Source organism: Stegodyphus dumicola, chromosome 12 (genome assembly GCF_044657685.1).
Source record: "Stegodyphus dumicola isolate Sdum_Otavi_A_Nest chromosome 12, ASM4465768v1".
NCBI lineage: Eukaryota > Metazoa > Arthropoda > Arachnida > Araneae > Eresidae > Stegodyphus > Stegodyphus dumicola.
In genome coordinates this window covers 116,339,219-116,627,576 of record NC_140779.1, presented here as the reverse complement: position 1 = coordinate 116,627,576, position 288,358 = coordinate 116,339,219, and the positions used below count along the sequence as shown (strand labels likewise).

The window sequence follows — 288,358 nt, the reverse complement described above, 5'->3', positions numbered from 1 at the left end:
CGCTTTTTATATTTTTCTCTTGGCAACGTGTTTTTAGTTGTTGTCACTGTTTTACTTTACCATGTAGAATTTTACTGTACTTGTGCCATTTTGTGTTTCAATATATGTTAATTTAGATGAATCTCTGCTTATTTATTTGTCTCTATTCCTAACGTTAGTCTTCATCACGAATAAATTATCATATAATACGGGTTATTAACAATTTTGTATGCCTGTTTTTTATGGCAATATTTGGCATTTTCAGGACACAAAAAGTATTTCAAAGAAGTTTGAAATATTAGTACAAACACATTAATAAATTAAATTAAAATAAATAATGGGATGTAATTTAAAAGACAGAAGTAATTTAATGTAAGAGATATTAGATTTAAAAATTTGCACACACAAATGATTTATCAGATTTTATTTCATAAATAAATTTGATTTTGAAATATGGCATTTAAACCTATAAACCTGTGTGGATACTGAAAAAGTGATGAATATATAAGAATATTATAATGTTCGTAAGTTTTCTTATTGAATAATAAATTCTGACAGTCCTATGCTATAAGACTAGGGTCTAAGTTTGCATAAAAATTCCTCAGTTAAATAAAAGAATTTAAGTAATTTCTGTATAGCCTTTTTGTCAATACATTAAAGTTTTTTTAACTAATAAAACGTCTTCGCTTGCAATTAGAACCATCATTAAATCCCTATTTTATCTAATCATTTCCTGAACATTATCATGTATAGAGATTGACCTCGTCTTTGTAACTGATAAATATTACTTGCAAATTATTCTCTTGCTGGTGAACTATTAACCATTCTTTCTATTGCTGAGTTATAGGGTTAACAACCTTCGCTCTCGCTACCGCCTGCCTTACGGAAATCGGCGTAAAATGCTGGTACCTGAGCTGATTGTGCGCATGCGCGAACGTAGCCTCTTAGTTATTCGCACCGTCGGTGCGATTATCCACTGCGGTACCTCCTACATAGATGTAGATGGCTTAGGTGCGAAGAAAGGGTATATAGGAAGGGGATCAATTTTATAATTTCAGAGAAGAGTAAAAAGGAACTTCGTATATTTTTGTGCGAAATAATAGAGGAGACAAAAATAAATAAATAAATAAGAAAGGCCTATAGAAAGAAAAGGAAAAGAAGTAGAAAGTACAAAATATTCTAAAATACGATTGTGTCCATGAGTGTAATCAAAAAGGGAGGAAGCTGTGTTCATTTACAATAAATAATGTCTCACAAGTGTATGTAGTGAGTATGTTTGGTAAAGCTGAATAGATGTGATGATGGAAGAAATAGGGCAGCGTTGAGATGTTTCCTATCAAGGTATTTCACATTATTTAATAACTTTAGCTCTTATCGTTCCCAATATCTGCAACATTTTTCAAAAACAGCAGCAGACAAAAAACATAGATCCATACACAAGACCACATCAGCCAAAGAGATATATACATAAATTACGGAGTATATTTATTAAAAACATAAATTTAAACATAGTATTTATTAATTTAACTATCGTAATTTATTACAAGTTTACTTATTATCAGTTTACTATCATAATTTATTACTTGTTATTGCTAGTTTAACACATTGAGGCACACTGTATTTATATTAGCTCATAATTCTAAGACTTTATTTAAGACAATAAAGAATAATCCATCCCTTCCATTTGGTTATTAAACAAATAGCAAAAAACATTATGAAGGGGGAAAAAAAGATGAGGTATAATATTTAAAAGTGAAAAAAATATTTAAGCGATCTGGAAAAGACCAAAAGGTCGGAGAGATAAGTAGCGCATAGCGAAACCTAATATACACGTCCGGTGCCCAAGATTCCCATTTTCCCTCTCACGAAATTCCTCAAAACAGTATAAGGGTAAGGCTTCTTTAGGAGCCTTGAGTGTGTAAAACGAGTGGGAACTCGACGATTTAAGACGAGTGTGAACTCGCTCCGAAGCGTGTTAAATGGATTCCGCCTCATAAGAATTCGGGATGAGAAGATAAATTTATTAATACACTCGTAGCACATGCTGCCAACTTCGATTATGTCCATGAAAAAAGACCCACTAGATCTTGGGATATTAATGAAATTGGATCTGAGCCCCGTAGAGGACATGCTTCGGCCCACAATCAAGAAAAAACTCCTAATTCCGAAATACGTATCACATCTAAGGGTTGCCGTAGCAGGGAAGCAAATATATATAAATCTAATAAAACTATTAATGTAAATGATTAGACTTCATTGACATCACTCTACATAGCAGATAAAAGCAAAAATAGAAATGCTCAAAATAAAAATTCCGCAAATAAAATTTCTACAGCTTTTGTAAATCTTATGAAAGATCATTTGTGAAATCAGTGATTATTCCATATTTGATGTAATTAGATCAATCACTGGCCGCATGGATGAGGCTCGTGCTGCCTCCACTTCTGCTGATAAAATTTCTGTGGTACTTAACATTCTGGAAGACACATTTAGCGAAAATTTATCTGGTGTAAATGGAAACATAGAATGTGTTATATTGTGCTGAGAGTTTAATATTTTCTATCTGCATTTATTATCAGTCTGTGGGAACTTTAGTAGCTTGGTATTTACTCGTAGCTTATGTATTTGCAGTTTTGTTTTTATGTGGATTTTTCTTAGTATTATTACGTGTCTTATTGTATTTTCGTAAGTGGCTTTTACATGCCATGTTTCGTATTCTCACGTCTTCAACTCGAAAGCTACGACTAATTTCCAGACTTTTCTTGTGAATATTATTATGTTTCTTCAACTTCAGGACTTTTGTAGTTATTGTTAGAATCTTCTTTTTTAGTTCTCTTTGATAAATTCGAAAGTGAATATTCTTCAATGGAGGTAAGGTCAATGCACCTAGGTCCTCCGGTGTTACATTATTCTTCTCAACAGAATCGCGTAAACTCTCAGGTCTCTGCAAAATGCATAAACCTTAATCATTTTAACTCTGTGCATTTATTGCATCTGTTAAGATTAGAGGCTGGGTTAAGATGCGCTTAAAAGTGACTGGAAATGCACTTAAAATAGAAAATATACCCTTAAAAATAAAGAAAAGTCCTTCCTAAGCTAATAATATATAAACTGAAACAAATAAAAGGTGTAAATTTTGCAAAATATTACCCTTTGGCAAGCTGCTAATATTACAGGGTTCATAAGGAAAGATAAAAATCAAGAAGATACAGGAGAGACCAAATCCTTTCCGGCCGAAATTTCTATGAAAAGCAGGAAATTACTACAATATTATGCAGCGGCGTAGCTAGGCTTTTCGGCGCCCGGAGTCAACTAAAGATTTTGCGTCCCTTTCTCTCTGCCAAGAACGGAAAACAGTTAATTCTAAAATTTCGTAACATCAATTTGGCGCCCCCTGAATGCTGCGCCCGGGGATAGATGTCCCCCGTTGCCCCACCCTAGCTACGCCACTGATATTATGCTTTGCACTTATGATTATAACTACGAAGAAATGCTAGAAAACAATTTTCTAAGCATCCTCAAATCAAGGATACTTAGATACACATCAAGGATACTTAGATACACATCAAGGATACTTAGATCTTATAATGTCTGAAAAATCTGTCGTACGCCACCCTTCTGATAGTTTTCTAACAAAACTACAAGCTTATCGATAAATCTTATTGAACTTACTGCGTTCTATAATTTTTAAAATTTGTTTTTGACTCGCATATGCTATTTTTAGCCGTGCTTCTTAAAATTTATTCTTTTTTTTTTTTTTTTTTAACTACGTTATACTTAGGCTTACCATATTTTTTTGGCTCAGAACATGTTTCTGATTTTACGTAAATCATTTAACAGTTTACTGAAACATTAAATTTTATTTATTCGCTTGTATTTTTCATTAGACATGACTTTTCGGAAATATTTTGGTTGTTTTAATTACCTCATAAAGTTTACTGAAAGAAAGTTCTGAATTAATTTTAATATTTAGCGCATGTTGAACAGTAGATATCGAAAGTCTACCCCCTCTCTGCGGGAAAAATGTTCTACACGATTGGAAAAATTCTCTGAACTGGGACAGATATTCCAGGCAAAGACATCGCAAATTCAACTAGCTTAGAAATATTAGAACATGAAATATCGGTCTTCTGAAACATCTTAAAAATTGTTTCCATTTCTCTTCAATAGTAGCTGGTACTTTTTCACAACCTACCCTTCAGTTTTGAATTACCTAGCTCAACAAGGTACGTTCATGAAATAAGTCTGCAATATTTATGGAAACTTATATTTCATTAATAATTTGTGCATTCTCGTCTAAATAAGACCAAGCAATTTCTGTTCGCAAATTTATCTACTGAAACTTATTAACCGGTTCTCCACAACTCTAAGTGTTGGATACTAAAATTATCAAAATTGTCTACGCTTGAGAATTTCTGTTCATGAACATCATTATTTTCTTTTGGAGTGCATAGTAATTCTTTTGGCAGAAGACGGTACAAGTTTGTGAAATTTTCTTTCCTGGAGATGACAAATTAATTCAATGTCTGAAATGCTTCTTTTGCTGTGATAGAATTAGATTCCAATTTCAGAATTACAGTATTAAATAAATAATTGTAGAGCACCATTTAAAAGTTTCAAAAACACTTCACTTTCTAGATCTAAAAAAAAAAAAATCAAATAATAATTTCGGGAATTTATCACAAGTTAGTATGATTGTGCTAGCTAGAATATGCTAGAATGTTACCCTTCGAAAAACTTAACGGGATTAACAACCATTCGTCTCCGAGACGAAGTATGCGTAAGCGTGCTTAAACTAGCTGACGTTTTTCAACCTTCTGAAATCCGTTTCACCTTCCAGTAGTGATGATGATGAAGACAGAAGTGATAACGAAAATAATCGTTTTAGGACAGTTCTTGAAAAACTATTACCGCGAGCAAAGAAAAATCCAAATCTAACTGGCCCTTCGTCTTCTCGCAGTGCCCCAATAGCCCAGAAAGCAACTGGAAATAACAAGCAGCCCTTACAAATCGCGATTATACCAAAATTTGTATTTTTGGTGTAAAACTTGTATTTAAAAAATAACAGTTCACTAAAGTTTAACAAAATGCATAAACATAAAAAAGAAACTGGTGATTCATGGTTTTGTATATTATGTGAAGAAATCAAGGAAGAAGAAATGATACAATGCATGAAATGTCATGCTTGGATACATACTCGGTGTGCTGAAGTTAGTGCTGGAATTAAAAGGTTCTTTTGTTGTAACTGCCGTTAAGAAAGCTCATGGTCCAACTTAGGAAACTAGCGGTCCAAATAAGGAAACCGGTTTCCTAAATTGAACCATCAAAATTGGAAAGAATTCTTTCTACTGTAAGTAGCGAACTTACGCTGCTATGAGATGATATTTTTTTAAATCTGTTTCCATAAATTCACACAGTTCTTTACAAGTTTCGCTACTCTTACTGCATATATGTGAAAATATTTGTAAATTTTTATTATCATAACTTCCATGTCCATGGGTAGAAAATCACATGCTGTTCGAACTGAATTCTATACAATTGGGTCTGAACAACCATTTCCTAAAATACTTCTATCTAAATCGATTTGAACAGTAGGATAACATACAGGATGATCATAAAAAACTTCGCCACTATATGAATCCCTACTGGCTTATCCGCTCAACCAATCGAGACGAAATTTCAGATATTGTTATTTGAAGGTATGGCGCTCGAGATTATTATGATTTAAAACAAGAGAGCTCTCACGGTTAAAGTGAAAACATTTCAAAATTTTTCTAATGGCAACACCCACATTTTCCCTGCCCAAATTATTCAGAACCTTATATACTCATTGAAACCTTATAAACGGCGTTGAAACGATACACGTATGATGAAAATTGCCGGCATAAAACATTTGCAAAGAACGGCATTGTAAACGACAGCATGAGAGAGGAGAGGGAAAAAAGCTTTCATTGGAATCACAAGTTTTCAATGTGCCCACCTTCGCAGCCGACAGCGCATTGCATTCGGGATATTGTTGACAAAAATGACAAACGTAATACTGCAGAAGCAATCTTTATAACCTTCATGTTCTATGGCATCTTCCAGTTCCAACAAATCTCGTGGATATGATGCTTACACCTTGTAGAATCATTAGGTTATTTTGAAAGACATATGAAAACTGTGCAATGCCCTCCCTGGGACTCGAACCTGGACCTCTAGAATACTCGTCAAGTGTGCTACCATTACACCACATTCAAGGCATGCTAGAAGGAGAGAGAAAATACCTTATAACGTTAGATTTCAGATAACCCCAGAACCATGTATCTATCGGAGTGAGGTCAACAAAGTTACAGGAGATAACTCTACTTGAAACGTGGTACGAAAACAGTGTTTGTATGATGGGAGAAAATATGAGAATAAATAATCACACTTACCTTTTTTATTATTTATTAAATTTTTTGAGGTATACAGAACAAATTCGTATATTTGTATGTAAATAACTATAAACTTCTTTATTTTTTACTACATATTTCAGCTATAACATCCCATGGCGCTTCAATTTCGGAACATCAATGGAAAATTGTTTATTTATATTTCCCAAAAAATCGATTATTCCTATCACAAAATTCGTAATCCAGAGTGTTTATCTTTCGACAAGTAGGAAAACAGGCTTATCAGACTATGCCTTTAGATACCCCAGCGAAAATTAATTAGCTCAATTTGTTGAATTTCTGGGGCGTTATTCAGTTCTTTTTTTAATGGTAATGCAAGTGTTACAATCTTAAACCTTTATTCAGATTCTTGCAGTACAACTGGAAATGCATTCTCTGCTCGCGCAAAATTGCTTCGGGTGTCGGAAGTGGCTCAAAGGCTACCAGTTTGAAACCACTTTTCTACACTCCTTCTTTTACCAGCATGGCAGTAAGATATTCTAATTGTTTAACTCGGTTCGGAGAAAGGCAAGAGAGAAATTAAGAAACGCAGTTCTTATATTATACAGCATAACATAGTGTTTCAAAAAAATCATAAAAAGAATTTTCTTGCTCCTATTACTAAAAACACATCAACAGTTTTCAAGTATGTTTTGAAGCTGCTACACATCTACAATAACACTTTCTAGATAAGAATAGAGCGAACGCTAGAGGCAAAGTTTCTCTCTGAGAGTTATGACCGGCTTTATCCCGTCATCAGAAGTTTTGCTACTTGGCATATATTAGCTTCTAATTTAAGACATTTTGCTTTCTTACTTTCTTTAATAATGTAAATGTCATCTTAATGAATGTAAGTTTATGAAAATACAAACTAAAATAAGTAATTATACAAACTCAATTAATAAATGCTGTTTAAATACCGGTTTTCATGACGGATCTAAAATCCTGTGCCTCTCAGAGGGTTAAAAAGAAGATATGGGCTCGAAACTCAAGATAAGTCAAATACTCGCTGGCAACTTAAGACAAGACTGCTTACCAGTATATCCATGACCTTATGGCCATCATGATGGGGGTGCCAGCTCAAAGTTTGAAGAGTTTCTTATAACCTGAGAATACACATGAGTTTCCCATTCATCGTATTTATTTATGCCACCGCAAACTGTCGTGCAGATGCATAGGAAGAAAGTACTGAGCCTGTCTGAACTGCAGTATTTCGACTGTTGTTACATCTTGCGTTCCGTAACAGCAATTGTTTTCCCTTTTCTACCGCTTTGAGTGGGGATAACGAATCAAGGATAGGGCGATATGGCTGTATCTTTCAGGACTCTCCTCTGGGAGTCCACTTCGGTGGAACGGCGGAATTGCAACATTCCTCGGCAGGGAAGCGGTTAACGCGCCCGCCAACAAGCTGCAAGCTGCTTTTTGAGCAGTTTCCTGGTGGTACATTTAAACAACCACTCACTGAATTCGGTAGTGCGTTCTCTGTGCTGTCTCGGCGATGCTCGTAATGATGTCATCTTGAGTCTATATATCTTTTGAGACTCAGATATGTAGCGGAGGAGAAGGGAAGAAACCAATTAAAATATGGACTAAAATCTTACTCTGAATTTCACTCACCTTGCATATGTAGTTAAAACAATATCTAAAATTCCGAATAATTTAATTTTATTAATATGTTCAATTACATCTAGAACAGTTAATGGACCTAATAAATCCAACATCATCTAGCTGTCCCGGGTATTAACGCGCTACCTCTTCGGTGTTTTGCTCGGTATTCCTATCGTCATGTATTAGCACAAACAAGAAAATCAGTCTGTTAATTAGTAGCAATTTAAGTATCTTGCCGCCATCGCAAAAGTGCACCCACTGCAGTAGCCTCAAATATTTGAACTGTTTCACGGTGTGAGCATCTGACCAGTTCTAGGAGCTGTTACACACGGGTCACCAATGTGATGGTCTCGAGCATTAATTCGCTTATTCCGTGGTGTTTCACTCCAAGGATGCTTGCCTTATAAAACACTCTATATTCTTCCCTGGAATATGCTAAATCATGTTTGCAGTGAGGTTTTACTGATGATTTCTGTTTCATTTGTGTCACTTGTCTCTGCATGATATATGTAAAGCATACTGAACCATCTAAATTCCACTGCATTTCCACATTAAGTTGGTATTAAGTGTCTCATAAATAACAGAAAGAATCCACCTAAGAAAGGTGCATTCGAATAAATTTATAATTCATAAAGATACCTTTTATTACATACACGCAAAGAACTTATACAACACTTTTATAATCCATTTATTAAAATATTAATCACAGAATTGAGAATCAAGTAAAAAAGCAAACATTTAGCAAAATAAAAACGTTAAATTATTTTAAATTCATAAAATTACTTTAATATTAATAAAATAAAATTTTTTAAATTAAATGCAAAATAATAAAAATTATTTTTTAAAGAATCTGACTAGTTAATTTGTTATGCTTTTAAAATATTCCAGATTTAATGGAATAAATAAACTGATAGTCGTAAAAACACATTATTTATAGAAAAACCAAGCAGAGATGGAAATTATTCATCGTCACTCCTCCGGATTACAGTATGTGATTAAGTAACATGCGAATGTGCTTCATTGGAAGACTTCAGGCAGGGAAAAAAATCTTGAACACAGTTTGGACGTCAAGATTGCGTACATCTTCAGTCATTACAACACCAACAGCACAAAGCCATACATAGGGCAACAAGGCAACAGTTCCGGCAACAGTCATCAGATTTTTGCTTCTCATGAACTACACTGAAAAGAAAAAATAATTAGAAACTTAATTTTGAATACCATCACAAGAAATATTTAGAGTAAAATTTACGCAGAACTTAAAAAAAAATTATAAAAGTTTTGTACAGAAGATCTTCATGCATTAAAAAAATGCGTTTTCTGCGTTATAATTAGTAATATTTTAGATAAAAATACTTATTCCTTTAGTTTAATGGTACATTCTGCGCACACACACACATAAAAAAAGTTCTGTATCTCCCTTTCTAGAGTCTGTCTATCATAAGAAAAGCTCTCGCCAATTAGTCTGCAGCTGTCTGTTGCCGTAGAAACGAGCCTTTGAAGACTAATGATAAACTCTTTTCCCCTCAGCCAACTACCGCCAAAAACAAAATGACAATAAAACAACCATTGGTTCTCCCCTATTTGAAATATACTAGCCCTGTTGCTATAACGACCGTCACCCACCAGACACTGTGGTGGGAGATTTTCTTTTCGTAGACAGGTAGTACTGGGGAGATTGACGAACTTGCGTTTTTCATGTCTCGAAAGCGTGACTTTTATATATATTACCATGTTTACTCACGTTTTGAAGCAAAAGAAATTGTCAAAAGTGCACAATATTGTGTAGTAGATTTCCCCGTATAACAGTCGCACCTAGACTTTCACAATGAAAACTTCGCAAAAAAAGTGCGACTTTCACGCGAGTAAGCACGGCAATCTATATATAGCGTTACTCAAACATAGGTATTTTGACATGTGAATACCTAAGTGAATAGTGGCCGATTTGTATTATAGGCGTCAGCATCAATATCGTGGAAGTTGCGAGACATGAAAATTTCCCATTTTGGGATGCTATGGAAATCTAAAGAATTAAATCCATCAGGTATTAATTTACGATGAGCTAATGACGATGGGGTTAAGACGATGCATTACCTTTAATATTAGTTTTTTTCAAATTAATTAATTTTTTGTATCGCGAAAATTGTTTTCCAGTGAGTTCGTGGCTTTTTATTGCACGAATCAAGCAGTTATAATTAATTTGTTTTATATGTTTTTACGATATCGATACCAGGTAGAATAACTCTTAAAGAGTAATACGAAACAAACGTAAAACTCTCATAGACTACCTGGCAATGAACTGCAAAAATCTAATAGCAATCAAAAAAAAAAAAAAAAAAAAAAAAAACACTCTCAACACGGATCTAGCGGTTGAGTGGTGGCATAATGAACTTAATATTTCTTACTATCATCCTTCAAGTGTTCTGTAGAGTAACTGGTTCAAAATGCCAAGCAGATATAAAATGGTGCTCTGCGTATAAGTGAACCGCACATGTTTTTCAATGAACACATAAATTTGCAACTCTACACGCCTATTTGTATTTCTCAGCGTCACCTTCAGTTACCAGGCAGAGTATATATACATAAGTGAATTGTAAGCGAACTGTGAATAACACAAGGGACTACTATGAATGTGACAAGTAATATTACACAGGAACTCTGTAAATATGTGAACAGCGTATATAATGTACATTAATATACCCAGTTAATATCGTTCAGTATAATGTATCAGAATAGCTTCTTATATCCACGTTACCACTGACTTCCAGAATAAACATTCTCCGTAAACTCAGAGTCACAACGCATAAAACATAGCTGAAATCCTCATTCAGCACAGTCAAAGTCTTGATAGGTTCTCTTCAATAACCACAGGCTACAATACCCGTCTTCCGAAGTAACTTTATAAATTCCGCTACAAATTTTAATATCTTATACAGATTTTTGGCTAGGCATAGCGATAATAGAATGCTCTACCAATTGAATACAAATGCTGATAGTCATATAACAGGCGATACAGCAAGTCAGCTGGTAGTAAGTAACCACAGGCCTACCAGGCTTGAATAACCACAGGCCACAATACCCATCATCCGAAGTAACAACCTTTGAACACTGGAAGTTCGGCCCAAATTTCGAATCCCGTACAGCGGGCTGGCTGCAGGAGTGTTTTCGTAATTTTCCGCATGTGTATGGTGCATGCAGTACCTTGTGCATGCATACGTGAATAAAGCGGGCGCAGCCCACCCAAAACCGCTGAACACTGGTAGTTCGGTCCAATTTTTGAATTCCGGCCAGGGCTGCTCTATGGGTTTCTTCGTGATTTTCCGCATGTGTATCGTTTCACCGCGCATGTGTATCGCCGCGCAAATTCGCTGAGCACTGGTAGTTCGATCCAACTTTCAAATCCAGGCGAACGGGCTGGCTGCATGTGTGTTTTCGTGATTTTACGCATGTTTTAACGTGTATGCAGTATCTTCTGCATGCATACGTCAATAAAGTGGGCGCAGTCCAGATAAAATAGCTGTACACTGGTACTTCAGTCCAACTTTCGAATACCACGAAGACATCCATCCCCTGAGGTAGCGGGCTTGCCCGCTAGTAACTTTATAAATTCCGCTACAAATTTTAATATCTTATATAGATTTTTGGCTAAGCCTAGCGATAATAGAATGCTCTACCAATTGAGTACAAATGCTGATAGTCATATAACAGGCGATACAACAAGTCAGCTGGTGGTAAGTAAGTCATTGGCGTCTCGGGCAGTTTCCTCAATTCCCGATATTCATATCCACCCCAGCCAATCAAGTCAACTTTTAAAGCTCTGAAATTTAGTAACATGTATGAATTAATTCAACGTATAATTAAATTAAAGCGTAATTTCTTGACTGCCTGGAATACTAGCACTGTGTGTGACGAATAAGAGCAAACATCGCCTGAAAGGCATCTCATTCTGCAGTTCCAGGGCACCACGGGGCAAGTGGCAATGATAACCATATTCAGGAAAGCAATGAGGTCAAATTTACACAAAGCAACACACAAAGAGCTACAACAATTCAGCTAAGGCAATACACAATGAAACAAGGTGCAGACTTCTCCATTATACAGGAACCTTATGCATATGCCAATAAGATATTGGAATTTCCACTCTCTTGGACAATCTTAAAGTCGTAAAACAATCCCAGAGCAGCAATCATCTGCTGCAAACAGAAGTGGAATCCTAATCCCGTTTTACATACCAAAGACTCCATAACTACAACAGTTGAAGCCCTGGAACTCGAATTAATCATCAAGAATACCTACGTCCCATCTACCGCTGAAATCGAGTCGTCAATAAATGCATTACAAAACCTCCTCACAGACCGACCGTGGGTGTAGCATTTCATAGCAGGAGATTTTAACGATCACTTAGAAAACTTGAGGCTATCTCGAGGTTGTCCCTACTGACTCGAGGACGACTTTATATCTTCTAATTATTTAGCTTTGCACAATGATCCACACAGCCTTAGTACGTACGAGACCATCCGCAGGAAAGATTGGTCTGACCTTTAATATCCAATGCCCTCGCTTCAAAGGTAACTGAACAGTGCAGAAGACACCTTCTTGCTCAGCTCACCGCTTTAAAACATTTGACATCAGCAGCCGGATGCAAGATCATGATTAAGCGGTACCAAATTATGCGCAGAAAACTAAAGTGAACGATTAAGTCAAGCAACCATTTCAACCAAACAACTCGAATCCTGCACACATCCTAGCGATCTTGGCAACATACAGAAAATCTCTTGCAACAGCTGCAAGGCATTAGTAATGATATCTTTAAAATCAAGTCCCCTAAAACGCTACATGGATTTGTATGTACAGCCTTAGTACGCACACAGCCTTAGTACGTACGAGACCATCCGCAGGAAAGATTGGTCTGACCTTTAATATCCTATGCCCTCGCTTCAAAGGTAACTGAACAGTGCAGAAGACACCTTCTTGCTCAGCTCACCGCTTTAAAACATTTGACATCAGCAGCCGGATGCAAGATCATGATTAAGCGGTACCAAATTATGCGCAGAAAACTAAAGTGAACGATTAAGTCAAGCAACCATTTCAACCAAACAACTCGAATCCTGCACACATCCTAGCGATCTTGGCAACATACAGAAAATCTCTTGCAACAGCTGCAAGGCATTAGTAATGATATCTTTAAAATCAAGTCCCATAAAACGCTACATGGATTTGTACTTCCATTTTAACTACAATAGTGAAAATTTCCATTATTATCAATGCGACTTTCGTTTTAAAACTGAATTAAAACTGTTCTCGTGTTTCTAAACATATCGAGCTGGCAAGAAAGTAATTTTCGTTTTTTAGTTAGAAATAAAAGCCAGTTTTTTTTTCTATACAATATATCTGATGTGGACACCAGATGACCTCCTTGTACGGCCTAATAAATTATACACATTTTGTGCTGCATTTCATTTGAACTCACTTCCTCAAATTTCATTGCAGATATGAGAACGAAACGAGCTTACTACAATTTCTAATTTACTTATTTTGCAGCATATTGCGCAAAATGTTATCTAGACCAAATTGGTCATACAGTATTGTACTAACTACCTTGCTTGTTATATTATATATATACATACGTTTGTTGCTGCAGATGCAACCAAAAAGGGAGCTGCACCACTACATATTATAGAGCAGTCGCATATAGAAAATTTCAACGTTCTGAGGTAAATCGTTTCTGAGTTATGAGAGATACATATCTAAGTACAGACATCACGATAAAATCTCTTCTTAATCCATTTTATAAACCGTTTTGGAAAAAAAAAAAAAAAAAAAAAAAAAAAAAAAGAGTCCTTTATTCTAGTCCGTACGTACAGCTGTCACGCAAAAACATCGTTCAAATGGATTCGAGAACGCTCAACATAGACATTTTCGTTGAACTATGATAGCCGAAATTTTCCGTGATTTCAATACTGCCTTTATTTCGTACGACGGAGTAAAAATGAACTTTAATATGTCAAATATCTTTCATTCTGTTCGATGATCTTTTGGCATCTTTCTGGCAACTTTATGATTCGCCCTCATGCAATTCCTGATCTTTTAGTGCAATTTGAGGTCAGCGTTATTACGAAAATTCTTGCCATTTAAGAAGTTTTGTAAAATTCGAAATAAATGATAATCCGATTGAGCAAAATCAGGGCTATATCGAAGATGTGGCATCACTTTCCGATCAAGCTCCAATAATTTCGTATGTGTTGTTAAATATGTACGAGTCCTCACATCGCCGTGATGGAACGCGATTCCTTCCCAATTTGCCAATTCTCGATCGCTTAATCCACATAAGTTGTTAACAGTACACATCTGAACTGATTGTTTGGTTGCTTAGAAGCAGCTCAAAATACGCAACATCTTTGTAATCCTACCAAATTGTTGCTTTGGTAGGATTACAAAGATGTTAATTGTTAATGTAAAATGATCATGGCAGAAAAAGGCCATGCCGCCAATTTCTGATGCAATTTAGATTTCGATATGATTTGTGATAATATCATGCTTGGACCATGATCATTTTACATTAATTTTATTGTATTCGATCCATTTTCCATCATCAATTATAATTCATTTAAAAAAGGGTCCACCGCATTATGTTTGATATGGAAACGTGTATCGCAAATATTGATTCGTTGTGTTACCTGAAATTCTGTCAGGTCATGCGGAACTCGCGTATATCGAGCTTCTTAACGAGTCCAAGACATGTAATATGATTTTCATAAGTTTTGCGTTATACATTTAGGTTCAGGTTCAGGTGGAAGTGTAGTGGGACACCCAATGTTTACTATAAGTAATGTAGGTATAGTCCCACTACACTTCGGTTTATTTTTAAAGTTAGTATTTAAAATAGTACATAATAGTATATTGACATTATGATTGATATCATATCTATTAGATATAATTATAGTAGTTATAATAGGTATAATAATAGTAGGCCAACAGTCATAATTTATCACAGTTCATAATAGTTCCTTGAGATAAAGTTTATTATATGAATTCGTGAATTGGTCAAACTGGATATACTGAAGTCAGATAGATGCCTGGGATATAAAACATCTTAATAACTCACCTTTGCAGATCTATGAAATCTTAGAAAATAGCTTTACTGCAGTGTTCATCAAGTTCACTGCATGCACAATATTGAAAGCTCAAAGCGTTATACATTTAATCTTTTTGTAATCTTTCTTCTTTTATATGATGATTCCATTCAATTATAGCTTTAATTTTTTCATCATCAGCTTCAGAAGGTCGGCCAGAACGTTGCTCCTCTTCAAATAAAAAAAAGTCTCCAAAACCAAATTTTTTAAACCCATTCTGACTCATGCATATTGTTAAGCAATCAACATCATAAATTTCATATATCTCATTGTCAGCCTCATCCGCTTCCTTTTCTTTACGAAAATATAAAAGCGAAAAATTTCGAAAATTTATTCTTGCACCCCATGTTAAAACTGACCGTAAAATAACAGTTGTAAACAAAAATATACGGAATTTTGTTCCTATAGCAACCTAAAACTGTCAGCGACCAAACATCAAAAGGGAAAAAAATTAAAATTGATAGAAGAATAGCAAAAGTGAACGTAACACTACCTATTTGTGCAAACAGAAATTACTTTCTTGCAAATCCAATAATTAATTTTCATGCATTTTTGCTTTCTTACTAATTTATCACATTTATGAATTCAGATATAATGTAAAATGTACCAAAATTAAAACTATAGCTAAAACTTTCATGAAAATGAGTGAATATCTGCGTCCACTTAAGAAATGAAAAGTGGTGTTGGTGTATTTAATTATGGCAAAGCACACTAGAGCTATCTGCCTAAAGGAAGGGATGCCTTCGTGGAGGACTTTCGAAGGGAAACTGACTCGTATACACGTTACACATGAGAAATGAAAAAAGTGCGCGCTGGGTTAGAATTTACATCAAACAGTCAGCATCGCTAATATTTTTGCCTTCATAAAAATAAAAAGTATTAGGCAGCGAATAGAATCAAATTTATCAAACACTAGCTATTTTTTGTTAAACATATCTTCGACTTCATTTTCAGTCAGATGGAAAGGTTTTGAATAAACTAGTCACATACTGTTAAAGAATTCTGGTAACATTCTTTAATATTTTATTTTATATTAAAAAAAAAGTTATCAAAATACTTTTGTTAGATAAAGCAACCCCTACCACAACTTCAGTTAATTGTTGTATGGCATAACTGGAACAACTTATGAGACAGTGGGCAAAAAATAGAAAAATGGGCTTTCCTTTCTTTCTTGTGTTCTAAGAGTTCTAATTCCACTTAGAATACAAAGTTAGGAGGAAATATTTCGAAGAAAATGAGAAATTAATGCTAACATGAACACGCAGAATTCATATTCTGGAACTTAGCCAAGGGAAATGATTTTACAAATTCCAAAAAGCACCATTCTTTGGGAACAAAATGTTTAGCACTTAATTCTTTGGGAACAAAATATTTAGCAAATGTTAGCACTTAAATTTACGAAAATTCAGGTTTTCCTGAAATAGGTAAAGCATGCCAAATTGCTAATGAATATAAAAGAACACGATGCGAATACAAACATCGTAAAAATTTTATTTCATGACTGCTTCGGTAGTTAATTTAACACGTGGAGTATCTTCATAAGAATGAAATCTCTAATCTCAGTAGCTAAAATTTTTTTGTAGCTGAAATCGATCAAAAATTCTAAAACTTATTGAATAAAATTACTGAATTACAATTAGTTCAAAGAATTTTCAGTATCAGCCTTTTAATTCATACATTAATTAGACTGCGTGTTCAAAACAAATGAGTATGTACGTTCTGTAAAAAAAAAGGGGGGAAGTTCCCTATCTCTCATTCTACTGGGCCGTTCATGAAATTTAACTAACGTTCCCATGTCTCCGAAAGCACGACTTAGAATATACATTAGCAGGGCCGCTCTTAGCGAGGATGCAGCGCGTACATATAGCATTGCTCTAACACAGGTATTTTGACACAAAATCGGACTCAAATGAAATACCTATTTTTCTCCATATTTCCATTCTACGACTCAAATTATACCCAAATATTAAATTTTGTAAAATTTGGTGAGATGATTAACGAGAAATTTAAAAATTTAACCTGGCGCACTTTTTGTGTCAAAAATTATAAACTTGGTGAAATTCTTAATTCATAGTAATCTAGCTTCCTTTTCCTTTTTTTCACTGTTCACAAAGGAGTTTTCACTGTTCTTTCAAATGATTTTAACAAAGTGCGTAAAGCACGTTTGGCGTTATTATGGCTTATAACAAATATGGCAACTTTTTTAAAACGCGCCAATATACGTAGGGAATCCAGAAAGTAAGTTTCCCTATTTTTAAAAAAAAAGAACTCACACTTTCAGGAACATATTTATTGGCAACAAGTACAGCAATGTTTCAGCTATTTTTTCAACATAGCCACCACCAGAACTGAGACACTTGTCGTATCGTGTGATCAACTTTTGTATCCTTCTGTCGTAGAACTCTGCCGCCTGTGAATGGAACCAGCGTGTGATAGAAGTTTTCAACTCTTCGTCGGTGCCAAAACGCTCACAGGAGGACAGGAATTTCTTGAGGTGCAAGAAAACGTGAAATTACGCTTCGAACAATATTATGGCTGTAGGATGGATGATCAAACAACTCCCAGCCAAATTCCGTCAAAACCGCTGCTGTGCGTCGAGCCGTATGTGGACGAGCATTGTCATAGAGGAGCACAACACCTGCAGTAAGCATTCCACGCCTCTTGTTTTGAATGGCACGTCGCAATTTCCGAGTGTTTCACAGTAAAAGTCAACGTTTACTGTTTCACCACGTGGAAGGAACTCAATGAGCAGAATGCCCTTCCTGTCCCAGAACACCGTGCACATTATTTTCCGTACCGACAGCGTGTTTGAATTTCGTCCTGACCGGAGATCCATTCTGCCGCCAATGCTTTGACTACTTCTTGGTTTCTGGGGTTAAATGCGAAATCCAAGTCTCATCGCCCGTGACGATCCTTTAGAAGGAACTCGTCGCCATCATCGTGATACCTTTGCAGAAATGTCAGTACTGCTCCTAAGCATTCAATTTTGTGTTCGGGTGTCAGTTTTTTCGGCATCCACCTGGCACAAAATTTTTTGAACAGCAGGTGCTTAGTGACAATCTCATGCAACAAAGGTCGCGATATCTGCAGAAAATGGCTGCTCAGCTCCGTAATCGTGAAGCGTCGGTTCTCCATCACGCGCTGCCGCACAAGCTCAACAAGATCATCATTGATGAGGGACGGTCGCCCACGGTGATCTTCATCATGGACACTTTGACGACCTTCCGAAAACTGCCTACACCAGCGACGCACCATCTGCTTACTCATGATGTTCGGTCCATAGATCTTACAGAGCTGATGATGAATTTCAATTGGCGAGATGCTTTGTGCATTCAAGAACTTTATCACCGACCGAACCTCCCAGGCGGCGGGAGATGGAATAAAAGCTTCCATTTCGGACGCTACTGGCACGAGGCGGGACCTGTCCGGCTGGCATATGATTGATACATCATAGATCTGTTACGCATGCGCAACTGACACGGCTAATTACGTTTACTTTAAAGCGGGAAACTTACTTTCTAGATGTGAATCGTATAAATTCTGGTACATCTTTGAAAATTCTGAATAAAAAACACTATTGGTTTAGGCATGCTTAGAAATAGATCTGTTTTAAGGTGACGGTAAAAATTTTATAGGCTATAATTAAAAAATGTTTTCGGAAACTTTATAAAAGTTACTAAAAAATACAAATTTGAAAAATAAATCAGAAAATATGTGCGAATTTTATTTGAATGGAACCTAAGTTTCGAACTGTGAAAGAAGGAATCAAGTAAATTAGTACTTATTTGTACCACTTGTACCTCTACCTATTCTCTGGCCACCACGACCACCAGACTTGACATGTATGGATTTCTTCTGCGTGTACCTAAAGTGCATGATTCCTTTTTTTCAGACAATGTCCGTGTAACTCATTCCCAGTTAATCGAGAGTTCCCGTTAGTAATAATACACTTCCAAGATATACTAATATTTCGGATGCAGGTTTTGAACAAATAAGTAATACGCATGATCTTTGCCTTGGATTTATTTATATTATATACTTTGTTCAGTTATCTTGGGTTACGTTACCAGTGACTGAAATGATTCTCTATTTTCGGTTTTCAATGTGTTCTATATATTAACGTAAATGCAAGCTAATTTTCCACATATAACTCTTCCTCTCCTTAAGCAAATAAACCTTAAGATGGTTAGGTTACGTTAGGTTATTTGAATACGGCAAAGCACACAGGGCTTTCTATGGGAAACTGATTCATGTTTACGTCACACTTCGGGAAAGCCACGCAAAGAAACCACACAACCAGTCCGGTTTACCTAGGATCGAACCCGCCGAAGTTTCAGCATTGTTTGAAACCATAAAATAGTTTGGTTACACCCAAACAGTTTTGTCATATCAGAAATTCTCAACATTACATAGGACGCCATTTCGTAACCTATCTTTTATAAACACAAACGCAGGCTAGCTCAAAGTATTCATTAACAAAGCACAGAAACAATTACAAAGAAAATATACATCAAGACAGAATATACACCAAACAGACCACCTAACATTTAGAATTAACGTTCGGGCCACGGAGATATAATATTGGAGAACCTATCCTCATCGCACGATCCACTGCTGTTAAGTTGTCTCGTCGCCACTATATGGCGTTAGATAAAATAGTTCAGTTACATCCGGATAGTTCTGTTATAGTAATAGACTACTACATCCTAGTTAGACGAATTTCGCTCGTAAAACAACCGGTACGCACTTGCCCCGTTTAAGAACTACCCCCACACCACTTTATCGTTGTCTCACTTAAAGCTCTTTTCAGAAAAAATAAGGTGTAATTCACAAAAAAAAAAAAAAAAAAAAAAAAAAAAAAAAAATATTATGAACAGTTTTTTCTTTATTATACGCCACATTATTAAATGATTATAACAATGAGAGCTAATAGGAATAAACCGAAGCATTCATAATGTTGGTTTATTGAGATAATTTGCACGCTAAAAATATCTTTAGAAAATTTAATTTATTACTTGTAAGCCAATTAATATATGAAACAGACATATCTTATTATATTCGTAAATTTTAGAAAAACGTACAACGAGTTAAAAGGAAAGAACAGTACATGACTACAGAAAGTGTGTATGCCAGAAGGGACAGCTGGGCAAGCATGGAACCCAACAACAGCAAGTGATTACAGCAGAAGTCAGAAGACAACAGTCCACAGCAGAATCTGTAGGGCTTCGTTCATATGTACGTATTCTGTGACGAGAGAGAGAACTCAGTATAAGATATTAAATCGCACAAAGTTTAAAATTATTTTCGAAAGTTATCAGAATGTTTACGCTCTGTTAAACAAGCATATCTTATGAATGGTATATGATATCTTGTGAATGGAAGGGTATCTTATGAACGGTGCACTTTGCGTAGCTTCAACTGTTTCTGTGCATTTTGTTGCAATTAAGTGGTGTGGTGGTGGTGTATTTAATTATGGCAAAGCACACTAGGGCTATCTGCCTAAGGGGATGGATGCCTTCGTGGAGGACTTCCTTAGGGAAACTGGCTCGTATACACGTTACACATGGGGAAAACCACGAAAATACCCATGCAGCCAGCCCGTTCGCGGGATTCGAACCTCGGACCGAACTACCAGTGTTCAGCGACTTTACCGCTCGGCCGCTGGTGGGCTTTTGTTGCAATTAAATGCATAATTATATAAATAACTGATATCGTTTAATTTATACTTTGATTAACTAATTCTTTATTAAATAAAATGCAAGAATTTTCATTCACGAATCAAACATCGAATAACTGTTTACAAAATATAAAAGTGAAATAGCTTTAAAGAGATATGATAAAAATGAACTCAAATTTTTTGTGTGTACTTTACATGGCATGGCATGGCAAGTAGTGGTTCTGTTCGCTATATTCCTATTTTATATAAACTAGTGTGCAAAACGTAAGCAACTTTTCTAGTTTTGGCCATTATTCCGCAAAAAATCAACTGAGAGACAAGAAAATCATATTACAGAGGCAAAATGTAGTATTTAAAGGGCAAGGAAAGTACAGTAGGAAAACAAAATGAATAAGGGGCATACAGTACAGAACAAATAGAAGAAGTCTTTATTGACAGAATGACGTTGGTACAAAAAATTGTCTAGCCAAGAGGGAGAACAATAAAGCAAAGAGTCTTAGTAAACGATATGACCTCATCTAACTTCAATGACTGCGTTGCATCGTCTGTCGATACTCAACCCAAAATTATCCAACAGTTCTTAGGTAGATTCTCATTCTTCAAGAAACATCTGTTCAAAAAATAATTCTAATAGCTAGCTGTATGGCGCTGTTCGGAGGATAAGATCGCAAAGTGTCTCTCTAAAGTATACCACACATATTCAATAGGATTTAAATCATTAGAAGCACGATAGTCCATTCTGCGGTCAGTCCATTCTGTGGATATCTTCACTTTCCAGGAGCTCCTCCCTTCCAACATGAACCTTGCGTGACCGTGCATCGTCATAAAAACAAAGTTAGGACCAATGCCACCCCGGAAAAGATGCAGATATGAGAGGATAACTTCATTATACTAACATCTCCGGCAAGGGAACCATGTCATATATGCGGAGCTCCATCTGCCAGTTCATCATTATAACTTCCCAAACAAGCGCGCAAGGATTACCCAAACGGTCTCTTTCCCCGATGTTAGTGGGATGATAGCGTATCCCTATTTCTCTCCGAAGTAGCACCGAGAATGGTTTGTCAGATTGGAAACGATTCTCATCGGTAAAGAGGATGTGACTTCACTGATGAAGTGTCCAGTCTTTGTGTCCTTTACACCACTGTTACCGCCGATGGGCTGTTCTCTGTGGTACACAGCGTTCAGGACGGCGAGCGAACAGTATCTTTTTCAGTCGAAGTTGAGTTCAGTTTCCTTATGAAGTCGTCTGGCAACAGTAAATCGGGACATCAATTATCCATTTGAGCAATACTGCTAGCTGTCTGATTTCGATCTCTTTTCTCCAACAGAGCGATATATCGGTCATCATTACCGTTGTTTTTCTTTGCCAACTACCACCAACCTTTCTTACACCTATACTGTCGTTTGGAAGGCTTTCCAAGCTTGTGAAACAACACCTATTAATTCCAAACTCTTGGGCAACAGACGTCAAACTACGTCCCTCCTTAAGCTTGCTAATCATTCTACCAGACGATGTGCATTCCGAGTTTAGCATTCTTCAATTTGATAAGCTTTTAACATTTATATCTCTCTAATGGAGCAAAAAATCCTTTTGCCGAGCAACATTTCTTTTCACAGTCAAGCGAACAAATGGTTCAGTTACTAGTGTTTCACATCTTCTCATTCATAAAAATAAAGAATCTGTAGCAAGAAATGGTTTCTCTGTCAACTAGCCAACTGCTTATTCACAAAGCCTACAGACCGTTTCTGCTTCTGTTTACTCCGATTGGTTAAAAGAGGTAGGGTTACAGAATCTAGTGCTTGGCGACTTTTGGTTCATCGATTTTACAACTTGTATCTGAGCGTCGTGTACCAAAAAGTGAGCATAACCCACCGGAGAAACCGCAGCCCAGTGGTAACGAGCGCAGGAATAATTCTCAGACTTCTAGGTCGCCGGTTCTGTCCCCGCTCGTAGCTTTCTTAAACTCTGCTCTATACGGATTTGTTTTTATTTTAACTTTATTGAATGACTTTGTCATTATTTGTCTTTTCGCCTTCGGGTACGGTGTTAAAAATTAAACGCCTTTATTTTCTCTATTTTTGTTAATGTTAATTTTTCTTATTTTTATTTACTGGTTTGTACTCTTTGTAGTAGGTACCAGTAAGCAAGATTACGATCGAAGATCCCGAAAAGCGTTTCAATAGAAATAGCGCATAATGGAATAAAATATAATTTTAGTTATACTTACTCGTAAAAAGAATAAGTATCCGACACCTTTAAATGTTTACTGAATGTTTTCATTTGGTTAATTTTTTAGTATTCCTTTATTTGTATAAATTAATGAGCTATGAAAATTTACACAACAGACTGTTTCTAAGTGAAATAACGAAAAAGTGCATATGATGTCTCCATATAAACACCTTTTCTTGTAAAACAATTACGTGCTTTTAAAAGTTTAAATTCAAATACAAATAAACTATTAATAACATCAGTAGGTTATTTAAGATATATTCCACACAATTCCTCTAAGCTTTCATTCATAAACTAAAAAAATATTGAATGAAATAAACGCTGTTTCCGTTTGTTTGGCGTTAATTACCACGCCTACAGGGCGATAACTCGCCATTCCAAATGTGACCGCCAAGCAGATGTTTCCTCCAATGAGAGCAGCCCATAGCGAAATTGTCTGTAGGCTTTGTGAATATGCTAGTCAACTAGCTATACTGAAAAACCTTTATGTCCTGACGTTTTTCTTGTAGCCATACTGCATGTACAATTTTCCTTTCACTTACGCAACACACACACAGAAGAATGTCTGGAAATGGGCCTTTCTTTCTTCACTGCTCGGGCTGACTCCTTGCATTTTGCATGCCCTGGCGTATTTTCTGATTTCATGGTGATGATTATTTGTACATTTATTACTTTTCTACGGAGTTGGCTAATCATTGTACTGATCACTAAAAGCACTTTTCATGAGTTTTGAAAAATGAATTTGTTGCTTACGTTTTGCACACTAGTGTATTATTAACTTATTCAATCTTATAGAAGGCAGTATGATTAACATCCGAATACTCGAATTACCCAATAGCAAATTTACTGGCAGAAGGTGGTTTCCTATCATACTGTTTCGTGCTGGCTGCGCTATCTGCAACAAACACCGCTTTGAATTTTGGACTTCTGTGACGACAAAAGTCCAAAATTTAAATCCCCTCAAATTGGTTCTAGGAGAAGGCATTTCTAAGGAAAGTTGCTAGTTGCGCTTAGCTTTCTTCAATTTGATAAGCTTTTAACATTTATATCTCTCTAATGGAGCAAAAAATCATTTTGCCGAGCAACATTTCTTTTCACAGCCAAGCAAACAAGTGGTTCAGTTACTTGCGTTTCACATCTTCTCATTCATAAAAATAAAGAATCTGAAGCAAGAAATGATTTTTCTGTCAACTGGTCAACTAGCTATACTGAAAAAGCCTTATATAAAAGTTTCAACATCCAAACAGACAAACTTTTCAATGCATTCATTGCCTTTTGTGTGTTAGTGGTTTCATCTCTTCCACATACATCTTCAGATTCTCTGTGAAAAGTTATATTCGAAAAGAATATCCTCTACACTCTGGTAGACCAATTTGTCGATCGCCGTGAATCGTAATTTGCTTTTGAATCCTGCTGTTTATCTATAATTAGATAGTTTTGTTACATTTCTTCTGCGCATTGATAGATCGCAGCATAGGGGGAAAAAATCCTTCATGCTCGTAGAAGTATGTTCAAGCTGATTTACTCTAAATTACAAAGCTGAAATCGTGGAGACCACCACGACCAACAATGTGAATATATTTGACATATCCCGATTAACCGAAATTAAAAAAAAAAAAAAAAATCCTTTAAAAAACTTGATCAGAATGAGCAAATTTCCAGCTGAAACATGGATAGTTACATTCTGCCACTAAAACTGCAGATTATCTGAAGTTCTATGCCTGATTATATTTGTTTATTACATTGGAATATCTTTGATGTTAACGATTCGGTGTATAAAGTGCCTTTTCATGGTTCTGCAGTTTGCGAAAAGCTGCAATGAAAGTTATTACGCAAAACCGAAATGCGTTAATTATGAAGATGTACAAGTTTTATACTACAGATACGACTCCAAAAGAATAATAGAAAAAACGCGCCAGAGAAAAGGCAGACTATCTTTGCTCAAGAAGTTCGAAAACTCGCAAAAGTAGTTAACTTGCAAAACCCCATTACGGCGTAACTTATTCAGCGGAACGTTTTGAAATGTTTTTGCTGTAGGCACTTCGAGAATAACAAACATTGAGACTCATTCTTTTACCAAGATCAGTACTTGCTTCGCAGCATTCAAGCAAAATCTATACCTGCACCGACAACTTCTCCCCAAACTCGTTAAATTTCTGATCTAATATCACTACAAAGTGTTCATAACATATCTTCAACAACAAAATTTACTCATCATATACAACAAAATTTACTCGACTTAAAAAGTAATCTAAAATTTCACCAGAAACTGGAGATTTCACGACAGTAGAAAGACCTCTGAATATATTGCTGGCATTTCCTATCTTAGTTTACGCTACATACATCCTCTCTCCTTCCAAGGAAAAGAAGATTCTGAATCTTTAAATCCGTTATACAAGAATGAATGGAAATATCAGCTTACTCTGGGTTCTATGATGTTTATATAAATACTCAGTTTCTTGGAAGTTACCAGGATAGTAGCTATCCAGTTCCCAATTGCTGACTGAATGAACTCGTGTGCGTCAACATTTAAAAGTTGTACCTGCAATTATCCGACATAACAAAGATACGAAGCTGCAACATCATTAGACATAACAATCATGTTTGTAGGCAAATACCAAAAAGTTTGACTTTTCAATCCACCAGGCGTATCATTTTAAATCTCCATACAAATGCGATAAAATAAACTCATATACTCAAATTGCATTGCAAGAGCGTACTTCTTAATGCGTAGGACAAAAACTTTTGAGACTTCAATAACCGTTCCTTACTCTTGGTGATATTTATTTATTTATTGTAATATAATACAAAAATAATATCTAAAGGAAAAGACTGAACAGCTACTTTTTGACTATTTGACTGTTGAACAAGCTTCAGAATATCGTTTTTGAGACTTCGAAATTCCTACACTTTATTTATCGTCATTTCTTCCACATAATACGTCCTACATCGACACTCATTTGCATCGCAATGATTATATCCTACTTTTTGCGTATATCTCACTAAGCTGAAAACTAGAAAATGACCATTTCAGTGTATCTGTAATTTTCCTCGAGTCGAGGAATATACAGTGGATGGACAAAAATATGGAAACACCTTGTGAAATGCATGTTTGAAAAGAAAGATTGATTTTAATGAAATATGTAGGTGGCGCTGGCGTTTTTGACTACTGACGCCACCTATACAACTTCGTAAATGTACTAAACAGTTCAGTTGTTGTCGGAGTACTGTTATGTGAGGTTGTCATTGCATTATGTCAGAGTTAACAGACTTCGAACGTGGACAAATTGTTGGAGCATGTATCGTAGGTGCTTCCGTAAGCAAGGTAGCCGAGGTGTTTAGTGTTTCAAGAGGTACTGTATCGAAGATTTATTCCGCATATTTGAAAAGCGGAAAAACATCATCTGCTAAATCAGAGCGCGGACGAAAGTGTGTCCTGAGTGATCGTGACAGACGATCATTAAGGGCAATTGTGACGAAACATAAGAAGACCACAGCTGCAAAAGTTACTGCTGAAATGAATGTTGTGTTACCGAACCCTGTGAGTACCAAAACAATTAGAAGGGAGCTTCATAAACAGGGAATTGCTGGCCGTGCTGCAATTGAGAAGCCACTCATCAGTGATGCTAATGCCCGTAAGAGGAAAAGGTGGTGTTTAAGTCATAAAGCCTAGACTATAGAGCAGTGGAAGCGAGTGATATGGTCTGACGAGTCTTCTTTCACATTGTTTCCCTCTTCTGGCCGAGTTTACGTCTGGAGAACGCCATCTCAAGCCTATAATACAGACTGCTTGTTGCCAAGAGTGAAACATGGCGGGGGTTCTGTTATGGTTTGGGCAGCCATATCGTGGTTCTCTGCTAGCCCCATGATAACTGTGTCAGGGCACATGACTGCCAAGACTTCTGTGAACATTTTGGCCGATCAAGTTCATCCCATGATACAAACTTTCTTCCCCGATGGTGATGGTGTCTTCCAAGACGACAAAGCCCCTGTTCACACAGCTCACATTGTCCAGGACTGGTTTTCTGAGCACGAGGTTGAGTTGTCCCATCTCCCCTGGCCACCACAGTCACCAGACCTGAATATTATCGAACCTTTGTGGTCTACATTGGAACGGAAAGTGCGTTCTCGTTATCCACCGCCAACATCGTTATCTGAACTTGCCACCGTTTTGCAGGAAGAATGGCATAATATTCCCTTGGCAAACATACAGGAACTGTATTTATCCATTCCGAGAAGACTGCAAGCTGTTTTGGATGCCAATGGGTTTCCTACACCATATTAAGCAAAGAAACATGTTTTTTTAAAGGTGTTTCCATATTTCTGTCCAACCCCTGTAGTGAACTAAGTAGCGAATTATCGCCAAGTTCCAGTAGCACTGTAGAGACGCGAGAAGGAAGGGTTAAAATACCCTTTTATTTCACTCAAACAAATAAAAACATATGGCCTCTTCTTGGGCTTACAGAAAAGCCTCCACTTGGGCTTTTAAATCAGGATACGAAAATAAGAAAGCCTATTCGGCGATTCTCAACAGGCATGTACAGTACGGCCGAGCGTAATAGATTCAAGAACGAAGTAGGCAGAAGGTAAACGCGCGCCAATAAAGACTCCTCTCTTTCGAAGCAAGTTGAACTTCCTTTAAATACCTCTTCTAACTCATTTGCATTCAACGCTATTCTAAAAACTCATTCTGGTAGAGAGTTGTAAGAGGAAAACAAACATTTAAAGGAAAGGATTTCAAAATTAAAAATAACTGTTATAAAATTAAAATACACCTTACATATCTATGGGGCTGTTGATTTATTAACATATATAACTGTATTGATATTTTAACAGTAATCGAAGGTAACATTGATGACACAATTCAGAATGTTACCATGATTGTAACGTCCGAGGATAATGCAAGTATTCTAAACTATCTCTAAATACTTCAAGAACAGAAGCCTACCAGGTGAAAAAATAAAGCATAGAATTTTTGCTTTAGCATAAATAAAAATAGAAAGCATAGAGGAATAATAGAAAGCATAGAAGCTTTGTCAAATCTCAGTTTCACATCATTTCTAATTTTCTTTAAAAAGCCAAAGGCATATGACAAGAAAAGCATGGTATGTCCTTCGTAACAAATCCTAGTTAAAATATGTTCGTGCATTAATTTTATGTTAATAATGAAGAATTATAGAAAGAAAGGCAATGAACTTTTAAAGCCTGGAGTATCTCTCGCGTAAATACGTCTGAACAACACGTGGAAGTAATTTGCATATTGTTAATGCTGTTGGACATTAACTGATAAATATACAGTGGAAGTTCATATCCACCAACCATTTTGCAGCATAAAAATCACAGTGAAAGCAAAAATTTCAGGCTTTCAAAATTATTTAGCCCGAAATTTAATCTTTAGATATTCATCTAAGAAACGGGCGTACGCAGCTGTTATAACTGCAGCTTATCTTTACAGAGATAGAGCTTACATGAAATATTCATTACGCATTCATTTCTTACAAGATAATCAGTACGAATTTTACATATACCGCTTTTATCTTCTCAGTTCGTTGATGCCAATGCCGTTGCCAGTCAAAGACTAATCGGTCAAGTTAAAGGAAACTCCACTGAACTGTGACAGAGCCATATCGACTATCATAACTAGACTTAGGACAAACCATTTAAAAGGGATGAGGATTTCTGCAGACGGACAGCGTAGTTACACCAACATTTGTCCTCATTGCCCAGATGACATCCCACTGTCTCGCCATCACATCTTCAGCTGCCCAGCAATCCAGGCCAGACTGACATCGGCATTGAAGACCCAGTGGACCTACTTTATACTGATAGAGCTGCCGAGGTTGCAAAAGCTGTCTTTGACAGCTTCGGAGTTATATAATTGCACTTTGTCATAGACACGACAGCATGACATCATCATCTTCTCAGTTTCTTAAACCCGTATAATATGCTTTGGGAGACTTTTTTTTCTCTATCATGAGCCCCTCTCATGTATTTTCTGAAATTCGAAGCGAAAATCACTGATCTAAACAATTACCAACTCACAGTGTTGAAAGTGTTTTCACAGCTTTTGCAAAATTCCTGAAGAATATTTACTTCAACACTTACACTCTTGATATTGATAGCGTACTGTATGGAGAAGTTTCGCAAAAGTCGATTTTCCTTGATTGCTGTTATTTTCTTATAATATAACCATCTTTCATTTGGCACTTAGGCTCCATTCGAAATTTTATGATTTATTAACATATATAACTGTATTGATATATAACTGTATTGTAACACCAAAACAAATCTAATTCATCAGGAATAAACTATTTAATATTAGCTTAGCTGTTTGCATGTACAGAAACTTCTCAACTCACGTCAGCGATAAAAAAAAATTTTTTTTAAATTCCATTTGATGTAAGAAAGGTAATTTTCCGATTTGCTATCCAAAATAGATTTTTATAATCTTCTTTCATTTGAATGGTTACAAAATTAGTTTACGTGGCCTAAAAAGGCTAGATCTTATAGGGTTACCCGAAATCGCAAGTTTACCGCGATCGCCCGACCTCATTAGGGATGCTAAAAGACCCAAAAGCAATTTCTCACTATACCTATCGATACGCTGTACATGGTCCCTCGACTACAGATACTGTTGATGGATGATGGCCGACAAGTTGAACATTTGTTATAAATAACATAGTCTTTGCTAAAAATCAATTGTTATGCTCATTATTGCTTTTGTTACGATACGAAGTGCCATCTGTTGGCCGTTTAAACCCTTTTGTTGCTGTCAATAAAACCCACGAAATTCCAAGCATGTGTGTCAGTTTTTACCTCTATACTTGCATTATTCAGTGAATTACTGGATTTTCAAATGTTAACGGACTTTTGGGTCACCCTGTACTTTAGTCATGGGAAAAAAAAATAATCCTATTGATTAGACAACTTTTATTAGGGAGACAAAATGGATACTTTCATACGCCCTTCTGAACGATTTCTGTAGGCTTATTAAAAAAATATTTTCAGTCCATAATAAATGTACGATTCTGAAGTAGCACGGAGGCTTATAATGGACTCGAAGCGTTTTAAGGTTAAAAATATTTCTCTTTCTATTAAACACAAAGAAAAAAAAATTAAATTAATCCTGCAGCAATTTGAACTGAAACACTTGAATTGAAGTAACAAGAATATTGCTCATTTATTTATTTATTTAAAAAATATTGTTACGAAATGTACAGGCGCGGTAAGATGGCTCTCCGCAAAGCAGTTTTGGGGTTGCCATAAAATGGCAAAGGAGGGCAGGGTTGCCATATTTGGCAAGAAATCGTCCATTTAGCGACAAAATTGGCGATATACCATGGACGGCTGGAGAACCTTCTGGAACGAATTTTTACCGGTTTAGCCCAGAATGTTCCCGAACACAAGCCGAAAGCTATATAAACCCTGCTTGTCCGCAGTCAGTGTGTGTGTGCCTCGTCTAGATTGCGAGTTAGTCAGTATCGAGTTGGTGTCTCGTCCAGCGAGTCAATCCCTGCGGAGTTGATCGAGTTGACAGCCAGGCAAGAGTGCCGAGTAGGTCGTCGAGTGCACCGAAGGAGTCTGTTAGTGTATCGCAGTTGGTGCATCGCCGAGAGAGCGTGTTGAGCTCCGGGAACGACTGAACCGAAGAGTCGGGAGCTGTGCTCGTGTGTCGTCGAGTGCATCGCGAGTTGTAGCGTGGAGAGCCTCGAGAGTACGTGGAGTTCCGAGAACGATTAAGCAGAGTCGGGAGCTGTACTCCGGAAAGCAGAGTCCGGAAAGCTTTGCAGGAAGCTGTCTCCACCTTGATCGCCTGATAATGTGAAGGCTGTGTCGCTGAGTTTCAGCGTGTTTATAAGAGATCTTCGACGACTGTAAAAACTGACTTTGAAGCTATCCTGATTAATACTGACCAATAAAGTCTGTTTTTCGATACTTTATCAAGTGTCGTCGTTATTCCCTCCAAATCTACGAACCCCGTACGAACGTGAAGGAAGAATATAACGCAACAATATATTTTCAACAAAAATTATTGAAGGTAGCTGTTTGATCAGTACTATCCTCGTTGGTAATTTTCTACCAAAGTAGTTATTTACGACTTATGAAGATTACCAGTTCATTTTATGAGGTATAAGATGATAACGTTAAGGCACATTCTGTATGGTTTTTACAGTTATTCCTGTTTTTTTTTTTTTTTTTTTTTAATTTCAAGTTACTGTGGAACTAAACCGGGAAATAAAATTAGCTGAATATATTGGACGATTTATCATACTTCGTACATTGTGTCACCAGACGATTTAAAACAAATATATGTACTTCATGTATCACTAACTGAACGATTTAAAACTAATATATGTACTTCATCTATCACTAACTGAACGATTTAAAATTAAAAGCAACACATTTTTTGAACCAATGGCGGACTCTCAGCCGACTTCGGCTTGGCCACGACTAAGTTCAGAAAGGTCACTTTGTTATGGAGGCACCTAATAGGTGGTCCACCTTTGCCTCCTATAAAGGGACAGACTGTAACAACCGTGCCTTCTCCGGGATTACATATATACCGTAATTTATATCTTCATTTTTCGATAAAATTTCTGTAACTGATATAATTTAGAATATATTTATGTGATTCATAATAATATTTACTTCAAATCTTTTGTAAACACTTGCACAATTACTATATTAATAAAAATGATGCTTTAATGCCACACAGTTGTGGAATAACCGCTGCTGCGGCTACTAATGGATTTTCCCATTAAATATTGAATTAATGCTCCTCTAACAATATAGAAATTTTCTTCTTGACTGTTTTTATCAATTCTGTATTATATTAACCCAAACAATTAGAAATTTGTAGGTATAAATATTACAGAATCGTTTACGTCATAAATGTATTAAGATAAGATTCATTCTGTCATCGAAAACGTCGCTAGCAGTCAATCTACGTGTTTAAATGGGAAGAGGTCTATCGATTGGTTTATCGAAGTACTCGGCCAAACAGCATTTTCTGTTACAAAAACTGTTCTACTTAGCAGAAATGAACTGGAAATAAGGGAACAATGAACTCTATATTCTAAGAATTATAGAAAACTGGAGCAAGTTTCCTTCAACTTCGAACATATACTTTTTATTTGTTATGAGAAAATTTACTGGATTCCCATGGAAAATTTTGAATAAAAATGTTTGTACGGGTAGACATGGAATTCATGGGTGAATTACTAAATTATACTTCGAATGCCTTTGTTATGATCTCTTTGCATGCAGTGAAGCATTATGCTGTAATGAAAGCTTAGTAGGATCATGTTAAAAAATACTAGATTACGTTGCAAATATTTTAATAATTAGGTTAAATCAATGAAAAAGTTATAATTCACATAACTCGCACTCTATAAAATAAAAATATAATTTTATGCTTATGATAACATAGACGCAGAGCTACATTATCTATAACATAGATGCAGAGCTATATTATCTATATACAGCTTTAAACAACTGGCGAAATTTTACCGAAGACTAATGTAATTAAAAGGCTCAATCCATTTCAGACGCAGAACACGCCTCTCACCTTCGAAACCTATATTTGTGAAGACTCTTTGTTTTATTATATGTAGAGATTACGATTTTACCAATCACTTATTTTCAACATCATTATATTACCAATGTATTCGGTAGTTCATGCAATCTTGTAAAATTATACGAAGTAAATCTCAAACACTTATTTCCTGGAACAAATTCCAGAAAGAATTAAGCATGATTTAATTGGCAATAATAAATAAATGCGTTATCTTTGTTGTTGCGAAGCTAAGTTTCTCTAGATTGGCAACATATCCACTAGTCTCCTGTTTCAAATGTAAACATCAATGGCCGCCGTTAAAAAAAGGCTTAGCGGCCATTAAACAACTTTAAAATTGCTGATAATTCTAAAAATATTGCACACAGATTTACTAAAGGCATTAAATCCTTAACAGGAAGATAAAAACAACATAATTCAATTATTTTTAAAGCAAAAAAAAAAAAAAAAAAAGTACAATTTACAAACATATAAGAGTAAAGAAACTGAGATCACTGAGCCGGGTAAGAGAGTGGATATATATATAAATATATTTATATACGTTTGGTGCGGCCGATTGCAACCAAAATACGAGGTGCACATCTACATCTTATAGCAGTCCTATATATAAAATTTCAACGTTCTGAGGCTACTCGTTTTTCAGTTATGCGAGATACGTACGTACGCACGTACGTACGTACAGACACCAGGAAAAATTCTCTTCAGAATTCATTTTAATGCAGTTTTATAATTTTTTTTAAGGAAAAAAAAGTATTTTATTCTGTCCTTCGTACAGATATCACGCAAAAACATCGTTAAATTGCATTCGATAGCGGTCAAAATGGATATTTTCGTTGAAATATGCTGCCTGAAACTTTTCGCGATTACAATACTTCCTTTTTACTTCGTACAAGGAAGTAAAAATGCACACAATTTCTGTGAATTGAGCTCTAATTAGCAAGTTAGTTAGTGGCAACTTTAAAAAAACTAAATGAGCTCATTTCTTGAATGAAATATGCCTTCTATACAGTTAATTTTCAGAAGTGTCGTAGTGAAAGTTGAACAACTGTTAGTTTGAATTTATTTACAGACTTTTTACTAGAAAAACGAAAGGGAAAAAAATTCGGTTCCAAAAACCTAAAATAAAACGAAGAAATTTTTCAGCAGAATGATTTTAAAACAGAAAGTCTTCAAATTGCGACTTATTCTACTAAAGATGATAATCGAGCTGACGCAGATGTTTCGACTCAGCCACATATAAATGACACGCCCCTCTATCTTAACATAGAACTCTAAATTTTCATACTTTAATTTCGGATGTTAGTAGCTTTCTTTGAAGTATAATGCACCAAGCTGAAGGACATCTGTTAAAGATATAACGGCATCTGTTAATGTCACTCGATCATTATATTTTATAAACTTTTACTGCTTTATTTAAAAAAAATCGAAAAAAAGGAACACTTCTAAAAGTCATTAGCTAACAATTTAAAATTACGTAAAACAGATGGATGAAAATTTCGGCTCAAACTGAAAGTGGCAGATATCATCCGCTGCGCCATTGTAAATTTATTGCTAAAACGTAGTGAAAGTGAAAAATTAAGATACGAAAATCACCTTCCAAGTAATATATAACATATGTTCCTGAAGCCACACTAAAACCCAGACGCCACCTTAGTGATGTAATACTAAATAATATCAGAAAAATAAACTTTATAATTTACACTTTTTTAAGCAAATGTCAAAATTATTCTGAAACAAATTTCAATAAATGCTGAACTTGTATTTTTCAATATTGAATGCTAAACTTTTTAAATATTAATTTAGCTATGAGCAACATATAGTGTGATCAGGCTGATTTATGAAACTGGACGGCAAGGACAAAACTTATTACCAAGTCCTTTCCTCTCTAACTTTTTTTTTTTAACATGATGTAAATTATGTTAAAAAAGATGCCACTGATGTAAATTATATTCATGCAAAGTACATTTAGTATACACTATTTTCGTGACACAACGTTAGAATTCAATTTCTTTCATTTTTTTAATTCAGAGTTCTCAGTCAAAAGAAAATTTTCATTCAAAGTTTTCAATCAAATATGTATGTTTCACATTTTTGTGAATTTTTTTTTTCATAGTTGTTAAGTGTGTTGTATAATATATAAACGTGCATGTTTTAAATCAGGATCTTGTATTTTTCTGAAAGAAATTAAACGATAGGGAAGAACCTAAGGAATTCTTATTGGCTTTATTATAAACATTAATTAAACTACACAGGTATGACCAAATTAATGCAGTTAAATTATTTATCAACTCAATAATCGAGGCGCATGAAAGATAAAATATTCAGTTTCTTTAGAACGTGATGCAATCTTTTTTTAAATTACTTTCCTGGTATTTATGTTGTAACCGTCTTAAAAATTAGGAAATATTTAAAAAATGTAATCATTCAATCCATTATAAATGATAATTTAATAATAAAGAATTTTAAATGAAAATAATGTAGCTTTTTTCATACTATATTTTTCATTTCTTTCGTAAGCCCTTTAAAAAATAAACAATGATTTAAAGTATGAAAAAGACTAAAATAAGAAATTTAGCATTTTATTTACCTATTTAATTTTACATATTTTTATGATTTTAAAAGTTAAATTTTAAAAATAGAAATTTTTTTATATGTTAAATACTAAAAGGAAAATTTGGAGGCCTACTTGAAGGTGGAGTACGAGCCCCATTAGGCCCTGAATGTAACTGTTTTTCAAAATTACATTATACCAATATCAGACACATGAATACTGAAAAAGCAATTACTTTCGTTAGGAAAATACATAAAATAGTAAAAACTGATATGTACAAATATTAAAAAATCCATGACTTTTATTTAAATTTGTATTCAAACAAAATAAAAACTCTTTTTTAATGAAAAAATAAAATCTTATATTTAACAGTAATACTCGAAATCAACATCAGCAGATCGATTTTTAAAATGCCAATAATTTAGAGACAGGATAAAAAATAAAGTGGTATTTATTTAACAGAAGAATGTATAAATTCATATAATTAGTATTACACCGAAAAGGGAAAAAAAGCATTCTTCTAACATATTTACAAAACCTTTTCCTTAATTTACAAAAATAGAAAATTTATCTTTAATATAAAAGCAATTACAATATGTACTGAAAAATTCTTTTGAAACATCACTACATGTCTGTTAAATGACTAACAAGGAATAAACTAATTATTAAATACATACTAATGACAAACAATCTCAGTCATAAAATATTCGGTAGGATAATATTTTATACAATTGTCACAATTATCTAGAATATAAATATTAGGCACTGTGCTTTTTTTTTAATACATAAAACTGTGGAATAAATACTGCCTACGGAAAGCAAGAAATACGCTCATTCCTGTAGAAAAAATAAGAGTAAAATGAAATGTAAAAGAACATTTATGCTTTTTGCTTTTACCAAAGAATCCTGAATTTACATAAAAACATTTTTATAACAAAACTGTATATTAAACATAAAAACCTAAAATCTATCTGGAAGATGTTTGCCAATTTCTTAAATTCCAAATATAAGTACAATAATATTGCAACTAATGTAAAATCTTAATTCATTCAATTGATCAAAAAGTTGAAAAAATATTAAAATTTTAATCATATATATATATATATATTAAAAAACTAAGAAATTTTGGAATGAAGAAGTGTTATATTATGCTTAATCATTCAACACAGAACTCTAAATTTAAATTTTTAATTCTGTTTGGAACAAAATGTTATTCTTTTTTGAAAAAATTAATCATTTCTTGATTCGATTCAAAACTAGAACATTATTACACATAATATAAAAATCTCCGCCCAATTATTTCCTTCCGAAATATTCAAAAATATTAATACACATCGCATTAGATACATCAAAACATTCTAACCGCAGATACCTGTAAGATGAAACATTTATGCTTTTTGAATCAAATAAATCTATGAAAATAATAAACTAATAATTCATAAAGAATTAAAGATATGTTTTCATAATGTAATTTTAACTCGTTATTCACATCTTCACAGCATGCCATTCGCACAAACTTAACGTAACTTTAACATGCTATTAATACAATCTAAGAATAAAAACATAGCAATACTCCACATTACATAAAACATCACATATTATTAGTTATTCAAAATTTAAAAAATTCCACACAGCAATGTCATACAAATATTATACTTCAAACTATGATTTTATAAGAAATATTTAAAAACATATGTTCTGCTTAGTGTATAATGCAGAAAACTCTACTGATAATCGAATAGCTTCATGTGCAGACACTTACACAATCAGACTTCTACCGAAATCTACGATTCTCTTTTTTAAATATAAGTAACATAAATAATTCTAATTAAACGGAATAACTAAGCGCAACTATTTAATATATGCCTTTGCTGCAGTAAACTTAGAAATACAGTACTGCAATTAATTATTTATATGCAATTTATAATGTACAATTTAATCTGAATAAGAGAATTAAAGGTAAGACAGAAAACACCCCACCCAGCGGGGAAAATTACTTGAATTATAGTATTTACAAAAATGTGAGCGCTCTGTGAAAGTGACTGCACAAATAACATGCCTACAAATATCTACTATGAACCATTTTCTGTATCTCAGGAATCAGTCAGAACAACAGAAGCAACATAACGCTGTGCATAATGCGCATATGGCACAGTCTCTAAGGCAATCGTCATCTTTCTTCTCTTGAACTATTCTGTAAAATATTTGGAAGAGAAAGGGAGAAGGTACGAGAAGGGTAATAGGAAAGAGAAGACAAAAAAATCCATGGTTAGTCATCAAACTTAAAATGTTAAAAAAAAAGTACTAATAGCATTTAGTAATATTACAGTAAGAGTTTACCATCACCGGTTACATTTAACATGCAAATCCAATACACATGCTTAGTTTCATAAAACTTACACCACAACAGCTGTTTCAAGTTGTCAGTGCGCAGTTAAAAGCAATTTTAATATCATAAGTGTAAAAATTTACAATACATTTTAAAAAGAAATTTTTAAAAATATAAAATAAAATAGCATGCAAATGTAAAGAACCCAGAAGTATTTGCAACGCATTAAGTTCTCATGTTAATGGATACCTAAAATTATATGTTAGCTTGAAATTTTCCCTTCTTACCCCTAAAAAATATATATATACGATCAAATATTCAAATTATTTAAAAGAAGTATTAGAGAGATAAAACGAAAACAACAAGATTTTCCCTCTTAAATCTGCTCGACAGAAGATACTTTTTAGGCCGATGTAATGAAATGTTTAAATTCATTAACAATGACGCGAAAATTCTAATGCACTAAATTTAAAATTCACTATTCGAACAGTTAATTTCACACTGCTAATAGGCCCAGCGGTTGAGGGTACTTACATATTAGCGCAACCACCTTGGCACAGTTAGGCAGTTTTTTACATAAGGGGAAAAAAAAAAAAAAAAAAAAAAAATGATTCGATGAATTTTCTGATTACAACTTACAATGGATAAGGCTACTTAAAGAACTGTTAAGCGTATGGTTGCCAGAGTTGGCAGAATTCTGAAAATTTAGCAACTTCTACTAAGGTGGTTGCGATAATACGAACACTGCGCCCCCCCAAAAAAAACTGAAAGATTTCAGGTTTTAAATTACGTCCAAAGGGGCGTTTTTTTTAACATTTTGTGTGTTACTTTTATTAAATATTTATGTTCTTTGCACATAAACCATAAAATTAAGTTGAATAGCAATGTCGCAAAATAATTTTTAAATGAGCCTATCTTTAGAATTTCACACAGTTCCGCGCGTTGGAGATAAAAAAAGGATTCTCACCTCCCCCGTAGGGTGTTGCCCTTGCTTGCTTTGAAATCCTTGAGTTTGTTAATCAAAAATTTGTTAAAGTTTTACAAATATGAAATCGATCATAAAACAAATTCTAAATTTCAAATTTGGTCTTCCACATGACCATATTCGTAGGAGGATTACGTCATTCAAAATTCAATGGCTCTAGATACCGTTGTTTTTTATCACAATACAAGAAATATACCTATATTTATGCAGATTTTCATTATTTAATTTCTTCAAATATAATGCAGGACTAACATTTGATGAGAATAGTTTGAAAAGTGAAACGGACATTTATAGTAATTCAACGCAAAATCGCAAAACGAAAACATTAGTCCTTCAGGGACAAAGCCCATTTGGACTTAAAAAAAAAAAAAAAAAAAAAAAAAAGGGTGGGTGGGAAGGGACAGTTATATATCTCTTGTTCTACTGTCCCAATTGATGAAATTCAACATGCGTTTTCCATGTCTCGAAAGCTCGACTTGGGATATGTATTAGATTTATATATAGCATGTTCTAATATAGATATTTTAACATAAAATCGGACTTCTGAAATGGCATGAAATGTTTTACCATATTTCGAGTCTACGACTAATTATCTCAAACTGCCAAGTTTTGTAAAAATCGCACGAGTAGTTTTTAAAAAATCCTCAATGTTATTGAATTTGATATACGTATTTATTAATATTTTTTTTATTAAACTTACTTGATTCCTTCTTCCCGAATTCGAAATTTAGGCTTAATCCAAATATAATTTGCATATTGTTTATGATTTATTTTTTAAATTTGCATTTTTAAATATTTTTCAAAAATTGTATTATACCCTATAAAATTTTTAACATCATCTTTAAAAAGATGTATTTCTAGGCACACCTGCAAAAAATCAGAGTTTTTAATTCAAAATTTTCCAAGATATATGTGAATTCACATATTGGAGCATTCTGAAATTTAGCATATTTGTTATAAGCGATAATAACGCCAAATGTGGTTTACGCACTTTGTTAAAATTATGAACGAAAGTATGAACGATGACTTTTCTTTCCTCCCGCTCTACAATGAGAAAAAGGAAAGGAAAATAGGGTGCTATAAATTGAGTGAATTGCTCTTGGCGCAAATTGAAAAAAATGCGCCAAAATAAATTTTTAACTTTCGCCCAAATTTTATGAAATTCAGTATTTATGCATAATTTGGGTCGTAGAAGCGAAATACGAAATAATAATAATAATAATAAACTAGCATGTCATTTCAGAAAAAGTCCGATTTTGTGTCAAAATACCTATATTAGAACAATATATGTATAATATATATTCTAAGTCGCGCTTTCGAGACATGAAAAATGCAATCTGAATTTCGTCAATCGGCCCAGTCGAACGGGAGATATAGAACACCACCCCTCCCTTTTTTTTTTTTTCGCGCAGTGTACCTGGCTGAGTGAAACCGCTAAATACTGGTAGTTCAACAAGGATTCAAATTCCATGTAGAAAGCAAGGCTGCATGAAAGTTTTCATGGTTTCTCCCATACACATATATGACTACGAACCAAATTCCCTTAGAAAATCCTTTAAGAAAGCATCCCTTTATAAAGCAGTTAGCCATTCTACTAACAACTTTTTCACATTTGTTAGATCGTTCAAAGTCACATCTGAACAAAATAACATAATTCCAACTGTGTTTCCGATAATATACTTCAGCTGATAAAAACAGTGGTTTTCTCTCTTTAAATAACCTGATGTTGAAGAATTTGAGGGACTTATGCCAGAATGTCTGCTGAAAAGCAAAGAACGTTTTTATTTGAAATCAGTATTAAATCAAGACTGAACATTTCGAATGTTTTTCATCATGTGCACTAAAAACACATTATTTTGTTACGAATTTTGTATATATGTAAATAAATTCAGTGAAATTGTAGTATTTTTTGTAAAATGTAACGCGAAATGCTTAAGAGGGTGAAGCTGTGCCTGAAAAATAAGATTATAGGGGCAAGTTTTTAATATTCATATGTCAACAACTGTTGAGGCTTCGTAATGATTATAAGTTTCTTTTATGGTATCTACGTAATGATTATGGGTTTTCTTATGGTGGCTATGCAATAGTTAGGATTTACCTGCCATTCATTCGGACCCCTGCTGTCCACAAATGTCTTTTACAAGAAAACGTTATGCGTACATCTCTTTTGATGAGTTACATCCATTCATGTTCTGAGTTCATTCTGATGGGTTTGGCGGCCTCAACACGACAGTGCACTACTATAATCTATAAAGACAACAGATTAAAATAGTTGACACTAAGTCCACTTGTCACACCTCAACAATATCCAAACACATATGTGACGCCAAACAACGAGATGTGAAAGTACAGAAATACCACAATAATCCTATCCTAATTCATGTTTCGTATACTAGTAGAATCATTTTTTTTCTGCACTTTTTATACTTTCATAGCTAAGTATTAAACTTCCGTACCATTTTTTTTCACTTCAATATATGTATATGTGATGATTTCTTTGTAGATGAGAAGGCAGCATCAATCAGTCGCCATGGCCGGAGTAGTGGCAGACATGCCGGTTGCATATTAGATCATTGAATATTTGGAAACCATAATTAGCCTGACAGTTAAAACAGCATTCTATTTCTTGACTAATAATCTATTAAGTCATATCTTCTTGTCTGTTACAACGCAGGAGGTTCTCTACAAGCGGCCCACAATTTTATATTCACTGGTCACATTTTAAATAACAGAAGATGCAGCTAAGCGAAGATACGCGAGTTATATCCAGGCAGGAGCAAGTAAGAAAAAAGGTGATTGCGTATTTCAGCAGGGCCTATAAATAAGTTCGGAATCCTTTTTCTGAATCCTGAGCAGCGATTGAGCAATAGCTTACAGCACTGCAGATGAAATAATGACGTAAGTGATGCAGTACAGATTTTTTGAAGGGAGACGTGGACAAATAAAATCAGAAATTAAAAAGATTATTGCCAATTAAGTTAGAAATTTGTTAGTTATTTTCTTTTATATTTTATATCTTACATGTGTTATTTCAATATTAATTAATACGTTTTATTAAGGCAGTGGTGCTGGGAAGGTACTAGGAAATAACATTTCTACAGCGTGGAGCAGAACACAGTTAAAAGTGATTACAACTGTCATTTTCGTTGCAAATAAGTTGAGTTGTATCCAAGACCTCATTATGCTGCTCTGTGATCAACTCGTATGTATGCGTGCAAAGGATAACGTAATAATCTGTAACCCGAAACAAAGATACTTACAAAAAAAGGGGGGAGGAAAATCATTATTATCCTAAATAAAAATATGGTGACTTTTCTCACTCTATGCTGATACAAAATTTGAGAATAAATATTATATTTAAAGAAATAATTAATGCATTATAAATATGGCTGAGTTTCTCCTTAACACGCACAGAAAAACTAAAAACTTAAGACGTACGCTCATCAGTGATGGAAGGTTAAAAACTACTGACTTCTAAACACGAGTTTCAAATCCCGGTAAAGAATTGAATTGGTTGTGCTATCTTCATAGTTATTCCCATACGTAAATGCAAATATTTTCCTACAGTAATTTCTCCATGAAGACACCCCTTTCCGACGCAGATATCCCTGGGCGACTTTCATTATTGCACCGCGGCTCTTATTTCACTGAAACCATTTAAATTCTTAATCATATGTAGATGATATTCCACTTTCTAACACCATACTTATTCAATATAAAGATTTCAAAAGCCAAAAGGTATGGGAAAAACTTGAGCGATTTCTGCTTATTAAATTAAAGACAAGTTCATATTAAATTGAAGGTATTTCCACAGGTTAGCATTGTACAGGTAAAAATAACTACAAAATCTTATTTTAATCAAAACTTCGATAACTAATTATTCTCTCAAAAATCATTTTATTAAAAAATTCGAAACTTTCTAAGATATAAACGTGATAAAAATGGAATTAAAGTTATTTAATTATCTCTATACAAACTAAAATTCTTCAATCTTTTTCAAATTTCTAAAATTTTGGTTTCTAAGATTAACTTTCAAAAAACAATACTCGCGATTTAAAATGTTTCACAAATCACTGTTGTTGTCGTTAATATTTATTCCGATCTTGACATTCGCACCAAGACTGTCTTTCCCATGCTTGAAGAAGATATTAGCCAAGTTTCCTTAGAAAATCCTCCATGAAGGTAATCTCTTCCCTTAGGCAGATAGCCCTCTTGTGCTTCGCTATAACCAGATAAATCAAACCATTCGTATAAAAAAATTCACTATATTCAAGCATTCTATGGATAACATATTTTAAATCCTTCAATACAATGTTCTTCTCCTAGTTTCGAAACACACAATTTCAAAACCTGCAAAAGTGTTTCATAACACGGTTTTATTTTAATTCGATATTTTTAAGGATCCTCAAAGCATTCTAGCATGCATTTCACCAAATTATACTCAGACAAACGTCGCCCACATAAAATTAAATACTGTAAGAATTTAAGAAAGACTCATAAAATGAGTTCGTTTAGAGATGTTTAACGAAAGTTCAAAAACACGCTTTGATCTCTGAATGAACAACAAAGACACCTTTGTGACTCGTTGGATTTTGAATCTAAGATCGTAAAAAAAACTAACTTAAAAAGTGAATGCACACAAGATGTATGTAAAAATAAATATTCTTGTTAGAAGTATATGGATGATGAAATAACACGGCCAAATTTGTATCATGTCTAGAAATCGACGAAATTATCTAAACTTCCTCACCCATACCTTAGGTAAAAACAAAATTTAAGCATGTCCCATTAAGAATTACCTTGAATGCACGAGTGGCTGCTTGTTCAATGAATCGTGACAGTTCCTGGTAGCATAAACGAAAACTAAATCGGTAACAAAAATAAGCATAATGGAAAATTTCCAGCAGATGCAAGAAATCATATTGTGGTTACCAATCTCAAGGACCGGTAGCGCAGTGGCTAGCACGTCGCGCAACAGCATCACAGGTCCGGGGTTCGTTCCCAGACTGGCCACTGACTCAGCCTGGCAAGATTGACTCTTCATCCCTTGAGTGGCTTGATAAAATGAGTATCCAGTTCGCTTTGAGACTAAATACCGGGGGCAATACATTTGTTCAGGGTATATGCTCATGCACCCTAGGGCCCACGGTCAAGAAAGCGATATCGGGGCACTGCAGGCCCTGGCTCACTGGGCTGTTAAGGACTGTTGCGCTATTTGAGTTTTCTTTTTTTCTTTGTTATCATTCTCACTTGCCTGACAATGGTCAGCACAAGCCGACAACATTCATCGTGGTAAGGAGTCGAATGCGCATGTCATTGGCAAGAGCGTCGACTACCGTATAGGTGACAGGCCGACTTTTAACTCCCTTTCGCCCCCCCCCCCAGTTTTGACACACAGCATCCAGTGGGACGAGTCTCAAGGTTTCCGGCCCTCTCCCACTGCTACGAACTCTCGAGAGGATTTTTTGTTAGCCGCATATTAAGAGTGTCCTCCCTGCCACATAGACACTTATGCATTTACAAACATCCATGCATTCTCCGAGATTCGAACACAGACTCTTCGGTATGGCAATCAGAGTCACTAACCCAGTTGGAGGGGGCAGAAATTATCATATTGAGGTAAATTTTGAAAATGCAAGAAAAAAGACCAGAAATGTTTTTAAGTAGAAACAGAAAAAATTCAAAGGATCGAAATGTTGGTTTGAACTGTAGGCAAACTTATCTAATTTTGTAAGCTACTCGAAGGTCTGATATTCATACAAAAAAATGGAATTGCACATGAACATGCTGTATTTCTAAGCCATATTACATCAACAGATTTTAAAATTAATCAAAAATCTCTCGATGTGTTTTCTCATCGAAAATATTTCGAAAGCAATTATTTAGATACAAAGACATGCAAACACGCGAAATATCAATTACTGTGATGATTTCTAAGCATTCGATGCACAATTTTGCACAAGAAAGGTTATTGATTATATTTCCCAAAGATAACTGAATCGAACCATTTAAATGCGTCATATCGAACATAGCACCCTCGATAATATCACCTAGCAACGAGTTAAGCGTAGGAACACATTCCTGTTCTTATCACTAAGACATACAAAGTTACTAATACTTTTCATCTTACATGAATAAAATACTAAGCCTGATGTATCATGAGCTGAGCTTATTCTCATGATAATAAAATGGGATGGCTACTATCTTTAATGTTACGTACAACAATAACATATCACAACTCGATTTCAGTCGAAAATGTTATCACTAATACTTCGCCTTACTCAGCAAAATAATAACACTAACAACCATTTCTCGATATATCTGAAAAGATGTCTACAAGTATTTCCTCATACAAAGATCCGTTTGATTAGAACTCAATTTTAAGAGGCCTTTAATACACATACCATAATTTCTCATAATCCTATTTTTCTCTCCTAAAAATAAAGGCAAAGGAGGTTCTAGAGTAAAAGGGTGCCTGTCGACTAACGTCAAATACCAACGCTGAAACCAGTTTTCTGGTAACCCAGAAACGACTCAATTTCCCGAATGTTATGGCAGCCATTTTTTTGTTACGTGCCAATGTCTTTCTTTAATCTGATTGGGACTTCTTAAGCTTTGTGATCGAGGGCTACGTATTTTGTAGTAATTATGCACTTTAACCACTTGCGCTGATGCTTTTATCTCAAACACAATTGGCCTCAATTGGCCCTTAATCCTGCTACTTTGCCGGTCGACGGGATAATACCAAATTTTAACCAAAAAAAAAAAAAAAAAAAAGTACCAAATTTATTTCAAAAGAAAAACAGTAATTCTAGGTACAAACGGGTTTTGGTTTTTGTTCACGTGAAAATTTCTCAGCGATCGCTTTAAGAAAGAATTCGAAGCATTGTTCCTTTAGCGATTTTGAGGCAAAATAATGTATTCTTCCAGAAATTTCCCCCCGTTTCTCCTAGTTTAGGAAAATCCTACAAGTACATTATTAAATTATGTTTCAATGCAGCATAACAAGAGCAATCTTGACTTGGATTATGCACCTGCCTGACTTAGGACTGTCATTTCTCATAAATACGGTGGGTTATATAACTTTTGAAGCGATCAGTTCTTTATCTGCATAAATTCAATCATTCAGAGTCAAATGAAAAAATAAACAATCTTTATTTCATAATGTAATAAACAAACATTGCTGCACAATTTTCTTCAATCTTCGTAGTTTACAAAAGCAGAAAAATGTCTTTAAGAACAATTAAATATTACATGATTACCAAGAAATTAACAAACCACAAATTATGAAACCGCAGCACTCGGATGTATATTTCAATTGGAACACAAAGTTAACATTATATGCTTATCGTCTTTATAAGTTAATTATATATTTAACATCACATACTTATTGCCTTTACATTTGAACACTTAACCCCATATGGGGTTACATCCAAAGAAACGCAAATGTTATGAATGTGTTGCTACATTAGACTTATCCATAATTGGCGCTAAATGGCGTTTCTTGGCGACACTTTCAAGGGTCGACGGCATAATACGTAAGTATCATTATTTCAATAATAGGTGAAATAAAATATTATTAGTAAAAGCAATTAGTGCAGGATAAAGATCTTTCAATTTCATTTTCTGTTCCAAAAACACAGCACGAAAGAATATTGCAAATGTATATTAACCTCAATTATTAAAAAATTACTTTTACATGTTCCAGATCTGCTTTGCCATCAATCGCTTAAAAACGCGAGGTAAGATTATAATTTTAATTTCCTTTAAGAAAACAAAATGAAACACGACGGAAAGAAATCAAATACACAAACATTTCATGCACAAAAATAGCATTCAGCATCAAAAAAAGAATGCTGTTTTTTAAAAATATGACTAGTTATACACTTTTTGGCAAGACAGACAATTTCGGCTTTAATGTAAACAAAATATGACCTCTATTAACTCCTCACAAACATAAGTTAACAATTAACAGTTAAATTATTCCATACAATTTGAAAGAAAGTTAACCAAAATATATTAACGTATTTTTCAAATATTGTGCAACTTCGCAGCATTTTGAATTGTCAGAGTTCGACGCACAGCCATGAACACGGCGGAATTTAATTTATGTTGACAAAATTTGATCTTATTTTATTTGCAAAGACTTCTTGCTTCCCTGCAAATTGTGCTTATTAAAAGAACTGCAGACCAATTTTCGAATAATTTATGCTTCTGAAATGGCCTCACTTATTTATAAGAAGTTTCATTCAAATAGACACTGTATGAGCCAATTTTTTCAACATTTTATCAGTTTTTTTTTTTTTTTAAATTTTTTTTTATCAATCACTTTGAAAATACTGGAGAAAATTATAAAAGTATTTCGAAAAGAACCATCTATAGTTAAAAACATACCATTCATTTTTCTTTTTGAAGCTAGAATTTCTAAGATATGGTTGATAACTGGCTATTTGAATACATCATGTCACAATTCATGAACGATCTACTTATTTAAGATCTACTAATAAATAAACGAACTGGTTGCTCAACAGGTCTGTAATATCAATTGCAAGAGAAACTGCAAGCAAAGTCTTTTTTTTTTTTTCACATTTATACAATAAATTTTTGGCCTTGAAACAATAATTTAAAAGAAATTTTTGGCGACCATGACTGCGCAAGAAATCTTGCGTCTTCAACTATCCTAGACGCTTTATCCGTTATAACGTCTTGGAAATCAGTCCGAACTCAGGCAGAAGCAACACAGAGCTGCGCATAATGCACATATGCAGCAATCTTTAGCACAGTCTTCATCCTCATTGTTCTCATTAACTATTCTGCAAAATATTTGAAAAATAGGGGAAAAGGCAAGAAGTGGGATATAGGAAAGAAGTCAGAAAGTGAAGGTTAGTTTTCGATGTAAAAACATGCAAAAAGAAATGTTAATAAAAACATAAGAGCACCATCACCATTTCAAACCAAATAACATGCAAAAGGTAGGGTATATTTAGAAGGATAATATAACCTGACAAACCTAGTTTTTAATACCAAAAAATCAGATGCGGACACCACGACTTCCTTTCATGGAATATTATATTATACGCATATTTTGCTGCATTTCATTTAAATTTATTTCCTCGAAATTTTCTCTAATTCAGTTCTCACTTCGCGGCAAGGCAAAACTACATAGAACCTCAAAATATCTTCATTAAAAATTGAAAAATACAGAAAAAAACATAAAACACCAAATACATTTAAAAGAATTTAAAAAAAGCAATTTTTACAATTAAAATTAAAAATTCAAATTAGAATTTAAACAAAAACAAGCAATTTGGCCAGCGGGCAAGAAGGCAAATTTTTTCGGTGCACAAAACTGAAAGTTTATGTTTGGTCCCACTCGGCAAAAAGCCACAGAACGTGCAGAAGCTGACTTAATTTACTATTCTGCTAAGATTCAAATGTAAACAAATATGGCTGCTATGATAAAAAAATAGGCTTAGCCTCACTTAAACAGCTTTTAAATTGTTGATAATTCTACAACTACTGCATGCATATTAACTAAAGACATAAAAACCTTCATTCTTGGGATTGGGTATGGCTTCCGATGAGATTATTTCTTCTACGCTTAAGAAGCCTTTGCTTAACCTCGAGAGTACACCTGCATACCATTTGTTTACATTTTGATAGCAGTATCGAAAGGATTATTACTTTTAATGACGCGCGCTGTATTTTTGGAGTCATGAGATGACACTTCTTGCGGCATTGTAGTGTGGTGAACTAAGTTAAAAAATTGTAGTGAATATTCCCAAGAGAGAAAAAGTATTATTTCTTCTAGTTTGCTAAATCCGTAAATGTGTATTAATATTAGGTGCATAGATTTTTAATAAATGTATTCTTAATTTAAAACTGTTCGGAGTACAGGTGTGGTGATTATTAATTCACTAGTTCGTGTTCATTATATATCCATTCTCTGCAGATGTTATTTCCGAAAATTGTTATCTCCGAAAATAAGTCAGTTTTCGCAGATGGCAAAAATGTTGTGAGTTAACATAATATACAGTAAATTAAACTATATTTGTAGTTAGGATAAGTAAAATTTATTTTTGAAGTTACAATCCTATAGATATGTATTACAGAAATAAAGATACGTATGTTTAAATTGAATGATGTTACTTTATGAATATTGCCAATTTTTAATGCGCAATATCTTTCATACCTTTGTGTAAAATTAGTGTTTATCAGAAAAGGAAGTTCCTTTCCTTGTACCCGTGTATTAAACTCAGCGACAATATTTAATGCACTTTTTTCTTTCATTTAAGGCAACAGAATATTAGAAATGGGAAAGACATAGACACTAACATGGAAATAACATATGCATTTGAAAAGGAAATATTTTCTGCAACGTTAAAGGAAACGAATGCAACAAAATTGCAATAATAATATACTTACAAGCACACAGTGCCTTTACAGTTGGGTCGAAATTGTTGGATAATCCAATGTGTTTTGTTTTTTTGTACTAAATTCTAGAACTTGATATTTTCATATAATCTAAGCGCTTAAGTTTACGTCTGGTATTAACAGCATATTTAAAGGATTTTATAATTTTATTATTCCATAAAACAGGAAGCCATCTGCAGAACGCTGCAAGTAAACCTTTTCGTCTGGCATTATTGTTAAAAAAAAACAAACGATAATTTTAACATTTCCGTGTCACTCATGGGCGTCATTCAACGAAAACAAAACCGTATAAATCCCTCTTAAACATCAATACGCCAAGAGAAAATGATGTCACGGGAAAGTATGTCCAATGACAAACACGCATTTTTCCCTATGCGCGTGGGCGGTACAGAATGTTGAAATGCGTACCGGCCAGCAGAGGGTACCACAGAGATTGCACCGGGGTGAAGAGGGGTGGGGTACGCAAGTCTTATTCTCCAGAATGCTGGGCTTAATTTGGTACTTTTCCGTTTTGCCGGTGCAAAAAATAAAGTCGCCAATAATGGTACAACTGATGCCAAACGGATTATCTTCGCTGGTAACCTTTTACGCCTCATTTTCAAAACTAGTCGCAGCCATTTCTTATCTGATTGTTTCTTTCAATACTGGCCATACAACTACATGGAATTTTTACAAAATAGTTCAATTTTACGCCCTAAGACCATTCGTGGTAATTAAGTCAATTAGAATGCAATTATACCGCTCACCCGAAGGCGAAAATATATCAAGGGTTAAATTCATCCATTCTAATGAGAATGCACGAGCGATGTAAAGCACTGCGGTTTTACATAATTTCTGAGTAAGCTATTCGTACGAATTGAAATAATTCTTGCATTTAAACTTGTATTCCAAATTAAGATTTAACTTGAAATTAATGTAGATAATTACTGAGAGAATTAGATTTTTGTAGCGTAATTTACGTGAGATGAGATAACTTGGGATCACGTGATAGGAAAAGGCGAATCAGGATGTTGTACCATGAAAGCATAGTAAATTCTTAAATTAATGTCTTTTTACGAATTTATTGGCTTTTTACAAAATTTTAAACGATATTAAAATGCTTATGCCTTTAAAATAAAAAATTCTTAGGACTAACATTTGTTAACATTTTTTATGTGTATACTGTATGTTGTCGCCAATAAAGTTCTTGGCGGGATTTGCGCCGGCGAAACGGAAAAGTACCCTTAATTTCTAAAATTAGAAACAACGGAGTTCTGTGGAAGACCATGAGGTTAAGTTATTTGGAAACGACAAAGTATACCCAGGCAATGTGTCTATCAAAGGAATGCTTTCGTGGAGAACTTTCTAAGGGAAACTGGCCCATATCCAAGTTACACATAGGGAAAACCATTCATACAGCCAGTTTGTTCGCCTGGATTCGAATCTAGGTCGAACTACAAGTATTCAGCTGTGTTAACTACTCGGCCACTGGTGGGCGGAAGGCTGCCAGGAAAGGGAAATAAAAATAAATAAATAATTTTATATAAAAAAAATTAAATCTGTAAAGGCTCGGATCTTAACGGTCGCCCAAAAGAGTTTTTTAGCATTTTCTACGCTCTGGCAGAGCTCCTAGTCTGCTGTTGCACTCACTCCTGCTAACCCCCTTTTTTTTTTTTTTTTTTTTTTTTTGCCATTTCATCTTTATTAATTAAGCATTATTTTCTTCGCACTTACGCCATATACAATTCAACAGCAAAATTTTTAAAAAAATTAAAAGTAGCATGTGTTTAGAATTCCCGATGCAGTCTTAAGTGTTGGCATACAGAGTTTTCTAATTTTTTTTTTTTTTTTTTTTTTTTCAGTCTTTTCTCAGTTTATCATATTAGTCTATAGTTTTCTTAGTAAGTGGCTTGCATAACTTTTGTTTTCTTTTCAGTATTAACATTTTGTGTGCTAAATTAATTAATTCAATAATAATGCGATCTTCGCACTTATGCCACGTAAAATTCAGGTGAATAGCAAAATCACAAAATATTTAAAAACGTTACATATTTCGAATTTCCGATATACCGTCATTTTTTGTCACAGTGCGAGAAACATACACACATTCAGGCAACTTCCACATGCAAAAAATGCCGAAGCTCATCTTACATGCGACTCCGACTTTTATTACGATTTCACTCAAAAATTGAGGAACGTCAAAGCACGAATCCGGCCGAATTTAAGCTATGTTATAATCGCGTCAATCTCACCAGTTCTGAATACCTCGTGTTAGAAAAAAACTTGGTTATAAAATTCACTATTTCATGCATTCTGCCCTTGACCGATTGAAAACTTTTACTGTAGATAATACAAATAAACAACTCATTCAAGATTTCTATGGCGAAATATCACCAAACGTGGAAATTAAAATATTGGATTACATATTTCTGAAAAATATTTAAAAGCGCGTGGCATCCGAAAAAAAGTAATAAATATAGGTAATAATTCCACATCGCATTAAAAAACAGGTATTCTTGTACCACCAGTATTGAATTTTGAGCAAAAGTTACTTACATTGTTTGTGTAGGCGGCTGTCCTGGATAATAACCTCCGGGTGGTTGAGTAACAGGCTGAGAGGGGTATGCTGGTTGTGCGGGGTATCCAGGCTGTGCGGGGTATCCAGGCTGTGAGGGGTATCCAGGCTGTGAAGGGTACGCGGGCTGAGAGGGATATCCAGGTTGTGCAGGGTAACCGAAACCAGGTGGAGGCGCCTGGTCATAAGCACCATAACTAGGAGGTGGTGGATATCCCGACATTTTTTAATATTATCTAAAAGAAAAATTAGTAATTTAAAACATGAGGCAGTTTCTCCAATCCGGTTCACAATAAAAACCTTCAAAGTTTAGAGGAAAAGTAATACCTTCCAATTAAAAATTTCATACATTTATATATTAATTTTCACTGTATGTTCTATTTAAAATAATCCGTTACAAAAACAACTAAAACAGCGTCTTTCAGTTTGAGGTATGGAGAATTCAACGACCCTTTCCTTTAACGTTAACAAAATGAACTGCTTGGAAATTAAAAAGGCGATACAAATACAACACTGTAAAAATTTATCCTCCAATCATAACAAATTTATAATAAATGTCTTAAGACCATAAATGCGAGAAATTATAAACATACAATTTTAAAATCAAGACAAAAATTTACAATTAAATTATAAAGATTATAGATGAATTCTTTTGGAGAAATTAGAATCGCACAACATCAAGATGAACTGTTTATTAACTTTTTCAATAAAACACAAGAAGTTCTCAAAATTTCTGCAAACACAGAAGGTTTGGTTTATTTTGATTATGGCAAAGCACTCCAAGAAGTATTGCCTAAGAGACGGATGCTTCCGTGGAGGACTTTCTACGGGAAACTGGTTCGTATGCACGTTACACATGGGAAAAAGCACGAAAGCGTCCATGCAGAAAGTCGCTCGCCGGGATTCGAATCCTCGACCAAATTACCAAAACTCTAGCCGCAAACACAGAAGAAATTAAAAAAAAGAAGAAAATCAGCAACAGGAGTTGCGAAATGCGGAACTAGCCACAGTACACGGCTAATGTATGAATCGTAGTGTACGTTATATGCGTAAAAAGTACACAGGATATTGCAAATCATAGTCATGAAAGGGTTAATTTATAAGCAAGCCGTATTTTCTTTGGCTGTTGAATTAAAAATCGCACTTCAACTTTTATAACACTTTAATTTTCATAAAACTTAAATTCCACTAAAATTTAAGAGTCAAAAATAAATACCATTTTTGATAATACTTTGTCCGCCAACTATGTAAATGAGTTTGTTCCATTTTTCAACTCCTCCCACGAAATAAAATATTCAATGCTTCAATTAAAATGAAAAAGACAAGAATGAGCAAATGCATGAAATGCCTACTGTAATGCCATTTCATGTACAATACAAGTCCAATTATCCGAACTCCGACTATCCGAATCGCTTTCAGAATTTAAGGGGGGAAAATTAAGAGTGTGGCTACATACAACTTCTCATTGTCAAGCAGATGCGCGACTTGACTGCCCAGAGACGGATGAAGAGAGTCAAGCAGCTTACTTTGACCGAGGTGCTCAGCAAACAATGACTTTAAGCAATTCAAGCACTCTACAGCATGCTAGATAACATATACGTAAAAGTGTTGCCTTTTCATTTTAATTAATTAAAACCACTTTTTCTTTAAAAGTAGTTTTTTTCCTCCCATTTTCTACATACGGTAATTAATTCGAGTGTACGTAGACCCTTTCCTCGGGAAAAATCCAATTATTCAAATTTTTGATTATCCGAATGGGGTCTGGTCTCAACTGATTCGGATAACTGGAGTTCTAATGTAATATATTCCGATTTTTATCATTGCCACGGTAAATGATTTAACTACAGACAAATTCCTTAATGATAAGTGCAAATATTCAATTCCTGACAAAACATCGAGTATAGATTTACAATATTAATTCTTAAATATGTCAAAATGAAACCACATAATCATATCGTAACTGCATACCAAGCCTTTTTCCTTGTTATATATGATTACGAAGATTCGTTCTTTTAAATTGTCACGAGCAACTGCGAAGGACGGAAGAAAATGAGGCAGATTTTTCCTCACTTCGGAATTTCAATCGGTTTGCCATTGATGTAACCTTACTAGTTTGATGTTATCACAAAGGAGAAGAATTTACGAAGAGGTCAAAATAATATCTTTAAAAAAAATCTTTAAGGACAAACAAACGTGGGCGTTTGTAGCCATTCATACAGGCATATCGTAATTTTGACTAAAAATATGATTATTACCTATTAGAAGAACTATTTACAGCCGTATTATTGATGACACTCATTAATTCAAGGTATGTTAGGGCTTATCGTTGGTTCTCAGCCTTTTCCGCCTATGCACCCCTTTCACCTTGGCTAGATGATGATTCCCCTCTTCTTTTCCAAAACTCGAAAAATACATATACATTTATTTAAATTATTTTTAATTTGCTATATAAATTAATGAGAGAAAAGTAATATTATTGATAAATATCAAAATTTGATACCGGTGATTGGCAACGGTTACCGAAATTTCTGCCAATGGTCGATGGGATAATAAGTAAGTACCAATAATAATGCTAAATGGTAGGGAAAAACATTACTACGGTGGTATTTCGGTACTTCCGTATTGGCGGCAAACTCCTTGGCGCAATTTAGCGATTTTTTACAGAAGTTGATTCAGCGAATTTTCGGATTGCAACTTACAATGGATATACAATACCTAAGGAACTAATACACGCACGGTTGCCAGAATCTGGCGACTTCTACTAAGGTGGTTGCAATCATATTACTGTAGTTCATCGTAAATAAGCCAGACGGAGACCTGCGCACTTATTTAATAAAGAAAAGACTGAATTATTCAAGAAGCTGTGCATATTTTTTAACGAATCGCTTCTGTACAAGGCAACAATAAATATTTTTCTCAGGTGGCAGTTCTCATTATTTTGCCAAGATATTATTAAAAATAAATTTAATTATTATTAAAAACCACGTTTTTTAATTATTAAAAAAATAAATGCCTGGATAAAATATTCAATGCTTCAATTAAAATGAAAAAGACAAGAATAAGCAAATACATGAAATGCCTACTGTCATGCCATTTCATGTACGAGTCCAATTATCCGAACTCCGAGTATCCGAATCGCTTTCAGAATTTAAGGGGAAAAGTGTTCAGTAAAGTGTTTCTTAATTAATGTCGTCCTCGGTGGTCACGTGCTTTCAGGGTATTATTATTACACTCTCCGGTGCAGAAGGTTAACAAATCAATTTTACATGCAAATAGCTGTAAATAATAGTACAAATTACATAATCATAGAGGTGATGAAATTTAATTATATAAGTTATGAATCAATCATAAAATATGCTACAGGAAGAATGCAATTTACAGTTTGATTTTTAACACTTCAAATAACTTTGAATACACTATTTCTTATTTAATAAGATGGTATTTTACAGATGAAAATTCGTACCGATACTAAACCCTTCTTCGTCCTAAAAGAAATAAATATCTGCAATTCAAATGAGCGCAATAAAAGCACTACTTACATTATTGCACTCAAAATAAACTATCTCTTTCGCTTTAAAATGTAATCGGAAAAAAAAAAAAAAAAAAAAAAAAAAAAAACTGTGCGACAAGAATCGTAATCTACAGCTGTTTGCCGAGCAACAGGTGAAAGGTATCTCAAGGACATGGCAAAGCGTCATTCACAACTACATACAGCGACTGGCAGAGACGGCATCGAGATTATGTACCTGTGCATGTTTCCTTACAAGCCATTGTTAGGGTATAATAATACGAAATTAAATAAAAACAGGACACGACTCGTGTGGCATTCATTCAAGCAACAGCGAAGGAAACAACTGACAGCTCTTCAAACAAATTATATTTCACTTCTTGCAGTAAAGAATATTTTTGGCAGCCATGAAAGTTTTCAGATTGAGGATTTGGTTTACTTAAATTATAAATTCTAAAAGCACATACAACAGTTTCAGCATCAGTAAATGATTTGAGAATTAAGGAGTAAGAGAGGACTTTTTAGCTCGAGATTCAAGATACAGGGAAGTAGAAATAATACACCTTGCTAAATATTGTAATGTTAATATTCCTATGTATTCTTATTACATTTTAACTTTCTTTTAAATATGCATAAAAAAATAAAAAGGTTTCTCAAAAGGGTTTGTTAACGTTTTTCATACTCTCGCTGAGTTTCCAGTCTACTGCTATATTCATTCTTAACAACCGCCCCCCTCTTTTTCTTTCTTTTTAGCTTTTTTATAAACACCATTTTCTTCGTACTACGCCATACACAGTAAAACAACAAATTAGAAAAATTTTAAGGGCAGTATAGCGGTATACGTTTAGAATTCCAGATGCAGCGTTAAGTGTTGGGATATGTTTTTCTATTCCCTCCCCCACAGTTCATCACATGTTCAATTTTCTTACCAAGATGGCTTTACAAAACCTTTTTTTTTAATTATGATTCTTTTTCTGTTTTCTTGTGTGTTTACTTTAATTAAATATGACATTCTTGCCACTTACGCCACGTAAAATTTGATTCAACAGCAAAATCACAAAATAATATTTAAAAGCAGCATATCTTTAGATTGGATTGGATTATTGTAATTTGGCACAAAACCTGTCAAGGTTATCTGCGCCAGACAAATGGTAACAATGCATTAGTCATTTGTAAAAACTTCCAGCTTAGGTAAAAAGAGATAGATTACAATCTATGATAAAAGCTGATATCTTTTAAAAAACAGGTTAAAGTCTATTAAAAAAGCCAATATCTTTTAAAAACAGAAACAAATTACGATGATGTGTTTTTCCAATTAAATTTCCTAAGTCCAGTTCTAAGCAATTAAAATGTTTTACGATGATGTGTTTTTCCAATTAAATTTCCTAAGTCCAGTTCTAAGCAATTAAAATGTTTTTGGCGAAAATAATTAAAAATCTGGCATTCCACCAAGATATGATGGACTGTTAGATCTGCATTGCAGTTTGGGCAGCTGGGATTCTCTTCTCCCTTCAGAAGATACTCATGGGTCAGGCGACAATGGCCAATTCTCAGTCGAGTCAAGAGGACATCTTCCTTTCTATTAGCCATACATGGCCAGTATCCAATGGTGGGTTTTATATTTCTCAGCTTGTTATATACTTTGTCATCCCATTGCTTCTGCCATTTGCTGAGAATTTTGCTTTTGACAAACCCTTTGATGTCTGCTAGTGGAATCTGAAGATTGTACCTTGTGGTTGCAGTTTTAGCTGTAATATCCGCCAATTCATTCCCCTTAATGGCAACGTGTCCAGGGATCCACGAATAAAGAATCTTGTATCCCCGAATTTTTAAAGAATGATTCAACTTCAGGATTCTGGTTGCAACTGGATGAGTACATTGAGCGTGATTTTTCAATGACATTAAGGCACTCATGGAATCTGTGTAGATAATAAATTTTATGTACTTTTGTTTTGAAAGGTAAGTCAAAGCCAGATGGATTGCAGTAAGCTCAGAAGTAAGCACAGAGCAAACTGTACGTAATCGAACCCCAGGATCATGTTGACGAAAGCGGCGCCAACATGATCCTGGGATTTTGATCCGTTTGTATATAGAGGGATATATTTCCTATATTTGTTTCTATGTTCAAAAAATATCTGCTTGTAGATGATTTCATTAGTTTGTGATTTACTCCAGTGTCGAAAAGTATCCAGAGAATGGATTCTCCAATCCTCCCAGGGAGGAATTTCGAAAAAATCCTCCATTTGTATATCTATATTGGACAAATTATACTCCTCCACCAAAGCACTCATCCGCAAGCCGAAAGATGGGACACATGATGGTCGTGCCTGATATAAACGGGAGTATTGATCATTAAGCAATTTTGACCGCGTAGATAAGACTTTGAAATAATGCTTAAAACAAAGATTTTCACGTCTTAACCTCAGGGAGGTCTCGTTACTTTCCACTGGAGAAGTTCTAAAGGCACCAGTGCATATCCGAAGTGCTTGGTGATGTATCGGATCAAGTTTGGCTAATACTGAAGGCCTTGCCGACCCATAAATCATATCTTTAGAATTTCCGATAGACAGTCACGCGCCCTGGAGATAAAAGTGTTTTTTATCATACAGTGTTGCCACCGCTCGCTTTGAAATCGCCGAATTTGTTATTGAAAAATTCGTTGAAGTTGAACAAAATATGAAATAGATAATAAAACAAATTCGAAATTCAAAATTCGGACTTCCAGCTGCCTATGTTCAAAGACTATGTTATTCAAAATTTGATGGCTCTAGGTACCGTTGTTTTCATAGTGCAAGAAAAATGAATACATTCACGCAGATTCTTCATTGTTTAATTTCTTTAAATATAATAAATACAGGGCGATAATATTTGGTGCTAATAATTTGAAAAATGATACACTGTTTACAATGATTAAACGCAAAATGCCGTTTCGAGACTAATATCCCATTTCTTATACTTTTCATTTGTTGTTTTTTACTATAACTGCGTTCTTAAAAAAATTAATTGTTCATATAATAAAATTTAATTGTTCATATATTTTTCCAATCTCGATTTTCGTACGTTAAAAGTAGTGAAAAAGAAGGGGGAATACGCAAGTAAATACGGTATAAATGGTTTCTAATTAAAACCACTTGTGACCCTGGCCAAGTGAATAAGACTACAGAATACTGTTGGTTTCTTTCACGGTTCGAATACCAGCAAACTGTTGGCTGGGTACATTTTTGGTGGTTTTCCTCGAATGTCATAAAAATTCTTCTCTTGTGCTATGACATAAATGATTAAACAAAAACGGCAATCACTCTTAAAATCATTATTAATTAACTAAAAGTAAAATCCTTATTTCTCCGATATGGAAAATTTTTTTAATTCTTCAGTTACTTCACCGAGTGTGAATTTTTTTCATCAGATTTCTTACTTTGCTTTATTCATTGACTAATTAACCAGACAAAATATGAAATTTTTTCATATTTCGGAAATTATTTCTTTTCTGATGTATTTTTATAGAAAACAACACAAAGCGTGAGTTATGATATAATTTACCATACACATCCATATATTTAATACCGACGTGACTTGTCATCGCACTTTAGGATTTAGCTTGGGTCACCCCTTTTTTTTCATTTTATTTCTAATGGCAGATTACAAAGTCAACTGTAGACAGAACAAGAAAAGATGAAAGAGAACAGCAAAATTAAAAGGAGTCAGTCCACCGTATAATCTATAAATCCATTGTGTGTCTCGCCTCCCAATGTCTCCCCCACAGGGATTCAGTGCAGGACAAGGACCTAGAAATGAGGCACTCATTTTCTCATGAAGGCTGGACAGTTTGCAAATTGGTGTTGGAATAATGTTCATTTGATGCAAATGTTTTAAAAGGCAATAATGGCCAGTAACAAGACGAAAGATAACAGATTTCTTTCTGGTCCATAAAAGGAGCGTCAAAAGTTCGGTTGATACTAAGGGACGGACGATGTCAACCTTGTGACTTTTTTTTTTTTTTTAAACAGTGGATACTAGTCGTCCACCACTGTACTTGCTTGAGCAATAGCACAGTGAGTTGTGCTGTGTGAGTGTAACATTTAAAATCGTTCTGAATTGGCCGAGGTGGTGACTCCTCGGACCGCCTCTGGAGGTTAAGGCTGCTTCGAGCATGCCAGGTCTGGGATCCCCTTTCTCTGGTGATCTGTTCCTTCTTTCCTCTGTTGTTCTGGTGTTCGGTAGCTCTTTCCAAAACGTTTCTCTGTAGTAATTTTCTATTACTCTTTTTGGAAGCTAAAAAGGGATAATATTATCAGTTATTTGGAGAATATTGGCCCCTTTCTTTGCTAACAAATCTGCCTTACTATTTCCATGAACGCCATACTGTGATGATATCCATTGCAACACTGACATGGTATCCATTGTAACACTGAGATGGCACTGAGATGGTATCCATTGTATGGCAAATTCTTCGCCCTTAACTAAGTTGTTTAGAAGCTGCTGACACTTTAAAACATCAGCAGACCTTGGTGACTCAAAAGAAGCACTAGTGTCTGTTGATGTTTTAAAATGTCAGTTTTGTGTTAAGTAGAAAAGCTGAAACAAAACGTCTTATATACCTAACCGAGAGAGGCTGCAATGAAACTATTTAAAAAAAAAATTCGCATCTAGGAAAACCTGAAATAGTATTATAACCCAGAAAATAACTTTTCTTCTTAACATACCGACTGCCTAATTTAATTCATTCTACTAGCACATCAAATCTAGCGACACAGTTACGCACTAAGAAATTTTTACATTTTTGTTTAATTACTTTTTACAAGTTTTCTGTCAATTTTATAAAAAAAAATCATACATAACTTGTATACTGTCGTTTCTTTTTAAATCAAATTTGTATTTACGAATTTTCGGAGGTTACGGAATACCCCCTTCCGCTAAGCGTTCGCGACCACTCACTCGAAAAAATTATACATTTCGAATCGCCTTTTTTGTTCTTCAGCCAAACTAGTTCCCGTCGAGAAAACCTGCTTAGTAAAAATAAATACACGGGCGCGATCTTAAAAAGGTAGCAGGTGAAATTGCGCCCACTCTGAATTAGCATTTACTGATGTGCAGTCGATGGTAAAATTGCTCATGTGGTGAGAACGAACTCATAAATCAACAGTACTGCCTGATTCCATACGGAATAAGACGCGTTAATTCTTCGGTTTGAACTCTGGCGAACTCATACTCTGTTCACGGTCAAAAACGCTCTTTCAAACACAGGCTCCATGCTTCATCGACCTCGACCTATATTCCTCAATATAAAGACAGGAAAACATTGATATTATTTGGCAAATGAATTCATTATCTTGCCACGCTTCGAAGGGTGTGCTTATATCTAGTATTCAATGAAAGAATTCCTGTGCAATTAAAAGAAATTAATATTATTTTCTCGATTAATCATGACGAAACTTTTTTTTTTCAGTCCAAGGGGGCTTTATTAATCATGACAAAACACTGTTTCCAAAGGGACTTTGTCCCTGAGGGACTATTGTTTTCGTTTAGCGATTTTGTCTCGAATCACTCTGAATGTCCGTTTCACTTTTCAAACTGTTGCCACCAAATATTATCGCCCTGTATTATTGTATATTTGAAGAAATTAAATAATGAAGAATCTGCATAAATGTATGTATGTTTCTCGCAATGTGATAAAACAACGATACCTAGAGCCATCCAATTTTGAATAACGTAATCTTCCTGCGAATATGGGCATGCGGAAGCCCAAATTTGGAATTTGTTTTATTATCGATTTCATATTTTGTAAAACTTAAACAATTTTTTATTAACAAGCTCACGGATATCAAAGCGAGCAATGGCAACGTTGTACAGGAAAAACATTTTTATCTCCAGCGCGCGAAACTGTATCGGAAATTCTAAACATATGCTCAATTTAAAATTATTTTGCGATACTGAACTGAATTTTATGGTTTAAGTGCAAAGAACGTGATATTTAATAAATAAGGGTTACACACAAAATGTTAAAAAACGCCCCTTTACACGTAATTTAAAACCTGAAACCTATCGGATTTTTTTTTTAAACCTACTTAAATTATTACTGTCTTAAAAGATTTTCTTCCAGGAAATGCGCATGCTTCTTCTGGCAATTTTCTAATAAAAACTGGTTCATATTATGTTGCAAATGATAAAAGTCATGAAACTATAATTGGAGGGGAGCGAAAGAGAGAAAGAATGCAGCAAACCCGTTCATACTTAGTTAAAAGAGCCCAGGGAAAACTTCCCTTGTTCAGTGCTTTTTTCCAACTGATCACTGGTGGGCCTCATGCATCCTGAAAAGCAGTTTTCTGTAATGCAGAACGTCAGAAAGAATAACTGTAAATTTAAAAAGTTTAGTTCGCAATAAAACTTTGCCTGGTGATAACTAATTTCAAACGTCAGCCAAAATCGGAAAGTTTATGGAGTCACAACGTGAAAGAATTTTTGCTCAGTTCATCTTGTAGAGCATGACCGAATTTTAATGTCGGTAGCTCGTCAAATCAGCAAACAGGATGCATTTCGCAAGTCGAAACTGAACACCCGTTAAACAACTTCCTGGAGAAATATCAGATGTTAGTAGTATCGTATGATTTTTAATATGCACCGAAGATTTACCGTTGACGATACAGAATGCGTTAAAGTGAAACTGATAGTAACTAAATGTAAAACTCTTTTAGTTTCAATAAAATGCCTCTAAAATCTCTTTGTAACTCTTTAATTACTAGCCTTCATGTGAATAAAAATATTTTTTAATGATCACTGATTATTTAATATACAAAAAGAACCAAAACTGAATAATTTTCATTATTTGGGATTTACTTAACTGAGCTTCATAGGATGCACTGAAACTTCTCGGTCGCCACTTTTTGTAGTTGCTTTTAAATAACTGAGATTTCACCTCTACACTAGAGGTTCTCCAAACTATAATTTTATCATCCGAATAAGTTAAACGCGCATTAATAAGCCAGCAATATTCCCCCCCCCTCCAAAAAAAAACCCCACAACTTTTGGAAATATTTTTTGAAAAATCTAATCTATAATAATAATTTCTTAAGAATGATAGATTTCTTAAGAATGATAGATTAATAAGATTTAATGATAATTTCTTAAGAATTTTATCACAGTCAAAATGAGCTGTGTGCCATACGTGAAATACATATAATATTCATGATAAAAATATATAAATTATAATTTAAATTAGCAATAGCCCCTTAATGCTTAATTTTAATATGTGTATTTCCCCTCTCTATTCAAAACACTAATAATTTTTTTCTCAACTGCGTCATTTCGATATATAAATATATATATCAAGAAAGAGAAATTATGCTAAATTAATATGCCTCTATAGCAGTCAACTTACTAACAGGTTAGCACAAAATAACATATCATGTATAATAAACATTAAATCTTGTTTGCTATAACAACATCCCATATATTTTAAGATTTCTGAATTCTTACAATGTTTTTACTACATTCTGCCGTTTTAAAAAAATTCAATTCAGTTGCGTGATATGACTGATAAGGTCGTATGAATTCATGTTACGAGAACACTGCTGTGACGAAGCATATGTCGTAACACAAGTTAACGGATAAAGTCCGTTTTCAGGTCAAGATTAAAGGTAAACGGGCACGCCCAATAAACAGGTCAACGGTTGAAAAATCCGCCGAAGAAATAATAATGTACCAAATCGTTAGAGGAGCACCAAATCACCTCTAAACCCAACTATGTAGCTTGTTTTTCAAGATATCTTCATAAACAAAATCTGAAATTTGGTATCTTTGGAAATCTGAAAAAAAAAAAAAATATATATATATATCAATATTTTCAAATACTAAGCAACGCTCAGAGCTATACTTTACAGTAATACTTCTATTATATCCAACAATAAATATGCTTCTGTATAGCAGAATTTTTAAAATTTTAAAGCTTTAATTGACATGTGTTTCATTTACGTTCATAACATGATTTGAATGCTGATCTTGAAGAACGGCTGGTTTGGTTAATTTGACCACTATTAAGCACTTAAGGACTATCTGCCTAAGGGGAGGAATGCCTTCGTGAAGGACGTACTAAGTGTAACTGGTTCGTACACACACACGTTACATATGCGCAATATCACGAAACTACTCATACAGCCAACCCGTGTTCAGACACTCGAAGCCCGGACCGAACTACCAGAGTTCAGGACTTTACCGCTCGGCCTTTGGTGGACCCTTGAAGAAGAGAGATTTTCATTATTCTGCTTGTGGAATGCATAAAGTATTTGTAAAGTAATATTCATCAGGAATTCAATTCTGTGAATTTTTAAAATTATGCTTAGGTTTCGTTGGTATTATTATAAGATTACGTTAGCTTAATAATGTGTTGTTTTAATTGCATTCCTCTCCAGACACAATTTTTTTTTTTAATTAAAACTACATAAACGAACCCTTAAGGTCAAATAATTGCCAAAACCTTCTTAAAGATCTTTTAACTTTTAACCCGCTCGAAACAGCAAACACTTATTAATACTTATATATTGTAATTAATAAGGATAATGTAACTACGTACTAGGTTTCACAGATTTAAGCCACAGTGCTCCTTTTCAACCAGCTTACAAAAGAACTGAGAACTGGTATTAATTGTTTATAAGCAAGCTAATCGCCAGTGAAAATGTTTATCTAACTAGTTCTTAATATTATACCACTCAAAAGAATTAGAATATAAAACTTACACTCCGGCTCAAAAAATAAGCAGCAAAAGCAAAACACGGAATAAAACAAAAGCTATTTAATGGATATGCGTAAAATTATCCAAGACCTTAGTATATCATTACTAGACCACATAGCAAAGAGACACACACACAAAAAAAAGAAAAAAAAAAAAAAGGAAAAAAAAAAAAAACATGTATTCTGACCACCACCATCTTAGGATTTACGTATAAGCTACATAAGCTATAGCTTAGAGCCCCCATGTTCTTGGAGGGGGGCCCAAAAATTAAAATATTTAGTATTAAAATCTAGTATAGACTCATAAAAAGCCCCCATATCTCAAATATCTTAGGGCCTTATCAAGTTTAAATCCGGCTCTGGCCACCACATCGTGAAGGACAAACCGGGTCGGAAGAATGTGCATCACACTAATAACGGATATGATGCTCTCTAGCTAAAATGCATACTTGACAACAGCAAAGTTGAGCTGGCAATAGTACGGTTGATCGCTGGTTATGGCAGTGGCGCCCATTCCTGTAGTAATGCATGTAGGAGCTCGTGGAGGATGCCTGGCAACACACTGCGATCTAATATCCGTTGTCCCAACAATTTTCGCACATGGTCTGTGTGCTCTGTGGGATTCAGGTTCGGCGACATAGCAGGCCACAGCAGAGGTTGAATAGTTTCACCCTCCAGATAACTCACCACTCGAGCTCTATGCGGGCGAGCGTTATCGTCCATAGATATCGTTTCGGTACCCATTGCAGCGATAAAAGAACGCACAATTTCATTGCGATATCGGACGACTGTCAGGGAAGCATCAGGAATCACGTACAGGTCGATCCGGCCGTTCGTAGCTACCCAGCCCGCCTAATCATTTGTAATGGTTTCTTTCGACGACTGTCGATGCCAGATAATGTGTCCCTGACTCTCGCCATATCACTAACACTCGAGAATCGTTCTGGATGTTAAATCGAGAATCATCAGTAAAGAACAATGGAACAATGGCACCACTAATCTAGCATCTAAATGCAATATTCACGGATCCAATTCCATCGCCATTCATTCTGGCATGTCATGGGGACAAAGTAAACAAACCACTGTGTCTAACGTACAGTCCACCTTCATGCACAACATAGATCCCGGGTACGGTACTAGCCTTAAATTCATGCAGTCGACGCGACACAGTTTGGCGGAATATGGGCAAACCTGCAGCAGCAGAGAGATGCGACGCTAGCTGCTATGCTGTTAGTGACATGAGATGTCTTGCACATACTAACAGGAATCGATCGTCCGCCGTTGTGGTAATCCTCCGTCTTCCAAAATCACGTCTTCTACATGGGTTTCGATCCCTTCGATAACAATTCCACAGCCTGTTGATAACGCTACATGATGCACATTCAGCTGTCTCGTAAAAGCGGATTGTCTTGCACCAGCTTGCAACATCCCGACAGCCTTCCAATGCATTTCATCGTCTTCGGTGGTGTTTCGGTCTTGAAATGGTGTCTTCGGCTCAAGTTTTTCCCTTTGGCTTTCTCGGATTACACGGAACTACAGTGGACGGACAAAAATATGGAAACAGCTTGTGAAATGCATGTTTGAAAAGAAAGATTGATTTTAATGAAATATGTAGGTGGCGCTGGCATTTTTGACTACTGACGCCACCTATACAACTTCGTAAATGTGCTAAACAGTTCAGTTGTTGTCGGAGTACTGTTATGTGAGGTTGTCATTGCATTATGTCAGAGTTAACAGACTTCGAACGTGGACAAATTGTTGGAGCACGTATGGTAGGTGCTTCCGTAAGCAAGGTAGGCAGCCAGTAGCCATACAAACCAGTTTTCCTTAGGAACTCCTTCACGAAGGTGTCGCTCCTTTTGAGCAAACAACCTTCGTGCTATGCTATATTCAAATAACTTAACCTGACCTGATTAGGGCAAAACACGCAGCGGCTAAGGGGCAGGGCGTCTTCGTGGATAATTCCCTTATGAAAACTGACAAATATTTACAGTACAACCGTAAACGCTCTCACAGTTTAAATTTTACTAAAAATGTGTAGATTTTTGTAAAACGGTAACTTCATGCTCATGTTCAGAATTCCAGAATTTGGGAAATTAAAGTACCGCATATCATATTATCAGATAAGTTTCCATTACACTGCAGCATAAACAGGCCACTTCAAGACAGCAGTACTTCAGAGGCGATATAAGTTGATAAACCAACTATAAGACATTCCTTATCACAAATTGGTAGAAGATAGCCACACCATAGTAACGAGATTAAGTGGTAAGGCTTTAGCACAGCAAGCAAAAAGCAAAGCAAGAAAATTGAAAATATAAATATAGTTTATTGTGGAATTCAGCCGTCATTAAATCAGAAATTTCCCAAAGCACTTTTAACGTTGCTTCGAGAAACAACCAACGCGATACAAGACAAAAGCAAAATCCAATATTTACACAGCTCGTTTCCGCTTTATAAAGAAGAAAAAAATGTGGTGTCAAAAATAATGCGATATTTTCTTAAATGACCTATGTTGGGCCATTTAAAAAGAGCAGGTTCAAACAGAAATGCGGTTAACATGGCATACAGAACAAGATTTCTTGTAGGATGTTCTGGTACTTAGGTATGAATGTTGGCTACATTCGAACCATGAATTTTGGCGGAGATCCCACCGATGTTGCACCAATCGTTCCTGTGGTATTCTGAAGGAACTCATGCCTCTATATAATAAATAGTCGATATTCGACCTGCTTCGCTTTTACGCTTCGTAAAATGGCTTTCGTCGATTTCTACTATTTTGTTAGGCTTTCCGAGTTTACGACAAGATTTGTTTAGAACACTTTGATACAAACTTCACGCCAATATTTCAACTATGTATTTATTAAGGAAAAAAAAAAAAAAGTAAGCGCTTTATAAACTGGCTTTTTTTTAATGAAAATTTCGGGGCAATCGCTTTGAGAATAGATTCGAAGCATTGTTTATACAGCGATTTTGCGGCAAAATATCCGAACGATTGATAAAATTCCTGCAGAAATTTTACCAGACTTTCTGAAAGTGAACTGAAATGTAACTTTTGATCGCACTGAGCAAAAAGACATTGAAGTTGGTATACCGACTGACTTAATTTACTATTCTACTTAGACTTTCAAATGTAAATAAATGGCGGCCTCGTTAGGTCTAGCGGCACTTAAACTTTTAAATTGTTGATAATTCTACAACTATTGCAAGCATATTAACTAAAGGCATAAAAACCTTAACCGGAACATAAGAACATCATAATTCAATCACTTTTAAAGCAAAAAAAGGAACAATGTACCAGCACGTAAAGAATTTAAAAAAAAAACTGAACTCACCAAATATAGTACTTAAACATAAAATACCTTACCTATATACAAAATTTAACGTTCTATGACTATTCGCTTACAAGTTATGCGAGATATATACATAAGTGCGTACGTACGTACAGGCGTCACGAAATAAATCTCTTCTGAACCCATTTTATAATCCGCCTTGAAATTAAGAGGTTTTTATTCTGTCCGTACGTACAGATGACAAGCAAAAACATTGTTCAAATGGATTCCACAGCGATCAAAATTGATATTTTCGTTGAAATACGACACGTGAAATTTTTCGCGATTACAATTCTTCTTTTACTTTGTACAAGGAAGTAAAAAGAACAGCAAATAAATACCGTATTTATTTACAAATTTCTCCCTCTCACGTATTTCCTACCCTCCAACTTCTTCAGCATTATGATTTAGAAATTTAACATTCAAGAAAAAAGCTTATATATCAAAGTGCATTAAGGAAATAAAAGGAATCTTACTGAAAGTAATAACTCATTTTTTATGAAATGCAGAATGCGATATAGTTCTGAAAACTATACGTATATTTTTTTGAGACATAAGTGTATTATACCCCCTTTATTATAAGCGTATATTCCAGAGCCATACTACCAGGGGTAACATTACATTGCGTGTAATTTATGCTTAAATCTGTGTGTAATTTATTTAGCTATTTAATCCGCTAAATTCTTTTTTAATCCCCGCCGATCATAAATGACATACGCCGCCTAATTTCCCCTTTTCAATTTTCAGAAGATAAAATTAATAAATTAATGAGAAGAATATGCCTACAAACGTAACATTTTTGGTGCCAAACACAGGAGTACGTAAAAAGGAATTAATAAAACATGCGATAAAGCAGAACTGATTTCCTGTGAACAGAGAAGGAGGATATGTTATTTGGAAATTACAAAAGCTACTCAGGTAATTTAAATGCCCACACTGCACTAAACTTTCCGACAATCAGAAGGGAGAAAAAAAAAACTGATAAATTAAATAACCATTTTATTTTGACATTTAAAACATCACCTTTCATTGAAAATTTTATGCATTTATTAGTTTAAGATTTCAGTTGTGATAAGCATGTCATAATATTTTTAATAACGTTTAAGACATTATAAAGTGGCAACATCCCCCCCCCTCTAGGCCACTATTTGTTTGAAAATACTAGTCAAATTTACTCGGACAGTAAACAATAAAACTGAAACACTCAAAAAGTTACTTAAACAGTAAAATTTACTCAACTATGTTACTTCTAAAACACTACCGGAAATCACTACTAAATTTTATCACGTTCGCTGAAAAGGATTTGTGAATTTGAGAACGAAGGACAGGAATTGAGTTTTAAGGTATTACTGACAATGCCCGCTACTTAATTTTAAAAACTGTTAAAAAATTCTACACAGTTTTTATATTAAGTTTCCATCCTCTATGTCAAACAAAACGTTGGATGTTTTCATCGCTGATTCTGTCAACAGCTGAGAAATTTAAAATACGTAATTTTTTTAAGTGAAAAATAATAAGATAAAATCGTAGTATACGGTATGGCCACCTAAATGACTCGTTTACTACTCACCATAAATACACCGTTTACTGCTTTAATAATTATAATAATTACTGTAACATGCAGTTCATGCTTGAAGAAAGCTTAATCAGTGCCACTGAAATTACGGGCAGCTTCTAAAATTTCATTTATGCTACCAAAATCTGTTTATCTTAAAAAAAGAATTAAAAATTCTCTGAAATTTGAAACAGCTTAACCAAATATTACTTAAATATCTTTTAAAAAATAAATTCAAAAAATAATTCATATAAATTTACCGAAATAATGTTTTCCTACACTTATTCAAAGATATTTAACACTTACCTTACAAGGTAATAATGACGCGTGTTAACGGTTTCTATCCTCGATATCAAGAGAAATATTTCTTCGATTGATGTGATATTTATTTCCGATCCTTTTGTTAAACCGATTAAAGTCCAAATCATGCGCTGCAGAATCCGACCAGACACACCTATTCTGTTAACGGTTAAAAAACTGATGTTTTATCTTCCTAACTGTTGCCTGTAAAACTCGTGACTGAAGCCAATCACTGGCATAGATTACAACTGGGAGAGGTTGCTACAAAAAAATGTCAAAACAAATCCACTCGCCAAATCGCGAACGTTTGAACAGCACGCCAAATGTGTCATGAATTCTTTACATGCATCGATCGCAGATAAATGTATAACAGAACTTAAAAGTAACTAATGATTTTAAAATAAATTGATTATGAATTATTCAAAGATTAATCCATGATGAAGTTTTCTCAACTGATGAAACACGAGCATTTCGTTTGGGGAAAAAAATTTTGGCGCTAGTTTTCATTTCTAGCAGCTGTTGAACGTGCGGATACAATGACGTCACATTTTGGTAAGAAGAGGGAAAGTCAACCTACGTAACAGTCATCCTGAAGTGATGTTTCACTGTGTTTCTTGCTACAAATCGAATATTCCTGATGCAGTTTACTGTTCCTTGCATTTCAAGCAGTAATTACATTGATAAGATAGAACCGCTATACTTTTCTCACTAAATTAATTATGAAAGAAGCAGAGAAATATTTTAATTTTAATACCGTACTCCTTAAACAAAACCCCCGAAAACGAGGGGCAGGAATAAGAGAGTATTGACCTATCAGGAATTAGCCAGCCCCTTGAAGTTGTTGAGTTTGGTTCGCAAGTTTACATTTTGAGTACGTAATGGTGAGCTATGAAAATAGCAAAGGTCTCCCAACTTATAGTATAAAAATAAAATATCAAAGGCTACTTATTAAATGATTTACATTTTTACAGAAACAGCAAATGTAAATAATTGTTCACGAATATAAATTTTTTTTAAATTTACAAATTTTAGCTTTAATTAATTTAAAAATTTAACTGAAAAATATCACATAAAATACCTTAAATAACAAATAAAATTATACGGCACAATTTATACCAAAAACTACCAAATGCATTTGTTTTGCGTCAGTTTATCGTTTCAAAGATTCTAAGGTCGCGAGATGATATCTTAAAAAAATTGTTACATTATCTTTAGAATTCATTTCCCTTAAAGGTTCCATTTAAGGATATTCCATTTAAAGGTATTCCCTTTAAACTGAAATATACTGTACACTCAAAAATCTTATTCTTATGTTTTGGTTAATTAGTTTCTTTGATCATGGCAAAGCACTCAAGGGATATTCGCCTAACGAAAGGATAGCCTTCGTGGAGGACTTACTAAGGGAAACTGGCTCGTATACACATTACACATGAGGAAAAGCCACGAAGATACCCACACAACCAGCTCGTTCTTCAGGACTGAAGCGCCAGGACCGAACTACCAGTGTTTAGCGACTTTACCGCTCGGCCGCTAATGAGCCGATCTTATTCTTAAGGAAATTTTGTTTGTTCATAGAACCGGAGGCTCTAGCTTCATATATAGTTTCCATAAGGACTTTAGATTTCTTTATGATAACTAGGAATTTTCGCTACGACGTTTTCTTGTTAAAGCTATCTCAAGTAAAAAGAATCCCGAAATTCATTTATTTTTATTACATGCATTGATACGAAGTTTCCATTTTTTTTAATTTTATAGTTACTTTAAGGTATTTTAACAGACATCATGAAAGAATTCAGTAATTTTTCTCGCCTTAATTTGTAAAAATTATTCTCAGTTTCAAACGTAATATCCTCATATTGCTTTGGTTTTAACACAGAATTAATTTTAATTCATAAAAGCCTTGAAAATTTTTTAATTACCAATAGCATTGATTAGTTGCACGATTAAAAAATTAGCTTTTATAATGTTTATACTGCGTCTTCGTAGAGCTGACAGATATGATATTTCCTGTGTAATATCGCATCAACGGCTGTTGTTGTCTTGTCCATGAATTTCATGGAAGAATGGTTGCAGAGCCTCAAGGAGATTGAACATCTACTTCCACCCCAATTTTGAGAGAGAGCGAGGGTGGTCTGAGAGTGTCCCACCCCTCTCCCCTTACACCAAAAACCACAAGAGGACTTTCAGCTCGCCATTAGAGTGCCCCCATGCTGCAAAGACACTATACATTTACAAACATGCATGCCTTATCCAGGATTCGAACCCGGGTCGAACCACAATAGGCTTCCCTAACCACTATACTGTCTGGGCGGCCGCATCAGCGAAGTAACTCGCAAAAATTTAGAGACAAATATAGCAAAAGGGCTCGCATTAGCCCCCTCAACTCACCACTATCTCTATATATCATTTTTGTACAGGAAAAAAACGTCCATTATACCAGTAAATGAGACCGAAATGTGTAATTGTTTCCTCATTCTTTAAATAAATATAGAACATTAAAAAATACATTTATTTAAAAAAATTTAATACGTAAATATAAAATTAAAAAAAAAAAAAACACGCAGTACTCAGCTTATTTGTTTTAAAGAATTATTTTAAAATAATAACTTGTGCATGAGGGCAGCAGTTTTTTATTTCATAAACCTGAATTATAGTAATCGTATTAATTTCAAAATAATAAATCTTTCAAGCATTAAACGAAGAAATTTATTATTTAACAATGAATATAATATAAATAATATGTATTGTGTTTTTAGAGTTTAAGTAGTAAAACTTTCAAAAATAATTTTAAATGTACTAATTTATTGAATGCATAATAGTGTTGCGTTTCCGCACGCACGGGTTCGCGCGATTTGGAGTGATTGACGACAATATTTCATGAAGTCTCAAAACACAATTTATTTAGTCAGTATTACTCAGGACAGCTTCAAAATCACTTTTGCTGTCCTCGAAAGGCTACTGTTGTAGAGAGATTAGGTATCTTTTTGGAAACAGGCAAGATGAAAAATGATCAACGCCTTCGCCGGGAATCGAACCGCGGGCCTCTGGAATACGCGCCTAGCGTGCAGACCACCACACCACGAAGGCATGCTAAGAAGGCGGGAGAAATACCTTATACCATAAACACGCTGAAACATTCAACGTCGCAGCCTTCCGGTTATCAGGCTATAGCGGGGAAGACAGCTTCACGGCAAAGCACCAGACTAAAGCTACCGACTCGATTCGGTCGTTCTCGGAACTTAACGTACTCTTGAAACTCCAGCCTTCAGGCTATAACGGTGAAGACGGCTTCACGGCAGAGCACCAGAGTACAGCTCCCAATTCGGTTCGGTCGTTCTCGGTCCTCAACATACTCTGGAAACTCCTGCCCTGCCTTCAGGCTATCAAGCTATAACGGTGAAGACGGCTTCACGGCAAAGCACCAGAGGACAGCTACAGACTGTGTTCGGGAGTTCTCGAAACTCTCGAGACTCTCCACGCTAGAACTCGTGATGCACTCGACGATACACTCGCTAGACTCGGGATACTCCGACAATCAACTCTCTAGACGAGGTACTGCTGACTCACTCACTGATTATTAACTGACTGCTACTCCGAATTGAATTTGAATTGAATTGAATGCGGTTGAAGAATAATAATATAATAATTGAATTATAATAATACAAATAATTATAACATATGTTGTTGTTGTAGTGTCCATATTACATGGAAGAATGGTTACCAGAGACTACTCCAGAGAGAGGTTGGACTTCTAATTTCCAACCCAATTTTGAGAGACAGCATCCTGGAGGTGGTGGTCCGGGGGTCTCCCACTCCATCCCCACCAAACCATACTAGATGACTTTCCGCTCGCCACATATTTAGAGTGCACCCATGATTCTCAGACACTATACACTTTTAAACATCCATGTCTTTTCCGGGGTTCGAATCCGGGCCCTTCGGTTCCGCAGTAGGCTCCCCTAGCTACTATACGGCCTGGGTAATAATTATAACATATCGTTTAAATATTAGCTTGCGTGTATAAAATAGGCATGCTTTTCAGAAGAGCTTTCTGAGAGCCCCCCCCCCAAAAAAAACATCGCATTTTATATTAGAGCCATTATACATTATAGTATTAGCATGTGTAAGACGAAAAGAACTTGAAAAGAACTTTTCCTTTTCAGGCCATCAGATTGAAAAAGTACACATTTTAGAGGGCAAAGTATGCGTCGAAAGTTTTTGCTGCTGCCTGTTTTCGAAATTGGAAACAAAGCAAAATTTCCTGAAATTTTATTTTATAAAATTAGAATGAAATGGAATTATGTTCTCTTCTTTACTCAAAAACAGATAATAATCGTTATATTACACGGTATTAATAGAGAAGTATTGCAAAAATGTGGACTTCAAAGCGTTCTTTTAATGAGCTTTTAAAAAGCCAAATATGTTTTTAGAATGCTTTTGCTTTGGGAGTAAAGCACTCGCAATAATTGGCTGAAATTACAAAACCCATTTTATTTACTCCTGCTGCGATAGTAATAGGAAGAATCATAAAAGAAATTAAATGTTACCTAGTGTATAAATTTTTAAACAACTGAATGCGGAAAACACTAAATATGCCTTCTAGAAAGCTTTGTTAAATTCCTCGAAAGTCCGTAAATTTACGTGAAAATAAGAACGCTAAAATAATTTCAAAAATATTTTAATGTAATGTTGCGTGCGTAGGGGTTCGTAATGGATTGAATGCGCTAAGAAGCGATGATAACTTGATAAAATTTATGTTTACAAAAGCAGCACTTTACAATTATAGAACGTTCCATAGAAGTACTCGGCACAGCTCTTCTCAGTCTCATAGAGCACAAATCAGTAGTTAGCAGTTTACTAAGTTTAGTTTACTTAATTATGGCAAAGAGCTATGAGCTATCCGTTTAAGGACAGGAATGCCTTCTTGGAGGATTTCCTAAGGGAAACTGCCTCGTATATACCTTATATGCGGTGAAAAACACGAAAACGACAATGCAGCTAGCCCGTTCACCTGGAATCGAACCCAGGTCGGAACTACCATCGTTTGTACACCTTTTTATACTAATTTCCCATTATTTTATATTATCATAAGTGACTGTAAGTGATTGCATCTTTTTATATTATTATAAGTGAAAATCTACTACAAAAGTTGGATACTATTTAGGTAACAGAGAAGATCTAAAATCCTGTCTTAAAAAAAAAAAAAAAAACTCTCTTGTTATAAGACTCACTCTAGGGTTTCGCTATCTGTGGCCAGAACCTATTTCAATATTCTGCAAACCATACTGGACTAGGAAGCATATTATTGCTGCTTTAATATGAAGCCAATGACGAAGTCATAAGAAGGTTAAAATGACCTTTTCACTCAGCCCTAAAATGAATATGAGGCACTATTTCTGCTTACGAACGAAACTACACTACTTGCGAGTAGTTAACATATCATAAGATGAAGTTCACTTCAATGTAAGTAACGTAGTCAGAGACTACACGCAAAATAGACTACTTAAGTTGGCTCAAAATAATTATGGCGCGTTATTTAAAACTTCGGTTAGCAAGAAACTAAACTAAAGCCGAAATAATTTTGGCCGAGCTGACGATAGTCGGTAACTGCAAGCCGAGGCTTCCAGAAGCTCTCTGACTCTAAAACATTCAAACTCTTGAGTTAAGTACGCAACTAATTTGCATTTCGGTGGGTACTACGAAAAGAAGTTAAATGAAGTTCAAAGTATATAATAATTGATTAATTAATACATAGTCTTACAAGATAATTGCATTCCAACAAATCTTACTGCATTAGAAAATAAAGGTATGCTACTGCCACATAAATTACTAATTCATCGTAAAACCAAGGCTAAAAGAAAATTTATTAACTTGGCTTAAATTACTGTTGAAACAAGTATAGCAGTCTGCTGGCAAATTAAATAGACATTTCAAGGTACTTAGTCAAGTGTCAATCATAAAATAAAAATCAAATAAATTGTCCTGCAAAGTTAGTAGGCCGAAACTTGGGATGGGTTTCATACCAGTACTTTCTCTTTGCTTTGCAACATTCGAATAGTATTCAGAACACAGCTTGAACGATTTTGCTAAAACAGCTTTGGACTAGCGTAACTTAAACAACTCAGCAGCAGATTAGAGCTTACATTCTTAGGAACAAGATAGCAGAAAAATCATGATAGAGTAAACACTGCCACGAATTCACCGAAAAACTATGTCTTCCACTGATTCTTCCGCTACTTCAGTTTTCTTCATCATTCACGTATCATGAAGAAACAAGATGAATTCTCTGAAACGAAACAAGCGTGAAAAAAGGGCAACGTAATGATATGGAGGAATTTGAAGCCACAATCAAAATACATTTCATTTGCCCCATTCAGGATGAAATATTCTTGGAGGTAACTTCTAAACAATGAATCTTAATTGAACCAAACAGTGACAGAAAAGAGTTTGGATTTAAAAAAAAAAATTAATTTATGTAATGAAGGAAAACGTTCCTTTTACAACCTTTTTTATAAGATTTTATTTAGCTAATGCAAGATGTTTGTCGCGATGATCAAAAGATTCTCTTTTACACATCAATCTCAAAACTACTTTCTGATAATCGAGCTCAAATCGTACTCGCACACTGTGTGTAGACGAAAATACCAAGTGGAGAAGCGTTTCTTTTTTTAAATTTGATTTTGATTTATTTTAACTTAGTGTTGAAATGATTTTTTGCACATCTCTGTTTAACAAACAAACTCAAATTCTCAAAATTCTATTGTTGAGTAGATTCTACTTTTTACTTTAAATTCTACTGTAGAGTCATTAGAATTTTTTGATGCTGGAAACGTGAAAATTGTGTACTATCGCCACCGAGATTACAGCACTGGACCTCTCGAGTACGTGTCGAGTATGCTTCCAATTACACCACGAAGGCATGCGGAAAGGACGAAGAAAATACCTTACCTAGTTCACCTTTTAAAAGGCAAAATGGAAGTCTTGCATTTTAAAAATGCTAATTCTCCCCCTCCCCTTTTCACGATAGATTTTATATTTACAATTCATTTCATTTTATTAATTTAGAAAACAACAGAGTTTAAAGACTGAATGGCGTATAATGTTATTTGCAATAAAATCTACAACGTCATTTTTTTATTTTTTCTGTTTTATTAAGTTTATATATATTTTCCTCGGCATTTCATTTTACCTAATTTTATTGTAATAGATAATATTATATTCTTTATCGGTCTTTTATATTCCAACATCTAGAAACGTATTTGTGATAAAGATTTGAAATTTTCAAAGATTATAAAACAAATTTTTAATCCTCTTTTAAAAGAGAATGATTTTTAAAAAATTATTACCTACATAAATGTCTAGAATTTTTTTAAGAAAACGACCCTTGTTTTTATAAGCTTTTATTTGATTCTCTCATAGCATCTCTCACTACGGTTGAAACACTGCTGTACTGCCAGTTTAAATTTATTTCTTGATAAGCTCTGAAAATCAGATTTTGTACGGTGAAGAAAATTTTTCAAAATTTAGTCTAGATATTTAAAAATTTCGTTTAATGAACAAATTAAAACTCTCAAAATTTTACTGCTTGCACCATCGGATAGAGCGGGAAAAAAAAATGTCTAAAATTTAACCTGTTTATGTGGAATTTTCACTTAATTTCTGATTGTTTGGCAAAATCAGTGGATTTTTCCCAGAATCTGACGTAACATAATTGTTGGAAGTGAAAGAAGGATTATTCATTTCCGAGGTGAAACGAATTTTTCACAATTTAGTCCAGATTTTTAAAAATTTAACATTGAAACGATTTTTTGCACATACTTTCGTTTTGATGAACAAACTAAAACTGTTAGACTTTTACTACTTGCACCATCGGATAGAGCGGAAAAAAAAATCTTTTAAATGAAGTTTATATGAAATTTATCTTAATTTCTGATTTTTTGGCAATATCATCGGATTTTTTAAAGAATCTAAGGTAACATAATTGTTGGAAGTGAAAGAGGGATTAATCTTTGTTAAAAAATTGTTTTTAATTGATTAATTTGATTGATAACGTGTCTTTGAGACTGAAAAAATAAAAAATTTTTTAAAAATAATCTTTTTCGTAAAATAAGTTTTTATGTAAAATTCATAAAATAAGCAATGGATTAAAAGAAGAAAAATTATTGATCATAGAATTTAATGGAAGCGAGATACTAAATAATTCTCTATAAAATTCATCTTCAACTTTATATCAAGAATAACATCCAAAAAAAAAAAAAAAACTGAAAGGTTTCAGATTTTAAATTACGTCCAAAGGGGCTTTTTTTCTTTTCTTTTTTCTTTTTTTTTTTTTTTTTTTAAACATTTTGTGTGTTACCTTTATTTATAAAATATCATGTTCTTTGCACTTAAAATATAAAATTAAGTTGAATAGCAATGTCGCAAAATAATTTTAAAATGAGCCTATCTTTAGAATTTCACACAGTTCCGCGCGCTGGAGATAAAAAAAGGTTTCCCCCCGTAGAGTGTTACCCTTGCTCGCTTTGAAATCCTTGAGTTTGTTAATCAAAAATTCGTTAAATTTTTACAAAATATGAAATCGATAGTAAAACAAATTCCAAATTTCAAATTTGGTCTTCCACATGCCCATATTCGTAGGAGGATTACGTCATTCAAAATTCGATGCTCTAGGTACCGTTGCTTTATTACAATGCGAGAAATATAAATACATTTATGCAGATTTTTCATTATTTAATTTCTTCAAATATAATGCAGGACTCTAACATTTGGAGCCAACAGTTTGAAAAGGACATTTATAGTGATTCAACGCAAAATCGCAAAACAAAAACAATAATCTTTCAGGGAAAAAGCCTCTTTGGACTAATAATATCAAATTTATATCTCGTGATCCCCTGAATAACGAAATCAAATAATCGAATCGCTTTGTCAAAATTATAAACCATTAAGTTTATAATTTTATCTAGGGTGATCCGCACTTTTATTATTCGTGATAAAAATTATTGATGAATTTTGTAAAGAGAATTATTTAATTCCTTGATCCTGTTAAACGATAAAATTAAATATGTTTCTCCTTTTAGTTCATTAATTATTTCATTTCAAATAATAATTTCAAATAAATTTTATGAAAATTACCTCTATTTTTTTTTTTTTTTTTTTTTTTTTTTTTTTTTTGTTTTTGTTTATCTTTTTCTCATTTGTGTGATTTCATATATCTTTCTCAATCTGTATCTTTTCCTTGAAAATATAAAGACTTTTATATCGCTTTAGTGGCCAATAACATCCCATAAATAAAAATACTAAGCAAAAATCTTCTGCCGTCTCATTTGATGATTACATGTTAGTGTTTCCCATTTAAATTTAATCACTGAAATATTTAAAGTTTTACATAGCAAACTGAAGTCCTTCAAATGATTACCTTATTAAACAAAATAAGCGTAAATTCATTGCAGGTTTCTCGCTTTAAGATAAAAATGCTTTGCAAATTATTTTACGGGATATTAAAATTATTTTAATTTTTAGTTATTTAGGAACCTTATATACGCCTATCGGGACAAGATTGGGAAAGAATGTTTTTAACTCTTATTTAAATAATTATAGTGCTCCTTGTTCATTATTATTGGCATTAAAATGTAGCAAAATATGAAGTAAAGCCTACTGTTTGTTTTGTATTAGAGGTACAAAATATTAAAAACATTTTTATTAATTACACACATAGCCGGCGCTAGACAATCACTGCGTATCCTGAAATCCGTTCCCGGCACCTGTCTAAATTCTTTAAATTTTAACGCCCTTAAATTCTTCTACCCCGTGCATTCCCTAAATTCTAAAAACTTTTACCGCCCCTAAATTCTGTTGACCATTGCCTTCCCTAATTTCAAAAAATTTTATCCCCCCTACATTCTACTGCCCAGTGCTTTCCCTAAATTCTAAAAATTTTGACATCCCTAAATTTTGCTGCTCGTTGCTTCTCTAATAGTTTAAAAACTTTTTCGCCCTGTTACAACAACATTATTTGCACCTGCTATTGCGCCGGCCCTGTTACACTTACGGTGAAAGGTTTATGAAAATTCTCATTTAGATAGATTACAATTACGCCAATTGGATACATCATTAAAAACTAAATAAAAAGAAAAGGAATTAAGATGACTTAGGAATTTACAAGTACACAAATGTTAACTGACAAGATGTGCGAAAAAGCTCAGTTTGTCCAAACTCATATACACATATGCTGCAATAGATCCTGTAGTAAAAGAATACAGGCGGTTGAATCCGTATTGAACAACGAGAATATTGATGTCGTAGAATGCTGAAACGCGGATTCACAATGAGTAAGAAATTTGATAATATTTAATTCAACTTTTATTTCAGCAAACATGTTGCTGCCACAATCAAGTTGGCATATTAATTGTGCCTATTCCAAGAGGTTTATATTTTTGATATTATTGCGATAGCAAGCAAGAAAGCGAAATTACGTCCAAGCAGTGCAGATGTTCAAGCTACAGTGCGTAGTTATGCAAGATAGAAGCACGCGAAGAGAAAGGTTTTGGTTTGAGTTGAAAGTTTCAGTTATTAAGTCATCAGCGCTGCGCAGGCCATGCAAAATGAAATGATCTAGAAATGACACAATGCACGATAGTTATTACGATTTTTAGAACAGAGAGGGAGAATTAAAGTTTTACCGTTAGTTTAAATTATAATTTTGGTTCACATATTTCTTATCTTACATATATAAGAGGGTTGGGGCAAAAGTCATGGCAACTATTTTTTTTCTTGTAGATATGTGAACGGATCAGAAAACGTATATGTGTCGTGTGGAAGTTCTGCAGGCATAGTGTGTATGCAGAACAACAGATGGCTCTGTGATAGCTGGCTCTGTGATAGTAACTCGTGTTGAGCAGTGCGCTTATATCATAATAGCCGCTCTCCGAGGGAGAAATGCGATGAAATGTCACAGTGAATTAGTGGGAGCCCTTGCGAATAATGCCCTACCAAAATACAGTAGCACGGTGAGTAGGAAAGTGTTGGCAAGGACATGTGTCAACCAGTGATGAGCAACGTTCGGGACGACCGGTGAGTGTGCAGACCGACTTGCACCTGCCGTCATCGAGCACCTCATGGATGAAGACAGACGATGGACGTTACTAGAGAGGGCAAGTGGCATCGAAAAACGCACCGTCCATAGGATATTGCGTAATGAGCTAGCGTCAAAATCCTTCCCCAGTCAAATTGATGGTGATCGTCGCGTATGACGTCAAGGGTGTTATTGTTTGCCACTATGTTCTTCATAGCAGAACAGTGACCGCACAGTACTACAGGGACTTCCTGGTGCGACAGTTACGACGTGGCGTTCGGGATAAACATCCGGATCTTGTGGACAGTGCAATAATTCTGCACGACAACGCAAGCCACATAAAGCAGAGTGTATATGGCAGCTACTCCGACGTTGGGGATGGGAAGAATTGGAGCACTCACCGGTACTCTTCTGACCTTTCGCCCTGTGACTTTGATCTCATTCCCAAGATTAAGGAACCAATACGAGGTAGGCGGTTTGCAACACGAGAGGACATTGCTAATACTGAGCGCCAAAAGATGACCCGATTCACACATGGTGCTGCAAATGCTGAGGCTGATGGTATTCAGCGCCTCCATCGTGGCAGCGTGTTGTGACAATAACAGGGAACTACACTGAGGGTCTTTAGGCTCAGGTTTGTCATGTCAATTTTACGTGTATTGTGTTATCATTCTTTTGCACGGTGAAGGCCATATTGCCCTGTATGCTACTGTAATAAATTCGTGTGTTACGATATTTCAGTGCTATTCCTTGTCCACATATGTAGTTAAGACCTTTTACTTTCGTCTGTATATGTCACATTTTCCAACCGGACTGGTATCTTCAAGAAAAAAAATAGTTGCCATGACTTTTGCCCCAACCTACGTATATATATATATATATATTTAACGCAACCAATTCCCTATGTGTCACCAAGTATCACATAGGGCTTGCAGAAATAAGTATGAAACACAATACAGAAAGTAAATAGTAAAGTAAAAACTTATGAAAGATTACAATAATTTATGAAGCATTTACAAAATTTCTCAAACGCACTTCTCTCGGAAATAAACTGATGAAAATCTGGAGACCAGTTGTTAATATTAATATTTTTAAATGCAGTTTTAAGATCTTTTTTCACTCTACAATTCGGAACACAGAGGAAACACGAAGCTCATGTTCAACATCTTCTTCGCATCGACGCTGCAATCACAAAAGTTCCCTGGATCCAACTGAAATTTGTTCAGATAACTTTAAAAGCTTCTATGGCCAATAAGGAATTGGTTCGTTTTATAACTCGTAAAAAAATGATGACATCTCAATCTCATTTTGATGGAAGAAAAATATCTCCTAGTTAAGCTCATGTTCAGTATATAACGAGAGGAAAGTCCAGTACGAGAGGAAAGTATGCTAACAATTAGTCCAAACGAAAGATGACAATACGTATAGATAAAAAAATAATATTTTTTTTTGTCTATATGTTAGGTAGGTTATTTGAATAGCGGCAAAGCACGCTAGCGCTAGCTGCCTAACGGGCTGGTCCCTTCGTGGAGGATTTTCTAAAAGAAATTGGCTTGTATTTACTTCTCTCATAGGGAAAACCTCAAAAACCAGATACAGTACAAAGTCCGTAATCCGGACGTCCCTTATACGGAATGATCTATAATCCGGATCTCAAAGCCATAAACTTACGCTTGCGCGTAATGCGTTTACTTATGCGCAAAAAGCGTTTACGCAAGCGCTTTTAATGCGCGCGTCCGCTACGCATGCGCGTAAAGCGTTTACACATGCGCTCTTCCAATAGTGAAGAAAGTGACAGAGAGGTTATTGTAAACAAAAAAATTTCGATTGACAAGTTAGTCGGTATTCTCGACACAGCAATTACAGGATTTGAACAGTGGAACTTTGTAACTGAACAAGAAATTATGTCTTTTTATAGTAGAGAGAATTAAAGAAAAAGTATTAGCGCAAAAAACGAAGCGACTTAAACAACTTACATTGATAAGAATGTTTAATAAAATAAACAAATAAATATTAAGCTTTTTTTTTTTGTAAATTTTGATACCCTTTAGATCCTAATTGCTCTTTATTTCATAAATTACGGTTTCATATTTTTCATTGTATAAGTTCTGCACGACATCTTACTAGATTTAAATTGATGATCTATAATCCGGAAAAATCCCTAATCTGGAATTGCCGAAGTCCCGACGAGTCCGGATTACGGACTTTGTACTGTATGTATCTTATCCGTTTTCTTTAACTCCCAGTTTTCAGCGATCTTAATCACTCAGCGACTGGTGTGACCTTGTAGGAGACTGCTGCTTCAGACAGACGATTACGTAACGACTGGGCGAAGTCGACAGAAGGAAGGCCGCTTTTAATTGGACTATTTTTTATTATTATTATTTTTTCTTTAACTGCGAACTAAGCGGGGAATTCCCTTTTCACTCAGTTATATGTATGCACTTGTTACAGAAATGTAACGTTTTCCGCTTATGCGAGATATCTATATTAATAATCCCTGCTGTAATTATTTAATTTTTAACCTGCACGTTGTAGCCCTGAGAGTTGCAACAGACTTCTTGTCTCTGCGGAAAACAAACACATCAATGTAAAATATAAAATAAGGTAAAAAAGCAATCTTATACTGACGTTGATTTTGAATAAAATTCAATGAAGACAAACTGGCCGAAGGCTAAAATTGTATTGTTTAACCCACGGAGTATAAAGTCATTATACTTCGCGGTTTAATCGAAAACGATTTAAGGAATTTTTTTTATACATATAGGCAGCGTCTAGATATAGCTCCGAAATTTTTAAATAAGTGTTTCAGTAAATGTTTTCAACTCTCTAAAAACGTTTAATGCACATTTCTTCTGCAGTGTCTCATCAATCAAACTTCGCTTCTTCGAAACTTCAAATATCTTGTTCGCTGTTCACTAAAAGACATCTGTCTACTTTGTCTGTCTATACATATAATTTGAATTTGGCAACAAGAGTATAAAACAGGGCGTGGTCTATGTTGCTCGTAGAAACGTCAACAAACAAATATAAGCGTATTTTGATGTTTAGAAGTTTTTTCGATTTAGCTTTGTATACTCTTAAATCCGTATCTGAATTTATTGGAAGAATGAGATAATATTTTCTCGTTTGCTGTGTATTCTTTTATTAAAATTCTTATTCTGTCAGTGATTTGAAAATGAAAACTGCCTTTTTTTTATTATATTGCGCAGGTAAGTTGTAATTTTAGTAGAAAATTATATGCATATATATATGTTTTATAGGGCATATCTTTTTTTAAAATTTTACTTTCAGAGGACTTGCATAAATATTGCCTGTTAATTGTATGTTTTTTCAAAAGTTCTGATTTCATGTGTAAAAACTGTAGGAAAAACCATGTGCTTGTAAAATTGCAGTTTTCGGTATTCTGTAGAAAAATTGTAATAAAATGATGAAGTCAGAAACTTTTGTTAATTTATCTTTTAAATATTTATAGACCTTAATGGTTTTTGAGTTATGTCATCATTTTCATTTGATGTTTCATATGTGAAATATTCATTAAATTGTATATTCAGAGCAACAACATTTTGCATTCAAAGCACTTTTTCTTTATATCTTTATTTTGCATGACTAATTGTATTTTATTCTTATTATTATGTACTTGTTAGGTTTTCTGGCTCTTATTAAAGCTCAGAGTTATGTTCCTACTGCTGCATACCCTGGAGTTGACAGGTAAATATTTTTTCTTGCATGACACATGAAATTCATTATTTTGGTTAATATTAAATATTTATTTTATTTATAATGGGTAATTTTACCATTTCCTGTAACTATGTTATATTGCTTTTTTTTTTTTTTTTTTTTTTTTTTTAGTATGAAATCTCTATATTACTTGTAAATAAAAATTTTGTTAAAGGGACCACATAAAAAAAAGCCTTAATAAGCAGTAGAATACAGAATTATCTTTAATAGTAGACTTGTATAGAATTATTTGTTAATAATAATTTTTAAACAGTATTTCTAGACTAAATTTAAACTAAGATAATGATTATACATCTTTTTTTTTTTTTTTTTCTTAAAATTATATGTCAGATTTTTTGTAAGTATGAAAAATAAAGACATAATAGATCTTGCTCATTGGAAGAATGTTTTCTTTATGCCACATTGCTTTTAGTTTTTCTATATTAGTTCATTTTCCTGTAACTGAAAGAAGGATTTTTGTAGTTAACGAATTATATTTATGAAAAGTCAAGCATGAAAATGCTACTTAGTGTTTGTTTTGTGCGATGATGCTAAAAAAATGAAAATTTAATTGTGAAAGAATGCACAGATTTATGAATGATTTAAAAAATTGTTAATGAATATGTAGATGTAATACAGATTTAAAGGAAAGTTTGATTGAAAAGAACTGCAGAGTAGAGAAAATGCTCAGTCTAAGTAGTCAAGCATACTGTCCTAATTTACCCTTCACATCAAGCAAAAGAAATAGTATATTTTAACTCTTGATACATGACCAGGCAGACATAACAATTATGGATGTAGTGATCTGATGAATATAAATATAATGAAATGAATAAATAATGATGAAATGCTCACAGGTGATTTCCTTCCTTTTCTATATACTTGTTACCTTCTACTTCTGAACCACTAGTGACTGAGTTTAACACAATTTCATTATCTCTATGATTTCTAAGAATTTGAACGTGCTGACAGTCTTGAGGATTTTCAAGGGTTAAACTGCCCTGTATATGTATAATTTCTGTTTATATCTGTTATAGATTTATATGTAATTTAAATTTTTAGAATTAATTCATTATTTCATCCTATTTCGTGATTTGGTAGATTCTTTTCAAAAAAATTATATGTAATTAAAATTTTTAGAATTAATTCATTATTTCATCTTATTTCGTTATTTGGTAGATTCTTTTCAAAAGGGCTGATCAAGTTCAAAATTGTTTTTCTATTTAAATTTATAGTAATTATTAAATCATTAAATTCATAAGCAGCAGATTAAAAAAGTGTTTATTAGGAGAATAGGAAAGCATAAACATGCACTGATCATTACTGTCTGTCTATGGTAAGAACAGCTCTCGCCAGTTTGTCTGCAGCTGTCTGTTGCCGTAGAAACGAGCCCTAATTTTTTTCGTAGGAGTGTCTTGAAGACTTACTTCTGAGTTTGCCACCTTGGCACATTTAAAGATGATTTGGCGATATACACATTTTTTTTTAATTTTAAGTAAAATGCTCGTTGACCCTTTGTGTCGACCCGGACATCCAATTTCTGAAAAGAAAATTTGATGGCGTAGATAAAGTTTTTGCAGTCAAGAAACGGTCTTTCATTTTGCCATGTGAGGTACAAGTCACTGAATTTTCCATCCCTCTAGATGTACAATGAGTAAAAATATATCAGAATAACTTGTAGGGAAATAAATTTGAAAATCCGTGCTTATTTTTCAAGAAAAATTTTAATTTTTACATTTAAAAAAAAAATTGTGCTATTAATTTGCTTCTTTTTTGTTTATTTGTTTGCTTGCAAAATCATAGGTGACATCTCAAAAATCTACTTGATTGCCCCATTCTCTGTAATATAGTATAGACGCACTTCATAAATGTAAAATAAATTAAATTTTTATGGTTCTCCCTTCTAGCTAATCTGCTGTGAACATTCAAAGCGATTTCTTCAGTCTTTAAATGACGTTCTGCTATGTTTTTATTTCAAAATTTTCTGTTAATTTATTGCTTGTGCCTTAATAATGACTAAAAATTTCATCATTAAATGTATATGGAATCATCTTGAAAGTAAAAGCGTTTATTTACATACCCATGCTCTCAATAAATACTTTTTGAGAACATTTCTTCTTTTCTCATACCTTCAAACTAAACCAAAAGCTGGTCAATTTAATGGCGGAAGCGAAGGTGAATTAAAATCAAACCAGGGTTAAATGCCTAAGAGGAGAGATGCCTTCGTGGAGGGCTTGCTAAGGGAAACTGGCTGTGTGCCCAAAACCGTATCATGCTGCCAACATTTCTTAAAAGTTAAATTGCTGTCAGTCCATGTTTCATTGATGTAAATGATGTGGTGTTCACTTGCCCTGAGTTTCCTCATTTCACGTAAATAATTGTTCCTCCAAAATACAATGTGAGGTCTTTCGATAATAATTTTTTTTTTTTTGTTAATGCATTTTTTCCAGCGAAAATTCATTGAATGCAAAACTTTGCACAAAGAGTCTTTTTGCCACAGGAAGTCTATTTTTTGCCTCAAGATGGGCAGTAATTTCCGCACAGATGGCACTTTCTTTTCTTTGATGTAAAAGTCTTGTATTGTCTGCCCTATAATGCATTTGTCAAAATCGTCAATTTTGCACTTATGATTAGCAGGGCTTTTACATTTCTTTCCAGCTGTATTCAGAAGTTTATTTTCACCCATTGTTGATACTTCACGCTTAATTTTTTTAATTGTATACTCCAATACTCCAGTAGCTTGCGATGTTCTCTTCAAAACTTAAGGAAGAGGAACTATTAAAGAGATTGCCGAAGCTTCAGAAGCGCAAAATTCTGCAACATTATACCCGATTTGATGTGCCTGATACTTTAAAGGTTGACCTTTCTTAAACTGGAAGGGCATTTTAAAAAATCAGCAAAGCACTACGAAAATCAAGCTAAATAGAAGCAAATTTGAACAAATACCAGTACAAAAGATAAAACAGCGAGAATAAAAATAGCTAATAGTAATAATATAAGGCTTAAGAAAAGATGCGTGCAGCTGGAATAAAACCGAAAAGACGAATGATAAACTCTTTTCCCTTGAGCCAACAGTCGCCAAAAACAAAATAACAATAAAGCAACCCTTGGTTCGTCCCTATTTGAAATATACTAGCCCTGTTGCTATAGTGACCGCCACCCGCCAGACACCATGGCGGAAGCTGTTCTTACTGTAGACAGACAGTAGATTCTATTGAAGTTTAAAGCTAGCATTGGCACACTGCAGAAAGTATATACATTCATATTTACATGGCAATGCTCTGGCAGACAAGCTAAAAAAAAACATTAATTGTTACATCTCAGGGAATGAGAAATTAAGTATAAAGAACAGCAAGTAAGTTGTGTTCTACAGGTTCATGGATTTGAAACAATTGACGGCAACACTTAATGAAGAATCAGAACACAATTTATTCACCAGATTTACACAGGAGAGTTCCAAAGACATGTTTATAGTCATCGCAAAACTACGACAAACATGCTGAAACAATCAGCAACATAGCCTTCAAGCTATCAGGCTCTAACGGCAAAGCCCTAAAGTACAGCTTCCGATTCAGTCGATTGTTCTTGAGCTAATCTCTGAGCTCAAGACACTATTACTGAATTCAATATACTACTGATACTCCACGATAAACTGCTTCTTCATGTATAAGCAGGGTATTCATAGCTTCTGACCAGCCTTCGAGAACATTTTGGGGAAAACTGGTAAGGATTCTTTCTAGAATGTTCACGCTCCATCTATGGAATATTGCCAAATGGGAGATTTTGTCAAAAATCTGGCAGCCCTGTCTTTCCTTGCCACTTTCTGGCAACCCTAACCCCACTTTGCAAGGAAAGTTATCTTACCGCAGCTGGGTATTTTATAACAATTTATTTATATTGCCACTTATTTTTTACTCTCTTATCGTATGTTTCATAGAAATGCTTTACTTTCACAAAACAGAGGAAATTTGCATTGTAAATAAAAACTGCAGAAATCTTTTGTAGATGAGTATTTAATAAATAATAATATTAAAAAAATTGCATATACGGTGATTCCAAAGGTCTTGCGTGAATTTTAGAGGCAGAATGAAATGCAGAAACAAATCATTTTTACACAGAAGCATATAAGTGCAAATGTAATATGCTAAAAGGTGTTTGTAAGAAATTTGGTGTATCAGTAGAAAGTAATTTTTTTGTGGAGTTTTCATGGTGTAGAAGTAGAATGTATCATTACAGTAGTATTTTTATACACTTACTGTGAATTATATGAAGAATACAAAATACGTAATGTTGGTACGCTCTGATTATTCGCATCTATCCTAACGAAAAGTCATCAGCAATTGGCGATTAATTTTTTCCCAAACTAAGGGGAAAAAAGTGTGATAGGCAGTTTATAAATAGAAAATTTGTGCATCTATATGATGTAAATAAAATGTTACATTTTATTTGTTCATAAATAGTTAGTGGTTTCTCTGTAAATAATTACAGTACAATGTCTGAAATCCAAATGTCCAATATCCGAAATCTTAACTTTTGGACCATCAGCAACCGTTTTTTATAGAATTTTTTTGGTGTGCTTTATGCATGCACATTTGATATTTTTTCATAATAAAATGTGGGGAGTATCGATTTTCAAAATTTCACATTAGCACTAAATAAAATAAAGAAAGACTGAAGAAACAATAATTTATTAGCATAAATCTATATGACCTTATAGGGGTCCATTAGGCCAAAAGATTACATTTTGTGCTGTTTGAATCAAGAATAATTTATTTGTTATTCAGAAATCCAAAATCTTTAGAATTTAGGGAAGACAGTGTGATGCAAAATTTAGAGATGGTAAAATTTTTAGAATGTAGGGAGGTGCTTGGTAGCAGAATTTAGAACCTGTGATGAGTGTACTGGGCCATAGAATGTCTAGAGCCCATCTTGGATAAGCCTTAAATATGTGGAATTTATTCAGGGCTCGAAACTTTAAAGTTTGAAGGTTTTTTTAGATATCTCGGACAAAAAGGAAAATTTCCATATTAATTGGATTTGTAAAAAAAAAAAAAAAAAAAAAAAAAAATGTATGGAGAAGTGATAATAGAATAAAATGATATAACAGTTTTTAATTGCAATAATAGGGTTCCGATCATCAGTCAACGAAGGGAAGGCAAAATATCTGGTATGGTTTCAAATCGAGAAAATATTGCTTCTAACAGTGAAGAAAATGACAGAGAGGTAGTTTAGAATGAAATAATTTCAATTGACAATTTAGTGGGAATTCTTTACATGACAATCGGAGGACTTCGTTAGCATGTTGTAGAACTTTTTAACTGAACAAGAAAGTATTTCTCTTTATGAAATTAAAAAGAACATATTGGCACAAAATATGAAGCAACGTAAACAACTTATACTCAAAGAAATGTTAAACAAACACATTTTTGCAATTTTTAGTCCAAAGGAGCAATTTGCCAGAAAAAACTATTAATTTCATTTTGGCATTTTGCATTCATTCATTATAAATGTTGATTCACTTTTCAAATTGTTGCCACCAAATATTAGAGTCCTGTATTATATTTAAAGAAATTAAATAATGAAAAATCTGCATAAACGTATGTATGTTTCTCGTATTGTGATAAAACAAAGGTATACCTAGAGCCATCAAATTTTGAATAACGTACTTTTCCACCCAAATATGGGCATCTGGAAGCCCAAATTTGGAATTTGTTTTATTATCTATTTCATATTTTGTAAAACTTTAATGAATTTTTGATTAACAAACTCAACGATTTAAAAGCGAGCAGTGGCAACACTGTACAAGGGGGTGACATTTTTATCTCCGGCATGCGAGACTGCCTATCGGAAATTCAAGAGATATACCCATTTAAAAATTATTGTGTGATATTGCTGTTGAACTGAATTTTATGGTTTAAGTGCGAAGAACATGATACTTAATAAATAAAGGTAACACACAAAAACTTTAAAAAAAAGCCCCTTTGAGCATAATGTAAAATCTGAAAGCTTTCAGATTGTATTTATTTATTTTGTATGTGTTCTTTGATTTGCTTAAGGTCAGTTTCTACATTTAATCTTATTAGATTTAAACTGGTAATATAATATCGAAAAAATCAGAATTCCATAGTCGCTAATGTCTCAGTGAATCCTGATTTCGTACTTTGCACTGTATTTTGTATCATTTGTGCAAAATAGTTACATTCTTTAGCAAGTTCATCTCTTTCTAATTTCTTTTATTATATTCCTTTATTATTAAGGTTGAATATTTTGTAACATTAGACTTTAAAGTTTCAGTTTTCCTCGATAAAGGATGTCTGAGAACAAAATAGATTTAACAATCAGCAGTATTTAAAAAACATTATTTCTGTTGATGGGAGTTTTGTTATGCAGTGCTATTACCTGTCCTGATTTTAGTTTTGAATTGCAACAAATTAATTATTATTTTTAAAAATTGTAAATTATTAATTCATTTCAAAAGTGTAGTGAGATATCCCAAATGATATTGTTAGATTTCTACAGCAGGCTAAGTGATTATTGTGAGTTTTCTAGTAAATATTAAGTCACCAGATAATAATGAAATATTTGGCTGTTGAATACATTTATTTGACAGTTAATATTTCACGTTATCAAAATTTAGATTTTTCTAATTTTTTGAATATTGAGCAGCTATAATAGTTCAATATTTTAATATATATTTTGATCGGTATAAAATATTAACTTTTCTTTTTTCAGGTCAAAAGTAAGTAGAGGATCTGGAACTGGTAAGTAATATTTATTTACTTTATTCTCAATTAATTTTCTTATTATCTTTTAATACTGTAGCTTTCTTTGTTTATTCTTACAGAGTAGTACACATAGTTTAATGAATTGTGAGTCTATTTTACTGTCTCTATGGCAACAAGCTATCAACTTAAAAAAGAAATTAAACTGCTGTTTTAAACAATTGATTTATTTTATCTTGAATAAAACTGGAACTGAAAAATATTGTAATTAAACTTTTAACTAGTATACCAAAAGGCAGGAATGAATTTTGTTTCTCAAAATTTACTTTATGTGAGGTGTAATGCTTTTCTGGCAAAAATTTAAGTAGATAGCTATGCTGTATCTCAGTTTTTGTCTCAGATTTCTTCATTTTTAGTTATAATGGAATATTAATTAAATTTAATTCATAAAAATTCAAAGTTAAATTGATACATTAATAAAAATTAAATTAATAACAATTAATAAAAATTCAAATTTAAATTGGTTTGCTGTTGGGACCAGATTCAGAAGTATGTACATGATACATGAACACAAACAAATACACATATGTACATATGTGTACAAACATGCATTCACACACACATACATACATACATACGTGCATTTCTGAATCCGGTCAAGGTGAAAGGAAAGGAGAGGAAGAGAAATATTATATAAAGTAAATATTTTGTTGACTGATGATGTGCTTCCTTGGTGTCTTGGACAGAAATATAGAGGATATGAGTGTGTAACTCATTTCATTTTGAATTTCAATTCTAAATTGAGCCAGTATCTAACTACAAATTAAATGCGATTAATAAGGCTTTTACTATAAGGACTTGATAATAATTCTTTTCCCCCAGTTTCAAATTTATAGGCATGTGTCACATGCATAGCTTGCTCTGATATACTCTGATAAATACAGCATTTGCCGAAACTCCTGCAATAACGGTTTCCCTAAATTACTATTGGTTTCCCCCTCTTGCAATAAGGGTCTTTCTTTACTTAGTCATTATGTTCTGTACATGAGCAGTTGAATTATACTACTAACAGTGTGCTGGAATTTAAATTTTGGACTTTTTAATGTTCTTTAGAAAATTTTCTGTATTATGATTTTTATTTTTTATGCCAGGAAAATCATTGCAAGTGCTATTTTTAATGATCTATCTTATGAACAAGCTTGCTCATTGTGCAAATATAAACAAATTAGCTGGCAAGGTGTGCTTAATGTTCAACTCAGCATCTGAAAACTGATAAATTCTTTCTTGATGCTAACCACATATATTCAAAATAAATTTAAAAGACAGTAGAATATGTCAAAGAGGAGAAGACAGTAGAATATGTCAAAGAGGAGAAGACAGTAGAATATGTCAAAGAGGGGAAGACAGTAGAATATGTCAGAGAGGAGAAGACAGTAGAATATGCCAAAGAGGAGAAGACAGTAGAATATATCACCTACAAAAAAAATTTGCAAAAATTCAATAACTATGTTTACTATAAAACAGGAGCAAACAGAATACACTCATGAGCATACAGAAAATGCTAACTAGCTTCAATTATAAAATATATTTGCTTTTTAAAATCAAATTTTATTTAGTGTATTTTTGTTAAAAAGTTTATGTATATATATTTATATATATAAAATCGGCAAAAAATTTGTCATGATAAATTAAAAAAAATTAAATTGTGTTTGTTTGACTGCAGATTACTGGTGTTCTTGGATTATGTATAACTGTAGATAATATTGCATCCATAAAATATAATTACTTGTACTAGATTTGTAACTGGTACAAATGCAATCTTGTTATTGTCTTTGATAAGGCATTATTTATAAGCATTCAGTATTTTTGAATCACTCTTTTCATGTTGTTAACATGATGTTTATCAATTTTTTTTTATATCCAGAATTGACAAATAAAAATGCATAGATTTCTCATGATTTTATGGCTTGGTTTCAAGAATTTAAGTGTGAAAATTTAATGTAGAACTCATAAGCTTGATGGGATATAACTGACAAACAAATAATCGTTCACAATAGATTTGTATTGTTACAAAATGTACAGGCGCGGTAAGATGGCTTCCCCGCAAAGCAGTTTTAGGATTATCATAAAATAGCAAGGAGGGCAGGGTTGCCACATTTGGTGAGAAATCACCCATTTGGCGATATACCATGGACGGTTGGAGAACCTTCTGGAACGAATTCTTACCGGTCTAGCCCAGAATGTTCTCGAACACAGGCCGAAAGCTATATAAACCCTGCTGGTCCGCAGTCAGCTAGTGTGTCTCAGAGAATGTGCGACTCTTATCGAGTGAGTGTGTCTCATCTAGCGATTCAATCCCTGCGGAGGTGATCGCATTGACAGCTGGCCAGCGAGTGCCGAGTGGGTCGTCAAGTACGCCGAAAGTCTCGTAGAGTATCGCGGTTATTGCATCGTCGAGAGAGCATGTTGAGCTCCGAAAACGACTGAACCGAGAGTCAGGAGCTGTGCTCTGTGTTTTGCAGGAAGCTGTCTCCACCGTAATAGCCTGATAACCTGAAGGCTGTGTCGCTGATCGTGTCAGCATGTTTATAGTAGATCTTCAACGACTGTAAAACGTGTTTTGGAGCTGTCCTGACAATACTGGTGAATAAAGTGTGTTTCGATACTTCATAAAGTGTCGTCGTTATTCACTTCAAATCTACACGAACCCCATACGAACGTGAAGGAAGAAAATAACGCAACAACTGGTGTCAAGAAGAAAAGGAAAAATGTAACAACTGGTGTCAGAAGTGAGATTTGCGAGTGAATGCCAGTGACCCGTCTGCAGAGGTCACTGGAGACCATGCAGCCATGAGAGAAGAAACGAAAACTTTGATGGACTTCTTAGCCGAAATCATAGCCGGACAGAAGGAGTTGAAAGCCGGATATGCTAAGATAAAAGGCTGGATATGCTGAGTTAAAAGACGGATGTGCTGAGATAAAAGCCAGATGTGCTGAGATAAAAGTCAGATATGAAGAGATGACAGCTGATATGAAAACTGGACGAGAAGAGATAAAAGCCGGCCGAGAACAGGTGCGAAAGCAACTCCCACAGATGAAAGTGGAGCTTGCGGAAGAAACTGGAGCCATAATAGAAAATGCGGAAATGACAGAAGTGGTGTCTGAAGAATGAAAGGATGAAGAAATAAAGAAGTAGCTAATGAATTGCCTGAGAAAGATCAAGAAATGACGGAGGAAACATTTAATGGGATTAAAGGAAAAGAGCGAAAACATGAAGAAATAAAAGACGGGAAAGAAGATATTGAATCTCATGTGCCTGAAGTAGAGATAGAACAAAGTGAAAATGCGACTGTCAAGATCGTCGAAAGTGATAGTGAAATGATGAAGTTGCAAGCAGCAAGTGTTGAATCATCTGAAAGTGCATGTGATGCAGAGATGGGAGAAGCTGATGTACAGCTTAAGCAGTGCGCTCCAGTATGGCAAGAAAATTTACTCACTTTGCAAATTATGTGTGCGTCTCATAGTGAAGAATCGGGTTCCATTCATGACTCTAATGCAAACATTGGAACTGGTTTTCAGGAAATAGAGTTAAATAAGCATGTACCAATTGCTGAAAATACCAAGGTGAACTGTATGCATGCTGCGAATGAACTATAGAGTGGTGAACAAACTGTTTCCGATCTTCCTGTGGATGAAAAGTCTGAAGGGACTGAATCTCCAGACTGTGATATGCAAAACAGAAATACATCTGAGAACTGCAGTGGAAAAGTGTTTGACCTGGGTATATTTTAATGAAAAGACAGAGACTGAAATTAGACTTTAATTTGATATTAGATTTAATTAGAGATTAGATTTAATTTTAGATTTTAATTGAGACTTTAATTTGTATAATTTAAAATTTTTATGCATTTAATTTGTGTATACGACTTGTACATACTGTAAATATCTGTTTCTTTAGTTATGTTATTTATTTATACCTTATGTTTGTTTCATTACGTTTTGTTTGTATCGAATTAGGCTTCTGACCAAGGGTTGTACTGCCCGGGACTTGCAGTTCTTGGGAGGGGGCAGGGTAAGATGGCTTCCCTGCAAAGCAGTTTTAGGGTTACCATAAGATAGCAGGGAGGGCAGGGTTGCCACATTTGGCAAGAAATCTCCCATTTGGCGACAAAATCGGCGATATACCATGGACGGTTGGAGAACCTTCTGGAACGAATTCTTACTGGTTTAGCCCAGAATGTCCTCGAACACAGGCCGAAAGCTATATAAACCCTGCTAGTTCACAGTCAGTTAGTGTGCGTCTCTCATCGAGTGAGTGTGTCTTGTCTAGCGAGTCAATCCCTGCGGAGGCGATCGCGTTGACAGCCGGCCAGCGATGCCGAGTAAGTCGTTGAGTGCACCGAAAGTCTCGTAGAGTATTGCAGTTAGTGCATCGTCGAGAGAGCGTGTTGAGCTCCGGAAACGACTGAACTGAGATTCAGGAGCTGTGCTCTGTGTGCCGTCGAGTGCATTGATAAGAGTTAAGCTGCATTTCTTTCCTTCCTGGAAATCATACTGATTAAGATAGCAAAAATTCTAATTTTTGTAAGGATTAAGTGATGGTATTATATAAGGTGTGGGATTTTTTAGTAACACTGTTAAATAAGGTATTGCTATAAGTAATGGTACTTTTTTTTTCCTATTAATATGGTTTTAAATTTTGTTGTTCCTTGTATAGTTAGGTTTCCAGTTGTATAATTTATTTTGATGCATTCTGGCATATTAATTTTATACTGGTTTTTTACATATATTAATAATCAATTTTTATTTTAGGAGTCATTTCAGTTGGTTATGCTTTTATTGTCCTTGCTGCATTTGCTTTATTTGTGATCTTGATTGGATTAATGGTTCGGTACCTGAGGGGAAAAGGAATCAGAAATGAAGAAAAGACTTTATTTCTTCTTCCATATTAATCGGAAAAACCACTGAAGAATGTATTGTTATGTTGTTTGGTAATATAAAAATATTTCTAATATGTGATATTTTAATTTCAAGAACATTAGGCTTAACTAAAAAATATTTTAAATAGAAAAATCATTAATTGTTCAAATATACATTTTAAGAACTGATGCAATGTAACAAAATTAATGTTTTATAATTCTATAAAAATATGAATTAATATAAGTGTGTAGTTATCTTTCTTACCCAAAAAATGTATGTTATATTAGTATATTTCTTCTCAGTGTGTAAAATGTAATAGTATTGACATTTTGGCATAATTTAAAATTTAAATGAACATAAAATTCTTAAGGTGGCTATGTGTAATAAATTAGCTGGAACACAGATTCTACAATTGAAACAGGAATACACATAAGAAGATAAAGTGAAGCTAAAGGGTATTAATGTCAGTAATTGTTTATTAGAAGTTCCATATTTCAATGCTGTCATGTAATTTTAAGGCATACAATTTGTTTTAAATTTATAAATTAATAGTAATCAAAAGTAATTTAATCATAAAATGTGCTTTTAAAGAATAAATATCTATAGGTGGTCACTATCAAAATCTGATGCTCACTTATGAACAGATAAGTTTTATTAATGGTATTATTATTAATAATAAAGTTATAAACTAAATATTTAATAAATATGATTTGTAAGAGAGTTGATATTTAAAAATTCGATCTTTCTTAGACACTAACTGCATATTTTAGCGTAAAACCAAACCTCATGTTTCATTTCCAATGAGTGTGTCATACCTACTTTTCTGACAACTAGATATAGATTTTTCAAAATTCTGTCATGCATGCATTGCTGAAAGTAATAAACAAAATAAAAAAGTAGAACACAGGATTACTTTTCAAAGTTAATGCCATCATTAAGTTTATTTTGATGTAATTTGACCCATCACTCATATTTCTAAATTACGTTCAGGTCACAAAATAACCTTTTAATTCTGATTCTTTTCTTGGTTGTATAATTTAACTACTTTTAATCTGTAATAGGAGGTGGAAATAGACTTAGAATTTCTTAAATTTGACCTTTTACTGTACTTGATGTAAATTTGTGTAACCTTGTTTCTTTTCCTCTGTTAATTATAATATTTTTATTATTATATCACAGTGATTTTTATAATTTGCAAATGAATATCGGACGTCAAATACTGTTTTTATAGTAATTTAAAAATTTGTAAATTTTGAGAACATTTTTTAAGGTAAATTGCATGATTACTGTAAATTTAAAATTAATCATTAACATTTTAACTACTTTCTCAAAACAATTATGACATTCACAAGACTGTATGCTTTGAAGAATAAGATGAAATTTCATATCTAATAGTCAGTAATAAAGTATTTCTCAAAAGATTAAAAAAAGGAAGTGAGGTGGCTGGTATCAATAAATTCTTAGGAATAATGTAAAAATTGCATATATTTAGTATACAGTATGTAAAAGGTGCTAGATATGTTTTCACTACAGCTTTTAATGCAGACTGATGCTTAAACACATGCTCGCACAAAGGGAGAGGAAATTGTCTAAACAAGAAAATGAAACAAAGCACATTTTATGAACTTTGTCAGGATTTACTGACAATTATTGCTATCAGTAGCCAAGGATTTTTTTTTTCATGTATGGGTTATTGGTATGCTTCATTGTTGAAGAATGTATAAGGTTATATATTAAGATATACATGTTATATATCAAGACATTTATTGGTGGTTCTGGGCAATATTGTGCATTTTAGTGTAGCTATGATGGATATGGAATACAATAATATTGTGTAGATAGTTGTGCAGATTTGCAAAAATATGAACTAAAGTTTATTTATTAATTTAATTTCTTGTTTAGTTTTGATGTTAAACAGCTTTATTAATCTCCCACAAAGTATTTTTTATATGCAAATAGTTGTATACTCGTATTATACATGATGCGTCTTAATTTACTAGGCATTTAGATCCTGGGGAAAAAAAATAAAATAAAATAAATAAATAAATAAATAAATAAATAAAATAAAATAACTTCCTATTTACATTCCTTCTGAGCAAGAGCTGTACAAAATAAAATATATAATTACATTTAAAAAATTGCCTCTTGAAAATCTGCAATGTTTAGACAGAAGCAAGTTGATTTGTTAGTAACCATTGGCATGAGTTAACATATGTATCTTCACTGAGATTGGTTGAAAAAATGCAGTCCTTAAATGTACTAAAAATGTCATACTGTGTGTGTAATGTACTGTAAATGTCATACTGCGTATGAGTGGCATTGGAAAACAAGAATATTTAAAAAATATTTTTACAGTAAATATAGTTAAATAAATACCTGCAGGCATTGCTTTAAGAAACAGTTTTGCATGAATGTATTTTATTGATAATAGTTCTGCACTAAGTAAGGCCTAAACTATCTTGGAGAGAAATATCTGATAATTTTTTTTATTAAATACATAATTTTTATTATTATGATATCGTTTTAGAATTTGTTTCAATTCGTATTTGAAGTTAAAAGTAAAGAAAAAAGTAATGTAATCATTTAAATATCTTAATTTTATTTTTACATTAATAATTCTGTTTTCATTTGAACAAATGGTTTGTTATAAAAAATTGCAATATACAGAGTACTTTTATATCTTATTAAATGCTGTGAGCAGTATTAATTAAATTTATTGTAAATTTAGTATTCCATTTGTATATGAGGCTAAAGGAAAGTCTATGTATGCTTCATTTATTCGGAATGAACAGTCTCAGAACTGAATGTTGTTATGACTTTCTTTGGATTAGTGGATATGCCTGATCAAATAAGTTACTGGAGCATTTCATGACAGAAAATTAAGAAAGTTTTTAAATTTGTCTCTACAACTAAGCAAGATAGAAGAAAATAGTTGTTAATTAGAAAGTTGTGTGACATCATCTGATTACTATGAATCAATATCTAGATGTGCACATTTGTATAATTATTTTACTGTATTCATTTGAAATGCAGAAGTCTACCAGATCAAAGGCTTTGTTCTTCTATTTGTGCAGTAAAGCACAGCGCTTACAGTATATGAGATACAAATTACTCGTAGCTTTTGATGGCACATGCTACTTGTCTAATTAATATTATGAGGTGAAAATGTGTTATGGCAACTGTAATTATAATTCCAGGATGCTCCTAGGCGGCATGCCTAGTGTTTTGTAACACACTTAAAATGTGTGTTAATGTGCTTTTAGTATACTAAGTTGAGCATGTTATCAATGAACAAGGCGCATCACTGCATGTGAAAATTTTGAGCAAGTGGAGTATTCATCACATATGACAAAAGTGACACCAGCTATTGGAGATATAATAATCATATTTATATAAAAGCACTGCCTGTAATTGATTTGTATTTGATGACGTAATTCCACATTTCTACATTTTTGGATCCTTATTCATAGTAATTTAATGCTGTTGCACCATTTCAATAAATACCCATTTCCATTTAACTTACTTAATCCTTTGACTACTAATGGGACATATATGTCCCACTAAAAATTTAAAAATTACTACTGGGTTAAAAAGTACTTAGAATCTCATGAATGTTGGGAATGAAAGCTCCTGAATCTTCCAATACTTGGAAAGTCAAGATGCCGCTGAATTCATTGAACACAGAGAAGAGAACAATATGAGTTACTCAATGTGTAATGTTGGGTTATGAAACAGATGCTTTACCCTGTAACCATACAATGTAAAATCTGTTTCATATAGTAAAGTTTTACAGAATGATAGGTGTGCTTATAATAAGTGGATCGCTATGTGTGGGACATATATATCCCACCAGCCTTTGTCAAAAAAATCCCAAATGCTAAATTTATCTTATTTATTATATTTTATTCACCTGGATAGAAAATAGGGTTAAAAAATGGTTTTTCTTTAAAATTCGTAGTCAAAGAGTTAACAAAGTTACGTTAGATCTGATAATTTCCCTCTTCTGATTTAGATTTGATTATTTTCCTCAACTATACTCATTTTTATTCTATTCGGCGTACATACTTTGTATTAAAATATATTCTGAGATTGTTCATTTCAAAATAAAAGGGAACCAGACAGACTTTCCTGTGGCCCTGAAATGTATTCTTGTGCAGGGATATTATATATTTTAAGTTTATGTAGTACACGAGTACTTTCAATATAGTATATAGTTTTATACATGTTTATTTCTAAGTAACAGTGTTAAGTTTGTAATGTGCGACTGTTGGTTTATTATTAAGATTGAAGTCTGAATGAAAGTTATCATTATTGTAACATCTGTTATTTAACTTTGTTCTGCTCCGTCCATATTTTTTTACATAAATATTTTTAGAAAGGAGGAGGGTTTTTTATTATGAAAATTTTATTGCATAAATGAGTGATAAATTTTTTAATGTTATGTATTTTTGTTACTACACCTTTTTTGTGTACATACAATGTATTTGAATAAATATATTTAGAATATGCATTTTGTAATTAATTTTGCATTCATAGTCTTTTACTTTAAAGTAAATTTTTTTATTCACTTGAATTTCCTAAGAACTAGAGAATAGTGTAAGAAATTTTAAGAAAGTTTAACTCAATTTTTTTTTCTTTTTTTAAAAGGATGACAATAGCACAGCAGTGCTTATGAATTAGGTGGAGCATTTAAAAAAAAAAAATGCAACTGCTTTTACAGAGATAGTTTGAGGTACATAACGATAGAGTGCCAAATAAAAGAAACATATTTCATTGGAGCTTTCCCCTCCTCCTTGAATATTGAGCAGTAGGATTTGGCATTAGCATTTTGCCACCTGGTGCAATCTCTGAATCTCCTAAAGTCTGCTGAATGGTGCTTGACTAAATTCTAAAAATGGTTTCGACCTAAATTATACTGCTCAATGCTTCTTTTAATTCTAAAAAAATTACAATCCCTAAATTTTACTGCTTGGTGGTTCTCTTAAATTTTTAACTTTTGCTGCCAGTGCAGTTGCACCACCTCTGGCACTGGCTTGTTTAGCTCCTTTTTATCTCATATGACCATTGTTGTAGCTGGAGCTGTTTTTGAGGAAATGTAAGCTTCATTTGTCCACCAAAACCTTAGTGCTGTGCTCAAACCGCACAGAATCACGATTGTTTGCTTCCCCTTCTTTCTGCGGTCCACATGCTTCCACAGCACATAAATGTGACCCAGAAGATAAAAATGATTCCTGAAGCCTTGGACTTGATGATCCCTAGTGTCCCATTTGCTTGTGTTAAAGACATCTTAATGTAACTTGAAAGATTTTGCTGGAAAAATGTCCTGCACTAACCCCCAGCTGGAGGGGCTGGCGTATGGTACAATTTTAGAGGGGTGGCGTACAGTGGCGTAGCTAGGGTGGGGCAAGGGGGGACATCTGTCTCGGGCGCAGTGTCCAGGAGGCACCAAATTGATGGTACGAAATTTTAGAATAAAGTGTTTTCCATTCGTGGCAAACAGAAAGGGGCACAAAATCTCCAGTTGTCCCCAGGCGCTGAAAACCCTAGGTATGCTGCTTGTGGCGTATGAAGTACACCAGGTCGTTTTGCGAGCCTCTGCTTTGTGTTCGAAATTATTTAAACTTATACATGGCATTAATAAGGTGATTCGTCATAGTAAAAATTGTATGAGAAAAAGAATAACAGAAAAAAAGCAGTAAAGATGGAAATTATGAATTTTTAATTAATTCAAAAAATGGAATGCACTGGAAATATAATTTAGTCATATAGTATTCTGTATGAAAATTATAAGATCATAAATAAAATTAAAAAATTATAAATATTCCATAAAGAAAAGTTCGATAAGTAATAAATTTCACAAATGAAAAAATTAAAAACCTTTTGCTACTTTAATTCTCTTCAGATTGTCTCTGTTCATTGCAGCAGGGTTTGCAAAGTTGTACTGTCTTGCCCAGATGATTTTTGCAGGTAAACTTAGAATACTCAGAACATTTTACGGTATAGTAATAATAATTCTTCATTCTACTGCACCCAGCGCAGCGTCCTTTGATCTTTTTTGCAGGTGGTTCCTCGTCCCTTTCGACCATCTTGTTCGCTTCTGTTGTTACCAGCCTTCTAATAATAGATTTGGAATGCTACAAAAATGGCATTTTCAGACGATTCTGAAGATGTGGTTTCATCAAAGATGTAGCTAGGTTTTTCAAAAAATATCTTCTAAACTTGATGGTTGCATCAGGTTTGGCGAAGTTCAAGAGCACTTGCGAATTTATGCCCGCTACGTTTAGCGAAGGCCATCTTGATGGGAGAAGGCTGAATCCAAAGGGGTTCTCCCCTGATGTGATGTCACAAGCGAGGGCAATCGTACTAAAGCCATCTTCAAGCGGTATGAGCGTACGATTAAACTAGAAGTTATGTAGCATTAACTATTCCTAAACTATACTAAATTTAATTTTTATCCAAAAAAAAAAAAAAAAAAAGATGTATCGAAAGTTAAGTTTGTTTATTTACTAGCTCACTTTAATGTTTTCCTTGAATTAATTCTGTTTGACGTGTACTTCTTAAAAGTTAGTTCACGATACAAAACAAACACTTTTATGATGGAGATTCCTCCCCCATTTTTATTCATATTTGTTACGTATGTCACAATGCTCATGTTAAATATTATAACAATCCAGTAAATTGCTCTTGTATTTTTTCATTTTCAATCTATGTTTCAAACTATGTATCTCGTAATTTTTTATTAGAATAATATCACTTTCTAAACAAGACAATAATAATGATAAAGTTCTTGAAAGTTAAAAAATATTGAGCTCAAGCTTGTACATATATTTCGTACATTCACTAAGCTTAAAAAGAGATGTGTTAATAATTATAGTCTACAGCGTATTAGTTACATAGCATTAAATAATTCACAGTAATTCCTTTTCCTTTAGTTATTATTTAATTAAGGTGATTGAATTATTAGTTGGCACGAAAATGTAGCGTTCCGGGATGCAAGTCAAATTACTTAGCCAAATGAACAGCATATTATAACTTTAAGGTTTCCTAAAGATGAACTACTGTGTAAAACATGCATTAGTAAAATTAATAAGAAAGACTTTGTATCAGGATCATGTGCTGCTTATGTGTGCATTTTGATGAATGTTTCATCATAAGAGACGTTAAAGCAACACGACCTAATGAGACAATATTAACACTTCAAAGAAAAGTGTCAGTTTTATATAAGATTGTAGATCCGACTAATTTTTTACGGTCAACCTAAATATTTATCTTGTCCTTTAGCACAAAAGTGGAAGACACCAGAAGACAAGAGAAATAAAGGAGTGTGAAATTAATTAAAAAAAAATTGTGTGCTGCAGACAACATTGCCACATTTTCAGAATTTTTTAATATAAACTTTACAACAATAAATTATCAAATACATGGGCAATAATGAAAGTATCTGATTATATACTTTTTTGTGTATTGAGAAGAAATATTGCCCAGCAGTGACTGTGTCATTTAAAGTCAAGCATGATTTAACTGTTTCAGTTCGTTATTAAGGTTTAAATATAACAAATATGTTTTAATGGCTTTTGGGAAAAGATATACTATGTAATAAATGGTTAAAATTTGAAAAACCTTTCAAATCAATTGTACAGTTATAAGAAAACCTCAAAAAAAAAAAAAAAAAAAAAAAAGTCTAAGAAATGCTTTAGTAACTGAAACTCTTCAGAAGTGTTCTGAAAATACATCAGAACATATTATGATATAGCGATTAAATTTTTTAGGGAAACAATTTCATTATTGAAAGCTAAACACCCAACCTACACAGCTGAAATGATGACATGAACTTGCATATTATTTTATAGCAGTCCTATATGTTATTCTCGAATACGAGAAAGCTCGTCCTTGATTTTACGGCATCCTTGTTACTTAAAAAAGTTAACATTAAATGCTGGGTACTTAAGAGATAGATACATTGCATTTACCCCAACAAGGTTAAATGCAAAGTATTTATCTCAGAAATCTTCACAACTACAAAATCATAAACAGGTTGGGAATCTTTTACTTGATGAGATTTATATAAACCTTCTATTACTAAGTGGTAAAGTTGAAGGTTACTCAAAAAGCTTCTACAATTCAAACCATTATGATTTCTTCAATCTTAGTTTCAAATAAAGAAGTCATTGCACTGTTTCCTGTCCATAATCTCAAGCCAAATGATTTAAAAATTCAGAATTTACAGATGTTAAAATTTTTTCATGATTGTGGCTTCGAGGTTGTTTCCATAATTTCCGACAACTACGTTAATCATAAATGCTATGCAATGGTGATATGGTGTCTGCTATTGAAAATGAATTTTATTTGGGAATTTTTTTTTTTTTTTTTTTTTTTACTATTTGATTTAGTTTGTTTACTGAAATGTGTAAGGAATAAAAGGTTGAACCAAACTGAAATTAATTAAACCATGTTTTAATGATATAGATAATAAGCTGCATTATGCAAGTCTATTCCATTTGAAAAAAATTATATACCATAGAGCAGCACCATTCTATACAAATGGCTCAAGCACTTTCGAAGAAAGTATTATATTCATTCTTTTTAGAAAGGCAACATGTTTTTACCACAATTAAACATTTTGATGTAAAGACTGTTGTAGCACTGTGGGGTTTCCCTTAGTTCAATTAACCAATTATTGAAATTTTTTATGATAATGATTGTTTTAAAAAACAAGCAAAACCCCAGAAATTGAAAAATCAATGCTTATTAATACATTAATTTAATATTAGTAATCTGGAGTATCTTGTTGAAGACATTTTGGTTAGTATTTAAATTTATGAAACAAGTGTTTGGTTATGAAAATGAGTGTTTCTTAATTGCTGTAAATTTTTACATTGAGCATCTTTCTATGTGTCTATGCATAACAAATGCAAAAAGAATCAATATGCCAAATCTATGCGTAAATCAAGTAATGAAGAAATGGAATGCATTTATATCACTATGTTCCCAGATTAATTTAAAAGTAACACATTTTTATCTCAAAATTATGATATTAACAAATAAATGTAAATATTGATAAATCTTACATCTAAGAGATGCATAACTCTCTCTTGAATGTCAATCTTTTGACTTAACATGACATATTAATAATATTTGCAGTTCTCGAATTTCTGAGTACGATTTTTTTAGATGAGACAGCAAAAACGTAGCTTCTTGTAGTGCTTGGAAATAAGTGAAAATATTTAGTTTTGAATGCTAGTCACACTATGGTTAAAAATTTGATACAATATTTACTTTAATTAGTTTCAAAATATTTGAGTTTGCAATGTTTAATGCTATTAAACTGCATATAATGGTGTGTAACCAAAAATATTGTATTGTAAAGCATGCTATTGATTAGCAAGCAAAAATTAATATTATTTGAAAAACTCCCCTAAGCTACAATCCCATTATCTAAATATAAAAGATTAGTAATCCATTCTTTAGGTATTTTTTTTAAATATTACTTTGTAGTAAGTTCAAGGAAGATAAGAATATATTTGTTTCTCATTAATAGCCAGGAAAAAGAAAGCGCGCTAACCCAAGATCATTTTGGCTGACCACCCTTGGCTGTGACGTCATCAAACATTAGCTTCGGCCTTCTCCCAGCAAGATGGCCTTGGTTTAGCAGTGCAAAAAATATTGCCATTGTCCACCTCTTGGCTTTTCGGGCGACAGTGAACTTACTACAAAGTTAGTCTACGGTGTCAACTCCACCTTTACATTTGTTATAATCCAGGATCATGTGAGGTTTATTCGTTTCTTGGTCAATTTTGTCATCATCGTGTAAAGTACTGAGCAGTATTACACACTTATTTTTTTCGTTGCATATGAAACAATTGTCATATCCTTTTGAAAACCAAACAGTGAAGTGCCGACTTCTCTTGTTTTTGATGGCTGGAATTCATTTGGAATTTCCTTTTTATTTTTTTCAGCATGCCCTCAAGTGTTATACCTTTGGTAAGAAGATACTGAGCTAATGGGTAGCTTGCATACCAATTATCGGTCATCAGGTTACAGTTGGAACCTTCGTAAGCACCAATTAATTAGCCTTTTGACAATGTCAATACTTGAATTAGAAGTCTCATAAGGTCCTGGGGGTTGATTGCCACAATAAATTTCAAGCCTCAATGTATAAAACGTTCGTGATTCAAAAATTGCAAATATTTTCAGATCGTACTTTGCGGGCTTGTTGGGGATGAACTGAATAAATGAGCATCTCCCGCAAAAAGGTTCCAACTTCTCGTCGATTGCGAGTTTGTCACCTTGTTTATAAAAGTTTTCATCAGTTTTTGACAGTTCTGATTGAAAGATAAAAAAAATTCTCTTAGTGCAGCAAGCTTATCAGTTTTCCTTCACACATACCTTGTGCCTTTATTGTCGAATCTAATAGCAGCACACAGTTTTCTGAGTCGCTTGAGACCTATGACCCCTTGCAAAAGTTCAATTCTAGTACTGTCTTTTGCCCATGCTTCCTCCAAATTGAGTTTTGACATTTTTTTTTTCACCCTAATATGAATAAAATTCCTAAAAAGGCCAACATTTCTGCTCTATTAGTATCATACATGCTTCTCTGTGAAATGTTTTGGAGATCATCTGCAGTCCTGTTACATTTGAGATAAATATTTGTATATTGTATGATAGCATCAATCATACTTGTATTTATGATTTTCTGGAAAGCAGAAAGCTCATCATTTATATCGTCACAAGTTTTGGCACTTGGGAATATTTTTTCCCAGGCGTTTTGGCAAATTGAGGAGAACTACTGCGTTCACCTACACGATATATTCACAATAACTGCTTTCAGAAGGAAGGCGAAAACCAGACTGACCAGAAGCACTGCACTCATGGAATGTTTCTAGGAGGGTAGAGGAAGGGAGGAAGATCAGCAAGGAGTTGTCTAAAATTTACAGCCCAAAAGATGGCATTGGTGTACTCTGTATGCCGGCTCCTCCATTGCAGGGTTTACGATTGGGTCTATTTCTATTGATTCTTTTTTATGTGGAAACTATTATCCTTATCAAAATGGTCTTTATGTCTGTTGTCAGCAAAAAGTCCTTATCAAGACTTGCAGCAAATATATGCCAGAAGTTAAAAAAGCAAAATTGTATGTCAGCGGTTCTCAACCTTTTGGCTAATGCGTACCATGTAACCAGAAATTAAAAAACTTTAGTATCACCATGACATTTTACAATGATTATTTTTCAATAGAAATATGTATAAAAAGTATTTTGCCATTTGCACAACTTGTTGGCTATTTGTATTAAATATGCACACATAAAAAACATTAGATTAAAAATTAATTCTCATTTTATTTATCAAAGTTATAACACTTTAATTCTAAAATTTAGTGCAAAATTTTGGCTTGTTTGAGAGAGATAAATTTCTTTGTCTGGTCTTATTTCACTTAGTTTTAACCATAAATTAGGTCCACTTTTAATTTTGTTCTGTATTTATTTTTCAAGCATAACATGGAAGAAAATCTGTGTTCAGATAAATAGGTTGCACAAAAGACCATTAAAAATTTAATAGCTTTATTTCAAATGCCTTTATATTATTTTTTTTTCTCTTCAGCCAAAAGTTAACAAGTGTATTATTTTTGAAATCTTCAGTTAAGAGTTCAGTTCTAGGAAATTTCTATCAATTGTTCTTTTTCTTTATGAGATAAAATTTCAGGTACATTTGAACAAAATGCATTTCTAATCCAATTTCCTTTTTCATAATCTTTGGGAAAATATATGTTGAAATTATTTACTAATGAAAAACAATGATTTTTAACGTTAGATACTAACTCTTCTTTTATTTTCAAACTATTTTCGGTTAGAAAACTTGAATTGTGGTAAAAAGCTTAAAATATTATTATTCAATTCTTTGATTAGTAGCTTGAGTTTTCTTTTTTATCATTGCATTTATTTTATCTGTAATGGTAAACAAATTAATGCTTTGTGCTTCTAATCCTAAATTTAAATCATTATATTTCTAAAAATACCAGCTAAATATGCTAAACGTGCCAAATCACTAAATTTTTTTGCAATTCAAATTTTGAATCATAAAAGAAAATTTAAATTTCTGATCGAAGTTCAAAAAGATGATTTAAAATTTCGCCTCTGGATAACCACCTTACTTCGGAATGTAACAAAAGTATTTCGTGTTTGCTGCCCATCTTTTGACATAAGACCATAAATATTCTTGAATTTAAAGCTGGGCTTTTAATAAAATTAACAATTTTCACAGCTTGATTCAAAACGATTTTCTGGTTTTCGGGAATTGTTTTGGCTACTAAAGCTTCATAATGAATGGAGTAGTGAGTAATTTAGTTTCAGGTGTGACTTTCTTTATTTGAGAAATAACTCGGAATGTTTTCCTGTTAAAGCCCGAGCTCCTCACTGCACTTATTCCAAGGAATATCCTTCTAAGATGTAAAATTGTCAATTACTTTGAAAATTTCGTTTGCAGTTGCTCTATCATGAAGAGATTCACAAATAAATACTCTTTGGCAATTCATTTATCTTCTTGGAAATGTATGTAAACTAATCATTGAAGAAAGTTCATTATATCAGTATTTTCATCCAAGTGCAATGGAAATACTCACTGTGTTTTATTTTTTGAATACGCGTCCCTTTTATGGAATTTGCTATTTCATGAATTTGTTGTATTGTATCATTTGATAATGGATTACTGTTAATTTCATTAGCCGCCTTTTTCGTTTAATAATGTTAAAACAATATTTTTACCTGCTGGGTAATATAAGGTTTTCTCCAATGGTGTGAGTCTGTCCAGTCTCGGCAGTTCTTAGGCTTCCTGGGTAACTACCTTCCAAAACTTTTTCACTTGAAGTAACAAAACTTGCTTACTATTTTTTAACTTTGATAATTTCCTCTTAAAATATTCTTCAGATTTATCCTTTAAATTTTCATGCTTAGATTCACGACATCTTTTAAGGAACGATGGTTTTACACTTTGATTGAATAATAGTTCCCCGAAGACAACGCATTGAGGTTGAAGGTCCATTTCAAGCAAACCGAAATGATACGCAACTTTCATTATAGTATTTTTTCAATAAATAATTTTTCTTTTCAATATTCTTAGCGCTAATAGGTTGTCCTGGATTCATCACCTGTGATTTTAGCCATTTTTCCCTTTTGGAAAACCTAAGATTGTTTCATTATTTTTTCACAAATATATAAATGCACAATATATTACTAGTTCTTCAAAAAGAAATGACAATATTCTCAAATTGTGTAGAAAAGTAAAGAATACAAAGCAACAAGAAGACAAAATACCTGTTGTTAGAGACAGCAAATCGACTTTAAAAAATATTCTAATTGAGAAAGAGGATCATATCAGGATGAATGTGAAATCGTGACAACATAAAATGTAGACATGCTAATAAATCGACAACTCTAAAAGTATTAATGATATAAAATCATCTTTTTATAGGGACCTATCTTTATTTCCTATTAAGTACAACATCCACTTCTATTACTCCTTTTAAAAAACATAATGTATAACAAATTTTGTTGTCCATGGTTAAAAGAATATTTGTGAAAATAAAAATGGATTATTTGCTAAAGTCTATGAGCAGCTACTGACCTTGAACACAGTTCACATCGCATAAATTTACGAGTGTTAGAGAAAAAAACTTAAGCAGGATGTTAGGGTATTTAATTTTTGAATTTAATAGTTAAAAATACTTTGCTTTTTTGCATAACATCGGTTGAGAATCGTTGTTGTACATCTTGTAAGAGGAAACAGTCTGCAGAAGTGATTGATTATGCTTTGTTAATGTCTTGAGTTCATTCACATATATTTAACATGATTTAAGCCATAGCCAGTTAGAGAAGGAAAGGTTGCCGATGCGTAAATGTGCAGCTTGCTCGGTGAAACCGTCAATTAGATGTTAGCTTCACTGTGATTGATGTTTTTATACTAACTTGGCATAAAATTGAAAAGTTAGTTTTACAGTAAAATCTTTAAACCAGTTTTTGTGAACGTAGTGAGGTCTGGTCACTTAGCAACAAAGCTCGGCTTATACATCTTAAGATGTTAAAACTACCATGTGAACAAAGCTTTAGGGTGACTTAAATGGGTGGATTACACTGAATTTATTAAAATTATGCATATTAGTGTTTTCTGTAATTTTAATAACACAACTAAAGAATACCATAATTATAATTTAATCATGTTAAAACCATGTTATTTAGTTTTTGATAGATATGATTTAAGGCGACTGCATTCAGACACAAAAAGGTTAGTGCATTTTGCCTACAAAAACTAAAACTTTTTAAAAATGTATTTTAAAAAAGCATTTAATTTTATTAATGCATAAATTACTGCCCTACAATGAATTCCTTTCTTTTTTATGTGCTGTATTCAAAATATTGAAGTAGTTTCATTATGTTGTCCAAAATATAATGTCTTCTAAACAAATTTGACAGGCAGTTTTTATAGGATTTTATTGCTATTGTTCCGATTTATATTTGATGCAAATGATAATATGCACATTCTGAAAAGAAAATGTATCACTTTATCAACTGGACTATGGTTCAGGTGTTAAACTTGCTGCAAAATATTAGGGAACAATATTATTTTTATACGTGCCATTTTGGCAAGAATCACGCTCTTTTTAAATGGAAGATAACTGATTATTTTATGTGTTAATTGGACAAGAATAGCACTCTTATAATATGAAAGAGAACTGAATGATGATACAATAATAATGGCATAAATACGTCATAGTTTTGTTTTTGTTCTGTTTTGGATTTTATGCAAAATGAAAAATGTCAGTGCGAGAATACATCTTTCGAGAGTTTTTAATCGAAGCTAAATTAAGGAGTGTTTAAATCTGAAATCTGCGAGTTTTCTTCTGGCAAAAAATTTTATAATATGATAATTTTTCAAATTATAATTAAAATTGAGATGTTGTTCCATCAACTAAGAAAAATCAAACGTTGCTATTAAGTGCTTATATTAATCAATTTCACAAATATGGAACAGCATTAAGGATTTTTCGTAAGATAGAATGAAATGAATAAAACTATACATGACACAAACTCAAGCTAGTCTATTGCTATGTTGATCCTTGCGTTTAGCTTGGTTGGGATAGCGCTCTTGCAAGGTTTATGATATATAAGCCAAAGAAGTTTGACACATGAGAGTGCAATGAATTGCTAAGAATGAAAGGTGAATAAATATCATCTGCACAAAGAGTTTCATCTTGGTGTGTTTAATTATATTAAACACGCCAATGTGAACTGTCAAATAATTTTTGGCATTAGGAAGAAAGAGACTTGCTTTAGAACAACACTGTTGTGAAATTTGTAAAAAAATATTGTTATCATTAAGTGCAAGGTGTCTGAAATAGAACTATCATGCTACCAGATTAGAACCATTATTTACTTCCAGTTCTGTTTCAAGAAGTCAGCTAGAGGATGTCATCAAAATACGTCTACAGAAAGAGAGAGAGGGGGCAGTGGAATTTTTATGGTAAACATTAAAATAATAAGGTATTCTAACCAAAGAACATAGTTAAACTATTTTAACAGAAAATACAAATTCTTATTTGGCAGTAATAATTATTACATGCAATTATTTTTTTGCAGCACGCTCTTCAAGATACATTTTTATTATGTAGTAGAAATTACTAATGCATTTTTGTTAGACAATTTTTTTAATCATTATCATTTTAAATTCTGCTACTTCATAGCTCTTGCTTCCTTAATTTATAAATGGCACAGATTTTATTTAATATATATATCAGAAACACTTATGTGTGTGTGCATATATATACATACAAGTATTTGTGTTTGTGGAATAACTCGTAAACTCCATCTTCCGTATGATTTGCACATGGCACTCAAATTTTGCTTTTGCATACAGACCCTTTTGTGCAAATGGGAAAAAGCATGTTTTATAATAATAATAAAAAAATATATATAAGGTAAATGCTTACAGATATTGAATTTCGAGCGGAAATAAATACACCTTTAAATGCTGATTAAATTTGACTTTGAAAAACAAGTGTTTATTTCCTGTTTTTAAAGGATCATTAATTTTTTTAATACATGCAAACATATACAAAATTCTATCATGACATAAAATGTTTCAATATAATGCATAAAATATGATTGATGAAATTTATTCAACATATTTACATGAGCAAACTAAAACAAATTTTAACAAACAAAATTCTTTCTCAGAATTTGATCATATAAAATGGTTTCTTATAAATGCAAATGTATTACATTGCTAAATCATTGTTCAGTTCAGAGTGAAAACTTTTAGCAAATGAATTTCAAATACTTCACTTTTTGTTACACATTGCATTATAATAATGATAAATTGTATAATAAATTTCACGAGTTTCATAATCAAATACAGCTTTGGTATTTACAAAGTTTTCCATTCATTTATTAAGAAACAAAATAACATTTTTAGAAAATATACATATCCCCCCTAAGTTTTTAAGTCACTGGGAAGGAATTTTCCATAATTCTTCCCAAATCTCATCCCAGTTCATTTTAAATGAGGGGGGGAACAACAATAAATTATTTTTAGTATGAAGATGATGTTATACAACTGCTATAAAAATTTTTTGACTCATTTCTTTACAACACTTGGTGAAGAGACAGTAAGTGGCTGTAATAAAGAGAATGAAACTTTAATATATAATACTATTAAAATATTACATTATTAAATATATTATTAAAACAAAATATCAATAAAACGGGGAAAACTTGAAATTTTTTTTTTTTTTTTAAATTATGAAACATACATTTATATCTCTTAAAAAGAAAAGGACGACAATACGTTCTTTCATAACTACACTGTTTAAAAAAATCGAAAATTCTTTACAAGATCCCCTATCAGTTTCTGAATCGTTAGATGAACTTCTTAAACAATTAATAGTTAAACGAGATTTACTCAATTAGTTGGATAGTGATATCGAAAAACTAGAAAATGAAGAAGAATTAGAAATTAAAATCTTCACAGGATTAGCAAAACAAGATAATAACAGGAAAAGGAGGGTTCCTAAATGATTAAAAGAGTTAAAATGATTCAAGAGCAAACTTGAAGAGCACGGAAAGCATGGGAATAAAATGAAGCAAACTTTTGTTTAGTCGGATGACATGATTTAAAGTGTGGTGGAAGGCAAACCGATGAAGGTTTATGGTAAACCGTAGTACTGAAGTTGGATGTGTTACATGTGACCAGAATGTCGAGAAACAGAAGAGAATTGCAAGTCTCAAGTTCAAAAGTGAACTGAATAGCAGGTTCAATAGAATTCATTGTTGAAAGAACTTTATTTAAATCATCTTTATTACCTTCAAATAGAGTAAAAGTATCGTCTACGTGGCGGAACCATGCCGGGAAGTTTAAAGTTTCAAACAATTTTGATTCATAATAATACATGTAGATATCAGCCAGGATGGGACTGAGTGGGCTTCCCATGGCTAATCCCTCAGTTTGCTTGTAATATTTATTTTGGAAAACAAAATGTGTTTGTTTCAAACATAGTTGAGTGAGAAAAATTAGCTCATCAATTTCGATGCAAGAGAAATGAAATTCGCAAAGTTTGGTTTCTAGACGTCTTAATGCACCTTCCACTGGAACATTGGTGAATAATGATTTTACATCAAAAGAAACCATGAGTAAATTTCTAGGAGAAATGTTTTTAACCTTTTTTACAAACTCTATGGAATTTTTATGGTGTAAATGTTATTGTCTAATAGAGTTGAAAATCTAGAAACTAAATATTTAGCTAAAGGATACGAGGCAGTACCTAAATTTGATACAATAGGGCGCAAAGGAATACCACTTTTATGAATTTTGGGAAGAGCATATGATCTGGCACAATTCACAACAGATGGGATAAGTGAATGTTTTAAGTTGCTTGAAATGATTTGTGAAGATTTGATTGCAGTTTTATTTTTGACAAGTCCGAAGGTGAAGGGTCTTTAGGGATCGTATTATATGGTCCTTCATTTAAGAGTTTAGTGACACCATTGATGTAAGTGTTCTTATCCATGACGACTATCTGGCCACCTTTGTCGGCCTTTGAAATGATAATATCCGGGTTAGAATGAATTTCGCACATTGTAGCTCTTTCTCTCGCAGTTAGATTTGGTTTCAAAGGTTTATTATTGAATTTCACATTATGAGCGATAAGATGCCTAATCATTTCTTTCTGTGAATCTGAAACTTTACTGAACTTGAAAGCTTTTTTGATAGGAGCCAAAATCTTTGGAATCGAGGTTTTACAGGTTTGTGAGAAGTTAAAATTATATTTTAGAATTCTCTCTTGTTCTTCTGAAAGACTAACATTAGAAATATTATATACTTTCTAAACTTTGTTGCTTTTTATTTCGTAAGTTGTAAACTGAAATGAATAAAAATGATTTAAGTCCATCATTAAACAATTACACTAATTATTAATTTTAAATTTGATTTTTCCGCTGTGGAGACTTTCACTTTCAGCATAATGGGAATTTGATTCAGAAGCACTCCGTATGTTATGATAAAAAAGCACTGCTTATTTAACTTAATTTATTAGACACTGTTTTTGTGTCCGTCTATATTACGTTTTTTATAATATTGTTACGAGATGTCCAGGCACGGTAAGATAGCTTCCCTGCAAAGAAGGTTTAGGGTTGCCAGAAAATGGCAAGGCACGGCAGGGTTGCCACATTTGGCGACATGCCATAGACAGATGGAGAACCTTCTGGAATGAATTCTTACTGGTTAAAGCCCAGAATCTTCTTGAAGACAAGCCAAAAGCTATATAAACCCTGCTGGTATGCAGGCAGTCAGTTCGTGAGAGTCCATCGAGTTGATAGTCAGTCAGTGAGTGCTGAATTGGTCATCGAGTGCACCAAAAGAATCTCTTGGTGAATCGCAAGTTAGTGCATCATAGAGTTTGATCTTAGAGTGTGTTGAACTCTGGGAACGACTGAACCGAGGAGTCGGGAGCTGTACTCTAGTTATCATCGAGTGCATTGCGAGTTGTAGCGTGGAGAGACTCGAGAGTATGTGGAGTTCTGAGAAAAACCGAGCAGAGTCGGGAGCTGTACTCTGGTGCTTTGCAGTGAAGTTGTCTCCACCGTTATAGCCTGACCACCTGAAGGCTGTGCTGCTGATTGTTTCAGTGAGTTTATAGTAGTTCTTTGACAACTGTAAAAGCGTGATTTTGAAGCTGTCTTGAAATACTGGCCAATAAAGTGTGTTTCAATACTTCATGAAGTGCAATCATCATAATTCTCTCCAAATCCATACAAACTTCGTATAAACGAGAAAAGAAGAAAAATAACATAACAACTGGCATCAGGAATGGGGGTTTGCAAGGGGATGCCAGTGACCTGTCTACAGAAAAAAAAAGGCCATGGTGGAGGATATGAAGTTCACGAACTTCTTAACAGTTTTAAAAGCCAGACTGAAGAGATGAAAGTCGTACGCGAAGAGACGAAAGCTGGATATGATGAGATAAAAGCTAGATATGAAGAGATGAAAGCCGGACGAGAAGAAATAAAAGCAGGCCAAGAAAAGCTGCGAGAGCAACTCCAACAGATGGAAATGAAGCTCACATAAGAAACTGGAGCCATAAAAGAAGATGTAGAAATTACAGAAGTGGCATCTGAAGAATCAAAGGATGAAGAAGTGAAGAAAGTAACTGGTCAAGTGTCTGAGAAAGAACAAGAAATGAAAGGTGAAACATCTAACGAGATTAAAGACAGAGATTGAAAAGATGAAGAATTGAAAGACAGGAAAGAGGTTCCTGATTCTCATGGGCCTGAAGTACAAATGGAAGAACGTGAAAATGCGACAGTTCAGTTGGTAGAAACTGATAGTGAAGTTACAAAGTCGCAGGCATCAAAGGTTGAACCATCTGAAAATGCATGTGATGCAGAGATTAGAGAAGCTGATGTACAGCTTAAGCAGTGTGCTCCAGTATTGGAAGAAAATTCACACACTTCACAAACTGGGTGTGTGCCTCATAGTGCAGGTTATGCAGACAAGGACTTCACCAAATGTTCACCAAAAATGGATAATCACCAAATGTTCTAAATCTGGATACTTTTGCTTGTAAAGGATCGGATTCTATTCACGAATCATCAAATTGCTTTTTTTACATATCTATTTACAAGTGAGCATTCTTGGCAACAGATCTCTAAACTGCAATTATTACACTGATTAAGATTTCAGTATTAAATCGTAATAAATATATTTTAACTTTAACATGTTTCTTGTAAATTTGAATATATCGTTATTAGATTTTAATACACTTTTATTGCTGTGTCCAATCGTAGTATGCAGTATTGTTATTATTTCTCTCAATGTAGTAGAGATAATAGCCGCAGTTCATGAGTTTTGAATTTTCTAGAAAAATATTTAATGCAATATTTATTCTTTAAATTGTCATATTTCTTTGTATTCTAGTACACCCATGAACATGAGTAGTAAACTGAAGAAATCGAAAACTAATCACCTCAATGAAAAATGGGAACTTGATTACTTTTTTATAGTGTTGAATGACAAATGATGTTGTTTAATATATCTAATATGGAGAGACATTTTTTAGCTTTACATAACAAGTATCAAACAGATTATCCACCAAATTTTGAACTGAGAAAACATAAAGTTAGGGATCTTAAAACTCAATTAACGAATCAACAAACCATTTTTAAAAAGTCACAAGCAGAAACTACAGCACCATTCAAAGTAAGCTATCTCTTAGCAAAAAAATGTAAACCATTTTCTGACAGTAAATTTGTAAAGGAAATTTTTTTAGAAATGTCAGATGTTTCACTTTTTAATGATTTTAAGAACAAGAGTAAAACTGCTGCTGCAATTCAAGATCTACAATTGTCTTGAAAAACAGTTATGAAACGGATTGAAAGGATGAGTGAGAATATAAAAGAACAGTTATATAATGATATTAATAGATGTTCTTGTCTTTCCTTCAGTGTGATGAATCGACAGATATGTGATACGGCACAATTACTTGTTTTCGTTCGTATGGTTTTTAAGGATTTTACATCTAAAGAAGAATTGTTGGGTATGATTTCTTTGAAGGAAAGGACGAGAGGTGTAGACATATTCAAAGCCTTTAAAAACTTGCTCAATGATTTGAAAGTACCACTTTTTAAATTAATTTCAATAACAACAGATGGCACAGCTGCAGTGATAGGTAGCATAAATGGATTTATAGCCCTATGTCAAAAGGAAGATGAATTCCCTGCCTTTTCAAGCTAACGCTGTATAATTCACCAGCAAGTGTCAGCTATCAAGAGACTAAACACAAAAGAGGTAATGGACATAGCATTTAAAATTGTTAATTCAATTCGAGGAAGTTTTTTCAAAAGGCGTCTCTTCCAACTCCAGCTCAATGAAGGCCAACCTGAATTATTACTACATATCGATGTGAGATGACTAAGCAGAAGTAAATTTTTGCAGCGATTCGTGATTTATTGCCTGAAAGTATAGACTTTCTTCATGAACAAGATGGAAACTGTGAAAATTTAAATGATGAAACTTGGCTTATTGACTTAGCATTTCTTACTGATTTTATTTTACTTCAATATTAAGTCATATAAATTTAGAATTACAGCATAAAAATGAAATAGTAATTGATATGATCAGCTGCATAGACACATATAAAACAAAATTAATTTTTCTAATTGAAGATCTACAACAAAATAATCTGAATCATTTTCCAAATATGGTGAATAACCTATAAAAACATAAAAATATTAACTACGAGATCGATAAATATGCCGCGGAAATCCAAAAAGTAATTGAAGATTTTGAGATAAGATTCCAGCAAAAAAGATTCACGGATTTAGAAAAATTAAAGAAATTGTGGAATTCATATCTTTTCCTTTTAAAACAGATTTAAGTGTGAAACGCATTATCCAAAAAATTTCAGACATATTTCATATGGATCAAAAGACTCAAAAATTTGAAGATCTTTGGAAATATATCAACCGAGAAAAATATCCCAGAATCACCAAATGTAGCGAATATATCTATTCTTGTTTCAGATCTACATAAAGAATACATACTTATGTGAATCGACATTTTCATACTCAAAACTAACAAAGACTAAACTACGTTCTGTCATGACTGATTCCCATACTGAAGATTCATTATCATTATTATCTTTGTCAAGATATACACATAATTATGATTCCTTGGTTAGGGACATGCAAACTCAGTCTTCCTATTGATTTTAAGGCAACAAAGTAAATTCTAAATCTTTCTTTATCTGTAGCTACTTTGAACTAATAAATATTGTTAATAATTATCATGTTCTTTTTTTCCTTTGACATGAGTTTTTGGGATCTTTAAATAATTATTGTTGCTGTTTTTTTTACGTAGGTAGATAAACATGCTCAGCGAGCTATTGATAGATTAGCAAAAAGTTATTCTTTCATGATGATAAATTCTCCTGGCCCAAAAAAATGCGAAAGTGAAAGATTGAAATCAAATTATCAGCCATACTGCACATTTTTATAACAACTTTTTCATATTAACGAACGAATAGTATAACAACTTATACATGGCAACAGATAAAAAGATTAAATTGCATTTTAAGTTAGTAAAAATCTATCTTGAAAAAGTGTAGGAAAATCGAATTTTTTAGGTACTGCATGTACGGAATGCTGCTATTAAATTTTGTGTCTGGAAATTAATTTTCTCCATGAGCCTATATCTCGTAAACGTAATAAGTAATTAAAAAAAAAAAAAAAAAAACATATATTTTACTTACTTACCCATACCTCGCTGGAATGTGCCTTATATTGAACACAGTGTATAAACAGTATAAACATTGTATGTATTTTGCACCCTTCTCCCCCCTTAGACTACGCCTATGACAACAAGTCGCGACATACTTTTAAGATAAAAAGTAGATCTTATATATAAAAAAGTTGGCCACTCCTGCTCTAGTGTATCATGAGTTGTAACGTGGAGAGTCTTGAGAGTACGTGGAGTTCCGAGAACAACCGAACAGAGTCGGGAGCTGTGCAGTGAAGCTGTCTCCACCGTTATAGCCTGAAGGCTGTGCTGTGCTGCTGATCGTTTCAGCGAGTTTATAGTAATTCTTTGATGACTGTAAAAATGTGATTTTGGAGCTGTCTTGAATAATACTGGCCAATAAAGTGAGTTTCGATACTTCATCAAGTGCTATTGTTGTTATTCCCTCCAAATCCACACGAACCCTTACCATAACGTATGTAAAGAAGAAAAGAAAAACACAATAATATTTAAAGACTCGTATAATATTAGGACTTTTTACCTTTACAGTTAATTCATGATTACCTAGTCTGTTTTACTATCACAAACAACAGAGTAATGTAAAACTGTGTAGCAGCATAAGATGAGACAGAATTTGGAAAATGTTTTTATACATAATACCTAATTTAACAGTATACAACCTCAAACATGAAAACATTGTTATATCCTTAGAGAAATATGATCAATGATTAAAAAAAAAAAAAAAAAAAAATTCTAACCCACTTTTTACATTCAAATTTGATATTGCTCATGTTCTCTTCTAAATATTGTTCTTCATTGCCATTTTAAAACTTAATTCCTTCCTTTCTAATGTTTTGTTCCTTTTTTTTCTTTTCTTTTTTTAATAGTGACTGAACCTCTGTGTAACAAATAAACTTATTCAGTTTAAGCTGTTTGAAAATACACCGTAATTGTAAACAGTTTCCTGCACATTTCTTAACTGCCCTTTGGATTACCTATGATTCTGAATTAAAAGTGGATATCTATTCCAGTATTACCCAGGTTAATAGGGAACTGACCCTGTTTTAAATGAACACAACTAAACATTAAGAGTTCATTACCTGTATTACAGAGGAGGTTTGCTTTACAGGAGACACTGATGATCCAAGTATAATGTAGGGTCTTGGAGAAGGCAAAGATACAGTTGTGTTAGTTTGCGAAGTTGCACCAGATGCTGCTTTTAGAATTTCTAGAGGCATGACAATTTTAGTTCCATCTTTTGAAAGATTACCAAATGGTCGACCTGCACTTAAGATTGTTCGAACTGTTTCTGGTTTTTTAGATACTGATGTTATAGGCGAGATTACTGCTGCTGTTCCATCACTAGTAGCTACAGGTTTTGGCCTTATAAGAATCTGTGTATTGCACCGCATAATATTTGGCTTTGCTGTATTTATGTTTTTATTGGAACTCTGAACACAAACAACATTAGGATTCTTCTTTTTTGTTAAAAGAGAAACAGTTACAGGATTCTTTGTTTTTACAGAGTCCTCATTTGAAGTGCTTGCATCTTTGTCTAATTCTTCTTCTTCTTTGGTGAGTAATCTTTTGAGCTGCAAATATGCATAAGATAACAATGTTGAAAATCTCAAAAACAGGAATAAAGCTAAAATAAAAAATTTTTATGCATTTTACATATACAAAATATGCAATAAATTATTTAAAAAAATCAGAAGCTTATTCTTCATAAACAAAAAATTGCTATAAATAAATATTGTATAAATATAGTATAAACAGAGGTATTGCTATAAATATGCACTAATTTAAAAAAAATTAATTAGATTGTCAGATTCTTAAAAGCAAAAGAGCTCCTTTTCCGCCCTCAAAGTGTCAATACAGAGAACTATATACTAAGTTAGCCAAATATGGTAAAGCATGCAAAAGCTATCTGTTTAAGAAGAGGATTGCTTTGCGGGGACTTTCTAAGGGAAGCTGGCTCACATCCACGTTTGCACACAGGGAAAACCATTAAAGCCAACCATGTGGTCAGCCTGCTCACCTTGGATTGACCACAGGTCGAACACCCAGTATTCGACAGTCTTAACCACTCGGCCATTGGTGATGTCAATACATTGAAGTCAGTAAAGAAAATAAATTATTTTATTTTCAAGTTTTATGCCGCATATTGCTATACATCTCAGATTTTCAATACAGTAGTAGAAAAACAGAATACCATAGCCTTTTTAACCATTTTTCTTTATTTACTCACATGTTATATACACATAAATAAATCATGTAAAAAGCATTTTTAAATTACATGGTTTTAATTAAATGCACTAAAAAGTTAAAAAATAAATAAAAAATACTAGCTACAATGATATAAAATATAATCACAAAGTTGCAAACAATGGTTAATTTTAAATCAAAATTCAAGTTAATTGATTAAAATCATCACTAGATATGTTACTTCCACACTATCATTTCCACTGATCTTCAAAGTTATATCAATACCTAATACAATTATGAAGCTCCATGATTTTATTTTTACTCACTTATTACACCATGATTTTATTTTTAGTCACTTATTACAAAGAACATTATAACAACTAAACAATTATTTTTCACTCTTCAGGGCATTTAATTAAAATGGTATTATTTAAGAACACATTATTGAAAAACTGCCAGAAATTTCACACTTTCATTTCAATGGCTATTTCTTATCCTGTGCAATAACTCAAAACTCTGCAACAATTGACAATTAAACAAGTATTTGTGACAGCAACTGAATTAAAAAAATAAATAAAAAAGGCCACATTTTGTACAATAACTCAAAACTCTACAATAATTAACTTGACCATTAAACAAGTATTTGTGACAGCAACTGAATTAAACAAAATGCATAAAAAATTTTGCATTTTACTGGCATTAAAAATACATATGTATCTTATAAAAATCTTTTATCAAGAGGAGAGAGAGATCTATAAATGAAGATCAAGAATCAGTTTCAAGATTTGATCCAAATAGGATAATCTTTATATTAACTAAAATTCAACAAATATTGGTGCTTACGTTAATGAAATGGATTAGCCTGCTGATTTATTGTACAGCTATTCTATGTTGGGATGTATGCCAATAAGAAAAACACAGTAAGTGCTTTAAATTCCTCTTCCGTAGGGTAAGCAATAATAAATTTAATAAAATAGACAATTCCCATATGTAATTTCTAAACTTATATTTTCGGTAGTGTTCTATAGGTAGTCAATTTTAATTTAATTTTATTTATTTATTTGTCTTTTTGTTTTTGAAATTTAGGAGGTTCATAGATTGAGAAATGTTGGTATTATGCAAAATAATGTAATATAAAACTTTTTAATGCATATTAAACTGCTGTAAGCAGTATATATGTAAATACAAGCTTCCTCTATAAACAGAAAATGGAGATGTTTTATGAAATACATATATATATATATATTTATCTTAAGCGAGGCAGCATGAACCAAATTCAGCACCGATAAATTAACAAATGAACACACACACAAAAAAATCCGATGTGTACATCACATGACTTCCTTGTACGGAATATTAAATTATATGCATTTTTCTTGCATTTAATTTAAACTTATTGAATTGAATTAAATCTACTTCGTCGATAGTGCATAAACCACAATAGATTAAATGCACTCTTTAAAATTCACTATATTTGTTTACCACAGCGACATTCTGGTGCTAGGTTCACTTAACAGCATTACATTTCGTTCATATTACATACTTGCCAACCTGACACTCAAAAATCAGGAGATTTTTCACAATGTTAAAAAGACTTTTTAAATGATAAAAATATAGTTTTTAATAATTAATTAACTTTAAATAGTAACTAATTCTTAAATGCAAGCAACATAAAAATACCTTAGACATAAAAAACATTTTTATTACTTGCATCATTTAAGAAAACAAAACAAAACAAAAAAAAAAGACACTTTAATCAGTTTTCGGACAAATGTTATAAACAGTGGCAGATTTTGCTTTCTTTAAGAAAGAAGCTTCATAATTTTGTTCATAGCAATTGCCATAGCAATCGCTAATAAAAGTTTTTCCAATGTGTCATCACTAATTATTAATCTAAATTTAGTCCTCAGTTTCACAACAACACTGAAAATCGTCTCATATTCTGCATTACTATGGGGAACAGTCAAGATGGCCAACATAATTCTAGACAGTTCACTATATTTTAAAATTCTATCAGCACCTTTCAGTTTTCCAATTAAACTCCACTGTGTGTCAATCTTAGTTGATTTTATAACTTCATCCAAGTTTTCTAATTGTAAACTGATGTTACGCAGCTATTGGAACTGTTTCAATTTTTCCTTCCTTTTAGAACTTCTTTCAAGATAATAATAAATATCAACAATGTGTTCATCCACATTTATTGGTAAAGAAACTGCCGCTTTTTCAGCTGCTAAATTTAAGAGGTGACAGGTGCACCTCATAATCTGCAAATCTGAATTTTCCTTTCTTAAGATGACTGCAACAGCAGCCTTCAAGCCTACCAATACTGGTGCATTATCGGCACCAAGTGCTAAGCAATTACCCAGAGGGACTGCATTTTCTTTTAAACTTTTAATAATTTGCTGTGCTATATTAAAGCCTGTCAAATGTCCTTCTAAAGTGGGGACAGAAAGTAAACTGCACTTAATTTCTGAAGACTGGATTAAAAAAAGAAACAACAATTGGATACAGTTTTGAATCAGTATCATTGCTTCCATTCGTAGAGAGCCAGAACGGAGCTGTTTTAATGCAATCAATAACTGAAGATTTATTTTTCAAACCCATTTCTTTAACAATTGCACCTGTTTTGGTTCTTGCACTTGAGTATTTCTTAGCGATTTCACTATCGGGAACCATTTTTCTAAATAAAGCTGCAGCGTGATCCAATACATTCAGTGGCAGGTTGTGCTCCAGTAAAAAGACAGAGAACAGACATTCTGCATTAATAACTTTTTGGTCCTTTGTTTCCGAAGAAAAATTTAATTTTTCATTTTTTTCAAAACAACTCATGTTGTCCTTGTGTTTTTATGTATGCACATGTTTGAGAACATCGCCCTTCCACCATGCAAAATTGAAAAATCACAACGACAGGCATTACACATCGCAAATTTTACATTTCCTTGAGGAAATAATGGAAGGAAAGTCAACTGTGTACAATTTTGAAATGTACACAAGTATTTCACCTTTCTCGCAGACATAACGACGATAATTTCCAAAACTATTTCTTGAAGGCACGTATACTCATACAACTCAGGACAAAATGAACAAAATAACTAAAGAACACCCAAATAACAGCTTGCTTTGTCCTCATTGGCTAATATATGCCAGATGACACGCAGTGGAGCTTGATGCCTATTAGAGAGCTGGAGAACGATGTTTCTGGATACATATATGCTCTCACTCATAAAGCAGTAGTTATCTGATTCGCAAGGTTTTATTTTAGATATAATCTAGAGAAAATTCAATTGCTTTCAGACGTCCACAATCACTTTTTTTTTTGTTCATATAACAAAGTATTAAGCCAAGTTCCATAAAAATCCTGAGAAATTTTAAGAATAAGAAAAAGTCGGGAGAAATATATTGTAAATCGGGTTGGCGGAAGAGCGGTCAAAATCAGGAGGATTATAATATCAACTCTGATATTATAACTCAGAATGCATGTAAATTTATATCATTTGAAGAATTTTCTAATTGTTGTCACATGTTCTATTCAAATACTATAGTAAATCTAAAACGATGCATAAAAGAAATTAAGCAAACAAAACAAAAAGCAACAGTATTTCACATTCAATTAGTTTAGTTCTCACTTCCTGAGAAGGAAAAAAAACACAAAAACTCAATATATATATTAAAAATTACAAAGTAAATTTTAAACACTTATTTTCTTGAATAAATTGCAGAATGGATTAAGCATGATTTAATTCACAATAATAAAAGAAGGCGTTATCTTTGTTATTGTGAAGCTTAGTTTCTCTAGATTGGCAACAAATCCGCTATTTTGCAAAGTTTGAAATGTAAACAAACATGCCCGCTATTGCAAAAATAATTAGGCTTAGCTGCACTTAAACAACTTTTAAATTGTTGATAACTCTACAAATACTGGATGCAGATTTACTAAAGGCATAAAAACCTTAACTGAAACATAAGAACAACATTATTGAATCATTTGCATAGCAAAAAATGCACAATTTGCAAACATATAAGAGTAAAGAAACTAAGATCACTGAGCCATGTAACAGAGTGGATATATATATATATATATGTTTGGTTTGGCCGATTGTAACCAAAATACAAGGTGCACATCTACATGTTATAGCAGTCCTATATACAAAATTTCAACGTTCTGAGGCTACTCGTTTTTGAGTTACGTACGTTTTTTGAGTTACGTTACGTACGTACAGACACCACGAAAAATTCTCTTCAGAATTCATTTTAAAGCAGTTTTATAATTTTTTTGATGGAAAAAAGTATTTTATTCTGTCCTTACGTACAGATATCACGCAAAAACATCGTTAAATTGCATTTGATAGCGGTCAAAATGGATATATTCGTCGAAATATGATAACTGAAACTTTTTGCGATTACAATACTTCCTTTTTACTTCATACAACGAAGTAAAAAGTACAAGATCTGGAGACTAGGTGACACAATCGCCAGATTCTGAGCTCATGAACTATCCTCTACCACCTAGTTGGGCACCACTTGAGACACTAGTTTTTTTTTTTTCACCAGGAGACATGAAACACGCATAATATTACCACTGGGACTCAAACCCCGCACCTCTCGAATATGCTTCCGATTACACCATGAAGGCAAGCAGAAAAGAGGGAGAAAACACCTTATACAATAAATTAGATCCTTGAGAAAAGATACTTCTTACAAGGAAGTAAAAAGGAACTTTTAAAAAACTAAATAATTTTAGATTAGCAATTTCCTTTTCTGTTTATTTGGCTTTCTACCATGAATAGTATTTTTTACATATTCAACTATCTGGCATTTCCCACACTTTTAACAATTTGAATTACAACACACTGAAGTTAAATTAAAAATTTAGAATTTTTATATCTTACAATAGTTATAAACGAAAAAATGATGTAAAATTCTTTTTTTAAAAGTTCTCAAAATATTATATCTAATAACTTACTGAATTCTTCCTCAGATTAGCTGCAGCTTCTTCTCTTCCACTGATAGTTCTAGCTTCTTTGCATTTCATATTGATAGACAAAACAATTTCACTTCGGCTGACATCGGCAAAACGTTTCTGCACATAATCTGAAGAGGGGTAAAAATGCAATTCAAAAGATCAAATTTCAGAAATGAAGCTACAGTAAAGCACTATTTATATATCTTTCAAGGAACTATTAAAAAAAGATGTATAAATTACAAAGACATGCAATCTAAATTTCAGTTTAAGATGTGGTATGCATGCTCCATTAGTATACTTTTTTATGGCTACTTGTTTACTACAATGCTATTATACAAAATTAGTTTTATCATCCTGCTTTTAGTTTGTGTGAAATACCACCTATATTTTAAGCAAACGTAAGCTATTTATTTTTAAAATTCCAGGTACTCAAACTATATAAATATTTGTTATAAAAATGAGAATTTCCACAATTTTATTTCAGTTGCTCTGTTTAATGCATAACACTTTTTTACTTGGATGATTTTAGTATACGAGCAGATTTTAAATTTTATTTAAAGGAGGAGAGAGAATGCCAGGTAACATCTTAAGCATCATTTGATTATGAGTCTCAAGCAAAGTACAAGTTCTACACACTGAATTAGGTTCACAATATTTTATTTTCAATTATGTTCTAGAAACGTTTTCTCACTCATATTATTAAATAATAATATTATTGTCATTAAATCATTACTACAGCTTGCATGTTCCTTGAAAATAATGCCTACTCCCAGAAGATTTTATTTCTAAACATGATTAATCACAGTTTTATCACAACTTTCACAGCCAACAGTTTTATACAAAATAGCGTGAATACACAAAGAGTGAAAATTTAGCAATCTGCCTTAGTTACACAACTTTTTTAATGCAGAATTTTTATAAGCTGCTACTCTTCTATTTTTTGCTTATCAGAAATTACTTTTTTCAGTGTTGATTAAAGTAATCCCCTTTATTAATATAAGTTTACATTTGTCACTCTTGTAAAATTCTTTTTCTAAGTATTTTAGTAACAAACTAGATTAAAAGTAAATTTACAAAAGGCAAATAGTGACCAGATCAACCTAAAATATGATTTCCGAATAATACAGGATACTTATTTATAAAACCTTTCAGGTTAACAAACTCCATTGTCTAGCAATGTACAACTGGAGCTACGTATCATATAAATGAAATATTTTACATATTATTGATATGAATAGGAGTGAAACAATGTGTACAAGTAAAACAGACATAAATGAGAAACATATAAACAATACTTTATATATTTCCACGTTATGTCACTTTAGTAATCTAATCACTAATTTGTTAACATACATACAACATTTTTAAAAAATGACAAAGTTATCTAAACATCAAAGGAGTGCAAAGAGAAAAATGACTATAATTATTTCAGAAAATGATTGAAACAATGGAATTTTTTAACCCTCTGGCGTAACGAGTTTAACTCTGAAATTTCAAAGTTCCTCAAAATGTCATGAATAAGTGATATTTTCTTGAATTTAATTAAAAAATGACTCTTTCATTTTGTACCTTGATTCCTTTTCTTATATACATCCAAACTGAAATCAGATACATTAAAAGCTAGCAGAAATTTTCATGTATAATGAATGTAGAAAGCAACCTTCTATATGGAATTTTCCGGACGTAACGCTGAGAGGGTTAAAACTAATATCAATCCCCCCTCTCTTTCTTCTTTGCCAAAACATATTTAATTTGAAAAACAAACTATCTTGAACATTTAAATGCACATTATCACCAATAGAATGAATACTGATAATTTTCTGTAAATGCATTTAAAGTTACCCTGAACAACAAATACACTTACCAATAATTGCATTAACTTTACGAGTGGGTAAAGCTGCACGAGTTAATTTTGTCACATTGGACTTCTGACCAAATGCAGAACAATTAGCTAGCAGTTTTACATCTGGGAAAAGCACATCTACCAAACACCTTGTCAGTTTTTTTGCAGTTTTGCCATATATTAAACATTTATTCAAATATCTGGCTTTAATTTCAATTCCATGACCAATATTCACCTACAAATTATATTAATAAAATAATTATCAGTTACTTTTGAATGATTATAAAAATTAAAATTAAGACAACATGTATCAATATAAATAAAAAATACACTTTCTGTGGAAAATATATACCATTTCATTATTTACGTCATCATTATCAGATGCTATAATTTCTTCCTCTTCAGCAGCTGTTTCAGATAGTTTGTCACTAGAAGCTTCCATTTCAGTATCAGATGAATTCTTTTCACCTTCTTGTTCATCATTTTGAATAATAGCATTAGGACTAGTACTATCAAGACCTTCAAATCTGATTTTGGGGGGAGATGGGAAATAAATATCTTCCAAATTTTTTTCTTCTTGTTTCGTTTCCTCCTTTTTCTGAGTTGGTACTGATTCAGAACTCTTTTCCTTTGCCAAAGAAACCACAGTATTCGAATCACATGTAGTACTTTTCACATTACCAATGTTCATAGTAGATCCTAGTTAAAAAAGAAAAGGGCTTGGATGAAATATGTTAAAAATAATTATTTAAATCAAAAATATCCTTAGCCCTGGCAGAAGGAAAGCACTTTCAGTTGAAAGTCATTTTAAATTGTCAACCTAGATTCCAGAATTATATAACTGCACGCACAAAAAAAGTAAGTACATCTGCTCTGAGGCCTTGGCCATATACATTTTATCTGTATTGGAATGCTTTCGAATTGAATTATAATGCTATAATTCCTTGGCACTAATCATATACTCAATGGCCTCTAAAGGAAGAAAAACTTGAGTAAATTACTTTTAAGCACTGATTGGCAAATGGAAGCTGAATAAATACAGTTTAAGATATTATCTATGCCTGAACTTCACTTTTATAATACCATCCTAAGAATAAAACAGATCCGTAAGTAGGATGCATTATTATTAAACATAATTGAGAATAAAATCAAATTTATCAAGTTGCATTCAATATTTTACACTTACAATATTCAGACATATCTGAAAGAAGATTAGTGACATTTTACTTAGATTTTACTAACTACTTTACTTAGATTTTACTTATTTAACTTCATATTGATTTTTTTTTTTGTCTCATACTTCCTCAGCCTAGAGGTTTAGTAAATAGTAGGTAGGTTTTATGTCAAATGGCATAGGTTAAAATAAGAAGTAAAATTATAACCAGCATGATTGGTAACAGAAGATTAGCTGTTGCCACCGCTGCTGCTTTTCTAGAGAAAGACCTGCTGATCAGAACAAAAAGCCTGATGTATGTACGGTTTTTGCAAGGTTTGAAAGTTAATTGTGCTCTGTCTGTCTGATGCACCTACGGTTGTAATCCAGTAGACCTACGGTTAATATATTTTCAGGTTCCAATAAGGCACTAAAGCACCAGGTAATAAGTTGTTTTGTTTTAAGTCTCACTAGATGCATAGAATTAAGTTTTATATTTTTGTGCTGTATCTTGTGACCAGGGTAAAGATTAATGAAAGGCGATAACTCAAATAACAATAACATACAGAGATAACTTTTAAGGGTGGTCATTTAGCTACAAATAATTAAATTAGCTAGTTACATAGATACCCTTAGTCATTATAGATTTACATGGCCACTATTAAATTAAAAAAAAAAAAATATATATATATATTTATTAAAAAAGCAGTAATAAAATCACAATTTAAAATACATGTAATTTATGATATTGATTCTTAAGCAATATTAAGATTACACATTAAAAGCTACAAAATATTTACATTTTGTAGCAACAATACTCAACAAAATATTTATGTATCTTTTTAATTTGAAGCCTTTCCAGACATTCTGGCTAATTTATATCAATTTCCTTCTCTTTAAGCATCTTTTCTGATAATTAGAAATTTGTTTTAATATGCAAACCATCACTCCCACTGATTTTTGCAAGTTTTATCTCCTAACTTGTCAATCTCTTGACTATGTACCCATGAGGTTTTACTTGATCTGATAAACGTTAAACAGTCCCAAACCCCTGACGGACATGAAGCAAATTAATGCTATGTCTTAAAGTAACTACAAAGTCAGATAAAGGTTTAAATAAACCTCTTATTTAAAAAGAGACCTTAGAACATAATGGCATGTTCATATGCTAGCAAAATCAACTACAGCTTATGGTGATCCAGTTAAACATGAACAGTCAATTTCAAACTAAAAATGTAGACTATTTGTCAAAGGCTACACAATTTAATTTTAATCTAAGCTAGCTCATTAACTCTATCATCATAACAAATTCACAAAGATGAATAATTGCAGATTATCAGAGCTGACAGGAACTAAGCATGCAGACCAAAGCTAGAAACTATCTAACTGATTTTGCATTCTGGCGAGGAAAACGAAAGGGGAAGTTATAGTAAAGACTGAAATTATAAATACAACTGGTTAATTTATATAATAACAACTGTACATATCTTTGAAGAAAATTTTCTTTCTCTTTACGTATTCAGTTTCTTTTTTCAATAGATTTCAACTTCACTTTAGAATCTTTGGATTTAATTAAAGATTTCTGTTTATTTTAAAAACTAAATGCACAGAAAAAGCTACTAATTTTTATTTCTTTAGTAATATGAACATTCAGAATAAATATGAAATGATACATGGAAAACACTATATAGTAGAACTTAGTATTCACAGAGATTGCATCTGGTTGAGAAAATCCCTAGTGCCAGCCTTGTGTATGATGAGTTAAGACATAAAAGATGAATTGTTTAAATAGTCAGTTTCAATTTCTTTATAAATTGAAAAAGTCCTTTCTATAAATGTCTGTCCATGTGATAAGATTACAAGCATTTTTGATATTTTCCACGCATTTGTCTAGTGAAAAATAGAGAAAACAAAGGAAAGAAAAACATGTTAAAAATATCTAGTTTCAGAAGTAAAACATTCAAATATTATGTTTCCATTGTTCTTCCAAAAAGTATGAAATTCACCACAAACTTTCTGTAAAATACACCCATTATGTGTTAATACCATGAAGACATTTTCCATTTTGTCACATTTTTTTGGAATAGTGTAGTTTTCTAGGAATAGCAGTAAACTTTCCAAATAGCAACGCCTAAACTCCTAAAGAAATATTACCCCTACTAATCCTGTAGCAGCGAAATGCCAGAAATATTTTGAGGGGGGGAAGAAGAAAAATGTGTAAAATCATTTTACACAGAAAAATTATGCATATTCTGAGACAACTGCATGGGAAAAGCAAGTCGCCCAAATGGAAAGTAATATCACTTTATAATATTGCAGCAAAAAATAAAAATGTTTCATTTTAGTGTTATTTCTTAAATATAATATCAATATGTTATCATTATTTTAATGATTTTCAATTTTAAAATGTTTACAAAAAATCGTCGAAAAATTCCCTCATTTATTCATTCGTTTTGAAAAGGCTATATTTTCAAAAGTATTTCACATACACACATGAAAGATATTGTTTTCCAGATGTTCAGAATACCGCAAAAAAAAAAAAAGTGTGGAAGATTTTGAGTCAACGGTTGCGTTTCAAACAGTACCATGTGCAGCTCCTGCAACAATTAAAGCCAGAGGATTACGGACGTCAGTCAGTGAGATGATATTTCATGACAAATAGCTATTTTCTGCACAAATACATAATAGACTTTTGAAAAATTAGGTCTCTTTTTGAATTATGGCAGCAAACAATTGCCACTGTTTAGATTTTAGATATTATTACAAGCTCATATTCAAGTTAGCACTACTGAATTTAAATGAAAATGCTTCAAATTCTTTCCACACAAATTCCTTTTAATTATATTACTATACAATTTATAAATAATTTAAAGTTATGCCATTGATAATTATCTCATCAAAGTAAGTATTAAAGAAGTTTTTCTAGAGAAAAAATGCTTTTCCAAAAGCTTTAAATCATACATTAAAAGTGAAGCAATTTACACAGATGATGTCCCTTCTTTCTAGCAAAATGAATTCTATTCTGAAATTCAATGTTTATTGCTGTACTTTTTCTATTACAAGCAGGTATTAATAATGATAGATTTAAATCAAAACTGCCCAACAGAAGTTTAAAAGGTGGACCGTTTATTTAGTTACAGTAGGAAACACAAGGACTGATCATCTGTATCCGTATCGAAACAAACTGCTAACTGCTCTTGCAGTTAGCAATTTCTTTTGGATGATTGCAAGTTTCAGAAAAACAAAATGCAGGAATTCTGGGAGCTATTTTAGCAGAGCCAGGAGAAGTCCGCAACTCAAGCAAACCATCAGCTTAAGTTTCCACAATTTGTTTGAAATCTTACAGGCAGGAACTACCTAAAAGAAAGGCTGTTTTCTTAAAATTTAAATATGGTGTCATGACCCACGACAGTGGATTTTCACAACCTAATAACTATATTTTACATACACTATTCACACATCTCTTATTAAGAGTAAAAAAAAAAAATCATCATGTTCAGCATGACTTGTTTCATCGCTTTTATCTTATGTGTATCTTGCTAGTGCCTCACACCTACCCATTCAAGTGGGTGCTCAATTGGTGTGATGAGGGGGGGGGAACTAACTGAAATCAACTAAATAATACCATTAATCATATATGAATACAAACTTAGATATTAAAAAAATAAGATTTCGATACTGGATTTTATATAACCTAAAATTAATGTTTCTAGGAAATTGTTCATAAATGTTGGCAAAGGTTCAAATGTCTTCCCAATGAGTAGCTGATAATTGACTTAGAGCAACAGCATATGTAATTTACTTTTTCCACGGCAGTAGCCAACACTGATATACCTTTCTGAGGCCAGGGACCATCTCCGAAGTCAAGCACTTTGAAGTAAGCATTTTTTTAGATAAGTCAGGGGGTTGTGGTTGCTTCTTGAAAATATGTAATATGCAAGTTCAAACTTCCTTAGACTGAAGATAATGACACATACTTCTTTTTCTATAGTAGGGTGTTTTCTCAGGATTGTATCAATTTCTTGCTCATAAAAGTAACTGGTCGCTCAATTCCAGCTTCATTACTTTGAGCAAGACAAGCTCCAATGACTAAATTGGAAGAATCTGTGAAGATATTAAAAAGAGTTTGAAAATTTACAGCAACACAATCAGCTTCACAAATAGGTTTTTTGAGTTTCTTTAAATCATCATGCCCTTTTCTCTACTTCTAGTAAGTAAATTACACTTTCTTCTCGCAAAGGTGTCTCACTGACAATGTTTTGAGGAGTATGTTACAAGGAGCTTTGTTCTTCATAATCTGTTTCAAAGGAAGTGCTATTTCTGAAAATTTTGGGACAAAAGACCTAATAGATGGTTTACTTCTTTATTTGCCTTGGGTGGCAGAATGTTTTTAATTGCAAGCATTTTTCAGGTTATGGCAAATGGTTGCTGGAACCTACAATTTATCCTAAAAGTTTCACTTTAGGTTCAACAAAGCTGCATTTTTAGAGTTTAATCACAGAATTTGCTTCATTTAAGCTATTTAAAAGAGTGCCAGGATGTTTTAAATAATCTGTCCAATTATTTGAAAATATAACTATATCATCTAAATAAGCTCATGATCTAACACTGGTCAAAAGTTGGTTCATTATACACTGAAATATAGCTGCAGCATTCTTCAGACCACACAGCATAACTCTGAAAGCATATCAGCCTTGATGAGTTAGAAAAGATGCTAAATATTTTGATTTGAGATTCCTTTTAATCTGTTAGTAAACTTTTAATCAGTCAAGTAAAGTTATAAACCCTACTCAATAAACTAAATCAGTGTTATTTGTTATATGATGAATCTGATTCAATTAGGGAATTCAGATAGCGAAAGTCTACACATAATCTTACTGTGTCATCTTTCAATACACATACAGCAGGGTGTCCATATTCACTTTCAGAAGTCTCAATAAACCTTATTGCTAACAAGTCATCAATGTTTACCTACTTCTTCTTTTAAAATTTCAGGAATTCAGTGAGTTTCTTGCATCTGCTGGATATTCAAACAAATTGCAACGCAAAAATGTTCAAATAAATTCCAACACAAAAATGTTCCAATTTTTGCGAGCTTCAGATAACAATGATGGTCTTTTGATAAGTAAGGCACACACTGCTTGTTTCTGATTAGCATCCCAGTTAAAATAATTCAAATATCCATTAAGACATTTTGATATGTTAAAGTTTGTTTTGTCCCAGAGGCATTTTCAGTGTCACCGAAATCAATATCAGTTTCATAAATAACACATATGTTGGCTGTTTGTACATTAAACACTTTTATTGTATTAGTATGGAGACATCTTATGATATCATCTGCCATTTTCACTAAATAACTATGTTCACTCTTTGTTTCTTGATGTTAGTACAAGAGGCTGACCATCTTGCATACATTTTATGAGTATTGTCAGGTGCAAGAACAGTAATTTATTTCCTTCTTCAAAACTTTATATCTTTTTCTATGATTATAATAAAAGATATAGGCTGCTTATTTAGTCGCAGAAGTAAGACCTGCTCTACACCTAATTTAAATTTTATCTTCAGTTCGTTTAGATAATTCGTAACAGATTTAAGTTGTCCAAGAAGAAAAGGAATGTCATCTGTCCATAAGCTTTGCAACATGAATAAGGAACTTGCAAGACGTCAAACATATAACATTTGAAATGAAACAACACCAGCCGTTTCCTTAGGCATTTCTCGGTAAGCCCATAATAGAAAAGGCATATACTTATCCAAACCCCACTTTCAAAATTACCTTTAGATGAAATAAGTTTATTATAAGCACTAAAACTTAGTAGTAAATCAGACTTTGTGTGCTATTGCTGATAGTCTGGTGTTAGACCAGACTATCAGCAATAGCACACATACTGTAACAGATGCATACACAGAACTTGGTTGTGAACTCGCCACTAAATTTACATTTATTAAAGGTGCCTTAACCTTCTGTCCAAAAGCAGATTTTAATATTACATTTCTACTTCAATAATCTGGTATTTTCTACAACTTTAGGAATTCACATTTAAAGAAGAAGAACTTCGAACTTGGATTTCTGTACTGTCACATAATCTTTTTTAATTTTAAAAACATCCTTTGATCGGTAATTGGGAGAAAAGACTTAGGAATCTTTGCACATATGCATTTATGACAGCATCACATCTTACAAATCTAATAGTTTTTAACATTTGTATTGCTGAATCGTAATTTTCAGCAGATATTGGAAAACCTATAACTTTGGCAGCAGTTCCACTCAAGCAGAATTTTAAGTCATTAAAATTTTCTCCTTTCAAAAGGGTAATATTGTCGTGTAATACGATTTTGAAGGAATTCCAAAAACTTATTCATTCACTGACGTCACCATAAAGTTAAGAAATCCCTAATTTAGAAAAGGTGAGTTTGATGATTTTCACTCTTGTATCCAGTTGACCTACTAACTGAGTTTGTTTCGAGTTGTTTAAATTAAATTTTAAATACCTGTTTATTGTAGATTAACATAAAATTATTTTATCCTTATAATTTAGTACTTTCAATTTTCATTTCAAGTTTCTTTTTCATTAACTATGAAATTTCTTCATCTAAATTATACAGTTCTTTTTCTTCTTCAATTAATAATGTCAAAGAATCTTCTAGTAAACTTTCAGTATCAATTATTTTTTATATTGTCATAAAAATTGACTACAATGTTAGTTATTGATGCTCCGGGAGCTTCACACTTTTTAATTAGTGTTTTCATTTTATCCATTTTTAAACAGTCTTTGTACACTTTATAATCGAATTTAAAGGTAAAGTTAGTCCATTTTTTTTTTTAAAACACGGTATATAAAACTTGATGTTTGTTGTTTCTTTTACCTTATGAAGCCATTGTTCTATTTCACTTTTCTGACTCCAATTTGTCAAGACCGATTCTTTTCACCTGTAATTTGGCATCATTCATAAAACAAATAGAATTTTTTATAATGTTTTTATTTACAGTAACATAATAACTATATTTCACATACACTACTCACACATTTCTTATTAAAAAAAAATCAATGTATTTTGTGTGACCCATCTTACTGTTTTTCTCTGCATCTCACTGATGTTGTCCATTGAGGATGTGCTTCACGTATGGGAGAGTAATTATGCATGGAAAGTAGTGACATTAGTAAGAAATATTCCTAATGCTGAGAAAAGAAAAACTGTACGTTACTGCTTTTCTGACAATTTACTTTAGCGGATCTAACTTTATTCATGTGTCATTAGGTATTAAAAGTTTTTAGTATCAAGTCAAATAATAAACAAAGGTGACTAAACAACCATACAATTGCTTTCTTCAATTAATATCTTGTTTATGATTTTATTTCTAAAACTATCTGTAGATGCACTATGTGTGTAATGGTTCTGGTTTTAAAATGGGGGGGGGGTGTATAAATAAATGCATTAGTGCAAAACTGACATCTCATAATTACTACTACGTAGCAAACTATTAAAATATTTCTACCTTATTGAAATGATTCCAAAGATTCAAACTTAGTTTGCATTTTATAATTTACTCATATCGACATAATATTTGGTTCACATAATTACATAAAAAATTCTTACAACAGCTGGTAACAAGCATTTATATATATATATATATATATAATTTATTTCCTAAACAGTATTGACTAATTGATTTATATATTAAAAAAACTGAGAGAAAAGTAGCTTATGGAAATTTCCTGATCTGTTTTATTTTCAGTTCTCCAGGCTGTATAAAAAAGGGAGATATAAATGAAATAGATATCTGTTCATTTTCCTTTTCTTTCAGATTTTCAGTTCATATACCAAACACTGAATATCTCAATAAAATGATTTAGAAAACACCTATCTTGTAAAAAGGAAATATTAAATATGAACAAATCAAAGTGCATCATATTTGAGAGGTTTTATTTAAACAAATACATTACATGGCAGGAAATACAGCATTTGTTAAAAAATAAAAGTCTTTACCTGTATTTTGGTCTTTCAATGGTATCACTGTTTGCACAGTTTGAGTTGATTCATTCTGTGATTTTACAGGTGTCAACACAATCTTTAAAAAGTGGGGGAAAAAAAAAAAAAAGGTTAAAGTTAAATGTGTGTGGGCATATATATATAACTGCTACAATACATATCAGGGTTAACCAGTTGTTAAACATTACTTTTCCTAACTATATTATTCTGCACATTGGTAGATAATGACATTACCAGTTGCAAATACAGTAGCTCATAAAAACATTGGGAAATCTAGTTGTATAAAGGGAGAAGAGTTTCATTTTAATGCATTTCTCAAATACAATTTCAATATATTAGTATTATTTTAACAAAATTAATCAATTTTATAATTTTTAAAAAAATTGTCAAATTTCCCTTTTCATTAGAAAAAAAAAAGAGGAATTAATTTAATGAACAAATTATAATCCATGAAATAACCCATTCAAATGATAACTACATCAATGAATCACAAAAAAATATTTGTCCAAAATGCTAATTCACATTCAGAATGGCAGTCGTAAAAAGTGACATATATTTCAGATGATTAAAAAATTAAGAACCTCCTGCAGAATTTGGTCAAAATTAAGGACTCTTAAGTACTGTACGAACCTCGACTTATTCAATGAATGCTGCTGGAGTGTTCTTCATTGCAAAATGGTGTCAACAATATGAATTTAATATGACTGAGAGGGGATATGAGAATTTTTACTCTTCAGAGTTAAGAGAAGGAATTTTTCCTACAGGGATTTCTTGATCAAGGAGACAAACATAGCTCGAGAATGACTGGGAACACATTCTTTATAGCTAGAAAAGGATTTGGGGGAGAGAGCTGAACATCTCAACTGAACTCTTCATCAGTATCCAAAGATAAAAATAATGAAGGTGCAAACCACATTTTCCATATTTTCGCACCTCATAAGAATATACACCTTGTTACCCTGATTGAAACTTTACAGATTAATCTGTTATAGTCTACCTTAGAGACAAAGGTTCATTTAAACCCCAGAAAAGTTTGGTAGTCTGGATTCATTAATAAATTTTGCCAAATTTCAGTGGCTCTATATTAAAGCCACAGATACTCCTTTTGGATATTAGTAAATATGTAATTCAATTTTATTATTATTTAATAATTAATTTTTTTAAGTAGCAATTTTTTAAAAATCTATTTTAAAGCTTGGGGGGGGGTACGGCTACTTTTAAAAAGTGTTAAAATTAAGGTTACGGTATGTATCCAATTTATTTCCTGTTGCTCTGTATCAATTTTTCTTAAACTATGGGTTATGACCTGCAGCAGGGGGTCACAAAAATTTTAGCAGTTTTGATATTTCTTTAACTTATTATAATAATTTTACAATTACCAAATATTTTTACACAATGTATCTGAAAATAGATAAAGATAAGGCAACACACACACACACACACACACACACACACACACACACACACACACACACAAAAAAAAAAAAAAAAAAAACCACCTGGCCATTAGAGCTTGATACAACTTGAATTTGTGGACCAGCAGATGATGCAGATTTTGAAATGAGATGTAATGGATTTTTGACAGACACAACCTGAATCTGAGGTTTAGAAGGTGTTGACTGCATAGTAGATGAAGTGCCAGTATTACCAGATGATTTTGCTGCATCAGATGTGGTTTTCATGTTAACAAGATACACTTTTTTCCCATCTGCAGTCTAAAGAAGGAAAACATATATGCACATATACTTAAGCAGAGTAAACGAAAATAAACATTTTACAGTAGAAATACATTTATCCAAATTAATGAAGGTGATGAAATTTTGGACAACTTGCGAAAACTATTTTAAGAAATTAAACACTGAGGGGGGAAAAATACCTACAACATTGTTAACCCATTAGCCGCTGATGTTGCGTTGACGCAAGGGTCAAAATAAATGCGTATATAAATATAACTACCTAAGATATTTTGTACCAGCAGATAATTTTTTGTAGGGAATATTATGAAGATTATTTCTGTAAAAAATATTTGCCTTCAACAATCAGTTTGTTTATAATAATTAATCTCATACTTTAACCAAAATTTAAGCAAAATTTTCGACCAGGTATTTTTGCCGAAAATATTTAACGAAAGAATCGAATCACCGTCTTTATGAGTGATCTATTTTTAGTCAAGGTCACCATTTATCAGAACATTACATCAATCAGATGTTTATATTTGTGTTGGGAAGGAAGGGAAAACAGGTGTTGCGCTGACGCAACGTCAGCAGGAAACGGGTAAGCTCCTTTTTTACTCTTTCCTTTCGATGTTCTGGTTCATGTTCTGGCTGCTTTAACAATACCTATAACGAGGTATCTTACATTAGAAGAAGCCCTTCAAAGATTATTTTGATAAAGAAACAGATGATGATAATGTTAATAATGACCAGAATGAAACTGATATAGTTGTTGTTCCCCCAGAAATTTCAGAAGCTACTGATGAAGAAGAAGGGAATGACAATTTTTTAAATAATGAAAATGATATTTTACCAAATCAGGGTTCGTACACATTTCTGCGCATGAAAATTAAGTACTTTTAAGGACCATTAATGAAAAAATTAAGGACCTATGAGCGAATGGGAACTGAATAAATTCAATTAAAAATACTATATATCTCTGAACTTCACTTTTGTAATACCATCCTAAAAATAAAATGGATTCGTAAATAGGTTGAATTATTATTATTAAACATGACTTAATTAACATAATTATTATTAAGTCTGAGAATAAAATGTATGAAATTTATCAAGGAGCATTATATACTTTACATTTATAAGAACTGAACATATCTGAAAGGAGGTAAATGACATTTTATTTACGTTTCACTAACAGTTAGTTTTATATTGATTTTATTTTATATCTCATTTTGTCACACACTTGCTCAGTCTAGAGCTTTAGTAAATAGTAAGAAGATTTTATGTCAAGCATCATAGGTTAAAATGAGAAGTAAAATTATAATCAGCATGATTCACAACAAAAGACTGGCTGTTGCCACCGCTGCTGCTTACCTAGAAAGATACCTACTGATCAGAACAAACCTGAAAGGCCTGATGTAGGCACGGTTGGGGCAAGTTCTGAAAGTTAGCTGGGCTCTGTCTGACGCCGTTAATGTCGTAGCTTTGTATTCCAGGGGTTGTGACTCAGTTAATATACTTTAAGGTTCTAATAAGCCACTAAAGCACGAGAGGTGATAAGTTGTTTTACATTATTTTAAGTCTCACTAGATGCAAAGAATAAGTTTTACATGAATTTTTACATTTTTGTGTTTTATCTTGTGACTACGGTAAGGCTTCATGAAAGGCAATAACTCGCTTTAATATGCAGAGATAATTTTTAAGAGCAAGCAGTTAATTTTAATTAATTAAATTAGTTATAAGGTAACCTTACTCATTATGGATTTACATGGCCACTATTAAATTTTATTCATTTTTAACAATATTTGTTAAAAAAGGCCCTATTAAAATCCCAATCTAATAAAATTTCATAGTTTAAAATACATGTAATTTATGACATTGATTCTTAAACGACATTCGGATAATTACACATTAAAAGCTACAAAACATTTATGTTTTGTAGCAACAATACTCAACAAAATATTTATACGTCTTTTTATTTTGAAGCCTTCCCAGACATTTTGGCTAATTTATATTGATTTCCTTCTCTTTAAGTATCTTCTCTGATAATTAGAAATTTGTTTTAATATGCAAACCATCACTCCCACTGATTTCTGCAAGTTTTATCTCCTAACTTGTCAATCTCTTGACTATGTACCCATGAGGTTTTACTTGATCTGATAAACGTTAAACAGTCCCAAATCCCTGACAGACGTACCTGAAAGCACCTTTTCTAACAATTAGAAATTTGTCTCAATACACAAAAGAATGTTCTCACTAGTTTCTGCTTGTTTTTATCTCCTAACCTGTCAACCTGTCCACAATGTACCTATGAGGGTTTATTTGATCTGGTAAAAGCTAAATAGTCCGAAACACATCAACAGATATAAAGCAAATTATTGCTATGTCTGAAAGTAACTACAATGTCCAACAAAGGTTTAAATAAGATTCTTATTTAAAAAGTTAAAAATAAAGTCATGTTCTTACGTTAACAAAATCAATTACAGCTCGTAGTGATGTATGTAATGAAACAAAAAAGTCAAATCCAAAGAAAAAATATGGATTAGTGGTCAAAGACTATACAATTTAATTTCATTTTAGGTTGGCTCAATCATCAAGATCATCATAATAAACACAATGAAATTTCTTTCCTCCCATCCCCTCTTTGAGTGGTCCAAATGCATGGTATTCACTTGGGGTGAGATCTGGTGAGTATGGCAAATATGGAACAGTATCAAAGTGAAGGTTAATGATGGTTGCAACCATAGAACATGCCATATAAGGTCTAGCATTGTCATGTTATAAATGACACCTGTAATCAAATGGCTATGTCCTTTGGATCTGACTGCAGGCTGAAGATATTTTTCAACATATCAGAATATGATGCACTAGTGATGGTGTTTTCCCTAAGCATGTAGTGTTTTGGTATAAATTGCAAATTGATATAGCGATGCTAATAATATCTTTCTAAAATATTTTTTTTAAAAATACAAATATTTTCTTATTTCTTAAATAAAAATAACATCTACTGTTGCCATTTCACACAGCTTTATTGATTCTATCACTAAAATTCAATCAAATTTTTTCTTCTTATGTTTGTTTCAGCATTTAATTTTTCAGAGTAAAATGGTACAGGCAGAGAAATAAACATTTTAAATGATTAATTTTCTATGTTGATAAACAACATATCAAGTTTTAACGGAAGTTTCCCAACACCGCAAATATTGTCTGCTCAGTTTGCATTTCCGTGTTTAATCATATTTTGTCAAATGATTTTTGGCATTTAAAAGAGACTTGCTTTACAATACTGTATTGTGAAATTCGTAAACAAATATCATTATCATTAAGTACAAGGTGTCTGAAATGGAACTACCACACTACCATATTAGAACCATCATTTACTTACAGTTCTGTTGCAAAAAGTCATCTGCAGAATGTTTCCAAATAACATGTATAACTTTGGGTACTAATGTTGTATCATATGACACTGTGAAGGTTTGGTATCGAAAGTTCAAAAATAAGGACTATGACATTCAAGATGCAGAACACTTTGGCTGGCCTACTGATGTTGATAAGGCCCGCCTGCAAGAAATGATGGAAGATCAGTAAGCCAAGGAGTTACATGTTAGTGCTATGCCCATTAATCATGCTATGCATTGCATAAACTCGACATACAAGTTTAATTGCTAGTGTCACATGAGCTGATTCAAGCAGATAAGGACAGAGGTGTTTGGCCTGCAATAATTTGCTCGAATATCAACGCAACGACAAAATTCTGGACCGGATCATCACTTGTGATGAAAAGTGGATTTACTTACACAACACAGGCTGAAAAGGGTGTTGGTATGCACCCGGTGAGCCTGTTGGAAAGCGCAATATGACTAACAAAAAGATCATGCTTTGCATCTGGTGGAATTGCCATGGTATTATCCACAAGCAGTATGTGGAAAAAGCTCGATAGTAAGGTGTACAGCGAGATGCTAGTTCATGTTGACATTGCTATCAAGGAAAAATGCCGAACTGAGTTCTGATGCAAAAATGTAATGTTGCATCAAGATAATGCAAGGACTACATGTGTCTACATTTACCGGCTGGACTCTATATGATGCATCTTTTAGGACACCCTCCATATACCCTGACATCACCCCTTTAAATTTCTACCGTTTTTTACAGCTGCAGCTACATCTAGCTGGTTCTATCTTGCATTCTGCACAGAATATCCAAAATGAGGTTGATCTGTTTTTGGACTCATGGCACCAAGTTTCTGAGGCGAGGCTTTGAAAATGTACGAAAACATCGGCAGAAAATAATAGATTTGGGTGGTGATTACTACCTGCACTAAAGGTACTGCTTTCATGTTTTTTTTCTAACTTTATTAAGAATGGCTTTTGGAAGAAAACTTTCGTTACAACCGGTTATTGTTATAATACTAAATATAATTAAAAAATTATATGCACTCTTGACTGACAATAGCCAGCTATCATATTTCTAATGTTATTTTGTAACAGACAGGTTTTTATTGCTAACTGAAAATGAAAACTTACCTTCAAAGTGGTTCAAAGGGGAAGGAATTTTTTATATTTTAAAACATGTGATAGACTATGGAAGTATACAAGACTACCTTTCAGTAGTAGTTTGTGCAAAAATTACATAATTATGACAAATAATTTTTATTATTCCCCTTTAAATTTGAACACATTCCAAGTTAAATTTTCACTTAACTTTTTATTAAAATTTACTTGGAAGTTTTGACTTTTACCCCAAAAAAAAAAAAAAAAATCCTTGAGTATACACTAAATTGTTATAACTGTAAGGCTACGTAAATTTACTTCATTCAACGCATACACATAGTAAGTGCTAATCTACAATAAATTAATACAGAAATATACAAAAAAGAATTATAAATACCTCTCTAATGGGAGGAACTTTAGATTTTAGATCAAGCTCTGCTGCAACAGAAGCTCTTGCTTTTACCTGAGTGCAGAAATGTTTATGCTCAGGAAAATGGCGTTTTTGACAGGCAATGCTACAATAACTTGTGTTCCAACAACAAGTATACTGTGATTCTTGAAGGCAATTTGCACACTATGAATAAATACAATATTTGAAAAATAAAAACAAAAGCAGAAGCAGAAATCTAAAAAGAAAAGTACAAACATATTTTAAAATAATTCTTTGTTTTTTCTACAAAATAATAAATCCCGATTCATCTCAAACAAAGCTGAAATCTTCTCATTATTTAATTTACTAGAAGTTTTTTTTCCCTCTTCAGGTGTAACATGCTTAATAATATAAACTGCACAGAATAACAGTAAGAAAAACAAAAAATGTTTTAAAATATTAAGCAAAGGTTTTCACAAATTAAACAATTAACTAGTTTTTCACTTAATATACAGGTTTTGTATTGTATCAGAATTGTTTTACAGGGAAATTTTTAGCATCCATGTTGAATATATTAACCCCCCGAGCGTTACGGGTTTTTTCAGGAAACGACGTAAAAATAATCATGTTTTCTTACCAGGTCTGTCGCAAAAGCGGCAAGCATTTTTACTCAAACTGCTTCAAAAGCGGGCCCCCCTTTCCATGTGGATATAATTAAGATAATTCTCCCCTCCGTTGAATTTAGGGAGTGAAATTAGTTTTTCTCCCTATGGTATCTTCGTCACGAGACTGGTTGCTGAAATAGTATTTCATCTCCTATTTGGCTACTTTATAATTTGCACACTAACACATATACTGTACATTACTCGTACCTTAAATCAAGATATGTGCCAAATACAGAAAGTTAGTCAATATACATCAGTAAAAGAAACTACGTAAAATGCTTTAAATTTCCAGTTTCTTTAAGGAATTGCTTCGATAATGGTTAAAAATTAATCTTGCATTTTTTTATCCTTATTTTCTGAGGAAATACTTTTTAATATACAAAGGGAATTTGAGAATTTTTTTCTCTCGTGTTCCAATTTTTCAAATACAAATTATTCGCAACTTATTTTAGTATTATGTTTATATTTAATTTTCAAATATTATAAGTTTATTCCAGTTTAAAGTGTTAGATTTAAATAATTCTTTAGATTGCATCATAAATTTATTAGCAGTTAGTTATTTATGACACCGTTTTGACTTGTGAGAAATAAATAAAGTATTGTAATCGCGAAACATTTCGATTTTCATATTTCAAAGGAAATTTCCATTTTGATTAGTTCCATCATGACGTTTACATGTACGTACGTCGCATAACTTAACATAAAATGTTGAAATTTTATATTTGGGACTTATGACTAGTTTTAGGCGACGTATGTATGCATGTATATCGCATAACTCAACAGTAGAATAGATGAAGTGGCTGATGAATGAGATCAGGCAGTTTGGCTTTTATAGAATAAAATCACTTAGGTAGGGGGTAGAAAACAAGTAAACAGCTTGGACAAAGGAGCTTCTTGAGAAAATAAATGTATTTTCGAGTTACAATGCAATTTCCTTGTAATTAGCTATATATGAGTTACAATGCAAGTATTTATATACTACGTGCATTATCGAGATGTTAATAGAAACCAAAAAAAAACAAAAAAATTCTTTGTAGCAAAATTGTTAACTATATTATTTCTCCAAGACATTTACGCATGTGTGTATTCTTTTCATGAATTATGAAAAATATGTTAACAGTTTTCCGAGCAGATGCTCCAAATTCTACAGCTTTGAAGATTAAGTAATGAAAACATAAACTCTTATTTCTGGTTATGTGCTGAAAAAGATATTACCCTTTTCAAAGAAAACACCTAATAGCGGAATATCCAAGTTGACTTCAACGCAAATATCCCTCCAGGGGGTACTGAACTAAAAGCTTACCACCTTTGTACATTTTCTACTTTATATGGGAGACCATTACCTTTGTGCAAGGACAAAAAAGCATCCGCTATCTATCTTTCTCAGTTCTTTCATTTTGTTAACTATGACGAGAAATGGAGCTGCCGTAAATTCTAAATTTATTGCTTTTTCCAAAGACTCTGATTTCAAGTTGTGTATTTGCCGTCTGTTAGTAATTTAAGCTACCCTGGCTTTAAATTCAGAAACATCCTTTCATCAGTAATTACAGTACATATAAACACAATATCACTATTTAAATTCAGACTTTAAAAACTTCATTTATGTTAAACTATGGAAAACGCAATATATATATAAATTTAAGCAGTTTATTTCGTGAAAATTTATCACATTTTTCGTAGGAATTATTAAAACTGTTTTGCATGTAAACTATATATATATATATACGAGAGCTATCCAGAAAGTAGATTACGTTTTGGAATAAAAAAATAAACAAAGTATAGGAAACAAATTTTATTATATACAGATGAAAGCCACACTCAAATACTACTTTTCTACATAGTCACCATACAAATTAAGGCATTTATCGTAGCGATGTACGAGCTTGGAAATTCCTTCGTCGAAAAATTCGGCCGCCTGCGCCTTCAACCACTTCGTTACCTCTTCTTGCCTTCCATCTTGCACAAAACTTGTGGTAACCAAGCTTTTCACTGATGATTTCGTGCAACAAACTTCGCGAAATTTGTGGAAAACTCAAAGAAAGTTCCGTTATTGTGAAATTTCGATTTTCACGGACTTTAGCATCGACTTTTTCGAGAAGTTCGGCGGTCACTATGCTGGGTCTCCCACTTCGTCGTGAACATTGGTTCGGCCATTTTGAAATCTTATGACCCACTGACGCACTCCACCTTCAGTGATAATGTTGTCCCCATACACTTCACGAAGCTGCCGATAGATTTCTATCGGTTTACAGTTTTTTGCAGTCAGAAACCTTATTACTGAGCGCACCTCGCGGGATTTTCAATTAACGCAGACATTTCAAATCGTCACAGTATCTGAACGGAGCACAGCACGAACCTCTCACTAGCACGGCTAGATGCAGACTGAGCTGCGCAACGCTCTGACCCCAAGATGGCCGCGCTAGCCCCGCCCCTAGCGGACACAGATGGAAACGTAATCTACTTCCTGGATGGCCCTCGTATATGTAAACACACATACAAAACACTGTGTGTACATATGGTGATGTATGTTTGTGAGCATGTGTGCGCGTGTATGTTATATTTCCCTATTATATATATCATATCAGTATTTTATTGAAAGTAGTTGTAGACAACATTTAATAAAATAAAAACTGAAAAGTATAGTAAATCTGAAAATGATAGTGCAATTATGAAACTGAATATTACATGAAATCGAAAATTTATGTGAAGCAACTATGGAATGAAAATAAATTCTAGTTAAGTTTCATTTATGTTAAACTATGGAAAGCGCAATATATATATAAATTTAAGCAGTTTATTTCGTGAAAATTTATCACATTTTTCGTAGGAATTATTAAAACTGTTTTGCATGTAAACTATATATATATATATATATATATATATATATATATATATATATATGTAAACACACATACAAAACACTGTGTGTACATATGGTGATGTATGTTTGTGAGCATGTGTGCGCATGTATGTTATATATCATATCAGTATTTTATTGAAAGTAGTTGTAGACAACATTTAATAAAAAAAACTGAAAAGTATAGTAAATCTGAAAATGATAGTGCAATTATGAAACTGAATATTACATGAAATCGAAAATTTATGTGAAGCAACTATGGAATGAAAATAAATTCTAGTTAAGTTTCACAGCATACAAAATAACACTTTAATCTAACCACTTGAGTAAAATGAATGCCAAGAAAATATCCTGAAAATGTATATCGGGGAAAAAAAATCTCCGGAAAAGGCCTCACGGAAAATATGCACCTGGTTAAAAATATCGCTAGAATAATAAACAATGTAAATATTTTTATCAGGTATATATACACATGCACCTTGAAAAATATTTGTAATTTTTATACTTTGTAGAGATAAATAGAGGATTCTTTAGTATTAAATATATTTTTCATTCGTTTATATATCCTAATTAATTATGAATATTTTTTTAGTTTTTTGTTATTTGTGTTTCGTTTCTGAGAATTATTAAAATTCAAGCAATTTGAATTTTACACAAAAATAAATTCTTTCCTTAGTGACAAGTATAACTTTTGCATTAGAAATTATTCATGATAAATTCAATCTTGCTTTTTCGCCAACAGAATGTTTTGGCTTATTTGACTACACCAAAGCATACTAGAGCTGTCTGCCTAAGAGGAGGGTCTCTTCGTGGAGGACTTTTTAAAGGTTAGGTTATTTAATTACGGCAAAGGCTCGAGGGCTATCTGCCTAAGGGGAGGGATGGCTTCGTGGAGGACACTCTAAGGGAAACTGGCTCGTATACACGTTACACATGGTGAAAACCACGAAAACACCCATGCAGCCAGCCCGTTCGCGGGATTCGAACCTCGGACCGAACTACCAGTGTTCAGCGACTTTACCGCTCGGCCGCTGGTGGGCCCCAGGAATTTTTAAAGAAACTGCTCGTATATATGTTACATATGCAGAAAACTATGAAAACGACCGTGCAGCCAGCCCGTTCTCTTAGAATCGAACTTAAGTCAGAACTCGGTATTCTGCAACTATTCAGCGACTTTACCGCTGGGCTGACAGTGACAGAATGTCTACTACCTATACATTAATCTACTACGTAGGTAGGTTTGTTTCCGAGAAAGAGACGCGAAACAGAAAAGATATACGAATCATATCCATCTCACTGAGATGAATATGATCATTTTCAATGTGCCATTTGGTAGTGCTTTATTTAAATGGTCAACGTGTAAGTTAAGTGGGTGGCCAAATACCAGACAAGACATTTTTTAAAGCATAAAGATAATTAAATGTATTTTAAAAATTGAGTTTGTAATCAAGCTTCGCTATCTAGGAATAAGATATAGCTTGCAGTTAAGTTATATTCTTTCTTTAAAAAAATATTTCTTTTGTTCACCTATTAAAAATAACAATCAGCAGCGTGTGTTTTTGAAAATATCCCTAAATGCAACATAAATACAAGGCAGATTTCTTTAGGGAATCCTTTACGAAGACATTTTACCACTTAGGTTTAAAACGTTTTGCTAAATTAAACTCTAAATTTACAAAGGCGATTTTATGAGAAAACAGAAGGACTCTACATTGGACTAATAATTAGCAAGTTGCTCATCAGTGAAACATGATGGCAATCTTGTATAAAATGAAAATCAGAACGATATTATTGCAAATTCTTCAATAAAGCATCTAACGTATTGCAAATTAAAAATTTAAAAAAGCGTTCTTTATTTTGTGAGTTTATTTGTGAAACTATTTGAGAAATAACCTCATTTTATCTTGTAATATTGGAAAATATTTTCAGCTGTCATTATCTATCATAAATTAAATACGAATCGTCGAATGTAAAAAAAAAGCATTAATAAAATCTTTAAATGCCCGTCTTTGAATTTGAGTTCGAATACAGCATATTTAAAACAAGAGACTATTACAAGACTTTGCTAGGATTCTGCTAGCCGCTCAAGACGCTTTGTTAGAAGGAAACAACTGATTGAAAGCATGTGTTCAAATTATCACATCTGTCATTTATCTGTCGAAGAAAAGGTAGGACTTTTGTATGAGTATGTTTCAAAGCTTGTTTTTCCGTTCCGTAAGTACGCCAATCCCAGGGGTGTAATTACTCTTTTACGACAAATCTGAACTACTGCAGTTCTTCCGAAACGTGAAGAGAATATACTTACGATGACATTACTGAATGATCTCAAAGCCATCTGCTATTCTGAACTATTTTGTACTTTCTTTAAAAATACAGAAGGTTATAAGTACAGTTTTTTGGCACGTCTACAGTTATTGTTTTCTAATTACTGTCATGTCACATAATTGCAAAAGCATTTAATATTTATTTAGTCTTTCGCATAATATGTCAAAACAAATTTCTCTTAAGTCATCTGTTTATGGCTGAAGTTGCTATGTGTATTTCTTTAATTTATGCTATGGGAGTTAAAAATACAGCGATCAATAAAAAATATAAAAATTCTGCACATGTGAAAATAAAATTATGGTAAAATGCTTGAACACCATCTCCAAAACAAGAGACTAAATTTAAAAAAAATCATGTTTGAGCTAAAATATTAATGTCTTGAAAAATCTTTTTAACATACGTGACAATTTTCGATAGAGGGACAAGCTTTTTTTTACTGCCTAGACCTAGAGTACTTTTTTTTTTTACTTCTTACTAAACAATCATAGATCCTTTCCTAGATTTTACTAATCAGGTCTTGCTGGCCTAAGCTGTAATACTTTGATAAAGAAATTCTGAAAAGTTTAGCTTTTTTTATTTCAGTAATTCTGAATACTTATAAAAATTCGGACTACTGCAAATTTTAGTGAAACTCATCCTATGATTCAAAAAGGTGCTTCAGACCGCTGACGAAGTTTTAAATTAAAAAGAAACTGTATTTGATATGGTAATGAAGTTAAAATATCATTACATCTGCTTAGACAATATTCAATCTAAGAATGCTACTATTTTAGAGAATTATATGCATTTCAAATAAAAAATAGCACAAATAATTATTATATATTCAAATTATACACTACTACTGCGTCATTCGCAAACAACATACATTCAAAAAACAATAAAAAATTTTTAAAAAAAATCTTACAGGTTTCAGATTTTAAATTACGTCCAAAAGGACATTTCTTTAACGTTTTGTGTGGTACCTTTATTTATTAAATATCATGTCTTTGCACTTACACCATAAAATTCAGTTCAATAGCAATGTCGATAATTAATTTTAAAATGAGCATATATTTAAAATTTCCGTTACACAATTCCGCGCGCTGGAGATAAAAAGGTTTCCACCCTCGTAGAGTGTTGCTATTGCTTGCTTTGAAATCGTTGAGTTTGTTACTCAAAAATTCGTTAAAGTTTCACAAAATATGAAATAGATAATATCAAATTTGATCTTCCACATGCCCATATTCGTAAGAGGATTACGTCATTCAAATTTGGATGGCCTTTTTTCAAACCTTTTTTTTTATCACAATGCCAGAAATATACACACATTTACGCAGATTTTCATTATTTACTTACTTCAAATGTAATGCGGGACTCTAACATTTGGTTGCAACAGTCTGAAAAGTGATTCGCCGTTTATAGTGATTCAACACAAAATCGCAAAAACGAAAACAGTATTAGTATTTAAAACAATAGTCTCTCAAGGACTATTGTTTTAAATACTAATACGCCCCTTTGGACTAATAAATAAAAATATGAAAGGTTTCAGATTTTAAACTTCATCCAAAGGAGCGTTTTTAACGTTTGGTGTGTTACCTCATTAAATATCATGTTCTACGTACTCAAACCACAAAGTTCAGTTCAACAGCAATATCTCAAAATTATTTTAAAATGAGCGTATCTTAGAGTCTCGCGCGCTGGAGATAAAAATTGGATTTTTTTCGTACGGTGTTGACATTACTCGCTTTGAAATCGTTTAGTTTTTTAATCAAAAATTCGTTGAAGTGTTATAAAATATGAAATCGATAATAAAACAAATTTCAAGTTCAAATTAGGGCTTCCATTTTTGAAATTTTGATAGCTCTAGGTACCGTTGTTTTATTTCAATGCGAGAAACATACGTACATTCATGCAGATTCTTCATTATTTAATTTCTTTAAGTATAATACAGAGCGATAAAGGCCCACCAGCGGCCGAGCGGTAAAGTCGCTGAACACTGGTAGTTCGGTCCGAGGTTCGAATCCCGTGAACGGGCTGGCTGCATGGGCGTTTTCGTGGTTTTCCCCATGTGTAACGTGTATACGAGCCAGTTTCCCTTAGAAAGTCCTCCACGAAGGCATCCCTCCTCTTAGGCAGATAGCCCTCGAGGCTTTGCCATAATCACACACACACACACAGAGCGATAAAATTTAGTGGCAACGATTTGAAAAGTTATCCGCCGTTTACAGTTTTCAATGAAAAATGCCAAAGCGAAATTAAAAGTCCTTCAGGGCAAATTGCCCCTTTGGACTAAAAATAAAGTAAGCAAACATAAAAATGTAAATTTTCGTGCTTCTTTTCTTAATAGTATTTCGTTTTATTTATTTACTGCGGTTTTTTTTAACTGAAATTTGTTACTTTTAGAAAAGTGGCGGGTTATATTTCGGACATTCAGTTGTTAGGCTGTAGGTTGGTTATTTTAATAATTTATATAGCAAAATACAGAAATTTTAACACACCTTTGCCTTTCTGCTTGTAGTTATTTTGCGTTGAACAATGTAATTACAATTATGTAAGAAAATCAAACTCATTGAATTTTTTTCTAATAAAAATCGCATTGAAATCAATGTACACATAAAGATTTGGAATATTTGAAATGAATTTGAACAGAACTTCATCAAACCAGTATAAGCGGCGAATATTGTTCCAAAATGAATAAATAATTCGCCATTATTATTTTTACTATCAAATTAGATTATGCTTCATAAACCCGTTCAAAATACGCTTATTATAAATTACTGTTGATGGCTAATTTTTACTTGAATTATTGCTTAATTATGTTATTCTTTACATGTAATTATATAACTCATATTAAATGCAGTATTAAATTACATGCAGTAATTAAATGCGCTATTCGTTTGCTCGAATAATTAAAACTTATAACTTGTCGGTTTTAATTATGTATCTATATATCCATAAGTAAATTTGTTTAAGTATTTCCTAATGCTATTTTTTAATTGAATTCACGAGCATTTCGAATATTTCTGAACAATCAATTTAAAAACTAAAGGATATTTTATGAAAATGTTATCTGTTTAAAGACAGTATTGAAAAAACATGCTTACATGCTACTTTTTTATTTCGTGAAGAATGTCCACGTTTGTTTGTTGTTTATAAACCACTACATGTTCAAGCATTTTCTTGGCGATTAAACATAGCGGTCTAAAACGAAAAAAGCAACCCTCTTTGCCTCCTACTGAGAACTGTCATTTAGAGATCTCCAGGGTTCCAGAAATAAGGGGGGCAGGAGACATCTGCACGGCCGCTTTAAGGCGGTCATAACGCTTTCGAGGTCTTCACCACTGACCGCCTAGAACCTTCAGTAACGCTTTCGAGGTAGGCCATCTTGACCGCCTAAACCCGGTCATAACGCTCAGAGGGTTAAAAAAACAATAAGTTTGTTAACTTTATTTTTCCACCATTTGTATATTAATACATGTCAAATTAGAAATAAGCAAAATTATTTTCTTAATTTACTATGCAGCAGAAACCCATCTACATCTTCCCACATCTCCAAATTACTCCTGTTTAAATAAAAAGAGACTGTGTGGAAAGACTCTGTGGAACACAATTGGACTATTTTGTATAAAAGTTTATAATATATGGTACTATAAACATATTTTCAGTTCATTTTGGTGTAAATGATCATAAAAGTTATGCATTAGGCATATTATAAATTACCCGAATCAGAGTATTATGGACATGCACTTGCTAAGATATGCAGAAAATAAATGCCTTGACAATGTGGCACATGTAGTACATAAACAGATAAAAAATGGAAAAATATGCTTCAAGTAACAATGCGTTCCTCCCCCCCAAAAAAGCCTTTTCTCAATAATTACCATAACAAATTTACAAAAGTAATACAGTCAAAAGTCGTTAATTCGGACCTCAAAGCTACAAACTTTTTGCGCGCGCGTAAGACCTTTACGGCTGCGAATATGCAGATAGCGTTGTTCCTTAATCTTCGAGTTGGATCCGGCTTATTATTTTTTGCAGACTATTAGAGCAATTTTATAAACGTAAGCTTGAACTTTCGATTATGTCAAATAGAATTTCCGATATATATTTACTAATATGTAGAGGATCTACAAAGCGAGGGGGAAGCCGCAGTGCGCAATGAATTGGAAGTTGATCTGTCAGCACTATCCTTATCTTCAGGGCAGATGTTTTTATTTTATTTGGGTTATAATTCCTTACTAAATGCAGTATTTCATCTCGATGTACTCCGTCTTTGATATGATTTAAATCAAATTCCTCGTCATTACAATTTGCTTCCAATAGTGAAGAAAGTGAGATAGAGGTTATTAAAAATAAAAAAATTTCGGTTGACAAATTAGTCGGTATTCTCGACACAGCAATTATAGGACTTGAACAGCGGAACTTTGTAACTGAACAAGAAATTATGTCTGTTTATAGAATTAAAGAAAAAGTATTATCACATAAAACGAAGCAACTTAAACAACTTACACTGAAAGAAATGTTTAATAAAGTAAACAAATAAATATTAAGCTTTTTTTTTGTAAATTTTGATACCCTTTAGATCATAATTGTTCTTTATTTCATAAATTATGGTTTCATATTTTTAATTTTATAATTTCTGCATGCCATCTTACTAGATTTAAACTGATGATCTATAATCCGGAAAAATCGAAAATCCAGAATCGCCGAAGTCCCGATGAGTCAGGATTAAAGACTTATGACTGTAGTAGTTTTGTTTACAAAAACAGAAGAACAAAAGTAGTAGAGACAAAAAGTAATATGGATATGAAAAACTGAGATAGTCCCAAATAAGTTTTTCAGATGATTTTGGTGGAAATAAAATCAATCCAAAACAATGCCTATTTCACTTAAATGCAGCTAAAGAAAGTAACCTATTAAAAAAAAATGTAGGTACTTCAGCTTTAATTATTCTACGCAACAAATTTGGCTTTTCTAAGATACAAATTATTACACAGGTTTCTTGAAAAAAGCAACGTAATTATGCAGCATCATAAGTAACATACCCACTGTTTTTTCTTAGTTTCTTCAATGCATCGAATTTTTTCCCTTTCTAGTCTTCTACATGCAAGTTCCACAGCTTGTTTCTTGTCTGCTTCAAGGTTAGCTCGCATTTCCATAACAATCAGATCTGTTAAGCATTCAAAATATGTTATAAAAACTATAACACAAATAACTTTTTAAAATACACATGCATCCCCTCCCAAAAAATGTGTTATAAAGAATGTAAATATAACTGTCATACATTCACTGTCTTTCTAAACATTTTCTGACAATTGTAAATGTTTGATCATATATATATATATAAAAAAAAAAAAAACTTCATCATGATATAAAACATACATACACAGAGAGTATATAAGGATAAAAAGCCATTTAAAATTGGTTGAATTCATTTATTACGGGAACATTAGCATTATATTAATACAAACCATTTTATATCAGTATGATGTATATCGGCTTTTGGCAATAATGCACGAGAATATCTAATTTAGCATGAACTGATTCTAATATTAAATATTGTCATATATTATTTGCTGCTAGATATTCTGTAAGCAGGGTTTGTACACATTTTTCCATACAGAAATTAAGTACTTTTAAGGACCATCAATGAAAAAAATAAAGGACCTATGAGCAAAAGGAAACTGAATAAATTCAATTTAAAATATTATCTATGCCTGAATTTCACTTATGTTATACCATCCTAAAAATAAAATCGATCCCTAAGTAGCATGCATTATTACTAAACATGAATTAATATAATTATTAATAAGTTTGAGAATCAAATTAACTTTAGAGAGAGACCTGCTGATTTGAACAAACCTGAAAGGCCTGATGTAGCCACCGTTGGCAAGTGTTGAAAGTCAGTCAGGCTTTTTTTGATGCAGTTAGTGACATAGCTTCATGTAGAGTTCCAGCGATTGAAACCCAGTTAATATACTTTAAGTTTCCAATAAGCCATTAAAGCACCAGAGGTGATAAGTTGTTTTGTATTATTTTAAGTCTGACTAGATGCAAAGAGAAAGTTTTACTTGAATTTTTACATTTTTGTAGTTTATCTTGTGACCACAGTGAGTGTTAGGTGAAAGGCTTTTTAAGGTTAAACAGTTAGTTATAAATAATTAAATTAAGTAGTTTAATAACCTTAGTAATTATGGATTTACATGGCCACTATTAAATTTTATTTTTTAACAATATTTGTTAAAAAAGCCCTGTTAAAATCAAAATCCAATAAAATTTCACAGTTTAAAATACATGCAATTTATGACATTGATTCTTAGGATAATTACACATTAAAAGCTACAAAACATTTATGTTTTGTAACAACAACAGTCAACAAAATAGTTATCCGTCATTTTAATTTGAAGCCTTCCAGACATTTTGGCTAGTTTATATTGATTTACTTCTCTTTAAGCTTCTTTTCTAACAATTAGAGACTTTGTTTCAATATGCAAACCAATGCTCTTGCTAGCTTCTGCATGCTTTATTTCCTAACTTGTCAACCTCTCCACAATGTACCTATGAGAGTTTACTTGATGTGGTAAAAGTTAAATAGTCCAAAACTCCCGATAAATGTGACGCATATTATCGCTATGTCTGACAGTAACTACAATATCAGACAAAGGTTTAAATAAGCCTCTTATTTAAAAAGAACTTAAAAGATAAAGGTATGTTCTGATGCTAACAAAATCAATTACAGCTCACGGTGACATAATTAAACAAGAACAGTCAAATTCAAACTAAAAATGTGGACTAGTGGTCAAAGATTATACAATTTAATTTAAATCTAATCTGGTGCAGTAACTCTATCATATGAGGAAATAGAAATGAGAAATTATAGTAAAGGGTGAAATCATAAATAATTGGGTAATTTACATAGTAATAACTGCACATATCTTTGAAGAATTATTTTCTTTATGCATTCAGTTTCTTTCTTCAACATGTTTCCTTTTCATTTTAGAATTTTTGGATTTAATTAAGGATGTTGGTTATTCTAAAAAACACTAAATGCATTTAGAATGTACAGAAAAAGCGGCTAGTTTTATTTCTTTAGTAATATGAATATTCAGAAGAAATATGAAATATATATGGTAAAGGCCAGTTACAGAGCTGATGTGGCAGAATTTTTGGAATTGAATGACACACCGAACAACAAAATCTAGAAATGGCAAAACTTTTAGAATTTAGAGCAGACATTGGAAGCAAAATTTAGGATCCACAGAGATTGCATCAGGTGGGAAAATGCCTAGTGCTAACTACGTGTACGATGCATTAAGAAAAATTAGATGAAGCTTTTAAATTGTAAATTTTCAATTTCTTTATTAATAAAAAAATTCCTTTCTACAATGCCTGCCCATGTGATAAGATTAGATGCACCTTTGATATTTTCCATGCTTGTGTTTAGTGAAAAGTAGAGAAAATAAAGGGAAGACAAACATGCTAAGATTCTAGTATCAGAAGTAAAACATTCAAATATTATGTTTTCATTGTTCTTCCAGATGTTCTCTAAAAAGTAAGAAATTCATTGCAAACTTTCTGTAAAATACATCCATTACGTGTTGATACCATGGAAATATTTTTCATTTTGTCACACATTACTCGAATCTTCTAAAATCGTGGCAAAGTGTAAAATTAATTTTATAGAAAAAACTGATGCATATTCTGAGAATTCTAAATACTCCGAGACAATTACATGGGGAAAACTCTTACTATGAAAAAATTAAAAAAAAAAAAAAACATTTTTAATTAATTACATAGATAACTTTGCTTTTGCTAAGAGCTGTTTCGTAAATTGTGCTTTATAGCATTATACCTTGTTTATTTTTCAGATTCAAAATACTGTATAATAAGTTGCCAAAATGAAACTTTATAATATGACAGCAGAAAATAAAAATGTTTTATTTTAATGCTTATTTAATATTATTTCAATATATTACAATTATTTTAATGAAATTTATCAATGTTATGGCTTTATAGCATTATACCTTGTTTATTTTTCAGATTAAAAATACTGTATAATAAGTTGCCAAAATGAAACTTTATAATATGACAGCAGAAAATAAAAATGTTTTATTTTAATGCTTATTTAATATTATTTCAATATATTACAATTATTTTAATGAAATTTATCAATGTTATGATGTTTTAAAAAAAATGTCGAAAAATTCTCAGATCTCGTAATTAAAAATTTTCTATAGAAACCGATTTTAAAATCACCAAAATTTTGATAAGTCGCAAAATTTAGAACCGTTTAATAAAAGAATTCCCTTGCTTGTGTCGAATGAAAAGAGAGTGACAGTGCGCTTTTACTCTGTATCAGATAAAAGAATGTCTGGAACAACAAAAGGAAAACATGAAGAATCAAGATTATAGAATGAGATATTTCACTTAGCCGCCATCAGTCGGCGAAGAAAGATGAAATTAATGAAAATAGACTAGCACTGTGAAAAAAAATTTGGATCGGTAAGGTAGTAGGTATTTATCACCAAAAGCGAAAAGTTGTTTAAGGGCTCTTTATTAGAAAAATTGAATTTCGTTATGCTTATGTTTCACTCCTTGCTCACAACCTCGAGTATCCCATCACTTATATTAGAAATAGAAACAAGTTATAACCCATGAAACCATTCAAAAGATAACCATATACATCAGTGAATTGCCAAAAATATTCCTTCAAAATGCTAATTTACACTCAAAATGGCAGTCGTAAAAACAGACAGAAATTTTAGATGATTAAAATTAAGGACCTTTTGCTGATTTTGGCGAAAATTAAGGACATTTAAGGACCAAAAATCTAAGGACTTTTAACAGGGTTCGTAGCCACATTTTAGTTAAAAAAAAATAAGCACCTATAAGCACTTTTCAAGCACATTTTAAGGAAAAAATAAGCACCTGTCTAATTACATTACACACAACTGCATAACCTTAAAAGAAAAATCAGACTTGTAATTTAATATATGAGCAATGCAATATTTATTAAGAGAATGAGCATTACCTCAACCATGGAAAACAATTAACTTTTTTTTTTTTTAAATTTTAAATGACAGTTCAATTTACAGAATTAGTTTACAATGAGAGAGAGAGAGAGAGAGAGAGAGAAAAACTATGCAGAACTAAACTATATTACAAGATTTAATGACAAAATTTCAGTTCAAAATATAGAAAATAAATAATAATAAGCCATATTAATTGTATTCGTTTGACACCTAATAATAAATACAATTTATTTTTCCACTTATTTAAATAATTTACCTTAAATCAAAATTCTGAACATTTTCTAAATTTTCATTGCATAACAATTTTCCCTTAACATATATTCCAAGCAAAGTAATTTAAGTAAAAAAGAGGCACATTTCTGAAATCAGGAGACGGTAAATTGCTTCATGCAGTCATCCTTTAACAGTAAAAGCTTAACTAACCCGCATACTCGGAAATTGCCGAATATTCCGGCTATTAACTGGAAAAGAGGAGTGGGGAGATTGTAACCGTTCTCTAGATTTCTCGGCTAAATTAATGATTTTGACATTTCGATATGTGCATCATATAAAAATAGACCAACGGATCTGAGAAATATTCTGCAGTAAAACTCTTTTAAGTGTTCATTAACAAATCTCAGAGTGAACATCAAAATTAATTATTGCTGCAAAATACCGCAAACATTATTGTGCAATACGTGCGGCGTAATTCTTCCACATGTGATATTATGCAATCGGAATCAACAGCTGCCGGTATTCGAAGAATAAAGAACTAAATAAAGGAAAAGAAAGAGACTTACTAAACTGGGGCGTTTCTGATTCTAATTTTCAACAGACTGCATTAAATTTCCGGAATAGAATAAATCTTCGCTTAGGTTGGATAAACCGCAAAAACGTTTAGTCCTATTCAATCCAGATTGGACAGTGACAAACCACACACACACACACACAAAAAAAAAAAAAAAAAAGTCCACTGCTTCAATATTAGAGATTTTGCGGAGAAAGAGGAGAACCTCCCAACCTCCGTACTATATAATGTATTGGGGGGGGGGAAAGAAAATTATTCTGACTATTCGATTACTTTCCTTTTATTTAAGCCATTCCGAATATTATTCCTTAGAAAGCTAATCTGTGTAAAAACACACCCATTTTTGAAAGTTTATCTATACTTCATCAGTTACTGCAACTATATTATTATAAATATTCATGCATAGACTCATAATATAAGCATAACGATCATAATAAACACGAATATGAACTGACCACGTGGAACGAGAATGCAAATTATTAAAATCTTGATAGAAATTCAAACGTGTGTAGTATTTGGGTGGGAAGAAAAGAATACTGAATGTACTGGAATTTTCTACCGTTTTCTACTAATTCTTTGACCAATAGAACGACGTGCACCATAGGTTATGCTAATGCAGATAAAGGGGGGTGAAAGCAATTTCCGGGAGTATGATTCACCACCTAACATTGCATATAAGAAAGAAAAGTTGTTTATTTAGTTTCGGCTTTGGTACGGGGAAAAAATGCACGTTCATTAAAAAAAAAAGGATAAAAAAAAGCACTAAAAGCAAAAAATAAGCACTAAAAACAAAAAAAAATAAGGGCTTTAAAGAAAAAGTAAGCACCTATAAGGGCCTTTATATTTTATTTTCAAATATAAGGACTTGTAAGGACCGCTACGAACCCTGTTTAAGGACTCTTCAGGACCGTAGGAACCTTGGTAAGTATTCATTTACAATCCAAGATGACAACAACTGGCATCCTCCTACTATAACGAACCCTGTTTAAGGACTCTTAAGGACCGTACAAACCCTGGTAAGTATTCATTTACAATTCAAGATGACAATAACCAGCATCCTCCTACTATGCTTCATATATATCAGATTAGGGAATGATTTGCAGATCTGGCAGACGAAAAGAGGGTTGTGACATTACACAAGTATTATTATTGACAAACATTATATTACTGAAAGACGCCCTTAAAACAAAACACAGAAAGTGAAATTACAAAATCTCTATCATCATCAATTATATATTAGATTTTGGAGTGTTTACAATTTAAATATGCCAGAACTTTGAGGTATTTGATTATTAGCACAATAACTTTTGCACAGATTGGCAATCTTTACAGAAGAAAAAGAATGATGATTTATAATTGCAAAAAATTATTTATTATATAAACGTTTTCTGTTTTAATTAGGTACTTATCCTGAAAATCAAACTATAAACCTTTTATTATTTGCTTTCTGCTTCTTTTGTGCAGGTGGAAATTTTGTAGCAACCACATTGTATACTCAAAGCAATTGGTCCATTTAGCAATTTTTTTTCCAAATATTTTTCACAATTCCTTTCATTGTAGATAAATCCCACAGAGCATATTTTAAAATTGAATTTAACATAAAAAAATATCACTAGCTGTCTATAAAATCATCACAAGTTGAAAAGCAACAAAAATAAACCATACAAAAGTGAAGACAATGCTTAATAAAATTGTAAGATTCTTATGACATGGTTGCCAGATTTCAGCACATTCTAAAAAATTAGTTTTACCAAGACATTTGTCAGTACCCAATATGATAATTGACGAAATTCTTCACTAACATGAAGTATCCACAATGTTTTGTATTTTTAAACATTAAATGTGTTCTCTCACATTACAGCAGTAGGAGTTGAAAATACTTTTCCATTGCAGACGGTTAATCAGATCAACAGCTATTACTTAGAATAAACTTTGAACTATTACAATAGCTACATTGTGATATGAACTGATATTTTTTGAACCAAAATGCTAACTGTTACTATCAGGTGGATTGACTGTATAACAAGAAACATCTAATTATAATCAGAGAATGAATTTACGATATTAAATGCAGAATAAATAAACATATATGCTAATAAAACTGTATCTGTGAGTGTTATAAAAATTCTCATACTCATATTATGCCTGAGTTCATTTTTTTCTTGAACATGTTTCCAATGTTGAATTTGAAATGCAGTGAAAAGACAATTCAATTTTTTCTTCAACTTTATAACCTCTTCTTGTAAACTTTGGGTATCAGCCTCCTATAAAATTTATAAGTCAAATATATAAAACTGAACATATTACATAAATAATCAGTAAAATAATCTACACAAATTTCACATCTAGAATCATAACACAATTTAATTGTACAGCATATAGATATCCAGCATATTTTACAGCATACAGATTACAGCATATGATCAGCGCATAGATATCCTCAACAAATAATCATATTGTAAACACATTAAGGAATATAACAAATTTTGTTCAGAAACTAAACATAATAATCAACAAGACTGAAAATCTTCCCATAAGACAACCAGGCCTTGACATTAAGTGAAAACATTATACATCCAAGTGGTTGCAAGTTTTTATATAAATTGGCAACCACATTACAAAAGCAGTTCTTGACACATGCTAAGATGTCAACTAGCATGATGCAGAATCTTTTATACATTCAGATGAGCTAAGACTATAAAAACAATCATATCAAATAGCTTTAACATAACATAGTTTTAATATTTCTACCTAATAAATTATTTTCTCAATGTTTGTGGCTTCATATATTTTGGCATTTATTGATTTGACAATTGTAGAAAACATACATCTTGTTTTTTACAAGGAGTAAAAGTCAATCTTTACAACTGAAAGATTTTTGAATTTCTGTAGCAAGAGGATTAATAGTACTGTAAAAATGTGGACAAAAAGTTAAAGACATCAACACGTGCCAGAAAATACAGATGCTTTGTTCTAACTGAGATTCACTAACAAGAAGCAGCATTTATGCACTACAAAAGCAGAACCCCCATCGCACAAGATTTCAGTGCACAGTTTTCAATGTAGGACTCTGCCTGAATAATAATAATAATAGTTTTCTACAATATATCAACAAAAACAAATCAAGATGGATAGCCCTACTGGTATTGTAGTGTAATCACCATACTCTGTATTAAAAACAAAAATAATTGTTGTTTAATAAAACCTTTCTACTGGCCGCTTTTTTGGGGAGCCAAAGGGTGAATTAACTCAAATATATTAGATTGTATTGGCACTTGATTTCGATAACCTGAATGTATCATTTCAAAGTTCTCTGTTACAGTTTTACCAGCTTTAATACTCCTCATTATTTAATCTTTAAATTAATATTAACAATGTCAATAAAAAATCAAATAAAAAGTTCTATTCAAATGTCTTCATATATGCAGTAGATAGTCTGTAGAAGTTGAGAAGTGCTAATAATCATCACCACTAGTTAGCATTTGTATCTTTTGCTGAAAAAATTATAGCTACAACATATATTTCTCTTGATGAGATGCACCCAATTTAAATTCAACTCAAATTGATAAAATTTCACTGATTTAATAATGGAAAATTAAACTGCTGATTTTTTTAAAACCACCCAGTCTATATATACCAAATATTAACACTTTCTGTACAGATCTTGCAGTTGTCTGCAATTTTCTGTACAACATGGGTGCTCAAAGTTTTTTTTTTTTTTTTTTTGTCATGCAAGAATGAAAATTAACACACTCCCTTCCCATATAAGGGTAGTTAAAAACATAATTTATAAAGGTTTTATTATAGAAATATGCTGTTTTCACACATAACAAACAAAAACAAATAAATTAATGAGATGGATGAGTCTGCATATTTTTGACAAGATTTTCAATTCATGGTTGATGACACACTGCATGAGTGATTGATACTGACTGAACTGAGGCCCAACTAAGACTCAAGTGCAGTATGGTGGAGTGATGCGAGTAGTGCAGCTGGCAGAGTACCACTCGCTCCATCTCCTTGCTGTGTCTTCCTAGGAGGACCCACTCCCACTTTGAAAATCAATGCTTTACAATATTCTAAACTTAAAAACAAATACAGTGTCTCACAAAAGTGATAAGACACTTGTGCTTTACAAAAAGAAACTGTAATAAAATAAGTTAAAAAAACACATAAAAATTTTTTGTGGGTGTGTTTCACACTTAAATTTAGTAACAATTATTACATAACATACATTTTCTCAAAATATTAAAATAGTAATTTAATAAAAATACAATTGTTTGGAAAGGAGCAAAAAATGGCTCACATAAGTGATGGGACACCATTAGATACTACTACGTACTACAATAAAAATATTTTTTGGGGTTTTTATTTTTACTCAAAAGCAATTGGCAATAATTTATAAAATCGTCTGCAGTCTTTCTCTCCAGTTTATTTTGGAATTTTTGTGTTTTTTAGCTCTGGGCAGCCATGAATGCTAAACGAAAAGAAACTTTGCCTGAAATTCGAAATTTAGTTATTAATTTGCATATTGAATGTGGAAAATCTATTAGAGAAACTGCTGAAACAGTTAACATGAGTCAATCAACAGTTTTCAATATCATTAAACGATATAAAAAGAATCATATGTTTCAGGATAAAAGAAGACCTGGCCGACCATCAAAGCTATCCAATGGAATAAAGCGAATTATCGTTCATAATAATAATAATAATAATAATAATAAAAATCCAAAAATGAGTGTTCCTAAAGTTGCTGCTGATTTACAAGCATTATATGGAGTAATTGTTAATCCTGAGACTATTAGAAAGTAATTCGATCTGCTGGATATCACGGTAGAGCAGCCAGGGAAAAATTCTTCCTAAGTGAAAAGAATAGAAAACTCAGACTAGCTTTCTCAAAATCCAACATAAATAACAACTCTGATGACTGGAATGAAGTTATATTTCCTGATGAGAGTAAATTTAATATATTTGGTTCTGACGGTAGAATCTTGGTGTAGAGAAAACCCAGGAAAGAATTTCGAAAACAGAACTTGGTGCCAACAGTAAAACATGGTGGAGGAGGAGTTACAGTATGGGGGGTGTATGTCATCCGATGGAGTTGATAATCTTGTTTTTATTGACAGTATAATGGATCAGTACAAGTATATTGACATTTTAAATCAAAATTTGAAATCTTCAGCACGAAAATTGATCCTTCATAACGATTTTAAATTCTACCAGGACAATGACCCCAAGCACACTGCTTTGAACGTTAGACTCTGGCTGCTGTATAACTGTCCTGAAATAATAAAAACACCACCACAATCTCCCGACTTAAATCCCATAGAGAATATTTGGCAAGAATTGGAATCAAGAATTCGCAAACACACCATTTCTTCAAAACAACAATTAAAATCATTGCTTCAAAAAGAATGATGTAAAATTACTCCAGAAATCACAAAAAAATTAGTCGAATCCATTCCAAGAAGATTAAATCACGTTTTAAAAGTAAAAGGAAATCCAACAAAATATTAAAACATTTTAAGAAGTAAAATTTTTGAATAAATATTTGATGGAAAAGTAAGTGTCCCATCACTTATGTGAGCCATTTTTTGCTCCGTTCTAAACAACTGCATTTTTATTAAATTACTATTTTAATATTTTGAGAAAATGTATGTTATGTAATAATTATTACTAAATTTAAGTATGAAACACACCCACGAAAAATGTTTACATGTTTTTTTAATTTATTTTACTACAGTTTCCTTTCGTAAAGCACAAGTGTCCCATCACTTTTGTGAGACACTGTATAATGTCTACTAATAAATAAACATACAATTCCTATTTCAAAATCAAGGATTGTTTAAAAACCTCAACAGACTCAGCAAATATGTAAAGAATGTTAAGAAATTTTTAAACACCATGCTTTAAGTAATTACAGATGAATGATACAAATTATACTTACAGAATTCTGACTTGCTTCTTGACTAAAATTATTTTGTTCAATAATCTCCCCATTTAGAAAAGCATCTTCTGTAGAAGAGAAGAGGAGAAAAAAATGTAAGAAAAGAAAATATCACTATCATTGGCCAATATCTGTGAAATATTTTCTTGTTTTCTGTCAAGAAAATTTTAGCTCTTTTTTTTTTTTTTTTTTTAACCAATTTTAGACACAATTTTTCTTTGATTTCAAGATGCAATTCTTTACTTCAGATCTACCAATATGTATAATATTCATACTTCCTTCTGAACCAATTCCAAAATCTGGTTAAAGCTGCTGATAATCTGTGATTTAATGAATAGCTTGAATCTTTCAAACTAATTTTTATCTTCATTATTCTATAATCTTTCATTTTCGTAGATGTTAAGAGTCTTAGTAATAAACTTTTTTTTTTTTTTTTTTAAACTGAAAAATCTCCCGAGTTTGAAATTCCTGAAAAGTAACTATAAATTTAAGAGGTCTCATGTTTATAGGGGCACTGTTTACACAGAAAAAAGCGCATCTTAAAATAAAAAAATTAAACATAATGAAACTGACACAAAGAAATAATATGTCATTTTAACATCTCACAATTAAAATTACTTCAAATATTTCAGCCACTAAGTAAAATACCAGTTCAGTTTTCCGAAGACTAGAAAGGAGTAAAATGAAAAAAGGCATTTATATAATTTTTTTAATACATGAAAATAACTGTGAATATTTTATCTGTGTGAAAAGTTTAAGCCCCGACAGAACAGGAAAATGCTTATATCTACACAATATTTTCTGTTTACTTTTTTAAATTAGCTGCTGCCAGTCCTATACACGAACTCAGCTTAAGGTAAATGATCCCAGAAACCTTAATATTTTGTTATGGTTATTAAGATTAGCTATTTGAATGAATGAATACATCATCTGGTTTCTATCTACAAACACCTATTGGAAACCCCAGATTTGCAGTGGATTGAACAAAAAAAGTGCACAGAATATTATAGCCAGATAGGAATATTTTTTTATGAAGCATGCTATTTATAGATGGCTTACTTGTCTTCCAAATTATGAAGCATAATTTTGATCAGTGGAATTTAAAAAAAAATACGAGTTATTTAACTCATAATGATGCGCCCAATTCCCGCCACTTAATAAAAAATTGTCTGTTTAACCGTCACAAGAGCGTAATTTTATATTTAAAACTGAATCATCAGCAGGATGATAGAAAGGCTAGCAACTGTTAACTGGTTTGTTGACATGCACAGTCAAGAGATTGGATGGACTCATTTGGTAACTAGTCCCAGGGAGAAAAAAAAAAAAAAAAAAAAAAAAAAAAAAGAAAATCCAAGATGTTTTAAAAATCATTGAGCAATTGTCAGTCATTGACTTAAATAATAAAAGTTTAAAAGACTAAAAAATTTCATAGGTTTCTCATCAAAAGAGGATAAAAACTTGAAAAATGAAATTTTTACATTTTTGTGTTTAAACCTTGTGCCACGCTAAGGAATAATGAAAGGCAATAACTCACTTCATTATGCAGAGATAATTTTTAAGAGTAATCAGTTAGTTATGAATTAAATTATGTAGTTAGAAAACCTTAGTCAGTATGGATTTACATGATTACTATTAAATTTTACTTATTTTTTAACAATATTGTTAAAAGTCCCTATTAAAATCCCAATCTAATAAAATTTCACACTTTAAATACATGCAACTTATGTCATGATTCTTAAACGATATTAGGATAATTATACATTAAAAGCTACAAAACATTTATGTTTTGTAGCAACAACACTTAACAAAATATTTATACATCTTTTTAATTTGAAGCCTTCCCAGACATTTTGGCTTAATTTATATCAGTTTTCTTCTCTTTAAACATCTTTCCTAACAATTAAAAATTTGTTTGAATACACAAACCAATGTTCTGACTAGTTTCTGCGTACATTATCTCCTAAGTTATCAACCTCTCCACAATGTACCTATGAGGGTTTAATTAATTTGGTAAAAGTTAAATAGTCCAAAAACTCCCGACAGACATGAAGCAAGTTATCACTATGTCTCAAAGTAACTACAAAGTCAGATAAACATTTAAATAAGCCTCTTATTTAAAAAGAACTTTAAGGCATGTTCTTATGCTAACCAATTCAATTGCAGTTTGTGGTCATGTAATTAAACAAGAACAATCAAATTCAAACAAAAAAATGTGGACTAGTGGTCAAAGACTAAACAATTTAATTTTAATTTAAGCTGGCTCAGTAACTCTATTGTCATAACAAATTTAAATATCAGCAGCGATAATGCAAAGACAAAAAGTTGCAAATTATCAGAGCTGGCAGGAACTAATGCAACGAGCAAGCGGAGATTAAAAACACATTCTGTCTTCCACACCAAAACCTCAGTTTAAAAACTGCCTAAGCGATTTGCATTCTGGGGAGGAAATAGAAAAGGGAAATTATACTAAAGGCTGAAATTATAAACAACTGCGTAATTTCCATCATAATACATGCATATATATTTGAAGAATAATTTTCTTTCTCTGTATGTACTCAGTTTCTAAGCTGCTAATTTTACTTCTTTAGTAATATGAACATTCAGGAGAAATAGGAAATATATATGATAAGGGCAGGTTACAGAGTTAGTGTGGCAGAATTTTTAGAATTTAATGACACACCGAGCAACAAAATGTAGAAATGGCAAAACTTTTAGAATTTAGAGCAGGCACTGGAAGCAGAATTTAGAAAGGCACTAGTTAGCAAAATTTAGGATCTACAGATATAAGTTTAATATTCCATGTGATTGCACCAAGTGGGAAAATGCCTAGCGTCAGACCTGTGTATGATGCATTAAGACATATTAGATGAATCTTTTAAATTGCCAGTTTTCAATTTCTTTGTTAATAAAAAAATTCCTTTCTATAATGCCTGTCCATGTGATAAGATTAGAAGCATTTTTAATATTTTTCCTACTTGTGTCTAGTGAAAAGTAGAGAAAATAAAGGGAAGATAAGCATGTTAAGAAAAAGATTCTAGTATCAGAAGTAAAGCATTCAGATATTATGTTTTCATTGTTCTTCCAGATGTTCTCCAAAAAGTAAGAAATTCATTGCAAACTTTCTGCAAAATACATCCATTACGTGTTAATACCACAGAGACATTTTTCATTTTCTCACAATTTTCTAAAATGTTCTGGAATGGTGGGTCTATAAATCTTGCTTTCAAATCCTTCTAAACTTTCCAAGTTGCAATGTCTAATGTCCGGAAGAAAAATTACGCCTACCAATTTTGTAACAGCAAACAGCCAGAAATATTTAAAAAAAAAATCAGATGGAAAAAGTGTGAAATTAATTTTATAGAGAAAACTGATGCATATTCTGAGAATTCTGAACACTCTGAGACAATTACATGAGAAAACTCTTATCACGAAAAAATTAAAAAGAAGATATTTTTTAATCAATATGTTATTTTTTAAATACAATTTCAATATATTACCTTAATTTTAATGATATTTATCAATGTTGGAATGTTTAAAAAAAAATCGTCGAAAAATTCTCAAACCATGGAAATTAAAATTTTCTATAGAAATTGATCTTAAAAATCGCCAAAATGTTGATAAGTCGCCAAATTTAGAGCTGTTCAATAAAAGAATTTCCCATCCCCAAATGCGAAAAGTTGTTTAAGAGCTCTTCATTATAAAAAGTGAAATAATTTCGAAATACTTGTTTCACTTCTTGCTCAGAAACTCTAGTATCCCACTATTTATATTAGAAATAGGAACAAATGATAACCCATTCAAATAACCATATTTATCAGTAAACCGTCAAAAATATACCTCCAAACTGCTAATTCACACTCAAAATGGCAGTCATGAAAACAGACAGAAATTTCACAGGATTAAAATTAAGGACCTTCTGCCGATTTTGGCTAAAATTAAGGACTTTTAAGGACTCTTAAGGACCGTACGAACCCTGCTATGTATGTAACAAACAGACAGAACATGCATTGAACAGTGTCACACACACACTTAAAAAAGTTCTTTGACGTTTAAAAAAAAAAGTTTTTTTTTTTTTTTTTTTTTTTTAACTTTCAGTTTTTTTTATCTATTTATCTGAACGTCCTTATTATGTAGGTTCATATATTTTCACTGCTATAGAAAAATTACATAAATATTTATTTAAAAATTTTTTCTGACGGTTTACTTCGCAAAATAATGTAAAAGAATTTACATATAATGCGATTCTTAGATGCATTTGTTTCTAAATTCGCAAATTTCGTCATTTATTAGAAATGCGCACAGAAAAAGGTAAACTATTTTCCCTACTACCACAGTAAGTTTCAAAGTCCTAGACGTACAATGGTTTTACAGTGCGACCACCACCCACAGATCAGTGGAAAGAGTAGATTTTTTTAAATTCATATATTATTTGTCTCTAGGATTATAATATTCAATTTCTAGACTTTTTAGTTAAAAAATTATAAAAAAAATATTGTGTACATCAAAGAGTTAAACAGCAGAGTTTACAATGATGCCCCAAAATCACAATCCACTAATTAAAGGATGCTTGCAAATTATCAAATGGAGGAGAAACATGCCAATGTAAAATTTATAAATTAGTTTAAATTTTGAATAAAACTATTATTGATTTTGATGGCAAACAGATAGTTTTTCTTCAAGAGCAAGAATAATTTGCAACATGACAACATAAACAATCACTGTAACCATGTCTTTTGACATAAATATGATCATTACCTCTCTCATTTTTTCTCCCTCTCAAAAAATAGATACTGTATTTCATTTAAATAAAACTGATAAGTTTTATTTAAAATCTATGGAAAATTAAGACTATTTTTTAAAATTTTAAATGTTGAACATTAGCCTAAATTATTACATTTTAAATTTTTTTTACTCCTTTAAAAAGAAAGAAAAAGACAGTGTGGCTTGGCAATTACTATATTTTTCTCTCTGGGGGGGGGAAGGAAGAAAGAAAGATTTCAGATTTTAAATTACCTAAAAAGGAGAGTTTTTTTTAATGTTTTGTGTGTTACCATTATTTATTAAATAACTTGTTCTTTGCACTTAAACCACAAAATTCAGTTCAACAACAATGTCGCAAAATAATTTTAAAATGAGCATATCTTTAGAATTTCCAATACACAGTTATGCGCACTGGAGATAAAAAGGCCCCCCCCATAGAGTGTTGCCATTGCTCGCTTTTAAATAGTTGGTTTGTTAATAAAAAATTCATCAAAGCTTTTACAGAATATGAAATAACAAATTCCAAATTTAAGCTCCCATATTTGCAGTAAGATTACGCACTCAAAACTGGATGGCTCTAGGTACCGTTGTTTTATCACAATGCGAGAAAAATAGATACATTTATGCAGATTCTTCATTATTTAATTTCTTCAAATATAATACAAAGCAATGGTATTTGGTGGCAACGATTTGAAAAGTGATACAGCCTTTTAAAGTTTTCAACGCAAAATGAAAACATTAGTCCTACAGGGACAAACTCCTATGGACTAAAAAGAGCTTACATATCATGTAAGGAAAGAGGCATAAATATTGTTACATTCATTATGTGTGAATGCACTGCATACAATATTTTTAATATGGATTTCAATAAATCAGAACAATTTCTAAAGCTATTGCACATTGGATTTATAATTCAAGTTTCCACAATTATTAAGCATTCATTAGAAAATACTAAATTCCCTAACAAAGCACTTCAGAGAGCAAATCACATTAAGTTCAACATTGATTCAGAAATCTTATATAAAGAGAAAAAAACTCATGAAATATCTTACCATCTAGACATGCTGAATTCTTGTTGGATTTACTATCATAGTTGTTGAAAGTTCTTTTAGCTCCAGTGAGAGGTGTTCTGCTGAAAGAAGGAACTGTAGTGTGAATCTCATCTTCACTGCTCTCTTCTGAAGATTCGGAGCTTATTCTTTTTTTTCTCAAAAGTCTCTCACCTCTTCTCAAAGCATATCTGGCATTTTCTTCACCTAATACTAACCTTTTATCAGCTTCCAGAACCTGATCCTTATTCAAAAACCCCTTAATTAATTTTAACTTTTTTAAAGTACCACCTTGTTGGTCTAAATCTACATTAGTTCTTTTATTGTTTTCAACAGATTTATGTGGTGATTCATTTCCCATCTCAGATTTTTCTTCAGGTTCTGTTTCTGTCCCATCAAGACAAATAAGAGGAGGAGGAGATTTTATTGTGGGAGGACTGTTGCAAATAAATATGTCATCATCTTCCTCCTTCATTTTATCAGAATTTGGCACAAGGTGTTTGTCAAGATTATCTGGTTGTACAATAGGCGATTCTCCTTCTTTGATATTCTCCATTTTTTCATCAAAAGAAAGTGAAGATTTTTCTGCTTCAGCATCATTATTTACATTATCACACATATTATTACATTCTTCTATTTCCATAGCTTTTTCCTGAATGTCAAGTACATTAGAAGCTTTTTCTTTTTGAATGTTCTTACTTTCCAGTCTAGCAACAGTAGAATTTTCGATTAAAGAGTCAAGCTGAGAAATACTGCAGACTGAATTTTCAGAATTGATAGTTTGCACTGATTCACTAGAATTATCTCCAGTATTTTTAGAGGTTTCAAAAGACTTTTCAATGTCCTCAGAAACACTGTTCTTACACTGTTTTTCTTCAACAAAATCTGTATTCTTCACATTAGAGGTCTCATCTTCACTTGAAGAAGAAATATCATATATTTTTGTTTTACTAGTATTTGTTACGTTTTCATTGCTAGTATTGTCGTCTATCAACTTTGGATCAGTGCTTTTGATACTGTTCTCATCTGACACTTCTGCACTAACTACAATTTCTTCAACATTATTTTCTTCAATGTGTACATGACTATCCTTACAGATATTTGAGGTATGCACATCTACATTAGAATCTTCAATGTTTTCAGTTTCTTTTGTTTCTAACTCTTCAGTAACATCTGCATTTTCAATATCAGTATCTGACATTTCAGAGTTAGATTCAGCTTCACTTTCTGAAGAGGTACCTTCTGTAGCTTCTTCTTCAGATAAGCTCTCGTTCTCCATTTCCTCCTCTTCTTCAACAGACTCACTATCTGAAGTATCATCATCCTCCACAATTTCAGAAATACCCAATTTGGCTTTACAGGATTCAATTGTCTCATGCAATTTTAAGGAAAATGAATCATTTTTCTTGGCAGCATCCAATATTGCAATATCAGATATTTCAGGACTTTCTTCAGGAATGACAGTGGGTAAGTCAAGAGAAGGTAATGGTTTGGCCTTGCTAATCACACTTAACACACTTTTTGGTAGATCAGTGTTTCCATTCTTAGTTACTGGTTCTGTTTCATCTACTGGTTTTGATTCAACATTTGCAACTGGCTCTTGTTCATTTTCTGCTACTGGTTCCTGACCAGAAGTCTCTTTATCAGTATCACTATTATTTGAAACATAGCCTTTGATTCGTTCAAGGGCTAACTCCAGCTTTCTCAGTTTATCCGAATCTGACTGTGACTGAAATTTTGGTTTTGGTGAGACAATCTTATCGTCAGCTTTGCTAGCATCCTGTAATGCACAGTTTTCATCATTTATTTCCAATACACTTAAAGAAGCAGGCTGTTGTTTGTCTGTATTTGACTGATCAGATTCAGCAGTTGGTTCTTTCAGTACTGGTGAACTTGGATCAGACAGCTCCTCAGTTTGCAAAGGTTTTACTGAAGTGTCTTTACACTCCTCTGTATCCATCTGCAAAGGTTTTACTGAAATGTCTTTACACTCCTCTGTATCCATCTGCAAAGGTTTTATTGACTTGTCCATATATTCATCTGTTCCCAGCCTTGTTTCAGAAGTCTTCTCTCCCTCTTAAAAAAGAAGAATGTGTATAAATATATATCAAAAACGAGATAACTATAAACTAACATTTTCCATGAAGACTCTATACATCTATACAAACTATTAAACTAACATCTATACAAACTATTAAAAGTTAAAGGGTCCATCAATCATCAAAGAACGAAAGCTGTGGAGCGGGTAATGTTGAATGGCTGTGACATATATAATACAAAATAAGAGATAAGTTTCCCACAGCATGTTTTTTACATTTCTCCCTTGGTCAGATAGGTCTCATGTTTGACATAATTTATCTAATCAACTTGTTAATATATAGTTCAGCAGACATTTTTATGTCATTCAGCATGATTTTTTATATTTCCAAAATTTAAAATTAGAATCATGTCAAACAACTCTGAAATTCAAGTACCAACCAATTTTAATGATAATTTATTATGCTGACACTAAATAATCAAGACTAAATGGACATTTTCAAAATTATATAAACCTTTCTATGGAAATTCACAATAAAATTTCTTTTATAACATAATTTTCAAACAAACATCATACCAGAATCAGAATATCCAAAACATCCAGGTGATTTTACACTACTCTTCATTGGAGAATTAGAATCAAAATTAACATCAGATTTAATAACCTGGAAAAGATATCCCTTTTTATGAACTGCAAATTGTTTAATTTAAAGCAAGTTATTACATTAACCATCATGCTTAAAAATCACTTAAAAATATATATAAAAAAAAAGCAAATGAATGCATATAGTTTGCTATATAAGAGTGACAAAAAATGTAAAGGAGAAATTTAAGTGCTTTTATATTCGCACTTATTTCCATCATAATATAAAACTGTTTTCATTTATCAAAGTTTATCAAAATGAGTTTTTTTCCTAAATATATATATATATATATTAAATTAAAATACTATTCAGTACAAACTTATTTGTCATTTTGCTCAAAACAGATGAGTGAAATCCAAAACCCAAAATATTTCACATACATATCAAGTTTTTTTTTGAAAGATGATTCCATTACTACAACAGCATACTGAAACAGCTATATTTTTGAAGCAAAGGAACTGAAAATATGGCAATTACATTTGGAATCCTTAAAAATTCCAAATGTAACTGCTCATGTACTTTCAGACTTCTAATAGTCTTAATCAATCACAATGATACAGTTATCAAATTAGGTATCTGTAATGTAATACTTTTATGCATTTACCTCAAAATACGATGAAACAATAAAGAACATTATAAAAATGTAATAAGTTATTTTACTCATTATTGCAGAGCAAATGAAATAAAGATATACAGGAAATATGCATCTAAACCAGTGGTATTCAATCTATAGCTCACAATGCCTTTTGGGGTTGGGAGGTGGATGAAAAAACTGTAAATACATTTAACCGAATACAAATATATCATAGACAAAAAGCTTTCAGAAAAACTGTTGCTTTTTAAAATGTGAAATTTTATTAAATTCTTAAGAGATTTTGTATGAGTATTTGTAAAACAAAGAGATAAGCTCTATCTCTTTGAAATCATTGTTCTAACATCAAAGCCTTCATAAAATAGATTTGTAGTGTTCATATTGCAAGCAGAATAACTTTGCAGCATTTCCTAATTTAGAGAGTTTTGTTATAGGGGAAAAAAAAAAAAAAAGAGTTGCTCAATCAGTTATTAATGACATAACAACTCACTTGATCTTAAATATCAATTTAATATTTATTTTGTAGAATATTTTTCTGACTGACAAACTCCATTCAGTACATATTACCTAAAAATTTTATTATTTTAAAAAAAAAAAAAAAAAAAAAAAAAAAAAAAAAACTGAGTTACTATCTGATGGAGAATTCAAATTTGTTTTCAAAGAGCTTAAATTTAACAATTTTTGGCTTAAAGTTCAAAATTCAGAGCTATTTGATGCAGCTTTGATGGTATTACTACCATTTGCCTCATCTTATATGTGTAAGATAGGTTTTCCCCATTTCTCTATCTAAAATCTAAATACCAAACAAATTAGCAGTAGAGCCACCTTTAACTATGACTAGCACAGGGTTTTAATAAGAAAGGCTAAATTTCAAAAACTACCATGAGAGAGAGTTTTTTTCCTTCTTGATTTGAATGCCAAAATGCCACTAGTAGTTTATACCTGCATTCATGCATTTTTAATGATTGCCTCAATGTCTTGGGCATACTTCAAGATGCACATATGTATCTTAGTGACACAAAAAATATTCTGGCCTTATTGGCCAGATCAGAGGGCCTTGATGGCCTTGTTGATCAGAGGGTTAAGACACCTTTACAACCAAGCAAAATAAAGCCAGAAATATCACTATTTATAAACAAAACAGGAACAGGTTTATAGGTCTCATTATATGTTTTCCATTTACAGTTATTTTAAACAGAATTTTTTTTTATTAAGTATTATACACCATGTTTTAATTTTCATTTTTAAATGATTCATACTTGTCAATTTTCTAACTAAATAATTGGTAACTACAGAGCTTATTTTCAAATTATTATACTTTCTATGATACTGATGTTTATTTTGTATGAAATTAAATATAAATGAACATCTTGATTTTTAATATTACCTAGTGCTAGTTTTTGAGCAATTAGATTACCGATTGTTTAAACTTTTGGGTCAGCATGTTACTTTGATGTTCCAAATAGGGTTACATTGCCAAAAAGTTGGAATATTGAATACCACTGTGATCTAAGCCATATAAGCCATAAGTATATATATATATATTCTTTTACAGCTTTAAACACCTGGATTTTTTAATATACTAAATATTGCTTGGTATTCAATTAAAAAAAGCATAAGAGAAAATATATTATGAAATTATTAATACCAATATAAAATAACATTATAACTTTAAATATAATCTACATCTTATGAACACGGACATGTATGGTGTATTACTTTTTGAAAGCAATATATTTTTTACAGTAAAGGCACACTTTATTTTATTACAATTGCAAATACTGCAATTCCAATACCATGACACATTTCATTTCCAGGATACACATTTTTCTTTTCTTTCTTCTTCCCCCTTTTTAAACAAATCAAATGCGTCTAGGAAACCTGCATGAAGCCAGTTAATCAGTCTCATTTCCCACGCACTGAGCTACATTTGCTTGCTTCATAGAACAATTCCAACACTATTTGAAACCTTTCTATAGTTTATACATTTAATTAAGTCAACTATTAATGGTATGGTGTGTTCAGTGATAATACTATATTTAATATTCAAATATTCGGATAGACTATAATTTAATTTTGGGGACTGTTAAAATTACCTATCAGATCACCTTTTTATTTATGAGCTGAATTATTTCTTTCTTTTGCTCCTCCAAAGAATACTGCAGAGTTTCCAACAAAAATTTTCATACAATATGTATAACAGGGTTCGTACACATTTCTGCACATGGAAATTAAGTACTTTTAAGGACCATTAATGAAAAAATTAAGGACCTATAAGCAAATAGCAAATTAATAAGTTCAATTAAAAATACTATCTATGCCTGAACTTCACTTTTGTAATACCATCCAAAAAATAAAATAGATCCCTACGTAGGATGCATTATTATTAAATATAACTTAATTAACATAATTATTAGTAAGTTTGAGTATAAAATATACTTTATGAAATTTATCAAACAGCATTAAATATTTTACACTTATAATAGTTCAGCATATTTGAAAGAAGATAGTTGACATTTTATTTATGTTTTACTAATAGTTATGTTTAGTTATGTTTCATGTTGGATTTTTTTTTTTTTTTTTTTAATGTCTCATTACTTGCTCAAATCTAGAGGTTTGGTGAATAGCCAGGTAGATTTTATGTCAAGCATCATAGGTTAAAATGAGAAGTAAAATCATAATAAGAATGATTTATAACAAAAGACTGGCTGTTGTCACAGCTGTTCCTTGCCTAAAGACAGACCTGCAGACCAGAACAAAATTGAAAGGCCTAATGTGGGCACGGTTAGCTAGTTTTTAAAGTTAGTTGGTCTCTGTCTGTTGGAGTTAGTGTCGTAGCTCCATGTAGAGTTTCAAGGATTAAAACCCAGTTAATATACTTTAAGGTGTCGTAGCTCCGTGTACAGTTCCAGGGAATGTAATCCAGTTAATATACTTCCAATAAGCCACTAAAGCACCAGAGGTGACACTAAGCTGCTTTGTATTATTTTAGGTCTCACTAGATACGAAAAATAAGTTTTACATGAATTTTTACATTTTTGTGTTTTACCTTGTACCACGCTAAGAAATAATGAAAGGCAATAACTCACTTTAATAGGCACAGATAATTTTTAAGGGTAAGCAGTTAGTTATAAATTAAATTAGATAGTTAGATAACCTTAGGGAATAAAGGGAAGATAAGAATGTTATGAAAAAGATTCTACTATCAGAAGTAAAACATTCAAGTATTATGTTTTCGTTGTTCTTCCAGATGCTATCCAAAAAGTAAGAAATTCATTGCAAATGTTCTGTATAATACATCCATTACGTGTTAATACCATAGTGACATTTTTCATTTTGTCAAATTTTTCTAAAATCTTATGGAATTGTGGGTCTATAAATCTTGCCTTAAAATCTTTCTAAACTTTTCAAGTTGCAATGTCTAACGTCCCGAAGAAAAAATATCCCTACCAGTTTTGTAACAGCAAACAGCCAGAAATATTTTGAAAAAAAAATCAGACAAAAAAAGTGTGAAATTAATTCATTAATTTTATAGAAAAAACTGATGCATATTCTGAGAATTCAGAATACTCTGAGACAATTACATGAGAAAACTGTTATCATGAAAAAAAAATTAAAAGATATTTTTAAATTAATATGTTACTTTTTAAATATAATTTCAATACCATTATTTTAATGAACTTGATCAATGTTAGAATGTTTAAAAAAATCGTCGAAAAATTCCCAGCTCTTGGAATTTAAAATTTTCTATAGAAACTGATCTTAAAAATCGCCAAACTTAGATCCGTTCAATAAAAGAATTCACATCCCCAAAAGCGAAAAATTGTTTAAGAGCTCTTCATTAGAAAAAGTGAAATAATTTCGAAATACTTGTTTCACTTTTTGCTCAGAAACTCGAGTATCCCACCACTTATATTAGAAATAGGAACAAATGATAACCCATTCAAATAACCATATTTATCAGTGAATCACCAAAAATATACCTCCAAACTGCTAATTCACACTCAAAATTGCAGTCGTAAAAACAGACAGAAATTTCACAGGATTAAAATTAAGGACCTTCTGCCGATTTTGGCCAAAATTAAGGACTTTTAAGGACCAAAAATCGATTCCAAGAAACTTAAGGACTCTTAAGGACCCTGTATAAATGTGATGTTTTATTTCATCCTCCAATATCTTGAAGCAGGTTTGCATTTTACCTTTATGTAACTCTTTTTATAAATGGGGGGGGGGGGGAATAGAAATATTTTATTAGAAAATGACAAGAACAAAGTACAAAATAAATACCTTATCTACATCAATTCCATGATACATAAAAAATTTGTTTTGTGGATCAAAACTAGTACGATATGGTGCATACTCAAAAGAGCCAAACTTCTGTATTAATGAATGCACATGAACATTCAATTCATGCAGTGCAGCCTCATAATTTCCCTTTTTCTTTGGTTTGCTTGTAGTTGGCATTTCTTTTGACAGATGATAGCACTGAGTTACAGGAACCCAAGCTCTAAAAGATTTAACAAATAGAAAATAAAATTTTATATCTATTAAACAAGTAAAAAAAAAAAAAAAAAAAAAAAAAAAAAGGTCCTACACATAAAACAGCAAGCATATTACAGTTATGAATAATAATAATATTTAAATGTACATTATGATAATAAGTTACTATAATAACTTTCATTCATGCACAAATCATTTAAAAAATACACTAAAAAGATAGGTAAACAGCAGGAACATTTAAATTGTTCACATGGAAATTCTTTACACTATTATGTTGTCATAACATGTTAGTGTTAAATTTAGTTTTTAAAATAATGATAATAAATGGTAAAAGCAGGAAACTGTGAGGAATGAACGTTAGTTATGATCCTAATTTTTCAATACAATTGGGAGAAAGTAGATATGAATATCTGAAACAATATCATTAGTATCAACATTCACTGAAAAATGCCACATAATAATATAAGCAAATTATCACACAGAAAAAAATGGCAAATGTTCAATTCTTTACTAATAAATAATAAAATGCTTATATATGGTAAAAGATAAATAAACCTGAAATATGCAAGGTACAAAAACTGGAATGAGAGAAAAGGGAAAAAACTATTTCATAGGTCAAATCCAGATCTTCTCCTTTACTACTTAAACTTGTACAAAAGTGATCTTTAGCAAGTGAATTAGGCCACTCAGCTCAGTTTCATTTCCTCACTTGCAAAAATAAAATTTTGGTAAAATATTGCTTAATTTCTTTATTTTATAATTCGGAAGCCAAAATCTTAAGAACATGTTCATAATAACTTCACAAATCAGTTCACACATCTTAAATTTAAAATTCAGCAATTTCATTTCTATTTAACTTTAATTACACTTTTATTAGCACCAACACCTATTCTAAATAATATTTGATACTAAGATTTAATTTTCAGCCCTGAACTATTGTGCCATTTTGCAAAACACTCCTTATTTTTAAAAGGCAATCACACTTCTATAGAGGAAAGTGAGGAAAAGTTCAATAATACAGAAGATACCTAAACAAGTTGCTTAAACGTATCAGATGTGAGGAGGGCAAATTATTTTCTGCAAAAATAACAAATATTACAGTGCCTCTCCGTTAGCCTTCGTTTTAACAGAAGTACATTCATTTACTATGTACAATTAATTTTTTTAATACTTTTAAAGAACTGATGAGTATCCCCTCTTTTTATAGTTTCTTGATGTTTTCGATAAAGTTCCAGTTTTCCCCGACCTATTTGTAGAATGCATATATTTTCACTGATGATTTTTCCTTTCCTTGACCTTTCTAGGATTTTCCACAAGAATATTAAGCTTTTTGTAATATTTCCCCCTTCTTATCAGCCCCTTATAATATTTCAGTTGAATTAATGGAAGAAGCATTGACTGAAGAGGAATCAATTATACTGGAAGTCCATTACTTAAAAGTTGGTGGTTTTTTAGTCAGCTCTAAAATTGAATTTTTTTATTAAAATTATATAAAATTTTATCATATTTCTTTAGAAATTAGATTTTATTTAGCATGAAAAACCATTCACAGTTCTATATAAAATTAGCCTGTTTTAAATGAACAAAGTTAGGGTTTTTCCTCCTTAACTTTATGTTTTATATTAATTTGTTTCTCTTATGCAAACGATAAGCAAAATCCTTGAAACTCGCATAAGAAACTCAGCTAGCAGACTAGAACAACTGATTTTAATTCTTATAAAAACTTAAATCATTAGAACTTAAACTCTGCAGGATAACAGTTTTAATATGCTTTTTGTCTTGTATTTCACATATTCTTTTTCCAGATTCTGTATTACACATTTTCTAAAAATGATTGCAATTCATTCGCAAACAACACAAAATTTTTACTAATTGAAGTTTATTACAATTATTAATCACAACAAATTACTTCAACATGAATATTATTCATAACTTCTAATTTTATATTAGACATAAAATATACAAAATTTTTAGATTAGAATTTATGCCATAAATAAAAAGCAATTTCATATGCCTACTGTACCTGTCATGAGCTCCAAAGAAGCGTGCATCAACATTTCCATCAACAATTCGAACTACCTAATGCATGAGATAAATGTTATTCTTCATATATTTACATAAAAATTAAAAGAAATTGTTACGATTAGAATATGCTGACGTAAAACAATGCAGAATAATAATTTTAAAGACAGGTTTTAAAGACAGGTATCAATAACAATTTTAATTGCTTTTAACAAAGAATGCAAAAGTTTCACACATATTCAGAGTTGGAACACACTGATCTGTTACAATCTTCAATGAGTTAAAAATGAACTCTAGGACATAGATCTCTTTCCCCCATAGGTCAACATATGAGGAAAAGGTGAAACGATTTGAGTTTCACAGGAAGGAGATGTTTAAGGAAGAGTTTCTCATTATGATTTCATTACATTAGCACCACATATATCAATGCACATATGCCATCTGAGCTGCAATTTGTTTAAAATCATCTTGTAGAATGATTTGTCCTGAATTTCACACAATTAAATGATTATGTCAATGGCATCACTGTCTGTGTTTAAGCAATGTTCTCAAAGTGAATTTTTCATAACAGATAAGAATTTAACAGGGTTAAGGTTTGGGAAATAAGGTGGCTGGGATAATGAGATGAAGCCACAGTTAACTAAAATAACTTATGCTATTGTGGCACGGTGAAGAGATGCATTATCTTGATAATAGATGATTTTTTTCTAAATTTTCCCCAGCCTCTTCTCCATGTTCTAGTTTATGTATCAGAGTGGCATGATGCAAAATTAACCTAAATCAGCCCTTCTTTCTGAAAACTGTTTCATTTTTGTCCTAGGGTAAAGTTTCTGGGACCAGTTGAGAAAACTTTTTGTGGATAGTTCTTGATGGATAATGCATCACATAATTTTGAAGATGTCTGCAAACATTCAGACAGTATGTTCATAATCATTTGATGATTGCCCATGATCATAGATCATATTCAGCAAATCAATGATTTCTTACATTTTTGTTGTCAATGGATGCTTCTTTCTTGGTGATTCAAATGGATAGGATTCCCAAGCTAAGCCTGTCATCTCACCGCTTCTAGAGAAGATATAGTGGATATCTTTCAAACTCTTCCTGAAAACCACAGGCTAGATTTCGAAACTCTATCCGGCATGTTAAAGCTGCAGTTTGGGGAGAAGTGTTTAAAAGATTATAGCAAGCTTCAATTAAAATCTGGTTAATAGGAAACCATGGAAACACTCAAAAGAACTTGCTGCAGAATACCCGACAGAAACAAGGGAAATCCTGTCCCTGCAGTATTTCATCAGTGGCATGCGGGATCCTGGAATACAGAAAGCTTTGCGAATGGCAAGATGTCAAGGATTTAAAAAGCCTCTAGAGTACAACATGAAATCTGAAGCAGCCCAGCAAGCAACTCATACAGACTGCCCCACAATCTGAGCAGCTCAAGTTCAGGAGACAGTGGATTAAGTGACAGCTCGTCTAGATGATTAACCAGACAAGTCAATGCCTTGAGATGGAATAGGAGTGACAAAAATTCAGCCCTAAAGTGCTGGAGCTTCAATGTTAAAGAAACTGCAGAACACCCCAGGGCATGGAAGTTAAGACTGCTCAAAGCCAGAAGTAGAGAAACTAATTAGTGTCCATCTCACAAGCCGGAGGATGCCATATAATCAGAAGCCCCATTTCAAAACACTTCATATTTCTGCAATCAGTAGTGGCACTCCTCATGGGATATACGAATGGAGTTCCTTGCAATATGACCATTGATACAAGAGCCAATGTTACCATCATCCTAAAAGATTTGGCTCAAGAATTGGAAGGTAAACTCCTCTGGTCGCCGCCCTGATTTACCCTCAATACTGTGTTCGGGGAAAGGATCAACACTGACAGAAAATTAAATGTTAAGATAAGTAACACCTACCACCACATGGCATACAGGCAGAGATTACAGATCTTTGCACACTCGGATTGGATTTTCCGAGGAAGTACAATTTTTTCTTGGAATTCAAAAATAACAAACTGCATTCAGCCTCTGAGAATATAGCCTTATTCGGAATTAATTATAAAGGAGTTAAATCTGTCCACAAAATCAAGACAATATCACATTACCAACAAGAACAGTTCCCGGATCTATAGACGAAAATAGATATTTCCGGCACGGTGTAATGGAATATCAATAGAACTGTAACACCCCGCAAGGAGTACTAGTAGCCACACAACTCATCGACTTGTCGGACACAATTATCTGATGAGAATTCCTCATGTCAGTGACAAGCCAAAATTCATTAGGAAAGGTGTGGTTGCAGCAGGTACTCTAGTGAACCAACGGTTAAATGAAACAGTAATATTTCAAAATCCACGTCTTCAGAAAGCAGTGCTGCTGAATGTATCATTCAAGAACATCAAGATGTTTTCTCTCACTCATCTTCTGATGTGCCTCGAACCAGTTTGACACAGCACGACACAACAACCAGTTTGACGATACCAGGGATCATCCACCAATCAAGCAACATCTAAGATATCTACTGATTGCTAAACAGGAAGAGGTAAGTCCATGGGCATCTCCCAGTGTCCTGGTCAAAAAGAAAGATGGGTTCAACTATATTTTGTGCTGATCATTGCTGTTTGAATGAAGTTATGAAGAAAGACAGCTATCCTCCTTCTAGAATTGACGACATTATGGACACTCTTTCTGGAAACAAGTGGTTTTTGACACTTTATTTAAAGAGTGGATGTTGGAAGGTAGAGCTACATCCGGAAGATCAAGAAAAGACGTCTTTTACTACCGAATCAGGACTTTGGCAGTTCAAGGTAATGCCATCTGGTCTATGTAAAGCAATGGCAACATTTGAACACCACATGGAGACCATGTTGAGAGGTCCCTACAAAGCCTGTCTGATATACCTGGATGACATCCAGGTATAAACGTCGGGAAGAGTTTTGAAGAACATTTAGAAAATCTTAGAAAAGTACTTCAGAAACTAAAAGAAGCCAAATGAAAGAAACTGAAGAAGTTCAGTCCTGCAAAATGTAAACTACTCAATCAGGAAACAACTTACCTTGGACATTAATCTCTGCGAAAGGTGTATGTACAGATCCAAAAAAAGTGTCAGCAGTTAAAGCCAGGTAACAGAGTGGATTATACCTGTATGTATGTATGGACACACGTGTGTGACTGTATATATATATATATGTTAGTGTGTGTGTATATATAAGTTTGATGCGGCCGACTGCAAAACTAGATGTCATAGCATTCTCGTATAAAAAATTTCAATGTTGTATGGTTAACTGTTTTTTGAGTTAGGCGAGCATATACATACATACTGTAATACGTGCAGGCATAATGAAAAAAGTCTGTTTTGAAGCCATTTTAAAATCTGTTTTTTGGGGGGAAGGGGGAGGAGTCTTCTATTCTGTCCATACATACAGATATCATGCAAAAACATTGTTCATATGTATTAAAGAGTAGTCAAAATGGATATTTTCCTTGAAATATGATATTCGAAATTTTTCACGAGTATAAAACATTCTAAATTATAAGTAAACTTTATTAATTTAACTCAGTTTTATCTTTAACTATTTGCAGTATATATTTTGCCATTAACTTAATTTACGATAGTATTTTCACACTCAATTTTCAACATATAATCTGGGTTTAATTAATATACAGATTAATAAATTATACACACATACAAGTGTATATATATTTAGTATATATTCACTTTTAATTTTTTTACCTTTACCTTTAGTTGTATAATACATAATTTTTACCATTGAAAAAGCGATTTTATCGAGGAATGCCTTCAATATTTTTGCAATTGTTTTATGCTTTTTACAAGAAAATTCGCCTTTTTAAAATTTTTTGCCCTTTTCTTACGCTCTACAGGCATGAAAGTGCAAGTTGGCAAAAAAAGCTGAACAACGTGCGGACACAAAATTACACAAAAACTAATTGCGCATGCGCGACCTCCAAAAAAACACATTTTAATAAAATATCAACCTTTTAATATAAAAAGTATTAAACATATACATATAATTAAATTAAAATAATACTTGTACTTACTATTTTGCTATTAATTTTATCTTGTAAAAAAAAAATCAATAAATCACCAAGAGATTGTAACGAATTAACCTTCTTTAAGATGCTCTTTATGTAACTTAACAGTTGATACATAAATACTGTACACAACATTACAACACACTAATATACACATTTATGTTATATATTATTGCCCATTTTCAGGCAATGACAAGTTTTAGAGATATATATATAATTGTTACTATAGCTCTCAATTATCTTCACTTTTAGCTCAATAAACAGTACTTTATATAACACCAGAAAAAGTAGTCATATGAGATAATATAGTTACAAAATAACATATAGTTAAAGGAGGAATACAAGAAATAGCTATTTTGTCTCAGTCTCAATCGATCCTGATTAAAAATTTTTTAGGGAAAATGCTTTTTCTTTTTTGCTACTTTTGCAGCCAACTTTTCTAATTTCCGTTTGTGAGCTTGTCTCAATTTCTTTTCAGCAGCTTTTATACAATCCATTGATACTTTTTTATTTTCTTCTTTATTTTTTTGCAATGTTTAATTTTTTTTTTTAAAGATTCTCGCTCCTCCTTTTCTATCTCTAGCTCTTCTTTGTACAGTTTATGAGCATTTCTTAAATTCATAAGTCCCACCTACTTTGCCTTGATGTGAAACAACGTATTTCGCGATCTCGGCTCAGGCAAACTCGAAAAGTTCGCAACAAGGGGTGCCTGCGTTTGATCGCTAACATGGCGTAATATTATACGATGGCATGATGTAAAGTTTTTTTACAAAGAAAAGAGGAAGAGAGAGAGCATGTCCTCCATTTACCCCCCCCCCACACACACACATTTGCCGGTCGAGATTTCTCAACGGTTCTGCATCGATCTCAGAAACAGCCCAGGTGACGTTCAAAAAAGCGGAATTCCATGAAAACGCGGAAAACTTTCATGCTTGGCTCTAAGTGACCATGGGCTTAATAATTAAATTACTTACTTGAAGTTTCTTGTCTTCATTTTTGGCTTGTTTTTTAGTTTTGTTTGGCAATTTGTCTAATAACTGAATTTCTTTACTTACAATTTTTATTTTTTGGCTTCTGATTCTTGCAAATGGAGGAAACAAAACATTATCACTTTTATCAATTATTTTTGTTTGAATGGGAACAAGTCTATTCTTCTCGATCAGTTTTCGTTCAATTACAAAAACTGAATTTTTTAGACCTTTTTGCACAAGTTTTTTTTTTTTTATTCATAAATTTAACAAATTTTCAAATATTTTTACTTCACTAACATTAAGGATTACAAATTTTCTTTCTCTTTTTGAAGATAATGTTTCTTATTAATATATATACACACTAAAAACAAACTAAGAAGCAATAAATGGCAGGAATTTTGCTGGCGTAGAAGTGTTGATCCATAATGAATAGGAAATTCGAGGCGAAGGCAGATTAAATCTTCATTTTTTTATTTCAGCAAACATGTTGCGGCCACAATCAAGTTGGCCCATTAAATGTGCCTATTCTAAAAAAATTTACATTTTAGATAAATTTGCATCAAGATAAAAGGAGCAGAGAGACTGCAGCCAAGCTAAGCGAAAGCATAGAAAACAAGTGCGTTATGTTCAGGGTGAAATCTTAATTCAGGCTGACCTGACTTAATTTTGGTTCTCAATGCATTTTGACTGGATAGTTAGTATTGCTGCAATATTACTATTGGCTGTTTGAGTTCTAGTTACATTTACAGCATCAGAATTATGTAACAGTCATACAGACCTGGATTAGTCTCAAAATGATGCGGTGCAAATAGAGGTTACCATTTTTAGAATACAGAAGGGAAATTTATGTTGATAATTTAATCTTTTACATATTCTTTATTTTTCTTACATGTGAGTAGCAGGAGAGCAACAACTCAACACAACTAACGGCATTGCGGTGAGACGAAAGATGGACGATGGAAGTGAAAGAGAACAGTCATGTTTTCGACTAAGACGTATTAATAGATGGCGAAGCGGTTAACTTCTGAATTATAACTTTTTTTCATTTGTAAATACTCATCACTGTATCTCCATCAATAACTAAATAAATACTTAGTCACCTAAATGTGTGTCGTCAGCGTAGAAATCCCCTAGACGCCGAGTTTACATGGGAGCTTCGACCGGTTCTTCTTCAGTCAAGGTAAGCTGTTCTTTAAGAATCAAATAACAAAGATTTTGAATTCGATTTTGATGAAGTGAAATTAAAGACTCTTTGAATTCAATTTTGATGAACTGAAAACTATATTTTTACCATTAGAACGAATTGTGTGAAAAACCAGAACTTTTCCTTTCGAAATCGAAACTCAATGTTCATTTTATTATATAAACTTGTTTCTCACTTGTGTTCTCCGAAATAGTTAAGTTGTGACAATGTCAACTTTAAATGATATACCACATATCGCTAAATCCTTAAAATCAGCTTCCACGAAAGCAATTAAGCTACTACATAAATTTGTGTTTGGTCAAGAAGGCGACTGTGCAAATCGCAGACTTCGTGAATTCACAAGACTAGATAACTCTTTTCACACTGCCGAAGTTCAGGAACGTTTATTAAATATTTTCACTCTGGCTGATCTAATTTCGATTCTTAATGTTCTAAATTTAGACTGTGCCATTTCTGCTGATGAATGTTATACTACGATTGTGAATGCTTTAACTAATTTTGATTTGCTATTGGAAACTGCTATTTCCGATTCTGATTCTGACAACGAATTAGAAAACACAGAACAAAAATTAATTGCCGAAAATCAAACAGATTTTGAAACCACTACGCAGTCAATTACTTGTTCGACCTTGGCAGCTAGCCAAAACGCGCAGACTTCCAGCTCCGGTATTTGTTTACATAAACATCGAGAAACATCATACGCCTGTCATGTCATCGCTGGTAAATGAACAACAATTCAGCATAACGTTTCGTGATTTATACGAATGTATTAAACCTTTTGATGGTTCTTCTGATAATTTAATTGAATCTTTTTTAAATGACATAGAAGAATTATTTGAACTGAATAGAATTATCAATGATGTTCACAAGATTATATTCACCAAAAAATGCTTATCAGGTTCTGCTAAAACTTTTGTAAATTCTTTACATGGTGTCAAAACTTTTACTACATTAAAAGAATATTTGTTAGAAGAATTTTCCTCTAAACTTAACAGTGCAGATTTGCATGAACTGATGTTTAAAAGACGTTTAAAGCCAAACAAATCATTATTCGATTATTTTATTGCTATGAGAGAAATTGGTTCTAGAGGTCAAATTGATATGTCTTCTATTTTTGATTATGTAATAAATGGTATTCCAGGAAACACTAACAAAATTTTATTATATGGTTGTAAAACTAAGTGAATTCAAAGATAAGTTAAAAATTTATGAGAAGCTTGTGTCTGCTTCCAAACATGCTAAATTTTCTAGTGATCTGAAATTTAAACAGAATAATTCTCATCACTTAGAGAGCAAAATCTCTCAGAAGCCTACCCAACCTATAGTTTGCTACAATGCTACAATTGTGGGTCTAAAGGCCATAAAAGTTCTAATTGTTCTCATAAACAACCTAAATGTTTTTCCTGCAATTCATTTGGCCATAAATCGTCTACTTGTACTCAGAAACCAAGTCGTGCATCACCTCCATTGTCACAAAAATCAGAGACAATTCTCAATCAAGTTGTCGTACTGTCACACCCTCTACATTCTATGATGACTCACATCAATATTTCTGACGTTAGCATTCCAGCATTGATTGACACTGGCAGTCAAGCTACTATAATTAACACAGCAACATATCAAAAAATTGGTTCTCCAGAGCTTCACAAATCTTCTATAACATTATCAGGACCTGGTGATCGCATTGTACACCCAGTAGGATATTTCACAGGTTGTTTCAAAATTCAAAATACAAATTTTAAAACTGACATTCATGATATTGAAGATAATCTCCCATCTGTTGACGCAATTATTGGAAGTGATTGTATCCAGCAAGCTGAATTTTCTATTGGAAAGCATGGTATTAAACTAATAGAAGCAGAAACTCCTGACCATAATTTTCTAATTAATATTGTAAATATTTTCGATGAACCTGATTCTCCTGATTTAACGCATCTTACCAATCCAGATCATCGCACAGAAATCAAACACCTAGTTTCGGCTTACAAACCTAATAAAACCAAAACAACTGATTTGCAAATGTCTTTAATTTTAACGGATGAAATCCCTGTTAGTCAACGTCCTCGCCGCTTATCTATAGCCGAACAACATATTGTAGAAGCTCAAATCTAGCAGTGGCTTAACGAAGGAATTATAAAACCTAGTTGCTCCGATTTTGCTCACCTATTGTTCTCTGCAAAAAGCGAAATGGATCTTACCGGCTATGTATAGATTACAGACGTCTTAACAAGAAAATAGTGAAAGACAAATTTCCTCTACCCCTTATAGAGCAAATTCTTGATAATTTACAGAATTCTAAGGTCTTTACATCTCTTGACTTCAAAAACGGCTTTTTTTATGTTCCCATGAATCCCCAAAGCAGCAAATACACTGCATTTGTTACTCATGAAGGCCAGTATGAATTCCTTAAAGTTCCCTTTGGACTGTGCAACTCTCCTAGCGTTTTTCAAAGATTTATCAATACCATATTCAGACCTCTCATTAGTGATCAAACTGTTATAATTTATATGCATGATATAATTATTCCATCTAAGGATGAAGACGGCGGAATTAAAAAATTACGACGAGTCCTTCAACTTGCCTCAGACTATGGCCTAGAAATAAACTTTCAGAAATGCAACTTTCTAAAGAAAACAATTGAATTCATAGGTTATGTTATTCAAGATAGCAAAATTCGACCTTCATCAGCCAAAACACGCACTGTACAGTCATTTCCTGAACCCAAAACAGCTAAACAGGTGCAAGTTTTCTTGGCCTAACTGGTTACTTTCGAAAATTCATTCAACATTATGCCAAAATTGCAAAACCCCTCAGTGACTTACTACGTGAGTCCACTCCTTTTGAGTTTGGTCCTGCGCAACAGCACGCTTTCTTAAAACTGAAAGAAGCACTTTCCAGTGATCCTGTTCTGCACCTTTAACAACAAGGTTTACCTCTTCAACTTCACTGTGACGCAAGTAAATATGGTTACGGATCTGTTCTCTTGCAACAAAGCACTAATGGTTCCTTCCACCCAATTTACTATATGAGCAAGAAAACTACCTCCCAAGAAGAGAAATACTCCAGTTATGAACTAGAAATCCTAGCCATCATTGAAGCCCTTAAAAAATTTAGACATTATTAGGTGGAACAAAATTTGATATTGTTACAGATTGCGCTACTTTTGAAAAAACTACGTCTAAAAAAGACATAACACCCAGAATTGCTCGATGGGCTCTTTACCTTGAAGACTTTGATTACACAATAAAACACTGCTCTGGACAGCTTATGAAACATGTAGATGCTCTAAGTCGTTTCCCTGTCATGTTAATTGCCATTGACAGTGTAACTCAAAAAATTATTGACGCACAATCAAGTGATGACTTCATAACGGGGATCAAACATACTTTAGAAAAAACCCCTTTTGATGACTACTCCTTAAAGAACGGTGTTCTGTATAAGATAGTTGAAGACCAAGAACTATTAGTTGTACCTCAGGCAATGCAAACCGAAATAGTGCAAAATGTTCACTCTAAAGGTCATTTTTCTGCTCTCGAAACGGAATCCATTATTAAACGTGAATATTACATCCCTAATTTATCTGCGATTGTTAAAAAAAATCATTTTGAACTGCGTACCCTGCATTCTTTCTTCCAGAAAGGCTGGTAAAGCGGAAAGTTCTTTTTTTTTTACATGTTAATTATTTTTTTAATCAGTTGACAAGTTTTTTTTTTCTTTTCCCTCTCTACAAAAAATTTTTATATATACAAGATTTATTAAGATGTTCATTTTTTTTTTTTTTTGCCTCGCCAAGAAGTCCCAGATATGCTTTTAAAGACGCTTGAGCATTTAAGATGGTCTGGAGAAATAACATTTCTTTTTCCCTCAAGATGTTCCAGGATAATCAGTTGACACTCCAAGCAAATGACGTATCCTTTTTTTTTTTTTTTTTTTGCCTCAGGACATTCCAAGATGGTTCCCATCCAAACGACCTTTTTTTCCTTTTTTCTTTTTTTAATTACTCTTTTCAGATTTTGTTGTAACTTCATCATCGCCAGGAGGCCCTGTCATGTCAGGATACCCGAGTGTGAGTAACAGGAGTGCAACAACTCAACTCAACTAACAGCATTGCGGTGAGACGAAAGATGGACGATGGAAGCGAAAGAGAACAGTCATGTTTTCGACTAAGATGTATTAATAGATGGCAAAGCGGTTAACTTCTGAATTATAACTTTTTTTTCATTTGTAAATACTCATCACTGTATCTGAATCAATAATTAAATAAATACTTAGTCACCTAAATGTGTGTCGTCAGCATAGAAATCCCCTAGACACCGAGTTTACATATATATATATATCAACTTCAGTAAGAAAAACATTAAAATGCATTAAAAGATTTCTAAAAATAATTATTACTCAGTAAAAGATGTTGAAAGAAGAGAATTTAGTTAAAAATATGTTAACATGCAGGATACTTATTTAATAAATATGAAATTTATATTTTAAAGCTACATAATATTCTAATATATTAATTTAAAATCAAAGAATAATTAGATAATATGCTAGAATTATTACCTTAGCTGGCCAATAAGGGAAACCCTTCAACTTAGCCCACACCAGAGGATGAGGTTTATGCTATATTACAAACAAACTGTTATTATAAAAAGATATTCCCATGCATCAAATCAAAATCTCAATTTTAAACATAAAACTAAACTATAATAATTGATTCATTCATTATAAGATAATTGCTAATTCAATATTTTTCTTTAGAATTTGAAATTTCTTTCTGCTAACATTTTTAAATATTCCAAACAGAATCAATTTTTAAATTAATAAAGTATAAATTGCTATTGCCATACATCTAAATAACAAAGTATCTAAAGATTTGCCTTTAAGAGAAGAGAGAATATACTGAATTCATGATTATCCTGCATTGGTTTTTTAAAAAGTATTCTCAAACAGGTATTTCAAGATTAGAAACTTGTGGCATTTGGAAAAAAATTTACAATATTTCATAGCTAAGGTTTCAAATGAAGTTATAAGCTTAACTGACAGCTGTGAGAAAAGAAAATATTCTTGATAAACAAAGAGTTTGCTGATAGCAAAATTAGACTTTGCTGAAATCATTCCTCATGTTCCTAGGATTTGAAATTATACATATAGAAAACACAAAGATGGATAATAGAACAAAGACATTCTTGGTTCAGTAACACAAAACCCATCAATAAAATTACAAAAGAGGAATTTTTTTCTAAAATGAAGGAAAAATACCCCCAAAATAGCTATAGCAGTGTTAAATATAAACGACATTAGAAATCCAATAATCGGGATTAGTTAAGCATCTTGTTCATATTTTAAAATGCTGATTTAACCATGAGGTCATTTAATATCTGCTAGGAGAGTTGTAGCTCACTCTTATATCAAATATTTTTTAGATTCAAATACATAAATAGTTTATGCTAATGAAAAACAATGTACTAGCTCAAATTTAGCTCATAAGAAATATCATTCCGTATTTTTTTAATTGTACAATAAAAGCTCGGCAAACACAGAATAAATGAAAGGATAGCTGAATGTATGTTGTTGCTTTTCCTCCAGTTTCTGACGAAGTCAGACAAGATCCAAAAGACCGTTGACTTTAAGAAAGTCAAGCAAAAGAAGGGAATTGGAGTAAATATCCTCCCTTTTTTTAAAGAGGCTGAAGCAGCTTAATATGTGCTCAGCAGATGCCTGATGTTCTCAGCACTTAGTACATGTGGCAAAGATTTTCATGCCCTCCTTGAAAGAGAGGCTCATAATATGACCGCTAGCAATACATGAGAGTGCAGTTTGGAAGCACCTGTCACACTCAAGGGACAGAGTCCACCCAGGTTTGCAGCCCAAGTACCATAGATGGGTGGGGGGGATCAACCACTCCACCATGATTTGTGATATTTTCAGTGAAAATAATTCCAGATAGGTAAGGGTGGAAGAGGATGAGTTAAAAGGCCACAGCCCTCCTTTGCTAGTTTGCTTGCCATAAAGATCTATGTGGGATAGGATCCACTAAAAATAGATATCATGATGCTGAGAAAATAGGTGTAGTTTTTGTATGATAGATCTTAGCACACATGTAAATCCAGTTACTAAGATGTTGGAATGAGCTTCAGCTATCAGATAGGATCCATAGACCTTCAAAATTATTCTACGTTAGTATAGTCTTGAGTCCTAAATTGACTGCTATCAGTTCAATTCTGAAAATTGATCAATGATCTGGATTATGTTGATGGAGTGTCATTTTTCCTTGGAGAATCTCAATATAACTTTTGAAAAACATTATCATTTCTTGTATTACTTACAATAACAGAATTAACACTTCTAAAGAAAATCAACGTTTCTCGTATTCATATCTCGCAAATTAAAACTAGCTGACCGTACATTTTACATTCTAAGTAAAATAAATTTACTTAAAAACTAAGAGATATATTTTGAATTACCTGAGGCAGAAATATACAAATCATAATAATAATTTGATGTTTCAGAACAGCGTTTTTGGCTATTTGGTTACAGGAACTGTAAAAAATATAGTTTCTTACAAGTTTACTGGTCTTGCTGATATTTCAGATAGGAGTTCTTTAAAACAATCTGCCAAAAAATTCTTTGAGATTGAAATCTTTTCGTAAGATGATATAAATGACAGTTCTCAAACATTTGAAAAGGAACATTATGAGCAAAATTTTGTTGACACTAAGAAGAGATGCTTTCTTGTTAAACTGCTTACTAAGAAAAATTTTATAATAAAACAAACCAAGAGACATTATGCTGAACAAACCACGAAACAACAGATGAAACGTTTTGCGCTTACAGCTTTCTGTGAGTGTCAGCATGATTTTTCTGCTTAACTATTCAGTTGGCTGAATGCAGATTTCATTTGGACAGATTTTTGTTGCTGACATGTTTCATTCTTCGATACACATAGTCGCGTGTAAACGTGTGGACGGACTTTCAATTATTAATTAGCTTTGAGATACCACAGTTCAAAGAGAAAGAGTTTACTGAGCGAGTGACATTAGAAATTTACAAAATTTCTCATTAATGAGATTTGCTTTACATCCATGCTCTCCTTGAGCTATTTAGTACTATTTATTTTTCTGTTTGTTATTATTTATAATAAATTATTAATTTCTTCCTACACTTCTGGAATGGTTATTTACAGAGACTCATAGTTCACAACAAATGGAATCCGAATAAAGGAATCTCTTTGAATGCTGATAACGATGAAGATGGAAAAGTAGCTGAAAGCTATTACAGAGATAACTGCTGGAAGTTTTGTCAAAACAAAGAATATAATTGAAGAAATGCTGCAGAAATGCAAGGGAGCAACAGTGAATTCTGCTGAAATGAACTCTATTGAAGTAAATGCCATTCATATGAAGAAAAAAGCAACAGAAATGAAGGAAAGCAGCTCACCAGCCCTCAACGATAGATACATCAGCAAATGCTACTAAAATAAAACAGAACATTGTCAACTTTGAATAGAAAATTTTTAATGCTGCAAATGAGAAAATAGAGGCTATAAAAGAAAAATTATAGACAGAGAATGTTAATCAAGAAATTAGTGCTATTCATGACAGATTCGAGAAAGAAATTGAAAGCTTAGAAAGTAAAATTCTGGAGTTGATATGCTTTGCATACTACATGTCAGCTCGGACTTCCATCATCATTTACACTCTGGCTCATCCTACTATGAACATCCTAAATTAATCATCTCTCCTGTAATAAAGCTCTTACCATGTGATGGAAAGTCACCATGGGAAGTAAACAAAATTTGAAATGATTTTGCAGGCAGACTAGTGGGATCCAGTCACCAAAGAAAGAAACTCAAGCTGATAAATCCCCCCCCCCCCAACATGCAAATTATGTCACCAGAAAGTTATCTTTGCTGAAGGCGTATGCATGGATCCTGCCAAAATAAAGTCTTTTCATGAATGGTATCACTCCCATTACTTTCTCACACTCTGCCGAAGATTTGCTAAAGGTTTCTTTAAAATTATAATGCATTTATATCACATAACAGAAGCTAAGCAAAAGTTTTTGTGGACTGATAAGTATGAAGAAGCACTTAAAGCCCTGAAGGATGTTTAGACTTCCATGATTATGCTAACTTACCTCTAACCTGAATGTGACTTCACTGTCAGTAAAGATAGCAATGATAAAAGAACTGGAGCTGTTTTTTTATGGTCAAGAGAATGTCACCGCCAGTTTTAGTAAAAGCCTCTCAATGTCAGACAGATATTATTGTGTCCGCAAAAAAATTGTTAGCCATTGTAGAAGCAGTAGAACACTTCTATGATTACGTGGATGGCCTTAAATTCCTGTTGCACATTGAGCATGCTTCATTAAGCTGGATACTTATTTTAAAAAATCTGAAGAGTCGAGAAGCTAGATGGACACAATGGCCATAGGAATATGAAAAGGAAATCCATAATTGCAAAAGAAACTTCACCTGATGCACCTATGCAGTGGTGATAGGAAAAATACAGCTCTGAAATCCCAGTGGTCAGACATTACATACTCTCCACCACAGACTTATCCATGGAGCAATGAAGAACTATAGGGCTCACAAAAGGGCAATCCTAAATTGAGGCTACTAATGAAATTAATGGAAGTGGAAAACTCAGTTGACAAGAAAACAATGATATTGGACTTTATAGGATTCATTTAACTTATGAGATGGAGTTCTCTTTCACAAAAGAGAAAATGAAAAAAGATGGCCAATTCATCTTACTGAGATCAGGCATTCTTACAGTTGACAAAGCTTCACAGTAGCTAATCTGGAGGACATTTTGTTTAAGACACTCCATAAAGTTCTGAAACATTTCTTCTTAAAAAAGGTCAAAGGAGATGTAGAAAAAGGATGAAAACCATGCAATGCATGTGGAATTCAAAAAGGCCAGCACACATGTACACAAGAAAGATTACAACACTACAATATAAGAATACCATTCAAAAGGATGGCTCCGGAATATTCTCAGTCCTTTACTTTACAATTAAAGGAAGCAAGAGAAGTACACCTTATTTATCATGGTTTACTTAAGTAAATGGCCAGAAGTTTATAGCATTCCTGATCAAGAAATTTCAACCATTGCAGAAGCCATGATTCATCTGTAACTTGCTCTTTAGATGACATGTAACCTGCTCTGACAATTACCTTTGTTTTGGCAGTACTTGAAGATCTATGAGCACGTTTAGAAGATGTTCACAAGCGAAAGGATGAATGAACACACAGTAACTGAGATGATGAAGATATCATGCAGAGTTGATAGGAATTCAAGAAATATCAAGTTTGGTTATGGAAGACTAATAGAGATTTCATCTATGTTGAAGGATATTCCAAAGATTTTAAAAACAACAGCCTGGAGATACTGTGCACAGTCAAAAGTCGTTAATCCGGACTCGTCGGGACTTCGGCGATTCCGGATTATCGATTTTTCCGGATTATAGATCATCAGTTTAAATCTTGTAAGATGACATGCAGAAATTCTAAAATTAAAAATATGAAACCGTAATTTATGAAATAAAGAACAATTATGATCTAAGGGGTACCAAAATTTACAAAAAAAAAAAAAAAAAAAAAAAAAAAAAAAAAAAAAAAGCTTAATATTTATTTGTTTACTTTATTAAACATTTCTTTCAATGTAAGTTGTTTAAATTGCTTCATTTTATGTGATAATACTTTCTCCTTAATTCTATAAACAGACATAATTTCTTGTTCAGTTACAAAATTCCGCTGTTCAAGTCCCGTTAATTGCGGTGCCGAGAATACCGACTAACTTGTCAATCGAAATTTTTTCGTTTTCACTAACCTCTCTGTCACATTCTTCATGTCTTTATCCATTTTTTGCAACAATTCCACTTTTTGTTTGTTGGACATCGAAACATACTTTCGTTTTTGTAGATCCTTTGGAAGTTCCAGCATCGGAAATTCTATTTGACATAATCGAAAGTTCAAGTTTACTTTTATAAAATTGCTCTTACAGTCTGCAAAAAATAATAAGCGGAATCCAATTCGAAGATTAAAAGGAACAACGCAATCATTAACATTAACTGAAATAGATAATTAGATAATTTTAGCTTACACCGTCCGTTATACATTAAACGCGCAGGCAAAAACGTATTCTGCACTTGCGCACATGCATATGCACAGTAATCAAGGTCCTACGCGCACGTGTAAAACGCCTGTGTGCATGCGCCAACTAGGCGCATGCGCAGAAAGTTTTTAGCTTTGAGGTCCGGATTATGGGTGTCCGAATTAACGACTTTTGACTGTATCAACAAATTAAAAATTAAATATATGAAAAAGCTTACCAAGGGGGAAAAAAAAGTATACACTTTGAAAAACAATATTAGAATTATGTATATGACCTAGCTTTTAAAAAAATGTATCAAGATAATTTATTAATTAACCTTTAATTTTTATGCTTAATATTATTTCATTTTACTTAAAGTTATGGTATTTAAATAATTTCATCATTCTTTTCTTGAAATAACTTGCTCATATAAATCTTGCATAACGCAAGGTTGTTTTACACATAGGTTAATTTTTCATTCTTGTGAAATACCTTAAGGTCATCTTATATGCATGGCCATTTTGTGTTTGGACCGAGATAGTACTACTTTCCCCCTCTGAGCAATGAATTGATTGTTAAAACTAATAACCTGCATTACATAAAAATAGAATTCAATTATACATTCATAGCATACATATTTTTTAAATATATACTATAACAATTATAATTATCAAAACAAACAATTTATTCTTACTAATATTATATTTAAAAAACTCGATTGCATTCAGAAAATTCATACATACACAAACTTCTGAGAACCAGTATTTACGACGAACAACACTGTGCATAAAGCAATCAGGGCACACTTCAATTTCTTGCATATCATTTTCACAAGTTTTCACCATAGATTTTGCATTTGTACTTAAGGGGTGCTGAGCTATAAAGAACATTTATAACTAATGAACACAACAAATGAACCATTTTCTTTTAAATTGCTAGAAAATAATAAGTGACATATGTAATTAACAAAATGAATGCTTAAGTGAATTTTGATTTTTAAGCAACAAAACACTGTTTCATGTACAATATATTTACTTCTCTGAAATAAAATCATTTTTCAGGTAGACTATATTTACTTCTCTGTATACTTGTTATAACCCTAGCACCATCCATCCAGAAATTTTAAGAATGGTCAAACTGGATGTCACCATAAAAAAACCAACAGATGTGCAGTGTAAACTATCCACATCCGCAATACAAACACAGAAACTTAATATATTGGTTCAACATATGGAAAATTATTCATTACAGTTGCTCAATATAAGAAAAATATTTACAAGCTCTACAAAATAGTACATCAACAAAAATCGCAATCTTTAAGTTGAGCAGTTTTAAGAGCATTCAAACTTAACTGAAAGGGATATTTAGCAATATTTAATTAAATATCTTATTGAATTCTTTACAGTACTAATCAAAATACATTATTTATATTCAAGTTTGCTAAAAAGAAAATCACATGAATTTTTTTAAAAAATGTTTCTGAATAATCGATTATGTTAAAGGAATAAAAAGTAATATTTAAATGATTTTATAAAGGATTTTCATTTACATACTTCCATTAAAGACACAAGAATTGTGCAATATCCACTTGACATCTGATAAAAATGCTTCAGTACTTCCATACTTTTTCTGTTTGATGTTCTGTAATTGAAAGCTTAATTATAAGCATAAAATTTTCTTAATTCCTAAACAAATATTGATGAGACACAGTTATGTGCAAAATGTACATTAAAATTATTACAAAATAAAAACACTTAAGATTTATGTAGAATACTTGATATTACAAAAATATTTTTCATGGCAATGATGAGAATATTAAATCCAACAGCAAAATATGTGCTCATGATTTTTTTTTTTTTTTTACATAGATAGCTAATGAATTAAAAAAAAAATTCTCACATATACTGCTTAGTAGTACACAAACCATTAGAGAGATTAATAGATGAATATGGACTTGCTGATCATAAACACAAACATACATGCATATATACCACTTCATTAAATGTTACGAAATATTTATAACGATGTTACATTCTAAGAGAAAATGTTTGCCCTGCATGTTATGCATATGAAGGGTTGCCACTCAAACAGGCGAATGAAATTGCCTGACTTTTGCAGGTGTATTTTAAGAAAATCCCAGTCTAGCTGGGTAGTGTGCATTGGCTATACTACGAATAAATAAATTATGCTACCACTTGAGAACACAAAAAATTTGCCAATTACAAATGACTTTGATACATATACATACAAATCATTACTTTTAAAAAATGAAATCATTACTATTATAACTATAATAGGAGTTGCTATCCTGATTAACTTTCAAACTAAGTTTCTGTCAAACTAAAGAAACTTGCTATACGATAATTACATACTAAACCATCATTTTCTTCAGTCAGTCATAAAATTAGTTAAGCCCAAATAAATTCCCTTTCTAATTACATGAAAATGATATATAATATACCAGGAGTGATTATTAGTGCATCTGGAATATATGCAGTCACTGACGCTGAAGTACATACATAATAAAAAAAGCAAAAATATAATTAGTTAAAATAATTTTACATACATAAAAAACATACATTCAAAGTAATAAACAAAATCAGAAATTAAATTTCATTGATTTTTCAATGCAATATGTAAACTTTTAAACAGTGGTTTTTTTCTATCATTAATTAAGATAAAATTATGCCATGAATGACAGCTTTATTGTTTTGAAAAATATCAAATAAAAATTTTGGAATGGAATTTTTATTAGAATTGAAGACAAAAAAGCAAGGGGGGACATCTGGAATATTTAAATAAAATTTTAATAGAAAAAATACTAAAAGTCAGCACAAAACCAGATTTGTTGTTTATTTCTGCAATTTGAGAGTCAACTGAAGAAACATATCTGCTCGATGATTATTAAAAGACCAATATATGATTATTAACTGAGAAACCACTTTCTACTGTGGCATGCCATGTGATAAAATCGGATTTAATTTTACAACACTTCAAGTTCTTCAAAATCTGAATTATTAATCAAGTTCTCATAAAAGAGATCAAGTCACATTGCATCCCTTTTCTCACATAGAAATTCATTAGACACAATAAGCTTAGTAGATCTAATAAAGAAATATATTTGGCCAAGCTACATTTAAATGGGTTTCTTTCCACTATTTTTGATGCAACCTTAACAGATAAGGTTCTGCGTTGAGTTCTGAATTCTCTTTTCTTTAGATCGGATACTCCACTTCAAGCTAAACTCGCACCAGCAGCAATACCTATATCTGTATCTACAATAAATGACTTGATCCAGAATATCAATTTTTAGCAACATTCCAGGAGTTTTGACTATAATGGAAAAAAATTTAGAAAATTTTGAGAGAGACTGGTCAAGCATACTACAGAAATTTTATATAGAAAAGGGCCCATAGGATCATATGTCTGAAATGATATGGAAGTAGAACTCGCATGACAACACGCACACACGGGGAAAAGAAGAAGAAGCTTATTCTTAGCAGTTTCTCTGTCTTTCAACTGACAGCAGTCTTGGGTAGTTCAGATGATTCTACAGTCAAAAGTCGTTAATCCGGACTCGTCGGAACTTCGGCGATTCCGGATTATAGATCATCAGTTTAAATCTGGTAAGATGGCATGCAGAAATTATAAAATTAAAAATATGAAACCGTAATTTATGAAATAAAGAACAATTATGATCTAAAGGGTATCAAAATTTACAAAAAAAAGCTTAATATTTATTTGTTTACTTTATTAAACATTTCTTTCAATGTAAGTTGTTTAAGTTGCTTCGTTCTATGTGATAATACTTTCTCTTTAATTCTATAAACAGACATAATTTCTTTTTCAGTTACAAAATTCTGCTGTTCAAGTCCTATAATTGCTGTGTCAAAAATACTGACTAATTTGTCAATCGAAATTTTTTCGTTTTCAATAACCTCTGTGTCACTTTCTTCACTAAAGTTCCAGCTTGCACTTTGTGCCAGCCTCTCTGTCACTTTCTTCACTTCACGGAAGTGAATTATAATGATGAGGAATATGATTTAAATCATATCAAAGACGGAGTACATTGAGATGAAATACTACATTTAGTAAGGAATTATAAGCCAAATAAAATAAAAACATCTGCCCTGAAGATAAGGATAGTGCTGACAGATCAACTTCCAATTCATTGCGCGTTGTGGCATTTAACAGTAGAAGGGACAATTAGCTATACTAAAAATGTAAAGAACAATCATGATTTTAATATTACCACAGAAGATATACACATATTCATAGGGCTTTTAGTTTTTTCTGGCTACCATAATCTTCCAAGTGAAAAGAGATTATTGGAGTGAAGCAAAAGACTTAGGTATTGAGTTGGCTCAGAATATTTCCACTAGGAATGCTTTCTTAAAATACTAAAATAACATATTTACTTCCAGGACAATTCCAAAGCCTCTTGAAAATAAGCATGACAATCAAAACCTCTTGCATTTTGTATAAAGTGCAAAACAGCATTATCTAAGAATTGTATTTAAAATTTCAAGCAAATTGTAAATACTACATTTTATTAGTATTATATCAGTTTATTACGGTTTTTTCAGTTTTCGTAATGTACATATTGTTACGATTTTAGCGAAATTATATGTGAAAGTGTAGTATATTTTGTATAATGCAACATGTAATGGAATGCACGAAAGACACAAAGCTCTGCTGGAAAAATAAGATTATAGGGGGCCAGTCTATTTAACATTGACGTAAATGGTTATCTTTGTAAACTGGCAAGATATTGTAAAGCTGGCAATGGTTTTGGCGAGAAATTGCAAAAAGCGGCTAAACTTGGAAACCATTTGCCGACATTTGGGTATGGTACCAGAATAACTATAATTGATCTCTGTATGTAACTGCATATCCATAACCATGTAACCCATATCTGGCCCTTACACGTAACTTTAACTGTATATGTCTTCCAGCAATTTCAAGAAATGAAAGATATTAAAAATTTCTCAGTGGCGGGGGGAAAACTTATAAGACCAAAGGCAGCATTAGCTCTCAATTTTTCCATTCAGAGTCAACTTCAGACTATTGAAATATCTTCAGGTCAGCTTCACTATTTAGATGCACTTTGCATTGCATTACGTTTAACTTTCTTAATAGTTTGAAGTATAATTACTGATCGTGCTCTGTGATACTCAGAAGAGCTGTATGAATATTTTTGTGGAAAGTTCCAGAATTGTAATGTGTTTCTTTTGGTTAAACCAATTTTAAGAAGCTATCACTGGTGCTTTGTGCATTCAATCTATTACAAACACATACACACACACAGAACAATATGTTTAGGTGCTTTGTGTTCTCCCTCATTTTACTTCTTTTAAATGCCGTTACTGTGAATGAATGAATAAGTGTTAAAAAAGTGAATGTCATACCTTAAATGTTGCATTAATTATTGTATTTTATTATTATTGTTATAAAAATTGTTATTTTTTATATGTTTCTAAGCACTTTGAAATATATGCATATTTTAATAGTGGTGTATACCTATTTTTCCTTTTTTAAACACTGTTTGAAGTATTACTATTTTGTCTGCTATATGCTAAAAAAATATTGCATCAATGCCCAGTGATCTATTTTACTATGTCCTTTTCCTGTAAACTACTGGCAATTTGAGTAAATTTCAATTATAATATTCACTGAAGGCATAATACCTTAGAATCAAGATTTTAATCTGATTACTTTCAGGAAAGAAAAAGGGCCCAGTGGCTAGCTTGTTGCATAGCAGCATCACAGGCCCCTGGTTCGATCCTTGGGCCGGACAAGGTTTACTCAGCCTTTCATCCCTTCAGTTCGCTTGGGAACTTGGACCAGGGAAGGGGCGGGCTGTGACAACTTGACAGCTTGTCAAGGATATATGCTCATGCACACCGAGGCCCAGTCAAGAAAGCAGATATCAGGGCACTGCAGGCAATAACACACTAAGAACTGCTGCATCATTTTTTTTTTTTTTTTCACTTCCAGAAAAAATAATTTGAGCACTGGCAATTTCTGCAGCATTTTGGTTTCTAATTACTCTTTACCAGCCACATATATACCAACTGTCTCTAAAAAGATTTAAGATTGAATTCATGAAAAACTGAGACCACAAGAAAGCAACTTTGTTAAAACAATGTTGTTTCAATTGTTTCAACTGTTCAAATTTATACATCTGTTCCCCTTGAAGCTACAAGCAGGGTTGCCACTCAAACAGGAGAATGAAATTCCAAGACTTTTCCAGGTGGGTTTTAAGAAGATCCCAGTCTATCCGCGTAAATCACGTTGGCTGTGCTAAGAGGTAAATTAATTATGGTATTACTTGAAAACACAAAAATTTGCCAATTACATACGACTTTATATATATATATAATGCCAAAAATATTACTAGTATAACTATAATAAGAGTTGTTTTCTCCACTGAAGATTGAGATTAGAATCTGCCCAATCTCAATTAAAAAATGTCTTTTTTTTTGCAAACATTTTGCAGCTGAATGAAAGAAAGAAATCTATTTAATGGTATTTTTAAATAAATTCAGGTATTTTATATTTATTTAGCAGCATACATAAGCAAAGAAATATGTGCATTAAATTTCGTGATGGTATGTCATCATACTGCTAGAATTCATTTCAGGATTATGACAGAGAAAATTTCCTGAAATTTGAAAGTATTATTTACAAATAATAAATAAATTTAGAGGGAAGAAGAAACATTAAATGATACGAATAACATAAAATAAAGATAATTACTTAAAAATTGTATTAGAATAATCAACAATATTTTAGCGAATATAGTTATATTAAATGGTTAGGCTAGATGACTGATTACTATTTTTCTATTTTACTGCAAAAATGACAAAATGCACGATTTTGAAAATTGTCGGCAACACCAAAACGACCCGTTTACCGCTCATTATAATGACACCAAATCTTGTGTGTACCGTACCTGGAGGTTAGAATAGAATATATGGAGGTTATTCTAACCAAAGAATGTCTAAGTAAAGAAGGAAAGGTTCCATAGATGTAATGCCATTACGCCGCTAGAATGCGGAGGGAAAATTTGCCAAGGGATTTGGCGGCGAAACCTGGAGGCCAGAATTTCCTTCTCCGCGATGTGTATAGGAAATTGAGGAACATGTGTTTGAAAAAAAGAAAGAAAATCTGAAATGTTTCAGATTTTAAATTATGTCCAAAGGGGCACTTTTTAAACATTTTGTGTGTTACGTTTATTTATTAAATAACATGTTCTTCGCACTTAAACCATCAACAGCAATATTGCAAAATAGTTTTAAAATGAGCATATCTTTAGAATTTCCAATACAGAGAATCACATGCTGGAGATAAAAATGTTTTTTCTGTACAACATTGCCATTTGAAATACGTGAGTTTGTTAATCAAAAATTCGCTTAAGTTTTACAAAATAGGAAAGCGATAATAAAACATAATTCCAAATTTCAAATTTGGTCTTTTACATGCCCATACTTGTAGGAAGATTACGTTATTCAAAATTCGATGGCTCTATGTACCATTGTTTGATCACAGTGCGAGAAATATACATACATTTACGCAGATTTTTCATTATTTAATTTCTTTAAATATAACACAGAGCGATAATACTTTATGGCAACAGTTTGAAAAGTGATCTGCTGTTTGTAGAAAATCGATGCAAAATCGCAAAACAAAAACAATAGTCCTTCAGAGACCCCCCCCCCAAAAAAACCTACAAAAATCCGTGTTTAAATTATTGTGAAAAATCAAACAAAAAATGTTCTTTGACAAAACGTTTCTTCTTTGATTTTTCGCAATAATTTAAACACAGATTTTCGTAGTTTTTTTTTTTTTTTAATGCTCAAAAGAACTAATCCATTGATTAATTTGCTTGTACAAAAAAAAAAAAAAAAAAATTGTTCGTTTAAAGTTTAAAGAAATTTTAAACGATATTCATTTTATAAACTCAGGCTGTTTCCCCCTACGTTGGAACAGAGCCCCTCTTGTTGCAGAGAAGTTTTCCTTCTTAAATACATATTCTTTGATTCTAACCTCCATGGTATACTAAGATTACACCAAATTTGTTTTATATGAGAATAAGTATTTTGTTTAGTTCAACATGCATTGTACATGCAATTCTCGAGGTTACTGGAAACTGAAACTTGCTTTCCCTTTCTAAAAGACAAATCTAATTGGAGCTGCGAAAATTGGCTCTATGTCAGCTGCCCGAACGACGCTCACACGATACACAATTCCCCAAGAAAGTGATCACTTTCAACATTGGCGCAAAACTTACTTTGGGGGGGGGGGGGATCACTGTGTGAAATTCCCCGACTTTTCCAGATTTTTGACTAAACTATTTAAATTCCCCAACTTTTCCCTGAATTTTTGGTCAATTTTTGAATTTCCTGACTTTTTCCAGTTTTCCAGGTAGCATGGCAACCCAGTACAAGTCTACTTGGCTTACTCATAGAAGTAATTCTTAAAATACTCCTCCATCAACATCTAGACTCTTTTGAACTTCCTAAATGATTTAATATGAGATTACACTTCAGGAAACAGGAAATAAGTCACAAAACAACTCCCATAAATAAGACAATTTCGTCAAGCAAGAGGCGTTACATTTTTGTTTTAATACTCTTACATTTTTGTTTCAATAAGTTGCTTGATAATGCATTAAACAAAACTGTTACTTTTCGGTCAATGGTTTCATAATAGTTTTAATGGTTGTACAAACTAAACAAACAATTCCACTCAAACTTCTCTTTGCAAACAGATATTTTCATGGAAGAAAGCAAATATGTATCTGTAATTACTGCCACTAGTTTATCATTTACATTCATTAAAAAAACTCACTCTTAAAATTTTGTAAATACACTGTGTACTGTAAACGAATATACAGCCATTTACATACTGCTGTAAGATAACAGCTATCCAGTAACCAAAACCACAATTCAGTTAATATCTTAAAAAGTGTATTACCTTTTCAAGAAGGCTGAAATCCATAGGGTTTATAATATAATGTGGATACAAAGGATAATGCTCTAATGAGACTGCTTGATGAAATGCAACAGGCTGGAAAATGAAAAAAGAATTTTTATTCACAATAATTCACTCGGGTAATCTGCAATAAAACACATATTTTACCCCATATAAAATTCAGACATGTTGTGAAAAAAAAATTTATTCTTAGCCCCCCCCCCCAAAAAAAAAACTTAAATCTGCAATTAATTTTTTTAAATATTAAAATTATAAACATAGAATATTGAAAAATATGTGTTATTTAAATTATTCATTACACATAAAATTTTTATAATTATTTTAAAGTTATCAATATCATTAAAAAACTTACTGCTCGCTGCCTCATTTTATTTAGACTAAGCTTTAAAAGATCACACAAGTCTTTAAGGGATATGTCATTTAATGTTGAAGAGCGGCATCCAAGTTCATCAGCAACGAGGGATCGCTGACATTCTGGACAAAACCATTCTGATGATGCTTCATTGACATCACCAGCACATTTATGGTGGTATGCTCTGGGACATGCAATACAACACAGAACAATATTTTCTCTATGGCACACCCAACAGTAACAGTCATTCTTCCTACCCTGATAAAGTTGAGAGGAAAAAAAAATAAATAAAAAGGAAATTCAGAAAAATACACTATAATTCAAATTTATAAAAATGCATGAAGAAATAAAAATATACTGCATCTGCATGTATTTACCCTTTTTAAAATTATAAGTATACAGAAGGCCGCAAAGTAATGCATGCATATTTTTAACCCTTTCCGTACGGGTGTGTCATATATGCCATGGCAGCATTCGATTCTTCTATGACGGGTGTGATGTTTGCGTCTTAAGGATTAGCCCCTGCCTAGACTGCTGTAACGTATATGTGACAATTACATGGAATGAAATGTAAATATTTTTAATTCAACAGATGCCGCCCTATGTCTATGGTACCAAGTTACATGGGAATTATGATGCATTAACCCTTTTGCGGGCGCAAAGTTAAAATAATCTTTTTTGTGATAAAGTACATTTTAAACATAATGTTCTCAACCCTCTTAAACATTATTTGACCGTAAAAAATTTTTTGGATCAGGGGTCTTTTTTCTAGGGCGTAATGAGAGGTTATAGCCACTATGCACTTAAGACATTTAGCTTACCTGTTAGACAAAAATTAATTCAACTTATTATGACACCTTTTTATGAAAAATTAATATTTATGAAAATAACAATTTTAATCATAATTAAATACAAAATGTTTGAGGAATAAAGTAACAATAATAAAGTAATAATACAATTTTACTGTAATAAACAGCAAAAATACTCCAAGAGGAGTTGGATTTTGCATTTCTTAAACTTCAGAAGATGGGCCACTGTCTTCTGTAAATTCTGGCAGTAAAATGCTTATCATTTCACTTGCGGCTGAGAGGTAGAGAGAATCTGTAACTTCTCAATTTCTTCATCATCAGAACTAGAAATAATAGTTTCCTCTTGAGTAAAGTCTTCATCAGTATCACTATCATTAGATACTGCTGAGCCATCCTCTGATGGCAAATCTTCAAAAATAGCAGTATAGAAAATAGCATATAGAGTACTTCGCATTCAAAAATATACTTACATTCAAAAATAGCATATAGAGTTTCTTGTACAGATAAGCTCTTTCTAGACATTGTAAAAAACTTTAAAAAATTATGTCGAAATTAAAATAATAAAAGAAATGTACTATAATCTTATAAAAGTAGAATGCTAATTTAAAATAATATAAAAAAATTATCCACATAGAGAAAGTATTCTAAATATTGTGTCTCTAAAAAACGTGAACATTCTGGCCAAACAGAAAAGCTATACTGAGAGTCAAATCAAGCCCAAAACCTCATTACTTGCACCCCTACAGAAATATAAAACTGTTTGACAGTTTATACTTCTGTAGGGGTGTTCTGTATTCTGTAGTTTACACTGAAGTGGCAAAAGTCATGGGATACCTCCTGATATTTTGTCGGTCCTCCTTTTACCCGGTGAAGTGCAGCAACTCGAACTGGCACAGACTCAACAAGTCGTTGGAAGTCCCCTGCAGGAACATTGAGATATGCTGCCTCTATAGACGTCCATAATTGTGAAAGGTGTTGACGGTGCAGGGTTTTGGGCACGAACTGACCTCTCGATGATGTCCCATAAATGTTTGATGGGATTCATGTTGGGCGATCTAGGTGGCCAGAGCATTCGCTGGAATTGTCCAGAATGTTCTTCTAACTAATCGCGAACAATTGTGGCCCGGTAACATGGTGCATTGTCATCCATAAAAATCCCATCGTTGTTTGAGTATGTGAAGTCCATGAATGGCTGTAAGTGATCTCCAAGTAGCTGAAGGTATCCATTTCCAGTCAATGATCGGTTCAGTTGCACCAGAGGACCGAGTCCATGTCATATAAAAACAGCCCAGGCCATTATGGAACCACCACCAGCTTGAACAGTGTCTTGTTGACAACTTGGGTCCATGGCTTCGTGGGGTCTGCACCACACTCGAACCCTACCATCAGCTCTTACCAACTGAAATCGTGACTCATCTGACCAAGCCACGGTTTTCCATTCGTTTAGGGACCAACCGATATGCTCACGAGCCCACGAGAGTCGCTGCAGGCGATGTCGTGCTGTCATTAAAGGCACTCGAGTCGGTCTTCTGCTGGCATAGCCCAAGAAAGACAAATTTCGCTGCACTGTTCTATCGGACACGTCTCTCGTACGTCCCACATTGATTTCTGGGGTTATTTGACGCATTGTTGCTTGTCTGTGAACATTGACAACTCTACGTAAACGTCGCTGGTCTCGTTCGTTAAGTGCAGGTGGTCGGCCACTGCTCTGTCCATGGTGAGATGTTATGCCTGAAATTAAATACTCTCGGCACACTCTTGACACTGTGGATCTCGGAATGTTGAATTCCCTAACGATATCCGAAATGGAATGACCCGTGCGTCTAGCTCCAAGTACCATTCCGCGTTCGAAGTCTGTTAATTCTCGTCGTGCGGCCATAATCACGTCAAAGCCTGTTCACATGAATAACTTGAACACAAATGAAAGCCCTGCCAAAGCACTTCGCATTTATACATTTTCTATGCGATACTACTGCCATCTGTATATATGCATATTGCTATCCCCATGAATTTTCTCAATTCAGTGTATATTTCTGTAGTCAAACTCTTCTCTCAGGTAGAGAGGCAATGCAGCGTTTTCAAGATCAGTGTAACTCCCCTAAAAGAGCGGTGGATAAATCCTGTATCCACGTCCAAAAACCTAGTAAAAATTAATTGTTTTTGCATGTGAATTAGTTTAATTGATTTAAATAATAGAAAAATATACATTAAAACTGTCAAAATGTTTTGCATAAATTAGAAATATTATTTAAAATAATAAAATTTCAATTTACAGTACTTATGCAGCAAATATACAAGTTCAACACTCCATTAGAGACCATAATTCGATAATAATCTATAGTGCTGCCATCGGTAATGATTTTTGTGCATTTCAGCTTCAATAAATGCAAATGGCTAACAAAGATAACCACTGCGCACTTAGAGAAAAAATTATTTCTAGGTGGCTTGACTTTGCAGCCACTGCCAGCAAAAGGGTTTTAATTTTGACCTTGGACTGTTTTATTTGATTCTGAAAGGTAGATAGCAGGATTTAGTAATATAAACAAGTGTACTGCATCAACGCATGTGCGTTTTTATTTAGTTTCTTACTTTTATAAGTAGTGTAGGGTGTTCTTTCTTTTGTGTGAATTTAAGTTTTTTGCATTAACATATCAAAACGAAAGCAATATTTGTCTGAATCCGAGTATACAACTTTATTACAAGATCTGAGTAGCAGCGATGCCAGCAGTTTAAGCAGTGAATTATCCGATTATGATACGGTTATTTTATCAGATTCAGAATTGCGCTCTTTTGCCTCAACATGTGCTCCCTCTGTAAATGACAACTGATCTCATACACTAAAAGATTTACAGCCACATGCTTACTTTGGTACACCTGGTATAAATGACAGTACAATAGATGGTGACTGTGGTAAAGAAGATTTTTTTTTTCATATATTTTTCGTCGATGACTTTATAAATTTAATTATGGAACAAACAGATAATTTTGCAGACTTACAACGAGATCCAAACCTCAGTGGAATGTCTCGAGATTCTCCTGGTCCTTCACATTTCAGTTTCGTTTCACATGAAAAAATTAACCTTTTTAAGCATTAAATATGCTAGTAGGTGTAATACAAAAACTGGATCTGAAAATGTACTTTACTACAAATTAGATAAGTGCTACTCCATTTTTTAATAAAATGATGTCAAGAGATTTTTGAAGATATTACGATATCTTTATTTTTACTAGTGCTATTTAGCCACTGGCATAAAAATTTAAAAAAAAAATATAAAATGTGTATAAAGCAAAAAAGAATGTGTCCATTGATGGATCTTTGTTTATGTGAAAAGGCAGGCTAAGTTTTAGATATTATGTTCCATTGAAATGACCCCGATATGGAATCAAAATTTATAAACTAAGTGAATCCGATACAGATTAGGTTTGGAACTTTTTAATATATACAGGCAAAGATACCAATCTTACAGCGAGAGGTGGTCTATATGACGAAAACGGCGTGAAAACTCTCAGAAGTGATCTTTTGGGAAAAGGATACAACTTATATCTGAATAGATTTTTTACTTTACCATCACTTGCATTAGATTTATGCGACACAAAAACGAATGTTTGTGGCACAATCATGAAAATGAGGAAAGGTTTGCTAAAACATTTTCCATCAAAATCAATGATACAAAACGATGTAGAGACAATGTATAGTAAAAATATGCATCAGGTTGCATTTAAGATAAAAAGATGGAAGTGCTGCTTTTAACTATAATGCATAGACACCAACTAGAAGATTCTGGTAAAAAAAATTACAAAATGGGATAAAGTATTAAGAAACCATGCTGTATAATTGCAGTACAATATGAGAGGTGTTGATTTTAGTGATGCAGTCACTACTCATTACCCATACTACAGAAAATCTTTCAAATGGTATAAAAAAATATTTTTAGGTCTCTTCGACATTACAATCTATAATACTCATATTTTATACGATGTAACAATGGTATAAAAACACCATCACTTCAGTTTAGATTAAAAATAATTTAGCAAATTATAGACAGTGTTCTGTCAAGGAGAGGATGTGCTTCGGGCATTAGCTATACCCATGACATTTCGCCTTTTAGAAAAGCATTTTCCATCTTTAGTTCTTAATGAAAACCAATGGAAAACGAGAGCTTTGGGGAAAACAACTTACTGTGAGTGTAAAGATAGTTATGTAGGAGTATGCAATGACAAATGCTTCAGAATATATCACAAAGAAAACCAATTTTAAATTTCATTGTAAATACATATATGAATGTGTGGATGTGTCTGTGTAGATTTATTGTTTTACATTAAATATTTTAATTGTAATTTAACAAATGCTGAACGTTTATTTTAAAAGTCCTCTTTGATTATATATATCATTACAGCTGCAAAATTTATATGTATTTAATTGTGTAATTCACCAAGCATATAGATAAATACATTTTCTGAAATATTTGAAAAAAAAAATGAGTAAATTTGAATAAAATTGTATTTTTGCCAATTTTTCTAGCAAAATTAGGCTTAGTGATCAAACACCCGCCATCCTGTAGAGACATACTGGAAGCCCAGTGCTCCATCTCATAGCGAGAGGCTAGCAGATCGGGGCTGCTGTCAGGGTTAAGACACTGTAACAATTGTGAATAAATTTGAAATTATTTCACTAAAGATCAAAAATAAAAACAAAAAATGAAGACCCATGAGCAGAAAATGAACTCTAAAACAAGATCCTAAATGAAGGAAATTCAAAATTAACAAAACCATAAATGAAATAACAAAATTAAAAAAGCAGTTACTGAATAATAAGGCCTAGCAATTTAAACATTAGCACCAGTATATATAACAATAAAGGCATTTGGAAACATTAAATTTGTTGCTTGGATTATAACTCTATTGCCACAAAAGAACTATTTTTCTATTACGAATTCCTATTTTCAAAATGTAAATATTTAATGCAAACAATGTTTCATTCGACATCATCATTACATTTTTTCTCAAATGCATTAAAATTTCTTTCCCCCATGTGAAAAGTTAAGAATATGAGGTGTTCCCACTTAAGAGTGTTTTAATTTTTGGGATATTTTTTAAAACAACCTTCTACATAAAAGGACAGTTTCTCTTCACAGATTGTACAGAAATAATACATTTTTTGGTGCTTTTCTTTAGCTTGGGGTACAAATTTTACATTGCTTTATTAGAAGCTTTTCCTTCCCTTGTTTATGGAGGGGGGATACTTTGGAAATAACGAAGCTTTTTTAATCTAATATTTTGTTAAATTTTAATTATATTACAATTCAGAGCTCTGAATAATAAAATATGGTTAGATCAAATTGGCTGAGATCAGAATCCTGCTGTGGCAGTCAACATATTAACCCTTTCAGGATGGGTGTTCCATATACGCAATTCCCTAAGAACGTCTCTTACAGTCGGGTGTCCCATCCACGCATCACTAGAGATTGCATTCAGAGGACGGGTGACACGTATATGCATTTTAAGCTGGAACGTTTTTTCTGGAGGCCACTAGATGACATCTTATGCCCATTATTTTTGAAATGAAGACAGTTTTAGGCTCCTGTCCTTGAGTTTGATATATTTGCCCGACTTTGACTGGTATTTTACTCATCAACTGTTGCGAGGGTTGGGGGGAGGAGCGTAAACAGAGGTAGGCTCTTTAAATCGGTGAGTGCTAATATAAACATCCGTGCGTCCGATTCCTTTTTTTACTCTATTTTCTCCCTCTACTATGTATGATCTTTTAGGGATACTATGTGGAGTTTTGTTACGTTTTGCATTGTCTTCAGATATATTTCCTTTCCTTCTCTTTTTACTTCGGAAAGCCTCACCTCCAGTCTATTATGGCAGGAAGGTGTTATTTATCAGAGAAAGAATACCCTTGTAAGGTTAATGAACCATTACTAATGCAGATGAGAGTGATGATTCATTTTCTAAAGACTGAGAAAGTGATACTTCTCTGTGCTTCGAGATTTAACACACTCAGTCTTCATTTTAAATTTTGTTACTTTTTACTGTAAAGAGTCTTTATTGTGTTGTTTTATTAATTTTAAACTTTATTGATGGATTTTATCAATTAAAATTTTGGAATAATTTGAATAGCGCTTCTGAAAATTATTTTACAAGATAACCAATTTTTTTAAGTATATTTTCATGTAAAATAAAGAAAAAAACGTTATTAAGTGCTAATTTTAACATATATAAGAGCTCAAGTAATAATCTAAAATGATACCAAAAATTATGATGCTAGAAGTGAAACTTTTTTTTCCCTGAATTTTTTTTTATAAAATTAGGCTTAGCGATGCAAAACCTCCGTCCTGTACGGTGACTGCCTTCGATTCCCTTCCATCCCACACGAGTGTCCTAAACAAAGGTGCGCCATCGTGAAAGGGTTAATGAAATGTAGGAATATAGTAATTAAACTGATAGCACAATTTACTTTTTCACTAATTTGTTTCCAGTGATTAAAAGGTTGGTATGAATAAACCTAGAAATGACTAAAAATCAGATCTGTTTATTGGAGCATTAATTTTACACTAATTTAACTCCACATTTAAGTTTGAAAAAGGGCTTCTACACAATTTTTAGCAAAAAAATATAATACTAACTATAACAGTTGGAGCAGGTTTTTCAACTTTCCTACGCTTTGGTACAGGTGTGGAATTTTTAATTGCTTCACTGCTTCCATTACTACTGTTACTTCCAAGAGACGGCGATCGCTTCACAGCTTTACCAAATTCTGAAATATGATGACATTATTTTTAAGTGTATGAGTTTTTTCTAGTTTTAACTATTACATTCAACACGAATTAAAAAAAAGTACAAACCTTTTGGTATAGCAACTCTATCTTCTTCTTTTAAACTGCAACGGTAAAAAATTAACACGATAATTACTAGTGCATAGATCCACACACACACATGTATATATGTACATATACAACTCACACACACGTATACGTATATATATACAAATCAAAAGAGACAGACAAAGCATTCTATTAATGTGGCAACAAACTAAGAGAAGTGACAGAAGGTCATGAGAAACAATAATTGCCATGGAACATAATATGAAAATACTTATGCAATGTCTCATTTCAATAGAGAAGTTAAAAAAAATATGATAATAAGTACAAAAACATTTTATTATTTTGACAGCATGTTTACAATACAACCTGTGATGAAAGGTACAGTGAGAAAGTGTTGTTACAAGTGGCAGCAATGCACATAACTATACAGCACACAGTGACACAGATCATGGTCAAACCCGTAGCGGCGCGCAATGAACTGGAAGTTGATCTGTCAACACTATCCTCATCTTCAGGGCAGATGTTTTTTATTTTATTCGGCTTATAATTTCTTACTAAATGTAGTATTTCATCTTTATGTACTCCGTCTTTGATATGATTTAAATCTTCTTCATCATTATAAATATCACGAATACACATCAAATAATTTTCTGGTTTCAATTTTCTAATTTCGACTATGCGTAATGTATGCTTTACGCATGCACGCGTTCAAAGAACTGTTTAATAAAGTAAACAAATAAATAAAGCTTTTTTGTAAATTTTGATACTTTTTAGATTATATAATTGCTCTTTATTTCATAAATTACGGTTTCATATTTTTAATTTCATAATTTCTGCAGATAATTTACCAGATTTAAATGGATGATCTATAATCCGGAATCGCCGAAGTCTCGACGAGTCCGGATTAAAGACTTTCTACTGTATCAATTTTAACCAAGCACAGTCAATAAAAATGCTTTGAAAGATTATTAAAAAAAAAAAACTTAAAGTTAGTATGATATTTGGCATTTCACTTCATTGGCCACTGTTTCATAACTGGGAAAGTATGATGATATTCCTGCTTGTAAACAAACATCAAGATATTCATCTGCAAGTTTAGATATCTACTTTGATTTTACATTCACTGTTGAGAGAAATGATTCAAACAGGTATGTTGGAACCAAAAATGGATTTTGTCCTATAGGATGCTTTTTTCAAGAATGACATTTTTTTTTCTATCAGCTATATTCCAGAAGTTTTCATCTGTTACACTGCATTTTAAGACAATCCATTTTGAAGATCCAAAATTTTTAGCACCAGTTCCTCCTTTCTTATTTGAATAAACTCTGCTTTGGCTATATTTACGTGGCAAGTAAAAGATGAAATAGGCTCCAGAATATTTCACTGTTGAAATCATTTTTTAAAACAAATCTTGGTAACTGAAGGTTTATAACAAACGACAGTTCGTTCAATTATTTCAAATTTGCCAATCATTTTTTTAATATTTGGGAAATGCATAAGTGTCAATGCACTTAATCTTAAGATATATTTATAAAACTAGCTTTAAACAAACTTAACATACTCTAATGCTATATGTTTGTCTTTTCTTTGCAGCTCCATATTTAAATAATTCAAAAACATAAATCCACCAGTTAATGAAAGTTAGAAAAACTTTGAATTCTGTTTGGTATTGAGGTAATTTTTCATTTCATCAATTAAATTTACAAATCTTGTATGAACTTTGCTTTTACTCAGCTAACACATTTCAGTATGCAGAATGAGATTAGGATCTTCAAGCATGGCCTTGAAAGTAAAGTACCGTAATTTCCGGAAGAAAGGCCGCATCAGCGTAAACGCCGTACTCGAGAAAAATGGTGGGAAAAAATTAAAATTACACAGAAACGCTGCATCAATGTAAATGCCGCAATAGATTAAATTGCGCGTGACATCGTCGTGGGCCGTAAAGATGCAAAAACTCAACCTAAGTCCTGATATATGACATACCAGTTAAGAAAAATGCATGAAATGAAACCATAACTCAAAAATAAATTAAAGGTACAAAATGTATAGCTTCTGTGCCATTTAGAGACATTTTCAAAAATTTTCTGCTCCCTAATTAAAAATTATTCAACAAGTACTTGTACCCAAACTGATGGGATCTGTATTTGGCAGAATGCCAAGAAAAATCCATTCATGCTGAAAGGGAAATAGGTCAGAGTTCGTTATTTCGAGGCAGGTGGAGTCGTGTCCGCCTTTGAAAAAAAATTGCAGAAAAGGCAGGGGTGGGGAGAGGATGGGTCCTGGAAGATTCATCCAATGGCAGAGGAGAGAGACTATTCAAACTGATGAGAATGTTGATTTGAAAGGGGGAAGAATGTTATTGTTCTGAGATCTCGTTTAGGGTGAATAAGGCATGTAGGTCCATTGAAGGGAAAGAATGTAAACAAAATAACGTTCGCAAAAAGCAACTGAGTGGTCTTTGTTGTGCGAACAGCACCAGTCTATGCACAATGACAAGGCCATCCAAACTATGTACAATGACCATCATAGGAAATATTTTATTTTTAGTGCACCTAAACGCCGCACCCGCTGAAAATTTAAGTTTTAAACACGTAAACGCGGCGGCGTTTCTTCCGGAAATTACGGTAAGTTAATTATTTTTGTAAATATTTCAATGGTATGTCTGAAGGGCAATATTCTTCCTCATACTGCTTTCTGGTGGATGATATTGTGATATGCTGTGAAGTTTAAAAATGATGATCTTTCTTGTAGACAGCAAAAATTACCAACCATTGCTGGTGCCTCTTGAATGGTTAACGCTGACAGCTTGTGCAAACCTCATTGTTCCTTCACGGGTAATATTTGGAGTAGGTCTTTTTTTTACAGTAAAATTACTAAATACCATTCTCACCATAGCTTCTAAATGTGCAAGGTCTACTATATCTATATAAACTTGGTCAAATTGTAGTGAGAGCCTATGCTCAGTTAGACCAAAATTTTCATTTCCATATGATTTATTCTAAGAGAGCATTTTTCAACACTGCTGAGATCTAAGAGGCACTGCTGATCCTAGGAACAACAGGAAGGTTTCATGGAGCATATGGGTAACAAAAATGCACTATATATTTTTTTTAATCCTACACCAAACCTAAGTATGAATGTCATTATTCTGTGATGGGCAGCCCAATAAAATTCAGAAACATTAAAAAAATTACAATAATTTTTGACAGCATTAGCTAATGCTATATTATCAAGTCCAGAACAAGTGTACAAAATGATGACCACACATGCTGCTAGTATCACATAATAGGCAAGATAGTCTGCTAATCCAAATCTGTGTAGGTGTTTCTTGAGGTAGTTATGTCCAGTTTTTAATCTAAAGTTAGCGACACTGACAGGTCTAGGTAGGTCGCAGGAAATAGGATTCTCCATCAGGAAACCCTAAATCTTCTTTTTTACAGAGTTCCTATTTTCCACATCTGAAGCTGCGCTCCACATCGCACATTCTTTTAGCACTGTAATAACAAACAGAAGGATTGGGTTGAAGAAGGGCAGATTCAGCATAGACCAGAGTGTCAGCAAACTCATTACTGGTGATTTCAAAATGACTTGAGATTTACTGCAGAGTAAAATTGTGATCATTTTTTATTAGAGAATCTATCACAAGCTGACAATTTAGAACAGACCCATTGCTTGAAAGCAAGACTGAAGAAACTGCTTTAACCGTGGCCTGTGAATTAATAAATTCCACAATGTTCTGATCATCTCTTTTACTGATTTCAGTCAAGGCTAGTTTGCCCAGCAGCCACTTCAGCATCATAGCTGATATAATTTGCACCAACAGCCCTACTAAAGCTTAAGTGTCGAGAATATATCTCTGCACCAGCATTACTTTATTAGCACCTATGGCAGAAACATCGGTGTACACATACAACCAATTCATTGTTGGAAATCTTTCTCCAATAGTGGTCAAAGCAGCCATCCTTAATTCTGTCACAGTGTAGGAGTTTTTTCTGGTGGGCAGAACCAAGTCTAAAGTATAATTTGCTGAGTTCAAATGTCTTAGAAACACCCCAGGCTCAAGTAGGGGCTGTTTGTTAAAAGAAGGGATATATATATATATATATATATATATATATATATATATATATATATAAAAGTTTATTAGTCGCACGTAAAAAGGTAGGTTGGGATTTTAGTCTACACTCTGCAAGATTGTGCACCTTCCAGAAACCACATTAATCTCTCAACCAACTTGAGAGCTCTTATTTTTGTTCAGATGCTCAATATTTGTTTACAACTGCATGGCCAGGATAGAAGTATAAAATGCTCCATCAGTGATGATTCTCATGCCATTATTTTGAGTAGCTACAACCCTGTTCTGCATTGACTCAGAAGCAATTACTAGAAAAATCAGATAGCATTAACATCTGTGTGGTGCAACCTGCAGCCCTTTTATTCATTTTTGTTGGCATTTGCCCTTCTTACTGGATAAAAAAATAACATAAATTAATTAAACATTTGGAAACAATTGTATACCTGCTTTAAATGACAATGATCAGAAATCATATTTGTGCAAAACAGGCCGTGTAAAACAGTAGTTAAGATGCAAACTAGCTGGCACTGTTCAGTAGAATTCAAGAAAATGCCATCAGCAGTGTTGGCAACAATGATTCAGGACAGATGAATCAATGTTACTTATTTTTTCCTGCTAAGCTGCTGAACAAACTAAAAAGCTGATTTAGAGGGAAACCACTTACATTGGCAACGTTGAATATCAGATGGCAGTTTCTTTCATTCCCAGAGATGGCAGCACCTTACAAGCTTCATTTCTCTTATAAGGGTCACCACAATAAGCTTTACTCTGACCGTTATAATCTGTGCTAATAATGCTACAAATGCAAAAAGTAGTTACTTACCATACAGTTACTGATGGGAGGTGTTTGTATGGAGACGGTAACGATGAAACAGAATTTGAAGGTGTTGTATCAGATACTTCAATACATTCCTCCATTGCTTTGGTTGGAGACGGTTCATCCGATTTCAAATCTGCATTAATATTTAAATCAGAAGTAAATAAATTTGCATCTTTTTATGTCTACATATAATAAATAACACATATGGTTACTCTCACTGTTAAAATGGTTTAACAGTGAGAGAAAAAATAACATTTACCTTACAACAATAGTGGAAATAAAAAATTTAAAAGTATTATATTTTATTATAAAATTCTTCTGCTGTCAATACATATCTATTTAATAGACAATAACTTATCCTTTCATATTTCTAACATAAAATTTGTATAAAAATAAGTCGTAACTACACACATATACATCAGCATTCGGTGATAAAATTAATATATAAATACGCTTAATTACCAAGTATTTTTGTAATTATAAAAAGAATATTATTTACATAAGAAACTATCACTAATTTTCGTGAGGTGTTGGAATAATGGAGATATGTTTATACTACGCAACAATTAACAATTAATAGTTTTGAGGCTTAAAATTAATTTCAGATAAACATTTTAATTTTTCTCCATTAAATACTAATTCAAAATAATAAAATCTTGAAAAGCATTGAAATGTTACTGGCAAATGATGTAATATAAAAGTGTACACATAAGAGTTGAGATGTATAACTGACCACAGTTTATGTGAAAAAGAATTAAGTACTGCATTGTTCCTGAATTTTCATACAAACCATGCTTCATCAAAACGATACGTTTTATTAAACACTAACAAAAATGAAATGGATTGTATAAATGGCAATAACTCTTGTTTTATGTTTTCCAAAGGTACTACCAAAAGCAAAAGTGATTCCAGTAATTATTAAATGACTACTAATACCATTTAAAACATACAAACAAGAGATAAATTCTGCACATGGACATAAATTAAAATATTAATTTGGAAGAGAAGGAAAACACCAGACATATAATATTAATTTCACCATTACCTTTATAATTTCATTGACAGATAATGAAGAGAAAACTATGGTACCTGTGTATTTTCTGGAACCAGGGACTATGGTAGGTACCAAAGTAATTTACCATGATAAAAGCATTGATACGATGGTTACTTCAATGGCAGCTGAAGTAACATTAGTAGCAATCAAGCTTCTTTATAGAAAAATAGTGCTAAATGTGCTCATGTCTATTATGCTATATCTGTTTATTTCTCATATGCAGTTCTTGACAAAGCTGATCAACTCTTTTGTTATTAAAACAAGTGTGATTTTTGGCTTTTCCTATACCACTTTCCTACCATATGTCTGCATTTTTTTTAATGCTGCACTTTCAAAACACCTTTCCTTCAGGATTTTTTTTCAGGACATGGGAATTGGAATGTGTTTGACTTCACATATTTCATAATTTTGAAGAAAGCCGATATATCTCCTTTAATTATTCACTAAATCCAGAGATAAGTGAAGAAAATAAAATTACACATATTACTCCCATAAGTCATCATTAACAGAAGACTTGTTATATATTTAAGAAAGCAAACTGAGGTTCAGATCATTATTACAAGTGATTGAAAATTACAGCTATTTAATGGCACTTACTGTAGATCCCAGTACCGGGTAAGACACAAGTACCGAAATAACTGAAACAATATTTCAAAGGAAAGAAATATTTCTTACCTTCTGCTTTAATTACTGTTATAATTGGTCTATCAGTAGTTGACGTACCTCTTACATTTCGTTTTGGTTTATCTATGACAGAAGTTTCTTCAGTAGTTTGCTCAGGAACATGATCTGGATTATCTTCTGAAGGCGGGTCGGTAGATTCCAAACACTTTGGTTCCTTACTCTGCATGCCTGGGAAAAGAAGCACTTTGAAATTGCAACTAAAAACCATTTTTATACTTGACAATAAATTTTGCTCAACTTTTAAAATCAAAACTGATTATTTCAGACATGGAACATAATGAAAAAACAATTATTGGAAATGATGTATTGATTATGAGGTTCAATCATAAACAATAAACAAACTTTTTAAAAAGCAATATTAAGCAATATAAAGAGCTGCTTTTTAACAATGATAAATGATATAGTGAAACAACAATAAACTGTTCATGATTTATTGTAACACCCTAAAGTTATACAGAAATTTGCTCCAGATCCATAATGGTTATATTTGATGACACAAATATTTTCAGACATGTTATTACAACAAGGAATGTTATATCAAATGATTTTCAACAAAAAATTAGACACTATGCTCAGTGAATACATTACACCAGTGGTCTCAGACTATATTACATGCAGGCCAAATGCATAATCTGAAAGCAGCTGATGGACCAGAATATTTTTTAACAAAATTTTAAAACAATTAAAAAAATATAAACTAAATTTTAAATTTCACTTGCTTAACATTTATCAAAACACAAACAATAATTATAATAATACATAGAAAAAATTCAAATATAGTTCCTATCAGATGTTTAAAGTTGATAACTATAAGAAATTTCTACTGGTTATATTTTGCAATTCAAACATACTGATAGCTAAACATTAATTAAGACTGATATTTTATCAGGTAAATCCAGTATAATGAATTAACCACTAAATAACTTTTAACCTTAACTAGAAAATCAGAAATTTCAAAACACTGAAGCACAGAAAACTGAATTTACTGACTGTACCAATGTGGGAAATTATTTCACCTTACCCTAGTCATGCGGCCTGGCATACAAGTTAAAGTGACAAAGTTCCAACCTAGTCATTCAATAGCAGTTATGCATTCAGTCCATATCTTTACGTCCGTAAAACTATAAACACTGTATTTGCGACAAATACATACCATATACTTTCGAATATAACCCGATCTATGTATGAACCGAGAGCACGTTTTTTCTAAAAAAATTTGTCCAAAACTCAAAACCTGTATAAAAGCTGAAATAAAAAAAAAAAAAAAAAAAAAAAAAAAAAAAAAAAAAAAAAAAATCCTGTTTTGTTTAAACATGTTGCCATGAGAGCTAAAATGTTGCCAAGCAAGTAAAACAAGTGAAATTTTTTCCAGTAAAATCACAGTAAAATAAAACATCAGACATTAATGATGATAGTTTTATTCTTGACATTTTTCTATTGATTTGTTGTCTTGCATATGATCTCTGGTACCTGTGTACCCTTTTATTTTTGCCTGAAAGATGAGCAGGAAAAGAAATTCTTACCGTGATTTCAAATCGGCGAATTTCAAAGTACTGGTGATTGTGTTTGCTGAAAACTTTAACAATCGTATCAAGTATTGCTGCTTGACATTTCTCTGTAAATGAAAAACAAGTTTGAAAGTAGAGAGAGAGAGAAAAAAAAAAAACATCCTGAATTAGTCGAGATGCCAAAATAAAAAACATGGACATCGGCCTATGTTTCATGTTGTGGAGGAGAAACTAACTGCATGGATCACAAATCAATTGTTTTAATGTAATCCACATAGTTATCCAAATCAGGGCACTGAATTTGATGAAGCAACCTGAATCAGCTCAAAGCAAATCAGGTGATTTTGTTGCCTCCATAGGATAGTGCAATCATTTCATGAATAGCTCAAAATAAACCAGGCATAATTTATGCATAAGAGCTCACTTTAAGCTTGACTGTAAACTACCTTCACAGCTGGAAGAAAAGCCGAAGTCTTTCAACAGCACGTTACAGAATTATGAAAAGAATATGGTTCTGAAATGCGTCAAATTGGCAGTATGGATGAAATTCCAGTATCATTTGTTTAGCCATCAAATTACATTGTTCCTACTAAATGTTCTAAGACTGTTTTCATGAAGCCAACGGGCCACAAAAAATGCCATTTTATGGTAGTTATGCGCTGCTGGGCACATAGAACTCATTTACTTCCTACAATTATATTTGAAGGACTCTGCATAAGGGTGTAAAACTCCCAAGTGGCATTTTAGTGCATGGCCATGAAAAAGGCTGGATGAATAAATGTGGTACATTGGATTGGCTGGAAAGAGTTGAAGAAAAAGCACTGTATTTAATAAACCACCCATACCAGTCTGGGATTCATTCAAGACTCATAGATTAAAGTGAGACAAGTGCAGTGAAATAAAAACAAAAATGGCAGTAATAATTGGAAGGACCAACATCTATGCTCCAACCACTGGATGATTGCTTAAACAAGCCATTTAAAGATAGATTAGATTTAGTAAATGGAAGGAGAAGATTTATCTTCTTTAATTAATAAATTAAAGAAATGTATATTTAAAATAAAAAATGTATATTTAGTGACAATTACAAAATGGATAAAAGCATATGTTTGGAGATTACATCTGAAGTGATTGTCTGAGCTTTTAAAAAATGCTGTATCAGTAACTGTATATGGATGGTGATGAATGATGATTTTGTGTATGAAGAGGACATAAATTCTAGTATAGAAAGTATTGATGATGACATTTATCCCCCCCCAGACATCCAATCAGTGAAAATGAATTTTACAGACTATTCAAAAATTGGGATTCTGACACAAACTTTGAAGGATTTAGATGATCTTTTTGCATAAATGTTGCATTCAAAGCAGCCAGAAAATAGGTTTCCTGTGCCAATTGTTAACTGTTTCTATTATTACTTCTGGGGTAAATTTTGGTACTCATCCGTTAGGCGGGAGCAAATTTCTCTCAACATCAAAATTTTCTTTCTGCTGATGATGCAAAAAAAAAAAAAAAAAAAAAAAAAAAAAAAAAAACAGCAATACAAACAATTTTGAAAATAATTGAAAATAAAACAACTCACTTTCATCAGACAAATAACTTATAATTTTTTCATAAACTTAAATAGTATAAAGAAATAAAAAAAAGGTGCTATATTTGGTGATTTATTTTTTGTGCCAAGTTAATAGTAAAGTACCTATATTTTTTTACGAGATTAGCGGATAGAGATATATGCGCTGACCCTCCCCTCATTTATTTTTAGAAAAAGTTCCAAAAATTCTTGCCACATACACCAAAATATAATTTACACAATATATAGTAAAATAAAATTTAACTGGCATACATCAACACTAAAAACAAGCATTACTCTGCTCACAGCAGTGTGACGCTTCAACTGCCATCACATATTTTTACTACTACAATTATTATGTAAGTATTATTTCAAAAGAATTTTTAAACTAAAATCAATACTAATATTTATTATAAAAGTTATATTTTAATTCTGCAAATTCTACCATAGCAACTGAAATGCATAGCATAGGAAATAATTGCAAGCCCATTAATGAATTCATATATTTTTTTTTAAAAGCTGAGAGAAATAGATACTCGTTCATACATATGTCAAAAAAAAATTCTAAATTCGATAAAACAGGCTTTGTTGAAATACAAATCATACAGATTCAACAGAAACTATACCACAGTACACTAAACACTTGCAATACCACAACTGGTGAAATTCCATTTAACTTTTGAAAACATTCAACAAACGCATCCTTTTTCACAGGCAGAAGACTCCAGAAAACTTTGCCATAAACAATTAACCAACCAAGTATCAATTTTTATAAGTTTTCATTTCTCTCATCATTACTTAAAAGAACCTCAAGAATGATAGAAGTGAAATGCCACCAAAGAAATGTATGAGAATCTTTAGCAGGGAAAAGGGAATGTAATGCTAATAACATTATTCAATTTCATTACAAATTTAAAACATTCCTATTCAAAAATGAATTTATGCTGCAGTATTTATGTCAGGGCATTTCAACCACTTTTTGTCAACATGGTTTCATCTGGTTACATTCTAACCTGTTCTAACTTCCATGGTAACAAAAATTTCTTGAGGAAATAGATGCAGTTTTTATAAACATAGTGCATATATTCACGTAAAATGTGTATAACATAAGATTTTAGGAATCAAAAACACAAAAGAAAACTATACTTTATAAAACATTAACAGAAACATGTTAATCACATACAATCCACAAACACCATTTAAGGTTTTTATTATAATGTTATGTTATGATTCAAAAGCATAGCTTAATTAAATTGCTAACAATTTTTTTCAGGCAACAAAATATCTGATTTATAATTATCAAGTGACCTATTATAGCTTATAAAGTATTTAAAGTTATGTTGTGAAAGAATTATACAACAAATTTAGGTACTTACATATTATCATATTAACTGTGAATATTGTCACACTACGTCATTCAGCACCAATCATGGATAAGCATAATACAGCAATACACACAAAACATTTGCATTTTTGTTTGAGGTAACCCCAACTAATTCACAATAAACCCCCCTTTTTTTAACAAGAATATAAATTAACAGTTATTGTTGCATGTTTTTCTCGCATTTCGAAGAAAATTATGAAAATTAGTGACTTGATTTCTTTAGAATAGTAAGTAGAGGATCATTTTCAAAATTATCCGTTTCTATGATGGAAAAAAAGCATTTATTAAAATGAACACTATATGGCCAGATGAATATGGCTGACAAAATAGTAATAGACTGGAATAGTTAGTTACCTGTGAGAAGTTTGTACCCATGATGTTCTAAGCAAAGCTTTCAGCAAAATCATAACAAAATAGTAGAAATCAATGAAAGCTTTTTTACAAAGAAGGTCAATTGTTTATTAAATAAAGGGGCATTGAGTTCTTCAGAATGATTCATGCAGTTTTTGGTGGGATCTTTGCCAACTTTTATGGTCAGATACGATAATACTGTAAGTACCAAAGTTTATATACAACACATGTAAGATTAAGTAAACTAAGTGTATAGATCTGAATTGAAATGAGATGATTAAAACTGGAAAATATACAGGTTACAAGGAACTGCTTACACATAGATATGAGATAAAACAATTTACAATGGTATTTATAACTAAAATACTTCAGAAAGAATACAGTTTCCCAAAAGGCAAATATATACTCAAGACAATATGCAAAATTAAAATTAATCTAATAATGAACTTGCTGAAATTTAACACAGAAAGTGGAATTAAGAAATAATAAAATTAATGATAGTTGCAATAACGAAGAAATAGATTTTTCAATATTTGCTACTTTAATATAAAGATCACAACTACAAAAATAATTAAAGTAGCATTAAGTTCCCCCCTCGACTTTTACGTAGAATTACTGTTTGTACTTATGTATAAATTGGTTTATAAAACCAAAAAACTAAACCTTGATTGCAAACCCATTCAAAAATATAATATTTTTTATAGCATGACTTTAGATATAGGTATGTAGATTAAGTAGGTAACTGCTATTTGTTAATAGCTACAAATGCAATTTCATAAAAATAAATAATTAGATTAAAAATTGATATATTTGCCATTACTTTTAACATTTGGTATACTTATTAAACATAAAATATTTGTATTATCAAGCAAAAGAAAATTAAATTTTGTTTTAGAAATCAAACAAAAAATTATTTTAAAAACAAAGAGTTACCTTGAAGTTTTATCATATTTAATCATCATTTTCTAATTCTGAAATCTCTCCACAGGGATTCCAATCATTCTATTCATTTCAAATCATTCTAAGGTGCAAGTTTTTCACATTCAACTTAATTATCTGCACTATAAAATTCTACCAATTGTACTACAAAATCAAGCTCTGATTAACATGCAGAAGCACTCACATGTAAATCTATATGGTAAGTTATTTATTAAAGTTTAACATGCAGTCATAAAAAAGGAATATGGGCATAATGATCATACTAAATAATAAATATAATAAAACTTTTCAGAAATTTTTTCCTTCATCCAAAAGAAACATAAATTAAATCATAGCAATGAATATGAAAATTCCTTTCACGTACGGGAAATAATTTCTTGTGGCTTCTTGTTTTCTGCTCTATTCCAGGCATAGTTTTGTTCTTCTAGAAGAAACAAGGTGGGAATAGCTAATGGTTTAACAGTTACTTTCTTTCTGTGACAATTCTTCACATACTCTTCCTTCCCAGATACTAGCTCTTTTTCAAAGTGCTTTATACACACACCAATGTTTTCAGATACTTTTAGCAATGGCTGCCCAATTTTCTTCAACCACAAATTACAAAGATTAAGATCTTTCGGAAATGTAAACACAGATACATAAGGCTTTGAGTAATTTGAATAACATCCTGAGACACAGCACTTGCGCATGCTTGAATTTTAGTTGCGATTAATTAATTTGAATAAATGAAAAAGTAATCTAAAACTTGGAAAAAATAAATTCTACGATCATGTGAAAAGAAGAACAAATCCAAGTAAGAGGCAACATAATGACAAGAAAATAGCAATGAAATAAATAGGCAATCAAAGAAGAGTACAACAAAGAAATTAAAGATGATGCTAGATCATTAATCTCTAGAAAGCATTAATTTTACAGTTACGGCAAGCTTACTGTGTCCAGCAGCAGAAATAGAATCTTCAGATTCCTCTTTTACTTGTTTGTTATTGTCTTCTGGTGTTACGACAGAGACACGTTTCTTTCTTACAGGTGTACCATCAAGAAATAGACTAGGAACTGCTTCTGGCACTAGGCGATGAACTCTCAGAGGTACAGTGATAGTAACTTGAGTTTTAGAATCAAATCCTGAAGCTGTAGTAATGATATCTTCAGGCTTAAAATGCTTTTCACAAACCTAAAAAAAATACATCCAATATGCTATGAATTCCTTTAGTAGTTATAATGAGTACAGGCAAATCTTGTTTTACTTCACTTCATAGATATTACACTCAATTTTTTTATAACTGGAAATCTGTGGTAATCTAGCATCAATCAAATTGAGCAGCATCTCTGCCATTTATATATGCTTGCTTTGCTCTGGGTTTCATGATGTTCACAAACTTTGCCATTTTTTACTACATTTAAAAGAATCCATCTAAATAACACCCATACAATAGCCCTTAAGTGATCACAAACTCTTATTATAATACTTATGAAAAGATTCAAGGGATTACTATTATAATACTTATGATTATAATACTTCAAGAGATTACTATTAATTTTGTCTAGTGTTAAAAACTAGTCATCTCATGAACGATCTTTCAAAACATTACATCATTTCTATAAACTTCATATGTTTAACTGATAAACTGTTAATTCATGCAATATTTTAGTTCACTATGATATCAACACTATGAAAAGTGTTGATACCATAGGAGGAAATGTGCAAGCAAGCCTGTACTTTGCATTTCCATATCGTTTATAATCAACATCGAATCAAGACAACTCTTGAAGAGACTTCCCCAACCAGTTTTGTTCTACGTTTGGAGTTTGGGGCTTAAAGTCGACGCTCAGCCTGTTCCTTCTCCTGCCATCATGCTGTATGCCATGCAGAAATTTGTGAGCAACATATTGACATGTACTTCAACTAGTTTATGAAACAGTAAGAATATGAAACTCCATATTCGTAAAAGTTTGCTGCTATTGATTTCTACATGTGTGCGAGTGAGATAAGCATGACAGGTAGCTTCACTAATGTTCGTATTCATCGACCTCATGATTTACCAGATAAGTGATTGTGTTAACGTACTTCTTCTATTATTTCAAGGAATAAGCTTAGTTTTAGGTTCAACTTGCACTCTATCAAAAGTTTCACATTCTCAGGACCTTTTTCCTGAACAGATGGACACCGATTATCTTGTTTCAATATACTCCAGTGTTTCTAAGTTTATTTCTTTCAGTGAAGCGATTTTCGTTATGTCATGTGTAAAGGCCATGTTTCCATAGATCTAATGAGAATTATGTGTATTCATCAGCGAGTGTAGTTTTGTTAATCTAGCTAAATTTATTTTGTGCCCCATTAACATTTATTCAAGTAAATTAGTGATACTTAGAAATAAGAAAATAAAAATGTTTTCAAATGTGAATTTTGGTTGTCATCATTCTGCATCTGGCTTCTCTGGTTCTGGGTAAGTTCCTTAATTAAATGTTTCTTTCCTAAGTCACATATCTCATCTCGCATTCATAAGTATTTAATAGTTATTAATCACAGCTGACCACTCAAGTAATAAATTATTTTATTACATGCTAGTGCTCTTAACTTATTAGCTCAGGCCCCCATTATTATCACAATAAAGATTAACCACTTGCGCTATGACTTAACCTCACGGTTGCTGTGCCATGCGCTAAAATATAACAAGCGGTAAAGTGTCTCATCTATGCCACTCTCATCTGCGAGTGTGCAATCCAGAGCTGTAACTCGAGAAATAAACAGAGCTGTAACTCGAGAAATAAACAGAGCTGTAACTCGAGAAAGAAACAATCTCGTTGCTAGGTGACATGTGCACCATGTTATTTTCATTTTTGCGATAAATGCCTATCGACGTGGTGTTCACGTCGCTCGCGGTTTGAGACAAAAGCATCTCGACGTGCTTGGCACGTCTTTTTAGTGCAAGTGGTTAAGGGAAGGTGATAACTCATCTTAACATGAAGAAATAATTTCTAAGTGCGAGCAGTTAACTACAAATAATTAAATTACCCAGTTAATCAATGGATTATATGGTTACAAATTTTTTTTTTTTATTTCTTAAATTCATTAGAAAATAACAAAGAACATGTTACAGCGGTTATAATGTTGCAACAACAAATAAAGAAAATGTCTATGCATCTTTTTAATTTGAAAATTTCCAAGATATTTTAGTTAATTTACATCAATTTCCTTCTTTTTAGTATCTTTTCTAAGTTTATTTCTTTCAATAAACAAATCAATGTTCCGTTAGTTTCTTCATCACTTCTTCTAATTTATAACTGTTTCAACAATGAACCTTTGAAGAATAATTTTCTCTCCCTTTTTTTATTATGTCAATTCCATCAATGAGTTTCCTCTTTATTTTACAATTTTCAGATTTAATTAAAGATTTCTGTTATTCTAAAGAACTGATTGCACTTGAAATATATATATAAGAAACTGCAATTTTATTTCTTCAATATGGGTATTGATAATAAAATAAAGGGAAGATAAACATGTTAAGAGAAAGACTTCTGGGACCAAAATGACAAAATTCAAATAATTGTGTTTTTTACTGTTTTTCCAAAGAAATTCATCACAAACTTCCCATAAAACATGTCCACTACATGTTAATACTATGAAGACATTTTTCTGGAAATTGTGAGTCTCAAATCCTTCTAAACATTCCAAGGTACAAGGTCTAAAACCCAAAAGAAAAATTATCCCAACCAATTCTGTAAAAGAAAGACTTTTGATAAAAAAATGAACCATGAAAAAATATAAAGAAAGACAAATGAAATTACTTTTTAAATAATTACAATAACACTTTTGTTTTTTTCTAAGAAATGTTTCAGAAACTGTGCTTTATATCACCAGTACTGAAACTGTGGTACATTACAATATTTTTAGTGGTACAAGTTTTACAGAATAAATTTAAATGAATGATCAAAATGAATGTAAAATTGCACCCCTTTTAACATTTTGTTTTAATCTTTCTTATTCAGAAACACACATATTTTTCAAGTTTTTGACCCCCAACATCAACCCCTGTTCGGCAATGTTGTTTTTCTGGACAGTTGCGAGATCCGGATGATACCTGAATAGTCAGTGAATGCCGCCCAGATGTCCGGACCCTGCTATCACCTGTCAAAATGATGACTTTACCATGATTTTCAAATAATTTTCCGACGTTACGATTTCCAAGAATTGTAGCAATACTCCAGTACACTCGTAGTATATTTATATTTCTCTGTAATGTAAAAGTTTTATTTATGAATATAATTAAATAACATAAATTTAAAGGATTTAACTCTTTTATTATATACACTCCATTTAGGATGCATTGATTTTTAATGGCGAAATGCTTTTATGGTGGTACATATATTTTTGTTTCATATTTATGTGGTACAAAATTCGAAAAGTTTGAGAACCCCTGCTTTATGCCATCTATTATCTTGTTTATTTTTCAGAATAAATAGATTCCAAAGTCCCCCAAATGCAAAGTAATGTCACTTTAAAATATGGCAGGGAAAAATTAAAATGTTTTATTTTAATGTTATTTATTAAATATAATTTTAATACATTATCATTATTTTTATGATATTTATCAAGGTTATCATGTTTGTAAAAAAATAGTCCAAAATTTGCAGAATCTGCAAATAAAAAATTTTGAATACAAACTGATCTTGAAATGGTCAAAATGTTGATAAATCACCAAATTTAGCGATGCAAAATAATAATAAAAAAATTAAATAAAATAATAATTTAAAAAAACTGATATTTCAAAAAGGGAAAATTGTTTTTGATCCAATATTTTATGAAATTTTTATTCACAAGAAAATAATTACTTCGAAATGTTCATGTTTCAATCGAAGCAGAGCTTCGTATCTAAAATATATTAAGAAGTAAGAACGAATTCAAACAATTAAAATTAACGCATCAAATACATATTTTTCAGTGCATCACAAAAAAATATTTCTCCAAATTACTAACTCACACTTAAAATGACAGTCATTAAAAAAAAAAAAAAAAAAAGTGTAGTAAAATTAAGGACTTTTAAGGACAGCAGGAGCCCTGGTATGCTAGGAAACCAAAAATATGTAATTCTCTTTAGGTGACCTGGGACCTGAATCCACAATACATCAATGATATGCTTGTACATCATCAAATCATATATGCTATAATACACACCAGCCTTAATGCAACTTTCCACTACAAAGCAATTTTTCACCCAGTTTTCAGATGATACAACCAGATGAATAGTTTTCAGGTGATATGTTTCTGGAAAGTAATGCACCATAACATCAGCTGATGAATCAAGAAAAATTAATACATATAATCGTTTTAATCTGAACTATGATCTACTGACTGCGAAATCCTTTATCTAAAAAAGTAGCTGAAATTATACTAAATTAGGTACACAGTGTTAAGGTTACTTTCTGCACGAGATGTGTCCCAAGAGTATCAAGTTGAATGATAGAAAAGATTACAACTATAAGCAATACAGTCAAAAGTCTTTAATCTGGACATCCATAATCGGTAATGATCTATAATCCGGACCTCAAAGCTACAAACTTTACGCATGCACGTTTAATGTATAACGGACGATATAAGCTAAACTAAAATTGTCTAATTATCTATTTCAATTAATGTTGCAGATTGTGTAGTTTCTTAATCTTCTAATTGGATCCGGTTTATTATTTTTTGCAGACTGTCAGAGCAATTTTATAAAAGTAAGCTTGAACTTTCGATTCTGTCAAAAAGAATTTCCGATTCTGGAGCTGCCAAAGGATCAACAAAGCGAAAGTATGTTTCGATGTCCATCAAACAAAAAGTGGAATTGCTGCAAAAAATGGATAAAGGCATATCCTTTGCTTCTCTAACCATTTCAAAATCTGTTTACCAATTTCACGCTGCTCTCGGGGGGGGGGGGAATGTTGCGGCGCGCAATGAACTGGAAGTTGATCAGTCAGCACTATCCTTATCTTCAGGACAGATGTTTTTATTTTATTCAGCTTATAATTCCTTACTAAATGTAGTATTTCATCTCTATGTATTCTGTCTTTGATATGATTTAAATCAAATTCCTCGTCATTAGAAATATCATGAATACACATCAAATAGTTTTCTGGTTGCAATTTTCTAATTTCGACTATGCGTAATGTATGCTTTATGCACGCACGTTTAAAGAAATGTTTAATAAAGTAAACAAATAAATATTAAGCTTTTTTTTTTTTTTGTAAATTTTTTTGTAAATTTTGTAAATTTTGATATTTTGATTGCTCTTTATTTCACAAATTATGGTTTCATATTTTTAATTTTATAATTTCTGCATGCCACCTTACCAGATTTAAAGTGATGATCTATAATCCGGAAAAACTGACAATCTGGAAATGCCGAAGTCCTGATGAGTCCGGATTAAAGACATTTGATTGTAATTATACAGTACAGTCTCGATCATCTGATCTTCCATTTACTCCAACCACATTGTGAGGGGAGGGGGGAAAAAACTCAAATTGTTGAGCATACACAAGTAGGCACTTTATTGTTGGTTTAGATTCTATTAAAGTCGGTCTCAACACTGCAGTCAACAGTCTGCACATGAGACTCATTAATACCTAAAAGGTATTACTTATTAATAAATAATACCTTTATGACCTGCATTCAGATCTGAAAGAGTAATCACTAATTCTTCAATAATAATAATTGAAAAATGATTACACATGAATATTTTTTAATATTTGTACCTTTTAAGAAAAACTTAATACATTTAACTTTTGTAAAACCGTTTGCAACAGTGGCAGATTTTGTTTTGAAATTTTGCAAGCATCATAATTTTATTCATAGTATTTGTCATGCAAGATTTCTTTTAATAAAAGTTATCCATGTATTTTTGTGTACACATAATAACATCAGTTCATGCAACAGAGGAAATTGAAGAATCACACTAACAAATAATATACATTGCAAAGGATTGCATTTCTTTAATGAAATAAAAACAAAAGTCATCTGTATGTGCTTTTTAAAAAGTAAATACTATTTAAGTTTTTTTGCAGGTACTGCTACAGTAAAGGACTGCAAATTCGTTCATCCGACAATTGGACGATGAGATTTTTTTAAAAACATCTCTACTCTAATATCTCACTGATGAAATGGCAATGCTTTTCTTTCTCAGATGACTTATATTTCTCTCAGATTATAGATCAATCAATTTCATATAACAAAAATAATGGTTTGGGTAACCCCCCCAAAAAAAAAATTAAGCCAACTAAACAAAAATAGACATAAACAGTAGGAGTAACGGAAAGTTAAAAGAAATATGTTGCAAATTAGGTCTGAGGGAGTAGGGCCAAAAATCGGAAGTAACGGTAGCTATGTAGTAGAGATAAGACACCCAGCTTCCTTTCTTACATAGTTGTTCTGTTGAAATCAAATTAAAATGAACAGCTTAATATGTAGCAATGTCGAAAATATGCCAAGGTAACTTAACTGTCTATCTTTAGAAAGGCATACTTACTACTACTGTACATAATTATTTTATACATTTTAGTACGACTAAATACTTTTTTAAAAATCTTTTACTACCCTAAATAGTATATAACATACATCTGAGTGAAACTGATGAAGCTTAAATGCGATATCAAAATACAAGTCTTCTGGGAAGCTTTAAAAACTTTAAAAATACTATGCTTTTAAAACACTATGTCAACTTTAAAAACACCATGCTGAAATGACATTACTTACTACATCACCTCAGATGTTCCTAATGTGGTTGGTATTGAAAGCGTTCGCACACATTTCTGCACATGGAAAGTAAGTGCTTTTAAGGACCACTTCTATATATTTTACATTTAAGGTCCTTAAATATATAATTAAGGACCTATCAGCAAATGGGAAGTGAATAAATTCAGTTAAAGATATTATTTACGCTTGAACTTCACTTTTATAATATCCTAAGACTAAAACAGATCTCTAAGTGCATTATTATTAAACATAATTATATCAATGAATATGAAATGATAACACAAGAATATGAACAAATGTCAGAATAAAATTAACTTTGTAAAATTTATTAAGTACCATTCAAAATTTCATACTTATAATAGTTGGACATATTTTAAAAGATTATTGACATTCTAAGTTAGCTTCCCAGAAGATGATTTTTCTTTTCTATCTCATTTTGTCATGCACTTGTTCAGTCCAGAGGTTTAGTAATAAGCAAGTAGATTTTATATCAAACTGCACAGGCTAAAATAAGAAGTGAAATCATAATCAGAAGGATTCACAACAGAAACTTGACTGTTGGCTACAGAGACCTGCTGATCAGAAGAGACCAAAACACCTGATGTTGGCAAGACTGGTAAGTGTTGAAAGTTAGTTATGCTCTGTTTATCTGACGTAGTTAGTGTTGTACCTTCACATAAAGTTTCAGGAGTTGTAACCCAGTTAATATACTTTAAGGTTCCAATATGCTGCTAAAGCACAAGAGGTAATACAATGTTTTGTATTATTTAAAGCCTCACTAGCTTTAGGGAATAATTTTTACATTTTACATTAATTTTTACATTTTTGTGTTACATCTTGTGACCACAGTAAGCATTAATGAAAAGCAATAGCTTGCTTTAATAAGAGATAACTTTTAAGGCTGAGCAATTAGTTATAAGTAATTAAATTAGGTAGTTAGATATCCTTCGTCATTATAGCTTTACGAAGTTACTATTAAACTTTACTTACTTAAAAAATATTTGTTAAAAAAGCATTATCAAATCACAATCTATGTACATTTCACACATTTAATTTACGACATTGGTTCTTAAATGATTTTTGGATAATTATGCATTGAAAACTACAAAACTTTTACGTTTTGCAATGAAAACCATTGTTCCTACTAGTTTCTGCATCTCCTAATTTGTCAATGTCTCTAGTATAAACCTACGAGTTTTAGTGAGCTGGTAAGAGTTCAATAGTCCAAATTCCATAACAGACGTGAAGCAAATTATTGTTATGTGTGTGAGTAACTACAAAGTCAGGTGAAGATTTAAATAAACCTTTTTTTATTTAAACAGAACTTAGAACATAAATGCACATTCCCATGTCATGAAAATCAACTGCAACTCATGATGATGCACCTAAATAGGAACAGTCAAATTTAAATTAAAAATGTAGGCTAGTAGTCAAGAACTACACAATATAATTTTAATTTGAGCTCAGTAACTATATGGGTGTAACAAATTCAGATATTGGTAGTGATAATGCAAAGCCAAATAATTACAAATTACCAGCGATGGTAGAAACTAACGCAGCATGCATGCACAGGCCAGAAACCTTAGTTTAAATATTATCCAATTTGCATTCTGCTAAGGAAATAGAAAGGAAAACTTACAGTATGTGTACAGACTGTGCCCCCCCCCCCCCACAAAAAATGTCTGACCAGGAAGGGTGCCATTTCAGGATGATAAAAATCTCTCTCAGAAAAACAATTAATATAATTTTAGCATTAGGGAAACAGTTTATTTAAATTTTCATTTTTACACATTTGAGGCTGTATTATGCCTAGTATCCTAAAGGATCTCAAATATATATCAATGATAGATTAAGGAATGGAATATATGGATGGCTGCCCTAAATGTCAGGCTTAATAATCCACAATTAATTTAAGTAAACTGTTTAACTGGTCTTACAATTAAATTAAAAGGTAATTAATAAATCCTTAGCCTTTAGCATAAAAACATCTTCTTGCAGCACTGGTGTAGACCAGCCCCTAATTCAGTGATATGGTAAATAATAATACATTTTTACAGAGTTCTCTTCATAAAATAAAAATATTACATAGATTATATGATTTATATAATAAGAGATAAAAAGTATACAGTTAATTCAACAAATGATTACACAATTTGCTTTCATATACTGCTTTGCAAGGAATGAAACCAAATGCTTGAACTTACTACGTTGATAACAGAATGTCAATATGCAGAGTAAGTGCTAGGTATTTTGGCACCTGGTGTAATCTGTAGAGGTCCTAATTTTTTTCTACTCAGTCCCCTCTCTAAAACCTAATAATTTTGGTGCCCCTAAATTCTGCTGCCCAGGGCCTCTGCTACTTCTAAAATTCTGCTGTTCGATGTGGCCACCCTGCCCTGTCAATATGTAATCCGTAACTGGCAAACATGAAAGAAGCATATGGTTAAAATTGATATTTAGCATCTCATCAGGCCTACATCATTAAAAATTAATTTAAAATAAAGTGAATTTAAAATGCTGACAAATGATAAATGTTCAACTGATTCAAACAGCAAACCTTAATAACTGATTTAAATAGTAAACAATCTCAAAACTCAATCTTGTTTTTCCTAGAAATTAAACACAACCTCAATCTTGTTTTTCTAGAAATATGAAAGAGAACAAAAAATTTTAAAAAGAAAGGACTAGTATTATTTATGATTTGAACATTCTCTTAAAACTGAACTAGCTTTTTTTCTTTAGTTTTAAACACCACTCTATCAGCAATTATAGAAATGTCTGTACAGGTTGACTCAGTCCAATGATGATATAACTATAAAGGCAAATTAAAAGGAATATAGTGCTGAAGGTTTAACATTACAAAGACATGCATATGCAAGTTAACGACAATAAAAATGTTGACAACTGGAATGCTTCAATTTAGAAACAACAGATCTTGTAAAGGGATAAATATGTCTGCAAATGATATTTTAAAATATTTACAAAAGCATATTTTACTTTCATTTTTAATATTTCTGTACTTTCTATGGATTAAAAAATTAGTTATAATGAAAAATTATGGAGAATCTTTTCGAACAATGATATCAACAGAAAACAATGTTATTAATAACTTACATACAAGGGTGTATCAAATGAAAATTGAATAGTAGCTACAAAATGAAAAGGTATTGTTTATTCTTCAAACATTGATTTAATGTTTCGGATCCCACCAATAGCCTTATGTTACCAGAGAATATCTGCAAGGACTTAACTCATATTCTTTAAACAAAATTCAAACCAGTATAGAAATATACATTTTATATCATATATATAGAAACATTCTTTGAATTACACGTGAAAAGCAGTTATAATATATATATATATATCCTAAAGTGGTGACCGGAAAAATGCCCACAGGAAGAATGCTCATAAGTATAATGCTCACAGGAGAAAAGCCCACACAGAAATATGCCCATGTAGAAAAAAACTCACATGGAAAAATGCTCACTTAGAAATATACTCACATGGAAATAAGTCCACTGATAAATAAAATATGTAGAAATATCCTTACATTAAGTAATCAATAATTAATCGATTTGGACATTGAACACCTACTTGAATCTTCAAAGAAAAATTATTTAAATTACCAAAACATCTATGATATATATATATCAAAAACTGTATAACTTATGAATAGATTCAGTTACTGTATAAGATTAACAAATGGGGTGTTTTGAATTAGGAAAAAGCGAGGAGGAAGGAAGAAAAATGAAACAGAATTATACAGTGAAAAATAATTACAATTTAATTGATAAAAAAATAAAATAATAGTAAATATAAGTTATACATTTTATAATATAAACATTTAGAAGAATAAGAAAATAGAAATAATTATATTATTTAAATGACGTAAAATACCTCGTTATATATAAATCATAAATGTGTATGTCACATAAACTTACTAAATATTAGCTAATATATGTAAATATCTAAATTTACCATCGATTTCATCATAGTTTCTTACATGATTCGCGATTACCAAATGTAAGTTTTCATATTTTCTTTTCTTTTTTTTTACTTCAGTATGCCCTGTATTTACAATAGCCAGTAATAAATTTTAACAGGCTAAATCTTTTTTCAGTCCGTTAAACAAAAACCACAATGCCTACAATTAAATAATGAATTTAGTACCTTATGAAAGCTTTCGTAATAATTTGCTGTTTTAGGAGATTTTTTGAAGGCTGCTTCAGAATGATTCCTCACTTCGATTGGAAACTGTGGTCAGAACGTTTTTGGCTCCAAACTTAAACAACTACATTCAAACATCAATTTCTATAGATACATATCAAAATATGCAAAAATATATTAAGAAACAAAAATAATTTATTTGCATTTACAGGGGGGAAAAATGTCGTACAAGGGGCAGTGGTGTAAAATATTACAGTACATGCAAAATTTTACTATGGTTTTCATTCTTTTTTGTACCACCCCTGAAAAGGTTAATGTGAGCATTTGTCCAATAATTTTTTTAAATGATCAAATAATTTTTCTTTAAAAAATTCAAGTAGGTGTACAATGTTCAAATCGATTAATTATTGATTGCTTAATGCAAGGATATTTCTACCCATTTTATTTATCAGTGAGCTTATTTCCATGTGAGCATATATCTACGTGAGCATTTTTCCGTGTGAGCATATTTCTAAGTGAGCATTTTTACATGTGAGTTTTTTTTTTTTCTATGTGGGCATATTTCTGTGTGGGCTTTTTTCCTGCGAGCATTATTATTATTTTTCCTAGAACCATTCTAAAGTATAGTCATAATTGTAGCAGTAATAAAAGAATATATATATATATGCTTGTAAGTTATGTTCTAGAGAGCATAAACAAATAATATTTTTAGAAGAGAAAAAAAGTTTCAAAAGAATATTTTTGTGCACATTTTCTAATGACAGAATTAAACAAAAATTTTAAAATTTACTATAAAATTTTTGAGTGTTCAAAGATATTAAATACAGTTAACAGGAATAATCAGCCTCGGTACAGCCTCGGTAGTGCACACTTTTTAAAACACAATATGCTTTCAAGACAAGAGGTCTTCAGATAAGCATTAGTACTAACTGCATAAAAATGAAATTCTAAAAGTAAATATTTTATAAACTTACTCTACTGCACTTAGTAGGTTTGAAATTTTCACGTTTTATTGCACTTAGCCATTTTTGTAGAAGTTTCTCATCTTTTGGAAAGGCAAATATAGGAACTTTCTCGTAAGTCCTTTGATTACTCTTACAATATGGCACGGAACATGTATAAGGCATTGGTATTTTATTAATGAAGATAATGAAGCTCAACAAATATATATAGATATAGATATATAACCGACGTCAAGAAAAGGACAAAATCATAATTTGCAACTATATCCTTAATCCTAAAGCTCCAGAACATGAACTAGACTTTAAACTGAATTCTGTAATAAAGGGTTCATTCTTTATGAGTAAGAATACCATAAAAGAAAACTCTTTTGTTCTCGAATACCTTGCGGAGAACGGTAAATACGAACCCCGATTTGCCTTAACCCAATCCCGCTAAAAGGTGGGAACAACAAAAACCAGTTTGGCGAATGGTTGACACGAACCACGCTGGTAGGAGGAACACCCCCACTAAAATACCGAAACACACACACACAAAAACAGAATCTTTTACAGTTCTTGTCCCTTTCTCTATTACGTAACGCAAGCGACGCGCTTCGCCGTTACCTTCTTTTCATGACGTCACTCACGCTCCCGTCCATTCCCTCCTCACTGTTTCGATTACGATACTACTAGGATGCAAGTTGGGCTGGGCTCAGGAAACCCAAAATATCAGGCTATCACCTCTGCGATATTAAACAGTTTCAGTTATAAAGACCGAAATGCGGCAATATTTAGAAGTCGCTTCCTAAAATTCCTAATAAAACAGCACGGAAACAACAGCGAAATATCGTACATTTAAAAGCAAAGAAAGAAAAATCGACGTTCAATCCCAAAATATTTGATTAATAAAAAAAAATTTTCACTTTACCAAATTTTACTATGAGCAAAATGATATAATCAAGTAATACTTAAAATGTAGCAAGGAACATATCAGGATATTAAATATTTTGGGATTTTATTTATAGCTTTTATCATCTATAAATTTATGTTAACAAGGTTTCATTATAAATTATTCGTGCCCCTTAATTTTATTATCATCTATAAATTTATGTTAACAAGGTTTCATTATAAATTATTCGTGCCCCTTAATTTTATTATCATCTATAAATTTATGTTAACAAGGTTTCATTATAAATTATTCGTGCCCCTTAATTTTATCATAACAGTCTATATTTGTAAAATATCAGTTATTAAGTTTGAATGCGTATTTGATCACGGCAAAATAATCCAAGACCGTATGTTCACGTAAAAATGCATTTGGAAGTTTTTTAAAAAGACAAAGCGGTTTTTAATTACGGTCGGTATACATGGTGAAATCTCACAAATGAATCCGCTCTGGAGCCGAATCTTTCTATTTATTTTATTTCATGTACTATCTTCTTGTGTGGTCAGCCGCCTAAAATATTTATATATTTTAAGCTAAAATATTTATATATTTTAGGTTATATACACATTAACCTGGTAATGATTTTAATGAGCTAGCGTAATTTCATGGGTCCAGCTAGTAATTAATTGTTAATAACAGAGATCAAGCACAATACTTACTGCTTTGAAATCGTTTTAGTTTGTTAACAACAACAAATAGATTAAATCTAACAGAAAAGTACAATGTTTTACACATTGTTGAATGGCAAACACTGGCGCACAGAAGATAAATACTTTATTTCGGGATACAGTAACATATTTCTTTTAAATCGCTGAGTTTGTTGATTCAGTCTGAAAGACAAATATCTTACTTTTTGACGACATTATACTCCGTGATTAGTAAAAAGTTCATTAAGTTTGTACAAAATATGAAATGAATAAAAAAGGAATTCGAAATTTAAAATTAGAGGTGCATATGTCATGGTGGAGAATGGATTCCCAAAACTCGTGGCTCTAGGTTCAGTTTTCAATAAAATTCTATATGAAAAATTTCTCATTTTTAATGAAATAAAAATTACTTCCAACACAGATATCTGCACAATGCGAAATGCGACCGATCTTTTTGTTTTGTTAAGTGCATATATTATTAACTCTATCCAACTATAAATTCACCTTGAAAAGTAAATGGTGCCAGCCGTCCAACAGATATTTTAGAATGTGCTCTAAGGGACAAAAAAGGTTGGGGGACTCCTGTTTTAGAGAGATGGTTCAAGGATTCTTCGAAACGGTGATGACTGAGCTAGTAGGCTGACCTTGAGCTGAAGTTAGGCCAGGCGCACTTATTGCTCAGTTGGCAGCGGCAGTAAAACCGCCAGACCGTCAAAGCGAGCGTACAAAGGGGTAGGTTTTTTCTCCCTTGCTGTTGTTCTTGTCGGCGAAAGGATATTAATGAACATCAAATTTTTGGTGAAACTTGGAAAAAGCTCTCGAGAAATTCATGAAATGTTGACGGCTGTTTATGAAAATAACACATTGAAGAAAACAGCTCTTTTTAAGTGGATCAAGCGTTTCAATGACGGCCTTAAAGATTTCAAGGCCAGGATGAATGTCGATCTCGAGTGTTGAAGACAACATTGAACGTGTACGGTCTCTTGAGCTTTCCAATCGTCGATTGTCTGGATGATTGCCGATTAACTGAATTTAATAAAATCATCTGTGCACACGATTCTAAGAGAACATCTGGAGTTATGAAAATTGTGTACAAAAACTGTCCCAAAGTTGCTAACACCTGACCAATAGCTGTGAAGGACTGAATGCTGCACCGGCTGAGAAAACTCTGACCAAACTAACGGTTTCCTTAAAAGGATTATCACTAGTGATGAAGCCTAAAACAGTCACGTGGGGGAAGCCCTGGAACCACGCGGAGACGAAAACGTGATTCGACAAGGTATCTGAAGAGCCTGACTTCTCAAGACTTCCAGGGATGTTTTCATTAATGGACATAGAGATGGGACAAGTGTACTAATGGATAATATTCTGAAGGAGATAAGACCTTAATTTTCTAAAATATAGCGTTTATGATATTAGTTCACGTATTTATTGGACAGACTACATATTTTTATCGTCCAGATAAGCATAAGATAGCATAAGATATTTTTCTTTCAATTATTAACTAACGAGCTGTGGGATTTAAAGCAATAAACGCATATTACTTGAATTATTAATAGTTACTCATCGGATTCGTTAAAATTACACATTTTCCTTTCTTATAACTATTTCAGGTAGCTGGCCGCGCAAGCGGCTATGCATAAAATAAATAAATAAATAAACAAGAAGTACAAATGACTGTTTCTGCAATCAAATAAACTACTGCAATACGGGAAAAAAAATAACAACAAATATCTTTCATCGCCTACTACAAATCAGATTACACGATACTATTGTGAAATTTTGCTGTCTCTAAAATGTGGTACCCAGAGGGGGCCCACTCCCCGCCGACCTACGCCACTGAGTAGGTGTAACACCAGAATTTCACCATAAGGTTATACAGGTATAGTGCCACCGCACTAACTGTACAGCTCCACCCCAAATTTGATGGAGAACAACCACAGGGGGGTTTCGAGAGTCTCTCAACCCACTTACCATCATCCATTTGATATGCTTTTAGGCCCGCCGTGTATTTTGAGTGCCTCCTTGCTTGAAAGTAAAAGGCCTATGTGGTTCACATAGGCCTTTTACTTTCAGCTTCCAAAGTACTCCACCGTTCACTAGTTCACAAGTATTCAATGCATTCCCCCAAGAGCTTCAAAATTAACTATTCACAGGAGGTCTCTTCTTCTGTATCTTAAAAGCCTCTGATTTTGTTTGGAGTGGAGATCACGAACGAACTAATCATTTTTGGTTTTTCTACATTATACACATCATTAATTCGTATCTGATTGAAAGAAACTTCGTCGTTCGACTTCATAACACATATTCCACACGTGGACCATTTAATGCAAGGGCGTTCCTTATTAGGGCTTGTCCAATTCCTAATTTACATGAACGACTTATTTTATTCTCCCAAGACAGCAAATGTAAAGCGGGCGATATCGCAGTCCCAGCACAAATTGCATCTTTATATCTAGTAGCTCATTAAAAACTCGGGTACAATCACTGGAATCTTAACTGTATCTCTAAGAAAATTAAAACCATAAGATATGGATAAGACGGTAGCGGTCATGTTTACTAGATGCTGAAATATTCTCTAGAAAGCATCAATATATGTAACACAGTTATCCTGTGGGCCAAGCAGATAAAATATCCTAGTCTTATTCTTACGGCGACTGCAACGATTGACACAAAACCCTCATAATACAAACAATTTAAGTACCGGAAGTTTTAAGTTTCACTTTTCCCCATTATTCATCGGAACTCTCGGAATAAGGCTCGTCTACACGAGGACAAGTATCTCTCAACGTTGACAGCAGCTGCACTAGTCCGTCTGCATGGGGTTACATATCTAAGGCGCGTCAGATATATACCTTCGTGATCAGAGACCATGACGGGACACAGTGCAGCGGAAGATTTACACTGAAAAGCCCAAACATTATGACCACCTACTTAATAACGCGTTACGCCAACTTTAGCCTGCAAAACAGCTGCAACTCGCTTTGGCATGGATGCCATAAGTTCTTGGTAGACGACTGGAAACAGGTTGTACCAAATGTCTAAGCAGCGATCACGCAAAATTGGGATATTCCGACATGGTAGTGTTTAAGTTCTGAGCTGCTGCTCCATGACATCCTAAATGTGCTCTATCGGTTAAGATCTGACGAGTTATGTGGTCAGAACGTTAACTGGAATTCATCCTTATGCTCTTCGAACCACTCCAACACAATTCGAGCCTTGTGACATGAGGCGTTCTCCTGCTGGAAAATTCCATTTCCATTTGGGAAGACAGACGCCATGTAACGGTGCAACTGATCCGAAACTATGTTCAGATAGTCCGCAACTTTCATGGTCTGTTCTACTACAACTAAGGGTGCCACATGAGAAAGTCTCCTAAAACATAATACCGCCACCACCAGCCTCTGTATGACCTGACGTACAGGTGGGCAGCAATTATTCACCTGGAAGGCGGCGTTCCCTGACACGACCGTCGACATAATGAATGAGAAATCGTGATTTATCCGACCAGTCAACAGTCTTCCACTAATTCATGGTCCAGTCTCGATGTTCTTGGGCCTAGTGTAGGTGTAAGTTGACAGTGACGCTTGGTCAACAACGGCACAAGAGTGTGACGTCTGCTACGCAATTCCATATCCAACAGTGTCCACTGAATTGTGTACTCTGAAACACTTGCACTGTATTGTTACACTTGCACCGGGCCACAGTCTGGCGCCGATTTTGCTGTACCAAGCGGAACAGTTTCCGAAGTCTTTTTTTCTTTGATGACCCGTGGACGTCCGATACCTTGGCATCTGTTGCTGGTTTCACAGACTTTTACCCACCTTGCATACATACTAACAACGGCAGATCGTGAACAACCTACCAGTCGTGGAATTTCGGAGATACTCCTTCCGAGTCTTCGAGCCACTACAATCTACCCTCTATCAAATTCGCTTAGATCAGCAGCCTTTAAAAGTAAGCCCAAAAATGATTCCTCACCTTCTCCAGCAGTAGTTAAATTCCATTTTAACTTAATCACGTGCCCTCCACGTTATACAGTTGAGTTCACTGAAAAATGTGGGATGGTCATAATGTTTTGTCTCGTCATTATATTTGGTGATACCTAATGACATCGTGAATTAAAATCACCTGTCCAAAAAGCAATGTCGGCTGCTGAATCAACATTTCGCTAATTAATACGTGCCACAAACTGTTCGGAGTTTTTGTTACTTATTTTATTTTAACAAATTTAGTGTATGATGCAACATTTATTTTGGATCATAATTTCCGATAGATTTCTTTATAAATAACGGAATTCTTTTTTCATCTTGATACAAGTGATTTATTATTGTACTCTACAGGAAAGTATTTTTTACTTCATTTGTTAGCATTAACTAAATCTACTAGAATACTTTTCTGGTTTCAGGAGCTTGCTATATTCTGATGTTCTGAGAAGTCTGTCAAACAAGTCAAACAAATAAAGACTAATTTATACTCTGTTTGCATTTGATCATATTTCCGATTTCTTTCTGTTATAATGATTTTCCAACTTTTAAGTTAGATCTTCATTTGATGCATTTACCGAAGTGCTAAATTTTGCGGACAAAGAACTTGTAAGTTCGAATACAGCTGAACTGCTGTCTGATTTTTCCACTGAAAACAAATGTTTGTTTTCTTTGTAATTAGCAGAATTCTATTAAAGATTATTAAAATTTTTACCCATAATATATAAAAATTTTGGGTTTGTTATTCTACTAAAATATTATAATTTGTATATCAATTAATTACTTACATAATTTTATATTACTTATATAATTATTATATTTTTATGTTAGTCATAAAATATAATTATTAGGTTTTTTATATTATTCATAAAGCAATCAAATTCTTTTCCCTCTTTCACATATTTAAAACTGATGCTTTATTATAAATTAAGCTATCGGCACACGTGTTAGCGAAAAAAAAAAGGGGGGGACAGAGTTAGGATGAAGCATACAAACTCTTATCAATAAAGATGAGCATAGCATCATTTAAATAAAAAACTTTAAAAACTCGATATACCTTTATTTTTTTTTTTTTTTTTTTTTTTTTTTTTAGAAATTAACAATCTATCACATTCTGTCTTTTAATTGTGATATATGTAAGGATAACAAACACTCAGATAACAGGTGAGAATTATTTCCTCGATTACATGCCATTTTTTTATTCATTAAAAAGATAATACAACTTGCAGATTCCTTTTCTACAATTGTCTAAAAACAGTATCATATTTTTTGACAAAACAAATAGGGAAATTATTACATTTATTTTTCAAAGAGTTAACTTCATTAAAATTACACTAATTGGATATTATTTTTAAATATTATTCATTCCAGTTTAAGTCTGAAAGCTGAACTACAGTCCATTTCTCAAATAATTTTAGTTTCCAAAGACTGAAACATAGATATCCCTCGATGAAGCTGTTGAGTATTAATATGTTTGGTGCTTAGTTGTCTGTGGAGACAGATATTGAACTTCATTTGGGCACTGCCATTTCCTACGAACTGATACTGAACCTTCTGTTTAGTTGGTATGGGTCCTTAAGCACTAATACTATGAAAGTCACAAAATTAATTCATATAATATAAAAAAAATATATTTATACTTTTTAAATGCATTTATTGAAAGATTCTACAAATATATGAGATATAGCTTCATATGTGATTAACGTCACTATTTGTATAGTTATATCATTTTTTATTACTTAGCAACTTTGTATTTCTAAAAATAAAATTTCACAGATGGAAGTTATTCGTGCTATTTTTTTATTAGCTTGCACCCACTTGTCCAAATGGCTGTATATTTTACCTGACTGTGTAACTAAAATAATACATTTCTTTTTCTTTCTTTGCATATACTTTCAAAGAAATTTAGGGGAAAAGATAATAAAAATCCTTGGCTGCAGAATAATTCTGCACTTCCACAGCATTTATTTTGGTACCACAAGCATTCATGCACTACACTACATTTAATCAAGTAATGAGTCAGCATTTCTGTTATTGAAATGCCATCCATTACTTGGTTTATTTAACTATCCTCTTCAGATGGTGGCAAGAGTTACCCTGATACTAAGAAAAACAAAAATTGAGACTATGTTTGGTATTTCATTTTCTCTACATGTCTGAAAAGCCAACTTTAATATTATATTCCCAGCATCATCCCAGTAAAATAGATTTAACGATGGATCTATGTTCTATGATTGATATATATATATATACAGACTAACACAGAATGACTAAACATATCTGCATACCTTATAAGGCAATTCCTAAAATGTTTAAAACACAATGTAGTACCTTAAGTACAATGTACAAAACCTATATTGTGGCACTTTTCTGGCCTATCACTCAATTGAAGATATCTGAAATACTTCCGGTAGCAGAATTTCAGCTGCCTTTAACCCATATTTTACCGTTGTTCTATATACAGGACACTACATATTTGATGGCTGTACAAAAAAAGTAATAATGTTTAAACTATTTCTTTCATATTATATTATTACAATAAAGCTGCTTGTTATATTAGCTATTTTCTTTTCAAGTTTTATTTTTACAAATCTGTTCTTTTAAAAAACAAACAAAACAACTAATTTTGATTTTTTGCACTTTATTTTTGAATGCATAAAAAAAGAGTCAAAAAAGATAAAATAAAAAGTGTGATTCTATTTTAAATAAAATAGGTCTCTATTAATGTGAATGACAAAAAATCTGAAAGAAAAATATATTATAGATCCTTATTTTGCAATCCTTTTTAGAGCATCCTATACATAGGACAATGGTAGAATCTGTTATTATATAAGGCTAAAACATAACACCGTTTTGGAGTGAAATGGTTACGTCCGTTTCATCCCCTCGCTGCAAAATGTAGCGATCAAATATTTCTTGTCCTGAGTCCCCTTTTGTAAATGTAAATTTGTATATTTAGCATCTGAAAGCCGTTTTATACTTTTTCTTTGTATGAAAGAAATTTACTTTTCTGAATGCTTATTTTGTAAGTTATATTCATTTTACGCATCCAAAATGAGTCGAAAATTTCTAATAGCTGAAGAAGCTTTGGAATATTTTACAATATTAGATGATAAAGATAATGAGCCGGAAATGGTAATAATACCACCTGATCCAGATGCAGTCAGTGATAATGAAGAAACAGAGGATGCCTGCACTAAGACTAGACACAGCCAAGCTATTTGTGACGAAAATGCAGGAGGAACTATAGAAACAGCAGGAACTGTGGAAATTTTAGTAGGAATGAAGATGATGAAGTATGTGTGTTAAAACCTGATCGGAAAGATTGCGTTCCTAATATTCACGTGCTTTAGAAATATTTTCTCAAGATTCTAGTTAGTCCATAACTGATCGAGTTTCTGGAAAATATCCTACAGAACTCTGAGTATATCGCTGAAAACATGATAAACAAAGCTGTTATTGAGACCACCAGCAGCCAAGCGGTAAAACCCGCTGAACACTGGTAGTTCGTTCCGGGGTTCGAATCCCGGCGAACGGGCTGGCTGCATGGGCGTTTTCGTGGTTTTCCACATGTGTAACATGGATACGAGCCAGTTTTCCTTAAAAAGACCTCCACGGGGCATCCCTCCCTTTCCATATAGTGCCTAAGGGCGGAGCCCATAATATGTAAAAAAAGCTGTTATTGAGAATAACAGATACGCTGGGCAGAAAAATTAATCATAATTTTTCAGTGACAAAACAAGAACTCAAGCAATTCTTAGGTATATCTTTTTTTAGTGGCTACCACATTTTTCCACGTGAAAAGATGTACTGGGAAAAAGCTCCAGACAGGAACTATACTAATTAGTCCAGCAATGCCACGAAATAGATATTTTGAAATCAAGCAGTACATTCAATTTCATTTACAACAGCACCATTGACTGCTGTTACAAAGTAAGTCCAATTTATGATTTATTGAATGATGCTTTACAACAATTAAATGTATTTTCCGAACATCTAAGCATTGAAGAAAGAATGGTGATCTATTTCGGTCGACATGATTGTAAAATGTATATGAAAGAAACCAAAGCTCTTCTAGAATATCGACGGGCTATAACAGGCAGTTATTTGGGATTATCAAATACCTAGGAACATTCAAGGCAGAACATTAGGTATGCAGCAGAGAAATCCGGACTTCTTGAAAATGCAAACTGATCACGTGATTGTCAAAATGCCCGATCGACCGACATCAACGTCGTTGTCAATTAAAAAATCGTACTAGGAAGCCGACATCTATTTGTAAAAAAACCCAATTGGCTATGTTCATGTTGCTTGTTTACCATTCCATTTAAAAGGATGTGCTTGAAAGAAAATAATGCCTTCTAACTTTTAAATAATGCCTTTAGTAATGGATTTGACCATCGTCCTATATATAGGACAGCCTGTATTCATATGTTTTTCAATTTATTATTTTTTCTTACCTATTTATAAGACAAAGTTAGAAATTTAAAAGAAAAATATTAATTTCTTTGATCATTGGTAAAATATGGGTTAAGCACAGCAGAAGCTAAAACATGTAATTTAGGAACATAAGTGTCTTTTTAGCTTAATTATTAAGGTTCATTTTCTTCACACTTAGGCAATATACAATTCAACAGCAAAATTATATAAATTTTCACAGCAGCAGAGCAGTATACATTTAGAATTCCCCATGTATTATGTGTTGGCATACATTTTTCTTTCTTTTCCTTTTTTAAAGCCTTTTCTCGGTTCATCATATAAATGTTCAGTTTTCTTACTAAAATGGCTTTAGAAAACTTTTTCCCCCCTTTTTTTATTATCAACATATCGTGTGTTTACTTTATTTGCTAAATATAACATCTTTTGGGCTTACGCCACATAAAATTCAATTCAACAGCCAAATCATAAAATATTTAAAAACAGCATATGTTTAGAATTTCTGCTAGAATTCTGTTAGACAGCCTTGCATGCTGGAGATAAAAATATTTCATTATGTACATTGTTGTCACCAGTTGCTTTCAAACTGTTGAGTATGTTAATTAAAAATTCGTTCAAAGTTTTAAAAAATACAAAATATATAACAAATTCGAAATTCAAAATTTGGGCTTCCAGGTGCCCAAATTCAGGTGGAGAACTACGATATCCACAATTTGATGGCTCTATATACCATTACCTTTTCACAGTGTGAGAAACATACATACATTCACGGAAATTCTTCATTGTTTATTATTTTTTTAAATATAATTCTGAGTGAAAATATTTGGCGGCAACATTTTGAAAAAAGTGATGCAACGCATTTAAGTATTTTGATGCAAAATGCCATTTTGAAACAAATATCCCATTCGGAACTTATGTCCCTTTTGGAAATAAATCTTAACTTTTATTAATATTACTTTTGTGTGTTATGTGCAAAATTATTTAATATTTCTCCTAAAAATCAAAATTAATTTCACAGCTGCATATTATTTACTTTCACATTTCATCAATTAGAAAAAGATTTTGAGATGCTTTTTGTTATGGAACGACACACATGAACCTTCTGCAGAAAGATACACGTGCCAACTTGCCTACTGGCCGCAATTAAACTGAATACTATGTAGTTCTGATTTCTAACAACAATGTTCTTATTTTCAAAGCAAATATTACAAATAAAAGTATTTAACAATTATCATTTCATTTTATTTTTCATTCACAAAAAGATATATTTTTTAATGTTTAAAAATATTTTGCCTCGCCCAAAATGAGCTATTGGTGAATGTATGTTTTTTCCCCTTGAAGCATAGAGTTGGTCCAGAGCTAAGCCTGCATTTATGAACTGTTGTCTATTTTTACCAGCTGGTATATATGTTACGTCTGAGACCTGGTGGCACAGTGGCTAGCGCATCAGACAGCAGAACTACAGGTCCGGGGTTCGATCCCCGGCTGGGCAAGGTCGAATCAGCCTTTCATCCCTTGGGTCGATAAAATGAGTACCAAGTTCACTTGGGGACTAAACAAGGGGTTGTCCTGCAACAAGCTAACCACATATTCAGGGCATATGCTTATGCACCCTGGAGCTCACCGTCAAGCAAGCAGATTTCGGGGCACTAGTGGTCTTGGTCCACTAGGGCTGTTGTGCCACTGCCACTGAGTTTAGTTTTTAAATATGTTACATCAATTATCTTTTATAAATTATTATGTTTTATAATTATATATTATCTTTTATAATTTATTATGTTTGCGAGAATTGCAAAAAAAAAGCACAGTTTAATTAATTTTTTAGGTCTAACTCGCCCCCCTTTTCCTGATACTCTTGCTTCATTGTATTCACATGTATATTCATAATATGTAATCACAGCATAAATGATAGTGGTATTTAAAAATATATTTCACAAAATAATGTATATTAGTTATTTGTCATGCATATCACATTAAAAAAATTACTAGTTTAAAATCACTTTGTGAAATTTTTTGTATTAGAAGTAAAGCAATTTGCTTTAGACTTTCAAATAATTATTTGAATGCACAAAATCAATTTAAATTTACTTAATTTTCCTATCACAAGTGAAGGGTTTTAATTTTCACAGCAAATGTTAAAATTAATAAATATATAAAAATGTAATTAATAAATTTTTAAGCAACAGCAGCACGCACTTCCTCAGTTATCACAGGAAATATTTATGCTCTTAGAAGAAAAAAAATTTAAATAAAAAGTAACTCATTATGGTAATAATGAACTTCCCTGTTACACCCTTTCTCCTTATTTGACACCTATTTCATTTGCATACCTGGATCTTAATGGTTTAATTGATGATGGCAATGCTCATTAAGGCTATCTGCCGAAGGGAAGAAATGCCTTTGCAGAGGACTTTTTAAGGAAAATTGGCTCATATACATATCACACATGGGGAAAACACCCATGCAGCCAACCCATTCACCCGAAATCTCACCCAGGTCAGAAATACCAGTATTCAGCAATTTTACTTCTCGGATGCTGGCGCGCAGATGGATCTTAAAACTGGTTTAAAGATTAGTATTAATTGAGTAAATAATATAAAATACTCAAGTTTATGATATTAAAAAAAACTTTGGAATATTTGGTAAGTTTTTATACTTTTGAAGTACACAATACTGTAACTAAAGCTTATTTGATATTACAAGTGTCCTCTAATTTATGAATATTCAGGTTTACAAAAGACTGATAAAATTGGGTTGAAACATAAGTAATGGCCGTTTATGTTGTGTTTAAAATTACGTGGTAAAAATAAAATGTATTGGCATAATGTTTTGTGTTATTCGAAAGAGAATTTTTCCCTCTACAAGATGGTGTATTTGATTTTTTTGTCTGAGGTAATTTTTGTTATTTTTCAGATCATTAAAATGGAGTGTCAATTTGACAAAAATAAGCATTTTTGACACCTTCTTCTTTTTGTATTTAATTGAGGCATCAACGCTGCATAAGCTACCTGAGAGATTTGTGAAGTGTACAGAGAAGGTGCAACGCCTGAACGAACTGCAAGAAATTGGTTTGCTAAATTTTAAAATGGAAATTTCAGCCTCGAAGATGTTGCTCATTTTGGACAACAAATGAGTTTGATGAAGAGTGTTTGAATTAACTTCTGCACAAAGACGTGCATCAAACCACTCGAGAATTAGCCAAACGAATGAGTTGTAGTCAAATGACTGTAGTTTGACGGAAAGTCCAAAAATTTTGATATTATTGACTAATTCATTGTTTTTTTGTTTTGTTAAAATAAAAACTTTTAAATTAAAAAATATACGGTCATTACTTATGTTTCAACCCAATACTTTCTGTAGTTAATGAAAGAATTCAGAAGATCACAGTACCAAGTCCGAAATCTGGACGTCCGTTATCTGAAATGATCTATGGTATGCTTTACACATGCACATTTGATTTTTCTTCCGTAATAAAACATCTGCTTGGCATATATCTCAAACCAAAATATTCACCTATTTTATATCCCTGACGCCGACCTGGCGAGTCATTATTTATTATATTTTGCTTTCATCACGGCATGTTTATCAATACATGTCAGCTTCAGTAATAACTCATACAGTTATGTCTAAATTTTTTTTTATATTAGTAATTGAATAACAGGAGTATGGCAACCTTTTACGCTAACATTATGCTTGTTGATGATTATAGATTTTTAAATGCTCTAAGAAACACTGGGGGTTCTGCGACAAGCTGACCACTTGTTCAGGCATATGCTTACGCAACCCGGGGTCCGCGGTCAAGAAAGCAGATTTTGGGCACTGGAGGCCTTAGCCCATTAGGGCTGTTAACGCCACTGAGTTTTTCAGTTCAGAAATGTTAACGAGGAAAAATTCAACAAAAATTTATTTTCATATTTTTTCATATACAAAAAATACATTTTGTTAATGAAACTCATAGGCCAAAAGATTACATTTAGTGCTATTTTAATTAAGAATAACTGATATGTTATTCACCATAAACCTAGCAGCAGCGGCATAATATGTCAGCACCAGAGCGCAGAATTTTGGGGAAGACAAAATTTTTGGAATTTGGGAAAGCACCGTAAAATTAAGGGATGAGAAGTTTTTTATAATGCAAACGTTTCATAATCGGAAATTATTCACAACCTCGAGCATTTAAAGGAATAACGGGGGAATAAGGATTTCCCCCGTTATATATCGTGCAAATAAAAGAGCATGGATGACACAAGCATTAATGAATGATTGGTTTGAAAATCATTTTATACCCGAGGATCGGCAACATTTGAATTCGGTTGATTTACCTGATGACTCAAAAATAGTCTTGATTGTAGACAAATGTTCAGCTCATACTTCACTTAAAGTTTTAGTTAATGAATGTATCCATATTATTTCCTCCCCCCAAAGGGTAGGGTGCAGAATCACCCACTTATTTGGCTCGTTATTTTTGGCGCTTTTTACAAGAGTAAGAATTGGACTTTTATCAATTTCCTTTGACTTTTGAAGTGAAAATACATCGATGTGTATATGGACAGAGTCAAGGACATGTGCAATGCCGAATTTGTGCAATTTTATAATTTTTTTAAAGTGAAAATAGCTTGATGTGCACATGGATACCGAGTATGTGCAATTCTTAAAAACGCGCCCAGCAGTGGGTGATTCTGCACTTCCCTCCCTTCAAATTGTACGTCTGTCATTCAGCCTATGGATATCGGAATAGTGCACATGCTGAAATACAAATATAAAGTAGCATTTTTAAAATCCATGTTAAATTTCTTGAACAATGACTATTCAAGAATTTTTGAAATATTGAGCATCGCAAGTTCGTGGAAGGATGTGTCTCCAGTTATACTAAAAATGCTTAACATAATTTATGGCCAGTTACTATATTTCATGGTGAGGACGATGAAGATGACAGCCTCAAATTTGAAGGTTTTCGGATATCGCAAACTAAAGATGAAATTTTCCAGTTAATGGATTTAATAAAGAAATGTACAGAAGCAGGAATAAATGAAGATGATATAACAGAAGTTTTTCACTGCGATGACAATGCTTCAATTATCAATCAATTAATGGCCGGCGAAATCTGTAGTATGGTTCTAGATTTAGAAAATACCCTTACCGATAGTGAAGAAAGTGACAGAGAGGTTATTGAAAAAGAAAAAATTTCGATTGACAAGTTACTCGGTATTCTCAACACAGCAATAACAGGACTTGTAACTAAACAGTGGAACTTTGTAACTGAACAAGAAATTATGTCTGTTTATAGAATTAAAGAGAAAGTATTAGCACAAAAAACGAAGCAACTTAAACAACTTACATTGAAAGAATTGTTTAATAAAGTAAACAAATAAATATTAAGCTTTTTTTTTGTAAATTTTGATACCCTTTAGATCATAATTGCTCTTTATTTCATAAGTTATGATTTCATATATTTAATTGTATAATTTCTGCATGCCATCTTACCAGATTTAAAATGATGATCTAATATCTGGCAAAATCCCAAATCTGGAGTCACTGAACTCCAGATGAGTTCAGATTTCGGACTTTGTACTGCATTTTAATTTTTACAGAGAAAGTAAAATAAAATAAAAAAATTTAAAAGATTCAGAATTTGTTTCATGCAATGACCAGCAGGGAGGAAAAAAAAAAAAAAATATTGATTAAGTGTACTGATTTACATTCAGCCTTTCACACTAGCCAGAACACAACAAATTTCAGCTTCCTACAATAAGCAGGTATAAAACTTATAGACATGATTTAATGGATACAAATAATGATAATATATTAACCTTCCAACAGGCAAGGCCACATATATGCATTCAAAAATAACGGCTCTTATACCAGCAAGGCAGCATACATGCATTCCAATGTTTTGGTTCCCATAATGGCAAGGCAGCAAATATATCGAAAACCTCAATTTTGGTACAAAATGGTAAAGCATCATATCTCGGACTGCCCTCACATCTCGGCTCTTACTCTAAACTGACAGGCGATAATTTTCTTTTGTGGTAGATAACTAAGAAGAAGGAACTACCTTTTCACTAAAGGCTAACAGGTTTTATTGTTAGGCTTTGAATAACAACTTGGAACAAGTAGCTGATTTAAAACCATCAAATTTTGTGCGTGTGTGCGAGCTACAGTAAAGTTACATGTTTACTTAACATAAGGTGTATTTTTATTTTCCAGCCTAACTGTAAAAATTTTAGACCATAATATAGCAAAATGTAACTGCAATTATAATTAAAATTACAATATAACAGTAATTATAATTGCAATCAGATTTTGAAATATGTGATTGCAATTACATTGCAATGGTAATTAGATTATTCAACTACAATGTAATTGCTTCTTTAATTACAATGTAATTGCTTCTTTAATTACAATGTATGCAATTATATTATAACTATTAAATCTAGTAACAATTACAATGCAATTGCAATTACAATGGAATGCTAGTTGTAATTGCAGAAGGTAACTATAATTAAGTAATTAGGTAAGTAACTGACCGTGAAATTGATAATTGCAATTATGACAATTTGAATAACTGCAATTATGTAGCCTAGTGAAATCAAGATCATAATTGTAATTTTAGTATGCAATTGAAATTACATTATACTATTATGAACAATACAATATTAGGCAATTACTATGTAATTACAAAGTAACTGTTTTTTTAGTTACAATTACAATTTTCTGCATTGAAATTACGCTGTATTTGCAAAATCTAATTTCATATTGTAACTACAATTATATTTTAATTACAATTACATTATAACTGCAGTAGAGAATTATAATTATGTAATTAGGAAAGTAATTGCTTCAGATAATATTAATTATGTAGCAGAGAGAAATCATAATTGTAATTGTAAAAATTAAAAGTAATTGAAATTACATAGTAATTGCAATAATACTTTGCAATTACTTTGTAATTACAATTATAATACGTATAATACTTTTTAAATTGTAATTACAATTTATGCAACTGCATTTTAATTATATTTGAATTTTGAAATGTAACTGGATACACAATATATGTGTAATTATACAATCTGATTACAATTACAATGTAACAGTAGTTGCAGTTACATCTTGGTTAAAATTACCCCTTATGGTTTCATTTGCACAGCCTAGGGATATTGTGATCATATTTGAAAATTACAGTAAAACCTTTTTTTTCCCAAAATGTTTTGCCATTTCTAATAATGAGTTCTATAATAATATAACAGAATAATCACTTAAAAATAAAATATTAGCATTTTCTGTCTGAATCGTAACTGCATGTATTGCAGTTTGTAATGCCAGCATAAATTAAACTATTGTTAAATATGAAGCATATTTAAGAATAAATAAGTAAAAGGAATATAGTTAAATTGGAATATACACTGCTCCCCATCCAAAATGCAACACGAAGAAGGACAACAGACATCAAAGTCAAATCTATGTCATAGATTACACATAGCATTAATGTTAACTGATTTGAAATAAGCCTTCTTTGAGCTGAGGAAGAGAAGACAATCAGTAATGATTTGTTACTACATGTTTATCAATAGCATTTTCTGCCTGAATCATCCTGCATGTATTGCAGTTTATAGTGCCAGCATAAATTAAATTATTGTTAAATACGAAGCATATTTTCAATAAATAAGTAAAAGGAATATAGTTAAATTGGAATACAGTCAAAAGTCGTTAATCCGGACTCGTCGGGACTTCGGCGATTCCGGATTATCGATTTTTCCGGATTATAGATCATCAGTTTAAATCTGGTAAGATGGCATGCAGAAATTACAAAATTAAAAATATGAAACCGTAATTTATGAAATAAAGAACAATTATGATCTAAAGGGTATCAAAATTTACAAAAAGAAAAAGCTTAATATTTATTTGTTTACTTTATTAAACATTTATTTCATTGTAAGTTGTTTAAGTTGCTTCGTTTCATGTGATAATACTTTCTCTTTAATTCTATTAAACAGACATAATTTCTTGTTTAGTTACAAAGTTCCGCTGTTCAAGTCCTATAATTGCTGTGTCGAGAATACCAACTAATTTGTCAATCGAAATTTTTTCGTTTTCAATAACCCCTGTCACTTTCTTCACTATCGGAAGCGAATTATAATGACGAGGACCTTGTTTTAAATCATATCAAAGACGGAGCACATCGAGATGAAATACTACATTTGGTAAGGAATTATAAGTCAAATAAAATAAAAACATCTGCCCTGAAGATAAGGATAGTGCTGACAGATCAACTTCCAATTCATTGGGCGCCACGGCGTTCCCCCCGCCGAACAGCATGAAATTTATAAACAGATTTTGGATTTCGAAACATACTTTCGCTTTAGATCCTTTACATATTAACAAATATATATTGGAAATTTTTTTTTGATATAATCGAAAGTTTAAGCTTACTTTTATAAAATTGCTCTAACAGTCTGCAAAAAATAATAAGCCGGATCCAATTCGAAGATTAAGAAACAACGCAATCTGCAACATTAACTGAATTAGATAATTTTAGCTTACACCGTCCGTTATACATTAAACAAGTATGTGTAAATGTTTTATGAGCATGCGCACAAGCATATTCGCAGCCGTAAAGGTCTTACGCGTGCACGTAAACGCCTATGCGCATGTGTCAATGTGACGCATGCGCAGAAGGTTTGTAGCTTTGAGGTCCGGATTATGGGTGTCCAAATTAACGACTTTTGACTGTATACACTGCTGCCCATCCAAAATGCAACACGAAAAAGGACAACAGACATCAAAGTCAAATTTATGTCATAGATTACACATAAGCATTAATGTTAACTGATTTGAAATACAGCCTTCTTTGAGCTGAGAGAAGAAAATCAGTAATGATTTGTTACTCCATGTTTATCAATAACTGCTATTATACGCCGTCACACTGAGTGAAAGAAACTGAATGAATAGCTGGGGAATGGTAGCCCATGCTGCCTCTACATAGCCAAATTTCATCTGGTATACCCTGTTGGCTTTAGTTTTCCACATGCAAATTTTGATCGGAGGTCGATCGGCGGTAAGCTAACGTGGTTGCCGCCGATTGGCCGATGACGTCAAGATCGGCGGATTGGCCTAGTATAATATATATGTACGCCGGTATCCGCGAATCTGGTTGTTCTTGTTCTCTTGTGTGATTATCAGTTAGCATTATGCTAGTTTGCTTTCAATTAAATGATTTTAAATGTAAAGGCTACAGTGTTAGCTCTTCTATTTTATTTATGGAATAAAGCAAGAATTTTATTTAGTTTAGTCTTAGCTTTATTTAAGGGAAGCAAAACATGCTTTGCCTTTATCACCACTGCCAACAGGGTTATGGGCCCAGCGCCAACAGCTAATCAGTCATCCAGTTCAACTCAGCATTGAAGGAATGTAGGTGAAGAGGGCTGTTATCCACGAAAAGAAGCTGACCTGTCTTAGAAGTTTGTTCAAGTCGTTGTGCTCACACTTAATTGAAGATGTCATTACTACCTGAAGGTTTTGAGTTGTTAAACCATGACAACTGGGATTGATGGAAAGTCTACATGAAAATGCTGTTACTGGATAGAAATTGTTGGAGCTTCATAGAGGACAAAGAAGAAGAATTAGATAAAAGTGCAACAAGGCGTGAAAAGCAGGAGTTCACACTGAGGGAGAACAGAGCCTTCACTACATTATATTACGGAATTAAAGCTGAGTTCAGGCCGCTGATACAAGAATGTTCAAGTGGTAAAGAAGCGTGGGAAGTTCTACAGAAGCAATTCGAACTCAAAACAAGAGCAAGGATAATTCAGTTACTGGATGAATTTTTTAGTATTAGATATACGCCAAATGAAGAAATAGGATTATTCATCGCAAGGATAAGAATGACTGCAAAGAAGTTGGCTGAAACTAGTCACAACTTGGCAGATCTTTTTAAAGGATTCCAGGTAATAAGGAGATTACCACAGGAATACTCCGGCATTGTACAGTTGATATATAGGTGGAAGGACGAAGATTTTACGCTGGAAAGAATTGCTGAAGAGCTGATAAGGGAAGAAAGCCGACTTCGCCAGGTAATTGCTGATTTAGAAGACAGCAAGGTAAGCGTGTTTAATACTATTAGTTTAAACGCAGGGAAAGATAAAGTTGAAGATAAAACTAAATCTAAGAAAAAAATGGGGAATATGAAAATAGGACCTTGTTTCAGATGTCATAAATTTGAGAACTTAATTGCTCAATGTAAAGAAAATGTAAGTAAAAATCAGACGTTTAAAATAGACGATAAAAATGGACAGTTTAAAGATAAAGAATTAATGTTAGTAGAAAATTATGTAACAACTACAGATAAAGGAGGTAACGCAGATAAATTTAATTGGGTCGTAGATACTGCAGCCACGACTCATTTCTGTAATAATAGAAATTTAATGACAAATTTCAAAGAAATAAACGATATATGTATGTATTTAGCTGTAGGAAATTGTGAAAGTAAAGTACTAGGAAAGGGTACTGTCAAATTTGCAGTAAAAGTAGGCAATCGAATAAATTGGATTGAGTTAGATAATGTGTTATATAATCCAAATCTAAGAAGAAATTTATTATCGGGAACAAAGTTAGAAAAGGCTGGTGCTCATTTTGTGATTTCAAAAGGGAAGATGTGGATATACTTTAATAATTGGGATAGATTATGCTATGCTAAACAATATGACGGACTTTATCACGTAAAACCATTTAGATATGCAACAGGTAAAAGGGAAGCTGGTTACGGTATAGAAATTGGAAAGTTAAATAAAATAGACGATGCAATGCTATGGCATCGGAGATTTAGCCACGTAAATTTTGATTATATTAACTAGTAAGAATCAAAGCGTGAAAGGGTTACCAGAAATTGAAAAACCAATAGAGAGGTGTAAATCGTGTATTATTGCTAAATCTAGTAGAATAACTTTTAAATCTGTTTCGAAGAGATCTGATAAACCATTGCAGTTGGTTTATTCAGACGTTTGTGGCCCACTACCAGTTCCATCTAAGGGTGGGAGTAAATATTTTCTTGCTATTGTAGATGACTATAGTAGATTAGTAACAGTGTATTGTATGAAAAATAAAAACGAATCGTTCTACAACTTTAAGAATTATCATAGGCAAATGGAAAGACTGACGAATAGAAAATTAATAAGTATAGGCTCTGATAATGGTGGGGAATTCTGTAATAGGCAATTCGAAGGGTACTTAGCCGAAAATGGAATTAGTGTTGAATGCACGAACGCGTACACCCCAGAAGAGAACGGTGTGTGTGAACGTTTTAACCGAACGGCATTAGACGCAGTTAAAGCTATGCTTAATGACGGTAAAATGGGAAAAGAATGGTGGGCAGAAGCTCTTGGCTGTTTCGTACATATGTGGAACAGAGTATGTCATAAAAGCAACCGAACCCCTTATGAAATGTTCCTAAATAGAAAACCCAGTGTTGTTTATTTTAAAGTATTTGGTTGTAAAGCCTATGTTGGCGTGCCAAAACAGATTAGGAATAAATTAGAAATGAGGTGCAAAGAAGGAATCATGGTAGGATATGCGAAGGAAACTAGGGGTTATAGGATATGGCTGCCAGAAGAACACAAATTAATAGAAACCTGTAATGTGAAGTTCGATGAAAAACTGTATGCAGCAAATGGCATCCTGGAACAGAAATCAAAACCTAAATTTAAAAGACTAGAGGAATCTGAGCAATTAGCAGAATCAGATGAAAAACAGGAAATTTCTAGAGAAGAAATAAAGTTGTCAGATGACAAATCTACTCCGAAAAAAGTATCAGACTTAAACTGGCAAAGAAAAGCAGTTAAAAGGCCAGATGGAACACGTACAGACATATATTATTATGTAGAGGGAACAGACACCCGTTTTAGATCCTATAATGATATTGAAAAGTATTGTGAGGCAAGAAATATTAAATATGAAAAAGATAAGTTCGAATTTTGTGGAAAAAAACGAATACTCGGGGAAAGTTAATTTCGTAGAACAGGAGACTAGCTCTGAGTCTGAAGAGGCAAATTCCGTAGAAACAGTTATCCCACAAAATTTTAAAGAAGCACGAAAACAAGAAAATCTCGAAGAATGGGATAAGGCAATGAAAGAAGAAATCGACACAATAAAGAAAAGAAAGGTTTGGGAATTAGTCGAAAAGCCAGAAAATAAAACTATAATAGGAAACAAATGGGTCTATACGCTAAAAAGAAATGAAAAGAATCAAGTGGTTAGATACAAAGCACACTTAGTAGCACAGGGATTTGGGCAGAAAAGAGGTGAAGATTTTGATGACGTTTACAGTCCTGTAGTAAATTTTTCAATCATAAGAATATTTTTCACTATACTGGTATGTTTATATGGATGGACTAATTGTCAGTTAGATGTAAAGAACGCATATTTATATGCAAACCTAAATGAGAAAATATATATGACCCAACTAGAGGGATTTATCGAAGAGAAAAATAAAGTGTGTTTATTACACAAGGCCATTTATGGTCTACATCAAAGCGGCCGTAAATGGTTTTGTGAATTTGAAAGTACTTTAGAAAATCTACATTTTAAGAAAATACAATGGTGTAATTGTGTTTATAAGGGTTCAAATGTAATTCTCTTGTTATATGTAGATGATATTGTGATTTTTAGTAAAGATCAATATAGTAATTTCACAGCTGAGTAAGTTTTTTGATCTTAAAGTATTAGGCAAAACTAAAACGTTACTTGGAATTGAATTCTTAGAGAATGAGAATGGGGTTTTTATACATCAGCAAAAATATATCGAAGACATTTTTGAAAAATTTAAACATTTCCAGATACCAATAACTTCACTTCCCATAGCTAAGGGCACTATTCTTACAAAATTAGATTGTCCATCTACAAGTGCAGAAGTTGCGGAAATGCATACATTACCCTTTAGAAATCTGTTAGGGTGTTTAGTTTTTGTAGCTAACAGGACAAGGCCTGATATTACATATGCAGTGAATATCTTATCACAATTTCAGGAGAATCCTGGAATTAGGCATTGGGAAGCATTGTTGATATTGCTTGGTTATCTCAATAGTACTAAATTATATAAGTTAAACTTATCGAAGATTAAACATCTAAATTTATATTGTTATTCAGATGCTGATTATGCAAGTAATAGAGATGACCGCATGTCCATGGGAGGATTTATATTATATTTAGATGAAGTACCGGTAATCTGGAAAACTGTTAAATAAAAATGTGTAAGTATATCAACCATGGAAGCGGAGTATATCGCCTTATCTGAAGCAGCGAAGGAATTAATGAGGACGAAAAATGTCTTACAAGATGAAATTTTAAAGTTTAATTTAAGAGAGTGTAAACTATTTTGTGATAACAAGTCTGCCATTGATTTTCCTAGATCGCCAATAGAAAATCGCCGAACTAAGCACATAGACGTAAAATATCACTTTGTTAGAAGACTAGTAAATGATGGAGTGTTTGACCTTGTATTTATCACCAGTAAATTAAATACTGCCGACTTATTTACAAAAGCAGCAACTGCTGTTAATTTAAGAAAGTTTTGTTTAGATGTTTTCAGTGTTTAAAGACAATAAGTGTTTTCGTATAATAGAATTGAACTATGAACTTCTGCGAAAGTTTTATTTTTGTCTTTGCATGGGGAAAAGAGGGCCATTTGTTGGCTTTAGTTTTCCACATGCAAATTTTGATCGGAGGTCGATCGGCGGTAAGCTAACGTGGTTGCCGCCGATTGGCCGATGACGTCAAGATCGGCGGGTTAGCCCAGTATAATATATATGTACGCCGGTATCGGCGAATCTGGTTGTTCTTGTTCTCTTGTGTGATTATCAGTTAGCATTATGCTAGTTTGCTTTCAATTAAATGATTTTAAATGTAAAGGCTACAGTGTTAGCTCTTCTATTTTATTTACGGAATAAAGCAAGAATTTTATTTAGTTTAGTCTTAGCTTTATTTAAGGGAAGCAAAACATGCTTTGCCTTTATCACCACTGCCAACATACCCGTGGGGGGTACGGCATTTCGGGACAGGTGTTCAACAATGATTGACCAGATATATTTGACAACAGACCTGGAACACAGGCTGGCCATAAAAACAATATAATATGGTGGGCTAAGAAAAAAGCTTGAACACTACGTGCAACATGTGGTTGTGCACTGTCCTGTTGAAATTTGGCTGCAGGCAGGTCCTGAAAGTAAGGTAGGAGAACAAGCTGCAAAACCTGAGAAATATAGCAGTGGCTAGTAACTATACTTATAAAGCATGATAGGAGGTGGAGTGGAATCCAATACCATAACACTATGTGCAGGACCAGTATGATGATGCATAACACTCAAGCAGCCTTACTCCATGGTGTCTCCAAACTCTAATCTGACCATCATGCTATTCAGGCAGAAGCATAATTCATCTGAAAACACAAAGTTATGCCATTTGAATGTCCATCTCTGCCATTTGGTGCATCACTGCCTAAAGTTAAAGGTAAGCAAACTTCTACCTGGCAGTCCATTGTACTGTAAATGATGTTGAATATTTCATGTACGCACCGATTCTTGTGTTACAGACATCATCCATTATGATATGACTGCAGATGTGGCAATATCCTTCATCAATGTCATGCATACAATAAGCCTGTTTTCCTATGGAGTGACATGGCAGAGCAGTTGCATTTGCTCATGCTAATTAGTCACATACTTCTGCAACCACCAATCCTACACTCACATACTGTTGCTCAGCTACATGAGACACAATAACTGATTTCCCAGAAGACTAATCCATAATCATTGTATGCAATGATTATGCCTCATTTGAAATCAAATATGCACTCAGATGATGCTTGCATTTTTCTAGGAGAATACTGCAACTGCACACACAAACTCATGACAAAACAATTCACGTTATTCAAAATGCAATCTTTTCTCTCTTTATTTACGGATTGCAAGGAATGCTGCAGTCATCCAAGATGTGTGTGTGCACTTAAATCATAATCATTTGCAATATTACATCACAATATATACACGATACAAGTTTCAGGCTATTTAAATGCTTCCTACATGGTGTTACATTTTGGATGGCCTGCAGTTTGTTTAAAGGTACTGATTTCTCAGCTGTTGTATATAGACCTAAATACGCATAAAATTGTTAAGCAAATATGTATGTTTATGATTTTCTTTGACAGACATGTAAATTCAGATTATTCAGTTAAAGGAAAGGAAGCAAAGAAGAGATGTTTTTTGCAGAGGATCTGTTAAAGGAAGCCGAGCTTGTTTTATATTACACGTGAAGTAAATCATGAAAAAATTCATTTATCCTTTCCTTTTCAGCAAAGGGATTATCAAAGGCTAAAATAACTACCACAATATTGTTCAACTGATTGCTTTAGCTGGTAGAAAAATTAATCTGACCCATAATCACTCTGCTTAACTGCTATGTGTACTAAACATTTCACTAATGCTATTTATTATGAATTACTGTTATTAAACATAACACACATTTTCAATAAATAGTTTAAAAGTATTATTTACGTAATGCATTTTTTCAACACGTAAAGTAATTTACCTGCACGAACTATTTTTCCATGGCTTTAGATAAAAATAAAGAAGTATAATTTTTTGTTTAAGTGCCTTAAATGACATTTCCGGCAGACATTTATGTTATTTGGATTATGGTAAAGCATAACAAAAAAATGCCTCTATGGTTGGACTATCTAAGGAAAACTCTCCTGTAGTTACATGAAGCATCCAAGGGGAAGGATGCATACATAGAGGACTTTCTAAAGAAAATTAGATTGTATTTATGTTACACATAAGGAAAACTGCGAAGATAGCCAAGCATTATGAATGTTCACCAGAATTTGAATCTAGATTGAACTATTATTATTTAGTTACTTGATGAGCCAAAAATTTAATAGATTTTGCCATTGCATAACGCAATTATAGCCGAGTGCCTGCCAATTGAGGAGCGAGGGGAATTAAAATCGTAGTTAAACACATGCAGTATAATTATAACAGTTACAATTATATTGCATTTGTAATCATCATGTAATTATAGTAATAAATCATGCAATTGACTACTATTACATCATAGCTGAATTATACAATTATTTTTTAATTGTATGACTTATCATACAGTTACATCATCTATCCAAAACGTTTTCAGAATGGATTAATGAAAACTACAGAGAACTTAAGAGATGAAGGTTTTAATACTTCAGGTGTTTTACATCGCCTCCCTCACTTGAATACAACACACAGAAGGTTCATGCAAGCACAAGAAACTGTCAGAAAATTTCTTGCTTGGAATTTATTCAACTTGGGTAGCATGAATGTTGCTTATATCGTGATAAAGTTGACCCTTCTTGGGAAGTTTGACCTTTGGGAGCAGGGCCAGATTTACGTATAAGCTACGCAAGCTATAAATTAGAGCCCCCACTTTCTTGGGGGGGGGACTCCTAAAAAAGTAAAATATAGTATAAATAGCATTTAAATATATTATAACAGACTTCTAAAGGGCTCCATATCACAAATAGCTTTGGTCCTTATTAAGTCTAAATCTGGCTTTGTTTGGGAATAAAGAAAAGTCATTCGACATCAAAGCTGGTGAATCTAGAGAGTGATTAAGAACAGGCACACATTTTTTCATTAGATACTGCACTACAACTACAGCAATTGTGAGCAGAATGCATTGTTGAGAAGAAAGAAATATCTCTCCTTTTACCATTCTAGATGAACATGCTGAACCTTCTTGTACAACCAATCCACGACATCCAAAAATTGCATTCCCAGTTTTACGACAGACACGATTATATGCCAGGAAGATAATCTGTATCAAAACTTTTTGATCAGATGGTCCACATTGTAATGGATTAATTGTAATTTTACTATATATAATTCCAAGTATATTTTAATTAAATGATTTTGAATAACAATTCATTGTATTTATTTTAATTATGATTGCTATCACATGGTAAATGTAGCAGTAATTACATTGCAATTGCACGCATAGCCAGAAGGTCAATTACAACGTAACTGAATGATTAACACTATAACTGAATTACACTTGCAGTTACATTGTTATTTAAAGCCCATATCTGCTTTAGATCCTATAATCAACATAATGGGAATCTTCCATTCTTCTGAACAAATAAAAATTACCAAGTTGCAAATAAAAATTACCAATAAAAATTACCAAATTTTCTTTAAGAATATGTCTTATGTATAATTTTTTGCAAATATTTAGAATAAATATTAAAAAGTCAAATGAATGCTATAAAGTAGCATATTATTAGTAAAGTAGATTAGAGATTAATTGGAAATTAGTACAGACCAGCAGATTACTGTACTAGTTGTTAGCAAATTATCGATGCACAATTTCTTTCTATAAATTTCCCTGCACAATTTATGAAACTTAGCAGTCCAAATCATAATGAGGCTATTCTAACACTTTTATTTGATTTTCAAGATACATAATATTACTTAAGACCTTGTGCTAATGTCCTTTTCTGAAGGAACATTATTATTGAATGACATTTAAATTTACGACAAATTAAAATTACATAAACCAATGATAAAATACTGAAACACAATAAAAATCAATAATAATGTTACCTGATAAGTAATTAAAACCAGAAATATGCAAAAAGTATGTGGCAAGGCAGCTACGAACCCCCACCTTCTTTTTTGGATTTAAAAAAGTATCATTCACAAAAAGCATGCTGGTACATTTTTTCTCCCATCAAGCAAACCACCCATCTGCTTTAAAAGCACCTATCTATTATGCCTTCAGGCAGTAATTCATCCACAAAAGCCCTAATTAAGCAGGAAGCCATCAGTCAAGTGAAATGACTTGTAGATCGTCCTTTAAGAAGGGGGAAAGAAATCAAACAATGGATGGGCATTCTCCCAACAGGCGATCTCTTTTACTTGTGCAATTACTTAACGGATCGACAGCACCACTAAAATTGTTGCTTTCAAATACCTTTTTCTGCCATTTTATTTAAATTTGCACAATCATATTTATTATTATTCAATATTAATATTTTTTTACATTTTGCAAAACATTTATTTTTTGTTTTGTTTTTAATTAGATCAGTCAGTTTTAAGTATTTCAATGAATTACCTGATATTGTTACGAAATGTCCAGCTGCGATAAGCTAGCTTTCCCGCAAAGCAAGTTTAGGGTTGTTAGAAAATGATATAAGAAGGCAGGGTAACCATATTTGGTACAAAATCGCCCATTTGGCGATATGCCATAGATGGATGGATGGAGAACCTTCTGGATTGAACTCTTACCGGTTTGACCCAGAATGTTCTCGAACAGAGCCCAAAAGCTATATAAACCCTGACTGCATGTGGAGTAGCAGTCAGTTAGTGCCTAGTCCATCAAGCTGATCGTCAGTCTAGTCTTGAGTTGGTGCATCCTTGAGGCGATCTAATGTATCGTCGAGTGCATCGCGAGTTGTAGTGTGGAGTCTCGAGAGTACGTAGAGTTCCAAGAACGACTGAGCAGAATCGGGAGCTGTTCTATGGTGCTTTGCCATGAAGCTGTCTTCACTGTTTTATTTGAGAGCCTAAAAGCTGTGTCATTGATTGTTTCAGCGTGTTTATAGCAATTTTTCAAAGAATGTAAACGTGATTTTGTAGCTGCCCTGAGAATACTGGCTAATAAATTGTGTTTTGATATTTATCAAGTGTTGTCCTTGTTAATAAATTGTGCTTCGATACTCATCAAGCGTTAAGAGATAAGACAGCACTTATGGAAAATCCCATCAAGTGTTGTCCTTAGGACAAACACTTAATGCAGTATCGATGCACAAACTTGTGATACAGCCGACGACCAACTCGAGACTAGACTGACAATAAATCGATGGACTAGACACCGACTGACTGACTACTGCAGTCAGGGTTTAAATAGCTTTTGGGCTACATTCAAAAACATTCTGGGGCAAAACGGTAATAATTCGTTTCAGAAGATTCTCCATCGATCTATGGCACATCACCAATTTTGTCGCCAAATGGGCAATTCCACACCAAATATGGCAGCCCTAAACTTGCTTTACAGGGAAGCTATTTTACCGTGGCTGGACATTTCATAACAATATTAATATAACTAAAAATCAGCTCCTAAATGTTATGGATATAGATTATATCAAGAATTTCATGCATATAGTGAATGAAACAGATAAGAGATAAGACAGCACTTATGGAAAATCCCATCGACCACAAAAGATGGCGCCAATCACACCAAACCAAAAAAAAAAAAAAAAAAATTTACTAAATACAAGAAGCTTCCATTCTTATTTTTCTTTCAAATTTATTATATTATCATTTATTTACATTTAATTTTTCAACAAAAATTTCCATTATTTTTTTATTAAAGAGATATACTATAAAAACAATTATTTTTGCTAGGTTTTAATTTAATTGCTGGTAAGATTCCATAACTTTGGAAATATTCAACAGCATGCTCTTCTGTAGTAGTTAGGTCCCAAATCTGAATAATTAAAAAAAAAAAAAAAAATGCGTGATACAGGGGGAAAAGAAGTCTTTACTCAAGAATAATATAAATAACACGTGTAATCGAGGGTTACACTAAACCCAGTGTGTTTGAAGAAGACTTTTCCATTTTGGGCGAAAAATAGCCTATTTTGGCATCTTTTCTTTAATAGGCAAAAATGGTCGACCCACTTTTGTACTGCTACTTTTAGTTGTTTCAAAACCTATTTACAAACAATTTGAAGATAAAAAGGATACAATGAATTTAAGAGGGATAAATTAAACACTGCTGCCACTTAAGATAACAGTTATTTCATTTGCTCCTTATTTCAACTCTCTGTAATGTAAACATGAAAAAAAAAATGCTATTTCTACTTGAGAGTAATTTGATAACAAAGCTTCGAAAACAGCATTTTAAAAACTCTCCACAAATTCAACGGAAAAATTGCATGTGAAAGATGTGAAAGAAACGATAAGCATAAACACTGCTTTTGCAAACAAAAAGTCTGAAAAAGAAATGGCACCATCTAGTATAAAACTGATTAACTAACTAATGAAATTTGGTACATCGCTAGTTGGGACAATACCCAATGGTGTTTCAAGGATGATTTTAAGGCCCGTCCACACGAGTACGTTCGCAATGTAGTTGACGCAATGTTTTTTCGCTGGCGTAAATTCGCATTACGCAGAAGACATAAAACCGAGTTCACTCCTGTTCAGCATTTTTGTCTGCAACGTGAACGAACAGCCGATAGCCAACCGAGTTCTTGTAATGTGTCATAACCGGAAAATCTTCTTGCTTATCTGTTTCAATATGGCGTCAGAACCACAGAGAGATGAATTTTTGCTTACAGAGATCAATTTCTCAAACCATATATATTGGCATGAATTTCAAATTCTCATTAAAGGGAAAAAAACTGTATATTTATAAAGCAATGATCTGACCAGTACATACATATGCTTCACCTGTTTATAATACCGTAAGTAATAGGAAGCTAAAAAATTACAGTTTCTATGAAATCAAATTTTCTTCCTTACAAAATTCTTCTTAATTAGTACAAATATTCGTTATTTCATGTGTAATAAAAAGCTCTATAAATATCCTAATATTAAATACCCCAAGCACTAACTTCAACAACATAGCAGCTTCTAAAATAAAGCAGTTGACTGTGAAAGAGTTTTCAATAAAATACAATTACAAAATTTTTGAAGACAGTTATAACTTGGGTCATATGGCAATCATTTACTGAATATTAATTAAACTACCTTTGCAGTGGCTTCTACTTCTTACATTACTTTTCGCAAACACTGTTATCACAGATAACTGAGTGGTCAGCGCACTGGATTGCAAAGGGAAATGTTACGAGTTCTAACCTCACCCATAGCCATTACAAATCAAAGTTAGCTTTTCTCATTTTGAAACGTGTTTCTTATATTTAATCGTGGTTCATTATATTTTTATTTTACTTATTATTATTTCTTTCATTTCTTATTTTATTTATTATTATTATTGTTTTTAATTTAGTTTAAAAATGTTCACTTCAAATAGATACCATTATCCCCTTATGTAGTAATATATCTGCATCTCTTTGTATAAATTATGTCTTTATTTTTACCTTATTGCATATTTTATCCCTCACATAATTTCTTATAAACTGTCCAAAGTTTGAACCTTATTCTAAATTCAAAAATAAATAAAAAGAAAAAAATCTGAAAGTTTTCAGATTTTATATTACACTCAAATGGGCAATTACCTCCTTTCCATTCTCAGACATACACATGCTAAAAATATTTAAAAACAGCATATATTTAGAAATTTAACTGGATGAACTTTTTCTTTTAATTTATTTGTGTGATAATATACAGAAAATAATCAAATTTTAGGCTTTACTTATTACACAGATTCCTTTACACATACTCCCATACCACACATAAAGAAGCAAACCCGGGGGGGTTAAAAATGTAAAGTTGATTTTATTATATGGTGGATGGCATTTCAAGTAATTTAATTCCATTTGTATACTGTATTCCAAACCAATTTTATAAATCCTAATTTTCATACAATATAGAATCTGCAAGTCTGTCAAACTGGTCAATACTCATCCTGAAGTAACTAAAACACAAGTAATATATAAAAAAAGTTTTCAATAAGTCAATTCAGACTTAAATCAATACAGAAAAATTTTAGAAATAAATAAATAAATAAATAAATTAAAAAAAAAAATTAAAATTTTAAAATACAAAAAAATTTAACATATTTTTAATATGTGAAATAAACTGTATTAACATTAAAGTGTCATTTACTACAAGTTTCAAAAAATGTATTTGAACTTGAGTGGATGAATAAAAAGTATTTTATTAACGATTGAAAATTTGAACAAGATATAAGGAAAGTGTGAGCTAATAGTAGGAATTTAATAATAATTCAGGATATTCATTTCGCAAACAAGGCCGTAAAGGAAAAAAATCTCTTTGAACTGGTCGCTCTAAATACATCTTTGGGGACCCATTCTCGCCGTTTTTTGCATTTTTGCCTCTGGTTAATGATTGTGCATAATAGTAAAGTTTTAGATATAAAAAAATCATCTAATTCTGACATTTTGCTGCAAACATATAGAAACACAGTGAAGTAACAAGATGACAGCTCTGTTGATGCTATATTACAGCGTCATGTGATTTTTGCACAAAATAATTCTACTGGTTAAACGCAATCTTTGCAAGCGTACTCGTTTGGATGCTTTTTCGCTGGTAACGTAAATGCGCTTTCGTCAGCTACCTTTCGAGCATAGTTGTGTGGACAGCCTTAGTTTAAACTAAAGGAAAACTTGTGTAAAACTTTCTTACAGTCGTTTTCAAAATGAAAAGAGCATCAAATGCAGGCCATTATGAGGATAAATAGATGATCCTCATACTCCCACATTACCTCTCACCACTGAATCTCAGATTAATTCAACATATTATTATCACTGCCATTATCTTTATATTTCCCAGTGTGTTCATACTCTTTCTAATTTTGGAATTAGAAACTATACTGTATATACATTATTTACAGAATCTTCCGCTTCCCTACCAGAATGCAAATCAATTTTAGAACATTCAAAGTGAGGTTTTCAGATTTTACAACAGAGCATGTTTCTAGCTCTAGAGACCAAGTTACTGTTTCACTAGCTCTGAGAGATTATAATTCTTCATTTTTGCATTACAGCTGCTGATACGTAATTTGCTAATTAAACTGATGAGAAGTTTGGAGACAACATTGCATTAAATCAAATGCATAATTTTTGGCTACTAGACATAAGTTTTAAATTTGAAACTGAGTGTTACTTCAAGTTACATAGCAACAAGTGATGGTTGATTTGTAAAACTTACAACATGCATTTATGTTCATGTTCTTATTTCATTAAGCCTTGTTAACTCCTGCTAACTTCAGATGCAGTGATAATTTTCATTCAAATTCTGTTAGGAGTTTGAAACCAAAGAATACCAAACTCTATAACACTAAACAAATTATTATTATTTATTGTTATTTTAATTTAAAGAGATGCTGGTATAATTAGAAATGCTTTCTGAAGACATGTATTGATTCTTATTGAATTTCATCTGTGTTTTCACTCTGCATTTTGATTTGCAAATTATTGCCTATGGATACGCTTATAAAGGCTTTTTATGTATTGGAATTAAAAGGAAAAAATTATTTATGCTCTTAACTTACATTTATAAGATAGAAAATTAACCACAAAGTTAAATACATGAAAAGATGCCTGCTGTGAAAATTACAAAAGATGTAGATCACAAGAAAAAAAAAAAAAAAAAAAAAAAAAAAAAAAAATAATTACAATATATTAACAGGTCAATTCCTTTAAATGCTTTAGCAATCATGCAAATAATTTTACATTATTTTCTATTTGATTTAACTTACCCTAGAATGCTTGGATGGTATAAAATTAGGTCGTGATATTGCCTTTAACCATTTCTCCAATAAACCTGGATGTTTAGGAAAACTATAGACTGTAACTTTTGGACCATTATCATAATTTCCATGGCATAATGGCACACTGCACTTATGAGGCATGATGAAACATTTAACACGATAGTCAATCCTAACACTAACTAGGAGTGTACCAACACCAATGAACCCATGCTGAGCTTCACATTCATTCACAGCAGGAAATATTGTCAAACAACAGTTTGTAATATCAGTTAACTTCCAGAACTGAGTGAAAGGGCTTTGGTAAAAGGCAATGTTGTCACTGTACACAATATAGGATTAGTTAAAAAGTAGGACCTGAAATGAAAGCAACAATGCTCACCTTTAATGAACCATTTTGCATCGATAAATGGAATGAACAAAGAAAAAATAACGAAGCTTTTTACGGTATTTAAAGAGATTTTATGTCAGCCTCTTTTGTTGCATGACTAATATCAATCCAGTTATCTAATTCATTTTAAACACAATACAGTGACATCAATGGTATTGATTACCATGTCAATAAGCTTTTTCAATCACATGATGCTAATTCATGAGAACAGAAGTAGTCTTTCAAATATCAGCATTTTTTTTTTTTTTTTTTTTTTTTTTTAAGAAAGGTAAATAGATGTCAGATTCGAGAAATCTAGCAAAGGAAAAAAGTTATTTTGTCACACTTTCATGGACAGTCGAACACTGGTATAAATATTCATTCAGACAGAAATTATTTTCATAATAAAAAGGGGTGCTGCCACATGTTACAGGACAACAGATTGATTTGTATCTTCTTACAAGTGTAACACCAGAAATTAAAAGCATGCTGAATAATATTCCTGAAACTGTTTGTTCAGACACACTACAAGCACAAAAATATACGCTGTAAATTTTTTCACATGAAACATAAAAGTATGCTTAAAAAATCATGCTGATATTCCAGAAATTTATAAGGATTTTGCATTCCTCAAAAGCAAACATTTTCCTTGTTCACCTTTCCATTAATATTCAAATAAGTACAATGATTAAAAATCAACTTTTCAAAAAATTATTTTTAACTAAGTTTTTGGAGGTCAATGCAAATGTTTCCGCATTAGAAGACTTAAGAGCAGTTTGCACATCTTCACTGGCATACTTGTCCATGACATTCACGATATTATTGCCAATTCCCTTTATTAGCTGCAGTCATCGTTTCTCTAAAATACCTTTGGAATAACTAATCTGATCCACTGAGCCTTCTGATACTGATGACTGGGTTGAGTTTTTTCTTTAAACATGGCACATTTATTTTATTAAATTGCGAGCGTTTATTACCAGCAAATAAATTTCTCATTGGTGGACATTTATTGAATTTAATTTAAAGCTATGAAAATACAAAAATAATTCAGTTTGTAACATTCAGAAACATGTGTAAATATGCATGTGTGGATTATTTTGTTCATGTACATATATATATATATGAGGTAAAAAGAAAGTTCTTCATGCTTTTGCTTAAAAGTCATTATATATATATATATATATAGTGTACATGCATACATGAACATACATACAGATATATATGTATGCATGCATGCATGTATACACACATATATGCATATATGTGCATACAAACATACATTTCTGAATCCAGTCCCGATAACAGAAGAGTACCAAAATTTTTAACAAGCTTAGAAATGAATTAAAATACCTATAAATTTTAATGAGTAACAATGTGAAAAGAAAGATCAATGCTTATGCTCTTTTAAATAGAGAGCTGAACATTATGACAATAGAATCAGATTTTCACCCACAATCCCATTCTAAAGGCAGACCTCTGAAAGAACCAACGAAAGACAAACATAACATGAAACTTGCATTTTTTTTTTCCTTCTTTGTTTTCACATCAAAATACAGCAGTATTTAAATTTTAAAAAATTTCTAAAATTAGGTGTACCTTTTTTGATTAACTCCCTACGTAAGTGGTCATTTCAATAAAATATTATTTCTTCAGGATCAAAAGCATTAACGTTTTAACTTAATGTTCAAACCATAAACAGAAAAATTAAAAAATTAAACTAAAAGAAACTAACAATTATGCCTTAATTCCCCTCCTCCAAAAAAAGAGAAAAAAAGAAGAAAAATAAAAAACACGGATATAGAAATACGAGCCGCTTTAGATATGTGAATATTGAATAACTTAACTACATATTAATTAACATTTATATTGCTGAAACTATGAATTACTTTCCAAATTCTTTTAAGAAATAAAAGAATTAAAATAATTGAACAAGCTAATTAAAATTTTTGTGCAGTAATTTATTATTATTAAATGCTTGATTTAAAAAAAACACTCTTTCTGCATCAAAGACAGAAACTTACTCCTTTTATTAAATCTGAAAAAGGCCATTTCAGAAATTTCTTTTGTGGCTTTGCCAGTTGCATATCATACACGAGAAAGATATAGTTAGATGATAATGTGATAAACTTTGCTACCTATGTAACTAGCAAATGGATCAGTAATTTTGCTTCGTGACATTAATTATCAGCCTGCATAAGCCAGTAACACTTACAATGAAACAATGAAATTTAATGCAGTATTGGAGAAAACCATAACAGAAAAATGTGCTGTCTTGAGACACACTCTCAGAAACGTTGCTCCATCATATAATACAGTTTAATACAAAACAAATGCGATATGCAAAGAATTATGTGACGTACCAATTGCTACAGCAACAGATGAAACTAATTAAAGTAACACTGTGTAGCTTTCAACATTAATTGTCATATAATGTGTATAATATTACTTTGGAAAAGTGTTTATTGCAATCCACCTGAATGAGAAGGTTAAATGCAAAATCTCTGCTAAATGAATCTCCATATGTTGAACTTAGATTGAGAGGAATTTCATGTTACAATATTCATTTTATCTTTAACAATGGGAAAGAGAGGTGCTTCTTAATTGCATTGTGACTATGAATGAACTATATTACATTCCTTTGACCCAGAGGTGAAGTGTCAAAATATGTACTTTTCCGAGTCTCTTTGGAAAATAGCGTCTCGTACTATATTTATATTCGGTCTTCTCCAAAATACTATTAAATCTCAGTAGACAAGAAAGGTCAGGTTAAGTTAGGTTAATTGATTAAGGCAATGCAACTTGAGAGCTATCTGTCTATAGGGTGGGATGCCTTTATGGAGAACTTTCTTAAGGAAAACTAGTTTATATCCACATTACACATGGAGAAAACCTAAAGTAATACATGGAGAAAACCTAAAGTAATAAAGTAATACTACAACCAGCTCAGGTCAAACAGCCAGTGGTGAATGACTTTACTGCTGGACTGCTGGTTAGCAGACAAGAAAGGAATTCTGCTTAATGTTAACTATATAAACAGTCTGCAGCATGCCATTCATAACTGGTTAATGGTGCATAATATGAAATAGTAGTATGAGACAATCAAAACTACCTCCACTTTTGAATTACTTTTCTCAGGGATATTTAAAAGGCTTTAGCATAACACCACCCCTCATCACCACCATAATGTTCAATGGCCTCTGAAAACTGGGACTGATAAATATCTGGACATTCTCTTTACATTTGACTCTTTTTGCCAAGTGAACATCTTGATACAGTTCCTGGTCGATAGAGGAAATCTTTTCAGTTTTAAGGTTCAGAATTTTGGTCTTCAGGGACTAAAAATATAAGATAAAAATGACAGTCTGTTATGGCATTGGAAAGAGACAAGGAAAAAACGCAGTATCAAATAAAGAACAACACAGTGTAACTATTTCTATAAATAATATGCTTAGCATTTTTTCTCATTTCATAAAATAGCATAAAAAATTCTTAAATGGCCATTGTATACATTACAATATAAATCTTTGATCATATTATAATATAATATAATCCTGTATTTTCTCCTGGAAGATCAAAACATTTTCTCCTTGAACTTCAAAACATTTTTAACTATAAAATTTCTTATCAAATGTTGTCTAAGAAAGACCATTATATCATCAAAAGGTCTTAACAAAGTGACAAATCATGTATGTCACTTAGCATAAATTTTTCTATTTAATATACTCATATTAATAACTAGCTGTACCCGCCTGGCGTTGCCCGTGCATTTAGAAAATGCAGATAAGTGTGAAAATGCAGGAATAGTAGTGTAGGACATGTAGACTGTCTCTCTCTCTTCCCCCTCCCACAAGCTACAAAAAAGAAATGAATTGTAATTAATCGATTTAATGTATCGTCAAAACAGCAAACTAACGCTAGAATAAAGAAATCAATTGTTACAATCGAACGTTATTTGAAAACAAATAATAATATCAGTGAGTCAAAAAAACCGTGATTAATTAATTATAAATAATTTTTTTAAATTTTTCTAATTCAAAAATCGAAAATCGGGCTTCGAGGTCTGGTGGCCAGCCCCTTTGTGCTTCCGTATAAAAAATTCCAGGTCCCTGCGTGTGATAGATTTGGCTGGAGAGCTCGGCCAGACAGACAGACAGACACATTACACTTGCTTTTATTATTATAGATAGCCTTTAACAGGATTTTTAACACAAATATTTAAAAGAATTTAAACTGTTGAAATAAATGACACTGATTTTATTGCAAAAAGTACTGCACTGCCCAAAAATTTATACAGATTTCAAAAATTTACAAAAGTTGATGCAATGCAGTGAAATTGACATGAAAATGAATTGAAAGAGAAATTTTCTTTTCTTTTTTTTTCAGAGTAGTGTCGATAATCTGCTTACCTTTTGACTGACAGATGAGTTTGCTGTCAACAGGAACAAGCATAAAAAAATATTGAAAACAATACTAAATAGCTCTCCTTCTTAGATACCCTAACAATTACTTTTTCGATAAGTAACACAATTCTGGTATACAGTAAATCAATCCAATGCCATTCAGATACGAGTTATAACATGCAAAATAACGATTATAGGAGGAGTTACAGCAACGAAAATCTGGGTAATATTCAGCTTCTTAAGCTACAGAAGTGCAAATGATTAAAGAGAAACCAGTGATATAATATGGCAATAAGAATAAGAGGAAGGAAGCCAAGTTACTAATGCCCGCTACCGATGAAAACAACAGTGCTGGGCAACTGAGGATATTTATGTGTTTAATTTTCCCAACATATATCTCAAGTTCCTTATTGTGAAATTTTAAGGCTCTTTTATTTTCATCAATGTAAATTAAACCACATACATTGGCAGGTAATCCTGTATTATACCCCAGGACTTCATATCTGGAATGATGTCCTTAGATATGAACTGCAAATTTTACTGACAGAACAAAAAATGACCTGAGAGTTGAATTTCCATAAAATATGCACAGTTTTATACCAATAGATTGGGGGGGGAAAAGGAATGACAACAAAATTCTTATAATATCCTAAAACAAGAGGGTACTTTCTGATGTGTTGAAATCAGAATTTTGTTTAGTCTCTCTCAAAAGCAGCTGCTTTTGAGTAATTTAGTTCTTGACAAAGAGCCATCTGAAGGAACAAACTTAAAGAGCACAGAAAATGAAGGAATAAAATGAAGCTAACTTCTGCTTTGTCAATTGATATGATCTGAAGTGTGACGGTAGGTAAACAGATGAAGTCTTATGGTAAAGAGAAATACTGAAGTTGGATATGTTGTGTTTGACCAATATGTAGAGAAACGTGAGAGAAATGGATGTCTCACATTCAAAAGTGAAGTAAATGGCAGGATCAATGGAATTAATGAGTGAAAGAGATTTAATTAAACCAACTTTATTATCATCAAACAGGGTACAGGTATTGTCCATGCAGCAGAACCACAGAGACAAGTTTAAAATTTCAAATAATTTGATTTATAATAATGCATACAGATATCAGCAAGGATAGAACAAAGATGGCTTCCCATGGTTAATCTCTCAGTTTGTTTATAGTACTTACTTTCAAACACAAAATGTTTCTGTTCTAGACAGAAGTGAATATGGGAAATTAACTTATCATTTTTGATACAGAAGAAATGAAACTGAAAATCTCAATTCTATGCATTTAAATATGTCTTCTACTGGAACACTGCTGAATAATGATTTTACATCAAAAGAAATCATGCCAAAATTTCTAGGGGAGATGCTTTTTATTTGTTTATAAATTCTATTAAACTTTTTATGACACAAGTATTTATTACATATGGACCAAGAGATTTTTTTAAATGGGTAGGAAGGGTATGTGAAGCTTATAAGGTATTTTCTCCCTCCTTTCTCTGCATGCCATCATGGTGTAATGGTAGCACACTTGCACATATTCGAGAGGTTCAGGTTCGAGTCTCGGTGAGGGCACTGCACATTTTTCACATCTTCTGCATTAAAACAACCTAATGACTCTACAAAACTAAATCAGAGCTTTTATTTTTGGGAGGTTCAAAGGTGATGGGTCTCCAGAAATCAGATTCCAACTTTTGGGTCATTTTCTCATCTATCAATAAAATTTGTAATCCCATACTTAAGGAACCCATCCCAAACATGAACTCCCAGGTAATATACAAGATTCCTTACCAGTTTTGTTTAACTTACATTGCCAAACTAAGACAGCCTTAAAATTTCATGCTAAGAAATATAACACTAAAAACATCAGGCATATGAAGAAACAAATAAATCCTCTGTAGCTCAACACTGTTGGTTAGAAAATTACATTTTACATTTTTCTGCGGCCAAAATTATTTTAAAAATACCTTCCAATAGCAAATAACATTTTCTACTGCAGTTTCACATTCATAAAAATCCTTCAATTCTAGTTAATGATGCCAATTCTAATTAAATTTTACCTTCAGCTTTTAAGGAAATTATTGCATAGTTGTTTTCATTTTTCATCTACAGTGGATGCCAGTACCTTAACTTCATTTCTCTCATACTTATTGTTTTATCTTATATCTGGCTTCTCTTTCGTCAATTGCCCTTCTGCAGCTGAAGAACGATCTATGCATAAATTGGCAAAACTAGTCTCGCAAATTTATGAACATTACTTTAGAATATATATAATAGATTCTTTTTGCCTTAACTCCTCCAATAACCATTCCGATTGCGAGCATTTTCATTGTTATAGTATAACACAATCTACCAGAGAAAAGATGATTAAATATTTAAATCCTACCCTATTCCTCCTCCTTTCACTTCTTGTAAACCATACTAAATATGATCAAATTTTATGATTAAAACAATTATGGCTCTTTAACACTATAACTATTTATTAAATGCAAAGACTGCATTTAATTTGAATGTTAATAGAAGCAAATACAAATTTTACTCAACATTAATTTTAATGAAAAAGGCTAAATATCTTTTTAAAAGCTACTCATTTGTCTACTGGGGGAAAAAGGGGGAGAGAGAGCCTTTATCAGGGAAATTAAAAACAAAATAAAAGTTATTTCAACTCATTACAAACCTTTGAAGCTCGACTAGGTACTCTGTCTTTCCTTTGAATAGCTTTCAGCCAGGTAGCTCTTAATTTTTCATCACGTGGAAAACTAAATACTCGTGCTTTAAAACGGGGACAGTAATTTGAACGGCAACCAGGAATCCAACACTTTGAAGGCATGGAAGGAAATACTGTTAAAATAGGAAATAAATTAACTGAAAAGCAAGCTAACATATAATTTTTAATTACATATGTTAATCATATAAAAATGCAAAGTAGCGTACTGATTGAAGAACAAGTCAATTAAATGATAAATTAAATCATACAATATAGTTTAGGTTGAAATCATATCTTAATTTTAATCAGACATTTTAAGATTGTAATTTTATTTACAATTCATGAAGGATATAAACTGCAAAATAACACATTAAATACATATAAAAATTATTAGACCTTAATCAGCAAGTAGAAATTTAGAGAAATTGACTTGGACAGTACAGAATAATAACTCCATCCATAAACAGGAGGTCTTAAGCTAACAGCTCCAGACTTATGAATACAGCCTTGAACAGTGTATGCCTCCTTAATATATATTATACTTGGCTAGGTTATATTATACAGCTGGGCAAAATGTAATCCAATTCAATTTTAAAACACAGCATAATTGTTATTATTAATATCATATGCAAAATAATCAAAACAAAGCTAATTGTAATATCATATTGTAATTAGTTGCATAATTACAAAGAGATATAGAGTAATTTCCTTCAGCTTCATTGTAAATGCAGGCACTAGTTAATTAACCATAATTATTTGAGGTAGTAGGAATCCTAAAGTTCCTTAAATTTGAATCCAAAAAGTTTCTCAAAGCTTTCATATAAAAATGATCAAAATGATGGTAAGTTACGTTAGGTTATTTATATATAGCAAAGCATATAAGAGCTATTGTATGTTATCTGACTCAGGAGAGAAATGCCTTGATGGAGGTATGCTGGTTCATATTCATGATACAAAACCATGAACCAACTATACAGCTAAACCATTCACCTGTGATCAAACCAGGCCAAACTTCCAGCATTCAGTGATCTTTACTACTCAGCCATTAATAGGACATTAATGATAATAATACAGTAAAAGAAAACTTTTATACCAAACTTTTTTAATTAAAAGTAAAATTTGAATTGTCTTCTAATGAAAAAAAAGTTTGAAAATATGATTTAAAAAACAGTTTTAATTTTTTTTTTAAATATATTAATAAATCACACAATTAAAAGTTTTTTCACCTTGAGGTTCACTTTCTCAATATGGATTTGAAAAGTTTTCTTTACTGTATGGATTTGATTACTTACTATTTTTGAACAAAAAGTCAAATTTTTTATATTGTTCTAGAACTGTTTTTAATTAAAGCAGGTGCAAAGGCAAAAGGATTATTTCAGGAGCTAACACAAACATTAAACATGGAAAGTGGAATTCTCTGCTGGAAATTAAGAGCATGGATATTATACAGAGCACATTTACACTGCAATCATAGCAATTAAGTAATTGGAAAAGCCTATTAGAATTAAACAGCAATCATAAGATTTATAAAAGAATTCTTCTCATATGAATTAAACACTCAGAAGCCATTTTGTGTACTAAATTGTTAAGATTACTGGTGGGAAATGAGATAATGGTCACCTGTAGAAAAATATGAATTGTTTATCATTAGGAGCCATCCCACTTAACATCAATGTTCAGTACACTTAACACAGACATCCTAGCTATATCAATCACGAATTAGTTCTTTAAACATAATTCTTATTTTCAGTGAATAAGTAAAATAAAGTTACAATCAACATGCACACACAGAAACAATTTTTAGCAGTTTCAGATGAAGAAAAGATAGTTCAGAAAAATCAGTGCATACTATATTTACTAAAACAGATATGGATTTGATTACTTAACTATTATTAAAAACATAAACTCTGGTCCTTGTGGAAGATTTGCTAAGGAAACTGGCCCCTTTGTATTATGCAAAAACCTTATTGAACCAACTTATTTCAGCTATTGGGAATGGGTGAACTAACAGTGTTTCACAGCTTGAGCCACTATACAACTAGTTGGCTCTTGCTAACAGAGAACCAAATGGCTTTGCTTTCTGCCTACAATTATCTTAGCTAACTGCTACATGTACTCCAATTTTCAACAACACTATTAATTATGCATTGGTTTTCTAAGTTACATATTTTCAACAAATAATTAAGATAATTTAGTTACAAGGTATGGATCTACAAAGACCATTACCCACTGCTTCAGGCAGAAACAAACATATGCAACACATGTAAACAAAAATATGAGCAGATAATTATTGCTAATAGAGGTATTAAACTTTTTTTCATCTAGGAATACTTCACTGAACGCTTCTATATATACTCCAGTTTACTGAAGCAACATTTAACTATAAATTATTTTATAAAATATAAAATATATTCTAAATAAATAATTAAAATAAGTCTTTTTTTTTATGACCAGCTTGTACATGCAAGGGCTATTTTCAGAAGTTTTGGTCAGAAATAAATACATGTAATACTGCTAAAGAAAAGCATATCTATTAGAAGTGTCTTATATAACTACAGTGCATACTTTAGCTTCCAGGAATGAATCATTAGCCAGTTCTTTAGCATATATTTTCTATCACATAAATTTTCATTGCATTAATAATTGTAATTATACTAAAAATGAACTGTATTTTAATTCCAGCAACACTGTAATTCAATTATTAATCAAATTACAATGAATACAAGCCAGTTTCCCTTAGATAGTCCTCCATAAAGGCATCCTTTCCCTGATGTAGTGTCACTTGTGTGCTTTGCTGAATCTAGATAACAAACTACATTGTAACTGCTTAATTCGCAAATCTGGCTAGGGCGTATCCTGTTCAAAATATATAAGATGATGTTAGATTATTTGAATAAGGCAAAACCACACCAGACCTAAATGGAGGAATGACTTCGTGGAGGACTTTTTAAGGGAAAATGGTTCATATTCACATGTTACACATAGGAAAAACCATGTAAACCGTCCATTCACCTAGGATCAAACCAGGATGAACTACCAGCATTCAGCAGTCTTAACTACTTCACTATTGGTTGTGTCCAAAAAAGAGAAGAAAGCAATGTGTGCAAAAAACATAATCAGAAAGTAGTTAAAAGTATGACTAGAAGAAACCAAAACTATCACCAAATAGATATGATGGGAATAATGAATAATAAGAAGATATGAACAGGAAATTATAAAAATTAACAATATAAATGACTGACTACTAATAAACAGGATTTTGTTAACACTTCACAGTATTTTCATAAATACTCTAAATTAAACTTGAAAACAACATATAGCCAATCGTTTAGCTACTAACCCAAGCCAAGCAGTTTATAACCAAATACTAAGCTGCTATGAAGTAATCATTTACGGTTGGAAAGTTAAATTCACAGCTAAGTAACATAATAATAAATTACAGTAAACAGAATCACTATTTTATATTTATTTGTACTGATGCAAATTTTGAATCTTTTGCTATAACCTCAGTTTTAATTACCTACTTTTCCAGAGTCGTAGCTAGGGTTTTCAATGGCCAGGGACAGATGAATATTTCACGCCCCTCCTGTTTGTTAAGAATGGAAAATATTTCATTCTAAAATTTCATAACATCAGTTTTGCTCCCCCTGGATGTTGCACCTAGGGACAGACGTTTCCTCTTGCCTCCCCTCTAACTATGCCTCTGTCCTTTTCTTCACTTTTTTTAACCATCAAATAATAATGGATTTTATCCTTTTTTCCTAAACCAACTAGAACCAATCATATATTGCTTCTTGTAAATTATTAATCAAACAAAAAGTCAACGTCCCTGTCCAAAATGATCTAATGATCATTTTGGACAGGGATTGGGACAATTTGCTATACTTTTGTAAAGAGACAGATAGAGAACAACATTATTTTCTTTAATTAACCATTAAGGCAGAAATAACAATCTTAACTAAATTAAATACACGAACATTGAATAGCTGCATGAATATGTATGAAAAAAGAAAAGAAATGCATATGAATCAGGTGATATTTTTCATGGTTATATAGTGTGTATTAAGTTACTAAAAGGCATAATAAAATAATTCAGAACAATGTTCAAATTACTGTAGCATGAAAAACTGACGGCAATTATTATTAAAGTGCATGTATACGTACAATATGAGAAATATAAATGATACAATGAAAAAGGTGGAAAAAATTTACTATATCAATTACTAAAAGGACTTTCTGACCTCAAAATTCTTAAAACGAGTTACACTAATTTGTTATTCATATAAAGTATATTTAACTTCTTTTGTATGAAATATATAATTTTTTTTGTCGTACTTCTGATAAATACTAAAGAACATATAAACTTCTTATATGGATATTTCCAATTTTTTAAACACATATAATATTTAAACATGATAAATTACTAAGTGAATTTGAGAGATAACAGCCAATTAAAATATTTTTCAGTTGTTTACTTCATGAAATACAATTTACTGTAGTAAAATTGAGTAAAATTTTAATTACTATTTTATTTCAATTCCTAAAGCAAAATTAGAAAATATTCCATTACTTATATGCAAACAGTAAGCTATAGCATATATGAGGAACATAATGAATATTTGGTAAACATGTTATTCAGCCTGAATGCCAAATAATTGGGAAAAGATATGATTACCAAAATATTTACACACACACACACACACAAAAAAAAAAAAAAAAAAAAAAAAAATTATTCACATTTTTTTGTTTATTATTTCTGATTCACTCAAAACAAGTTTTCTTTTCAAGCCAAAAGTAATAAATATTTTACTAACATAAATAATTTTGAGAACTTATCATGAATTTTATTTAAAATGTTAACATTCTTTAGTAAAGATTTATATAATTTTTTTGTCATTTTCAAAAGTCATACATTGTGTTATAAATTATAATATTTAGTTATTTTTGACAAAATTCTGTTGCACCTCTTTTCATAAAATATACCTGGTTTTTAAAACAAACCCTCATTATATATATTATTAGCAGTGCAGAAAAATATTTGTTAATCATTTTTTATATATAGCTGCATTCATTTTGCAATGGGGAAATTTTTCTGTAACTAGCTCAGAAATTCATTTAGTCATCTGATTACATATCCTGTGTATTTGGAAGAATAAGCTACTTCTGCAAAACAATCTCTAAATATTCTATGAATTTTATTAACATGTGCAGAATCTTCATTTTCATTTTTTTGTTAATCACAAAGGAAGAAATCTGGATTTAACTATTAAATAAATTTTTCTATAGTCAAGTCTTATGTAATATTTTTAGTTTTACAAGTTACATGGTCAGTTACATTTAATAGTTATCTGCATTATTTCTTCTTGCTGATGTTTGATGATTTTTTTTTTTTTTTTTTTTAATGTAAACCTCAAATGAAATAAAATGTGGCTAACATATAAATTTAAAATCTTGAAAGAATTAACCATGTTAGATTATGAATATAATCAGAACTAATTTTGAGAAATTATTAGGGATTTAATTTTAAATGTTAATGTATGCAGTTTTTATTTATTTTGAAGCCAAGTTTTCTACATGTAACTGAAAAGTTAAATATATTAAACAGAGCAAACAGTGTTTACCTTATTTCCCCCCCAAATTATTGTAAATTCTGTAAAAGAAAGTATATTAAAACTAATACTGGAATTATTGATGCAATCAAATGTAACACAATTTCTTTTTCCTTCTTCAGTGTCCTCATCAGTTATAATACATATCGAAATCAATGAAACACAATTGAAAAGTTTAGTGTAAATTATAATTAACAAAAACTATCTAGAAGATAGAAGTTTTACTTCAGTTTTGTTTTTAAATTATAGCAATTCAATGTTTTACAGGTGATCCTATCTAATTTTTTTTTCAATAATTGGTTACTTCTTAATGTTTTTTATTTCAATTAAAAGAAACGTAACTTTGGGTGAATTAACACTGTTTGCAAGTAATTCAGAACATAAAGAAGTTTAAAAAGGTAATTTTGGTATAGGGAACAGAAGAAAACAGATGTTGCATATTTATTAAAACTCAAGTTCTATTTTATGCTAATAGATAAACCATTAGTATGAAAAATCCCAAATTCTCGAAAATACTGAAATATGTTAATTCTTTAATAAATCTCAACAGCTGGTTTACATAATGAAAATGAAACATATATTTTTTTCTATAACTAAAGCATTCATTTTTAATGCGCTTGCTGAATAAATTTAATAAAAAGTAAACACAGCACGCATAAATGACATACATAAATTATTCTACTTCATGATCATCTGTCTGTTTTAAAAGCAAATCGCATAACCAAGGACAGTTCCGCATTTTTCTTAAACGTAACAGGATTGTACTTTTTATCGCAAGTATTAATTTTTTAATTGCATTAAATTGGTGGCAATAAGCATATCTTATATGCGCAACCACTTTTACATTATTAACTAAAGTAATTAAAAATACTTTTCATGGAAGCCATATTGAGAATTTTTTTACAAATATATGTTACCGTAAAATAATAATTAAAAAAAAATCAAATAAATTAATATATAACGTTGAAAAAATTTACTTAAAAAAAATTCGCTTTACCTTTTAAACCAAACGATTATTATCGTGGCAGATATATTCATTATTTAATAAAACTTTTCGATTAGGTTATTTTACTTAGCAAAATGGCAAGTTTTTCCATTGTAACACTAAAATTTATGGTGCTATTTACTGTTGCCACCGTAAGAGTAATACTGAACATTTTTTACTTCTCTATTGAATTTCTGAAATAGAGCCGAGAGACTCACGAGCTGCTTAGATTGCAGAATGAAAGAAACACAAGCTAAATGGTAAACTGATTGCAGAAATGGTCAAAGCTATGCATCCAGTAAACGTTAAATTTCATTTTTTATATAACGAACATAATTTCAACATTGGAACATAATTTTATCAATAATGAAAAATCCACTTATTCATTTGAAAACGAATCATAACCTTTGAAAATTAACAACTTTCATGTTTCATTAATATATGCTATAAGACTTATATCTGAGTATGTAAATTATTTGCTTAGATCATATATAATTAAAAGTATAACAAACATTGAATGTTACGAAAGTTGTTATTCATTACGAAATGAAATTTATTCAGAGCCCAAATTACAGATTTCAATTAAAAATTTAAAGCTTCAGACGAAAGGGGGGATTATATTGTTATTTTAAAAATTTAGAAACTTGATGCCACCATATTATTACTAACGACACAAATTCACAAGCATTTTATATGCTTATAACGTCCAACACGTGGCGCTGCAAAATTTTTTTGCAGTGGTCGATGAAGCCGCTTATGCTTTTAATACTATTATAACTTTAGTAATTTTGAAAACTTACAGAAAATAGGATAAAATCTTAAAATTTCAACCATTAAGGCATTTTTGCACTTAATAAGGAAACAGACTAAAAATGCTATACCTCGAAGGAGACAAAAATTACATGTTTAGATGCAATTACTCGGTGCGTATTTACCCGCGCAACTCAAGGATCAGCTGTAATTAAAAGCGATAATCAATTAGGCCTTTAAGTACTTTTAAAATTTAGTTATTTGTAAATGACAACACTAAACATTTAGTATTCAGTAACTTGTGAATGGCAACAGTATGAATGTGTGTAAATATAGAAGTATCAGTATTGCAGTTCTCTATAATATTTAATACTCTATGCTTATAAATAATAGTTAAAAGTTGTTTAAGTAGTTAAAACAGTTAAAAGAGAAATAAAACAGCATTTCTAAACAACAGTGAATGTGTGGATAACCATCCCACGTGACTTGCTACTTTGTCATTTTTTAGTTGGTAAAATATTTAGGTGTTTATCTCGACAAGAAGTTAACTTTCAAATTTCATGTTAATTACACCTAAGACAAAGTACAGAGTGCCTTAATGAGCATTTACCCTTTAATGTGCAAATATTCCAAGTTAAATATCAATGCTAAAAGAACACTCTATCTACAGGCAATCCGACCCATAATTCCATATGCCGCGCGGCGTGGGCGGCTGCTGCATTTTCAAACAGAACAAAGCTTCCAAGTTTTCAGAATAAAACGCGCAGATTCCTATAAAACTCTCCGTGGTTCGTTAGGAGCACTGTCATCCATAATTCTCTAAAGATTTTACCATTAGATGCCGAATTACTAAAGATTACATTCAAATTCTGCAAAAATGTGATTCCTCCACTGACGAAGTTATTAAAATCATAGGGTAGTACGACTATATAATCCCGTGTTTTCCAACGTGGGGCCCACGCCCCACAAGGGGGCAATGCGACTGTTAAGGGGGGCAATTCGAAAATGGACTCGTTCAGAGTTTAAGGGGACAAAGGGCTTTCTAAATATCTTTCATGAAATCAAAAATTTTCGAAATTTCATATTTTATTTCCCAAAATAAAGAAAAATATAAGTGATGTATACGTAAAGAAGTTTTTAAATTGCGGTGCATTTTAAATGTTTTTAATTAATTTTTAAATGTTTTTTAATTCTCGCTGTAGACATGGACATTTAAATGCTTTTAAAGACATTTAAATAACTGATACATTATGCTTTCCAGACGTTTCTCGCACATTTCAGCCAACGAATTTATTTTATTTTTTACTGTAGGAATGGCAACCGGTATATTATTCTTTCCTTGAATGGCAACAGCAGCTGCTTTCAGCTTTGTTTATATTAATCTTATATTTATTTCTTTCAGCCCTTAGTGAAACAAGGGGTGCGAGCAAGAAAAAACGTTCGTCGGTATTCGGAAGCATATTTAAAATTTGGTTTCGTACCCGGTCCATAAACGGTCAACTTTTGTCCTTTTATGCCAATAATGCCTGACCAACAAATCAATGAAACTAGGTCGTCTTGAGGCACATTTGAAGGCGAAACATAATGCTGA

At 32.4% G+C, this 288,358-nt stretch overlaps 2 protein-coding genes and 1 long non-coding RNA gene across 17 annotated transcripts; 1 reads left to right on the top strand and 2 right to left on the bottom strand.

Annotated features, from left to right (window-relative positions):
* Window positions 1-8,670: 8,670 nt before the first annotated feature.
* Window positions 8,671-69,284, bottom strand: LOC118200025 (uncharacterized). 6 transcript variants are annotated; one of them, XM_085806857.1, is made up of 4 exons: window positions 68,896-69,284; window positions 62,678-62,780; window positions 51,452-51,706; window positions 45,619-47,295 (listed from the first exon to the last, which is right to left on the bottom strand). In XM_085806857.1, exons 3-4 carry the CDS (start codon window positions 51,691-51,693, stop codon window positions 47,196-47,198), a joined length of 342 nt encoding a protein of 113 aa, XP_085662983.1. In that variant the 5' UTR covers window positions 51,694-51,706; window positions 62,678-62,780; window positions 68,896-69,284; the 3' UTR covers window positions 45,619-47,195. The 6 variants fall into 6 exon arrangements, with proteins under 6 accessions (XP_035227833.1, XP_085662986.1, XP_085662983.1 ...); XM_085806858.1 differs by having other exon boundaries at window positions 62,705-62,780; XM_035371942.2 differs by lacking the exons at window positions 45,619-47,295; window positions 62,678-62,780 and adding an exon at window positions 8,671-9,182 and having other exon boundaries at window positions 68,896-69,271.
* A 13,652-nt stretch (window positions 69,285-82,936) lies between these two features.
* On the top strand, window positions 82,937-99,830 carry LOC146993736 (uncharacterized). The gene is made up of 4 exons (XR_015038271.1): window positions 82,937-83,172; window positions 83,608-83,671; window positions 90,413-90,441; window positions 95,215-99,830. It is a non-coding gene; the product is annotated as an uncharacterized LOC146993736 (long non-coding RNA).
* An 11,635-nt stretch (window positions 99,831-111,465) lies between these two features.
* LOC118183509 (uncharacterized) lies at window positions 111,466-286,665 on the bottom strand. 10 transcript variants are annotated; one of them, XM_085806847.1, is made up of 27 exons: window positions 286,530-286,665; window positions 279,394-279,557; window positions 226,596-226,836; window positions 219,905-220,081; window positions 218,179-218,308; window positions 213,302-213,336; window positions 213,083-213,213; window positions 205,645-205,902; window positions 205,275-205,367; window positions 197,849-197,936; window positions 197,039-197,172; window positions 190,759-190,818; window positions 179,980-180,035; window positions 177,744-177,963; window positions 172,798-172,885; window positions 170,187-172,259; window positions 164,374-164,441; window positions 160,561-160,690; window positions 153,653-153,777; window positions 142,809-142,985; window positions 137,751-137,966; window positions 136,249-136,330; window positions 127,459-127,805; window positions 127,128-127,341; window positions 125,264-125,391; window positions 119,196-119,687; window positions 111,466-111,981 (listed from the first exon to the last, which is right to left on the bottom strand). In XM_085806847.1, the coding sequence occupies exons 1-27, from the start codon at window positions 286,555-286,557 to the stop codon at window positions 111,943-111,945; spliced, it is 5,994 nt and encodes a 1,997-aa protein (XP_085662973.1). In that variant the 5' UTR covers window positions 286,558-286,665; the 3' UTR covers window positions 111,466-111,942. The 10 variants fall into 10 exon arrangements, with proteins under 10 accessions (XP_085662973.1, XP_085662977.1, XP_085662974.1 ...); XM_085806851.1 differs by having other exon boundaries at window positions 219,953-220,081; XM_085806848.1 differs by lacking the exon at window positions 286,530-286,665 and adding an exon at window positions 286,030-286,328.
* Window positions 286,666-288,358: the final 1,693 nt, after the last annotated feature.

Coding starts and splice junctions, on each gene's coding strand:
- LOC118200025 (XM_085806857.1), bottom strand. CDS start 51,693: ATGTCGGGATATCCACCACCTCCTAGTTATGGTGCTTATGACCAGGCG. Junction 47,296..51,451: donor CAGCCGCCTACACAAACAAT/GTAAGTAACTTT, acceptor AATATTTTGCAG/AATAGTTAATGAGAACAATG.
- LOC118183509 (XM_085806847.1), bottom strand. CDS start 286,557: ATGAATAACAACTTTCGTAACATTCAAT. Junction 164,442..170,186: donor GAATTCAGCATGTCTAGATG/GTAAGATATTTC, acceptor TCTCTTCTACAG/AAGATGCTTTTCTAAATGGG. Junction 125,392..127,127: donor TAAAGTTAATGCAATTATTG/GTAAGTGTATTT, acceptor ACCCCTCTTCAG/ATTATGTGCAGAAACGTTTT.